Below are 288,358 nucleotides of genomic sequence, written 5' to 3'. Positions count from 1 at the left end.
TTGCACGACGCAAAACATGCCATTTGCACCAGTGGTGTTTTGTTCCAGGTAGCACATTAGCGATAGACAACTCCATTGCACGACATTGGTCTATTTCAATGGTTCCAGTCAACCTTGCAACAAAATATATGGATTAATAATTTTATTTGTTTTATCACCCACGGAGATATATACCTGTCAATATAGTAACCGGTGCCTTGCCTCCCATCAATGACACAAATTCCTTGAATACCCAATCGAATGTTTCCTCCTTTTCGTTCCTCATCATAACACCTCCTAAAATAATACTTTGGAAATGATGGTTTACCCCCACAAACAGGCCGAATGGCATGTCGTACTGATTTGTACGATATGTTGTGTCGAATGTGATTGCGTCGCCAAACATTCTATATTGGTATCTGCTCTTTCCATTCGTCCACATAAGGGCCTGGATCTTGCTGTCGCTGTCAACAAGAACACTATCAGCAAACATAGGGTCATTCTTCTTTAGTTCAGAGAACAGTTCCACTGTCTTCCTGATGTCATCATCTGCAGCCTCTTGGTTCATCCTTTTGCACATGTAGTTGAGTGATCTCTTGTTGAATGGTACGTTTTCCATTGATCCAAAGAAGCTTCCGATGACACAAAAAACCTTTGTTAAGCCAATGTTGTTGCTCCTCAAGTGCTTCACTATATCTTTGGTGTGTGTGTCAATGTTCCTGTGTGATGACCAATGTAGTTTCTCTCCACATGATGATGCTAAATGATGGTTGTGTTCAGACCTGAAGTCATGAATATACCAACCATTGTCGTTAGTGCGGTGTAGCCTGATCAAGGCTTGGCAGTTGCACGCCACCGACTTTGTGTTTTCTTTTTTTGGGCGTCCCTGAAATTAATAAACGAAACGCGTATTAGTACCTGGTCAGATTATGGCATATGGTTGAGTCAGGAGTTAAGGACATGTTGTTCATACTGACGAAATGATGACAACAAACAAGTACACAAGATAAAACGTACTGACCGCGCAACCACAAACGATGTCTTGAACTGTTCTGCTCTTCTGTGCATTTGTCCTGGATTGACTATATCTGATGCCAAAACCAATCTCCCAAGAATAGAGGTTGTAAAACTCAAATGGCTCTGCTAGTGAGTCGAACTCTCGTCCAATCTCAGGAGCAACCACTTGCCCTGACTTCCGGTCAACATAGCTGCGGATTGCTTTCCCCAGCGTGCACACTCTTCCTCGTTTTGGCTCTCTCTGATCTGGTATTTTGCCAAGCCGTATCCTGCACACAATATTGCCATGGGTTCAGAAAAAACAACATAACATAATACCTGCCATTATATTTTTTTGAATTTTCAGCTACGCATGGAAGCTGCACAGTGCAACGCAAGGGGGTGATGATGCTGTGATGAAAGTAAACATGACACTCTAACTGCAACTTAATTTCATACGTTGACTTACAAATTTTTAATGCCGCATATTAAGCAACTGATTATTCAAAAAGTATGGAGTTTGTTTATATTGATTAACACCTTCCTATCTGAGTTTCAATTCCTGACTTGGATTGTATTCACCGACATCTTGCCCCCAATTTGTACCACCTATGTTGTACCTGACATTTCTAAGCAGTTTCGTGGACTTTCTTCTTCATATTTCACTCAGCCCCCATTCTAAGAATCAACACTAGCCTAATCGTAGTACGTACAACAATCTAAGACCGTAAATTGGGACATAATTCTACATAAGAATCAAAGTTCCGCTGATGATTTTAGATGTAATTTTAGTTTATGGTACATACACTATGCATCTTCAGAAATCATATGCATAGTTAATCAATAGAACGTGAAGTGTCCCCATCTTCTGAAATTTCAGAAGATGCATAGTTAATCAATAGAAAGTGAAGTTCCTTCTGGTATGCGCAGTGATTCACCTTCTCTTCCATGTACATTGGTCCTGGTCAGACTTTTGAGAATGAATGGGGTTGGTTGTGGTTGCTTCCATCCCTCTGGGACACTTCAGCAATATAGAGAGAATGAAATTAGCAGGAACAACTACAATCGCTCAACAAAAAAAATACATAAATTAAAGTTGACATTATCCTATAAAGTGCATAATAGTGAACTGAAAATCTGGCACCATGTCACAGCCCAGTTCACTCAAAGTCAAGCAACATGTCACAGCAGAAATACAAAATAGTAAGATACTCTGGGGAAGGAGGATTCTTGAGGAGGGAGGAGTTTTTCTGAATGCATACCAGCGGCACAGACACCTTTGTTGCTACTGACCCCGTTTCTCCTTCATCATCCGGCGTCGGAGGGGAAATGTCGAATTCTTCTTGCTCTCCATTGGATTGCCATTGCGTCTGTGCATCTGGGTACAAACTCCCGAACCGCACCTCACCATTTATTCTGTTCTCGGCAACGGATCCATCCACAGCTCCTCTTGCTCATCTCCAGCTCCCGTGGTGAACTGAGGCCGACATTGATCCTCTGTCTCGACCCAGCTCCCTCCTCCCGCCTCCCTCTCTCCTGAATCTGTATCCCCCACCTCGTATTGCTCATGTTGCTGTGTTGTCCAGAGTTCAGGATCTTGCGTTGGGAAGGAGGAGAAGCTGTCCACGGGGGGTCGAAACTAATTAGTGAAGCAGAGATGTTCCTGTGGTACGTCGGAGATGAGCAAGAGAATACCTGAGCAGGAGCTGGGTGAGGGATTCGGGGACGGGCTGCAAACCGTCCGGCGGCGTCCACATCGGCGGTGAGATCTCCGGCGCTGGTGGAAGGGGAGGCAGTGAGGAGTCCAGGGTGCCGGAGTTGGGGGAGGAGAGGCAGCGAGCAACCAGGTCATGCATCGGAGGCTCGCCGGTGTGGCACCAGAGGAGCAGGTGGATAGCACACCACCGGCTCTGGTGCCCGGCTGCTCCGGCTCTGGCGTTTCCTCTCGCAGGGCGATTCGAAATTTGAATGATGCCGACGCTTAGCGTGAGAATGACAGAGTACAGCTGACCACGTGGGTTGCGTATTGGAATACATGTGTATGTGTACGATTCGGGTGTGTATACCTCTGTGTATTATGGTCCTGAGTGATTTCGTTTGTGGGCCCTTGCAGAAAAGCCACATGGGGAGAGGGGCCAGCCGTGCGAATCCACACGCGAGAGTAAACGGCTGGGATTGGGGCTGTGAATGGAACCCGAAGGTAAATGCCTTTCCCGGGCCCCAAAACAGGGGATTCCATCGATCAGTTCCTCCACCCCCGCACTCCCTCACCTCCTCGTACTAGGGTTCCAACGTCGCAAGGCCGCTCCTCATCCCGTGCAGCAGGTCGCGCCGGCGGGAGGCCCCTATGACCCCGCTTCAACCCGGTCGCCCCTTTCTCCTCGATTCGTTCTCGCTCGGTCGCCCCTTTCCCTGCCCGGCCAGACCTCGTTTCTTCCCGTGCAGCAGGGCGCGCCCAGCATGCAGTAGGAGGCGACCGGTCGGCCGCTTGCCCTGTCGTCCCTTCTCTCCGCCCAGCAGCAGGAGGCGCCCACCCGGCTGGCCTCCCTTCCCTTCCTGTAACAAGCAGCAAGACGTGGCCGACCCTCCCCTATCCATCCCTGCAGCAAGACGCGACCGAGCCCTTCCTTCCTCCGTCCTGTAGCAGCTGGCCAGGCATTCCTTCCTCCGCCCTGCAGCAGGACGTGCCCGGCCAGCCGACCCTTCCATTCGAAATCAGTTTGGGATTTGCAGCTCATTTTGTGTTCATATTAGACATGGAACTGTCGAAAATAACAAGTGTTACCAATTCATCATTCATTGCAATCTAGGGGCGTTTCAGACATTTCAATACACATCTCATACAACAATCACAATGCTAGAATCGTAAAAAAAGAAGTGGACAGATAATTTTATGGACAGACGATTCTGTTGACAGTTTCCAGAATTATGATTCTGAAGAATTAGGAGGCGAAAAGAACTTGGCCCTAGTCTCCATATGGGCCTGGACCGCTCTGTCACAGCCGCAGAAACTACAACATACCGCCGCCGTCAATGTCATCGCCTTGACGGCAAGCTTGCTAAGATAAGATCGACGAGTAATGGTCGCTTAGCAACTCCTTCATCAACCCAGACAAGGCCATCAAAGCACCGCGGGCGCCGTTTGCTCTGTCCGCGGCAGCCCATCACACGTTGTAAGGGGAGGCGAAGTGTCTCCTGGGCGAGTGCCAGGCAGCCCTGCTGGCTGCTGCTGATCTTCTAGTTCTTGTCAATCATGCATGAGAAGAGCTGCATGCTTGGTGATCTACATGGAGATGTGGGTGCAGAAATTCAGTGGACGATGGAGTAGGATGTCTACGAGCTAGCTTTTAAAATCATTTTGTTTCGAGGTACACGTAGGTCGACGTCGGCGTGCCCAGCCCACGCACCGCTAAAATAGTTTGTGCTTTAGTGCGAGATACTGCAGTTCGATATTGGTAGGTATCGACCGCCAGAATGCAGTGCCAACTTGCCAGTGTCGATGCACGAGAGAGGTGACGACCGGACCGGACGACTCACTCTCTGCATGCGTCCATGCAAAGCTTGCCGCTTTTAGTTTCGTCTCTAGTTCACTCGATGCTGATCTGTCTGAAATGTTCAGCACGTGCCGATCTGTCTCTTTAGTTTTTCTCTGCCCTGGCAACGATATATAGCTGGTCGAGCGAGTGAGGCGCTAAGTCTGTATCTCGCTTAATGTGAGTTATACTTAGAGCATCTTCGACATTCACTTATAGATGTCTATGATATACATTTGTTTTTATGTTTGGACGTGGACATGATACGAAAGCAAGTCATCTAACATTAATTACAAAGCGTGTGGGGGAGAAAAGGTAGATAGAGATCATGTATGTGTTGAAATATTTGTAGTTTAGTATCTGGTTGAAAGAGGAGAAAGAAAAAGGAAACCACACATGTGCGGTTGGGAGGAGATAGATTAGAGAGAGGCATACATGTGACTGGTGAAGTGCATGTCCGAACATTGATAAAACTCGTCCACATTTGCGGATTGGTGATCGGAATCTGTATGTCCGAAATGTCAAAAAGACATATACATGCTTCCCTTGAATGACATAAGTAATCTGAACGTATGCGGGTGATTTGAGGGTTTGCATTGGAGATGCCTTATGACGTTTCATTACCGGTCCATACCTCAAATAGTGGAACATGGGGGGGGGGGGGGGGGGGCAGGGTTGGACGCCCCGACAAAAAAAAAGGGCAGGGGCCTCCAGGTGAGTAATGTGTGATGTCTACGTATTGCGCCTAGTCTATAATAGTAAGTTCTGAAGCGTGCAACGAGCCTACGGGAGAGTTTCCAAGAAAAATGGCCCGTGGAAGAATAGATAACTACTCCGCCAAGTCGCAAGATGAGATCGCACGTGTGCACCTACAGATCGATTCTTTGCCTATAAAAACAATCAGAGATCGATCTATTTCTCAACAAAAAACCTAGAGATCAATCTTCATCCCCTTTCCTTGCAATCAATCTCCATCTTCCTATTTCCGCAAACAATCTGTATCTTTCCTAATCCTCAATCTTCCCATTTTTACAATCATTCTCCATCTTCCATAATCATGATCGATGTCCACCTCGTTCTTAACCATTCCCTGCTCCTATTTGTTAGACAATAGAGATAATGGGAGATACCCAATCGCCAGCCCCATGCGGAGAAGCGAGATGCCGAGTCTTTGAAAGAAGATCGCACAAGCCCACGGGTCACTGTGATGGTGCGATTCCAATTCATAGAAAAAGGTGCATCCCTATATGTAAGAATTATGTACCCTATGCGATTTGGCAATGATAATTGATAAATATTTTATTATTGATTCAATATTGCCTCTCCATCATACCTATAAGGCCTCTGATAACCAATTAATCGGACATTGTTTTTCATATATTATTTGAGATTGTCTTTTGTGTGTTCGACGTGACAACAAGATTTTATTGAGTTGAGCGAGTAGATTTGTAACTTTGTACTATTATTTGAATCACTAATTTCCTCATCAAATTTCTTCACTTTTATATCATCAAAAAATAATGCATATAGAAATATCAGAAAAAATGAAGGTAAAATGTATAAATTATAGAAGTATTATTTTTATATGCATTTTAGTGTTTTTTGATAACATTTCATTTGCCCATAACACATACATTATAATTTTTTTATATATTACAGGGCTCCGGGTCATATTTTCATTCCGGACTCCCGAAATCTCAGGACCGGCCCCTGGGTTTTTCTTGTGTTATTTCATTGGTTTTCTATGTGTTTCCACACAGTTTTCGTTGGGTCTTTCCATTTATTTTTCTGTTTGTTTTTTTCCTTATTCCATTTATTTCTTAAATACATGTCTATTTTATAATACAATTTGTACATTTTTAATACATGTTGGACATATTTTTGATAGATGTTGAATAATTTTCAATCCTTGACACATATTTTTTCAAATATATATTTCAATGTTTTCTGAATACATGTTAACGATTCTACACTTAGAACATTATTTTGAATGGTATGGTTTTCTTTTTAAAACCATGAATATTTATTTAAATTTTGATTTTGAAAATGCCACTTAATTCTGTTCAACGGAACATTTTTGAAAATTACACATTTTTGACTTTCTATAGAAAATTCATAAACATATTCTAAAATTGGGAATATATTTGAAATCCAACTTACATTTCTGTGAATTTTATGATGTATATTTGAATTTTATGATTATTTCATTAAATAAACATTACGTGAAAATGTCACAGACAATTGTTTGTAGAGCAGAACATTTATTGAAAGCCATGAATATTTGTTTTTGAATTGTAAGTAATTTTTTAATGGTTTAAATATTTTTTAAAGTTCTAAGTAAAGTAAATTTTAAATTTTAAATTTAGTTACTTTATAAATAAGGTAAAAAGGTTAGAAAAACAAAAGAAACAAAATGAAGCAGAATACTGGCCCGGAGCACAACCGACTGCCGTTTAGCCAAGCCGAGCTACTGCCTCAGTGCGCGAGGCTACATGCGAGACGTAGGTCAGCCTGGTCTGAAGGCGAGTGAGAAATAGGGTCGGACCAGTGCGCGAGGCTACATGCTAGAACCTCGGTTTATTTTCTCGTTCTTTGTTTAGTTTTTTGCTTTATTGCTTTTACTTTTTTCTAGATTTAGAAATATTATACTCTCTTTGTCCCAAAATAACTGTCTCAAGCTTAATATAGTTTTATACTAGAGATACTACAAAGTTGAGAGACTTATTTTGGGACGGAGGGAGTATATATGTAAAATATTACAAAGAATACCTTGCATAAAGCATTTGAAAACTATTAAATGCTATAGAAAAATGTATCTTATGTAAACGAAAAGTGTATACAGTGTGTACCAAAACTGTTGATAATTTGTTTTAGAAAATATGAGTCATGAACAAGAAATATTAATTAAATATTAAAATAATGTTAATTAAGCATTTGAAAAATATTAAAATCTGTATAAAAAGTTTCTCATGTATACCCAAAATATACATTGTGTACTGAAAAATGTGATCATGTGTATAAAAAACTATTAGTCAATTATCTAAAAATGAAAAATCTCTATAGATTTTTCTCATATATAAAAACTATATACAATGTCTGCGTAAAAGGATTGATCATGTATTTTAAAATGCCAAACATGTAAAAGAATATGTTCCTAATGCGTGCAAAAAATGGACACATACATTTGATAATATTAGAATTTTAAAAATGATCTATTTTATCAGTTAATTATGTTTTAAAAAATACCACAAATGTATACAGAAGTACTTTTAATGTATACAAAATATATGCATTGTGTGTCAAACATTATTTATACCCATTAATAAAAGTTCGACGCGCATTTGGAAAATGTTGACCATATATTATATATATTTTAAATGTTTTAATGAAAAACAAAGAAAATCAAAGCAAAGAATTGAAGGGGAACGTCGCATGGGAAACAAAAATTTTCCTACGCGCACGAAGACCTATCATGGTGATGTCCATCTACGAGAGGGGATGAGTGATCTACATACCCTTGTAGATCGTACAGCAGAAGCGATTAGAGATCGCGGTTGATGTAGTGGAACGTCCTCACGTCCCTCGATCCGCCCCGCGAACAATCCCGCGATCAGTCCCACGATCTAGTACCGAACGGACGGCACCTCCGCGTTCAGCACACGTACAGCTCGACGATGATCTCGACCTTCTTGATCCAGCAAGAGAGACGGAGAGGTAGAAGAGTTCTCCGGCAGCGTGACGGCGCTCCGGAGGTTGGTGATGATCTTGTCTCAGCAGGGCTCCGCCCGAGCTCCGCAGAAACACGATCTAGAGGAAAAACTATGGAGGTATGTGGTCGGGCAGCCGTGAGAAAGTCGTCTCAAATCTGCCCTAAAAGCCCCATATATATAGGAGGAGGGAGGGGGACCTTGCCTTGGGGTCCAAGGGAACCCCAAGGGGTCGGCCGAGCCAGGGGGGAGGACTCTCCCCCCCCAAACCGAGTCCTACTTGGTTTGGTGGGAGGGAGTCCTTCCCCCTTCCCACTTCTTCCTTTTTTTTTTCTTTCTTCCTTTGATTTTTATTCCTTGGCGCATAGGACTTGGTGGACTGTCCCACCAGCCCACTAAGGGCTGGTGTGACCCCCACAAATACCTATGGGCTTCCCCGGAGTGGGTTGCCCCCCTCCGGCGAACCCCCGGAACCCATTCGTCATTCCCGGTACATTCCCGGTAACTCCGAAAACCTTCCGGTAATCAAATGAGGTCATCCTATATATCAATCTTCGTTTCCGGACCATTCCGGAAACCCTCGTGACGTCCGTGATCTCATCCGGGACTCCGAACAACATTCGGTAACCAACCATATAACTCAAATACGCATAAAATAACGTCGAACCTTAAGTGTGCAGACCCTGCGGGTTCGAGAACTATGTAGACATGAACCGAGAGACTCCTCGGTCAATATCCAATAGCGGGACCTGGATGCCCATATTGGATCCTACATATTCTACGAAGATCTTATCGTTTGAACCTCAGTGCCAAGGATTCGTATAATCCCGTATGTCATTCCCTTTGTCCTTCGGTATGTTACTTGCCCGAGATTCGATCGTCAGTATCCGCATACCTATTTCAATCTCGTTTACCGGCAAGTCTCTTTACTCGTTCCGTAATACAAGATCCCGCAACTTACACTAAGTTACATTGCTTGCAAGGCTTGTGTGTGATGTTGTATTACCGAGTGGGCCCCGAGATACCTCTCCGTCACACGGAGTGACAAATCCCAGTCTTGATCCATACTAACTCAACTAACACCTTCGGAGATACCTGTAGAGCATCTTTATAGTCACCCAGTTACGTTGCGACGTTTGATACACACAAAGCATTCCTCCGGTGTCAGTGAGTTATATGAGCTCATGGTCATAGGAATAAATACTTGACACGCAAAAAACAGTAACAACAAAATGACACGATCAACATGCTACGTCTATTAGTTTGGATCTAGTCCATCACGTGATTCTCCCAATGACGTGATCCAGTTATCAAGCAACAACACCTTGTTTATAATCAGAAGACAATGACTATCATTGATCAACTGGCTAGCCAACTAGAGGCATGCTAGGGACGGTGTTTTGTCTATGTATCCACACATGTAAATGAGTCTTCATTCAATACAATTATAGCATGGATAATAAACTATTATCTTGATACAGGAATTATAATAATAACCATACATTTATTATTGCCTCTAGGGCATAATTCCAACAGTCTCCCACTTGCACTAGAGTCAATAATCTAGCCTTCACATCACTATGTGAATTACATTGTAATAAATCTAACACCCATACAGTTCTGGTGTCGATCATGTTTTGGCCGTGGAAGAGGTTTAGTCAGCGGGTCTGCTACATTCAGATCCGTGTGCACTTTGCATATATTTACGTCCTCCTCCTCGACGTAGTCGCGGATGAGGTTGAAGCGTCGTTTGATGTGTCTGGTCTTCTTGTGAAACCTTGGTTCCTTTGCTAAGGCAATGGCACCAGTGTTGTCACAGAACAAGGTTATTGGATCCAGTGCACTTGGCACCACTCCAAGATCCGTCATGAACTGCTTCATCCGGACACCCTCCTTAGCCGCCTCCGAGGCAGCCATGTACTCTGCTTCACATGTAGAATCTGCTACGACGCTTTGCTTGGAACTGCACCAGCTTACTGCACCCCCATTAAGAATAAATACGTATCCGGTTTGCGACTTAGAGTCGTCCGGATCTGTGTCAAAGCTTGCATCGACGTAACCTTTTACGGCGAGCTCTTCGTCACCTCCATACACGAGAAACATCTCCTTAGTCCTTTTCAGGTACTTTAGGATATTCTTGACCGCTGTCCAGTGATCCACTCCTGGATTACTCTGGAACCTGCCTGCCATACTTATGGCCAGGCTAACATCCGGTCTAGTGCACAGCATCGCATACATGATAGAGCCTATGGCTGAAGCATAGGGGACGGAGCGCATATGCTCTCTATCTTCATCAGTTGCTGGGCACTGAGTCTTACTCAATCTCGTACCTTGTAACACTGGCAAGAACCCTTTCTTGGACTGTTCCATTTTGAACCTCTTCAAAACTTTATCAAGGTATGTGCTTTGTGAAAGTCCTATCAGGCGTTTTGATCTATCCCTATAGATCTTAATGCCTAGAATGTAAGCAGCTTCTCCTAGGTCCTTCATAGAGAAACTTTTATTCAAGTAACCTTTTATGCTCTCCAAAAACTCTACGTTGTTTCCAATCAGCAATATGTCATCCACATATAATATTAGAAACGCCACAGAGCTCCCACTCACTTTCTTGTAAATACAAGATTCTCCAACCACTTGTATAAACCCAAATGCTTTGATCACCTCATCAAAGCGTTTGTTCCAACTCCGAGATGCTTGCACCAGTCCATAAATGGATCGCTGGAGCTTGCACACCTTGTCAGCATTTTTAGGATCGACAAAACCTTCGGGTTGCATCATATACAACTCTTCCTTAAGGAAACCGTTAAGGAACGCCGTTTTGACATCCATCTGCCAGATTTCATAATCGAAAAATGCAGCTATTGCTAACATGATTCTGACGGACTTAAGCATCGCTACGGGAGAGAAAGTCTCATCGTAGTCAATTCCTGGAACTTGTGAAAAACCCTTTGCCACAAGTCGAGCTTTATAAACGGTCACATTACCGTCAGCGTCCGTCTTCTTCTTAAAGATCCATTTGTTCTGAATAGCCTTGCGGCCCTCAGGCAGTATCTCCAAAGTCCACACTTTGTTCTCATACATGGATCCTATCTCGGATTTCATGGCTTCTAGCCATTTGTTGGAATCTGGGCCCACCATTGCTTCTTCATAATTTGCAGGTTCATTGTTGTCTAACAACATGATTGATAAGACGGGATTACCGTACCACTCTGGAGCAGCGCGTGATCTCGTCGACCTGCGTGGTTCAACAGAAACTTGAACTGGAGTTTCATGATCATCATCATTAACTTCCTCCTCAACCGGCGTCGCAATGACAGAGGTTTCCCCTTGCCCTGCGCCACCATCCAGAGGGATGAGAGGTTCGACAACCTCGTCAAGTTCTATCTTCCTCCCACTCAATTCTCTCGAGAGAAACTCCTTCTCGAGAAAAGTTCCGTTCTTAGCAACAAACACTTTGCCCTCGGATTTGAGATAGAAGGTGTACCCAACTGTCTCTTTTGGGTAACCTATGAAGACGCATTTTTCCGCTTTGGGTTCCAGCTTTTCAGGCTGAAGCTTTTTGACATAAGCATCACATCCCCAAACTTTAAGAAACGACAACTTTGGCCTTTTGCCATACCACAGTTCGTATGGTGTCGTCTCAACGGATTTCGATGGTGCCCTATTTAAAGTGAATGCAGCTGTTTCTAATGCATAAGCCCAAAACGATAACGACAAATCAGTAAGAGACATCATAGATCGCACCATTTCTAACAAAGTACGATTACGACGTTCGGACACACCATTACGCTGTGGTGTTCCAGGCGGTGTTAACTGCGAAACAATTCCACATTGTCTTTAAGTGAGCACCAAACTCGAAACTCAGATATTCACCCCCACGATCAGACCGTAGGAACTTGATCTTCTTGTTAGCATGATTTTCCACTTCACTCTGAAATTGCTTGAACTTTTCAAATGTCTCAGACTTGTGCTTCATTAAGTAGACATAACCATATCTACTTAAATCGTCAGTGAAGGTGAGAAAATAACGATATCTGCCGCGTGCGTCCACGCTCATCGGACCACACACATCGGTATGTATGATTTCCAACAAGTCACTTGCACGTTCCATTGTTCTGGAGAACGGAGTTTTAGTCATCTTGCCCATGAGGCATGGTTCGCACGTGTCAAGTGAATCAAAGTCAAGTGACTCCAAAAGTCCATCAGCATGGAGTTTCTTCATGCGCTTTACACCAATATGACCTAAGCGGCAGTGCCACAAAAATATGGCGCTATCATTGTTTACTCTTACTCTTTTGGTCTCAATGTTATGTATATGCGTATCGCTATCGAGATTCAATATGAACAATCCTCTCACATTCGGTGCATGACCATAAAAGATGTTACTCATAGAAATAGAACAACCATTATTCTCAGACTTAAAAGAGTAACCGTCTCGCAATAAACAAGATCCAGATATAATGTTCATGCTCAACGCAGGCACTAAATAACAATGATTTAAGTTCATCACTAATCCCGATGGTAGTTGAAGTGACACGGTGCCGACGGCGATTGCATCAACCTTGGAACCGTTTCCTACGCGCATCGTCACTTCGTCTTTCGCCAGCCTCCGTCTATTCCGCAGTTCCTGCTTCGAGTTGCAAATGTGAGCAACAGAACCGGTATCGAATACCCAGGCACTACTACGAGAGCTGGTTAAGTACACATCAATAACATGTATATCAAATATACCTGATTTTTCTTTGCCCGCCTTCTTATCTGCCAGATACTTGGGGCAATTGCGCTCCGAGTGACCCATACCCTTGCAATAGAAGCACTCTGTTTCAGGCTTAGGTCCAGCCTTGGGTTTCTTCGGTGGATTGGCAACAGGCTTGCCGCTCTTCTTCGAATTGCCCTTCTTGCCTTTGCCGTTTCTCTTGAAACTAGTGGTCTTGCTTACCATCAACACTTGATGTTCTTTACGGAGTTCAGACTCTGCGACTTTCAGCATCGCAAACAACTCGCCGGAAGACTTGTTCATCCCTTGCATGTTGTAGTTCAACAGAAAGCCTTTATAGCTTGGCGGCAGTGATTGGAGGATTCTGTCAGTGATAGCTTCTTGCGGGAGTTCAATCCCCAGTTCAGCTAGACGGTTTGAGTACCCAGACATTTTGAGCACATGTTCACTGACAGACGAGTTTTCCTCCATCTTGCAAGCATAGAATTTATCGGAGGTCTCATACCTCTCGATCCGGGCGTTCTTCTGAAAGATAAACTTCAACTCCTGGAACATCTCAAATGCTCCATGACGCTCAAAGCGACGTTGAAGTCTCGGTTCTAAGCCATACAAGACTGCACATTGAACTATTGAGTAGTCCTCCTTACGTGCTAACCAAGCGTTCTTAACATTCTGATCAGCCGTAGCGGGTGGTTCATCTCCTAGCGCAGCATTAAGGACATAATCCTTCTTTCCAGCTTGTAAGATTAGCTTAAGATTACGAGCCCAGTCTACAAAGTTGCTTCCATCATCTTTCAACTTAGCTTTCTCTAGGAACGTATTAAAATTGAGGATGACACTTGCGTGAGCCATGATCTACAACACAAATATATTCAAAGTGGACTTAGACTATGTTCAAGATAATTAGAGTTCAACTTAATCAAATTATATGCTAAACTCCCACTCAAAAAGTACATCTCTCTAGTCATTTGAGTGGTTCATGATCCACTTACACTATCCCAAGTCCGATCATCACGTGAGTCGAGAGTAGTTTCAGTGGTAAGCATCCCTATGCTAATCATATCAACTATATGATTCATGATCGACCTTTCGGTCTCATGTGTTCCGAGGCCATGTCTGCACATGCTAGGCTCGTCAAGCTTAACCCGAGTGTTCCGCGCGCGCAACTGTTTTGCACCCGTTGTATGTGAACGTTGAGTCTATCACACCCGATCATCACGTGGTGTCTCGAAACGACGAACTGTAGCAACGGTGCACAGTCGGGGAGAACACAATTTCGTCTTGAAATTTTAGTGAGAGATCACCTCATAATGCTACCGTCGTTCTAAGCAAAATAAGGTGCATAAAAGGATTAACATCACATGCAATTCATAAGTGACATGATATGGCCATTATCACGTGCTTCTTGATCTCCATCACCAAAGCACCGGCACGATCTTCTTGTCACCGGCGCCACACCATGATCTCCATCATCATGATCTCCATCAACGTGTCGCCATCGGGGTTGTCGTGCTACTTATGCTATCACTACTAAAGCTACATCCTAGCAAAATAGTAAACGCATCTGCAAGCACATATGTTAGTATAAAGACAACCCTATGGCTCCTGCCGGTTGCCGTACCATCGACGTTCAAGTCGATATTTCTATTACAACATGATCATCTCATACATCCAATATATCACATCACATCATTGGCCATATCACATCACAATCATACCCTGCAAAAACAAGTTAGACGTCCTCTAATTTTGTTGTTGCATGTTTTACGTGGTGACCAAGGGTATCTAGTAGGATCGCATCTTACTTACGCAAACACCACAACGGAGATATATGAGTTGCTATTTAACCTCATCCAAGGACCTCCTCGGTCAAATCCGATTCAACTAAAGTTGGAGAAACCGTCACTTGCCAGTCATCTTTGAGCAAAGGGGGTTACTCGTAACGATGAAACCAGTCTCTCGTAAGCGTACGAGTAATGTCGGTCCAAGCCGCTTCAATCCAACAATACCGCGGAATCAAGAAAAGACTAAGGAGGGCAGCAAAACGCACATCACCGCCCACAAAACCTTTTGTGTTCTACTCGAGAAGACATCTACGCATGAACCTAGCTCATGATGCCACTGAAGGGGAACGTCGCATGGGAAACAAAAATTTTCCTACGCGCACGAAGACCTATCATGGTGATGTCCATCTACGAGAGGGGATGAGTGATCTACATACCCTTGTAGATCGTACAGCAGAAGCGATTAGAGATCGCGGTTGATGTAGTGGAACGTCCTCACGTCCCTCGATCCGCCCCGCGAACAATCCCGCGATCAGTCCCACGATCTAGTACCGAACGGACGGCACCTCCGCGTTCAGCACACGTACAGCTCGACGATGATCTCGGCCTTCTTGATCCAGCAAGAGAGACGAAGAGGTAGAAGAGTTCTCCGGCAGCGTGACGGCGCTCCGGAGGTTGGTGATGATCTTGTCTCAGCAGGGCTCCGCCCGAGCTCCGCAGAAACACGATCTAGAGGTAAAACTATGGAGGTATGTGGTCGGGCAGCCGTGAGAAAGTCGTCTCAAATCTGCCCTAAAAGCCCCATATATATAGGAGGAGGGAGGGGGACCTTGCCTTGGGGTCCAAGGGAACCCCAAGGGGTCGGCCGAGCCAGGGGGGAGGACTCTCCCCCCCCAAACCGAGTCCTACTTGGTTTGGTGGGAGGGAGTCCTTCCCCCTTCCCACTTCTTCCTTTTTTTTTTCTTTCTTCCTTTGATTTTTATTCCTTGGCGCATAGGACTTGGTGGACTGTCCCACCAGCCCACTAAGGGCTGGTGTGACCCCCACAAATACCTATGGGCTTCCCCGGAGTGGGTTGCCCCCCTCCGGTGAACCCCCGAAACCCATTCGTCATTCCCGGTACATTCCCGGTAACTCCGAAAACCTTCCGGTAATCAAATGAGGTCATCCTATATATCAATCTTCGTTTCCGGACCATTCCGGAAACCCTCGTGACGTCCGTGATCTCATCCGGGACTCCGAACAATATTCGGTAACCAACCATATAACTCAAATACGCATAAAATAACGTCGAACCTTAAGTGTGCAGACCCTGCGGGTTCGAGAACTATGTAGACATGAACCGAGAGACTCCTCGGTCAATATCCAATAGCGGGACCTGGATGCCCATATTGGATCCTACATATTCTACGAAGATCTTATCGTTTGAACCTCAGTGCCAAGGATTCGTATAATCCCGTATGTCATTCCCTTTGTCCTTCGGTATGTTACTTGCCCGAGATTCGATCGTCAGTATCCGCATACCTATTTCAATCTCGTTTACCGGCAAGTCTCTTTACTCGTTCCGTAATACAAGATCCCGCAACTTACACTAAGTTACATTGCTTGCAAGGCTTGTGTGTGATGTTGTATTACCGAGTGGGCCTCGAGATACCTCTCCGTCACACGGAGTGACAAATCCCAGTCTTGATCCATACTAACTCAACTAACACCTTCGGAGATACCTGTAGAGCATCTTTATAGTCACCCAGTTACGTTGCGACGTTTGATACACACAAAGCATTCCTCCGGTGTCAGTGAGTTATATGAGCTCATGGTCATAGGAATAAATACTTGACACGCAGAAAACAGTAGCAACAAAATGACACGATCAACATGCTACGTCTATTAGTTTGGGTCTAGTCCATCACGTGATTCTCCCAATGACGTGATCCAGTTATCAAGCAACAACACCTTGTTTATAATCAGAAGACACTGACTATCATTGATCAACTGGCTAGCCAACTAGAGGCATGCTAGGGACGGTGTTTTGTCTATGTATCCACACATGTAAATGAGTCTTCATTCAATACAATTATAGCATGGATAATAAACTATTATCTTGATACAGGAATTATAATAATAACCATACATTTATTATTGCCTCTAGGGCGTAATTCATTCAAAACCGGTAATAATCCCCATATGACTTTTCAAGTGGAGAAGACTCAAGAACGACGACTTGAGACCTGTGGCTGTTCGGCATGACCGGCGACTCACGTTTCCTAGCAGAAAACGATTGCATTTAGCCATATGTGGTGTGTAGACACTGCAGTCATTTTCGGGCAGCATGGAAGAGAGCTCAAATTCTATATCCCGTCCATGCATTTCTATTTCAGTCGGTACACGTCCAACTCGCGACATGGTTCAAAGAATTTTGCTCGCTCCAACTCGGAAGCACCGGTAAAGGGGGAAAGCTCGCTTCATCGCCCTACCTACCGTTCACAAATTCCAAGCACCATAGCCAATAGCCAAGGACAAAGAGACCGGCGAGCTAGCGGTCCTTCTTCGCCGCTGGTGATACGAGAGCCATGCTTCTTCTCGGGCCTTACCACTTGGTCGCCCTGCTCCTGCTCCTCGTCGCTGCGGGCCGCTGCCTCGCGGCCACCGGCCGCGGCGATGATGGCCGGCGGTTCGTCTACAACGGCTTCATCGGCGTGGACTTGACGCTCGACGGTGCGGCCCAGGTCATGCCGAACGGTCTCCTCATGCTGACCAACGGAAGCCTTGGAGTGACAGGCCATGCCTTCCACCCGTTCCTGCTGCCGTTCCGCAACGCCACCGGCGCCATGCGGTCCTTCTCGACCATCTTCGCGTTCGCCATCTTCGGTCAGTACGACGACCTGAGCAGCGACGGCATGGCCTTCTTCGTCTCCGCATCCAAGGAGACGCTTTCCGGTGCGCAGTCAGGCCGGTACTTGGGCCTCCTCAACCAAACCAGTAATGGCAACCAGAGCACCCGCATCTTCGCCGTGGAGCTAGACACGTCAAAGGACGCCGAGTTCCTAGACATCAACAACAACCACGTTGGTGTCGACGTCGATAGCCTGTGGTCGCTCCATGCCACCCCCTCCGGGTACAACGATGATGGCACCGGTTTGTTTCAGAATCTAAGCCTGATAAACCGGAAGTCCATACAGGTGTGGGTTGACTACGACGCCACGGCCAAGGAGATCACCGTGACCATAGCTCCACTGGGGGTGGCCAGGCCCAAGAAGCCCCTGCTGCAGACCATCATCGACCTCTCCGATGTGGTGCAGAGCACGGCGTACGTTGGGTTCTCGTCCGCAAGTGGAAGTATTGTCACTGCAAAACACTTCGTCCTCGGCTGGAGCTTCGCTCTGGACGAGCCTGCCCCTGCACTCAACATCTCGATTCTGCCGGCCCTTCCACCGGCCAGCCCCGTGCGGTACCCCTACAGCACCAGGTTAGCGATATTACCCAGCGGGATTACTCTGCTGGTCTTAGCAGTAATGCTGGCTTTGGCTATAGGCATCGGAATCTACATATGCGTAAGACAGAAGCGTCTCAAGTACTCTGAGGTGCGTGAGGACTGGGAGGTCCCGTTTGGCTCCAACCGATTTTCATACAAGGACTTGTTTCATGCGACCAAGGGTTTCAGTGACAAGAACTTGCTTGGGCGGGGAGGCTTCGGAACCGTCTACAAGGGTGTGCTTCGAGAGCCGGAGATGGAGGTTGCCGTGAAGAGGATGTCACACGATTCAAGGCAAGGGGTAAAGGAGTTCATCGCCGAGGTGGTGAGCGTTGGTCGTCTACGTCACCGTAACCTCGTGCAATTGTTGGGCTACTGCAGGCGGAAAGATGAACTTCTCCTGGTTTATGAGTACATGAAAAATGGTAGCCTTGACAAATACCTACATGGTAGAAATGACCAAGTCCTATGTTGGTCTCAGAGGTATTCAATCATCAAAGGTGTGGCATCAAGTTTGTTGTATCTACATGAGGACTGGGAGCAGGTCGTCATCCACAGAGATATAAAGGCAAGCAATGTGCTCCTGGATAGTAAGATGAATGGAAGGTTGGGCGATTTTGGTCTTGCAAGAATCTATGACCACGAAAACGCTGCTGAAACCACCCATGTGGCTGGTACCATGGGATATCTTGCGCCAGAACTCTCGCGCGCTGGGAGGCCAACACCCTTCTCCGATGTTTACGCATTTGGTGTGTTTCTCCTAGAGGTCACATGTGGACGCAAGCCAATCTTCATTGATGATCAAAGCAATCGGGTGTTGCTGGTCGAGTGGGTGCTTGAGCACCACCACAATGGCTCAATGCTCGACACGGTGGATCCACGACTCGGAGGGGAATTCAACACAGAGGAGGTAACCATTGTGCTCAAATTGGGTTTGCTATGCACGTACCCGTCGCCCAACGCACGGCCTATCATGCGAAAGGTAATGCAGTACCTCGACCGTGATCAATTGCCTCCTGATTTATCACCGGCCTACATAAGCTACATCATGATGGCACAAATGCAAAATGAGAGGTTTGATTCGCACGACATGGCATGTTCTCAGCCCGCGATGAGTGTCGCCACTTTGTCGGGTGAGTCAGTGACAATTTTGCGAGAGGGAAGGTGAAGCATATATGCAATTGAGTCCCTCCCTCCCCCTCTATGTTGATTTGATAAAGGAAGTAAGGGGTTGTATTAAGAAGCTATGCTCTGTTGTTGGACTGCTCCGTCCGGCGTGTCTGAACTTGCCGATTTTCATTATTTAAATGTTGGCTAATCAATGTATGTATAAGCGATTAAGAAATAAAAAATGCTAGACATACAAAGAGTTACATAAGGTTACACGCTGACTAGGATTCTTTCTTTCTAACTAACCACTCCCCCCTGATTTTCAAAGGGGATGGGGCCCTCATTCCCCTTAATCTCCAATCAAAATCCACATCTTTATAAAATCCATGTAAACTTATGTATGTGTAGCATTACTCTTAAAAAATATTTCATGCATAACTTTGAATGTTGGACTATAAAACTACTCTCACAAATCATTGATCAGCTTCATGACATGTAACTGTGTCCACCAAATGAATCGGTAACAACAAATTGCGTGCTCAGGAAAACTATATTCGTTCTCAACGGGCTACCAATAGTCCGTTGAGAATGGTAACTATGGCTCGATAGAAGAACTCCTTCAATAAAAGGACAAAAGTCAATCACGAAAACTATAACCGTTCTTCACCAATCCTTTGACCTTTTACCGAAAGTTAAGTTGGATCTGACCCGGCTGCAATTTTTTTTTGGATCTGACCATTTTGCTTTCGCCAGAGCCCTTGGCGGTAGGGTATAACAACCTATCGCCGAGGCCTCTGGCTGTAGGATTGCACGTTTATCGTAAAAAAAACTGTAAGTTGCGGACATAGTGCGCGCGTGTGCCTATCGCCGGACCCCTTGACGGCAGGATCACATGCGTTACCGACAGCCTCTCCGACGGTAGGTCATTTTCCTACCACCAGGGACCTCGTCGGTAGGTTTTTATACCCTATCACCAAGGGCTCTGGCGGTAGCAAAAGGGTGATATCCGATTTTTTTCTCAACCGGGGTTAGATCCGGCTTAACTTGTGATAAAAGGTTAAAACAGTGAATTTTGCCGATCAAGCTCTGTCAGGTTGAGTCAGTGGGCACATCTGATGCGTGGACGCGCGGTTGTGTGTCATTTGAGCATCGATCGAGCACCTGCGGGTGCGGCAAATTCATGGAGCAGGCTCAGCTTGTGCACAAGGTCGCCACCGAAGGTAACGACCTGCCCGAGGCCGCGCCGCCATGGACGGCTCCGTCAGCTCGGAGACCTCGCCCGGTGTGTTGCTCCTGTCCTTGGTTTTCTGTACGCGCGTGCTACTGTCTGAAACTACATTAGCTCTTCTTGACTAATTTCAGGCTCGCCGCGGAGGCGTTCCACGGCGTGCACGACCAGGCCACGTCTTTGTCCACACTGGCACGCGGCCTCACGCTGCGCGCGCGGCGGCTTGAGGCGGAACTGCCGCTCGATCGGGGACGAACGTCTGCGCCGTCGTCAGAGTGAACAGCCTTGCTTCCTTCACCCACGAAGCCGCCGCCGTTGCTAATTCCAGCTTTGGTACGTGCCTAGCTATGCCTGCACATATCCAGTTTTGTCATCAGACATTCCGATGCACATATACGTACATACGTACTTATTCTGTCAGCAATTTTACGTCGCAATGCAGGCCAACCCGTGCAGCTAAGAACAACCCATTGCAAGCTATCAGAAGACTGAAAAGATTCAGGCAAGTAGCCAGCTGAATGCATGCAGGAGAGGATGTTCACGCTGCTGATATCACCAATGGAGATACTAATGGAGAGCTGTTTTACTCGATAAGGAGCCTGAAGAAAAAAAAGGTCACCAAGAAACACTAAGAAAAGACCCTGTCCATGATGGCTTTTGATCCCTTAGATCAAATCATCTGGGAGGATGTTACGTGCAAGCTAGCAACCAAGCAGGCAAGCTGTTGGACGGTTAACAGTACACGCGTATCTATCCCTTGGCTGGCTAGCTTCAACCGGCCGACGTCCAGCGATTGGATCGATTTACTTTGGCGACAGCGATGAAACCTCACGACGGAACGGAAAAACTGATCGATGGCCAAAGCCTCGTATTGAGCCTTGTATTATTTCATATTGCTTCTCTGATGTTACAAGCAACATTTCTAGGGTGCCTTTTATACACGTTCACAAAGGGACTATGAAAATAGATTAGGACTAGGTATCCTGATACTACTAGACTCGGTTTGGCTTTCTTTCCTAATCCTACGTGTACAAGAGCAACATGATTAACTTCTACATTCACCTCCTTAATCTTGTCTCTTGACTTCACTTCTTGCACTTCGACTTTCTTCCTCATCTCGATGAAGTTCTGTCGACCGAGGGACTTGGTGAGAATATCGGCAAGCTGATCTTTCGTGTTCACATGTTGAACCTCGATCAACCCCTCCTCAGTGCACTCCCGGATGTGATAGAACCGGGTATCTATCACTAGTGGGGACGAGGTCTATAGCCCCGGTTCACCAACCGGGACTAAAGGCTTAACCTTTAGTCCCGGCCCTGTTATAATCCGGGACTAAAGGTGCTTCACATGGGCGCCTCGTAGCGCCCCAGGGGCAGGCCCTTTAGTCCCGGTTCGTTACACGGACCGGGACTAAAGATTTTCAAATTTTGCTGGTTTTTGGGTTTTTTTTGAAAGAAATTATTTTTGGGTTTTTGGGTTTTAGGGTTTAGGTGTCCGGAAGATTAACGTGATGCCTCGTTTGGTGTTCGGGAATTAGTTTTCATATAATTTAAATAGAAATAATTATGCATATATATATATATATATATATATATATATATATATATATATATATATATAAGATTAACTTATCTTACAAGCGAGCATATATATACAATTATATGGAGATCTGAATTATCGGGACTAGAGCCCGTCTATTCGATTACATGGACGAACATCAGTAATGGCCCTTAGCTACACTAAATCGTCCTTTGTCATCTATAGCTTCCGTCCTCAGAAATCCCGCAAGCTCCTCTGCAACAGCAATCGCGCGTTGCTCTGGTAGGACCTTCGTCCTCATGGCCGTGTGCTATATAAGAAGAGGAGATGAATATAAATATCAATCATGATAACAAAGAATGACGGGTAAAAATAGAGGTGGGAATGTTCATTGCTTACGTCGAATCTGTGATCCTTGACATCAGAGGTAAACGTGCGAATGGTCTCGCAAACATAGTATCCGCATAGATGCGTTCCTCGTGGCTGCAGGTCGCACTTTACGAGAATAGAATATATATAATCAAAATAATAATCTAGCATCATAAATATATTGAAAATTAATAGAAGTATATCATACTACTACTTACCTGAGCCGCTTTAAAGGTCAGCTTCTCAGAAAAGTTACCGGGAGTCACGCACTTGAACCGCTTCCAAACCCTGCCCGACAAGGATAATGATTTGCTAAGTTTTTCATTAATTGATATATCAGAAAATCATCGAAAGAGACCGATAGAGCGCAAGAATGATTAAAATTATCCTTGGAGCATGTCCTGCAGGCTTTCGAACTGTTCCAAGGGTCTCGATAATGGGTCGAAGGCATCAACTCTTCCCTTATCAATTTGAATGTCCAACAGAATCCAATGGAAGCTTATCAATTACACTTATAAGTGAATGGACACAACAGAGTAAAGACCCTTACCTGAAGTTGTATGGAAACAGTATGTGGTCACAGAAATTTTGATCTATTAGAAACCTTAGAAGGTTTTCCTCCGTCTCCTTGGGTTTATCAGTTAGCGTCGCTATATGTATTTTATCTGGGTCAATAAACCCAATATTTAGGATGGTCTTACTTTTACAATCCAGAATCTTTATTCTGCATAATAGAGTACAAGTTATATATAGACAATGAATTGAAATAACTAAACAAGTTATATGTAGACAACGAATTGAAAAACTTACACACAATAGCAACTCATAAGCGATTTGTCGAGGGCGTTGCCATTGTACATCTGGAAGAGTTCATCAAAGTCGATATGGATTTCTTCGGAGCGGCCGTAATACTCCCGTGGGACACTCAGCACGATCATCGTTCTCCCATTATTTGATTCACTTAAGTACCATTGATGCAAGTAACGCATATTTGTTGGTAGATCATCTTTGCTGACCAAAGGCTCTTCCATGACAAACTATGGCTTAGGGGCTACCACAGCCTTGGGTATCCTGTCGTCTTGGGAAGCCAGCAAATCTTCAACCGAGATACCGCATTCAGCCGCCAACTCCTTTGCTCTTTCAAAAGCTTGCCCCTGCACCGGAGGGGGAACATTCTCGGTTAACACCTTGAGGGGTGGGCTCGACTGTTTGGCCTGTTGTCCAAGCTGAGGAACGTCTGATTTTTTCTTGCTTGTAGTTGAACTTGATTTGCTCCCACTTGCACTTGCACGTGAGCTGCTCTTTTTCACTTCCTTCTGCAATGTGTGTGTATAGTCATCAGGCTTATAGTGTAAGTCATACTGTGATGTAAGGGTTATGAAGTCTTTTGCCCATGCTATTTGCTTCTCGGTGTATTCCGGGCGGGGCTCGGGTTCCTTCTTTTTCATCTGCGCATCATGTTGTTCCTTTGCTATCCTGAAGTTTTCCTCGGGGGTACGATCATAAGGTCTGATAGGAAGATTAGCATGAGGTACCTTTGGGAGGGGCGACCGTTTGCGCTTTGGGGGGCTCCGCCGCTTAGGAATCGTTGGTGGAGCGTTCTTGGTGGCACGCTTCCGCTTAGTATCCTGTGCGGGCGGCGGCGGAGACGGACGACCCAAGTCCGGCGGCGGTGATCGAGATGGACTCGTGTTGTGCTGGCCGACGTCATGTGGAGGGCTTGGAGGTAATGGAGGTGTAGGTGACCTGCGACGACTCGGAGGCGGTGTTGTCCTTGGGGCCGAGCCTGGAAGCTTGATGTAGTTCTTGTCCCATAGGATGACTCCACCCAGTACTTCTCCGAGTGTCCTCTCATCTTCAGGTCCAGCTATGTCGAGCTCCATATCATGAAACCCCGTCATGATTTCATCCACCCCGACTTTAGCAAAGCCAGCTGGAATCTCACGGCCATGCCAGCGTGCATCAGGGCTAGAAGGTAAAGCTTGTCCGACGGCCACCTTCATGGATATGTTCTTGAATTTCTGATGGACTTCACATGATGTTGACTCCTTGATTCCATCCACGGGGTAGCCGGGACCGCCCTCTATCATTCTTCATGCATCGTCGGGCGGGGCCTCAGATTTAGCCACGCTACTTTTACGCTTAGATGGGGCGCCGGTAATATCAAGTGCCGGATCTTCCTGGCGCGCTACTCCTCTAAGCTCATCAATCTGCTTCTGTTGCTCGTTAATCTTGGCAAGCAACTGGTTGAACTTGTCATTCTCCTCATCCTGCTGCCGCTTCTTTGCTCTCTCTCGGCTTCTGTAAGTGTCTTGGTCTCTGGCAAACCCAAGCCACCACGGGTAAGAAGGACCGAAGCCTCGCGTTCGTCCTCCATGTTTGTCATTGCCGAGGACCAGTGTGAGCAAATCTTTATCTCTATCTGCAGTGAACTTTCTTTTTCCCTCCTTAATTTCTTTCACTATCCTTTTCCAATTCTCCCTGGGTATCCTAAGACCGTCATTGCAGATGAGGTCCCCTGTTTTTCCGTCGTACGACCCACGATGCGCAAGGAACGAATTTCTTGCTCTCATTTCCCACTCATCACGGAGTGTTTCAGGTACGATGCCTTTACCTAGCAGATCTTGCTCTTTCTTATCCCACTTTGGGATGGCAGTCTCATAGCCCCCTGGCCTCAGCTTGTGGTGATATTTCTTCTTGTCGGCATTTATCTTGTTCTTTTCTGATAATGCCTGGGCATCTTCTGACTCCTTGTACTCTTGAAATGCCTTCCAGTGATTCGCCTGCTTGGCTAGATACCCCTCGAATACTGGCACTTTCTTTGTCTTCAGATAGTTTTTCCATAGTTTCTTCTTCCAGCTACGGAGCAGTTCGGCCATCTTCTTTAGAGTCCACTGCTTGACTTTGGCCCTCAGTTTGTCTGCGACGTCTTCATTCTCACATTCTGGCAGGTTGAAATGTGACATGAGATCATTCCAAAGATTATCTTTGTACCTTTCGGCGACATAGTCACTATCGGCTGCCCCTTTGCGCTTGTTCCACTCCCGAACGCTGGTCGGGACGTGATCCCTAACGAGAACTCCGCATTGCTTCTTGAATGTGTCAGCAACACTCTTAGGAAGCTTGGGTTCGCCCGTAGGAAATATCACCTCAAAGGTGTAATGCATCCGTGCATCCAACTTTCTAGTCGGGCCTCGTTTCGTAGTTTTGCTCGATGTGGAGGCCTAAGAGGGAGAAACAATCGTCAAATGAATGTATATGTATACAATATAGAGCTATCTCCAATATTTTTCACATATTACAAGTGATTGTCGAACTTCATATGTATACCTCACCGGACTTTATTATTTCTTCACCGGCTTCTCCATCAGTGGAGCTATCACCTTCTCCGTCATTGGACCTATCTCCTGCCCCATCGGCTTCATCTTCGTGTCGCTCGACCTCCATTCCAACGTCGTGGTTTAGATATGATGACGGAGATTCAGCTGGTTCAACGTCGGGGTCGTCTTTGATTATATCTTCGAGAAGTTCTTCCTCTTCGAGGTTCCTGATATGTGGATCCATAGTTCTGCAAAAACCGGATTCTGTTAACCTTTGTACCAAAAAAGAATTATTCTATCAGGAACTCCGTTCCAAAACAACATTGGTCCCGGGTCATGGCTCCACCCGGGACTCCTAGATTTCTGCATAGTATTCAAAGTAGGAGTACTTTTCGAATTTGAGCATTCAATAAGTAAAACCAAATCGTAAAATAAAGTAGTATTCAAATTAGCATGCATTCAATTATAAGCTAATACATCATCTCTTTTGTCCGTACATCGTCGAATATTATCACTAATACTCCTCGAATACTATCATACATATAGCATCACTGATACATCTAGAACCGTAGCGCCCGACGGGTATCGGCGCGGGCCGTGGACACCCAAAGAGAAGGAACCATCACATCATCATAGCTCTAGTGAGATCCCCGAAGAACCTGCCAGGTATGCTCGAACCTGCCCTCCAACGCAACCATGTAGCGACGGACGTGCTCATCCTCCTCGCTGACACGGGGATGTACCACCTCTGCGGTGTCCGGAAGCCTCGGCACCCTCACTGGCCCACGCGACCGCCACCAAACAAGGATCGGGTCAACGACGGGCTGGCTCCTCACCAACCTACGCCCCCCGGAAGGTAGCACCTCCCAATACCAGCCGGGCGGAGCCCAGTCCCGGACAGGGCCCCTCTAATCAAGCAGGTGTCCTCCGCCGAGTCGACGACGAGGATGCGGGATAGGCATCGTACAATGAACTAAAAAAATAAACTAGTTCTATTAATTTTATTGCTAAAAATAAACTATTAACACTTAAGCATATACAATAGCAAAATTAAACTATTAACACTTAAGCATATACAATAGCAAAATTAAGCAATAATCTAAGAAACACTATTAACACTTAAGCATATACACTATACAATAGCAAAATTAAATGATAAAAAAATATATTTCTTCTTCTTGTAACTAAATGTGAGAATGGTTGGGCACCTGAACCATACCTCAACCAAACCCACAAGAGCTAGCTTCAAACCTAAACTAAACCAAACCCACCTGAGCTAACTTGAAACCCAACCAAAACCAAACCAGCTATTTTTCTTACCCAAACTGAACTAAACCAAGCCTCCAACCATGGGTTGGAAATGTTTACAAAAATGGGTTAAGAACTATTCGATCAATGGTTGACATACACTCAACCAAGTACTAAAATTCAGCAAAATTCAGTCATAACGTAAATAGGACAAGATGCAACTGTAGACTCACTATGCATGCCATCACTCGTGCTATTACTACTGCTTCCAGTCCATTGACTGTAAATTTGTGCAGGTAATCCTGGTTAGATTCAAGATCCATCCATAATTTAATTACTTACAATCAGAAGCAACTTCACATGATTCGATTCGATCCATCAGGATTTACTGCTTGCTTGCTTCCGTCATTCACAAGTGAGATGCGACGCACGGACCTGAGCGAGCTGAGCTTCACCGGGGTCTGCCGCTAGAAGGAGGACCTGCAGTTGTTCATGAGGCCCTCGGCGGCCACCAGGAAACCCTCCACGTAGTCGAACCGGCGGCCGCCGCCGTACTGCGACTGGGTGATGAGCCGCTCCTGGTCGGGGCGGCTGGCGGGGAGGAGGCGTGAGTGTGTCGGCCGGCGGAGAGGAGGCGTGCATGCGGCGGCTGGCAGGAGGTCATATGGGCGTGCGATGGACGGCGAAGAGAAAGCCTGCGTGCGGCGGCTGGCGTGCCGGCGGCCGAGCCAGGAGACGCCCTTTTCGTTGGTTTGTGCTTGGTAGGTGAGGAACTAGGGCAATAACCAGGTTGTAACCATAATTTCTAGCCCAAAATGGACCAAATGGTTTAGGCCCATAACCACCCGTACCCAAACTGCTCTCTGTATAAACCAAAACCAAACCAAACTTAAAATCCGTAAGCCCAATATAACCTAAACCAGACAAAGCCGAGTATAAAAACTAAACCATTTAACCCAGTTTTTCTAAAACCATTCTCAGATTTACTTGTAACCCTAAACTAATTTTTCCTCTTCTTCTATTTCTCCTCTTCTTCTACTTCTTCTTCTACTTCTACTTCTCCTCTTCTTGTAGTACTTCTCCTCTTCTCTTCTTCTACTTCTCCTCTCCTCCTCTTCTAATTTTTTCTCTTCTTCTACTTCTCCTCTTCTTCTATTTTTCCTCTTCTTCTCCTATCCTCCTCTTCTTATTCTCCTTTTTCTTCTTTTCTTCTCATCCTCTTCTTATTTTCATTTTTCCTAATCTTATTTTCTTATTTTTGTTCATATTTCTTCTTCTTGTAACCCTAACCTAATTCTAAATATTACTAACCCTAATAATCTAGCACAAACCTAATAACAATAGGAATTAAATGACAAAAAAAATCTTTTTCTTTTTCTTCTTTTCTTCTCCTTTTTCTTCCTTTCTTCTCCCTTTTCTTCCTTTCTTCTCCTTTTTCTTCCTTTCTTCCCTTTTTCTTCTTTTCTTCTCCTTTTTCTTCTTTTCTTCTCCTTTTTCTTCTTCTCTTCTCCTTTTTCTTCTTTTCTTCTCCTTCCCTTTTTCTTCTTTTCTTCTCCTCCTCTTCTTATTCTCTTCTTCTACTTCTCCTCTTCTTCTATTTTTCCTCTTCTTCTCCTCTCCTCCTCTTCTTTTCTTCTCCTTTTCTTCTCCTTTTTCTTCTTTTCTTCTCCTTTTTCTTCTTTTCTTCTACTGGCCAGAGTGTTGGGGAGGAGGGGGCGGGGGGCTTACCGGCCGAAGGTGTCGACGGCGCGCGGCGAGGAGGACGGCGGCGGCGAGGAGGACGATGGCGACGGCGAGGAGGACGGCAGGCGGCGGCGAGCAGGACGACAGGCAGCCTGACGGCGTCGTCGAGTTCTTCGCTGTGCCGCGCCAGGCAGGAGAACGAGAGGAAGAAGAAGAGAAATGGACGATTTGGGTTGGAATTTTTCGAAGTCCCGCTTATATAGGTGGATCTCTAGTCCCGGTGCATGGCTTGAACCGGGACTAAAGACCCCCTTTAGTCCCGGGTGGAGCCACGGCCCGGGACTAAAGCCCCTCGTTTCCCGCCTCCTCGCCTGCCGAAAAGGGGTCTTTAGTCCCGGGGCGTGGCTCCAACCAGGACTAAAGGGGGTCTTTAGTCCAGGGGCGTGGCTCCACCCGGGACTAAAGCCCCTCCTCGGCTGCACGATAAGTTTAGTCCCACCTTGCCCAACGAGGGGGACTAACACTTGTTTATAAGCCCCGTTGCAGCTTCTCCATCGAGCTCCTCTCTAAAGCAGGCTTACGGGCCTAAACTCGAAATTATAGAGAAAATTCAATCTAAATTCAAAGTGAATTTAGATTGAATTTTCTCTATGATTTCGAATATAGTTTCAATTTTTTTTCTATTTTCATAATTAATAATTTTGACTATCCAAACTATTATCTATTTTGTTATTTTCAATTTAAAACTATGTTTATTAAAAATTCTTTTTGCATATTTGAGAATTTGACAAAACTATGATAATGAAAAGTGTTTGAAATTGAATAAATAATGCAAAACTATTTTATATTTTCATAATTAATTATTTTGACTATCCAAACTATTATGTATTTTGTTATTTTCAATCAAAAACTATGTTTATTAAAAATTCTTTTTGCATATTTGAGAATTTGACAAAACTATGATAATGAAAAGTGTTTGAAATTGAATAAATAATGCAAAAATATTTTCTATTTTCAAAAGTAATTATTTTGACTATCCAAACTATTATCTATTTTGTTATTTTCAATTAAAAACTATGTTTATTACAAATTCTTTTTGCATATTTGAGAATTTGACAAAACTATGATAATGAAAAGTGTTTGAAATTGAATAAATAATGCAAAACTATTTTCATTTGACCTAGTTGACCCTGAAATTGAAAAGGACTACAAATGAACTATGAAAATGTTGAAAGTTGGCATGCTATCATCATTTCACCCACATAGCATGTGTTAAAAAGTTGAGGGGGCTACGACAAAAACTGGATGCACTTCGTGTACAAAACGGACAATCTCTCTCGAAGTATCAGGGTTTCGAACGAGAACTCATCTCTTACAAAGGGATTTCATTTTTTTGAACTTATTTGAACTCCATACTTTTTGTGTGTTCAAAATGCACCATTCTAAGGCACATCACAAAATTCAACAATTTCTGACTTCATTTGGTATTCTTCGTGCATTTACTTATTTTTTTTGAGCTAGTTGACCCTGAAATTGAAAAGCACTACAAATGAACTCTGAAAATGTTGAAAGTTGGCATGCTATCATCATTTCACCCACATAGCATGTGTTAAAAAGTTGAGAGGGCTACGACAAAAACTGGATGCACTTCGTGTACAAAACGGACAATCTCTCTTGAAGTATGAGGGTTTCGAACGAGAACTCATCTCTTACAAAGGGATTTCATTTTTTGAACATATTTGAACTCCATACTTTTTGTGTGTTCAAAATGCAACATTCTAAGGCACATCACAAAATTCAACAATTTCTGACTTCATTTGGTATTCTTCGTACATTTACTTTTTTTTTTGACCTAGTTGACCCTGAAATTGAAAAGCAGTACAAATTAAATATGAAAATGTTGAAAGTTGGCATGCTATCATCATTTCACCCACATAGCATGTGTTAAAAAGTTGAGAGGGTTACGACAAAAACTTGATGCACTTCGTGTACAAAACGGACAATCTCTCTCAAAGTATTAGGGTTTCGAACGAGAACTCATCTCTTACAAAGGGATTTCATTTTTTTGAACTTATTTGAACTCCATACTTTTTGTGTGTTCAAAATGCACCATTCTAAGGCACATCACAAAATTTCAACAATTTCTGACTTCATTTGGCATTCTTCGTGCATTTACTTATTTTTTTGAGCTAGTTGACCCTGAAATTGAAAAGCATTACAAATGAATTCTGGAAATGTTGAAAGTTGGCATGCTATCATCATTTCACCCACATAGCATGTGTTTAAAAGTTGATAGGGCTACGACAAAAACTGGATGCACGTCGTGTGCAAAACGGACAATCTCTATCGAAGTATCAGGGTTTCGAACGAGAACTCATCTCTTACAAAGGGATTTCATTTTTTTGAACTTATTTGAACTCCATACTTTTTGTGTGTTCAAAATGCACCATTCTAAGGCACATCACAAAATTTCAACAATTTCTGACTTCATTTGGTATTCTTCGTGCATTTACTTATTTTCATTTGACCTAGTTGACCCTGAACTTGAAAAGCACTACAAATGAACTATGAAAATGTTGAAACTTGGCATGATATCATCATTTCACCCACATAGCATGTGTTAAAAAGTTGAGAGGGCTACGACAAAAACTGGATGCACTTCGTGTACAAAACGGACAATCTCTCTCGAAGTATGAGGGTTTCGAATGAGAACTCATCTCTTACAAAGGGATTTCATATTTTTGAACTTATTTGAACTCCATACTTTTTGTGTGTTCAAAATGCACCATTCTAAGGCACATCACAATATTTCAACAATTTCTGACTTCATTTGGTATTATTCGTGCATTTACTTATTTTTTTTAGCTAGTTGACCCTGAAATTGAAAAGCACTACAAATGAACTCTAAAAATGTTGAAAGTTGGCATGCTATCATCATTTCACCCACATAGCATGTGTTAAAAAGTTGAGAGGGCTACGACAAAAACTGGATGCACTTCGTGTACAAAACGGACAATCTCTCTCGAAGTATGAGGGTTTCAAACGAGAACTCATCTCTTACAAAGGGATTTCATTTTTTTGAACATATTTGAACTCCATACTTTTTGTGTGTTCAAAATGCACCATTCTAAGGCAGATCACAAAATTCAACAATTTCTGACTTCATTTGGTATTCTTCGTGCATTTACTTTTTTTTTGACCTAGTTGACCCTGAAGTTAAAAAGCACTACAAATGAACTATGAAAATGTTGAAAGTTGGCATGCTATCATCATTTCACCCACATAGCATGTGTTAAAAAGTTGAGAGGGCTACGACAAAAACTGGATGCACTTCGTGTACAAAACGGACAATCTCTCTCGAAGTATCACGGTTTCGAACGAGAACTCATCTCTTACAAAGGGATTTCATTTTTTTGAACTTATTTGAACTCCATACTTTTTGTGTGTTCAAAATGCACCATTCTAAGGCACATCACAAAATTCAACAATTTCTGACTTCATTTGGTATTCTTCGTGCATTTACTTATTTTTATTGACCTAGTTGACCCTGAAATTGAAAAGCACTACAAATGAACTATGAAAATGTTGAAAGTTGGCATGCTATCATCATTTCACCCGCATAGGATGTGTTAAAAAGTTGAGAGGGCTACGACAAAAACTGGATGCACTTCGTGTACAAAACGGACAATCTCTCTCGAAGTATCACGGTTTCGAACGAGAACTCATCTCTTACAAAGGGATTTCATTTTTTTGAACTTATTTGAACTCCATACTTTTTGTGTGTTCAAAATGCACCATTCTAAGGCACATCACAAAATTTCAACAATTTCGAACTTTATTTGGTATTCTTCGTGCATTTACTTATTTTTATTGAGCTAGTTGACCCTGAAATTGAAAAGTACTACAAATGAACTCTCGAAATGTTGAAAGTTGGCATGCTATCATCATTTCACCCGCATAGCATGTGTTAAAAAGTTGAGAGGGCTACGACAAAAACTGGATGCACTTCGTGTATAAAACGGACAATCTCTCTAGAAGTATCATGGTTTCGAACGAGAACTCATCTCTTACAAAGGGATTTCATTTTTTTGAACTTATTTGAACTCCATACTTTTTGTGTGTTCAAAATGCACCATTCTAAGGCACATCACAAAATTTCAACAATTTCTGACTTCATTTGGTATTCTTCGTGCATTTACTTATTTTTTTGACCTAGTTGACCCTGAAATTAAAAAGCACTACAAATGAACTATGAAAATGTTGAAAGTTGGCATGCTATAATCATTTCACCCACATAGCATGTGTTAAAAAGTTGAGAGGGCTTCGACCAAAACTGGATGCACTTCGTGTACAAAACGGACAATCTCTCTCGAAGTGTGAGGGTTTCGAACAAGAACTCATCTCTTACAAAGGGATTTCATTTTTTGAACTTATTTGAACTCCATACTTTTTGTGTGTTCAAAATGCACCATTCTAAGGCACATCACAAAATTTCAACAATTTCTGACTTCATTTGGAATTCTTCGTGCATTTACTTATTTTTTTTGAGCTAGTTGACCCTGAAATTGAAAAGCATTACAAATGAACTCTGGAAATGTTGAAAGTTGGCATGCTATCATCATTTCACCCAAATAGCATGTGTTAAAAAGTTGAGAGGGCTACGACAAAAACTGGCACGTCGTGTACAAAACGGACAATCTCTATCGAAGTATCAGGGTTTCGAACGAGAACTCATCTATTGGAAAGGGATTTCATTTTTTTGAACTTATTTGAACTCCATACTTTTTGTGTGTTCAAAATGCACCATTCTAAGGCACATCACAAAATTTCAACAATTTCTGACTTCATTTGGTATTCTTCGTGCATTTACTTATTTTCATTTGACCTAGTTGACCCTGAACTTGAAAAGCACTACAAATGAACTATGAAAATGTTGAAAGTTGGCATGCTATCATCATTTCACCCACATAGCATGTGTTAAAAAGTTGAGAGGGCTACGACAAAAACCGGATGCACTTCGTGTACCAAACGGACAATCTCTCTCGAAGTATCAGGGTTTCGAACGAGAACTCATCTCTTACAAAGGGATTTCATTTTTTTGAACTTATTTGAACTCCATACTTTTTGTGTGTTCAAAATGCACCAGTCTAAGGCACATCACAAAATTCAACAATTTCTGACTTCATTTGGTATTCTTCGTGCATTTACTTATTTTTTTTGAGCTAGTTGACCCTGAAATTGAAAAGCACTACAAATGAACTCTGAAAATGTTGAAAGTTGGCATGCTATCATCATTTCACCCACATAGCATGTGTTAAAAAGTTGAGAGGGCTACGACAAAAACTGGATGCACTTCGTGTACAAAACGGACAATCTCTCTTGAAGTATGAGGGTTTCGAACGAGAACTCATCTCTTACAAAGGGATTTCATTTTTTGAACATATTTGAACTCCATACTTTTTGTGTGTTCAAAATGCACCATTCTAAGGCACATCACAAAATTCAACAATTTCTGACTTCATTTGGTATTCTTCGTGCATTTACTTATTTTTTTTGACCTAATTGACCCTGAAATTGAAAAGCAGTACAAATGAACTATGAAAATGTTGAAAGTTGGCATGCTATCATCATTTCACCCACATAGCATGTGTTAAAAAGTTGAGAGGGCTATGACAAAAACTTGATGCACTTCGTGTACAAAACGGACAATCTCTCTCGAGGTACTAGGTTTTCGAACGAGACCTCATCTCTTACAAAGGGATTTCATTTTTTTGAACTTATTTGAACTCCATACTTTTTGTGTGTTCGAAATGCACCATTCTAAGGCACATCACAAAATTTCAAAAATTTCTGACTTAATTTGGTATTCTTCGTGCATTTACTTATTTTTTTTGAGCTAGTTGACTCTGAAATTGAAAAGCACTACGAATGAACTCTGAAAATGTTGAAAGTTGGCATGCTATCATCATTTCACCCACATAGCATGTGTGAAAAAGTTGACAGGGCTACGACAAAAACTGGATGCACTTCGTGTACAAAACGGACAATCTCTCTCGAAGTATCAGGGTTTCGAACGAGAACTCAACTCTTACAAAGGGATTTCATTTTTTTGAACTTATTCGAACTCTATACTTTTTGTGTTTTCAAAATGCACCATTCAAAGGCACATCACAAAATTTCAACAATTTCTGACTTCATTTGGTATTCTTCGTGCATTTACTTATTTTTTTGACCGTCGATGATGGTCGCTATTCCTTCTTTCCCTAATGCATAACAAATATCTAGCACAAGGAGAAGAAGGAAAAGCGACCCCCACAACAAAAGTGGTTCCGTGGCACGCCACGTGGTTCCACTGCACGCCACGTGGTTCCGTTGCACGTCACGTGGGACTAATGGTCTTTCATTTTTAAATGACTGTTTTAATCAAAAACAGATCTGTTACAAAAGGGATTTCATTTTTTGAACTTATTTGAACTGAAGACCTTTTGTATATATATGTGGTCAAAATGCATGATACCATGAAGTTAGAAAGGGCTAAACCATTCAAAAGTAGCAAATGAAGTTAGAAAGGGCTAAACCATTCAAATTTGGAAACTATAATGGCACAAACAGAAACTAGACATATATAAATTGGTCCAAGCAGTACATGATACTAGTCCAAACAGTACATAATAATAGCTACCATAGATATATATACAAGTGTTCGACGTTCAGAACACTACTCGTCTGAATCGTTTGAATCAGAATGTCCACCTTCCTCGAGGTGACGCTGGCCATAGTTGACGACTCGAATCTTGCGGTACAACTCGTATGAAACGTATGCATCTTTTGCTGCATACTCAATGTTGATAGGATCAAGTGGGGCCTTCTCCCAAAGTTTGTGCTGAGACTTTGGGAAACTGGTCTTCATATCACCATATTCCTCGTCGATCAAGGCAACTGCCATATGAGCCATCGAAGTCCTGTCATGTCGAAGCCTGAATATCGTTTGGAGATCAACGAGGCAACCAGTTGGTATCTCAATACCGAAGCTGTACCTCATCTTAAGCTTGTCGTTCCTTATGTCAACGGTAGCAAAAGTGATGCCGCTGCGAAGGAAGTCCATGAGTTCTGGACAATGCTTGTCACTCCTGCAACAGAAACAAATTAAAATGGAACAAATGTTACATACTGCTGCAATAAGGAAACATGTTTCACTACAACTAAAGAGAAAATTATCTTTAGGATTCAAATAGAACATATGCAATGGAACCTAGAGAGATCACTATAGCTATCCAATGGAACCTAGAGAGATCACTAGCTATATGCAATTTTCATGACTATGACATATCATATTGCTATCCAATGGAACCTAGAGAGACCACTAGCTATATGCAATTTTCATAACCTTGGATCAAAGAACACCGCATAAAATTGTATCACTACAACTATGATTTGAATGGAACATATTGAACCAATCAGATTTTTCAGATTGTGGAACACTATTCCAATGAGATTGTGTTCCCTTCAACTAATCAAAATTGTTTCACTACAACTATTTGAAACGAACCAACTATGATTCCAATGGAACATATTAAACACTAGTTGATTCTAATACGATTTTTCAGATTATGGAACACTATTCCAATCTGATTGTGTTCCCCTTCAACTAATCAAAATTGTTTCACTACAACTATTTGAAGGGAACCAACTATGATTCCAATAGAACATATTAAACACTAGTTGATTCTAATACGATTTTTCAGATTATGGGACACTATTCCAATTAGATTGTGTTCCCCTTCAACTAATTAAAATTGTTTCACTACAACTATTTGAAGGGAACCAACTATGATTGAAACAAATAAACTTATAATGTCATTATCTTGGATCAAAGAAAGCCTCAAAACTTACCTCGCCCATTGGAAGATCAAGACATGGCGTGCGAAGCATAGCTGGATGACGGCAACACCGCGTTGATCGGCCGTATACTCTAGATCAAGCCCCAAGAACTTCTCATGATCCATTGCGTCGTCAAGCCATTTTTCCTTCAACTGTTCAAGAAAAAAGGCACCTCCCTGCTCTCGTTCGTGTACACGACATCGAGCATGGTCGTGCCATGTGCGAGCACCTTATGAAAGCGAGTTGGCATGGTGAAAGAAGAGAAGGGAAGAAGAGAGGAGAAGAACAGAGAGGGAGAGCGAGAGAGAAGAAGAAACAGAGAAATGGCGACTGTGCTTCGGTTCGTGCTTTTCATCGCCCGAAACGATGCGGGATGCAAACCGTTTGGGTCTTTAGTCCCGGATTGAGCCACCAACCGGGACTAAAGAGTTATACCAACGGTTGCCACCACTACGGCAGGCCACGTGTTAGTCCTTTAGTCTCGGGTTGAGCCACCAACCGGGATTAAAGGGGGATACAAACGGTTGCCACCACCACTGCCCGCCGCGTAGCCCTTTAGTCCCGGTTTGGGACACGAACCGGGACTAAAGGCTCCTTACGGGCCGGGACTAAAGCCTCGAGGGAGGCATTGAGAATTGGGGCGACGTGGCCGGGCCTTTAGTCCCGGCCCAGAGGCAGGCCGGGACTAAAGGGTCCCGGCCAAAGGCCCGTTTTCCACTAGTGTATGTGCTTGCTCCTTTCGTGATGAACCGGATTTTTGCACAATGAGATTGCAGCTTGGTTGTCAATCTTCAATGACACCTTCTGCACCTCCCGCTTTGGAAAAATAGCTAGGAGTTTTCTCAGCCACACTGCTTGACAAGCTGTTGTGCTAGCCGCTATGTATTCTGCCCCGCATGAAGACAGTGCCACCACCTTCTGTTTCTGGGAATTTCAGCTAATAGGATTCGGACCAAGGTAGAATACCATGCCTGTTGTGCTTTTCCGGTCATCCACGTCACCTGTCATGTCACTATCTGAATATTCAAGAAGGATCAATCCTTCCTTTTCTTTTCTGTGCGTGCAATCAAGATTAATTGTGCCTTTCGTAGAACGTAGGATTTGATTGACCACGTTCGTATACCCCGTATACCCCTAACGATCGAAACACGTACGTGCAAGCTAGACAAGCAAGCAACGAGCAAGCAACTAAGCAAGCAGACACATAGATGGATCGGTTGCTGTTGGACACTCACGCACGAGTAGCTAGCTTAATCAGCTAAGCTAGCGATCATCTCGCCGGCGCTTAATTCAATCACAACAGAACATACACGCGAGCACTCGAGGTGATGGCGAACATGGCCGTGTCGGTCCTGTGTTTTGTATTACTTTTCGTTTTTCTAAGCAACATCCCTAGGGTGTCTTTGATACACATCCACAAGGGACTATGAAAATAGATTAGGACTAGGTGTCGTAATACTATTAGGACTTGATTTGGCTTTCTTTCCTAATCCTACGTGTGCAAGAGCAATATGATTAACTTCTACAGTCCACAATCCGAACGAGAATTGTGGTTGTTTGTGCATCGGAACAGCTAAGAAAAATACCTCCTCTGTCAGTGATACGCCCTGAACACTCTCTTCCTATAAATGTAGTAACAAGGTATATTCAGACTATTGTGATAGAATTGTGACCATTTTGCACAGGGCTGGTCACACTCGTCAGGTAACAAGACAAGTTCAGCTACGTTTCCCATTCGAGCGAAACAAATCAGTCATGAATTTCTGATTGTTCATCGTAAAATCAGGCTCACATATACGGATGACGAGAAAACTATAGCGATGATTGATACCTTGGAGTGACAGCAAGGTAGAAGACGCTAGCATGAGACTCACCAATAATTTGACGATCAAATGAGTAATGACAAGAACTTTTCCCTCGAGTGAGCCCGGTCGTCACAAGTGGTCAAACATGTCATATACGCGTTACATACACTCACTCAGCTCAACAATAGCGCGTTTCCAGGACTCAAGAATGACAGCAGGTTGCCGACGACTGCCGGTCTACTCACGTCTCAAGAACGACGACTTGATACTTCACAGTGCAGTCTCAAGACTTTATAATAAGACAGCAGAGCAGAGAGCACAATTTCTGGACAACATCGATTTCGTCAGCCGGTAGCCAGAGACCAGCCTGCGGTCCTTCGCGCCACACTGCTACCATGCTTCTCGAGCCTTACCCGCTTGGGCTGTGTATGTAACTGATTTCTCCAAATCAACTCATGACCTCAACTAGATCATTTTCATTGTCACCATATCCATGTGATCCAAAATTAGCCCGCGGAGCTCTAGTACTATTGTACGAATTCAACCTTTCATAGTGGGCTGGATTATGAGCTATATTGTTTGAGTTATATTACACTGTTTAAGCACTCCCTCGTAGATTTGACTCCTGAGCTCAGCTGCATCCGCGTCGACGAACAAAATCAAAACAAATAGTAGAAACATTAAAAAAATTCCAGATATTTTTTGTGTGGTAGATAACTTGATGCGCGAGGTCCGCTTTAAATTTCAATTTATTTAGACATGTGAGCAGCTCTCAGCAAAAAAGATAAATCGGGTTTGTAAAAAAGGTTAGGTGTTCACAAACTGTTCTGATTCAATTTTTCTTTTTTGCCGAGAGCTGCTCAGATGTTCAAATAAATTAAAATTTGAAGCGGACCTCACACATCAAAATATCTACCACATACAAAAAATTTGTATTTTTCTGATTTTTTTAATATTTGTTTTGATTTTTTTCTGACCGGAAGCAGATGAGCCCGGGAGCAGGCTTGAATTTTCACTCCCTCGTCTTACTTTTCCTTGATAAAATGTCTATATATCTCATATGTTTAGTTCTATGATGTCTGACTGGATTATTCACTATATTGATGGTAGCTTAATTTTTCACAGTAAAACTAGAGTAGTTCTGTTAATAAAAAAATCATCCACAACAACTCACATAATCCTAATGCAATTGACCTAAAGTCATCTTCTATCATGAAACTTGCAACGACACTTTGCATCTTCTATCATGTAATCTTTTTTTTTTCAAGTCAAAAAAAGAAAGATTACCACCAAAAAATACACAATAACCAGATTTGGACCATCTATCATCTAAGTTACTAGCCCGAGTCAGCAACAGCATATCTCTCTATTATCAAATTTCCATAAAAAAAATCTCTTCTCCACGACAGCCCTTAAGATATTGGAGGGTTCTGTTTACCTCATATGAATGGCTGAATCCAGGAACAACCTGTGCAAGCAAGAACTCTCACAATAAAGTTACCTCTGAAGAAGTGGCTGATCTAGAGGAGGTTGCATTGGATTGTATTAACATTAAAGAAAAATACCGCCGCTACTGCCCCTTCCTCTGACCCAGTTGCTATCTGCCAATGAACATAAGGATATGGGCTTGCATTATCTCAAATAAAAATACTTGAACAAAAATCACCATGATAGATCGTGCAGCTAATAACAATTGACAACTTCGCAAGCTGTCAGAAAACACAAGACTGAAAAGATTCAAGCAAGTAGTCAACTGAAAAGATCCAGACAAGTTCATGCTGATATCATCCATGGAGATGGGGCATGCAGAGATATCATTTTTTCCTTTTCTTCATAAGGAGCCTGAAGATGCTTTTTTTTAGTAAAGAGCGTGAAGATACTGTTGAGTAAATAGGCAATTTTCCGAGTATATTAATCCACGAGATAATCACTAGCATGGCATTGACTAGAGTAATGATATACTGATCTTGAGCTAACCTAGCACATACTACGCATATAGTGGATACATCTATGCAGACAAGCAGTACTGCTAGGATAAATACGAACATGAGGATAAACGAGTCATACGCTCCAATCGGCCAGTTGGCCGTAGCAGCAGCGGCAGCGGCGGCAGTATCCTCTGCCGCCTTCTTCTCGGCTTCGGCCTTCTCGCGGAGACGGTCAGCTTCGCTTGGTGAAGACATGGCGATGACGAGGGCGACGCGGATGTAGACGAAGCAGACGGATGGAGGCGAGCAGTCGCGTGATCGCTCCCTAAAAACCTAATCGCCCCTCTCCCGTATAGGAACCAGAGAGGCGAGGTTTCGGAGGCCTGCTCTCCCGTCGACCGTGTACGCGGTAAACGGGACGGAGTCGCCGACGGCAGCAGGCAGATGTGATCTGATTCTCGTGACGGCTAGGGTAGGCGATAGCCTGCTTATAAAGGCGGCTGAGTGGAGAGACGTGGGCCGAACCCACGTCCGAGTCGGTAACAGCCCACGATCCGACGTCTCGGATCATGCCGTGTCCGTTACGTATTCTCCGTACCTGACCGGGAAAAATAAGCGCGTAGGTATGAGCTCGGCTCGGCTCATTCCCGCGGCGCGTCGTGACGAGGCGTGGCGAGGCGGGCGGCGGAGGAGGAGTGCGCGAGGGCACCTTCTCTTCTCACTCTCCAATAGCATGTGGAAGAGAGACTCTTATAAAGGGGTCCAAACTCTCCTCCACTAGCGGGGTGGGACTAAACTTCCCACCACCTTGTCATGCCACCACCTACATGGGCCCTTGGAGATTTTTCTGAAATTCTCTAATGGGCCTAAAGCCCACTACCAATTTCAACAATCCCCCACCAGATCTCAAGGGCACATCGTGTTCCCTCGTTCCAATCACTGTTTTAATATACCAGCATTTCAATGAAGACCTGTTAAGGTTGAGCTTCACCTAGAACAAGTAGCTACACCCCTTTACAACTGAACAATGGACTATGCCTTGAATTGTCAGTTTGGCGTAAAGGAGCTTCACCACAAGTCTTACTAGTACTAGACTGCCGAAGGTGACCCCTCGGGTGGAGCATATTAGTCACACTCCTGGCCTATTCATGAGTTTACTAGAGATCACCCAAATCTCATAGACTGTGACCAGCAGTCAAGCTCATATAGGTGTGTTCCTCCAAAGATCGCTCTGTAGGACAGCATCTTGCTTACATATAAGCTTTAGAACACATTAAGACAGTAGTCATCCTACCATACAGTATCCAAGAGTATTGCATCTCCAACGGAGTGGGTTAGTAAAGTTACTCTCCTCACTTCACCACTGGCTTGTTTTCCCAGGTCCTACTTCACGGGATCTCCGATCATATAGGTTGGGTTACTATCATGGCAACTCATGTGGGTCTCATACACATCTCCCTCGATGCACTATCTATCACAACACGTGATAGCCCTTTAGTAAAGGGATCTGCCAGATTCTTAGCCGTTTGGATATAATCCAACGCTATCACTCCGGAGTTTCTCAAACGTCTGACAGACTTCAATCTCATTCTTATATGTTTGTTGGACTTCATATTGTCCTTTGAACTCTTCACTTTAACAATAACCGTCTGATTATCGCAGTTCATAAGGATAGCCGGAACCGGCTTTTCAACCACAGGTAAGTCCATCAAAAGATCTCGAAGAAATTCTGCTTCGACACCAGATGTGTCTAATGCTGTTAATTCTGCTTCCATTATCGATCTCGTTAAGATCGTTTGCTTGCAAGACTTCCAGGAAACAACACCACCCCCAAGAGTAAACATATACCCAGTGGTAGCCTTCATCTCATCAGCATCAGAGATCCAATTTGCATCACTATACCCTTCAAGTACGGATGGGAATCCCGTATAGTGAAGCCCGTGATTGACAGTACCTTTCAAGTAGCGCATAATTCTTTCAACAACGCGCCAATGAACATCACCCGGGTTTGCAACAAACGGCTAAGTTTGCTCACAGCAAACGCGATGTCAGGCCTCGTTGCGCTAGCTAGGTACATAAGTGAACCGATAATTTGAGAGAATCTCAATTGATCTATAGCTGTGCCTTTAAACTTTCGAATAAGCACACTAGGATCATATGGTGTTTGACAAATTTTGCAGTCTGAATATCCAAAGCGACTCAAAATCGTATCAAGTTAGTGGGATTGCAGAAGTGTAACCCCACCCTCATCATCTGTCAACAGCTTGATGTTCAAGATAACATCAGCCACCCCAAGGTCCTTCATCTCAAAGTTTTGAGACAGAAAAGACTTAACCTCCTCAATTACTTTGAGGTTGGTTCCAAATATCAGTATGTCATCAACATACAAGCACAATATAACTCCTTCGCCCCCACCATGGCGATAGTATACACATTTGTCAGCTTCATTAACAACGAAGCCAACAGATGTCAAAGTTGTATTAAACTTCTCATGCCATTGCTTAGGTGCTTGTCTCAGACCATATAAAGATTTCAGCAACTTACACACCTTTCCTTCCTGACCTTCTATCACAAAGCCATCTGGCTGTTGCATATAGATTTCCTCATTTAACTCTCCATTCAGGAAAGCCGTCTTAACGTCCATTTGATGAAGGAGAAGACCATGCGAGGCCGCCAATGAGAGTAGTACTCGAATGGTGGTCAGTCTAGCCACAGGTGAATAAGTATCGAAGAAATCTTCTTCCTCTTTCTGGGCATAGCCCTTGGCCACAAGCCTAGCCTTGTACTTTTCAATCGTATCATCGGGCCTAAGCTTCTTTTTGAACACCCACTTGCATCCCAATGGTTTGCAACCATAGGGACGATCAGTGATTTCCCATGTCCCGTTAGCCATGATGGAATCCATCTCGCTACGGACCGCAGCTTTCCAGTAATCAGCATCTGGAGAAGCATACGCTTCTGAAATAGAAGAGGGATTATCATCCACGAGGTATACGAAGAAATCATCACCAAAGGTCTTTGCAGTCCTTTGTCTCTTGCCCCTACCACGGGCTTCCTCGTCATCCTCCTCAGGATGTTCATCATGTGTTTGTTCATAGTATTCCATAGGAATGGCAGGCTCAGGAGTTATCTCAGATTCCTGTCTAGAAGTGCTTTGCATATCTCTCATGGGAAATATATCCTCAAAGAATGTAGCACCCCTCGACTCCATTATTGTACCGACCTTCACGTCAGGTACCTCAGATTTCACTACTAGAAATCTATAGCCTACGCTATTCTTAGCGTATCCCAAATTAACACAATCCACAGTCTTTGGTCCAAGCTTACGCTTCTTGGGGATCGGTACATTGACTTTTGCCAAGCAGCCCCAAGTACGTAAGTACGAGAGCGTCATCCTTCTCTTCGACCACTCCTCATAGGGAGTGACCTCATTATCTTTTGTAGGAACTTTATTCAGGACATGACACGCGGTCAATATAGCCTCCCCCCACCATGCCTTGGATAAACCCGATGTATCTAACATGGCGTTAACCAAATCAGTTAGAGTACGGTTTTTCCGCTCGGCAACCCCGTTTGACTAGGGTGAATAGGGAGGCGTCCTCTCATGAATAATGCCGTGTTTTGCACAAAATGAATCAAATTTGTTTGAGAAGTACTCTCCACCACGATCAGACCGGACTCGTTTAATTTTCTTTTCAAGTTGATTCTCAACTTCTGCCTTATAGATTTTAAAGTAGTGTAGAGCCTCATCTTTAGTATTTAATAGATACACATAGCAAAATCTAGTGGAATCATCTATCAATGTCATGAAGTATTTCTTTCCACCTTTAGTCAACACACCATTCATCTCACAAAGATCAGAATGTATGAGTTCTAATGGTGCCAAGTGTCTCTGCTCTGCAGTCTTGTGAGGCTTGCGAGGTTGCTTTGCTTGCACACACGAATGACACTTAGAACCTTTGGCTAAAGTAAAAGTTCGGATTAAATTCAGTTTTGCTAGCCGCGACATAACACCGAAACTTATGTGACAAAGACGTGAATGCCAAACTTCAGATTCATTAACACTCGAATGAATATTGTTCACGACTTTATTACAAAAATCTGCAAGAAAAAGGCGGAACAGACCTCCGCATTCATAACCTTTTCCAACAAAAAGTCCATATTTCGTAACTACTACTTTATTAGACTCGAATACCAACTTAAACCCTTCTTTACACAGAAGGGAGCCACTAACGAGATTCTTCTTGATGGCGGGGACATGCTGCACGTTCTTCAGCTGCACGATCCTTCCCGAAGTAAACTTCAGATCGACCGTGCCAACACCAAGAACAGAAGCACTCGCGCCATTCCCCATCAATACGGACCCGCGACCGGTGGCCTGATAAGAAGAGAACAATGATAAGTCAGCACACACATGAATATTTGCACCCGTGTCCACCCACCAATCGGTGGACTGACAAACTGTAAATACAGTAAGTAAATTACCGTACCCAGATGCACCACTTTCATTGTTGCCCACAATCATGTTGGCAGACTTGGAGTCCTGCGCCGGCTTCTTGTACTTGTTTGGGCATTTGTTCGCCCAATGTTCCTATGAACCACAAGTATAGCAGCCATCTCCCTTCTTATTCTTCTTGAAGGGCTTCTTTCCCTTCTTCTTGAAGTCGGTATTCTGTTGGACAGAATTCTTTCCCTTGGGCTTGTGAGAATTGGCAGCAGAAGAGCTTTCCACCGCTTTTCCATTGGAGTCCTTTGCTCTCGAGTTCTGCTCAACACTCAGATGGCCGATGATGTCCTCTACTGAGAACTCACGCCTTCGATGTTTCAGAGTAGTAGCAAAGTTCCTCCAGGAATTAGGGAGCTTAGCAATTATACAGCCCGCGACAAACTTGCCCGACAAATTGCACTTAAGAACCTCAAGTTCCTTAGCTATGCATATTATCTCATGAGCTTGTACCAATACAGAACGGTTGTCAACCATCTTGTAATCGTGGAACTGCTCCATAACATACATCTCACTCCCAGCATCGGTGGCCCCGAATTTAGATTCGAGCGCCTCCCACAAGTCCTTGGCAACATGCATATGTAAATATGCATCAACCAGCTTATCTCCGATCACGCTAATGACTGCTCCAAGGAATAGGACGGTGGCCTCCTTAAACATCTTCTCCTGTTCAGGAGTGATAGTTTCCGTAGGAGTGACACCGGCTACCCAGAACACGTTCATAGCCGTGAGCCATAAGGTGGTTCTCATTTGCCAATGCTTGAAAAAGTACCGGTAAACTTATCCGGTTTCAGTGCAGCAGCAAAACCATTACTCGAAAAATTCCTACAGACATTAGGTTTTTCGATTGTTGAGTAAATAGGCAATTTTCCGAGTATATTAATTCACGAGATAATCACTAGCATGGCATTGGCTAGAGTAATGATATACTGATCTTGAGCTAACCTAGCACATACTACGCATATAGTGGATACATCTATGCAGACAAGCAGTACTGCTAGGATAAATACGAACATGAGGATAAACGAGTCATACCCTCCAATCGGCCAGTTGGCCGTAGCAGCAGCGGCGGCGGCGGCGGCAGTATCCTCTGCCGCCTTCTTCTCGGCTTCGACCTTCTCGCGGAGACGGTCAGCTTCGCTTGGTGAAGACATGGCGATAACGAGGGCGACGCGGATGTAGACGAAGCAGACGGATGGAGGCGAGCAGTCGCGTGATCGCTCCCTAAAAACCTAATCGCCCCTCTCCCGTATAGGAACCAGAGAGGCGAGGTTTCGGAGGCCTGCTCTCCCGTCGACCGTGTACGCGGGACGGAGTCGCCGGTGGCAGCAGTAGTTCAAGAAACGAACGCGTGAGGCAGATATGATCTGATTCTCGTGACGGCTAGGGTAGGCGATAGCCTGCTTATAAAGGCGGCTGGGTGGAGAGACGTGGGCCGAACCCACGTCCGAGTCGGTAACAGCCCACGATCCGACGTCTCGGATTACGTATTCTCCGTACCTGACCGGGAAAAATAAGCGCGTAGGTATGAGCTCGGCTCGGCTCATTCCCGCGGCGCGTCGTGACGAGGCGTGGCGAGGCGGGCGGCGGAGGAGGAGTGCGCGAGGGCACCTTCTCTTCTCACTCTCCAATAGCATGTGGAAGAGAGACCATTATAAAGGGGTCCAAACTCTCCTCCACTAGCGGGGTGGGACTAAACTTCCCACCACCTTGTCATGCCACCACCTACATGGGCCCTTGGAGATTTTTCTAAAATTCTCTAACGGGCCTAAAGCCCACTACCAATTTCAACAGATACTAGTCATCCTGAACCATTGAGAAAAGTTCCTGCCAGAAAATAGAAGAGAAGGAAGGTGTGGCTATTTGTATAGCAGAATAGTTAAAGAAATATACCTCATCCATCGGTGATAAAGCCTAAATATTTTTTGCTCCTGCATAGAGGGCTTCATGGACATGATTGCCAGGGAATGGAATAGGAACTTGGGTGGATCATCCAATGTGGAACGCTGCCAAAATAAAATACGACATCTTAGACAATACCTTCATGGTTGGGCTAAGAATGTTTCGGGGACTTATAAAGATGAGCGAGAGAGGCTCATTAGTTTTATAGATGAGTTTGATCGAAAGGCTGAGTCCTTTCTGCTTGACGAGTACGAACGACGTATGAGGTTTGAGGCCGAACAAAGACTTCGTGTACTCCTTAGAGAGGAGGAAATGAAGTGGGCGGATAGAGCCAAAGTTAGGGCCATCGTGCTCGGGGATAATAACACTAAGTTTTTTCACTTAGTAGCAAATGGCAAGCATAGGAAGAAAAGGATCGTGAAACTTGAGCAGGATGAGGGTACAATTGTAGGGCATGAGAACTTAAAATTGTACATCTCAAACTATTATAAACAGCTTTTCGGTGCTCCTCATGATAGTTTTGTGACTATGGATGAGCACCAGGTGGCAGATATACCTCAAGTCGGAGAGGCCGATAATGAGTCTTTATCTGCTCCTTTTATGGAGAAAGAGGTGCTTGATGCGATTGGAGGAATGAAGAGTGGCAAAGCCCCTGGTCCTGATGGGTTTCCGGCGGAGTTTTACAAAAAATGTTGGCATATCATCAAAGCGGATCTTATGGCAATGTTTGATGATCTGTTTGCCGATAACCTACAGCTCTTCCATCTGAATTTCGGTACCATAACATTGATACCAAAGAAGGAAGGGGCCACACACATTGAGCAATTTCGCCCTATCTGTTTGCTTAATGTTAGTTTCAAAATTTTCACAAAGGTGGGAACGGATAGACTAACTAAGATGGCACATTCAATAGTGCGATCTTCACAAACAGCATTCATGCCCGGGGCGTAATATTCTTGAAGGGGTAGTGGTTCTTCATGAGACTTTGCATGAAATTCACTCGAGGAATCTTAATGGGGTGATCTTCAAAGTGGATTTCGAAAAGGCTTATGATAAAGTGAAATGGTCCTTTTTGCAACAAACTTTGCGGATGAAGGGGTTCGATGAGCTTTGGAGAAAGCATGTAGACTCCTTTATTAGAAGAGGGAGTGTCGGGATTAAGGTTAATGATGACATTGGTCACTTTTTCCAGACACTTAAGGGGCTCAGACAAGGGGATCCGATGTCCCCTATTCTTTTCAATATTGTTGCGGATATGTTGGCTCTTATGATCAAGAGAGCAAATGAAAAGGATCTTGTAGGTGGACTAGTCCCGCACCTGGTAGATGGGGGTGTTTCTATCTTACAATATGCCGATGATACTATTCTCTTTATGGAGCATGATCTAGTGAAAGCTAGAAATCTTAAGCTCATCCTTTGCCTTTTTGAACAGCTATCAGGGCTGAAGATAAATTTCAATAAAAGTGAGTTGTTTTGTTTTGGTGAAGCCAAAAATCAACAACATATTTATAATCAGCTGTTTGGGTGTGTAGCTGGGGATTTTACCTTTTACGTACTTAGGAATTCCCATCCATCACCGTAAACTTTCCAATGCTGAGTGAAAATGCATTGAGGAACGGTTTGAAAAGAAACTTAGTAGTTGGAAAGGTAAGCTCCTTTCTTACAGAGGTAGGTTAGTGCTTATCAATTCAGTATTAACAAGCATGCCCATGTTTCTCCTATCTTTTTTTGAGGTACCTGTGGGGGTGCGAAAAAGATTGGATTTCTACTGGTCCCTTTCTGGCAAAGCGATGAGGTTACAACTAAGTATAGGCTGGCTAAATGGGATATTATCTGCCGACCTAAAGAACAAGGAGGTTTAGGAATCGAAAATTTGGAGACCAAAAATAGATGTCTTCTCAGCATGTGGTTGTTTCGATTATCTATGGAATCCGAAGGGATGTGGGTACAAATTCTCACGAACAAGTACCTTCACTCCAAATCTTTATCTCAGGTTACGGCTAGACCACTAGACTCGCCGTTCTGGAAGGGTCTGATGCGGGTGAAAAACTCTTTCTTCAACAGAACGAGGTTTATCATTGGTAATGGTGAATTGACTAGATTCTAGGAAGATTCCTGGCTAGGAGATTCGCCTTTAGCTCTTCAATACCCGCGGCTGTACCATATTGCCTAACGCCGACAAGTGTCCGTTGTGGCAGTATTTCGTGAGATACCCCTTAATATTCAATTCCGTAGATCTTTAATTGGTGATAGATGGGTCTCCTGATTGCATATGGTTAGAAAGTTAATGCAGGTTAATCTTTCTGACAGGATTGATCAAATTTCTTGGAGTTTAACATCGAATTGGATGTTTACGGTTAAATCCATGTATTTTGATCTCATTGATTCCGTACCTATTCCAAAAATCCAGCATATTTGGAAGGTCCGAGTGCCTCTTAAAATTAAAGTTTTCTTGTGGTTTGTACACAAGGGAGTTATTATAACAAAGGATAATCTGGCCAAGCGAAATTGGAAGGGTAGCCCCAGATGCAGCTTTTGTCCAAGGGTAGAGAGTATTCAGCACCTCTTTCTCGATTGTCCTATGGCTAAACTTGTTTGGCGCTTGATTCACATTACTTTTAACATCCCTCCTCCTGTTAATTTGAACTCGTTATTTGGAACGTGGTTACAGGGAGTTGATGTTCAATTGGCCAAATCTATTCGTGTCGGAGCATGTGCTCTTTTATGGGTTTTATGGAACAGCAGAAATGATTTGGTTTTCAATAGACTACGTGATATTTACTTTCTGCAGGTTATCTTCAAAACTACCGCACTGATCCGCACATGGTCGTTACTAACTCCTGTGGCAGCCAGGGAGCCTATGGTTACTCGGTGTGTCCATTGGGAGATGGTAGCACAGGGTATCTTCAACCGGTTTGGATGGCGTCATATTAATAGGCTAGATGTTTAGGCATCTAGATCTTTTAGTCTCCTCCGGCTTGGGCGCGCTGTTCGTCATATATCTCTTATTTTAGCACTTTGTTGCTTTCGATTTATTTGTACTTTTTGGAGACTTGATTTACTTTAATATATGGCTGCATGCATCGCTTGATGCAGAAGCCGGGGCTAGGCCTGCTTTTCTAAAAAAATAGTTAACACGTTACATTAATTTGGATTATTCTCACAAAACCCTGACCATTTTGCAGAAGACTTATGTCACTTTTGAGGTAACATCACCAAGTTCAGCTATGTTTTCAAGTCGAGCAAAACATAATGATTCTGAATTTCTGATTATTCATCGTAAAACACATATAGGAACGAACACGACAGCTGTGACAGCCATTATATTACGCTATCATGCGAGACAGTAAGGCGCACCCCTAATTGATGGCCATATATATCCTGTCGAGCACGGTGCCTAACATTGACATGACAAAAATTGGCATCCTGCACGCGTTACACCTAGCTTAACCAAATAGTCACTGCTCTATCATGCATGTACCTCAAGACTGAAGAACGACGACTTGAGACTTGTGGTTGCCCGGCCTGACCAGTCGTTTCACGTTTTTAAGCCTAAAATATTTGTTTTTTCGACGTCGGACAGCTCCAACACACGCTGTAAAACAATGCGCGTGTTAAAAAAATTTACGCACACGCTAAAAAACGCTATCGCGCACAATATATTTTGGGCGCCGTATTATGCGCGCTTCACAGTTTACACTGCGCGTTTTTGGGCATCTGGTAAAACAATATTGGTCCCAACACACTAAAATTGCCACAGTGATGCGTTAAAACTATTTTAGGCGCAAAATTTTTGCTCGCTTGTTGAAGATGCTCTTACAAAACATCATGTGGTGTGTAGACTGTAGACAATGTGCAGTCACTCTCACTCGATAGAGAGCACATTTTCTAGGCCCCATCAATATGCATTCCCATTTCAGTTGACCACAGCTTAAAAAGGTTCTCCTGATCGAACTACCATTCAGCCTTAGAGCATCTTCAACCACAGCGTAAAAAATCCGCACCTAATAAATTATTTAGCGCGTCACTGTAGCATTTTTAAAACGTGGGGACCGGAGCATCTTCAACAACTAATAACAACTCATTTCAAATTGGCCCTGTTTGGATCCTAGGGTTAGAGTTAGAGTGGGTTAGATTTGAGCCATCTAACCCTCAAAGATCCAAACAGGTGGGTTAGAGTTGGTTAGATGCATCTAACCCATCCAAAAACTCTAACCCATCCAAGAGGTGCTTTTTTGGGTTAGAGTAGGTGGGCTCCCGGGAAAGAGAGAGGTCCAAAGTAACCAAATGATTGAGAAAGAGCATTTATTGCCCATCTAACCCTCCATCCAAACACCTTTAGAGTTAGAGTTAGTTCAAGGGTTAGAATCTAACTCTAACTCTAACCAGGTTAGAGTATCCAAACAGGGCCATTATCCAAAAACATAAGACCAGAAAGATTCAGGTAAGGATGTTCATCCTGATATTACCCATGTAAAACATTTAGATGCAACAACAAATGCGATCAAAATCGCAACTAAGATAACAATTGATCCAACAGCATAATGATATCAAGTTTCATTATCAATGACATATTTTCTAATCTCTCTAATCTTCAAACACATTGCATCCATCTGGATATTGTGTAGATTGACGATATCGGCAACAGACAACTCCAATTTCATCTTCTCTTCTTCAACTCTTTTTAATTTTTCTTTTAAATAATTGTTTTTCCTTTTTAAGTAAACTTAACCTCCCGGCAAGAGTGTCGGTTTGAATTTCTGGTTCACATACCTCCTAGATAAACACATCTATATCAAGTTGATCGGCATAATTGTCATAAACACTAAATGAAACAAATAATTATAAAATATGATATACAACATCCGAATCATAGACCGAACGAGGGCCGACGGGGGTGGATACCAAAACCATGGCATTATATAATAACAAACAATAATACAAGTAAAAAAATTATACAAGTAGCTATATAAATCATAGAAGTAAGATTTTTTTTCTTAAAATAAATAAAAACAAGAGGCTCACCACGATGGTGCCGGCGACGAGATCGGCCTGGGCGATTGACGGCGGTGAGGACGGGGACGGGGACGGGACAACACCCTACACATGTGCAAAACTAAGAAGTTAATTCAAGCTCAAATTGTGCATCTAATTCAAATAAACTCACACATACACTCCTTGACTAAAATCCATAAACCACACTACTTCTAGAGCATTTGAAATGAGTTAAACTAGCTAGCAGTGAGAGGTAAAAAGATGAAGTTGCTAACCTATTTAGAACACTTGGATAGTTGATGCACCACCAAACCTAGACAAGTCTAGAGAAAAATGAAGTTTGAAGAAAGAAAAGAGGAGAAAGATTAAGTATGGCTCGGACATTTCATCAAACACTACATTTTTTATGAAAAGGCGGCTACGATGCAAGCGACGGAGAGGGGCCAGAGACGAAGGCGAGAAAGAAGGATTGGAGACGTAGGCGAGGGAAAGGGGCCGATGACGCCAGCGAGGGAGAGGCGCCGACGACGCAAGCGAGGGAGGAGCGCTGGCGGGGGCGAGCGATCGAGCAAACAGCTGAGTGAGCGAGTGGCTGAGCTGAGTGAGCGAGGATAGTTTAGGAAACAAAAAAGTAAATTGTATGTGACGAATATTGAACTAGAATCCTCTAGCGACAACTATTCTGAAATAGAGGAAATAGTTCTGAATTTCTGATGTTCATCATAATAAGTGTTCACGGCCGTGTCAAAACCTGTAATAATCTCGTATGACTTTTCAAGTGGAGAAGACTCAAGAACGACGACTTGAGACCTGCGGCTGTTCGGCATGGCCGGTCGACTCACGTTTCATAATAGAAAACGATTGCATTCAGCCATATGTGGTGTGTAGACACGGCAGTCACTTTTGGACAGCATATGGCAGATAGCACAAATTCAAAATCCCCTCCATCTCAAGCTTGGGCGTTCGGGTTGCCCCAAAAATCGGGCCGGGTAATTAGAATTTTCGCAAATTTGGGTTATGAAAATGAAACCCGAAATATAGCCAAAAATATAAGAATCCAACAATTCGGATTCGGGTTCGGTTTTTCTCGAATTACCCGAATAGGAGCATCACTTTACATCACATGAGGCCTCTAGGCGTATGGATTCACACGGCGCTGCATTTGCGCACGCGGTGGAGGTTCGAGGAAGTACGTCGAGCACGACACCATGACCGTGTGGCATGGCGGCAGGCGACCGACCTAGGTTTTGCGGGGGTGCAAGTAGTGATGGCAGTTTTTGGGTCAACCTTCTTTATGCGTGGAGCATTTTTACCGAGCTGCCAAACAATTCGGATTATTTCGGTAATTTGTGTACTGTGATCTTTTATCCGAATTACCCGAATTAAATTCGGGTTCTCATTATTGATACCCGATATAGTGATCGGGTTTTTTGGGTTCGGATTATACGGTTCGGGTTCGGACTTTTTGGATTCGGGCTTCGGGTATCTTGTTTTATGCCCATCATGACGTCCATGCATTTCCGTTTAAGCCGGTAGATGTCCAACTCACGATATGGTTGTGGAGGCAACACCTCCTTTGGTCAGCTCCTCCCTCCAGATCACTCCATCGGCTAGGGTTCCTGCAGTTTCTGGCGAGTTTTTGGTGTTTCTGGGCTTCTGATCTTTGATATCCATCTTCACATGGTGAAAATAGTTCATGAGAAGGTGGTGATGACACTCTATATGACCGTGTGAGGTTGTATGGAACGCTGTCTTCTGCTCTCAACATCGTGTGGCGACTGTTTCTTTACCCAATTTGATTCTCTCTTTTCTTTTAATAAAAGGAGGATGATCCCGGTCTCTGTATCTGGGAGATGCATGTGACTATTATATTGATTATTTTCGAAGACTTTACAAAATAGTACAACAATATGCCTGAATCCGTCATCTTGACAACATTTGCCGCTACTCCTATCCATATGATAAAGGGGTGCAAGATGAGACCAATACCCAGACCTCTCACCTAAGCCTAACATCTAAAGACGGATGCCCCAACCGAGCCACATACCGGGTCAGGGGCACAAATCGATCTGACGCACTCACATGTGTCGCTGCCACCATCTTCCACCGGTTCATCTTCAGAGCAGATTGAGGTACCAGCCTTGACAGGTGCCTCCGCCATCGACGCCACCATGACGCCAAACGACGACCTCCACCTACGCGAGTCCATCTCCAAGCAGCGGACGTAGATCCATGCTAGGTTAGGGCTGCACTGATGACCCACAAGTATAGGGGATCAATCGTAGTCCTTTCGATAAGTAAGAGTGTCGAACCCAACGAGGAGGAGAAGGCTCTGATAAACGGTTTTCAGCAAGGTAATAACCGCAAGCACTGAAAGTAGCGGTAACAAGTGATGGTGTAGTGAGGTGAAACGTAGCAAACAAAAAGTAACGAGTAAGAAGTAGTAGCAACGGTGCAGCAAGTGGCCCAATCCCTTTTGTAGCAAGGGACAAGTCTGAACAAAGTCTTATAAGAGGAAAAACGCTCCCGAGGACGCACGGGATTTTCTGTCATGCTAGTTTCATCATGTTCATATGATTCGCGATCGTTACTTTGATAGTTTGATATGTGGGTGAACCGACGCTTGGGTACTGCCCTTACTTAGACAAACATCCCACTTATGATTAACCCCTCTCGCAAGCATCCGCAACTACGAAAGAAGAATTAAGACAACATCTTACCATAGCATTAAACTAGTGGATTCAAATCAGCCCCTTACGAAGCAACGCATAGACTGGGGTTTAAGCTTCTGTCACTCTAGCAACCCATCATCTACTTACTACTCCCCAATGTCTTCCTCTAGGCCCGAATATGGTGAAGTGTTATGTAGTCGACGTTCACATAACACCACTAGAGGAAAAACAACATACACCATATCAAAATACCGAACGAATGCCAAATTCACATGACTATTATTAGCATGACTTATCCCATGTCCTCAGGAACAAAAGTAACTACTCACAAAGCATAATCATAATCATGATCACAGGTGTAATGTATAGCATCAAGGATCTGAACATAAACTCTTCCACCAAGTAATCCAACTAGCATCAACTACAAAGAGTAATCAACACTACTAGCAACCTTACAAGTACCAATCGGAGTCGCGAGACGGAGATTGGTTACAAGAGATGAACTAGGGTTTGGAGAGGAGATGTTGCTGATGAAGATGTTGATGAAGATGCCTCCCCTCCGACGAGAGGAGTGTTGGTGATGACGAAGGCGACGATTTCCCCCTCCGGGAGGGAAGTTTCCCCGACAGGATCGTCCTGGCGGAGCTCCAGATTGGATCTGCTCAAGTTCCGCCTCGTGGCGGCGGAGAATCCACGAAAAAGCTCCATCCTTATTTTTTTCCGGACGAAACCCTTCGTATAGCAAAAGAGGGGGGCCAGTGGGCCACCAGGGTGCCCACAAGCCCTATTGCCGAGGCCCGGGTGGTAGGCTGCGATAACCAGGCTTGTGGGCCCCTGGTTGCTCCCCTCTGACACTTCTTTCACCCAGTATTTTTTATATATTCCCAAACAAATCCACGTTGATTTTCAGGGCATTTGGAGTTGCGCAGAATAGAGGACTCAGACTTGCTCGTTTTCCAGTCCAGAATTCCAGCTGCCGGTATTCTCCCTCTTCAAATAAACCTTGCAAAATAAGAGAGAAAATGCATAAGTAAGGTTTCACAAAGTATAATAATAGTCCGTAAAGCGATAAATATCAACATGAAAGCATGACGCAAAATGGACGTATCAACTCCCCCAAGCTTAGACCTCGCTTGTCCTCAAGCGAAAACCAAGACCCAAAACATGTCCACATGTTTAGGGATGAAGGTGTCGATAAAACATAATACGGACATGAGGGCATGATGATCACACATAGAACATCAATACATCATAGAGATTCTTATGGGAAAGTAACAATTTCTTCACATAGCAAAGTATGAAACAAAAACCTTACCGAGAAGTAGCTAACAACAGTCCATAGTCATTGAAGCAATTGCAATTTATCATAACATCAGAAAGAGTCAAATAAGAGCTTGTAAGGAAAATCCTCATACTCAATCATCTCTTTTGTTTTCCACAATTGTTACAACTCACGTGGTACTCAGGATATCAAAGTTTCAGTTGGACACAGAGAAAGATAGGGGCTTATAATTTTGCCTCCCAACCATTTACCTCAAGGGTAAAGTCAACAATAATAAAGCATAAGTACTCAGCTCCAAGTTGATATATGAATATATATCTTTCCCAAGCATATGACGTTCACCAAGAAAAAAGGCTAAATAAGGAATTGGTGAAGATCACCATGAGTCTTACAAGGGAAAAAAGTAAAAGTACAAGATAGGCCCTTCGCAGACGGAAGCAGAGGTTGTCATGCACTTTTGAGGTTTGGATGCGTGTCCTCTTAGTACGGAGGAACATCACTTTATATTGCCTCCTGTGATAAAGAACTTTATTATGCAGTCTGTCGCTTTTATGTCTTCCTCATCACAGGTTCGTACAAAGCTTATTTTCCACACACTAATAGATCATACATATTATAGAGCAATTTTTATTGCTTGCACCGATGGCAACTTACTTGAGGGATCTTATTCAATCCATAGGTAGGTATGGTGGACACTCATGGCAAAACTGGGTTGAAGGTTTATGGATGCACAAGTAGTATCTCTACTTGGTGTGAGAGTTTTGGCTAATATGAGGTGGAAGCAATCGTCACATGCTAAGGGATCTCTAATCATATAACATTGTTTGGAACCAAGCAAACACAATTCATTATGTTGTCTTCCTTGTCCAACATCTACTTCTAAGCATGTAATAGCTTGGTGAGTGCTCACAATTATAGAAAGTGTCTAAGATGATATATTTATATGTGAACCTCTCTTTCCTTATTACTTCTTATTAATTGCAACAATGACTGGGGTCTATGTTGATCTATTCTCAACAAGTTTCAATCATCATATTTGTTATATGTGAATCTATCACTTTCCATAAGATCATCTCATGATCTTTCATGCTATCGTTCTTTTCATACTTTTGATCACGGCACAAAGCAAAGCCCTTAACTAAGATACTCTTTATTATATAGCTCGCAAGCTCGAATACATCGGGGGAGACACAAGGCAAAAGACTCAAACCAAACACTAAAGACTTATTCCACTAAGAGAAGAAATAAAACTGAAAAGGAAAGAACTAAAGCGAAGGTAAAAGCAAAAGATATAAAGGTGATACGATACCAGGGCAACTCCCCCAAGCTTGGCATAAGCCAAGGGAGTTGCCCATACCAATGCTTAGTTGTCTTCCTTTGGTGGTGATGGTGGTAGAGTTGTTGAAGTAGTCTTTGCATTTGATTCCAAGAGAGCTATTAATCTTTGATTTATACCTTTGAGATCTGCGACATGGTTTTCCAACAAAACAACTTCACGAGAAAGGGAAATATTGCGAACACGAGTTGTTTCACAAAACCTCAAGAGTTCAATCAAGGATGGAGACAACACGTGGAGGAAGGGTTGGAGAAAATCCACTCCTTCAATGTCTTCAATGTTGAACATAGGTTGAACTTCCTCCCTAGCATGGGTTTTCTCTTTAGTTTTGTCCCTGGCTTCCGTGACTTCTTCTCTTTTGAGATCACCATCTACTTCTTCATGAACTTGAGGGAGATTATTCTCCCCAACAGATTCCTGAGACATCTTTGCTCTAAATCTGCGGCAGACAACAGGCTCGAAACGAAAACAGAGGAAAACTGCGCGATACGGAGATCAAAACCCTCGGGCGTATATATAATGATTTTTTATGGACCAGAAGGAGGGCTCCGCAAGAAAACGGAGTCCGGGAGGCACACGAGGTGCCCACAAGCCCTGTTGCCGCGGCCAGGGGGAGGCCGCGACAACCAAGCTTGTGGCCGCCTCGTGCGCTCTCCGGACTGCTTTTTATTTTTCTAATTTTCCAAAAATTCCAAAACGGAGAAAATTTCCTATTGGAAAAGTTTCAGAGTCCAATTACTTACCAAAACAGATACCTCTTCATTTTCAGGGTCTGAAACAGGCTGATAAATATCCCTTATGTACTCCTCTGGAGTTATGATATTGATGATATTGGTCTCAACATTTATGGGACACTACTGAAATTCATAAATTTGCCGTCTGCCAAAGCGGACGGAAAAGGGTGCAACCACGGACGGCAAAGGCTTTGCCGTCGGTCAGCATACGGCAAAGTAGACGGTAAAAAAATATCCGGTGAAGAGGTTCTTTGCCGTCAGCTTTCCCAAAGCGGACGGCAAAGAATCTTTGCCATGAGTGGGCAGACGGCAAATTAACTGGGACGGCAAAGGGTGCAACGTCCCCGTTAAGTGTTAACGGCAGGCCTCCTCCCTTTGCCGTCTGCCTCCCCTCCTTTGCCATGTGCGGGCAGACGGCAAAGAGGGGAGAGAGAGGGGGCAGATTCCCCCCTTTGCCGTCTGCCTCCACCCCTTTGCCATGTGGGGGCAGACGACAAAGAGGGGAGAGAGAGGGGGCAGATTCCCCCCTTTGCCGTCTGCCTCCCCCCTTTGCCATGTGGGGGCAGACGACAAAGAGGGGAGAGAGAGGGGGCAGATTCCCCCCTTTGCCGTCTGCCTCCCCCCTTTGCCATGTGGGGGCAGACGGCAAAGAGGGGAACCAACCCCTTTTTTATTTATTTTTGGTTATATCCAGCATTTTTAACAATAATCAGGATATATATATATATATATATATATTTGACATAAATAAATTCCTTTCCGTACTCATAACCATATTAAAATAACCTCTTATATCCAGCTTTCAAGTTGCATCCACGTGCATACAAAGTTTCATATATTACACCAGTTTCATCCACGTGCATACAAAGTTTCATATATTCATGTACTGCAATAGTTTCAATACAACCCATGGTACAAGAAATCCTCTTCAAGCATTCCATCAATATTTTCCAAGCTTCCCGTGAAGTGAAGGTAATCTGCAAAATGACAAATAAGAAAGTTAGAAGAATAATACTAGATGAAGTAATGTATATATAGGTTATTTCAGAGAGAAATTAGCTAAGTATAGACCATTTAGGAGCTAACTAAGCTAATTATGTTATTTAGGTGGAACCCTAGCTAACTATAGGCCGTTTCAGAGCTAACTTGGGTAAAATAGGTCATTCCGGAGCAAACTATGCTTATTAAGCCATTTTTCATCTAGCTAGGCTAATTATAGGCCATTTAATACCTAAGTTAGGGGGAATAGGTCATGTTACAGCTACGTAAGCCTTATTATGTCATTTCGAGGATAATTAGCTAAGTATAGGTCATTTTTTATTAAATAGACCATTTAGGAGCTAACTAAGCTAATTATGTCATTTAGATGGATAATTAGCCAATTTAGGCTTTGTTGGATGAGTCTAATTAAGCTACGTAGAATAAGAGAAAGAGAAGAAGAAGTAAAAGAAGGAGGAGGAGGAGGAGGAGAAGGAGATGAAAGAGGAGAAGAAGAAGAAAAGAAGAAGGAGAAGGAGAAGGAGGAAGAAGGAGGAAGAAGAAGGAGAAGGAGGAAGAAGAAGGAGAAGGAGGAGCTCCTTCTCCTTCTTCTCCTTCTTCTCCTCCTTCTCCTCCTTCTTCTTATCCTCCTCCCTCTCCTTCTTCTTCTTCTCCTCTTCTTCTTCTTCCTTCCTTTCATTTTTCCTCTTTCTTCTCCTCTCGCCCCCTTCTTCGGGCTAAATTGGCTAAGAATGCCTTTTTGGAGCTAATTATGTCATTTCGAGGATAATTAGCTAAGTATAGGTCATTTTTTATTAAATAGACCATTTAGGAGCTAACTAAGCTAATTATGTCATTTAGATGGATAATTAGCCAATTTAGGCTTTGTTGGATGAGTCTAATTAAGCTACGTAGAATAAGAGAAAGAGAAGAAGAAGTAAAAGAAGGAGGAGGAGGAGGAGGAGGAGAAGGAGACGGAAGAGGAGAAGAAGAAGAAAAGAAGAAGGAGAAGGAGAAGGAGGAAGAAGGAGGAAGAAGGAGAAGGAGGAGCTCCTTCTCCTTCTTCTCCTCCTTCTTCTTATCCTCCTCCCTCTCCTTCTTCTTCTTCTCCTCTTCTTCTTCTTCCTTCCGTTCATTTTTCCTCTTTCTTCTCCTCTCATCCCCTTCTTCGGGCTAAATTGGCTAAGAATGCCTTTTTGGAGCTAATTATGTCATTTCGAGGATAATTAGCTAAGTATAGGTCATTTTTTATTAAATAGACCATTTAGGAGCTAACTAAGCTAATTATGTCATTTAGATGGATAATTAGCCAATTTAGGCTTTGTTGGATGAGTCTAAGCTACGTAGAATAAGAGAAAGAGAAGAAGAAGTAAAAGAAGGAGGAGGAGGAGGAGGAGAAGGAGAAGGAAGAGGAGAAGAAGAACAAAAGAAGAAGGAGAAGGAGAAGGAGGAAGAAGGAGGAAGAAGAAGGAGAAGGAGGAGCTAACTAAGCTAACTAAGCTAATTAAGCTAACTAAGCTAACTAAGCTAACTAAGCTAACTAAGCTAACTAAACTAACTAAGCTAACTAAGCTAACTATGTCATCTAGCTATATTTTATTAAATATGTCTTTTTGGAGCTAACTAAGCTAATTATGTCATCTAGCTATCTTTTATCAAAACACTAGAAATAACATACCTAAGTTAGGGTCAAGCACGGTGGCTCTGGCTTGTTTCACCTGGAGAAGGCTGCCCTGGAGAAGGCTCGATTGTAGAAGGGTCGTGCGATGCGTTTCGGGACATATTCTGCACCAAACATCGTTTGCAATGTGTAGTTAGCATGAGGACACTCTTAAGATCACTCTACTGAAATGAAACTCACCGTCCCCGCCACGTTAACGACTGGCATCGGCGGAGGGACTTGGCCGTTCTTCTCGCACATAGACTGAACATTTGGTTTCGACAAGTCAAACTTTTTATTTATTAATGAAACGGACATTCAAATGCAAGATTTGAAATAACATGAAAAAGAAACTTACCACGAAGAGCTCGTATATGGCCCTGGTAGACGCATCATTCCGTGCCCTCTCCGCCTCCACCAATGCAGTCATCCTCTCCTCCAGCTCCCTAATTTCCTTATCCTTCTCCGCCATAGCCGCCTGCATTGCCTCTCTCTCTTTCTGAATAGAAGCCTACAACACAACTCATTGTTAGCATATTGGTTCCAATGCACAACATAATGCGGAAAGATATTTGAGTCCATTAAACTAACCTCGATGGCGAGCTCGACTGGCCGTGCACGACGTGTTATCTCCGGACAAGAGCTCGTTTGGCGTGCCTTTATCTGCCGGAAGCTAGGACAACGTATAAGGCCGTCTCCAATGGCGATCGAGCCATGGGGCCTCCCGTTGCCAGCTATCATCACCAGCTCTGGATCAATAGGCCCCTCGCTCGGGTTAAAGTCCTCCCCTTTCCTCGCCTTCCCGTGATCTCTGTACTTCACGAGCTTGTCGTGGGAGGAGATGTTGGTGAAGTTTTCTGGATGCTCGAGGTCAGACTCAGAGAATGCCTTGACCTTCTTGTACGAGGCAGTATGGGCCATCGCATACAGGTCGTACATGTGTGGTGCCTCCGTCTTATTGTGACGCGCCTAAAAGAGAGAGAGAGAGGAAAATTGTATTGGTAAAGGAGAAGGAAAATTGAATTGCATGAGGCATGAAGCAAACCACATACCCAGTTCTCGCCAAATTGGATTAAGTTGACGCTCCCTTGATGGTGTGGCACGCCAACCATTTTGCCACGCCTCTCCTTGGCGTTGTTGTGGCTGGCCTCCCACGTTTCGGAGCACCACTGATCCACCAAGGCCTCCCAACAATCCATCTTATCCACACACCATCTCGGGGGCACCTAAGTTAATAAAGAGAAATTTGAGCGCGTAAGAACCAAATCAAGGAAACTAACTACAAAGCCTTAATAATATGTAATTACCTTCATGTAATGCTCCTTCTCCATCTTAGCATCACAACACTTCGCCTTGTCAAGCCTAATACGCAGCGTGGCATAGTAGTCTCGAACAGCCTGCACCCGAGCCTCGTGCCGAAAGTTTTGAAGTAGGCGGCGACATTCGGTTTCGATAACCTTTGCCGCGTCCGCCTCGTATCCCTCCTCACACCTGTAGTAGGTCTACAAACGAGACAACACCGATTAGTAAAATAAATAGCTATGGTTGATTTATAATTGTTTGAAAGAGAAATTACCCAGAACTTTCGGATCACCATGTCCGCCCTCGTGTCACACAAAACACCGTCGATCTCCACCTCCGGCGGGGCCGGGGCACCCAAGTAGTGCTCCGAGGTCATTCCTACCTCTCGCTCCCGACCGGGCAACGTAACAAACCCTGGGAAGTTTTGACGGCAAAGAACACCAAGGATGCTGTTGGGCTTGCGGACACCCTTGGCAACAATTCAACCCCTACAGTATGACAAATTAAAGCCAAAACATTAGATATTTGAGAAAACCCGAAGGAAAAAGGTTAAATAAGAGTAAATTAACTTACTTGTCCCCATTTGGCCTAATCGACCACCTCTGCTCGGGGGTTGCTGGCACGAGCGGGAGCCCCGAACTACCACGCTGGTACACGATAGCCCCCTCACCCAGCTCCTCGTCGCTACCAGCATGGCCACTTGCCTCAGGCCAGGTATCCCACTGGGTCTCTTGGGACGTACCCTCATCCCTGCTTTGCTCCGGAGTCGCCTGGAAGGAAGCCTCTGGGACAGGAGTCTCGTGGGTCGAAGGCTCGTCGACCTGAGGCTCGTCGACCCGAGGCTCGTGAACCGGAGACCGTGTAGCCTCCACCTCAGACGAATCCACCCTAGAAGTCCTGTGCTCAGGTGAATCAGCTTGGGGTGGTGGCGGAGACCGTGTAGCCCTACCTCTCCCGCGGCCACGTGTACCTTTAGTACAACATAAATACCAACATGAGTAATAAAATGTATATAAATACCAATATGCATACAACATGAGTACAACATAAATACCAACATGAATACAACGTGTACCTTTAGTGCCTCTCGGCTTCGCGGGGGGTCGACCTCCTCTCACGGGGGGCGCTCCTTGCAAAGTAGAGAGCAACACTCTCTGAAGAGGCGAGGCAGGAATGGAAGTACCCATCACCCGCCGACGAAGAAGCAGTCGCGGAGTGCTTTTGACCCTTTCCCACCATCTTTCAACACCTGTCATGACAAAGAGTAAATGAAATTAGTACAACATAAATACAAACAGGAGTAATAAAATGTATATAATTTAAGTGTATCATCATCATAAATACCAACATGACTAATAAAAATTGAATACCTAACATGAACTCAAAATTTATATATAGTATAATAGTTGAATACCTGACATGAACTAATAACAATCGTCCTCGTCTATATATGCTTCGGGGTCAATAAATGCATCATGATCATCACTATCATCAATAAATGCATCATCATCATCACTATCACGAAGAACATGTGGAAGGCCACCATTATGTAATCAGTCAAGAAGTGACAGGCTAACCTCTTCTTCTTCCAGCTCTTCCTGTTCGGGCTCAGGGGTTAAGACGGATTCACTGTCGCTGTCTACTTCAATGTTCTGGGGTGAAGTAGAGCGGTTCTTGAAACGTTTCTTGGACATACGTGTTCCTTGGAAGAATTCTCCTTCATATGTGTCTGGGTTAATGTGAGGTTCGTAATCCTCTTCATTGAGGGTAGGCGGTCTAAAATGTGGTGGCACTTCATAAACGACATCCCAACCTTTGAGATTTGGATCAGTTTGGCAGGCCCACGGTAGATAGAAAACTTGTGTCGCCTGTTGAGCCGTAATATAGACATCGCGAACATCTAAGTGAGTGCTTTGGTTGATTTCGACTAGTCCTATATGTTTATGAGTCCTTCTAGTCTCCCTCGGCTCAAACCAATAACATTTGAAGACTACGACGGTCGGTGGGTTTTCACCATAGAATAGAAGTTCATAAATTGCTTCAACTCTTCCATAATACTCAGTGTCTCCTTTGCCGATAGCAGAGACAGAACAATTTGTAGTCTTTAGGTCGGGCATAGATAGCTCTTTGCCAAAGGTACGAAAGTGATACCCGTTATGTTGTATTTGTCAAATGAACGGACCTTATAGTCAAAACCATTAGCGACTTGTTTCAACTCGGCGTCCATAGACTCTGCATTAGCCTACAAGTTTAATACGAAAGAATGGATGCATTAGCCGCAAATTAGACCAATAAATCAAATGGGCCCTTAATGGTAATAAATTACCCTTTGTTTGAACCAAGAGATGAAACCAGGATAGTCGCATCCATGCTTTGCCATACTCTTCGACGGAATCCTTTTCGATGACCGCTCCATCCGAGAATTCGGCGACGTATCGACTATATCAAATATCCGGGAATAAGAGTAGTTCAAAGCAATTAGAAGTTGCGGAACAATAAATTACCGAGAACTTACTCGATGTACGGCCGCACTTCTGTTAGGTTGGTGAAGATATACAATGAAATGGTCCGCCATTCTTCGACATCCAACTATTTCCCGTTCGAAGCACCGGATGGTGCGAGCTTACCTTTGAATAGGCTGAGGTTGGATCGAACTTTTTCTCGAGCGCCATCACTGTACCGAGGCTTGGGGTTATGCAAATGATGACTTTTGGCTTCGTAGTGTGCTGTCACGAAGTTTGCCGCCTCCTCACTAATGAATGCCTCGGCCATCAATGCTTCAATTCTACGTTTATTTTTACACTTAGCTCGAAGCGTCTTCTGCATCCTCTCAGTTGAGTAGCACCATCGATTTTGAACGGGCCCCCCCATTCTTGCCTCGGTCGGGAGATGCAAAATCAAATGTTGCATTGGATTAAAGAAGCCCGGTGGAAAGATCTTTTCTAATTTGCAGATCAACTCCGGCGCCAACTCTTCCATTTCATCTAGCACGCCAGGCAATAGTTCTTTCGCACAAAGAGAACGGAAGAAATAGCTCAGCTCTGCCAGTACTAGCCATTCATCCTCAGGGATAAAGCCACGCAACATCACCGGCATTACCCGCTCAATCCATATGTGCCAATCATGACTCTTGAGCCCAAATATTTTCAATTTCTCAAGACTCGCTCCCCTCTTTAAATTCGCAGCATACCCATCGAGGAACATCAACCGCATTTTCACCCACAATAGCATTTCCCTCATAGCTGGCCTTTCAAGATTGAACCATGCCTTTGGCTTCGCTATGCTTTGCTTTCCTTTCCGTTGTCGCAAGTTTTGCAACGGTCTATCACATAGAGCCTCCAGGTCGATTCTAGCCTTAGGATTATCTTTTGACTTCCCCTCTCTGCCGAACAATGTACCAAAAATGGCCTCCGCAATATTCTTTTCAGTGTGCATCACGTCAATGTTGTGTGGGCAAAGGAGGTCTTTGAAGTAAGGGAGATCCCATAAGCATGACTTGTGAGTCCAGGCGTGTTCCGTATTATACCATTTGAAGTATCCTGGACGCAAAGGATCAGGCTCGAGAGCGTTTAACTGATCAAGGGTCTGTTGGCCTATCAATGCAGCTGGTGCAATGTTTTTGACAACTCTACCTTTGATGAAATTCTTCTTGTCTTTTCTGAACTTATGATCAGGATCCAGGAATTGTCTATGCATGTCGAAGCAAGAATACTTGCGACCAGCCTGCAGCCAACGGAACTGAAGAGCTGCCTTGCATGTGGTGCACGGGAACCTTCCATGCACACACCAGCCAGCGAATAGCGCAAACGCCGGATAATCATGCGTCGAGTACATGTACCACACATGCATTTTGAAATTTGTTTTCGTAGCCGCGTCGTAGGTCTTGATCCCATTATCCCAGGCTTCTTGCAACTCACCCTTAAGCGGCTGCATGTACACATTCATATTCTTCCTCGGATAGTTGGGCCCTGGAATTATCAACGTCAGGAATATGTTCTTTCTTTTCATAATCTCTCCGGGTGGCAAATTTAGTGGAATGACAAATACAGGCCAACAACTATATTGTGCTGCCGTCATACCATACACATTGAACCCATCCGTGCTGATGGCAACTCTAGGTTGCCTTGGATCTTCCGATTTATCCTTATGTAATGCATCGAAGTGCCTCCACGCAAAACCATCTGAAGTGTGTACCAGCATCTTGTTCCCATCCGCATCTAGTTCGGTTCTTTTGCCCAATTTGTGCCATGTCATCTGTCTGGCCGTCTCTTCGACCATGAAAAGACGTTGAAGTCTTGGTACGATTGGCAGATATCGAAGGACACTAATGGGGATTTTGGTCTGATTCTTCTCACCCATGCCGTTGTCTACCACAATATACCGGGAAGAATTGCAAATGGGGCAATAGTTCAAGGCCGCATACTCAACCCTAAATAAGGCACATCCATTCTCACAGGCATGTATCTTCTCATAGGGCATCTTAAGTACATGGAGGATTTTCTCTGACTGGTACAGGTTTACAGGCAGTACATGGCCTTTGGGTAGAAAGCGTCCAAATATTGTCATCATCGCGTCGTAGCATTTTCTGCCTAGGTTGAATTGAGCCTTCAGAGCCATTACTTGTGCGATGGTATCCAGCTGACAAAGCTCAGTCTGCTCGTGGAGAGGACGTTTTGAAGACTCCAGCATTTCATAGAAGGCCTTTGCAGATTCCTCCATCTCATCGTCCGAATCACGAGCATCATCAAAGTCTTGCACCATGTCTTCAATCCCGGTACCATGCTCGTCGGTGCGACGACGAATCACGTCAGCTCTGGCACGTTGGTCAGACTCACCATGAAAAGTCCACACCATATAATTAGGCGTAAAACCCCACTTTTGCAGGTGTTTACCCATTTCAAACTCTGTTTGCTTTTTCCAGTTGTCACAGTTGGGATAGGGGCACCATGTTTTATGCTGGCCATTTGCAAATGCGGCTCTCACAAACCCCCTGGTTTTTGTTAACCATTCATGGGTCATTTCTTTCTGACTAGGGTGACCAGTGTACATCCAAGCACGATCACTCATGTTGCCTAGCTACCTATGGGGGCGCAAGAAATAAATATATAATTCATCATCTATATTCATACGCTAATCAAGTTTGTCAGTTTTATTACGTCCATGCAACCTACACGCTAATAGGTAAAGATAGGTCCTAATCCCACCCGAGTATGTGTAGACTGGGTTCGTTTTCCCATGCTCTGCTCCAGATGCGACGCAGAATTTCGGCAGCACCTCCCCGCTGTTCTCCTGATACACGTCTCGGCAATAAGCAGAGAGGATGTGTACCCGGAGAACAACAGGGGAGGCACTGACGAAATTCCGCATCGGATCCGGAGCACAGCATACGGGAAAACAAACCCAATCTATACATACTCGGGCTGTCCATGGATAATGTTGGACAATTCGAAAGGATGGCGGTTATAAATATGCAAAGAAATGCATATTTATAGATGTCGCCCTTTCGAACGGGAGACGCATACTGGTCACGCATACTCATGATTGAAGAAACCTATAGCTAGCAAGTTTCATCGGCACGAAGACCGGGACAGAGCAAATTAAGGGGGTAGGAGGAGAAGTCATTTGTGCTCACCAACAAACGCAAGGGCGTAGCTCGTCCAACGCACGTGGAGGTCGTCGAACAACTGCACATTGAAATTCACCCGATCAACACAAATATGATGTTTTTATAATTAACATAATCGGAAAATATGTGACCTAACTCATAATTTACAAAATTATGACCCCGTGGGCCTCTAGAAGGCCGAAAAGCACCTTCTCGTTCAACAGAAGGCAGAAGAGGTGTCGGGGGTCGGGGCTTAGTGGCGTCGGGAGTCAGTGCTGTCGAGGGTCGGTGATGTCGGGTGTCGGTGGTCGGGAGTCGGGTTAAATGCGTCGATGGTCGGGGGTCAGTGTCATCGGGGGTCGAGAGTCACTAGCGTTGGGGGTTGGGGTCTTTTCGATCAACAAGAGGGCAAAGAGGTGTCGGGGGCCCGGGGTTGGGGGTTAGTGGCATCGGGGGTCGGGGGTAGGGGGTCAGTGGCATCGGGGGTCGGGGGTAGGGGGTCGGGGGTCGAGGGTCAGTTGCGTCGGGGGTCGCGGGTCGGGGGTCGGGATTCGGGGATTGGAGGTCGGGGGTTAGGGGTCAGTGGTGTCGGGCGTCGGGAGTTGGGGGTCGGGGGTCAGTGGTGTCGGGCGTCGGTGGTCGAGGGTCGGGTGTCAGTGGCGTCGGGGGTCGGGGGTCGAGGGTCGGGTGTTGGTGGCGTCAGGCGTCGAGGGTTGGTGGCGTCGGGCATCGAGGGTCGAGAGTTGGGTGTCGGTGGTCAGTGGTGTCGGGTGTCGAGGGTCGGGATTCGGGTTCCAGTGGCGTCGGAGGTAGGGGGCGAGGGTCGGGGGTTGGTGGCGTCGGGCGCCGGTGGTCGGGGGCCGCGGGTCGGGGGTCAGCGTCCTCTTCTTTCTTCTTCTCCTCTCTCCTCTCTTTCTTCTTCTTCTTCTTGATCATCTTATTATTATTATTATTCGTCTTTTTTCTCCTCCTCCTCCTCCTCTTCTTCTTCTTCTTCTTCTTCTTCTTTCTTTTATCTTGCTCCTCCTCTCATCTTTCTTCTTCTTCTTCTTCTTTCTTTTATCTTTCTCCTCCTCTCCTCTTTCTTCTTCTTCTTCTTCTTCTTCTTCTTCTTCTTCTTTTTCTTCTAATTTATTATTCTCTTATTTTCTTCTAAGTTTTTTTCTATCTATTTTTTTCTTTTCTATCTACCTTTCTACCTAATAAACTAACTATCTAATTAAACATAAAAAACAGAAAAAAACTAAACCTAGCACTAAACTACATATTATTCTTCTACTTATTCTACCTTTTCTACTTAGCACTAAACCTAGCAGTAAACCTAGCACCTAGCACTAAACCTAGCACCTAGCACTAAAACTAAACCTAGCACTAAAAACAGAAAAATGTTACAAAAACCATACTAACCGGAGGGGAGGGCGTCGGGGTCGCCGGCACAGGGGAGGTGAGGCTGGGGCGGCGACCGGGAGGGAGGTGGGAGGGGGCGGCGGCCGGGAAGTAGGTGGAAGGGGGCAGCGGCGGCCGAGAGGGAGGTGGGAGAGGGGTTGGGAGGAAGGTGGGAGGGGGCGGCGGCGGCTGGGAGGGAGGTGGGAGGGTGGCGGCGGCGAGGAGGGAGGTGGGAGGGGGGCAGCGGTCGGGAGGAAGGTGGGAGGGGGCGGCGGCCGGGAGGGCGGCGGCGCGGGGTGGCTGGGGAGGGGAGCTACGGCGGCGGCGGGGTGGGCAGACGACGGCGCGCGCGCGCGCGAGAGAGAGAGGGGGGTAGGCGGGCAGGGATTGGGTGCGGGGTGGGAGCCGTTAGAGGGCCGGAGCCGTTAGGGCCATGCCCCCTTTGCCGTCTGCAAAGGGAGGGTGGCGGACGGCAAAGGGGCGGGGTGGGTGGGGGTGGGGTTTCGGCCGTTGGGGGGGCTTTGCCGTCTGCCCACCCTTTGCCGTCCGCATGGGGCTTCTTTGCCGTCCGCCACCTCTTTGCCATTAGCCACCTCTTTGCCATTAGCCACCTCTTTGCCGTGCTGTCAGCACTGTGACAACTGACGGCAAAGAGTACCTTTGCCATGCGTCAGCAGACGGCAAAGGCAAGGCAGACGGCAAAATTCTCAATTCCAGTAGTGGGAGTACCAGAGATGTAATGCTTGCTTCTTTGCCCATTTACCACTCTAGAAAAATTACCTTCCGTGTTATTGATTTTGATGGCACCGGAACGATATACTTCCTCGACAACGTAGGGACCTTCCCATTTAGAGAGAAGCTTGCCTGCGAAGAATCTTAAACGAGAATTGTATAGCAGGACATAATCACCTACATTGAATTCTCGTTTTTGTATTATTTTATCGTGCCATCTCTTAACCTTTTCCTTGAACAACTTGGCATTCTCATATGCCTGGGCCCTCCATTCATCTAATAAGCTGACACTACACCATGCACCAGAATTCCCTACAGCTGTGTGTTGGGAAAAGGTCACTATTGCCGACCCACGGTTGGCCAGGAAAATTTCTAACAGTTTGTGGGTCGGCAAAACTCTTTACGGTGACTCACTGTCGGTCGGGAATGATATAACAGGTACCATCGAATCATCAGTTGGGAATTCTCTTATGGCCCACGGACCATTGGTCGGCAAATAATCCCCACCGACTTTCCGATTCTAATTGGGCCTCGCGTGCGAACAACCAAATTTTAGCGCCAATACCTGGCCCAACCCGCGAAATGTTTTTTTTCCCAAATCACCTTCAATCCCCAAATCCCTAGCCTCTGCTGGTCAATCCCCACATACACCTCCCCACACTGGCCTCCCCACCGCCGCCCCACGCCTCCCAACCGCCGCCCCGTGCCGCACTCCCTCTGCTGCCCCGCCCCGGCGCCGCCCTGCGCCGTCCTGCCCGCCTGGCGCCGTCCTGCCCATCCATCGCCGCCCGGTGCCGTCCTGCCCGTCCATCTCCGCCCGCGTCGTCCTGCCCGTCCATCGCCGCGCCGCGCCATCCTGCTTTCTCTCCTTGTGACTGCTTCAACTTGCATCGGGCAGCGTGCGGCTGAGGTACATCTCCTCTCTCTCTCTCTCTCTCTCTCTCCTAGAGGCATGTTGTGAAAGTGGGCTATGGTGAATGGAGAGCTCCGATGGCGAGGAACAAGGAGCACCAGAGATCTGCCGTAGAACGCATGTGGCGGGGATGGGGAGACCTCCGGGAGTGTGGATATTCATCTCTTTGTACATGCGACCTGACTTCACCTCTCTTGTTTTTTTTGCAGGTAGCACATAGAATCACTGTTGGCACCATTGACGAGAGGAAGAAGAGTAGCATAATATTTGGTACTAGCTGCTGCATAAGGAGTGTGGAGTGTCCACTGTTTATTTTGCTTTTAGTATATGATTTGTTGATGGAGTGCTTTTAGTCTTGCTGTTTGATTCAGAAATTATGTGAATAGCTGAAATGGTAGATAGATTAGGAGTTAGTGGCTAACAAACAAATATTATTTATGAAATTGGTGAGCTTAATATCTTGGTGGTATTTTGTAACAAATGTGGCTCTAAGATTTATTGAAGTTGTTATGCATTCCTAGCATAATCGAGTCAATGTTGCGTGTTAACATAAATTGAAGTTTTAAGTATGTACCTAACCAATTGAATATTATAGATGCATTTGTTACTTCTACTTGACATTATTGACACTCTGTAGTTTGTTTGCAGGGTTTAGTTGACATATGGTGTGTCAGCATTTGGCTATCTACCTCAAGGGCCTGCTAGGAGTGTTGCCAATATCAGTGTGCTTTGTGCTGTAGAAATGGATTTTTGGTAAACTATAGCACATGGTGTCCTGGGAATTCTTGGCTATGTACAGTTTACCTCGCCTATTTGAATATATGTCGACCTACTAGCTCATTATCAGGAGTTTTTTATGCATCTATTAATCATATGAACTATACACACATGGTTATATAGGATAAAATTTGGAGGAACTTTGATAGTTAAATAGACTTCCTTTAGATCATACATGGTGTGTATACAAGATAACAAATATCACAATCTGTTTGTCACATCATACATGGCGTTGGAAGTGGGCATCCTGGGTTACAATTAGATCTCTGAAGTTGCCTGTTGTTATTCTTGTAATTTTTCATGAACAGTATTTGTGAATCACCTTTCTGCTGTTTGTTTGAGAATATACTCTTCAACTTCGAACAAAGACTAATTAACCAACATAATGATATGTTGTGTAGGATAAAAGAACTAGCACACAGATAAATTTTGTAGTTTTTTTTGAGGAAAATAATTTTTGTAGCTGTAGTTGTAGTATCTAGGAGACAGTAACTACTGTATGCCCATATCTCAATTATTTTGCTAAAGCAGAGCATACCAGGCAATAGCATTCAGATTGAACTAAGCATTCCGGTTTACCCTTCTGAAGAAACTGCATGTATCTATTATATTTTTGGACAGAATATCTCGAAGATTATGTATTTGTCCTTTGTAGTGCATACATTCACATTGTTACACTGTAGGTTCAAGTGGTTCCTTATCCCTGATTTTTTTATTGTGCAAAGAGCTTATCCTTTTTTGGTTGGCTTCTACTAGAGGTCTGAGCTATAGAAGTGACCGTGGTAAATAAAGTTTTAAGTTATAAATATTATAGTCAGGTTTACCTTGTTAGGTTTTTGTTTCGGTTCATATACAATATGAATATTTTTCTCTCATATACTCCTTCTGCTGGAAACTTGCTGATTTTAGGGGTGCTGCTACTATTGCAAAGACCGTTTCATAAAAAAACAAGTAGTGGTTGATCGACACTTTGGGATGAGCGTGCATGTGTGGTACGTCTACTTTAGCGACCTACACTTCCTTCACAGATTTGTTCATGCCTTTCTTTTGGTTATTTTCTAACTAACATGAGACTTTTATATATGTATGTAGTACTATAACAAATACAGATTTTTTGCTTCTACGTACTATATCCTACTAGCATATATATATATATGGACTACTCACATATGAAATGTTTGCAAAATAAAAACAAGCAAAAAAATGCAGTTTATGATATTGTATTATTATAATTGACACTTGTTTAACTTTTGCAGGAAGGAAAGAAAAGGACAATGCTCAAACAAAAGGACAACACTCACAAGGAACCATGAAGCCAGCGATCGTGTCATCTGGATATTTAGCCTTCATTTTGTACAACTCATGTCTCATACATACTAGCATCTTCTAGTTGTCTTTTTTGTGGAAGTTATATATGGTGTCCTGGTGGTTATGCTTGGAACAGAGTAAAGCCTGTGTATGTGACAATTAATTAATGGAATAAAAAATGTTTGGTGCACCTAATGGAGGATGTCTTCATGATTATTACTAGAACACATGAACTATATATATATATATGTAACCATCAGTACCATTGGTTAAATAAAACTGTGGTTGGCTAGAAAATGTTGATGATTTGTTGGACGGCGAAAGAAAACAACATCACCTTGTTGGTCGGCAATACAAATGTCGTCTGAATGTTGGTCGGGAAAGGCTGACACAAAGCCCAACTGAATGTTGGCCGGGAAAGATCCATGGCTACCCCAACAAATTGTTGGTCGGGAAAGGCCCATGGCACCCCCAATGAATTGTTGGTCGGGAAAAACCCATGACTGACCCAACAGACTGTTGGTCGGGAAAGATACTCCATAGCCATCAAACAGTCGGTCGGGAAAGATATGTCGGTCGGGAAAGGGATTTCCCGTCTGGACTTTTCCCAAAAGACACTTTCAGTTGGCAATAATCTTTCCCGACCAACTGTTTGTCATCGAAAGCTGTATTTCCAACCAACCTAGTTGTTGGAAATGCAGTGTCGTGGTGTAGTGTGATATCAAACAACCGCTTCTCACCGGCAAGTTTGAAATCGAAGTTGAGCTCTTTGATTTCCCAATAAGCTTTGTGTTCTAGCTCAAGAGGTAAATGACAGGGCTTACCATAAACTATTTTATATGGCGACATGCCCATGGGATTCTTATAAGCGGTCCTATAAGCCCATAGTGCATCGTCAAGTTTGCTAGACCAATTCTTTCGAGATCTATTGACGGTCTTTTGTAAGATCAATTTGATCTCCCTATTACTCAATTCCACTTAACCACTAGACTGAGGATGATAAGGAGATGCAACTCTATGGTTGACATCATACTTAGCGAGCATCTTGCGGAAAACACCATGAATGAAGTGTGAACCGCCATCAGTCATCAGATATCTAGGGACTCCAAATCTTGGGAAAATGACTTCTTTATGCATCTTAATAGAGGTGTGGTGATCAACATTTTTAGTGGGGATAGCTTCTACCCACTTAGTGACGTAATCCACAGCAACTAAGATGTGAGTGTACCCATTGGAACTCGGGAAGGGTCCCATATAATCAAAGCCCCAGACATCAAATGGTTCAATTACAAGTGAATAGTTCATAGGCATTTCCTGACGTTTGCTAATGTTCCCTATTCTTTGACATTCGTCACAAGACAAGACAAACTTACGGGCATCCTTGAAGAGAGTGGGCCAATAGAAACCTGATTGCAATACCTTATGAGCAGTTCTGTCTCCAGCATGGTGCCCTCCGCAGGCCTCGGAGTGACACTTATGCAGGATCTGTCCCTGTTCATGTTCAGACACACAACGTCTAATAACACCATCTACTCCTTCCTTATAAAGGTGAGGATCATCCCAAAATTAGTGTCTCAAATCAAAGCAGAATTTCTTCTTTTGCTGGTAGGGGAAACTGGCTGGTATGTATTTGGCTACGATATAGTTTGCGTAATCAGCATACCATGGTAGCTATGTGAAGTGCGGATGACATTCAATTTCTCATCAGGGAAGCTGTCATGCATAGGTCGTGGGTCATCAAGGACATTCTCTAGTCTAGACAAGTTATCTGCTACAGGGTTATCAGCACCCTTTCGGTCAACAACGTGCAAATCAAATTCCTGTAGTAGGAGAACCCATCTGATTAGCCTAGGCTTAGCATCCTTCTTCTCCATGAGGTACTTAATAGCAGCATGATCATAGTGAATAGTGACTTTGGAGTCAACTATATAAGATCTGAACTTTTCACATGAAATCACGACTGCTAAAAACTCCTCCGTAGTGGCATAATTTCTTTGGGCAGTGTCTAGAGTTTTACTAGCGTAGTGCATGACATTCAACTTCTTGTCAACTCTTTGTCCTAGAACAGCACCAACAACATAATCACTAGCATCGCACATGATTTCAAAGGGCAAGTTCCAATCTGGTGGTTGAACAATAGGTGCGGTTATCAAGGCCTTCTTAAGTATTTCGAAAGCTTCCTCAAAATCCTCATCAAAAACAAAAGGAACATCCTTCTGCAAGAGGTTGGTAAGAGGCCTAGAAATCTTAAAGAAGTCTTTAATGAACCTTCTATAGAAACCAGCATGACCTAGGAAACGTTGTATACCTCTGATATCTGTGGGGCAAGGCATTTTGTCAATTGCATCTAGCTTAGCCTTATCAACTTCAATGCCTTTCTCAGGGATTTTGTGTCCTAAGATGATGCCTTCATTAACCATGAAGTGGGACTTCTCCCAGTTCAAGACAAGGTTGGTATCTTTGCATCTTTGTTAGACTCGATCAAGGTTGCTGAGGCAATCATCAAAGGAAGAACCGTAAACGAAGAAATCATCCATGAAAACCTCAACAATCTTTTCACAATAGTCAGAGAATATAGCCAGCATAGATCTTTGAAAGGGGCAGGTGAAAGTGGTTTTCTCCTGATCGGATTGTGCAACAGGTATTTGCGAGAAACCTGAATAACCGTCTAGAAAGCAGAAGTGTGTGTGTTTAGATAGCCTTTCTAGCATTTGGTCGATAAACGGCAAAGGATAATGGTCTTTCCTGGTTGCCTTGTTCAGTTTCCGGAAGTCTATCACCATCCTATAGCCAGTAATAATCCTCTGTTGGATTAGTTCATTCTTATCATTAGGAACGACGCTGATACCTCCCATCTTAGGTACGCAATGTACTGGACTTACCCAATCACTATGAGCAACAGGATAAATGATTCCTGCTTCCAGAAGCTTTAATATTTCTTTTCTCACGACCTCTTTCATCTTCGGATTTAATCTCCGTTGATGATCAACAACTGGCTTAGAATCAGGATCGGTTTTAATCTTGTGCTGACATAGAGTGGGACTAATACCTTTTAGACCATCAAGAGTATATCCAATAGCAGCACGGTGCTTCCTCAAAGTTTTTAATAACTTCTTCTCTTCGTGATTCGAGAGGTGAGCACTAATAATAACATGATATATCTCCTTCTCATCAAGATAGGCATACTTAAGAGTATCTGGTAACTGTTTTAGCTCGAACACAGGATCACCCTTTGGTGGGGGAGGATCCCCAAGCATTTCAACATGCAGATTATTCTTGAGAATAGGATATTGTTCTAAAACAATTTTATCTATCTCATCTCTTTCATCCATATGCATATCATTTTCATGCTCAAGCAGATATTGCTCTAAAGGATCCGTAGGAGGTACGACAATAGAGGCAAGAGCAATGATTTCATCCCTACCATACAACTCTTTTTCATGGGGTTGTCTTCCAAACTTGGAGAAGTTAAATTCATGAGACACACCCTCAAAACTAACAGTGACAGTCTGTTTAATGCAATCAATGCGAGCATTGACGGTGTTGAGAAAGGGTCTACCAAATATGATGGGGCAGAAGCTATCTTGTGCAGTAGCAAGGACGAGGAAATCAGTAGGATACTTCGTCTTACCACACAGGACTTCTACGTCTCTCACAATTCCCAGGGGGCAGATAGTGTCTCTATTAGCTAGCGTAATAGTGACATCAAAGGGTTCTAACTCAGCAGGTGCAATCTCATCTTTGATTTCATCATATAGGGACCGGGGTCGTGCACTAACACTAGCACCCATATCACATAAATCATGATAACAGTGATCTCCTATCTTGACAGAAACAACAGGCAGGCCAACTACATGTCCGTATTTGTCTTTCGCGTGAGGTTTAGCTATTCTAGCGGAGTCCTCACAGAAATTGATAACATGCCCATCTATGTCTTCGGCGAAGAGATCTTTGATAATGGCAACACTAGGTTCAACTCTAATTTCCTCAGGGGGTGCAAGTGGTCTAATGTAACCCCTACGTATCACAGTTGGAGCTTTAGAATAATCCTTTTTCCTAGCAGGGTAAGGTGGTTTCTCAGTGTAGGCACGAGGAACAATAGGATCACTAAAAGCAATGACTTTCTCCTCAACTAGATTGGGTTTAACTATGTTCATTTCTACAGGGGGTGATACTTAAACCACTTCTCTTTGGGAAGATCAACATGAGCATAAAAAGATTCACATAGAGAAGCTACTATCTCAGAGTCAAGTCCATACTTAGCGCTAAAATCTCTAGAAGTGTTTGTTTCAACAAAAGATTTAACGCAATCAAACTGGAAATTCATACCTGACTCCTTACCTTCTTCCAGCTCCCAATATTCAGAGTTACGTTTGATTCTTTCCAATAAATTCCACTTGTGGTCAATATCCTTCTTCATAAAAGAACCGGTACAAGAAGTGTCAAGCATGGTACGATCTTCATGAGAAAGCCGAGCATAAAAGTTTTGAGTGATAATTTCTCCCGAGAGCTCATGATTGGGGCATGAATATAGCATTGATTTAATCCTCCCCCAAGCTTGAGCTAAGCTTTCCCTATCACGAGGCCAAAAATTATAAATATAATTCCGATCACGATGTACTAAATGCATAGGATAAAACTTTTGATGAAATTCCAATTTCAACCGATTGTAGTCCCATGATCCAGTATCATCACATAGCCTATACCACGTCAACGCCTTATCCTTCAAAGATAAAGGAAAGACTTTCTTCTTTACCTCATCCTTGGGCAAACCTACAAGATTAAATAAACCACAAACTTCATCTACATAGATTAGATGCAAGTCTGGATGTGAAGATCCATCTCCTGTAAAAGGATTAGCCAGTAGTTTCTCAAGCATACCCGAAGAAATTTCATAAAAGATATTTTAAGTAGGTACCTCAGGTTGAGGAAAAACTCCTCGTGCTTCCGTTCGTGGTGAAGATACCCCGAACAAACTCCTCAAAGGAACAATTTCCATAGTGACAAGTGACAATAAATTTCAGCATAGTATATAAATGTTTCCTTACCAAATTCCACTTACCAAAGGCGCTTCCCTCCCCGGCAACGGCGCCAGAAAAGAGTCTTGATGACCCACAAGTATAGGGGATCAATCGTAGTCCTTTCGATAAGTAAGAGTGTCGAACCCAACGAGCAGGAGAAGGCTTTGATAAATGGTTTTCAGCAAGGTAATAACTGCAAGCACTGAAAGTAGCGGTAACAAGTGATGGTGTAGTGAGGTGAAACGTAGCAAGCGAAAAGTAATCAGTAAAAAGTAGTAGAAATGGTGCAGCAAGTGGCCCAATCCCTTTTGTAGCAAGGGACAAGCCTGAACAAAGTCTTATAAGAGGAAAAACGCTCCCGAGGACACACGGGAATTTCTGTCATGCTAGTTTCATCATGATCATATGATTCGCGTTCGTTACTTTGATAGTTTGATATGTGGGTGGACCGGCGCTTGGGTACTGCCCTTACTTGGACAAGCATCCCACTTATGATTAAACCCTCTCGCAAGCATCCGCAACTACGAAAGAAGAATTAAGACAACGTCTAACCATAGCATTAAACTAGTGGATCCAAATCAGCCCCTTACGAAGCAACGCATAGACTGGGGTTTAAGCTTCTGTCACTCTAGCAACCCATCATCTACTTACTACTCCCCAATGCCTTCCTCTAGGCCTAAATATGGTGAAGTGTTATGTAGTCGACGTTCACATAACACCACTAGAGGAAAAACAACATACAACATATCAAAATACCGAACGAATACCAAATACACATGACTATTATTAGCATGACTTATCCCATGTCCTCAGGAACAAAAGTAACTACTCACAAAGCATAATTATAATCATGATCAGAGGTGTAATGAATAGCATCAAGGATCTGGACATAAATTCTTCCACCAAGTAATCCAACTACCATCAACTACAAAGAGTAACCAACACTACTAGCAACCTTACAAGTACCAATCGGAGTCGCGAGACGGAGAATGGTTACAAGAGATGACCTAGGGTTTGGAGAGGAGATGGTGCAGATGAAGATGTTGATGAAGATGCCTCCCCTCTGACGAGAGGAGTGTTGGTGATGACGAAGGCGAGGATTTCCCCCTCCGGGAGGGAAGTTTCCCTGGTAGGATCATCCTGCCGGAGCTCTAGATTGGATCTGCTCAAGTTCCGCCTCGTGGCGGCGGAGAATCCACGAAAAAGCTCCACCCCGATTTCTTTCCGGACGAAACCCTTCATATAGCAAAAGAGGGGGGCCAGTGGGCCACCAGGGTGCCCACAAGCCCTGTTGCCGCGGCCAGGGGGGTAGGCCGCGGCAACCAGGCTTGTGGGCCCTTGGTTGCTCCCCTCTGACACTTCTTTTGCCCAGTATTTTTTATATATTCCCAAAAAAATCCACATTGATTTTGAGGGCATTAGGAGTTGCACAGAATAGAGGACTCACACTTGCTCCTTTTCCAGTCCAGAATTCCAACTGCCGGTATTCTCCCTCTTCAAATAAACCTTGCAAAATAAGAGAGAAAAGGCATAAGTAAGGTTCCACAAAGTATAATAACAGTCCATAAAGCGATAAATATCAACATGAAAGCATGATGCAAAATGGACGTATCACGCACCACCGCCGTCGCCCACCACCCACAAGCGACACCCAGCCCCAAGGTTCCCAAAGCGGCGCCGACGCCTCCAAGGAGGGGAACGGCGCCCTCACGCATCGCCGTCGACGCGGTCGGCCATGGCCGGCTAGGGATTTCGTCCGAACTAGATCCCCGTCACCAGCAGCGCCTCCTGTATAGAACCGGCAACCCAAGGAAGTGTGGCCCGACGAGGTTAGCCTGCACGCCGAACATGGGAGGAGGGGACGCGCCAGATCGCGCCCACCGACCACCGCAGAAGCCGCCGCCGTCCGCCAACGACCAATCGATCCCGCCGCCCGCATGGCCTAGAGACCAGATTCACCGCCTGCAAGGCTGCTAGCTTGTCGTGCCTCGTCCATGAAGCCGCCAGTCCAGATCCAAAATTCCACACGCAGAGGCAGGGCAGCCAAGGCCCCGCCGCCACGATTCCTGGCGCCCTGGGCTTGCCCGTGGCTGCCTCACGCGGTGGCGAGGAAGGGAGGGAGAGGGAGTGGGGCGGCTAGGGTTGGGAGGGGGAGGGAGGGGGGAGGAGTAGGAGGACGTGGGATCTCGCTTCTCTCTTTTATGGTAGGGAATTATCACTTTTCTAGAAATTTCCTCACCCCTACTTGTAAGCACTCACAAGGGGAAAAACCTCACTTCACCGCGCCACCTACCGTTCATAAATCGCAAGCATCTTAGCCAAGGACAAAGAGATCGGCGAGCGGCCCTTCTACGCCGCTGTGATACGAGAACCATGCTTCTTCTCGAGCCTTACCACTTCATCGTTCTACTCCTGATCCTCGTCGCTGCGGGCCGCTGCCTCGTGGCCACTGATGACCCACAAGTATAGGGGACCAATCGTAGTCCTTTCGATAAGTAAGATTGTCGAACCCAACGAGGAGCAGAAGGCTCTAATAAACGGATTTCGGCAAGGTAATAACTGCAAGCACCGAAAGTAGCGGTAAAAAGTGATTGTGTAGCGATGTGAAACGTAGCAAGCAAAGAGTAACAAGTAAAAAGTAGTAGCAACGGTTCAGCAAGTGGCCCAATCCCTTTTGTAGCAAGGGACAAGCCTGAACAAAGTCTTATAGGAGGAAAAACGCTCCCGAGGACACACGGAAATTTCTGTCATGCTAGTTTCATCATGTTCATATGATTCACGTTCGTTACTTTGATAGTTTGATATGTGGGTGGACCGGGGCTTGGGTACTTCCCTTACTTGGACAAGCATCCCACTTCTGATTAACCTCTCTCGCAAGCATCTGCAACTACAAAAGAAGAATTAAGACAAAGTCTAACCATAGCATTAAACTAGTGGATCCAAATCAGCCCCTCACGAAGCAACACATAGACTGGGGTTTAATCTTCTGTCACTCCAGCAACCCATCATCTACTTACTACTTCCCAATGCCTTCCTCTAGGCCCAAATAAGGTGAAGTGTTATGTAGTCGACGTTCACATAACACCACTAGAGGAAAAACAACATACACCATCAAAATACCGAACGAATATCAAATTCACATGACTATTATTAACATGACTTATCCCATGTCCTCAGGAACAAAAGTAACTACTCACAAGACATAATCATAATCATGATCAGAGGTGTAATGAATAGCATCAAGGATCTGAACATAAAATCATCCAGCAAGTAATCCAACTAGTATCAACTACAAAGAGTAATCAACACTACTAGCAACCTTACAAGTACCAATCGGAGTCGTGAGACGGAGATTGGTTACAAGAGATGAACTAGGGATTGGAGAGGAGATGGTGCTGATAAAGATGTTGATGAAGATGCCTCCCCTCCGACGAGAGGAGTGTTGGTGATGACGATGGCGACGCTTCCCCCTCCGGGAGGGAAGTTTCCCCGGCAGGATCGTCCTGCTGGAGCTCTAGATTGGATCTGCTCAAGTTTCGCCCCGTGGCGGCGGTGAAACCACGAAAAAGCTCCCGATTGATTTTTTTCAGACCAAAATCCTTCATATAACAAAAAGGGGGGAGCTAGTGGGCCCCCAGGCAGCCCACAAGCTTGCCCTGCGCCACCAGGGGGGTGGTGGCGGAGTGGGGGCTTATGGAGCCCTGGTGGCCCCCCTTCGGTAGTTCTTTCGCCTAGTATTTTTAATATATTCCAGAAAAAATCCACGTAACTTTTCAGGGCATTTGGAGATGTGCAGAATAGTGGACTAGGATTTTCTCCTTTTCCAGTCGAGAATTCCAGCTGCCTGAATTCTACCTCTTCAAATAAACCTTGCAAAATAAGAGAGAAAAGGCTTAAATATGGTACCACAAGTAATATAACTGCCCAAAAAGCAATAATTATCAACATGAAAGCATGATGCAAAATGGACGTATCAACTCCCCCAAGCTTAGACCTGCTTGTCCTCAAGCGAAAACCAAGTTCCATAAACATGTCCACATGTTGAGGGACGAAGGTGTCGATAAAACATAATACGGACATGAGGGCATCATGATCACACATAGAACAACAATACATCATAAAGATTCTTATGGGAAAGTAACAATTCCTTCACAAAGCAAAGCATGAAGCAAAAACCTTACCGAGAAGTAACCAACAATAATCCATAGTCATTCAAGCAATTGCAATTTATCACAACATCAGAAAGAGTCAAATAAGAGCTTGTAAGGCAAACCCACATACTCAATCATCTCTTTCATTTTCCACAATTGTTACAACTCACGTGGTACTCATGGTGCCAAAGTTTCAGCTGGACACAGAGGAAGATAGGGGCTTATAGTTTTGCCTCCCAACCATTTACCTCAAGGGTAAAGTCAACAACAATAAAGCATAAGTACTCAACTCCAAGTTGATATATGAATATAGATCTTTCCCAAGCATGTGACGGTAGCCAAGACAAAGGCAAAAATAGGGAATTGGTGATGATCACCATGACTCTTACAAGGGCAAAAAGTAAAGGTACAAGATTGGCCCTTCGCAGAGGTAAGCAGAGGTTGTCATGCACTTTTGAGGTTTGAATGCGTGTCCTCTTAGTGCGCAGGAACGTCACTTTATATTGCCTCCTGTGATAAAGAACTTTGTTATGCAGTTTGTCGCTTTTATGTCTTCCTCATCACAGGTTCGTACAAAGCTTATTTTCCACACACTAATAGATCATACATATTAGAGAGCAATTTTTATTGCTTGCACCGATGAAAACTTACTTGAAGGATCTTATTCAATCCATAGGTAGGTATGGTGGACTCTCATGGCAAAACTGGTTGGAGATTTAAGGATGCACAAGTAGTATCTCTACTTGGTGCGGGAGTTTTGGCTAATATGAGGTGGAAGCAGTTGTCACATGCTAAGGGATCTCTAATCAATAACATTGTTTGGAACCAAGCAACCACAATTCATTATGTTGTCTTCCTTGTCCAACATCTACTCCTAGGCATGTAATAGTTTGGTGAGTGTTCACAATTGTAAAAAGTGTCTAAGATGATATATCTATATGTGAACCTCTCTTTCCTTATTACTTCTTATTAATTAAAACAATGACTAATGTCTATGTTGATTTATTCTCAACAAGTTTCAATCATCATACGTGTCATAAGTGAAGTTATCACTTTCCATAAGATCGTCTCATGATCTTTCATGCTATCGTTCTTTTCATACTATTGATCATGGCACAAAGCAAAGCCCTTGACGAAGAAACTCTTTATTATATAGCTCGTAAGCTCGAATACATCGGGGGAGAGACAAAAGAAAAAGACTCAAACTAAAAACTAAAGACTTATTCCTCTGAAAGAAGAAATAAAAACTGAAAAGGAAAGAACTAAAACAAAGGTAAAAGCAAAAGATATAAAGGTGATACGATACCAGGGCAACTCCCCCAAGCTTGGCAGAAGCCAAGGGGATTGCCCATACCAATGCTTAGTTGTCTTCCTTTGGTGGTGATGGTGGTGTTGTTGTCGGAGTAGTCTGATCCTCCGTCTTCCAAGGCATAGGTGCTCCATCATGGCAGGATGAACGAGTCGTCGGAATCCTCAAATCTGCAGCCAACCTTATTGATTTAAATCTGTACTCATACTCACAATTTTGATTCTGCAGGTCATAGATCTGGCCCTGAAGTTGGTCAACCCTATCGTAGAGCCTCGAGAGGTGTTTACCAATATCAATGGCATCCATCTTGTGATTGCTAGTGAACTCCGTGATCATCGTGTGGTTGGCGTTGAGTCCACGCTCCACCATCCCTTGGCACTTGAAGACTTGCTGCTCCATTGCTTTGAGCCTCGTCTCCATGCTTCCGGTCTTCTTAGGCCCCTCAACATCACGGATGTGAAGCATCCCCTCGCTCATCTTGATAGATTGAGGGTGTTTCAGCATTTCCGTGAGGTAGGGATTGATGACCTTCTCGAAGATCTTGTCATTAGGAACGTTTGGGGAAGTCATGATGATCTAGATCTGTCACAGAAATAGGCTCGAAACAAAAACACAGAAAAACTACGCAATACGGAGATCAAAACCTTCGGGCGACTATATATTGATTTTTTCTGGGCCAGAAGGAGTCCTCCGCAAGAAAACAGAGTCCAGGAGGCACACAAGGTGCCCACATGCTTGCCCTCCGCCACCAGGGGGGTAGGGGGCGGTGGCAGGGATTGTGGCCGCCTCGTTCGCTCTCCGGACTGCTTTTTATTTTTCTAATTTTCCAAAAATTCCAAAACGGAAGAAATTTCCTATTGGAGAAGTATCGGAGTCCAATTTCTTGCCGAAACAGATACATCTTTGTTTTCAAGGTCTGAAACAGGCTGATAAACATCCCTTATGTACTCCTCTGGAGTTATGACATTGATGATATTGGTCTCAACATTTATGGGAGTACCAGAGATGTAATGCTTGATTCTTTGCCCATTTACCACTCTAGGAAAATTTCCTTCCGTGTTATTGATTTTGATGGCACCGGAACGATATACTTCCTCGACAACATAGGGACCTTCCCATTTAGAAAGAAGCTTGCCTGCAAAGAATCTCAAACGAGAATTGTATAGCAGGACATAATCACCTACATTGAACTCTCGTTTGTGTATTCATTTGTCGTGCCATCTCTTAAACTTTTCCTTCAACAACCTGGCATTCTCGTATGCCTGGGCTCTCCATTGATCTAACGAGCTGATATCAAACAACCGCTTCTCACCGGCAAGTTTGAAATCAAAGTTGAGCTGTTTGATTGCTCAATAAGCTTTGCGTTCCAGCTCAAGAGGTAAATGACATGCCTTACCGTAAACCATTTTATACGGTGACATGCCCATGGGATTCTTATATGCAGTCCTATAAGCCCATAGTGCATCGTCAAGTTTGCTAGACCAGTTCTTTCGAGATCTATTGACGATCTTTTGTAGGATCAACTTGATCTCCCTATTACTCAACTCCACTTGACCACTAGACTGAGGATGATAAGGAGATGCAACTCTATGGTTGACATCATACTTAGCTAGCATCTTGCGAAAAAGACCATGAATGAAGTGTGAACCACCATCAGTCATCAAGTATCTAGGGACTCCAAATCTTGGGAATATGACTTCTTTAAGCATCTTAATAGAGGTGTGGTGATTAGCATTTTTAGTGGGGATAGCTTCTACCCACTTAGTAACGTAATCCACAACAACTAAGATGTGAGTGTACCCATTGGAACTCGGGAAGGGTCCCATATAATCAAAGCCCCAGACATCAAATGGTTCAATGACAAATGAATAGTTCATAGGCATCTCTTGACGCTTACTGATGTTCCCTATCCTTTGGCATTCGTCACAAGACAAGATAAACTTACGGGCATCCTTGAAGAGAGTGGGCCAATAGAAACCTGATTGCAATACCTTATGGGCAGTTCTATCTCTAGCATGGTGTCCTCCGTAGGCTTCAGAAGGACACTTCTGCAGGATCTGTCCCTGTTCATGTTCAGGCACACAACATCTAATAACACCATCTACTCCTTCCTTATAAAGGTGAGGATCATCCCAAAAGTAGTGTCTCAAATCAAAGAAGAAGTTCTTCTTTTGCTGATAGGTGAAACTGGGTGGTATGTATTTGGCTACGATATAGTTTGCATAATCAGCATACCACGGTGCACTACGTGAAGTGCGGATGACATTTAATTGCTCATCAGGAAAGCTGGCATCAATAGGTAGTGGGTCATTAAGGACATTCTCTAGCCTAGACAAGTTATCTGCTACAGGGTTATCAGCACCCTTTCGGTCAACGACGTGCAAATCAAATTCCTGTAGAAGGAGAACCCATCTGATCAGCCTAGGCTTAGCGTCCTTCTTCTCCATGAGGTACTTAATAGCAGCATGATCAGAGTGAATAGTGACTTTGGAGTCAACTATGTAAGATCTGAACTTTTCACATGCAAACACGACTCCTAAAAATTCCTTCTTCGTAGTGGCATAGTTTCTTTGGGCACTGTCTAGAGTTTTACTAGCGTAGTGAATGACATTCAACTTCTTGTCAACTCTTTGTCCTAGAACAACACCAACACCATAATCACTAGCATCACACATGATTTCAAAGGGCAAGTTCCAGTCAGGTGGTTGAACAATAGGTGCGGTTATCAAAGACTTCTTAAGTATTTCAAAGGCTTCCTCACAATCCTCATCGAAAACAAAAGGAACATTCTTCTGCAAGAGGTTGGTAAGAGGCCTAGAAATCTTAGAGAAGTCTTTAGTTAACCTTCTATAGAAACCAGCATGACCTAGGAAACTTCGTATACATCTGATATCTGTGGGGCAAGGCATTTTCTCAATTGCATCAACCTTAGCCTTATCAACTTCAATGCCTCTCTCAGAAATTTTGTGTCCTAAGACGATACCTTCATTAATCATAAAGTGGCACTTCTCCCAATTCAAGACAAGGTTGGTTTCTCGCATCTCTGTAGGACTCGATCAAGGTTGCTAAGGCAATCATCAAAGGAAGACCCGTAAACGGAGAAGTCATCCATGAAAACCTCGACAATCTTTTCACAAAAGTCAGAGAATATAGCCATCATACATCTTTGGAAGGTGGAAGGTGCATTACATAAGCCAAAAGGCATACGTCTATAGGCAAAGGTACCGAAAGGGCAGGTGAAAGTGGTTTTCTCTTGATGAGATTGTGCAACAGGTATCTGCGAGAAACCTGAATAACCGTCTAGAAAGCAGAAGTGTGTGTGCTTTGATAGCCTTTCTAGCATTTGGTCGATAAACGGCAAAGGATAATGATCTTTCCTAGTTGCCTTGTTCAGTTTTCGGAAGTCTATCACCATTCTATAGCCGGTAATAATCCTTTGTGGGATTAGTTCATCCTTATCATTAGGAACGACGGTGATACCTCCCTTCTTAGGTACGCAATGTACTGGACTTACCCAATCACTATGAGCAACATGACAAATGATTCCTGCTTCCAGAAGCTTTAATATTTCTTTTCTAACGACCTCTTTCATCTTAGGATTCAATCTCCTTTGATGATCAACAACTGGTTTGAAGTCAAGATCAGTTTTAATCTTGTGCTGACATAGAGTAGGACTAATGCCCTTAAGATCATCAAGAGTATATCGAATAGCAGCGCGGTGCTTCCTCAGAGTTTTTAGTAACTTCTTCTCTTCGCGCTCTGAGAGGAGAGCACTAATAATGACAGGATATATCTCCGTCTCATCAAGATAGGCATACTTAAGAGTATCCGGCAACTGTTTAAGATCGAACACAAGATCACCCTTTGGTGGGGGAAGATCCCCAAGCAGTTCAAGAAGCAGATTATTCTGAGAATAGGATATTGTTCTAAGACAATTTTATCTATCTCATCTCTCTCCTCCATATGCATATCATTTTCATGCTGAAGCAGATATTGCTCTAAAGGATCCGTAGGAGGTACAACAACAGAGGCAAGAGCAATGATTTCATCCCTACCAGACGACTCTCTTTCATGGGTTTGTCTTCCAAACTTGGAGAATTTAAATTCATGAGACACACCCTCGAAACTTACTGTGACAGTGTGCTTAATGCAATCAATGTGAGCATTGACAGTGTTGAGAAAGGGTCTACCGAATATGATGGGACAAAAGCTATCTAGTGCAGTACCAAGGACGAGGAAATCAGTAGGATACTTCGTCTTACCACACAGGAATTCTACGTCTCTCACAACTATTAGCTAAAGTAATACTCACATCAATGGGTTCTAACTCAGCAGGTGCAATCTCATCTTTGATTTCATCATATAGAGAACGGGGTATTGCACTAACACTAGCTCCCATATCACATAAACCATGGTAACAGTGATCTCCTATCTTAACAGAAACAACGGGCAGGCCAACTACAGGTCCGTGTTTTTCTTTCGCGTGAGGTTTAGCAATTCTAGCGGAGTCCTGATGTCTACTACGCAAACTTCTCCTTGTAGACGTTGTTGGGCCTCCAAGTGCAGAGGGTTGTAGGTCAGTAGCAATTTTCCCTCAAGTGGGTGACCTATGGTTTATCAATCCGCTGGAGGCGTAGGATGAAGATGGTCTCTCTCAAGCAACCCTGCAACCAAATAACAAAGAGTCTCTTGTGTCCCCAACACACCCAATACAATGGTAAATTGTATAGGTGCACTAGTTCGGCGAAGAGATGGTGATACAAGTGCAATATGGATGGTAGATATAGGTTTTTGTAATCTGAAATTACAAAAACAGCAAGGTTACAAATGGTAAAAGTGAGCACGAACGGTATTGCAATGCGTGGAAACAAGGCATAGGGTTCATACTTTCACTAGTGAAGTTCTCTCAACAATGATAACATAATTGGATCATATAACTAGCCCTCAACATGCAACAAAGAGTCACTCCAAAGTCACTAATAGCAGGGAAAAAACGAATAGATTATTGTCGGGTACGAAACCACCACAAAGTTATTCTTTCTGATCGATCTATTAAAGAGTTCGTACTAGAATAACACCTTAAGATACATATCAACCAAGACCCTAATGTCACCAAGATACTCCATTGTCACCTCAAGTATCCGTGGGCATGATTATAAGATATGCATCACATAATCTCAGAATCATCCATTCAACCAACACATAGAACTTCAAAGAGTGCCCCAAAGTTTCTAACGGAGAGTCAAAACGTGTGCCAACCCCTATGCATAGGTTCCCAATGTCACGAACCCGCCAGTTGATCACCAAAACATACATCCAGTACTCACATGAATCAAACGTGTGCCAACCCATATGCATAGGTTCCCAATGTCACAAACCCGCAAGTTGATCACAGCAGATAGACACGTGCAAGACATACATCAAGTGTTCTCAAAGACTCAATCTGATAAGATAACTCCAAAGGGGAAACTCAATTCATTACAAGAGGGAGAGGGGGAAGAACATCATAAGATCCAACTATAGTAGCAAAGCCCATGGTACATCGAGATCAAGACATCTCAAGAACACGAGAGAGAGAGAGAGAGATCAAACACATACCTACTGGTACATACCCTTAGACCCGAGGGAGAACTACTCCCTCCTCGTCATGGAGATCGCTGGGATGATGAAGATGGCCACCGGAGATGGATTCCCCCTTCGACAGGGTGCTGGAACGGGCTCCAGATTGGTATTTGGTGGCTACAGAGGCTTGCGGCGGCGGAACTCCCGATCTAGGTTTCTTTCTGGGGGTTTCTGAATTTATAGGAATTTATGGCGGTGGAATTGCGTCAGTTGGGCCCACGAGGAGGTCACAAGCCTGTGCGCCACCACCGGGGGGGCTGGTGGCGGAGTGAGGGCTTGTGAATCCCTTGTGGCCCATCTAGCCTTCTCTCAAAGCTTTGGGGGTCTCTTTTGGTCCAAAAAAAATCATTGTAAAGTTTCATTCCATTAGACTCCGTCTGAAAATGGGCCAAAAACACGGAAGAAACAGAAACTGGCACTTGGCCTGAGTTAATAGGTTAGTCCCAAACAAGATATAAAATAGCATATTCATGCATATAAAACATCCAAACTTGACAAGATAATAGCATGGAACCATCAAAAATTATAGATACGTTGGAGACGTACCAAGTCCTCACAGAATTTGATAACATGCCCATCTATGTCTTCGGCTAAGAGATCTTTGATAATAGCAACACTAGGTTCAACTCTAATCTCCTCAGGGGCTGCAAGTGATCTAATGTAACCCCTAAGTATCACAGTTGGAGCTTTAGAATAATCCTTTATCCTAGCACGGCATGGTGGTTTCTCAGTGTAAGCACAAGGAACAACAGGATCGATAAAAGCAATGACTTTCTCCTCAGCTAGATTGGTTTTGGCTATGTTGCTTTCTACAGGAGGATGATATTTAAACCACTTCTCTTTGGGAAGATCAACATGAGCAGCAAAAGATTCACATAGAGAAGCTACTATCTCAGAGTCAAGTCCATACTTAGCGCTAAAATCTCTAGAAGTGTTTGTCTCAACAAAAGATTTAATGCAATCAAACTAGAAATTCATACCTGACTCCTTACCTTCCTCCAGCTCCCAATCTTCAGAGTTTCGTTTGATTCTCTCCAATAAATTCCACTTGTGATCAATATCCTTCTTCATAAAAGAACCGGCACAAGAAGTGTCAAGCATGGTACGATCTTCATGAGAAAGCCGAGCATAAAAGTTTTGAGTGATAATTTCTCTCGAGAGCTCATGATTGGGGCATGAATATAGCATTGATTTAAGCCTCCCCCAAGCTTGAGCTATGCTTTCCCTGTCACGAGGCCAAAAGTTATAAATAAAGTTCCGATCACGATGTACTAAATGCATAGGATAGTGTTGGAATTATGCCCTAGAGGCAATAATAAATGTATAGTTATTATTATAATTCCTATATCAAGATAATAGTTTATTATCCATGCTATAATTGTATTGAATGAAGACTCATTTACATGTGTGGATACAAAGACAAAACACCGTCCCTAGCATGCCTCTAGTTGGCTAGCCAGTTGATCAATGATAGTCAGTGTCTTCTGATTATGAACAAGGTGTTGTTGCTTGATAACTGGATCACGTCATTGGGAGAATCACGTGATGGACTAGACCCAAACTAATAGACGTAGCATGTTGATCGTGTCATTTTGTTGCTACTGTTTTCTGCATGTCAAGTATTTATTCCTATGACCATGAGATCATATAACTCACTGACACCGGAGGAATGCTTTGTGTATATCAAACGTCGCAACGTAACTGGGTGACTATAAAGATGCTCTACAGGTATCTCCGAAGGTGTTAGTTGAGTTAGTATGGATCAAGACTGGGATTTGTCACTCCGTGTGACGGAGAGGTATCTCGGGGCCCACTCGGTAATACAACATCACACACAAGCCTTGCAAGCAATGTAACTTAGTGTAAGTTGCGGGATCTTTTATTACGGAACGAGTAAAGAGACTTGCCGGTAAACGAGATTGAAATAGGTATACGGATACTGACGATCGAATCTCGGGCAAGTAACATACTGAAGGACAAAGGGAATGACATACGAGATTATACGAATCCTTGGCACTGAGGTTCAAACGATAAGATCTTCGTAGAATATGTAGGATCCAATATGGGCATCCAGGTCCCGCTATTGGATATTGACCGAGGAGTCTCTCGGGTCATGTCTACATAGTTCTCGAACCCGCAGGGTCTGCACACTTAAGGTTCGACGTTGTTTTATGCGTATTTGAGTTATATGGTTGGTTACCGAATGTTGTTCGGAGTCCCGGATGAGATCACGGACGTCATGAGGGTTTCCGGAATGGTCCGGAAACGAAGATTGATATATAGGATGACCTCATTTGATTACCGGAAGGTTTTCGGAGTTACCGGGAATGTACCGGGAATGACGAATGGGTTCCGGGAGTTCACAAGGGGGGGGGCAACCCACCCCGGGGAGGCCCATAGGCTTTGGGGAGACACACCAGCCCTTAGTGGGCTGGTGGGACAGCCCCAAGGGGGCCTATGTGCCAAGAACAAAGAATCAAAGGAAAAGAAAAAAAAAGGAGGGAGGAAGTGGGAAGGGAGGGGGACTCCTCCCACCAAACCAAGTCCAACTCGGTTTGGGGGGGGAGTCCTCCCCCCCTTGGCTCGGCGGACCCCTTGAGGGTCCCTTGGACCCCAAGGCAAGGTCCCCCTCCCTCCTCCTATATATATGGGGCTTTTAGGGCAGATTTGAGACGACTTTCTCACGGCTGCCCGACCACATACCTCCATAGTTTTTCCTCTAGATCGTGTTTCTGCGGAGCTCGGGCGAAGCCCTGCTGAGACGAGATCATCACCAACCTCCGGAGCGCCGTCACGCTGCCGGATAACTCTTCTACCTCTCCGTCTCTCTTGCTGGATCCAGAAGGCCGAGATCATCGTCGAGCTGCACGTGTGCTGAACGCGGAGGTGCCGTCCGTTCGGTACTAGATCGTGGGACTGATCGCGGGATTGTTCGCGGGGCGGATCGAGGGACGTGAGGACGTTCCACTACATCAACCGCGTTCTCTAACGCTTCTGCTGTATGATCTACAAGGGTACGTAGATCACTCATCCCCTCTTGTAGATGGACATCACCATGATAGGTCTTCGTGCGCGTAGGAAAATTTTTGTTTCCCATGCGACGTTTCCCATCAGTGGCATCATGAGCTAGGTTCATGCGTAGATGTCTTCTCGAGTAGAACACAAAAGTTTTTGTGGGCGGTGATGTGCATTTTGCTGCCCTCCTTAGTCTTTTCTTGATTCCGCGGTATTGTTGGATTGAAGCGGCTTGGACCGACATTACTCGTACGCTTACGAGAGACTGGTTTCATCGTTACGAGTAACCCTCTTTGCTCAAAGATGACTGGCAAGTGTCGGTTTCTCCAAGTTTAGTTGAATCGGATTTGACCGAGGAGGTCCTTGGATGAGGTTAAATAGCAACTCATATATCTCCATTGTGGTGTTTGCGTAAGTAAGATGCGATCCTACTAGATACCCTTGGTCACCACGTAAAACATGCAACAACAAAATTAGAGGACGTCTAACTTGTTTTTGCAGGGTATGAGATGTGATGTGATATGGCCAACGATGTGATGTGATATATTGGATGTATGAGATGATCATGTTGTAATAGAAATATCGACTTGCACGTCGATGGTACGGCAGCCGGCAGGAGCCATAGGGTTGTCTTTATACTAACATATGTGCTTGCAGATGCGTTTACTATTTTGCTAGGATGTAGCTTTAGTAGTAATAGCATAAGTAGCACGACAACCCCGATGGCAACACGTTGATGGATGATCATGGTGTGGCGCCGGTGACAAGAAGATCGTGCCGGTGCTTTGGTGATGGAGATCAAGAAGCACGTGATGATGGCCATATCATGTCACTTATGAATTGCATGTGATGTTAATCCTTTTATGCACCTTGTTTTGCTTAGAACGACGGTAGCATTATGAGGTGATCTCTCACTAAAATTTCAAGACGAAATTGTGTTCTCCCCGACTGTGCACCGTTGCTACAGTTCGTCGTTTCGAGACACCACGTGATGATCGGGTGTGATAGACTCAACGTTCACATACAACGGGTGCAAAACAGTTGCGCACGCGGAACACTCGGGTTAAGCTTGACGAGCCTAGCATGTGCAGACATGGCCTCGGAACACATGAGACCGAAAGGTCGATCATGAATCATATAGTTGATATGATTAGCATAGGGATGCTTACCACTGAAACTACTCTCGACTCACGTGATGATCGGACTTGGGATAGTGTAAGTGGATCATGAACCACTCAAATGACTAGAGAGATGTACTTTTTGAGTGGGAGTTTAGCATATAATTTGATTAAGTTGAACTCTAATTATCTTGAACATAGTCTAAGTCCACTTTGAATATGTTTGTGTTGTAGATCATGGCTCACGCAAGTGTCATCCTGAATTTTAATACGTTCCTAGAGAAAGCTAAGTTGAAAGATGATGGAAGCAACTTTGTAGACTGGGCTTGTAATCTTAAGCTAATCTTACAAGCTGGAAAGAAGGATTATGTCCTTAATGCTGTGCTAGGAGATGAACCACCCGCTACGGCTGATCAGGATGTTAAGAACGCTTGGTTAGCGCGTAAGGAGGACTACTCAATAGTTCAATGTGCAGTCTTGTATGGCTCAGAACCGGACTTCAACGTCGCTTTGAGCGTCATGGAGCATTTGAGATGTTTCAGGAGTTGAAGTTTATCTTTCAGAAGAACGCCCGGATCGAGAGGTATGAGACCTCCGATAAATTCTATGCTTGCAAGATGGAGGAAAACTCGTCTGTCAGTGAACATGTGCTCAAAATGTCTGGGTACTCAAACCGTCTAGCTGAACTGGGGATTGAACTCCCGCAAGAAGCTATCACTGATAGAATCCTTCAATCACTGCCGCCAAGCTATAAAGGCTTTGTGTTGAACTACAACATGCAAGGGATGAACAAGTCTCCCGGCGAGTTGTTTGCGATGCTGAAAGTCGCAGAGTCTGAACTCCGTAAAGAGCATCAAGTGTTGATGGTGAGCAAGACCACTAGTTTCAAGAGAAACGACAAAGGCAAGAAGGGCAATTCGAAGAAGAGCGGCAAGCCTGTTGCCAATCCGCCGAAGAAACCCAAAGCTGGACCTAAGCCTGAAACAGAGTGCTTCTATTGCAAGGGTATGGGTCACTGGAAGCGCAATTGCCCCAAGTATCTGCCAGATAAGAAGGCGGGCAAAGAAAAATCAGGTATATTTGATATACATGTTATTGATGTGTACTTAACCTGCTCTCGTAGTAGTGCCTGGGTATTCGATACCGGTTCTGTTGCTCACATTTGCAACTCGAATCAGGAACTGCGGAATAGACGAAGGCTGGCGAAAGACGAAGTGACGATGCGCGTAGGAAACGGTTCCAAGGTTGATGCAATCGCCGTCGGCACGGTGTCACTTCAACTACCATCGGGATTAGTGATGAAATTAAATCATTATTATTTAGTGCCTGCGTTGAGCATGAACATTATATCTGGATCTTGTTTATTGCGAGACGATTACTCTTTTAAATCTGAGAATAATGGTTGTTCTATTTCTATGAGTAACATCTTTTATGGTCATGCACCGAATGTGAGAGGATTGTTCATATTGAATCTTGATAGCGATGCACATATACATAACATTGAGACCAAAAGAGTTAGAGTAAACAATGATAGCGCCATATTTTTGTGGCACTGTCGCTTGGGTCATATTGGTATAAAGCGCATGAAGAAACTCCATACTGATGGACTTTTGGAGTCACTTGACTTTGATTCACTTGACACGTGCGAACCATGCCTCATGGGCAAGATGACTAAGACTCCGTTCTCCGGAACAATGGAGCGTGCAAGTGACTTGTTGGAAATCATACATACCGATGTGTGTGGTCCAATGAGCGTGGAGGCACGCGGCGGATATCGTTATTTTCTCACCTTCACTGACGATTTAAGTAGATATGGTTATGTCTACTTGATGAAGCACAAGTCTGAAACATTTGAAAAGTTCAAGCAATTTCAGAGTGAAGTGGAAAATCATCGTAACAAGAAGATCAAATTCCTACGGTCTGATCGTGGGGGTGAATATCTGAGTTTCGAGTTTGGTGCTCACTTAAGACAATGTGGAATTGTTTCGCAGTTAACACCGCCTGGAACACCACAGCGTAATGGTGTGTCCGAACGTCGTAATCGTACTTTGTTAGAGATGGTGCGATCTATGATGTCTCTTACTGATTTGCCGTTATCATTTTGGGGTTATGCATTAGAAACAGCTGCATTCACTTTAAATAGGGCACCATCGAAATCCGTTGAGACGACACCATACGAACTGTGGTATGGCAAAAGGCCAAAGTTGTCGTTTCTTAAAGTTTGGGGATGTGATGCTTATGTCAAAAAGCTTCAGCCTGAAAAGCTGGAACCCAAAGCGGAAAAGTGCGTCTTCATAGGTTACCCAAAAGAGACAGTTGGGTACACCTTCTATCTCAAATCCGAGGGCAAAGTGTTTGTTGCTAAGAACGGAACTTTTCTCGAGAAGGAGTTTCTCTCGAGAGAATTGAGTGGGAGGAAGATAGAACTTGACGAGGTTGTCGAACCTCTCATCCCTCTGGATGGTGGCGCAGGGCAAGGGGAAACCTCTGTCGTTGCGACCCCGGTTGAGGAGGAAGTTAATGATGATGATCATGAAACTCCAGTTCAAGTTTCTGTTGAACCACGCAGGTCGACGAGATCACGCGCTGCTCCAGAGTGGTACGGTAATCCCGTCTTATCAATCATGTTGTTAGACAACAATGAACCTGCAAATTATGAAGAAGCAATGGTGGGCCCAGATTCCAACAAATGGCTAGAAGCCATGAAATCCGAGATAGGATCCATGTATGAGAACAAAGTGTGGACTTTGGAGATACTACCTGAGGGCCGCAAGGCTATTCAGAACAAATGGATCTTTAAGAAGAAGACGGACGCTGACGGTAATGTGACCGTTTATAAAGCTCGACTTGTGGCAAAGGGTTTTTCACAAGTTCCAGGAATTGACTGCGATGAGACTTTCTCTCCCGTGGAATTGCTTAAGTCCGTCAGAATCATGTTAGCAATAACTACATTTTTCGATTATGAAATCTGGCAGATGGATGTCAAAACGGCGTTCCTTAACGGTTTCCTTAAGGAAGAGTTGTATATGATGCAACCCGAAGGTTTTGTTGATCCTAAAAATGCTCACAAGGTGTGCAAGCTCCAGCGATCCATTTATGGACTGGTGCAAGCATCTCGGAGTTGGAACAAACGCTTTGATGAGGCGATCAAAGCATTTGGGTTTATACAAGTGGTTGGAGAATCTTGTATTTACAAGAAAGTGAGTGGGAGCTCTGTGGCGTTTCTGATATTGTATGTGGATGACATATTACTGATTGGAAACAACGTAGAGCTTTTGGAGAGCATAAAAGGTTACTTGAATAAAAGTTTCTCTATGAAGGACCTAGGAGAAGCTGCTTACATTCTAGGCATTAAGATCTATAGGGATAGATCAAAACGCCTGATAGGACTTTCACAAAGCACATACCTTGATAAATTTTGAAGAGGTTCAAAATGGAACAGTCCAAGAAAGGGTTCTTGCCAGTGTTACAAGGTACGAGATTGAGTAAGACTCAGTGCCCAGCAACTGATGAAGATAGAGAGGATATGCGCTCCGTCCCCTATGCTTCAGCCATAGGCTCTATCATGTATGCGATGCTGTGCACTAGACCGGATGTTAGCCTGGCCATAAGTATGGCAGGTAGGTTCCAGAGTAATCCAGGAGTGGATCATTGGACGGTGGTCAAGAATATCCTGAAGTACCTGAAAAGGACTAAGGAGATGTTTCTCGTGTACGGAGGTGACGAAGAGCTCGCCGTAAAAGGTTACGTCGATGCAAGCTTTGACACAGATCCGGACGACTCTAAGTCGCAAACCAGATACGTATTTATTCTTAATGGGGGTGCAGTAAGCTGGTGCAGTTCCAAGCAAAACGTCATAGCAGATTCTACATGTGAAGCGGAGTACATGGCTGCCTCGGAGGCGGCTAAGGAGGGTGTCTGGATGAAGCAGTTCATGACGGATCTTGGAGTGGTGCCAAGTGCACTCGATCCAATAAACTTGTTCTGTGACAACACTGGTGCCATTGCCCTGGCAAAGGAACCAAGGTTTCACAAGAAGACCAGACAAATCAAACGACGCTTCAACCTCATCCGCGACTACGTCGAGGAGGAGGACGTAAATATATGCAAAGTGCACACGGATCTGAATGTAGCAGACCCGCTGACTAAACCTCTTCCACGGCCAAAACATGATCGACACCAGAACTGTATGGGTGTTAGATTTATTACAATGTAATTCACATGGTGATGTGAGGGCTAGATTATTGACTCTAGTGCAAGTGGGAGACTGTTGGAATTATGCCCTAGAGGCAATAATAAATGTATAGTTATTATTATAATTCCTGTATCAAGATAATAGTTTATTATCCATGCTATAATTGTATTGAATGAAGACTCATTTACATGTGTGGATACATAGACAAAACACCATCCCTAGCATGCCTCTAGTTGGCTAGCCAGTTGATCAATGATAGTCAGTGTCTTCTGATTATGAACAAGGTGTTGTTGTTTGATAACTGGATCACGTCATTGGGAGAATCACGTGATGGACTAGACCCAAACTAATAGACGTAGCATGTTGATCGTGTCATTTTGTTGCTACTGTTTTCTGCGTGTCAAGTATTTATTCCTATGACCATGAGATCATATAACTCACTGACACCGGAGGAATGCTTTGTGTGTATCAAACGTTGCAACGTAACTGGGTGACTATAAAGATGCTCTACAGGTATCTCTGAAGGTGTTAGTTGAGTTAGTATGGATCAAGACTGGGATTTGTCACTCCGTGTGACGGAGAGGTATCTCGGGGCCCACTCGGTAATACAACATCACACACAAGCCTTGCAAGCAATGTAACTTAGTGTAAGTTGCGGGATCTTGTATTACGGAACGAGTAAAGAGACTTGCCGGTAAACGAGATTGAAATAGGTATGCGGATACTGACGATCGAATCTCGGGCAAGTAACATACCGAAGGACAAAGGGAATGACATACGGGATTATACGAATCCATGGCACTGAGGTTCAAACGATAAGATCTTCGTAGAATATGTAGGATCCAATATGGGCATCTAGGTCCCGCTATTGGATATTGACCGAGGAGTCTCTCGGGTCATGTCTACATAGTTCTCGAACCCGCAGGGTCTGCACACTTAAGGTTCGACGTTGTTTTATGCATGTTTGAGTCATATGGTTGGTTACCGAATGTTGTTCGGAGTCCCGGATGAGATCACGGACATCACGAGGGTTTTCGGAATGGTCCGGAAACGAAGATTGATATATAGGATGACCTCATTTGATTACCGGAAGGTTTTCGGAGTTACCGGGAATGTACCGGGAATGACGAATGGGTTCCGGGAGTTCACCCGGGGGGGCAACCCACCCCGGGGAAGCCCATAGGCTTTGGGGAGACACACCAACCCTTAGTGGGCTGGTGGGACAGCCCGAAAGGGGCCTATGCGCCAAGAGAAGGAAATCAAAGGAAAAGGAAAAAAAAGAGGGAGGAAGTGGGAAGGGAGGGGGACTCCTCCCACCAAACCAAGTCCAACTCTGTTTGGGGGGGAGTCCTCCCCCCTTGGCTCGGCCGACCCCTTGGGAGTCCCTTGGACCCCAAGGCAAGGTCCCCCTCCCTCCTCCTATATATATGGGGCTTTTAGGGCAGATTTGAGACGACTTTCTCACGGCTGCCCGACCACATACCTCCATAGTTTTTCCTCTGGATCGTGTTTCTGCGGAGCTCGGGCGGAGCCCTGCTGAGACAAGATCATCACCAACCTCCGGAGCGCCGTCACGCTGCCGGAGAACTCTTCTACCTCTCCGTCTCTCTTGCTGGATCAAGAAGGCCGAGATCATCGTCGAGCTGCACGTGTGCTGAACGCGGAGGTGCCGTCCGTTCGGTACTAGATCGTGGGAGTGATCGCGGGATTGTTCGCGGGGCGGATCGAGGGACGTGAGGACGTTCCACTACATCAACCGCGTTCTCTAACGCTTCTGCTGTACGATCTACAAGGGTACGTAGATCACTCATCCCCTCTCGTAGATGGACATCACCATGATAGGTCTTCGTGCGCGTAGGAAATTTTTTGTTTCCCATGCGACGTTCCCCATCAGCAGACCCGCTGACTAAACCTCTTCCACGGCCAAAACATGATCGACACCAGAACTGTATGGGTGTTAGACTTATTACAATGTAATTCACATGGTGATGTGAGGGCTAGATTATTGACTCTAGTGCAAGTGGGAGACTGTTGGAATTATGCCCTAGAGGCAATAATAAATGTATAGTTATTATTATAATTCCTGTATCAAGATAATAGTTTATTATCCATGCTATAATTGTATTGAATGAAGACTCATTTACATGTGTGGATACATAGACAAAACACCGTCCCTAGGATGCCTCTAGTTGGCTAGCCAGTTGATCAATGATAGTCAGTGTCTTCTGATTATGAACAAGGTGTTCTTGCTTGATAACTGGATCACGTCATTGGGAGAATCACGTGATGGACTAGACCCAAACTAATAGACGTAGCATGTTGATCGTGTCATTTTGTTGCTACTGTTTTCTGCGTGTCAAGTATTTATTCCTATGACCATGAGATCATATAACTCACTGACACCGGAGGAATGCTTTGTGTATATCAAACGTCGCAACGTAACTGGGTGACTATAAAGATGCTCTACAGGTATCTCTGAAGGTGTTAGTTGAGTTAGTATGGATCACGACTGGGATTTGTCACTCCGTGTGACGGAGAGGTATCTCGGGGCCCACTCGGTAATACAACATCACACACAAGCCTTGCAAGCAATGTAACTTAGTGTAAGTTGCGGGATCTTTCATTACGGAACGAGTAAAGAGACTTGCCGGTAAACGAGATTGAAATAGGTATACGGATACTGACGATCGAATCTCGGGCAAGTAACATACCGAAGGACAAAGGGAATGACATACGGGATTATACGAATCCTTGGCACTGAGGTTCAAGCGATAAGATCTTCATAGAATATGGAGGATCCAATATGGGCATCCAGGTCCCGCTATTGGATACTGACCGAGGAGTCTCTCGGGTCATGTCTACATAGTTCTCGAACCCGCAGGGTCTGCACACTTAAGGTTCGATGTTGTTTTATGTGTATTTGAGTTATATGGTTGGTTACCGAATGTTGTTCGGAGTCCCGGATGAGATCACGGACGTCACGAGGGTTTCCGGAATGGTCCGGAAACGAAGATTGATATATAGGATGACCTCATTTGATTACCGGAAGGTTTTCGGAGCTACCGGGAATGTACCGGGAATGACGAATGGGTTCCGGGAGTTCACCGGGGGGGGGGGCAACCCACCCCGGGGAGGCCCATAGGCTTTGGGGAGACACATCAGCCCTTAGTGGGCTGGTGGCACAGCCCCAAGGGGGCCTATGCGCCAAGAACAAAGAATCAAAGGAAAAGAAAAAAAAAGGAGGGAGGAAGTGGGAAGGGAGGGGGACTCCTCCCACCAAACCAAGTCCAACTCGGTTTGGGGGGGGAGTCCTCCCCCCCTTGGCTCGGCCGACCCCTTGAGGGTCCCTTGGACCCCAAGGCAAGGCCCCCCTCCCTCCTCCTATATATATGGGGCTTTTAGGGCAGATTTGAGACGACTTTCTCATGGCTGCCCGACCACATACCTCCATAGTTTTTCCTCTAGATCACGTTTCTGCGGAGCTCGGGCGGAGCCCTGCTGAGACGAGATCATCACCAACCTCCGGAGCGCCGTCACGCTGCCGGAGAACTCTTCTACCTCTCCGTCTCTCTTGCTGGATCAAGAAGGCCGAGATCATCGTCGAGCTGTACGTGTGCTGAATGCGGAGGTGTCGTCCGTTCGGTACTAGATCGTGGGACTGATCGCGGGATTGTTCGCGGGGCGGATCAAGGGACGTGAGGACGTTCCACTACATCAACCGCGTTCTCTAACGCTTCTGCTGTACGATCTACAAGGGTACGTAGATCACTCATCCCCTCTCGTAGATGGACATCACCATGATAGGTCTTCGTGCGCGTAGGAAATTTTTTGTTTCCCATGCGACGTTCCCCAACAGATAGAACTTTTGATGAAATTCCAATTTCAACCGATTGTAACCCCATGATCCAGCATCATCACATAGCCTATACCATGTCAATGCTCAAAGATAAAGGAAAGACTTTCTTCTTTACCTCATCCTCGGGGAAACCTACAAGCTTAAATAAACCACAAACTTCATCTACATAGATTAGATGCAAGTCTGGATGTGAAGATCCATCTCCTGTGAAAGGATTAGCGAGCAGTTTCTCAAGCATACCCGAAGGAATTTCATAAAAGATATTTTCAGTAGGTACCTCAGGTTGAGGAGCAACTCCTCATGCTTCCGTTCGTGGTGAAGATACCCCGAACAAACTCCTCAAAGGAATAGTTTCCATAGTGACAAGTGACAATAAATTTCAGCACAGTATAAAAATGTTTCCTTACCAATTTCCACTTACCAAAGGCGCTTCACTCCCCGGCAACGGCGCCAGAAAAGAGTCTTGATGACCCACAAGTATAGGGTATCAATCGTAGTCCTTTCGATAAGTAAGATTGTCGAACCCAACGAGGAGCAGAAGGCTCTGATAAACGGATTTCAGCAAGGTAATAACTGCAAGCACTGAAAGTAGCCGTAACAAGTGATTGTGTAGCAGGTGAAACGTAGCGAGCAAAGAGTAACAAGTAACAAGTAGTAGCAGTGAAGCAAGTGGCCCAATCCCTTTTGTAGCAAGAGACAAGCCCGAACAAAGTCTTATAGGAGGAAAAACGCTCCCGAGGACACACGGGAATTTCTGTCATGCTAGTTTCATCATGTTCATATGATTCGCGTTCGTTACTTTGATAGTTTGATATGTGGGTGGACCGGCGCTTGGGTACTGCCCTTACTTGGACAAGCATCCCACTTATGATTAACCTCTCTCACAAGCATCCGCAACTACAAAATAAGAATTAAGACAAAGTCTAACCATAGCATTAAACTAGTGGATCCAAATCAGCCCCTCATGAAGCAACACATAGACTGGGGTTTAAGCTTTTGTCACTCCAGCAACACATCATCTACTTACTACTTCCCAATGCCTTCCTCTAGGCCCAAATAAGGTGAAGTGTTATGTAGTCAACGTTCAGATAACACCACTAGAGAAAAAACAACATACAACATATCAAAATACCGAACGAATATCAAATTCACATGACTATTAGTAACATGACTTATCCCATGTCCTCAGGAACAAAAGTAACTGCTCACAAGACATAATCATAATCATGATCAGAGGTGTAATGAATAGCATCAAGGATCTGAACATAAACTCTTCCACCAAGTAATCCAACTAGCATCAACTACAAAGAGTAATCAACACTACTAGCAACCTTACAAGTACCAATCGGAGTCGTGAGACGGAGATTGGTTACAAGAGATGAACTAGGGATTGGAGAGGAGATGGTGCTGATGAAGATGTTTATGAAGATGCCTCCCTTCCGACGAGAGGAGTGTTGGTGATGACGATGGCGACGATTCTCCCCTCCGGGAGGGAAGTTTCCCTGGCAGGATTGTCCTGCCGGAGCTCTAGATTGGATCTGCTCAAGTTCTGCCTTGTGGCGGCGGCGAAACCACGAAAAAGCTCCCGATTGATTTTTTTTCCAGACCAAAACCCTTCATATAGCAAAAGGGGGGAGCTAGTGGGCCGCCAGGAAGCCCACAAGCTTGCCCTGCGCCACAAGGGGGGTGGTGGCGGAGTGGGGGCTTGTGGAGTCCTGGTGGCCCCCCTCCGGTAGTTCTTTGGCCCAGTATTTTTAGTATATTCCAGAAAAAATCCACGTAACTTTTCAGGGCATTTGGAGATGTGCAGAATAGTGGACTAGGATTTCCTCCTTTTCTAATCCAGAATTCTAGCTGCCTGAATTCTCCCTCTTCAAATAAACCTTGCAAAATAAGAGAGAAAAGGCATAAATATGGTACCACAAGTAATATAACAACCCAAAAAGCAATAAATATCAACATGAAAGCATGATGCAAAATGGACGTATCAGCCACCGACAGCGGCGGCGATGACGATCGGCCGTTCGTCTACAATGGCTTCACCGGCGTGAACTTGACGCTCGAAGGCGCGACCTTCATTCAGAGCGGCCTCCTCAGGCTGACTAACGGTAGCGACGGGGGTAAAGGCCAGGCCTTCCACCTGTCCCCTTTGTCGTTTCTCACAGCGTCGAACGCCACTGGCCCCGCGATCCTTCTCGACCACCTTCGTCTTCACCATCTTCAGTCGATACGACATCGACGACGACCTGAGGAGCGACAGCATGGGCTTCTTTGTCTCTGAATCTGAGGACGTGTACTTGGCTTTCAGCTACACCGATACTAGCCACCGCTTCTTCGCCGTGGAGTTTGCATTCGAAGATGAACGCAACGATGTCGGCATCTCCTCAATAGCTCGGCGTCTGATTTATCCAGCGCCGGGTACTATGCTTATGTTGACGGCACCGAGATCTTCCGGTACCTAAGCCTGATGAGCGGGAAGGCTGTGCAAGTGTGGGTAGACTACGATGGCAGGGCCACAGAGATCACCGTGACCATGGCTCCACTAGGTATGGCAAGGACCCAGAGGCCCCTGTTGCAGACCACCACTAGTAGAAAATGGGTCTTTCGGTCAAAGCCCAAAACCATATTAGCGTCGGTTCAAACTAAAACCGGGACCAATGCCAGGCATTGGTCCCGGTTCGAGCTGCCAGGCCCTAGCGGGGCAATAGCCCAGGTTCGGTTCGATGCATTAGCCCCTGTTCGCGCCAAAAACCGGGACTAAACATCCAGCGACTATCACGTGGTGTTCCGCGGTGGTGGCAACCGTTCGTATTGTTGGAATTATGCCCTAGAGGCAATAATAAATGTATAGTTGTTATTATAATTCTTGTATCAAGATAATACTTTATTATCCATGCTATAATTGTATTGAATGAAGACTCATTTACATGTGTGGATACATAGACAAAACACCGTCCCTTGCATGCCTCTAGTTGGCTAGCCAGTTGATCAATGATAGTAAGTGTCTTCTGATTATGAACAAGGTGTTGTTACTTGATAACTGGATCACGTCATTGGGAGAATCACGTGATGGACTAGACCCAAACTAATAGACGTAGCATGTTGATCGTGTCATTTTGTTGCTACTGTTTTCTGCGTGTCAAGTATTTATTCCTATGACCATGAGATCATATAACTCACTGACACCGGAGGAATGCTTTGTGTGTATCAAACGTCGCAACGTAACTGGGTGACTATAAAGATGCTCTACAGGTATCTCCGAAGGTGTTAGTTGAGTTAGTATGGATCAAGACTGGGATTTGTCACTCCGTGTGACGGAGAGGTATCTCGGGGCCCACTCGGTAATACAACATCACACACAAGCCTTGCAAGCAATGTAACTTAGTGTAAGTTGCGGGATCTTGTATTACGGAACGAGTAAAGAGACTTGCCGGTAAATGAGATTGAAATAGGTATGCGGATACTGACGATCGAATCTCGGGCAAGTAACATACCGAAGGACAAAGGGAATGACATAGGGGATTATACGAATCCTTGGCACTGAGGTTCAAACGATAAGATCTTCGTAGAATATGTAGGATCCAATATGGGCATCCAGGTCCCGCTATTGGATATTGACCGAGGAGTCTCTCGGGTCATGTCTACATAGTTCTCGAACCCGCAGGGTCTGCACACTTAAGGTTCGACCTTGTTTTATGCGTATTTGAGTTATATGGTTGGTTACCGAATGTTGTTCGGAGTCCCGGATGAGATCACGGATGTCACGAGGGTTTCCGGAATGGTCCGGAAACGAAGATTGATATATAGGATGACCTCATTTGATTACCGGAAGGTTTTCAGAGTTACCGGGAATGTACCGGGAATGACGAATGGGTTCCGGGAGTTCACCGGGGGGGCAACCCACCCGGGGGAAGCCCATAGGCTTTGGGGAGACACACCAGCCCTTAGTGGGCTGGTGGGACAGCCCCAAGGGAGCCCCTCGCGTCTGAAACCCTGATACTTCGAGAGAGATTGTCCGTTTTGTACACGAAGTGCATCCAGTTTTTGCCGTAACCCTCTAAACTTTCTCGCACATGCTATGTGGGTGAAATGATGATACCATGCCAACTTGGAAACTTTTCATAGTTCATTTCAAATGCTTTTCAATTTCATGGTCTTATAGCTCAAAATAACCAGTAAATGCTTGAAAAATAACAAATGAAGTAAGAATGGGTTGTAAATTGATGATGTGGCTTTGAATGGTGCATTTTGAACACAGAAAAACTATGGAGTTCAAATAAGTTCAAAAAAATGAAATCCCTTTGTAACAGACGAGTTTCCGTATGAAACCGTGATACTTCCAAAGAGATTGTCCGTTTTGTACACGAAGTGCATCCAGTTTTTTCCGTAACCCTCTCAACTTTCTGGCACATGCTATGTGGGTGAAATGAAGATACCATGCCAACTCGGAACCTTTTCAGAGTTCATTTCAAATGCTTTTCAATTTCATGGTCTTATAGCTCAAAATAATCAGTAAATGCATGAAAAATAACAAATGAAGTCAGAATGGGTTGTAAATTGATGATGTGGCTTTGAATGGTGCATTTTGAACACAAAAAAACTATGGAGTTCAAATAAGTTCAAAAAATGAAATCCCTTTGTAACAGACGAGTTTCCGTATCAAACCCTGATACTTCCAAAGAGATTGTCCGTTTTGTACACGAAGTGCATCCAGTTTTTGCCGTAACCCTCTCACTTTCTCGCACATGCTATGTGGGTGAAATGATGATACAATGCCAACTTGGAACCTTTTCAGAGTTCATTTCAAATGCTTTTCAATTTCATAGTCTTATAGCTCAAAATAATCAGTAAATGCATGAAAAATAAAAAATGAAGTCGGAAAGGGTTGTAAATTGATGATGTGCCTTTGAATGGTGCATTTTAAATAAAGAAAAACTATGGAGTTCAAATAAGTTCAAAAAAATGAAATCCCTTTGTAACAGACGAGTTTCCGTATGAAACCCTGATACTTCCAAAGAGATTGTCCGTTTTGTACACGAAGTGCATCCAGTTTTTGTCGTAACCCTCTCAACTTTCTCGCACATGCTATGTGGGTGAAATGATGATACCATGCCAAATTGGAACCTTTTCAGAGTTCATTTCAAATGCTTTTCAATTTCATGGTCTTATAGCTCAAAATAACCAGTAAATGCATGAAAATAACAAATGAAGTAAGAATGGGTTGTAAATTGATGATGTGGCTTTGAATGGTGCATTTTGAACACAGAAAAACTATGGAGTTCAAATAAGTTCAAAAAAAAGTGAAATCCCTTTGTAACAGACGAGTTTCCGTATGAAACCGTGATACTTCCAAAGAGATTGTCCGTTTTGTACACGAAGTGCATCCACTTTTTGCCGTAACCCTCTCAACTTTTCGCACATGCTATGTGGGTGAAATGATGATACCATGCCAACTTGGAACCTTTTCAGAGTTCATTTCAAATGATCTTCAATTTCATGGTCTTATAGCTCAAAATAATCAGTAAATGCATTGAAAATAACAAATGAAGTCACAAAGGGTTGTAAATTGATGATGTGGCTTTTTATGGTGCATTTTGAACATAGAAAAACTATGGCGTTCAAATAAGTTCAAAAAAATGAAATCCCTTTGTAACAGACGAGTTTTCGTCTGAAACCCTGATACTTCGAGAGAGATTGTCCGTTTTGTACACGAAGTGCATCCAGTTTTTGCCGTAACCCTCTCAACTTTCTCGCACATGCTGTGTGGGTGAAATGATGATACCATGCCAACTTGGAACCTTTTCATAGTTCATTTCAAATGCTTTTCAATTTCATGGTCTTATAGCTCAAAATAATCAGTAAATGCATGAAAAATAACAAATGAACTCAGAAAGGGTTGTAAATTGATGATGTGGCTTTGAATGGTGCATTTTGAACACAGAAAAACTATGGAGTTCAAATAAGTTCAAAAAAATGAAATCCCTTTGTAACAGACAAGTTTCCGTATGAAACCCTGATACTTCCAAAGAGATTGTCCGTTTTGTACACGAAGTGCATCCAGTTTTTGCCGTAACCCTCTCAACTTTCTAGCACATGCTATGTGGGTGAAATGAAAATACCATGCCAACTCGGAACCTTTTCAGAGTTCATTTCAAATGCTTTTCAATTTCATGGTCTTATAGCTCAAAATAATCAGTAAATGCATGAAAAATAACAAATGAAGTCAGAATGGGTTGTAAATTGATGATGTGGCTTTGAATGGTGCATTTTGAACACAGAAAAACTATGGAGTTCAAATAAGTTCAAAAAATGAAATCCCTTTGTAACAGACAAGTTTCCGTATGAAACCCTGATACTTCCAAAGAGATTGTCCGTTTTGTACACGAAGTGCATCCAGTTTTTGCCGTAACCCTCTCACTTTCTCGCACATGCTATGTGGGTGAAATGATGATACAATGCCAACTTGGAACCTTTTCAGAGTTCATTTCAAATGCTTTTCAATTTCGTGGTCTTATAGCTCAAAATAATCAGTAAATTTATGAAAAATAAAAAATGAAGTTGGAAAGGGTTGTAAATTGATGATGTGCCTTTGAATGGTGCATTTTAAACACAGAAAAACTATGGAGTTCAAATAAGTTCAAAAAATGAAATCCCTTTGTAACAGACGAGTTTCCGTATCAAACCCTGATACTTCCAAAGAGATTGTCCGTTTTGTACACGAAGTGCATCCAGTTTTTGCCGTAACCCTCTCACTTTCTCGCACATGCTATGTGGGTGAAATGATGATACAATGCCAACTTGGAACCTTTTCAGAGTTCATTTCAAATGCTTTTCAATTTCATGGTCTTATAGCTCAAAATAATCAGTAAATGCATGAAAAATAAAAAATGAAGTCGGAAAGGGTTGTAAATTGAGGATGTGCCTTTGAATGGTGCATTTTAAACACAGAAAAACTATGGAGTTCAAATAAGTTCAAAAAAATGAAATCCCTTTGTAACAGACGAGTTTCCGTATGAAACCGTGATACTTCCAAAGAGATTGTCCGTTTTGTACACGAAGTGCATCCAGTTTTTTCCGTAACCCTCTCAACTTTCTGGCACATGCTATGTGGGTGAAATGAAGATACCATGCCAACTCGGAACCTTTTCAGAGTTCATTTCAAATGCTTTTCAATTTCATGGTCTTATAGCTCAAAATAATCAGTAAATGCATGAAAAATAACAAATGAAGTCAGAATGGGTTGTAAATTGATGATGTGGCTTTGAATGGTGCATTTTGAACACAAAAAAACTATGGAGTTCAAATAAGTTCAAAAAATGAAATCCCTTTGTAACAGACGAGTTTCCGTATCAAACCCTGATACTTCCAAAGAGATTGTCCGTTTTGTACACGAAGTGCATCCAGTTTTTGCCGTAACCCTCTCACTTTCTCGCACATGCTATGTGGGTGAAATGATGATACAATGCCAACTTGGAACCTTTTCAGAGTTCATTTCAAATGCTTTTCAATTTCATAGTCTTATAGCTCAAAATAATCAGTAAATGCATGAAAAATAAAAAATGAAGTCGGAAAGGGTTGTAAATTGATGATGTGCCTTTGAATGGTGCATTTTAAATAAAGAAAAACTATGGAGTTCAAATAAGTTCAAAAAAATGAAATCCCTTTGTAACAGACGAGTTTCCGTATGAAACCCTGATACTTCCAAAGAGATTGTCCGTTTTGTACACGAAGTGCATCCAGTTTTTGTCGTAACCCTCTCAACTTTCTCGCACATGCTATGTGGGTGAAATGATGATACCATGCCAAATTGGAACCTTTTCAGAGTTCATTTCAAATGCTTTTCAATTTCATGGTCTTATAGCTCAAAATAACCAGTAAATGCATGAAAATAACAAATGAAGTAAGAATGGGTTGTAAATTGATGATGTGGCTTTGAATGGTGCATTTTGAACACAGAAAAACTATGGAGTTCAAATAAGTTCAAAAAAAAGTGAAATCCCTTTGTAACAGACGAGTTTCCGTATGAAACCGTGATACTTCCAAAGAGATTGTCCGTTTTGTACACGAAGTGCATCCACTTTTTGCCGTAACCCTCTCAACTTTTCGCACATGCTATGTGGGTGAAATGATGATACCATGCCAACTTGGAACCTTTTCAGAGTTCATTTCAAATGATCTTCAATTTCATGGTCTTATAGCTCAAAATAATCAGTAAATGCATTGAAAATAACAAATGAAGTCACAAAGGGTTGTAAATTGATGATGTGGCTTTTTATGGTGCATTTTGAACATAGAAAAACTATGGCGTTCAAATAAGTTCAAAAAAATGAAATCCCTTTGTAACAGACGAGTTTTCGTCTGAAACCCTGATACTTCGAGAGAGATTGTCCGTTTTGTACACGAAGTGCATCCAGTTTTTGCCGTAACCCTCTCAACTTTCTCGCACATGCTGTGTGGGTGAAATGATGATACCATGCCAACTTGGAACCTTTTCATAGTTCATTTCAAATGCTTTTCAATTTCATGGTCTTATAGCTCAAAATAATCAGTAAATGCATGAAAAATAACAAATGAACTCAGAAAGGGTTGTAAATTGATGATGTGGCTTTGAATGGTGCATTTTGAACACAGAAAAACTATGGAGTTCAAATAAGTTCAAAAAAATGAAATCCCTTTGTAACAGACAAGTTTCCGTATGAAACCCTGATACTTCCAAAGAGATTGTCCGTTTTGTACACGAAGTGCATCCAGTTTTTGCCGTAACCCTCTCAACTTTCTAGCACATGCTATGTGGGTGAAATGAAAATACCATGCCAACTCGGAACCTTTTCAGAGTTCATTTCAAATGCTTTTCAATTTCATGGTCTTATAGCTCAAAATAATCAGTAAATGCATGAAAAATAACAAATGAAGTCAGAATGGGTTGTAAATTGATGATGTGGCTTTGAATGGTGCATTTTGAACACAGAAAAACTATGGAGTTCAAATAAGTTCAAAAAATGAAATCCCTTTGTAACAGACAAGTTTCCGTATGAAACCCTGATACTTCCAAAGAGATTGTCCGTTTTGTACACGAAGTGCATCCAGTTTTTGCCGTAACCCTCTCACTTTCTCGCACATGCTATGTGGGTGAAATGATGATACAATGCCAACTTGGAACCTTTTCAGAGTTCATTTCAAATGCTTTTCAATTTCGTGGTCTTATAGCTCAAAATAATCAGTAAATTTATGAAAAATAAAAAATGAAGTTGGAAAGGGTTGTAAATTGATGATGTGCCTTTGAATGGTGCATTTTAAACACAGAAAAACTATGGAGTTCAAATAAGTTCAAAAAATGAAATCCCTTTGTAACAGACGAGTTTCCGTATCAAACCCTGATACTTCCAAAGAGATTGTCCGTTTTGTACACGAAGTGCATCCAGTTTTTGCCGTAACCCTCTCACTTTCTCGCACATGCTATGTGGGTGAAATGATGATACAATGCCAACTTGGAACCTTTTCAGAGTTCATTTCAAATGCTTTTCAATTTCATGGTCTTATAGCTCAAAATAATCAGTAAATGCATGAAAAATAAAAAATGAAGTCGGAAAGGGTTGTAAATTGAGGATGTGCCTTTGAATGGTGCATTTTAAACACAGAAAAACTATGGAGTTCAAATAAGTTCAAAAAAATGAAATCCCTTTGTAACAGACGAGTTTCCGTATGAAACCCTGATACTTCCGAAGAGATTGTCCGTTTTGTACACGAAGTGCATCCAGTTTTTGTCGTAACCCTCTCAACTTTCTCGCACATGCTATGTGGGTGAAATGATGATACCATGCCAAATTGGAACCTTTTCAGAGTTCATTTCAAATGCTTTTCAATTTCATGGTCTTATAGCTCAAAATAACCAGTAAATGCATGAAAAATAACAAATGAAGTAAGAATGGGTTGTAAATTGATGATGTGGCTTTGAATGGTGCATTTTGAACACAGAAAAACTATGGAGTTCAAATAAGTTCAAAAAAGTGAAATCCCTTTGTAACAGACGAGTTTCCGTATGAAACCGTGATACTTTCAAAGAGATTGTCCGTTTTGTACACGAAGTGCATCCAGTTTTTGCCGTAACCCTCTCAACTTTTCGCACATGCTATGTGGGTGAAATGATGATACCATGCCAACTTGGAACCTTTTCAGAGTTCATTTCAAATGATTTTCAATTTCATGGTCTTATAGCTCAAAATAATCAGTAAATGCATTGAAAATAACAAATGAAGTCACAAAGGGTTGTAAATTGATGATGTGGCTTTGAATGGTGCATTTTGAACATAGAAAAACTATGGAGTTCAAATAAGTTCAAAAAAATGAAATCCCTTTGTAACAGATGAGTTTTCGTCTGAAACCCCGATACTTCCAAAGAGATTGTCCGTTTTGTACACGAAGTGCATCCAGTTTTTGCCGTAACCCTCTCACTTTCTCGCACATGCTATGTGGGTGAAATGATGATACAATGCCAACTCGGAACCTTTTCAGAGTTCATTTCAAATGCTTTTCAATTTCATGGTCTTATAGCTCAAAATAATCAGTAAATGCATGAAAAATAAAAAATGAAGTCGGAAAGGGTTGTAAATTGATGATGTGCCTTTGAATGGTGCATTTTAAACACAGAAAAACTATGGAGTTCAAATAAGTTCAAAAAAATGAAATCCCTTTGTAACACACGAGTTTCCGTATGAAACCCTGATACTTCCAAAGAGATTGTCCGTTTTGTACACGAAGGGCATCCAGTTTTTGTCGTAACCCTCTCAACTTTCTCGCACATGCTATGTGGGTGAAATGATGATACCATGCAAAATTGGAACCTTTTCAGAGTTCATTTCAAATCCTTTTCAATTTCATGGTCTTATAGCTCAAAATAACTAGTAAATGCATGAAAAATAACAAATGAAGTAAGAATGGGTTGTAAATTGATGATGTGGCTTTGAATGGTGCATTTTGAACACAGAAAAACTATGGAGTTCTAATAAGTTCAAAAAAAGTGAAATCCCTTTGTAACAGACGAGTTTCCGTATGAAACCGTGATACTTCCAAAGAGATTGTCCGTTTCGTACACGAAGTGCATCCAGTTTTTGCCGTAACCCTCTCAACTTTTCGCACATGCTATGTGGGTGAAATGAAAATACCATGCCAACTCGGAACCTTTTCAGAGTTCATTTCAAATGCTTTTCAATTTCATGGTCTTATAGCTCAAAATAATCAGTAAATGCATGAAAAATAACAAATGAAGTCAGAATGGGTTGTAAATTGATGATGTGGCTTTGAATGGTGCATTTTGAACACAAAAAAACTATGGAGTTCAAATAAGTTCAAAAAATGAAATCCCTTTGTAACAGACGAGTTTCCGTATCAAACCCTGATACTTCCAAAGAGATTGTCCGTTTTGTACACGAAGTGCATCCAGTTTTTGCCGTAACCCTCTCACTTTCTCGCACATGCTATGTGGGTGAAATGATGATACAATGCCAACTTGGAACCTTTTCAGAGTTCATTTCAAATGCTTTTCAATTTCATGGTCTTATAGCTCAAAATAATCAGTAAATGCATGAAAAATAAAAAATGAAGTCGGAAAGGGTTGTAAATTGATGATGTGCCTTTGAATGGTGCATTTTAAATACAGAAAAACTATGGAGTTCAAATAAGTTCAAAAAAATGAAATCCCTTTGTAACAGACGAGTTTCCGTATGAAACCCTGATACTTCCAAAGAGATTGTCCGTTTTGTACACGAAGTGCATCCAGTTTTTGTCGTAACCCTCTCAACTTTCTCGCACATGCTATGTGGGTGAAATGATGATACCATGCCAAATTGGAACCTTTTCAGAGTTCATTTCAAATGCTTTTCAATTTCATGGTCTTATAGCTCAAAATAACCAGTAAATGCATGAAAATAACAAATGAAGTAAGAATGGGTTGTAAATTGATGATGTGGCTTTGAATGGTGCATTTTGAACACAGAAAAACTATGGAGTTCAAATAAGTTCAAAAAAAAGTGAAATCCCTTTGTAACAGACGAGTTTCCGTATGAAACCGTGATACTTCCAAAGAGATTGTCCGTTTTTTACACGAAGTGCATCCAGTGTTTGCCGTAACCCTCTCAACTTTTCGCACATGTTATGTGGGTGAAATGATGATACCATGCCAACTTGGAACCTTTTCAGAGTTCATTTCAAATGATCTTCAATTTCATGGTCTTATAGCTCAAAATAATCAGTAAATGCATTGAAAATAACAAATGAAGTCACAAAGGGTTGTAAATTGATGATGTGGCTTTTTATGGTGCATTTTGAACATAGAAAAACTATGGCGTTCAAATAAGTTCAAAAAAATGAAATCCCTTTGTAACAGACGAGTTTTCGTCTGAAACCCTGATACTTCGAGAGAGATTGTCCGTTTTGTACACGAAGTGCATCCAGTTTTTGCCGTAACCCTCTCAACTTTCTCGCACATGCTATGTGGGTGAAATGATGATACCATGCCAACTTGGAACCTTTTCATAGTTCATTTCAAATGCTTTTCAATTTCATGGTCTTATAGCTCAAAATAATCAGTAAATGCATGAAAAATAACAAATGAACTCAGAAAGGGTTGTAAATTGATGATGTGGCTTTGAATGGTGCATTTTGAACACAGAAAAACTATGGAGTTCAAATAAGTTCAAAAAAATGAAATCCCTTTGTAACAGACGAGTTTCCGTATGAAACCCTGATACTTCCAAAGAGATTGTCCGTTTTGTACACGAAGTGCATCCAGTTTTTGCCGTAACCCTCTCAACTTTCTAGCACATGCTATGTGGGTGAAATGAAAATACCATGCCAACTCGGAACCTTTTCAGAGTTCATTTCAAATGCTTTTCAATTTCATGGTCTTATAGCTCAAAATAATCAGTAAATGCATGAAAAATAACAAATGAAGTCAGAATGGGTTGTAAATTGATGATGTGGCTTTGAATGGTGCATTTTGAACACAGAAAAACTATGGAGTTCAAATAAGTTCAAAAAATGAAATCCCTTTGTAACAGACAAGTTTCCGTATGAAACCCTGATACTTCCAAAGAGATTGTCCGTTTTGTACACGAAGTGCATCCAGTTTTTGCCGTAACCCTCTCACTTTCTCGCACATGCTATGTGGGTGAAATGATGATACAATGCCAACTCGGAACCTTTTCAGAGTTCATTTCAAATGCTTTTCAATTTCATGGTCTTATAGCTCAAAATAATCAGTAAATGCATGAAAAATAAAAAATGAAGTCGGAAAGGGTTGTAAATTGATGATGTGCCTTTGAATGGTGCATTTTAAACACAGAAAAACTATGGAGTTCAAATAAGTTCAAAAAAATGAAATCCCTTTGTAACACACGAGTTTCCGTATGAAACCCTGATACTTCCAAAGAGATTGTCCGTTTTGTACACGAAGGGCATCCAGTTTTTGTCGTAACCCTCTCAACTTTCTCGCACATGCTATGTGGGTGAAATGATGATACCATGCAAAATTGGAACCTTTTCAGAGTTCATTTCAAATGCTTTTCAATTTCATGGTCTTATAGCTCAAAATAACTAGTAAATGCATGAAAAATAACAAATGAAGTAAGAATGGGTTGTAAATTGATGATGTGGCTTTGAATGGTGCATTTTGAACACAGAAAAACTATGGAGTTCTAATAAGTTCAAAAAAAGTGAAATCCCTTTGTAACAGACGAGTTTCCGTATGAAACCGTGATACTTCCAAAGAGATTGTCCGTTTCGTACACGAAGTGCATCCAGTTTTTGCCGTAACCCTCTCAACTTTTCGCACATGCTATGTGGGTGAAATGATGATACCATGCCAACTTGGAACCTTTTCAGAGGTCATTTCAAATGTTTTTCAATTTCATGGTCTAATAGCTCAAAATAGTCAGTAAATGCATTGAAAATAACAAATGAAGTCACAAAGGGTTGTAAATTGATGATGTGGATTTGTATGGTGCATTTTGAACATAGAAAAATTATGGAGTTCAAATAAGTTCAAAAAAATGAAATCCCTTTGTAACAGACGAGTTTTCGTCTGAAATCCCGATACTTCCAAAGAGATTGTCCGTTTTGTACACGAAGTGCATCCAGTTTTTGCCGTAACCCTCTCAACTTTCTCGCACATGCTATGTGGGTGAAATGATTATACCATGCCAACTTGGAACCTTTTCATAGTTCATTTCAACTGCTTTTCAATTTCATGGTCTTATAGCTCAAAATAATCAGTAAATGCATGAAAAATAACAAATGAAGTCAGAAAGGGTTGTAAATTGATGATGTGGCTTTGAATGGTTCATTTTGAACAAAGAAAAACTATGGAGTTCAAATAAGTTCAAAAAAATGAAATCCCTTTGTAACAGACGAGTTTCCGTATGAAACCCTGATACTTCCAAAGAGATTGTCCGTTTTGTACACGAAGTGCATCCAGTTTTTGCCGTAACCCTCTCAACTTTCTGGCACATGCTATGTGGGTGAAATGAAGATACCATGCCAACTCGGAACATTTTCAGAGTTCATTTCAAATGCTTTTCAATTTCATGGTCTTATAGCTCAAAATAATCAGTAAATGCATGAAAAATAACAAATGAAGTCAGAATGGGTTGTAAATTGATGATGTGTCTTTGAATGGTGCATTTTGAACACACAAAAACTATGGAGTTCAAATAAGTTCAAAAAATGAAATCCCTTTGTAACAGACGAGTTTCCGTATGAAACCCTGATACTTCCAAAGAGATTGTCCGTTTTGTACACGAAGTGCATCCAGTTTTTGTCGTAACCCTCTCAACTTTCTCGCACATGCTATGTGGGTGAAATGATGATACCATGCAAAATTGGAACCTTTTCAGAGTTCATTTCAAATGCTTTTCAATTTCATGGTCTTATAGCTCAAAATAACCAGTAAATGCATGAAAAATAACAAATGAAGTAAGAATGGGTTGTAAATTGATGATGTGGCTTTGAATGGTGCATTTTGAACACAGAAAAACTATGGAGTCCAAATAAGTTCAAAAAAAGTGAAATCCCTTTGTAACAGACGAGTTTCCGTATGAAACCGTGATACTTCCAAAGAGATTGTCCGTTTTGTACACGAAGTGCATCCAGTTTTTGCCGTAACCCTCTCAACTTTTCGCACATGCTATGTGGGTGAAATGATGATACCATGCCAACTTGGAACCTTTTCAGAGTTCATTTCAAATGATTTTCAATTTCATCGTCTTATAGCTGAAAATAATCAGTAAATGCATTGAAAATAACAAATGAAGTCACAAAGGGTTGTAAATTGATGATGTGGCTTTGTATGGTGCATTTTGAACATAGAAAAACTATGGAGTTCAAATAAGTACAAAAAAATGAAATCCCTTTGTAACAGACGAGTTTTCGTCTGAAACCCCGATACTTCCAAAGAGATTGTCCGTTTTGTACACGAAGTGCATCCAGTTTTTGCCGTAACCCTCTCAACTTTCTCGCACATGCTATGTGGGTGAAATGATGATACCATGCCAACTTGGAACCTTTTCATAGTTCATTTCAACTGCTTTTCAATTTCATGGTCTTATAGCTCAAAATAATCAGTAAATGCATGAAAAATAACAAATGAAGTCAGAAAGGGTTGTAAATTGATGATGTGGCTTTGAATGGTTCATTTCGAACACAGAAAAACTATGGAGTTCAAATAAGTTCAAAAAAATGAAATCCCTTTGTAACAGACGAGTTTCCGTATGAAACCCTGATACTTCCAAAGAGATTGTCCGTTTTGTACACGAAGTGCATCCAGTTTTTGCCGTAACCCTCTCAACTTTCTGGCACATGCTATGTGGGTGAAATGAAGATACCATGCCAACTCGGAACCTTTTCAGAGTTCATTTCAAATGCTTTTCAATTTCATGGTCTTATAGCTCAAAATAATCAGTAAATGGATGAAAAATAACAAATGAAGTCAGAATGGGTTGTAAATTGATGATGTGGCTTTGAATGGTGCATTTTGAACACACAAAAACTATGGAGTTCAAATAAGTTCAAAAAATGAAGTCCCTTTGTAACAGACGAGTTTCCGTATGAAACCCTGATACTTCCAAAGAGATTGTCCGTTTTGTACACGAAGTGCATCCAGTTTTTGTCGTAACCCTCTCAACTTTCACGCACATGCTATGTGGGTGAAATGATGATACCATGCAAAATTGGAACCTTTTCAGAGTTCATTTCAAATCCTTTTCAATTTCATGGTCTTATAGCTCAAAATAACCAGTAAATGCATGAAAAATAACAAATGAAGTAAGAATGGGTTGTAAATTGATGATGTGCCTTTGAATGGTGCATTTTGAACACAGAAAAACTATGGAGTTCAAATAAGTTCAAAAAAGTGAAATCCCTTTGTAACAGACGAGTTTCCGTATGAAACCGTGATACTTCCAAAGAGATTGTCCGTTTTGTACACGAAGTGCATCCAGTTTTTGCCGTAACCCTCTCAACTTTTCGCACATGCTATGTGGGTGAAATGATGATACCATGCCAACTTGGAACCTTTTTAGAGTTCATTTCAAATGATTTTCAATTTCATGGTCTTATAGCTCAAAATAATCAGTAAATGCATTGAAAATAACAAATGAAGTCACAAAGGGTTGTAAATTGATGATGTGGCTTTGTATGGTGCATTTTGAACATAGAAAAACTATGGAGTTCAAATAAGTTGAAAAAAATGAAATCCCTTTGTAACAGACGAGTTTTCGTCTGAAACCCCGATACTTCCAAAGAGATTGTCCGTTTTGTACACGAAGTGCATCCAGTTTTTGCCGTAACCCTCTCAACTTTCTCGCACATGCTATGTGGGTGAAATGATGATACCATGCCAACTTGGAACCTTTTCATAGTTCATTTCAACTGCTTTTCAATTTCATGGTCTTATAGCTCAAAATAATCAGTAAATGCATGAAAAATAACAAATAAAGTCAGAAAGGGTTGTAAATTGATGATGTGGCTTTGAATGGTGCATTTTGAACACATAAAAACTATGGAGTTCAAATAAGTTCAAAAAAAGTGAAATCCCTTTGTAACAGACGAGTTTTCGTCTGAAACCGTGATACTTCCAAAGATATTGTCCGTTTTGTACACGAAGTGCATCCAGTTTTTGCCGTAACCCTCTCAACTTTCTGGCACATGCTATGTGGGTGAAATGAAGATACCATGCCAACTCGGAACCTTTTCAGAGTTCATTTCAAATGCTTTTCAATTTCATGGTGTTATAGCTCAAAATAATCAGTAAATGCACGAAAAATAACAAATGAAGTCAGAATGGGTTGTAAATTGATGATGTGGCTTTGAATGGTGCATTTTGAACACAGAAAAACTATGGAGTTCAAATAAGTTCAAAAAATGAAATCCCTTTGTAACAGACGAGTTTCCGTATGAAACCCTCATACTTCCAAAGAGATTGTCCGTTTTGTAGACGAAGTGCATCCAGTTTTTGCCGTAACCCTCTCACTTTCTCGCACATGCTATGTGGGTGAAATGATGATACAATGCCAACTTGGAACCTTTTCAGAGTTCATTTCAAATGCTTTTCAATTTCGTGGTCTTATAGCTCAAAATAATCAGTAAATGCATGAAAAATAAAAAATGAAGTTGGAAAGGGTTGTAAATTGATGATGTGCCTTTGAATGGTGCATTTTAAACACAGAAAAACTATAGAGTTCAAATAAGTTCAAAAAAATGAAATCCCTTTGTAACACACGAGTTTCCGTATGAAACCCTGATACTTCCGAAGAGATTGTTCGTTTTGTACACGAAGTGCATCCAGTTTTTGTCGTAACCCTCTCAACTTTCTCACACATGCTATGTGGGTGAAATGATGATACCATGCCAAATTGGAACCTTTTTAGAGTTCATTTCAAATGCTTTTCAATTTCATGGTCTTATAGCTCAAAATAATCAGTAAATGCATGAAAAATAAAAAATGAAGTTGGAAAGGGTTGTAAATTGATGATGTGCCTTTGAATGGTGCATTTTAAACACAGAAAAACTATGGAGTTCAAATAAGTTCAAAAAATGAAATCCCTTTGTAACAGACGAGTTTCCGTATGAAACCCTGATACTTCCGAAGAGATTGTCCGTTTTGTACACGAAGTGCATCCAGTTTTTGTCGTAACCCTCTCAACTTTCTCGCACATGCTATGTGGGTGAAATGATGATACCATGCCAAATTGGAACCTTTTCAGAGTTCATTTCAAATGCTTTTCAATTTCATGGTCTTATAGCTCAAAATAACCAGTAAATGCATGAAAAATAACAAATGAAGTAAGAATGGGTTGTAAATTGATGATGTGGCTTTGAATGGTGCATTTTGAACACAGAAAAACTATGGAGTTCAAATAAGTTCAAAAAAGTGAAATCCCTTTGTAACAGACGAGTTTCCGTATGAAACCGTGATACTTCCAAAGAGATTGTCCGTTTTGTACACGAAGTGCATCCAGTTTTTGCCGTAACCCTCTCAACTTTTCGCACATGCTATGTGGGTGAAATGATGATACCATGCCAACTTGGAACCTTTTCAGAGTTCATTTCAAATGATTTTCAATTTCATGGTCTTATAGCTCAAAATAATCAGTAAATGCATTGAAAATAACAAATGAAGTCACAAAGGGTTGTAAATTGATGATGTGGCTTTGTATGGTGCAATTTGAACATAGAAAACCTATGGAGTTCAAATAAGTTCAAAAAAATGAAATCCATTTGTAACAGACGAGTTTTCGTCTGAAACCCCGATACTTCCAAAGAGATTGTCCGTTTTGTACACGAAGTGCATCCAGTTTTTGCCGTAACCCTCTCAACTTTCTCGCACATGCTATGTGGGTCAAAGGATGATACCATGCCAACTTGGAACCTTTTCATAGTTCATTTCAACTGCTTTTCAATTTCATGGTCTTATAGCTCAAAATAATCAGTAAATGCATGAAAAATAACAAATGAAGTCAGAAAGGGTTGTAAATTGATGATGTGGCTTTGAATGGTGCATTTTGAACACAGAAAAACTATGGAGTTCAAATAAGTTCAAAAAAGTGAAATCCCTTTGTAACAGACGAGTTTCCGTATGAAACCCCGATACTTCCAAAGAGATTGTCCGTTTTGTACACGAAGTGCATCCAGTTTTTGCCGTAACCCTCTCAACTTTCTGGCACATGCTATGTGGGTGAAATGAAGATCCCATGCCAACTCGGAACCTTTTCAGAGTTCATTTCAAATGCTTTTCAATTTCATGGTCTTATAGCTCAAAATAATCAGTAAATGCATGAAAAATAACAAATGAAGTCAGAATGGGTTGTAAATTGATGATGTGGCTTTGAATGGTGCATTTTGAACACAGAAAAACTATGGAGTTCAAATAAGTTCAAAAAATGAAATCCCTTTGTAACAGACGAGTTTCCGTATGAAACCCTCATACTTCCAAAGAGATTGTCCGTTTTGTACACGAAGTGCATCCAGTTTTTGCCGTAACCCTCTCACTTTCTCCCACATGCTATGTGGGTGAAATGATGATACAATGCCAACTTGGAACCTTTTCAGAGTTCATTTCAAATGCTTTTCAATTTCGTGGTCTTATAGCTCAAAATAATCAGTAAATGCATGAAAAATAAAAAATGAAGTTGGAAAGGGTTGTAAATTGATGATGTGCCTTTGAATGGTGCATTTTAAACACAGAAAAACTATGGAGTTCAAATAAGTTCAAAAAAATGAAATCCCTTTGTAACAGACGAGTTTCCGTATGAAACCCTGATACTTCCGAAGAGATTGTCCGTTTTGTACACGAATTGCATCCAGTTTTTGTCGTAACCCTCTCAACTTTCTCGCACATGCTATGTGGGTGAAATGATGATACCATGCCAAATTGGAACCTTTTCAGAGTTCATTTCAAATGCTTTTCAATTTCATGGTCTTATAGCTCAAAATAACCAGTAAATGCATGAAAAATAACAAATGAAGTAAGAATGGGTTGTAAATTGATGATGTGGCTTTGAATGGTGCATTTTGAACACAGAAAAACTATGGAGTTCAAATAAGTTCAAAAAAGTGAAATCCCTTTGTAACAGACGAGTTTCCGTATGAAACCGTGATACTTTCAAAGAGATTGTCCGTTTTGTACACGAAGTGCATCCAGTTTTTGCCGTAACCCTCTCAACTTTTCGCACATGCTATGTGGGTGAAATGATGATACCATGCCAACTTGGAACCTTTTCAGAGTTCATTTCAAATGATTTTCAATTTCATGGTCTTATAGCTCAAAATAATCAGTAAATGCATTGAAAATAACAAATGAAGTCACAAAGGGTTGTAAATTGATGATGTGGCTTTGAATGGTGCATTTTGAACATAGAAAAACTATGGAGTTCAAATAAGTTCAAAAAAATGAAATCCCTTTGTAACAGATGAGTTTTCGTCTGAAACCCCGATACTTCCAAAGAGATTGTCCGTTTTGTACACGAAGTGCATCCAGTTTTTGCCGTAACCCTCTCAACTTTCTCGCACATGCTATGTGGGTGAAATGATGATACCATGCCAACTTGGAACCTTTTCATAGTTCATTTCAACTGCTTTTCAATTTCATGGTCTTATAGCTCAAAATAATCAGTAAATGCATGAAAAATAACAAATGAAGTCAGAAAGGGTTGTAAATTGATGATGTGGCTTTGAATGGTGCATTTTGAACACAGAAAAACTATGGAGTTCAAATAAGTTCAAAAAAAGTGAAATCCCTTTGTAACAGACGAGTTTCCGTATGAAACCGTGATACTTCCAAAGAGATTGTCCGTTTTGTACACGAAGTGCATCCAGTTTTTGCCGTAACCCTCTCAACTTTTCGCACATGCTATGTGGGTGAAATGATGATACCATGCCAACTTGGAACTTTTTCAGAGTTCATTTCAAATGATTTTCAATTTCATGGTCTTATAGCTCAAAATAATCAGTAAATGCATTGAAAATAACAAATGAAGTCACAAAGGGTTGTAAATTGATGATGTGGCTTCGTATGGTGCATTTTGAACATAGAAAAACTATGGAGTTCAAATAAGTTCAAAAAAATGAAATCCCTTTGTAACAGACGAGTTTTCGTCTCAAACCCTCATACTTCCAAAGAGATTGTCCGTTTTGTACACGAAGTGCATCCAGTTTTTGCCGTAACCCTCTCAACTTTCTCGCACATGATATGTGGGTGAAATGATGATACCATGCCAACTTGGGACCTTTTCATAGTTCATTTCAACTGCTTTTCAATTTCATGGTCTTATAGCTCAAAATAATCAGTAAATGCATGAAAAATAACAAATGAAGTCAGAAAGGGTTATAAATTGATGATGTGGCTTTGAATGGTGCATTTTGAACACAGAAAAACTATGGAGTTCAAATAAGTTCAAAAAAATGAAATCCCTTTGTAACAGACGAGTTTCCGTATGAAACCCTGATACTTCCAAAGAGATTGTCCGTTTTGTACACGAAGTGCATCCAGTTTTTGCCGTAACCCTCTCAACTTTCTGGCACATGCTATGTGGGTGAAATGAAGATACCATGCCAACTCGGAACCTTTTCAGAGTTCATTTCAAATGCTTTTCAATTTCATGGTCTTATAGCTCTAAATAATCAGTAAATGCATGAAAAATAACAAATGAAGTCAGAATGGGTTGTAAATTGATGATGTGGCTTTGAATGGTGCATTTTGAACACAGAAAAACTATGGAGTTCAAATAAGTTCAAAAAAGTGAAATCCCTTTGTAACAGACGAGTTTCCGTATGAAACCCCGATACTTCCAAAGAGATTGTCCGTTTTGTACACGAAGTGCATCCAGTTTTTGCCGTAACCCTCTCAACTTTCTGGCACATGCTATGTGGGTGAAATGAAGATCCCATGCCAACTCGGAACCTTTTCAGAGTTCATTTCAAATGCTTTTCAATTTCATGGTCTTATAGCTCAAAATAATCAGTAAATGCATGAAAAATAACAAATGAAGTCAGAATGGGTTGTAAATTGATGATGTGGCTTTGAATGGTGCATTTTGAACACAGAAAAACTATGGAGTTCAAATAAGTTCAAAAAATGAAATCCCTTTGTAACAGACGAGTTTCCGTATGAAACCCTCATACTTCCAAAGAGATTGTCCGTTTTGTACACGAAGTGCATCCAGTTTTTGCCGTAACCCTCTCACTTTCTCCCACATGCTATGTGGGTGAAATGATGATACAATGCCAACTTGGAACCTTTTCAGAGTTCATTTCAAATGCTTTTCAATTTCGTGGTCTTATAGCTCAAAATAATCAGTAAATGCATGAAAAATAAAAAATGAAGTTGGAAAGGGTTGTAAATTGATGATGTGCCTTTGAATGGTGCATTTTAAACACAGAAAAACTATGGAGTTCAAATAAGTTCAAAAAAATGAAATCCCTTTGTAACAGACGAGTTTCCGTATGAAACCCTGATACTTCCGAAGAGATTGTCCGTTTTGTACACGAATTGCATCCAGTTTTTGTCGTAACCCTCTCAACTTTCTCGCACATGCTATGTGGGTGAAATGATGATACCATGCCAAATTGGAACCTTTTCAGAGTTCATTTCAAATGCTTTTCAATTTCATGGTCTTATAGCTCAAAATAACCAGTAAATGCATGAAAAATAACAAATGAAGTAAGAATGGGTTGTAAATTGATGATGTGGCTTTGAATGGTGCATTTTGAACACAGAAAAACTATGGAGTTCAAATAAGTTCAAAAAAGTGAAATCCCTTTGTAACAGACGAGTTTCCGTATGAAACCGTGATACTTTCAAAGAGATTGTCCGTTTTGTACACGAAGTGCATCCAGTTTTTGCCGTAACCCTCTCAACTTTTCGCACATGCTATGTGGGTGAAATGATGATACCATGCCAACTTGGAACCTTTTCAGAGTTCATTTCAAATGATTTTCAATTTCATGGTCTTATAGCTCAAAATAATCAGTAAATGCATTGAAAATAACAAATGAAGTCACAAAGGGTTGTAAATTGATGATGTGGCTTTGAATGGTGCATTTTGAACATAGAAAAACTATGGAGTTCAAATAAGTTCAAAAAAATGAAATCCCTTTGTAACAGATGAGTTTTCGTCTGAAACCCCGATACTTCCAAAGAGATTGTCCGTTTTGTACACGAAGTGCATCCAGTTTTTGCCGTAACCCTCTCAACTTTCTCGCACATGCTATGTGGGTGAAATGATGATACCATGCCAACTTGGAACCTTTTCATAGTTCATTTCAACTGCTTTTCAATTTCATGGTCTTATAGCTCAAAATAATCAGTAAATGCATGAAAAATAACAAATGAAGTCAGAAAGGGTTGTAAATTGATGATGTGGCTTTGAATGGTGCATTTTGAACACAGAAAAACTATGGAGTTCAAATAAGTTCAAAAAAAGTGAAATCCCTTTGTAACAGACGAGTTTCCGTATGAAACCGTGATACTTCCAAAGAGATTGTCCGTTTTGTACACGAAGTGCATCCAGTTTTTGCCGTAACCCTCTCAACTTTTCGCACATGCTATGTGGGTGAAATGATGATACCATGCCAACTTGGAACTTTTTCAGAGTTCATTTCAAATGATTTTCAATTTCATGGTCTTATAGCTCAAAATAATCAGTAAATGCATTGAAAATAACAAATGAAGTCACAAAGGGTTGTAAATTGATGATGTGGCTTCGTATGGTGCATTTTGAACATAGAAAAACTATGGAGTTCAAATAAGTTCAAAAAAATGAAATCCCTTTGTAACAGACGAGTTTTCGTCTCAAACCCTCATACTTCCAAAGAGATTGTCCGTTTTGTACACGAAGTGCATCCAGTTTTTGCCGTAACCCTCTCAACTTTCTCGCACATGATATGTGGGTGAAATGATGATACCATGCCAACTAGGGACCTTTTCATAGTTCATTTCAACTGCTTTTCAATTTCATGGTCTTATAGCTCAAAATAATCAGTAAATGCATGAAAAATAACAAATGAAGTCAGAAAGGGTTATAAATTGATGATGTGGCTTTGAATGGTGCATTTTGAACACAGAAAAACTATGGAGTTCAAATAAGTTCAAAAAAATGAAATCCCTTTGTAACAGACGAGTTTCCGTATGAAACCCTGATACTTCCAAAGAGATTGTCCGTTTTGTACACGAAGTGCATCCAGTTTTTGCCGTAACCCTCTCAACTTTCTGGCACATGCTATGTGGGTGAAATGAAGATACCATGCCAACTCGGAACCTTTTCAGAGTTCATTTCAAATGCTTTTCAATTTCATGGTCTTATAGCTCTAAATAATCAGTAAATGCATGAAAAATAACAAATGAAGTCAGAATGGGTTGTAAATTGATGATGTGGCTTTGAATGGTGCATTTTGAACACAGAAAAACTATGGAGTTCAAATAAGTTCAAAAAAGTGAAATCCCTTTGTAACAGACGAGTTTCCGTATGAAACCCCGATACTTCCAAAGAGATTGTCCGTTTTGTACACGAAGTGCATCCAGTTTTTGCCGTAACCCTCTCAACTTTCTGGCACATGCTATGTGGGTGAAATGAAGATCCCATGCCAACTCGGAACCTTTTCAGAGTTCATTTCAAATGCTTTTCAATTTCATGGTCTTATAGCTCAAAATAATCAGTAAATGCATGAAAAATAACAAATGAAGTCAGAATGGGTTGTAAATTGATGATGTGGCTTTGAATGGTGCATTTTGAACACAGAAAAACTATGGAGTTCAAATAAGTTCAAAAAATGAAATCCCTTTGTAACAGACGAGTTTCCGTATGAAACCCTCATACTTCCAAAGAGATTGTCCGTTTTGTACACGAAGTGCATCCAGTTTTTGCCGTAACCCTCTCACTTTCTCCCACATGCTATGTGGGTGAAATGATGATACAATGCCAACTTGGAACCTTTTCAGAGTTCATTTCAAATGCTTTTCAATTTCGTGGTCTTATAGCTCAAAATAATCAGTAAATGCATGAAAAATAAAAAATGAAGTTGGAAAGGGTTGTAAATTGATGATGTGCCTTTGAATGGTGCATTTTAAACACAGAAAAACTATGGAGTTCAAATAAGTTCAAAAAAATGAAATCCCTTTGTAACAGACGAGTTTCCGTATGAAACCCTGATACTTCCGAAGAGATTGTCCGTTTTGTACACGAATTGCATCCAGTTTTTGTCGTAACCCTCTCAACTTTCTCGCACATGCTATGTGGGTGAAATGATGATACCATGCCAAATTGGAACCTTTTCAGAGTTCATTTCAAATGCTTTTCAATTTCATGGTCTTATAGCTCAAAATAACCAGTAAATGCATGAAAAATAACAAATGAAGTAAGAATGGGTTGTAAATTGATGATGTGGCTTTGAATGGTGCATTTTGAACACAGAAAAACTATGGAGTTCAAATAAGTTCAAAAAAGTGAAATCCCTTTGTAACAGACGAGTTTCCGTATGAAACCGTGATACTTTCAAAGAGATTGTCCGTTTTGTACACGAAGTGCATCCAGTTTTTGCCGTAACCCTCTCAACTTTTCGCACATGCTATGTGGGTGAAATGATGATACCATGCCAACTTGGAACCTTTTCAGAGTTCATTTCAAATGATTTTCAATTTCATGGTCTTATAGCTCAAAATAATCAGTAAATGCATTGAAAATAACAAATGAAGTCACAAAGGGTTGTAAATTGATGATGTGGCTTTGAATGGTGCATTTTGAACATAGAAAAACTATGGAGTTCAAATAAGTTCAAAAAAATGAAATCCCTTTGTAACAGATGAGTTTTCGTCTGAAACCCCGATACTTCCAAAGAGATTGTCCGTTTGGTACACGAAGTGCATCCAGTTTTTGCCGTAACCCTCTCAACTTTCTCGCACATGCTATGTGGGTGAAATGATGATACCATGCCAACTTGGAACCTTTTCATAGTTCATTTCAACTGCTTTTCAATTTCATGGTCTTATAGCTCAAAATAATCAGTAAATGCATGAAAAATAACAAATGAAGTCAGAAAGGGTTGTAAATTGATGATGTGGCTTTGAATGGTGCATTTTGAACACAGAAAAACTATGGAGTTCAAATAAGTTCAAAAAAAGTGAAATCCCTTTGTAACAGACGAGTTTCCGTATGAAACCGTGATACTTCCAAAGAGATTGTCCGTTTTGTACACGAAGTGCATCCAGTTTTTGCCGTAACCCTCTCAACTTTTCGCACATGCTATGTGGGTGAAATGATGATACCATGCCAACTTGGAACTTTTTCAGAGTTCATTTCAAATGATTTTCAATTTCATGGTCTTATAGCTCAAAATAATCAGTAAATGCATTGAAAATAACAAATGAAGTCACAAAGGGTTGTAAATTGATGATGTGGCTTCGTATGGTGCATTTTGAACATAGAAAAACTATGGAGTTCAAATAAGTTCAAAAAAATGAAATCCCTTTGTAACAGACGAGTTTTCGTCTCAAACCCTCATACTTCCAAAGAGATTGTCCGTTTTGTACACGAAGTGCATCCAGTTTTTGCCGTAACCCTCTCAACTTTCTCGCACATGATATGTGGGTGAAATGATGATACCATGCCAACTTGGGACCTTTTCATAGTTCATTTCAACTGCTTTTCAATTTCATGGTCTTATAGCTCAAAATAATCAGTAAATGCATGAAAAATAACAAATGAAGTCAGAAAGGGTTATAAATTGATGATGTGGCTTTGAATGGTGCATTTTGAACACAGAAAAACTATGGAGTTCAAATAAGTTCAAAAAAATGAAATCCCTTTGTAACAGACGAGTTTCCGTATGAAACCCTGATACTTCCAAAGAGATTGTCCGTTTTGTACACGAAGTGCATCCAGTTTTTGCCGTAACCCTCTCAACTTTTCGCACATGCTATGTGGGTGAAATGATGATACCATGCCAACTTGGAACCTTTTCAGAGTTCATTTCAAATGATTTTCAATTTCATGGTCTTATAGCTCAAAATAATCAGTAAATGCATTGAAAATAACAAATGAAGTCACAAAGGGTTGTAAATTGATGATGTGGCTTCGTATGGTGCATTTTGAACATAGAAAAACTATGGAGTTCAAATAAGTTCAAAAAAATGAAATCCCTTTGTAACAGACGAGTTTTCGTCTGAAACCCTCATACTTCCAAAGAGATTGTCCGTTTTGTACACGAAGTGCATCCAGTTTTTGCCGTAACCCTCTCAACTTTCTCGCACATGATATGTGGGTGAAATGATGATACCATGCCAACTTGGGACCTTTTCATAGTTCATTTCAAATGCTTTTCAATTTCATGGTCTTATAGCTCAAAATAATCAGTAAATGCATGAAAAATAACAAATGAAGTCAGAAAGGGTTGTAAATTGATGATGTGGCTTTGAATGGTGCATTTTGAACACAGAAAAACTATGGAGTTCAAATAAGTTCAAAAAAATGAAATCCCTTTGTAACAGACGAGTTTCCGTATGAAACCCTGATACTTCCAAAGAGATTGTCCGTTTTGTACACGAAGTGCATCCAGTTTTTGCCGTAACCCTCTCAACTTTCTGGCACATGCTATGTGGGTGAAATGAAGATACCATGCCAACTCGGAACCTTTTCAGAGTTCATTTCAAATGCTTTTCAATTTCATGGTCTTATAGCTCAAAATAATCAGTAAATGCATGAAAAATAACAAATGAAGTCAGAATGGGTTGTAAATTGATGATGTGGCTTTGAATGGTGCATTTTGAACACAGAAAAACTATGGAGTTCAAATAAGTTCAAAAAATGAAATCCCTTTGTAACAGACGAGTTTCCGTATGAAACCCTCATACTTCCAAAGAGATTGTCCGTTTTGTACACGAAGTGCATCCAGTTTTTGCCGTAACCCTCTCACTTTCTCGCACATGCTATGTGGGTGAAATGATGATACAATGCCAACTTGGAACCTTTTCAGAGTTCATTTCAAATGTTTTCAATTTCGTGGTCTTATAGCTCAAAATAATCAGTAAATGCATGAAAAGTAAAAAATGAAGTTGGAAAGGGTTGTAAATTGATGATGTGCCTTTGAATGGTGCATTTTAAACACAGAAAAACTATGGAGTTCAAATAAGTTCAAAAAAATGAAATCCCTTTGTAACAGACGAGTTTCCGTATGAAACCCTGATACTTCCGAAGAGATTGTCCGTTTTGTACACGAAGTGCATCCAGTTTTTGTCGTAACCCTCTCAACTTTCTCGCACATGCTATGTGGGTGAAATGACGATACCATGCCAAATTGGAACCTTTTCAGAGTTCATTTCAAATGCTTTTCAATTTCATGGTCTTATAGCTCAAAATAACCAGTAAATGCATGAAAAATAACAAATGAAGTAAGAATGGGTTGTAAATTGATGATGTGGCTTTGAATGGTGCATTTTGAACACAGAAAAACTATGGAGTTCAAATAAGTTCAAAAAAGTGAAATCCCTTTGTAACAGACGAGTTTCCGTATGAAACCGTGATACTTTCAAAGAGATTGTCCGTTTTGTACACGAAGTGCATCCAGTTTTTGCCGTAACCCTCTCAACTTTTCGCACATGCTATGTGGGTGAAATGATGATACCATGCCAACTTGGAACCTTTTCAGAGTTCATTTCAAATGATTTTCAATTTCATGGTCTTATAGCTCAAAATAATCAGTAAATGCATTGAAAATAACAAATGAAGTCACAAAGGGTTGTAAATTGATGATGTGGCTTTGAATGGTGCATTTTGAACATAGAAAAACTATGGAGTTCAAATAAGTTCAAAAAAATGAAATCCCTTTGTAACAGATGAGTTTTCGTCTGAAACCCCGATACTTCCAAAGAGATTGTCCGTTTTGTACACGAAGTGCATCCAGTTTTTGCCGTAACCCTCTCAACTTTCTCGCACATGCTATGTGGGTGAAATGATGATACCATGGCAACTTGGAACCTTTTCATAGTTCATTTCAACTGCTTTTCAATTTCATGGTCTTATAGCTCAAAATAATCAGTAAATGCATGAAAAATAACAAATGAAGTCAGAAAGGGTTGTAAATTGATGATGTGGCTTTGAATGGTGCATTTTGAACACAGAAAAACTATGGAGTTCAAATAAGTTCAAAAAAAGTGAAATCCCTTTGTAACAGACGAGTTTCCGTATGAAACCGTGATACTTCCAAAGAGATTGTCCGTTTTGTACACGAAGTGCATCCAGTTTTTGCCGTAACCCTCTCAACTTTTCGCACATGCTATGTGGGTGAAATGATGATACCATGCCAACTTGGAACCTTTTCAGAGTTCATTTCAAATGATTTTCAATTTCATGGTCTTATAGCTCAAAATAATCAGTAAATGCATTGAAAATAACAAATGAAGTCACAAAGGGTTGTAAATTGATGATGTGGCTTCGTATGGTGCATTTTGAACATAGAAAAACTATGGAGTTCAAATAAGTTCAAAAAAATGAAATCCCTTTGTAACAGACGAGTTTTCGTCTGAAACCCTCATACTTCCAAAGAGATTGTCCGTTTTGTACACGAAGTGCATCCAGTTTTTGCCGTAACCCTCTCAACTTTCTCGCACATGATATGTGGGTGAAATGATGATACCATGCCAACTTGGGACCTTTTCATAGTTCATTTCAACTGCTTTTCAATTTCATGGTCTTATAGCTCAAAATAATCAGTAAATGCATGAAAAATAACAAATGAAGTCAGAAAGGGTTGTAAATTGATGATGTGGCTTTGAATGGTGCATTTTGAACACAGAAAAACTATGGAGTTCAAATAAGTTCAAAAAAATGAAATCCCTTTGTAACAGACGAGTTTCCGTATGAAACCCTGATACTTCCAAAGAGATTGTCCGTTTTGTACACGAAGTGCATCCAGTTTTTGCCGTAACCCTCTCAACTTTCTGGCACATGCTATGTGGGTGAAATGAAGATACCATGCCAACTCGGAACCTTTTCAGAGTTCATTTCAAATGCTTTTCAATTTCATGGTCTTATAGCTCAAAATAATCAGTAAATGCATGAAAAATAACAAATGAAGTCAGAATGGGTTGTAAATTGATGATGTGGCTTTGAATGGTGCATTTTGAACACAGAAAAACTATGGAGTTCAAATAAGTTCAAAAAATGAAATCCCTTTGTAACAGACGAGTTTCCGTATGAAACCCTCATACTTCCAAAGAGATTGTCCGTTTTGTACACGAAGTGCATCCAGTTTTTTCCGTAACCCTCTCACTTTCTCGCACATGCTATGTGGGTGAAATGATGATACAATGCCAACTTGGAACCTTTTCAGAGTTCATTTCAAATGCTTTTCAATTTCGTGGTCTTATAGCTCAAAATAATCAGTAAATGCATGAAAAATAAAAAATGAAGTTGGAAAGGGTTGTAAATTGATGATGTGCCTTTGAATGGTGCATTTTAAACACAGAAAAACTATGGAGTTCAAATAAGTTCAAAAAAATGAAATTCCTTTGTAACAGACGAGTTTCCGTATGAAACCCTGATACTTCCGAAGAGATTGTCCGTTTTGTACACGAAGTGCATCCAGTTTTTGTCGTAACCCTCTCAACTTTCTCGCACATGCTATGTGGGTGAAATGATGATACCATGCCAAATTGGAACCTTTTCAGAGTTCATTTCAAATGCTTTTCAATTTCATGGTCTTATAGCTCAAAATAACCAGTAAATGCATGAAAAATAACAAATGAAGTAAGAATGGGTTGTAAATTGATGATGTGGCTTTGAATGGTGCATTTTGAACACAGAAAAACTATGGAGTTCAAATAAGTTCAAAAAAGTGAAATCCCTTTGTAACAGACGAGTTTCCGTATGAAACCGTGATACTTTCAAAGAGATTGTCCGTTTTGTACACGAAGTGCATCCAGTTTTTGCCGTAACCCTCTCAACTTTTCGCACATGCTATGTGGGTGAAATGATGATACCATGCCAACTTGGAACCTTTTCAGAGTTCATTTCAAATGATTTTCAATTTCATGGTCTTATAGCTCAAAATAATCAGTAAATGCATTGAAAATAACAAATGAAGTCACAAAGGGTTGTAAATTGATGATGTGGCTTTGAATGGTGCATTTTGAACATAGAAAAACTATGGAGTTCAAATAAGTTCAAAAAAATGAAATCCCTTTGTAACAGATGAGTTTTCGTCTGAAACCCCGATACTTCCAAAGAGATTGTCCGTTTTGTACACGAAGTGCATCCAGTTTTTGCCGTAACACTCTCAACTTTCTCGCACATGCTATGTGGGTGAAATGATGATACCATGCCAACTTGGAACCTTTTCATAGTTCATTTCAACTGCTTTTCAATTTCATGGTCTTATAGCTCAAAATAATCAGTAAATGCATGAAAAATAACAAATGAAGTCAGAAAGGGTTGTAAATTGATGATGTGGCTTTGAATGGTGCATTTTGAACACAGAAAAACTATGGAGTTCAAATAAGTTCAAAAAAAGTGAAATCCCTTTGTAACAGACGAGTTTCCGTATGAAACCGTGATACTTCCAAAGAGATTGTCCGTTTTGTACACGAAGTGCATCCAGTTTTTGCCGTAACCCTCTCAACTTTTCGCACATGCTATGTGGGTGAAATGATGATACCATGCCAACTTGGAACCTTTTCAGAGTTCATTTCAAATGATTTTCAATTACATGGTCTTATAGCTCAAAATAATCAGTAAATGCATTGAAAATAACAAATGAAGTCACAAAGGGTTGTAAATTGATGATGTGGCTTCGTATGGTGCATTTTGAACATAGAAAAACTATGGAGTTCAAATAAGTTCAAAAAAATGAAATCCCTTTGTAACAGACGAGTTTTCGTCTCAAACCCTCATACTTCCAAAGAGATTGTCCGTTTTGTACACGAAGTGCATCCAGTTTTTGCCGTAACCCTCTCAACTTTCTCGCACATGATATGTGGGTGAAATGATGATACCATGCCAACTTGGGACCTTTTCATAGTTCATTTCAACTGCTTTTCAATTTCATGGTCTTATAGCTCAAAATAATCAGTAAATGCATGAAAAATAACAAATGAAGTCAGAAAGGGTTGTAAATTGATGATGTGGCTTTGAATGGTGCATTTTGAACACAGAAAAACTATGGAGTTCAAATAAGTTCAAAAAAATGAAATCCCTTTGTAACAGACGAGTTTCCGTATGAAACCCTGATACTTCCAAAGAGATTGTCCGTTTTGTACACGAAGTGCATCCAGTTTTTGCCGTAACCCTCTCAACTTTCTGGCACATGCTATGTGGGTGAAATGAAGATACCATGCCAACTCGGAACCTTTTCAGAGTTCATTTCAAATGCTTTTCAATTTCATGGTCTTATAGCTCAAAATAATCAGTAAATGCATGAAAAATAACAAATGAAGTCAGAATGGGTTGTAAATTGATGATGTGGCTTTGAATGGTGCATTTTGAACACAGAAAAACTATGGAGTTCAAATAAGTTCAAAAAATGAAATCCCTTTGTAACAGACGAGTTTCCGTATGAAACCCTCATACTTCCAAAGAGATTGTCCGTTTTGTACACGAAGTGCATCCAGTTTTTGCCGTAACCCTCTCACTTTCTCGCACATGCTATGTGGGTGAAATGATGATACAATGCCAACTTGGAACCTTTTCAGAGTTCATTTCAAATGCTTTTCAATTTCGTGGTCTTATAGCTCAAAATAATCAGTAAATGCATGAAAAATAAAAAATGAAGTTGGAAAGGGTTGTAAATTGATGATGTGCCTTTGAATGGTGCATTTTAAACACAGAAAAACTATGGAGTTCAAATAAGTTCAAAAAAATGAAATCCCTTTGTAACAGACGAGTTTCCGTATGAAACCCTGATACTTCCGAAGAGATTGTCCGTTTTGTACACGAAGTGCATCCAGTTTTTGTCGTAACCCTCTCAACTTTCTCGCACATGCTATGTGGGTGAAATGATGATACCATGCCAAATTGGAACCTTTTCAGAGTTCATTTCAAATGCTTTTCAATTTCATGGTCTTATAGCTCAAAATAACCAGTAAATGCATGAAAAATAACAAATGAAGTAAGAATGGGTTGTAAATTGATGATGTGGCTTTGAATGGTGCATTTTGAACACAGAAAAACTATGGAGTTCAAATAAGTTCAAAAAAGTGAAATCCCTTTGTAACAGACGAGTTTCCGTATGAAACCGTGATACTTTCAAAGAGATTGTCCGTTTTGTACACGAAGTGCATCCAGTTTTTGCCGTAACCCTCTCAACTTTTCGCACATGCTATGTGGGTGAAATGATGATACCATGCCAACTTGGAACCTTTTCAGAGTTCATTTCAAATGATTTTCAATTTCATGGTCTTATAGCTCAAAATAATCAGTAAATGCATTGAAAATAACAAATGAAGTCACAAAGGGTTGTAAATTGATGATGTGGCTTTGAATGGTGCATTTTGAACATAGAAAAACTATGGAGTTCAAATAAGTTCAAAAAAATGAAATCCCTTTGTAACAGATGAGTTTTCGTCTGAAACCCCGATACTTCCAAAGAGATTGTCCGTTTTGTACACGAAGTGCATCCAGTTTTTGCCGTAACACTCTCAACTTTCTCGCACATGCTATGTGGGTGAAATGATGATACCATGCCAACTTGGAACCTTTTCATAGTTCATTTCAACTGCTTTTCAATTTCATGGTCTTATAGCTCAAAATAATCAGTAAATGCATGAAAAATAACAAATGAAGTCAGAAAGGGTTGTAAATTGATGATGTGGCTTTGAATGGTGCATTTTGAACACAGAAAAACTATGGAGTTCAAATAAGTTCAAAAAAAGTGAAATCCCTTTGTAACAGACGAGTTTCCGTATGAAACCGTGATACTTCCAAAGAGATTGTCCGTTTTGTACACGAAGTGCATCCAGTTTTTGCCGTAACCCTCTCAACTTTTCGCACATGCTATGTGGGTGAAATGATGATACCATGCCAACTTGGAACCTTTTCAGAGTTCATTTCAAATGATTTTCAATTACATGGTCTTATAGCTCAAAATAATCAGTAAATGCATTGAAAATAACAAATGAAGTCACAAAGGGTTGTAAATTGATGATGTGGCTTCGTATGGTGCATTTTGAACATAGAAAAACTATGGAGTTCAAATAAGTTCAAAAAAATGAAATCCCTTTGTAACAGACGAGTTTTCGTCTCAAACCCTCATACTTCCAAAGAGATTGTCCGTTTTGTACACGAAGTGCATCCAGTTTTTGCCGTAACCCTCTCAACTTTCTCGCACATGATATGTGGGTGAAATGATGATACCATGCCAACTTGGGACCTTTTCATAGTTCATTTCAACTGCTTTTCAATTTCATGGTCTTATAGCTCAAAATAATCAGTAAATGCATGAAAAATAACAAATGAAGTCAGAAAGGGTTATAAATTGATGATGTGGCTTTGAATGGTGCATTTTGAACACAGAAAAACTATGGAGTTCAAATAAGTTCAAAAAAATGAAATCCCTTTGTAACAGACGAGTTTCCGTATGAAACCCTGATACTTCCAAAGAGATTGTCCGTTTTGTACACGAAGTGCATCCAGTTTTTGCCGTAACCCTCTCAACTTTCTGGCACATGCTATGTGGGTGAAATGAAGATACCATGCCAACTCGGAACCTTTTCAGAGTTCATTTCAAATGCTTTTCAATTTCATGGTCTTATAGCTCAAAATAATCAGTAAATGCATGAAAAATAACAAATGAAGTCAGAATGGGTTGTAAATTGATGATGTGGCTTTGAATGGTGCATTTTGAACACAGAAAAACTATGGAGTTCAAATAAGTTCAAAAAATGAAATCCCTTTGTAACAGACGAGTTTCCGTATGAAACCCTCATACTTCCAAAGAGATTGTCCGTTTTGTACACGAAGTGCATCCAGTTTTTGCCGTAACCCTCTCACTTTCTCGCACATGCTATGTGGGTGAAATGATGATACAATGCCAACTTGGAACCTTTTCAGAGTTCATTTCAAATGTTTTCAATTTCGTGGTCTTATAGCTCAAAATAATCAGTAAATGCATGAAAAGTAAAAAATGAAGTTGGAAAGCGTTGTAAATTGATGATGTGCCTTTGAATGGTGCATTTTAAACACAGAAAAACTATGGAGTTCAAATAAGTTCAAAAAAATGAAATCCCTTTGTAACAGACGAGTTTCCGTATGAAACCCTGATACTTCCGAAGAGATTGTCCGTTTTGTACACGAAGTACATCCAGTTTTTGTCGTAACCCTCTCAACTTTCTCGCACATGCTATGTGGGTGAAATGATGATACCATGCCAAATTGGAACCTTTTCAGAGTTCATTTCAAATGCTTTTCAATTTCATGGTCTTATAGCTCAAAATAACCAGTAAATGCATGAAAAATAACAAATGAAGTAAGAATGGGTTGTAAATTGATGATGTGGCTTTGAATGGTGCATTTTGAACACAGAAAAACTATGGAGTTCAAATAAGTTCAAAAAAGTGAAATCCCTTTGTAACAGACGAGTTTCCGTATGAAACCGTGATACTTTCAAAGAGATTGTCCGTTTTGTACACGAAGTGCATCCAGTTTTTGCCGTAACCCTCTCAACTTTTCGCACATGCTATGTGGGTGAAATGATGATACCATGCCAACTTGGAACCTTTTCAGAGTTCATTTCAAATGATTTTCAATTTCATGGTCTTATAGCTCAAAATAATCAGTAAATGCATTGAAAATAACAAATGAAGTCACAAAGGGTTGTAAATTGATGATGTGGCTTTGAATGGTGCATTTTGAACATAGAAAAACTATGGAGTTCAAATAAGTTCAAAAAAATGAAATCCCTTTGTAACAGATGAGTTTTCGTCTGAAACCCCGATACTTCCAAAGAGATTGTCCGTTTTGTACACGAAGTGCATCCAGTTTTTGCCGTAACCCTCTCAACTTTCTCGCACATGCTATGTGGGTGAAATGATGATACCATGCCAACTTGGAACCTTTTCATAGTTCATTTCAACTGCTTTTCAATTTCATGGTCTTATAGCTCAAAATAATCAGTAAATGCATGAAAAATAACAAATGAAGTCAGAAAGGGTTGTAAATTGATGATGTGGCTTTGAATGGTGCATTTTGAACACAGAAAAACTATGGAGTTCAAATAAGTTCAAAAAAAGTGAAATCCCTTTGTAACAGACGAGTTTCCGTATGAAACCGTGATACTTCCAAAGAGATTGTCCGTTTTGTACACGAAGTGCATCCAGTTTTTGCCGTAACCCTCTCAACTTTTCGCACATGCTATGTGGGTGAAATGATGATACCATGCCAACTTGGAACCTTTTCAGAGTTCATTTCAAATGATTTTCAATTTCATGGTCTTATAGCTCAAAATAATCAGTAAATGCATTGAAAATAACAAATGAAGTCACAAAGGGTTGTAAATTGATGATGTGGCTTCGTATGGTGCATTTTGAACATAGAAAAACTATGGAGTTCAAATAAGTTCAAAAAAATGAAATCCCTTTGTAACAGACGAGTTTTCGTCTGAAACCCTCATACTTCCAAAGAGATTGTCCGTTTTGTACACGAAGTGCATCCAGTTTTTGCCGTAACCCTCTCAACTTTCTCGCACATGATATGTGGGTGAAATGATGATACCATGCCAACTTGGGACCTTTTCATAGTTCATTTCAACTGCTTTTCAATTTCATGGTCTTATAGCTCAAAATAATCAGTAAATGCATGAAAAATAACAAATGAAGTCAGAAAGGGTTGTAAATTGATGATGTGGCTTTGAATGGTGCATTTTGAACACAGAAAAACTATGGAGTTCAAATAAATTCAAAAAAATGAAATCCCTTTGTAACAGACGAGTTTCCGTATGAAACCCTGATACTTCCAAAGAGATTGTCCGTTTTGTACACGAAGTGCATCCAGTTTTTGCCGTAACCCTCTCAACTTTCTGGCACATGCTATGTGGGTGAAATGAAGATACCATGCCAACTCGGAACCTTTTCAGAGTTCATTTCAAATGCTTTTCAATTTCATGGTCTTATAGCTCAAAATAATCAGTAAATGCATGAAAAATAACAAATGAAGTCAGAATGGGTTGTAAATTGATGATGTGGCTTTGAATGGTGCATTTTGAACACAGAAAAACTATGGAGTTCAAATAAGTTCAAAAAATGAAATCCCTTTGTAACAGACGAGTTTCCGTATGAAACCCTCATACTTCCAACGAGATTGTCCGTTTTGTACACGAAGTGCATCCAGTTTTTGCCGTAACCCTCTCACTTTCTCGCACATGCTATGTGGGTGAAATGATGATACAATGCCAACTTGGAACCTTTTCAGAGTTCATTTCAAATGCTTTTCAATTTCGAGGTCTTATAGCTCAAAATAATCAGTAAATGCATGAAAAATAAAAAATGAAGTTGGAAAGGGTTGTAAATTGATGATGTGCCTTTGAATGGTGCATTTTAAACACAGAAAAACTATGGAGTTCAAATAAGTTCAAAAAAATGAAATCCCTTTGTAACAGACGAGTTTCCGTATGAAACCCTGATACTTCCGAAGAGATTGTCCGTTTTGTACACGAAGTGCATCCAGTTTTTGTCGTAACCCTCTCAACTTTCTCGCACATGCTATGTGGGTGAAATGATGATACCATGCCAAATTGGAACCTTTTCAGAGTTCATTTCAAATGCTTTTCAATTTCATGGTCTTATAGCTCAAAATAACTAGTAAATGCATGAAAAATAACAAATGAAGTAAGAATGGGTTGTAAATTGATGATGTGGCTTTGAATGGTGCATTTTGAACACAGAAAAACTATGGAGTTCAAATAAGTTCAAAAAAGTGAAATCCCTTTGTAACAGACGAGTTTCCGTATGAAACCGTGATACTTCCAAAGAGATTGTCCGTTTTGTACACGAAGTGCATCCAGTTTTTGCCGTAACCCTCTCAACTTTTCGCACATGCTATGTGGGTGAAATGATGATACCATGCCAACTTGGAACCTTTTCAGAGTTCATTTCAAATGATTTTCAATTTCATGGTCTTATAGCTCAAAATAATCAGTAAATGCATTGAAAATAACAAATGAAGTCACAAAGGGTTGTAAATTGATGATGTGGCTTTGTATGGTGCATTTTGAACATAGAAAAACTATGGAGTTCAAATAAGTTGAAAAAAATGAAATCCCTTTGTTACAGACGAGTTTTCGTCTGAAACCCCGATACTTCCAAAGAGATTGTCCGTTTTGTACACGAAGTGCATCCAGTTTTTGCCGTAACCCTCTCAACTTTCTCGCACATGCTATGTGGGTGAAATGATGATACCATGCCAACTTGGAACCTTTTCATAGTTCATTTCAACTGCTTTTCAATTTCATGGTCTTATAGCTCAAAATAATCAGTAAATGCATGAAAAATAACAAATGAAGTCAGAAAGGGTTGTAAATTGATGATGTGGCTTTGAATGGTGCATTTTGAACACAGAAAAACTATGGAGTTCAAATAAGTTCAGAAAAAGTGAAATCCCTTTGTAACAGACGAGTTTCCGTATGAAACCGTGATACTTCCAAAGAGATTGTCCGTTTTGTACACGAAGTGCATCCAGTTTTTGCCGTAACCCTCTCAACTTTTCGCACATGCTATGTGGGTGAAATGATGATACCATGCCAACTTGGAACCTTTTCAGAGTTCATTTCAAATGATTTTCAATTTCATGGTCTTATAGCTCAAAATAATCAGTAAATGCATTGAAAATAACAAATGAAGTCACAAAGGGTTGTAAATTGATGATGTGGCTTCGTATGGTGCATTTTGAACATAGAAAAACTATGGAGTTCAAATAAGTTCAAAAAAATGAAATCCCTTTGTAACAGACGAGTTTTCGTCTGAAACCCTGATACTTCCAAAGAGATTGTCCGTTTTGTACACGAAGTGCATCCAGTTTTTGCCGTAACCCTCTCAACTTTCTCGCACATGATATGTGGGTGAAATGATGATACCATGCCAACTTGGAACCTTTTCATAGTTCATTTCAACTGCTTTTCAATTTCATGGTCTTATAGCTCAAAATAATCAGTAAATTAATGAAAAATAACAAATGAAGTCAGAAAGGGTTGTAAATTGATGATGTGGCTTTGAATGGTGCATTTTGAACACAGAAAAACTATGGAGTTCAAATAAGTTCAAAAAAATGAAATCCCTTTGTAACAGACGAGTTTCCGTATGAAACCCTGATACTTCCAAAGAGATTGTCCGTTTTGTACACGAAGTGCATCCAGTTTTTGCCGTAACCCTCTCAACTTTCTGGCACATGCTATGTGGGTGAAATGAAGATACCATGCCAACTCGGAACCTTTTCAGAGTTCATTTCAAATGCTTTTCAATTTCATGGTCCTATAGCTCAAAATAATCAGTAAATGCATGAAAAATAACAAATGAAGTCAGAATGGGTTGTAAATTGATGATGTGGCTTTGAATGGTGCATTTTGAACACAGAAAAACTATGGAGTTCAAATAAGTTCAAAAAATGAAATCCCTTTGTAACAGACGAGTTTCCGTATGAAACCCTCATACTTCCAACGAGATTGTCCGTTTTGTACACGAAGTGCATCCAGTTTTTGCCGTAACCCTCTCACTTTCTCGCACATGCTATGTGGGTGAAATGATGATACAATGCCAACTTGGAACCTTTTCAGAGTTCATTTCAAATGCTTTTCAATTTCGTGGTCTTATAGCTCAAAATAATCAGTAAATGCATGAAAAATAAAAAATGAAGTTGGAAAGGGTTGTAAATTGATGATGTGCCTTTGAATGGTGCATTTTAAACACAGAAAAACTATGGAGTTCAAATAAGTTCAAAAAAATGAAATCCCTTTGTAACAGACGAGTTTCCGTATGAAACCCTGATACTTCCGAAGAGATTGTCCGTTTTGTACACGAAGTGCATCCAGTTTTTGTCGTAACCCTCTCAACTTTCTCGCACATGCTATGTGGGTGAAATGATGATACCATGCCAAATTGGAACCTTTTCAGAGTTCATTTCAAATGCTTTTCAATGTCATGGTCTTATAGCTCAAAATAACTAGTAAATGCATGAAAAATAACAAATGAAGTAAGAATGGGTTGTAAATTGATGATGTGGCTTTGAATGGTGCATTTTGAACACAGAAAAACTATGGAGTTCAAATAAGTTCAAAAAAGTGAAATCCCTTTGTAACAGACGAGTTTCCGTATGAAACCGTGATACTTCCAAAGAGATTGTCCGTTTTGTACACGAAGTGCATCCAGTTTTTGCCGTAACCCTCTCAACTTTTCGCACATGCTATGTGGGTGAAATGATGATACCATGCCAACTTGGAACCTTTTCAGAGTTCATTTCAAATGATTTTCAATTTCATGGTCTTATAGCTCAAAATAATCAGTAAATGCATTGAAAATAACAAATGAAGTCACAAAGGGTTGTAAATTGATGATGTGGCTTTGTATGGTGCATTTTGAACATAGAAAAACTATGGAGTTCAAATAAGTTGAAAAAAATGAAATCCCTTTGTTACAGACGAGTTTTCGTCTGAAACCCCGATACTTCCAAAGAGATTGTCCGTTTTGTACACGAAGTGCATCCAGTTTTTGCCGTAACCCTCTCAACTTTCTCGCACATGCTATGTGGGTGAAATGATGATACCATGCCAACTTGGAACCTTTTCATAGTTCATTTCAACTGCTTTTCAATTTCATGGTCTTATAGCTCAAAATAATCAGTAAATGCATGAAAAATAACAAATGAAGTCAGAAAGGGTTGTAAATTGATGATGTGGCTTTGAATGGTGCATTTTGAACACAGAAAAACTATGGAGTTCAAATAAGTTCAGAAAAAGTGAAATCCCTTTGTAACAGACGAGTTTCCGTATGAAACCGTGATACTTCCAAAGAGATTGTCCGTTTTGTACACGAAGTGCATCCAGTTTTTGCCGTAACCCTCTCAACTTTTCGCACATGCTATGTGGGTGAAATGATGATACCATGCCAACTTGGAACCTTTTCAGAGTTCATTTCAAATGATTTTCAATTTCATGGTCTTATAGCTCAAAATAATCAGTAAATGCATTGAAAATAACAAATGAAGTCACAAAGGGTTGTAAATTGATGATGTGGCTTCGTATGGTGCATTTTGAACATAGAAAAACTATGGAGTTCAAATAAGTTCAAAAAAATGAAATCCCTTTGTAACAGACGAGTTTTCGTCTGAAACCCTGATACTTCCAAAGAGATTGTCCGTTTTGTACACGAAGTGCATCCAGTTTTTGCCGTAACCCTCTCAACTTTCTCGCACATGATATGTGGGTGAAATGATGATACCATGCCAACTTGGAACCTTTTCATAGTTCATTTCAACTGCTTTTCAATTTCATGGTCTTATAGCTCAAAATAATCAATAAATGCATGAAAAATAACAAATGAAGTCAGAAAGGGTTGTAAATTGATGATGTGGCTTTGAATGGTGCATTTTGAACACAGAAAAACTATGGAGTTCAAATAAGTTCAAAAAAATGAAATCCCTTTGTAACAGACGAGTTTCCGTATGAAACCCTGATACTTCCAAAGAGATTGTCCGTTTTGTACACGAAGTGCATCCAGTTTTTGCCGTAACCCTCTCAACTTTCTGGCACATGCTATGTGGGTGAAATGAAGATACCATGCCAACTCGGAACCTTTTCAGAGTTCATTTCAAATGCTTTTCAATTTCATGGTCCTATAGCTCAAAATAATCAGTAAATGCATGAAAAATAACAAATGAAGTCAGAATGGGTTGTAAATTGATGATGTGGCTTTGAATGGTGCATTTTGAACACAGAAAAACTATGGAGTTCAAATAAGTTCAAAAAATGAAATCCCTTTGTAACAGACGAGTTTCCGTATGAAACCCTCATACTTCCAAAGAGATTGTCCGTTTTGTACACGAAGTGCATCCAGTTTTTGCCGTAACCCTCTCACTTTCTCGCACATGCTATGTGGGTGAAATGATGATACAATGCCAACTTGGAACCTTTTCAGAGTTCATTTCAAATGCTTTTCAATTTCGTGGTCTTATAGCTCAAAATAATCAGTAAATGCATGAAAAATAAAAAATGAAGTTGGAAAGGGTTGTAAATTGATGATGTGCCTTTGAATGGTGCATTTTAAACACAGAAAAACTATGGAGTTCAAATAAGTTCAAAAAAATGAAATCCCTTTGTAACAGACGAGTTTCCGTATGAAACCCTGATACTTCCGAAGAGATTGTCCGTTTTGTACACGAAGTGCATCCAGTTTTTGTCGTAACCCTCTCAACTTTCTCGCACATGCTATGTGGGTGAAATGATGATACCATGCCAAATTGGAACCTTTTCACAGTTCATTTCAAATGCTTTTCAATTTCATGGTCTTATAGCTCAAAATAACCAGTAAATGCATGAAAAATAACAAATGAAGTAAGAATGGGTTGTAAATTGATGATGTGGCTTTGAATGGTGCATTTTGAACACAGAAAAACTATGGAGTTCAAATAAGTTCAAAAAAAGTGAAATCCCTTTGTAAGAGACGCGTTTCCGTATGAAACCGTGATATTTCCAAAGAGATTGTCCGTTTTGTACACGAAGTGCATCCAGTTTTTGCCGTAACCCTCTCAACTTTTCGCACATGCTATGTGGGTGAAATGATGATACCATGCCAACTTGGAACCTTTTCAGAGTTCATTTCAAATGATTTTCAATTTCACGGTCTTATAGCTCAAAATAATCAGTAAATGCATTGAAAATAACAAATGAAGTCACAAAGGGTTGTAAATTGATGATGTGGCTTTGTATGGTGCATTTTGAACATAGAAAAACTATGGAGTTCAAATAAGTTCAAAAAAATGAAATCCCTTTGTAAGAGACGAGTTTTCGTCTGAAACCCTGATACTTCCAAAGAGATTGTCCGTTTTGTACACGAAGTGCATCCAGTTTTTGCCGTAATCCTCTCAACTTTCTCACACATGCTATGTGGGTGAAATGATGATACCATGCCAACTTGGAACCTTTTCAGAGTTCATTTCAAATGCTTTTCAATTTCATGGTCTTATAGCTCAAAATAATCAATAAATGCTTGAAAAATAATAAATGAAGTCATAATGGGTTGTAAATTGATGATGTGGCTTTGAATGGTGCATTTTGAACACAAAAAAACTATGAAGTTCAAATAAGTTCAAAAAAATGAAATCCCTTTGTAACAGACGAGTTTCCGTATGAAACCCTGATACTTCCAAAGAGAATGTCCGTTTTGTACACAAAGTGCATCCAGTTTTTGCCGTAAGCCTCTCAACTTTCTCGAACATGCTATGTGGGTGAAATGATGATACCATGCCAAATTGGAAGCTTTTCAGAGTTCATTTCAAATGCTTTTCAATTTCATGGTCTTATAGCTCAAAATAATTAGTGAATGCATGAAAAATAACAAATGAAGTCAGAAAGGGTTGTAAATTGATGATGTGGCTTTGAATGGTGCATTTTGAACACAGAAAAACGATGGAGTTCAAATAAGTTCAAAAAATTAAATCCCTTTGTAACAGACGAGTTTCCGTATGAAACCCTGATACTTCCAAAGAGATTGTCCGTTTTGTACACGAAGTGCATCCAGTTTTTGCCGTACCCCTCTCAACTTTCTCTCACATGCTATGTGGGTGAAATGATGATACCACGCCAACTTGGAACCTTTTGAAAGTTCATTTCAAATGCTTTTCAATTTCATGGTCTATAGCTCAAAATAATCAGTAAATGCATGAAAAATAACAAATGAATTAGAAAGGGTTGTAAATTGATGATGTGGCTTTGAATGGTGTATTTTGAACACAGAAAAACTATGGAGTTCAAATAAGTTCAAAAAAATGAAATCCCTTTGTAACAGATGATTTTCCGTATGAAACCCTGATACTTCCAAAGAGATTGTCCGTTTTGTACACGAATTGCATCCAGTTTTTGCCGTAACCCTCTCAACTTTCTCGCACATGCTATGTGGGTGAAATGATGATACCATGCCAACCTTTTCAGAGTTCATTTCAAATGCTTTTCAATTTCATGGTCTTATAGCTCAAAATAATCAATAAATGCATGAAAAATAACAAATGAAGTTAGAATGGGTTGTAAATTGATGATGTGGCTTTGAATGGTGCATTTAAACACAGAAAAACTATGGAGTTCAAATAAGTTCAAAAAATGAAATCCCTTTGTAACACACGAGTTTCCGTATGAAACCGTGATACTTTCAAAGAGATTGTCCGTTTTTTACACGAAGTGCATCCAGTTTTTGCCGTAACCCTCTCAACTTTCTCTCACATGCGATGTGGGCGAAATGATGATACCATGCCAACTTGGAACCTTTTCGGAGTTCATTTCAAATGCTTTTCAATTTCATGGTCTTATAGCTCAAAATAATCAGTAAATGCATGAAAAATAACAAATGAAGTCAGAAAGGGTTGTAAATTGATGATGTGGCTTTGAATGGTGCATTTTGAACACAGAAAAACTATGAAGTTCAAATAAGTTCAAAAAAATGAAATCCCTTTGTAACACACGAGTTTCCGTATGAAACCCTGATACTTCCAGAGAGATTGTCCGTTTTGTACACGAAGTGAATCCAGTTTTTGCCTCTAGTATTATTGAAACTAAAATTATATAGAATTTTGTTACAAACTTTAATAGCAAAAAGAATTATCATAAAAGAAAATAAATAAGTAATTAGAATTTTGTTCAAAACTTTAAAAGCAAAAAAGAATTATCGTAAAAGAAAATAAATAAGTAATCAGAAACAAAAAAGAAAGCAAAAAACAGGAAAAAAAAATTAAAAAAAGTGCCACCTAGATGGCCACCACGGCCTGCATACGACTAGAAACCCATTACTAGGGCGAGGATGCAGGCCCGCAGTAGGCCCAATAGGCCCACAAGCACAGAGAGTGAATTTAGGCCCGTAAGCCTGCAGTAGAGAGGAGCTCGAAGTGGTTGGTTCGACAGGGCTTATAAACCACTCCGAGCCCCTCTCGGCTAGCGAGGTGAGACTAAACATAGCACCGCACCGCGCAAGGCCTTTGGTCCCGGTTGGTGGCACCAACCGGGACTAAAGGGAGGCATTGGTACCGGTTTGTACCACCAACCGGTACCAATGCCTCTGCTTCCCGCCCTTTGGGCTGCTGAAAAGAAACCATTGGTCCCGGTTGGTGCCACCAACCGGGACTAAAGGTGGGGCTATATAAGCGTCAGTTTAGAAATTTTGATCACTCCCCCTCTCTCCATTCGATCCCGACGTCGCCAGGCTACCCGTCTCGCCGTCGACGTCGTCGTCGTCGCCCCACGCCGTCCCGCGCCGCCCCGCGCCGTCCCGCGCCACCCCGCCCATACGCCGTCCCGCACGGCACCTCGCCGTTGCCGTCCCCGACACCGTCGCCGTGAGCAAAGATTTGAGATTTAGTTTAAAATTTATGATTATGGCTAGATTATGTTTCTCTATTATTGTGTCTCAAGGTACTTCAATACTTATCCCGCAAAAAAGTACTTAAATACTTTATTTATGGATATATTTTTTATTTTTTTGCAAACGCTATTTTGAAATATAGCACGTTATTAGCGCGCTATAACTTGTGTAGCATTTGGAGAAGGGTCTCGCTATATTTTGTAGCACACTATTTTTTTCGCTGATATATATGCAAAGATCGAATATGTCAAATTTTTATGATTTTTTTCTGTTCATAGAATTTTTATGATTTTTTTCTGTTGTAATTTTGTTCATAGAATTTTAATGATTTTTTTGTTCATAGTATTTTCTTTGTCAATTTATGTATATGTTCATATTATGTATGTATAGGAAAATTATGCATGATCAAAGTCATTTATGAATATATTCATATTTAGAATAGAGGAAAAAGGAAAAAATAAGAAGAGAAAGTGTTTAATATAATTAGTTAGAAAAATAATAGAACTATAGTTAAACTAGTTTATTTTTAGTAAGTACTACTTTATTTTATTTATAGTAAGTGCTTCATATATAGTTGAACTAGCTAGTTGATTTAATAAACTACTTTATTTTACTATATATAGAAGTAGTTTGTTTTTAGTAAGTACTACTTTATTTATTTATAGTAAGTGCTTAGTAGTTGAACTAGTTGATTTAATTAATAAAACTACTTTATTTAACTATATATAGAAGTAGTTCCCGCATCGACGTCAACTTGTTATTATATATAATCGTGACACACTTTATTTAACTATGTATGATGATGATTAATTAGTAGGACTTGTTGTTATACACGATGATCCATGATGCGAGCATGAAGAGTTATTATATATAGATGTTCAATTCTTTCGATATATATAGTGTGTCACGATTATATTGTTGTTTACACACATTTACCACATTAAAACAGGAAATTTCTGACGATGGATATTGCGAGTGTGAATACTGCGGCGACTCTCGGGGTATGTGCGACATGCCTCACCTGCGAGACGATAGGTTATTCAGCATGAAGCTTGACGAGAACGGCGATATGTACCTCCGTTGCCATGCAAGAAGATATGTGTTGGAGAGGCTCGGTTTCGAAGGCCACGAGAGAATTGAGACGAGGAGCGCTAAGCTGAGGACTATACATGGTCACACATTTGTTATCCAAGTATTTAATTCAGTTTTTCAAACAGAATTTGGGTGCCCAAAGTGGGAAGATCTTTGCAAGGCTTATGGATTTCAGAAGGGAATGAAAATCACCTTCGATCTTCGTCCTGAAGATAATATGCCAGACAACATCGACCATTGGGTGGTTGTCGATGATATGGTTCCTGTTTTACCTTCATGTGAGTTTCTCAACCATATTTGTCAAGTAATTTGCATTTACATTTATAAATAGTTGGTGTAGTCAACCTGTTTTCCTCTCGCAATTTATATGTCATGTGGTGTTCATCGTCTATTAAAACTTTGGCCACACGTTGCAGGTTCCTAGTTATTGGGCCATAGTTATAATTATATCATGTTACATGTTGTACAAACAACAACAACAACCCAAATTGTCCTTTGAATGATCGTAGCACATGTGGTCGTTTTGAATGGTTTATATAATGCCCACATCGTGTGGACAATTATAAAATTTCTAAGTATTTTTGAAACATTAAATTATTACAAAATTTGGGTGGTTGTCGATGATATGCTTCCTGTTTTACCTCCATGTGAAGTAATTTGCATTTATATTGAGAAATAGTTGGTGTTCATCTATATACTAAATTTGTTAAATTATAATTTACAGCTTATTTCGTTGCTTCGACTGAATTACGAAAATTAATTGACACGACACACTACACGTATCGATCACATCTAACTTGGAAGGAGAAGGACCATCTTCTCCACTTTCTTGTTGCTGGTGTTTTGGCTTCTAGGGATACCTTCCCGTATCATTTTGGAATTGGCCAAAATTATTCATTTTACATGCCACTAGTGCATAGGTTGAGTCCAGATGACATTCGCTAAAATGTCTTGGTAAGAGTTTCCTAATTAAGTACGCTCCACTATTGCATAAAGGGAAATGCTTTAGCTCAGACGTCTGGAGTCTCTCAATCGTCAGACCCTTTTGTTGTCGTTGATTCCTTTTCCATCTCACGGTCCATAATTCCAGCATTTATTGTTCCAATAAATCGAATCACACCGCAAAAAACTCACGATCTCCACAAATCCCGCGTCCCGTTCCTCCGTACCTGTTGCCCCCAATTCCTTCCTCCACTCCCATCGCGTCCGTCTCAACTCCGATCCAATTCTCTCCGTTTGTCACCGCGTCGCCGACGAGTCCAGGCTTCTTCTTTCAGTAGGCGAGCAACATGCTCTCATGGACGAGTCAACACTCAGCAGGTATGGAAGTAGCTCTCCATCTGCATGTTGCCGTAGCACCATCTAGCCCAGTGTGGTTTACCCCGATGCCTACAAACTCCCTTGAAGCGGTCATGGTGGTCTTCTTGGTGAGAAGTTCGCTGATCTGTGTGTGATTTTGCTTCTCCATCCCATCTCCCTGATGCGCTGTCGTGAACCTATTTATCTGCTGAGACTCTCAAAAGTGAAGCAGCAACGACGTCCCTTCTTCACAACTATGATACAAGCATCGCCAATCTGTATGAAATCGGCCCGCACCTCTTCTCATCTCCCCTAGTTAATCCATTTATTTTCATCTCAATTTGGTATGTATAAATTTACAGAATCATCCACTGACTTTGCTAACTAATTTAGTTCTAGTTTACATCTCCAAATTTGTATGCTTCCGATTGAGATCATTCATTTGAGATAGCATCATTTTCTATGCTTCCAATTTTTATGCAACAGTTGTTAAGACTTGCGTTAATACGATGCTACCAAATGTGCATGCTTCATACGTATAATTGTGCTTCGGCAGTGCATACATTTTATTCATAAGTATTATTGTTCTGATGCCTCACCTTGTCTTTGTTTCATTTGGTTCATCCTTTTAAAGTTGTGCTTCTACACTACATAAATTTGCTTCATTTCCATGCTTCATATTGTTTGTACTTGATAGCGAAAAAGTCCATGCTTCCTAAAATTCCCATGTAGTACATTGTTGATCTTAATTTGAAGGAATAGAATCAAGTTTCTGAGTCAGATTTTTTTGTTGACGAAGGATGCGACCCATAATCCCATATACTTTCTTCCTTATTTTTCATTCTTCCAGTTTCTATTGCAAGCAGCATATGGTTATATTTGCTAATGTAGATCTAAAGTTATTCCTTTTCAATATGCATCATGAAGTGGAGGGAACCCATGAGTTCTTGAAGAGTTATTTTGCGGCAATTCGATTCAGTGATGCAGTTTTATGCCTCAAAGACAGCTGCAAAACCTACGTCGTTGATTGAGGGTGCAGTATTATACTCTGGAAGTTGGCCCTTTCCTGAGCCCCCAGATGCGAGAACCATGAAGGCTGCATGATAAAGCAGGCATATGCGTACTTATGTGATGCAGTACATGATCCCTTGATTCCGACGACAACATGCACACAACCTATGCTGCTCGACGCCTCAAGAAGCTGTGCCGAAGTCAATCTTATGGTCTCCTCATCCAAGGTGTATAGACACAACTAGAAAGCAATTGCCATTTTGCTTTAAAGCGGATGTTTGACACATGGAAGCAAATAGACTTACTATGTCCATCAAATCATACTCCATCTGATAGCAGTTTTTATTCTCTTGTCAAACTTTTGAAGCATTTGTAATAGTAACATTGGAAATATTTTTCTCATTGGGGGGTGTTTGGTTAAAAGCAATTCTAAAGTGGATGGAAACAATATGCTATGGTTCTGAAAGTAATATTGATTTTCTCTTTGATAGTAGCAAATTTATATTGGGTTGGCTGGAAGCAGTTCTCCAGTCGATGGAAGCTATTCTCTAGTCGATGCAAGCAAGATAGCAATGCTTTTGAAACAAAACAACAGTTATGTAGAACCTAATTTTTTATTACATTGAAGCAAAAAAACCATTCACCACAGAAGAAAAAAATTCGATGAATGGAAACACCAATTTTATTCTAAAGGAAGCAAACTATTTTACATGACATTGCAACCGTTTGTGGAAGTATATATTAATTGCATATATAGGAAGGAAAATTGAATTTAATAATTAGTTAAAATATTTGCTTCCCACAAATCTGCAAGTAGTTTCCTGAAACCAAATTCTTTTGCTTCCTACTAATCCTTGCAGTTAATCCCACGCAATTAGTGGCGTGCATAACTAGTAGTACCTGATTTACGGATGTAATTTAATGCAAACCCACACTCCAGAGGGCCATCTGACGGATCCTATAGTTCTAATCCTATGGCTCATGATTAGTCTGATGGGAAGCAGGGATCAGTAGTCTGATCCCTAGCGGTTCCCTTGCATAAATGGTGTTGATTACATTGCTAACTAGGTTATTATTATGTTCTTCAACATCAACTGCCACATAATGTAGTGCCTCCGTTAATGGACGCAGAAGGTCAAATGAGAATTAGAAGCCCCCTGAGGGCTGAGTTCTATGCTACATACTTGATTAACTTCAAATCAAGATAAAAAAGACTCCAAATTGAAGCATGGAGAGAAATAAAGAAGGTTCGCAAGCCACAGGCTGGAGACCGTTGGATCTCTGTGATTCATCATGGAGCCATAGGTGTTATTCTGTTTGATGACATTATATCTAAGAGCGAGGACTAGGTCTTATGAGTGACAAGTTATTCTAGTTTATATTATTACTTGACATGATCGATTAATTAGGATGCATGATGCCTATGATGACTATATATATATTATGATGTTTCTCTGTTTTATTTTATGTGTATCATATGATAATTTGGTATATGATTAAGTTGACGATGAGTTGTTAGATGATCGATTAGAATACTATTGTCATTCGACGAAAATGATATGAAATGATATAGTGTAAAAAAGATGCATATATGTCCATGTAACTCGTGTCTACATTTTGTAAATATGTTCGACAAAGCACGACGGATGACCAAGCACGGAGATATATAAGAGAGGACACTTTTCTCTATTAGCTAGCTAATAACAACCTTAATTAACCCCTAAACCAGCCCCTTTAAAAAAACCTCAGCTCCAGCCAGGTGCTGACGCGTGGATGCCTTTTGGTCCCGGTTGGTGTCATCAACCGGGACTAAAGGCCCCCCTGCCTGGCCTGGCCGCAGCGGCCACGTGGAGGCCCACCTGTCCCGGTTCGTGTAAGAACCGGGACTAAAGACAAAGGGCATTAGTAACGACCTTTTTGTCCCGGTTTCAGAACCGGGACAGAAGGCCCTTATGAACCGGGACAAAATGCCTTTTTCCTACTAGTGCACCAATATCAACCTGTCTGATGTGGTGCAAAGCACAGCATACGTCGGGTTCTCATCGGCGAGGTCCGACTTTTTCTCCACACGCCAATTAATCCTTGGCTGGAGCTTTGCGCTTGATGGGCCAGCTCCTGCACTAGACATCTCGGTGCTGACAGCCAGGTCCATGTCACTGAAGATCGTGCTGGCCATAGCATCGGTGACGCTGGTTTTGGTAGGCATCGGAGTCTACATCTTTGTAAGACGGCGTCTCAAGTACTCCGAGGTGCATGAAGACTGGGAGGTCCCGTTTGGCCCGAACCGGTTCTCTTACAAGGACTTGTTTCATGCGACCGAGGGGTTCAGTGACAAGAACTTGCTTGGGAGGGGAGGTTTTGGAAGTGTCTATAAGGGAGTGCTTCGCAAGCCCGACATGAAGGTTGCCGTGAAGAGAATGTCACACGATTCAAGGCAGGGGGTAAAGGAGTTCATTGCTGAGGTGGTGAGCATTGGTCGTCTTCGACACCGAAATCTTGCACAATTGTTGGGCTACTGCAGGCGTAAGGGTGAGCTTCTTCTGATATATGAGTACATGGAAAATGGTAGCCTTGACAAGTACCTACACAATATAAAAGGCCTAGTTTTGGATTGGCCTCAGAGGTACTGGATCATCAAAGGTGTGGCCTCAAGCTTGTCCTATCTTCATGAGAATTGGGAGCATGTCGTCATCCATCGAGACATAAAGCCAAGCAATGTGCTCTTGGATAGTCAGATGAATGGACGGTTAGGTGATTTTGGCCTTGCAAGGATATATGACCATGAAACCACCGCTCCAGCCACACATTTGGCTGGCACCATTGGATATCTGGCGCCAGAGCTTGCGCGCACAGGGAGGCCAATGCCCTTCACCGATGTGTACGCATTTGGCATGTTTCTCCTTGAGGTCACATGTGGACGCAAGCCAATCTTCACCAACGAGCAAAATAATCGGTTATTGTTGGTAGAGTGGGTGCTTGAGCACCACCGGAATGGCTCAATCCTCGACACGGTAGATCCACGAATCCAAGGGGAATTCAATAGGGAGGAGGTAAGCATCGTGCTCAATCTAGGTTTGCTATGCACATACCCATTGCCTGATGTGCGGCCTATTATGCGGATGGTCATGCACTACCTCGACCATGGTTAGTCGCCTCCAGATTTATCTCCGGCCTACATAACCTACATGGACCTTCTGCAAAACGAAGTGTGTAATTCATACAACATGAACACAGCATGTTCCGAGGCTGCAACGAGTGTTGCCACTGTATCTTCAGCAACAATTTTGCGGGACGGAAGATGAAGCGTGTATGTAATTGATTTCTCTCTCTTTCCCTCTCTCTCTCTCACACACACGAACCCCCCCCCCCCCCCCCCTTGTAATCAACTCATGACCTCAACTAGATCATTTCATTGTCACCATATGTTCCCAATTAGCCTAAGGAGCTCTAGTACTATTGTACGAATTCAACGTCTACTTTTTCCTTGATAAAATGTCTATCTATCTCATATGTTTAGTTCTGTGATGGTTGACTGGATTAGTCACTATATTGACGGTAGCTTAATTTTTCACAGTAAAACTAGAGAGGTGTACCACTAAAATTATTGTAGTTCTGTTACTAAAAAAATCATCCACAACAACTCACATAATCCTAATGCAATTGACCTAAAGTCATCTTGTATCATGAAACTTCCAACGACACTTTATTTCTTACTTCTCCAACTAACAAGATTACCACCAAAAAATAACAATAACCAGATTTGGACCTTCTATCATCTAAGTTAGTAGCCCCGGTCAGCAACATTATATCTCTTTTCCACGACAACTCTTAAGATATTGGAGGGTTCTGTTTACCTCATCTGAATGGCTGAATCCAGGATCATGCACATTCTGCTGAACACAGTAACAACCTGTGCAAGCAAGAACTCTGACAATAAAGTTACCTCTGAAGAAATGGCTGATCTAGAGGAGGTTGCCTTATATTGTATTAACATTTGAAAAAAATACCGCCCCTACTTCCGCTTCCTCTGACACAGGTGATATCTGTCAATGAACATAAGGATATGGGCTTGCATTATCTTAAATTAGAATACTTGAACAAAAATCACCATGATAGATCGTGCAGCTAATAACAATTAACAACCCATTGCAAGCTGTCAGAAAACACAAGACTGAAAAGATTCAAGCAAGTAGTTAACTGAAAAGATCCAGATAAGTTCATGGTGATATCATCCATGGAGATGAGGCATGCAGAGATATCATTTTTCTTTTTTTAACAAGGGGCCTCAATATACCTTTTTTTTAGTAAAGAGGGTGAAGATACTAGTCATCGAGAACCATTAAAAGAAGTTCCTGTCCAGAAAATACGGAGTACTCCCTCCGTATACAAATATAAGAGTGTTTCAATGTTTTAAATAGCGGGCTACGGCAAATAGCGGCGAGCCTCTAAATCAGCTATAGCGGGCTATAACGGCATATTTGTACATGATACCATTTAGCGGCACCCTGCTGAAAAGGCTATAACGAGGCTATAGCGGGGCTATAGCAGGCTATTTAAAACTATGAAGTGTTTAGATCACAACTTTAGTTATCTAAACGCTTTTATATTTACGGAGGGAGTAGAAGATAAGGGAGGTTTGCTTATTTGTATAGTAGAACAGCTAAGAAATATACCTCATCCATCGGTGCTAAAGCCTAAATATTTTTTGCTCCTGAATAGCTAACACGGTACATTTGGATTATTCTGACAAAATCCTGACCATTTTGCAGAGGACTTATGTCACTCATGAGCACCAAGTTCAGCTGCGTTTTCGACTTAGCAAAACGTAACGACTGTGTGTTCATCGTAAAACACATATACGGACGAACACGAGAGCTATGACAGCCACTAGAATACGCTATCATGCGAGACGGCAAGGCGCACCACTAATTGGACGATTTGATGGCCATATATATCCTGTCGAGCACGGTGCAAAAAAAATGGTCATCCTATACGCGTTACACGTAGCTTAACCAAATAGCCACTGCTCTATCATGTATCTATTACCTCAAGACTGAAGAACGTCGACTTGAGACTTGTGGTTGCCCGGCCTGGCCAGTCGTCTCACGTTTCTTAGAAAATATCTTGTGGTGTGTAGGCTGTAGACAATGTGCAGTCACTCGAGAGAGAGCACATTTTCTAGGCCCCATCGATATGCATTCCCATTTTAGTTGACCACAGTTCAAAAAGGTTCTCCTAACCGAACTCCTTATAGCATCTTAAACAACCACCTAACCCACGGCGCGTTAAAAATCAGTCTACATCACGTCGTTCATCTATTTTGACGCGACGGTCAGCGCTGGCTCCAGCGGACGCGTTAAAATGCAGCGCGCGCGTAGCTCCAACAGGCGCGTTAAAATACAGTTTGTGCAAGTTTTGTGCAATATAGAACTACAAAAAACAAAACAAATTAGCACTACAAACACCAATAACAAGCATGATGAACATGGATGAAATGACATTTACTCTATCTATATCATTAGTGCCACTTGGGTTCAACTTGTCAACCGCCACTTGTGCGGCCGCCCATTTTTGATAATCTCGGTTGATGGTCTACCACCAGGAGCGAAGAGATCGTTCCGTGCGGTCAACTCCATTCTTGTTGTGTAGATCAAAGTGCTCCATCATCCGATTTCAATATGCATCTCTACTTTGATCACCTCCAACAGATGGATCCCTCGACACTTGCAACCAAGTATTGCATAGCAATATGTCTTCATCGTTGATGCAGTTGCCTCCTCTTCCTTTTGGTGCATCGACAATGCCCTCACCATCCTCGTCCACCTCGAACTCATGGTCATTGAAATGCATGTCATTGCTTTGAGACGAATGAGAATTGTTGAAGCCAACACCCATAGTTGACATATATGCCGCATCAAATGATATACAACGAAGCAAATGAGCTATCTACATGTATGCATTCAAAAAATAACAACAACAAAAAGTTGGCAATTTTTTTTTACCTTTCAGGCATTTCCTCAAACACCTTGTACGCGTCAGCCGCCAGCTCAACAAGTAAGCTCGCCGGTGCTTCGGTATCCGCTGTGGCCCTCGCATGCCCTGCAAGTTTCTTCCTCGACGGCTTGGAGGAGCCGGAGCCGTCCGCCGCCTTGTTCTTCTTCGCGGAAACCTTGCCCTTCTTCGGCCACGCCGCATTTGGGAGCTTCGAGAGGGGGGCACGTGGCTTCACGGCGAGCGCCGGCGCGAGGCCACCCGCCGCATGAAAAGGCCGCGGGCGACGCCGGTGCTTGGAGGAGCGCCAGCGGAGGCGAAGCCAAAGCTCCCCGCGCTAGGGTTTGCGGCGGCGGCGGCCTCTGCCGCAAAGGGGTCGCGGGTGTAGGAAGGGGTGAGGGGGTTGCCGACGAGGGCGTCCATCGGGTCAGTTCGCCGACGACGGCGCGGGCCGGGAAGTTGGCGCGGTGAAGAGAGAGCGGCACGAGCGCTCGAGTGTGCAGCGCGCAAAAGCAGACGCACCAAATACACAGGGATGCGATGACGATTGGAACAGCCCACCGCATACTGTAATCTATATGTGGTGGGCGCGTTTATGGCTCGTTCGGTGAAGCTCATTTTAGTATTGCACGCGCGATAAAAAGCTCAAATTTTGGGGGCGGGGCGCTGTTTTAGCAGCGGCGGTTGAACATACTCTTATAGACACCCAAGTACCTTAGCGAAGGATAGGATACGGGAGCCATGCTTCTCAAGCCTTCCCACATGGTCGCCCCGTTCGTCCTGTCGATGCCGCCTCGAGGCCACCGGCAGCTATGATTGTTGGCAGTTCGTCCTCAACGGCTTCGGCGGCGCGAACCTGACGCTCGGCGGCGCGAGCACAGTCCTGCCGAACGGTCTCCTCATGCTGACCAACGGTGCCACCAGCAAGATGAAAGGCCATGCCTTCCACCCGTCCCCGCTGCCGTTCGGTTCCGGTTCGAACGGCACGGGCCCCGTGCAGTCCTTCTCGACCACCTTCGTCTTCGCCATCTTCGGCCACGGCCGGCATGCCGACCTTAGCGTCCGCGGCCTGGCCTTTCTCATCTCCGCCTCCTGGCATGCAGGTGCTCTCCACTGCGTTGGCAAGCCAGCCCTTGGGCCACAGCAACGGCAACCAGAACGCCAGCATCTTCGCCATGGAGTTCGACACGCACTCTATAATGCCCAGTTCAGTGACATCAAGAACAAGTACGTCGGTGTCGACGGTGATAGCCTGGTGTCCCTCAATTCCGCCAACATCAGAAACTACGATGACGGCACCGGGCGGTTGCTAAACCTATCTGTGATAAGCTGGAAAGCCATCCAAGTGTAGGTGGACTATGACAGCAAGGAAACGGTGATCACTATGACCATGGCTCCCCTGGGCGTGGTCAGGCCCAAGCGGCCCATGCTGCAGACCACCATCGACCTCTGTGGTGTGGTGCAGAGCACGGCATACGTCGGATTCTCGTCGGCGATGCGCATTATCACCTCCGGACACTTCATCCTCGGCTGGAGCTTTGCGCTGCACGGCCCGGCCCCGATACTGGACATCTCGGTGATGCCGGCCTTGCCATCGGCATGGACCAACAAAAACCAATCCATCCCGCCACCGTCCATGTCCATGTCACTGAAGCTCATGCTGGCCTTAGCATCGGTGACACTGATTTCGGTTGGCGTCGGACTTTACGTCTGTGCAAGACGGCGTATCAATATCTCCGAGGTGCAAGAGGACTGGGAGGTTTCGTTAAGCCCCAACCGATTCTCTTACAAAGACTTGTTTCATGCGACAGAGGGGTTCGGTGAGAAGAACCTGCTTTTTTTTGGAAAAGGAGGAATAACCCCCTGCCTCTCCATCAATCGATGCATGCAGCCATATTATTGATAAGCAAAAGTAACAACAAAGACTGAAAATAAACCATATCTTAATAACTTGCCACATCCGGCGTAACTAATATGAGACTACGATATGCCTATACATCTAGTCTATTACTAGCACGCCATCCAAACCGGTTGAAGATAACCCGTGCTGTCATCTCCCATCGGTTGCATCCAGTAGCCATAAGATCCTTGATGTCCACATGACTGAGTAATGATCATATACGGATCCAGGACGTTGCTCGAAGTAAGACCTGCAAAAAATTGTTGAATTTCTTCCCATTAAAGATTATGTCGTTCCTGGTATTCCATATAGCCCACAAGAGAGCACATGTGTCAATTCTAATAAGTTTCGATACTGTAACGTTGACTCCATTGAGCCACGTTGTAAAAATAGAATCCACGTTTGTAGGTGGAATCACATTAAAAGCAATATGGACAGTGCGTCAGAGTAGTTTTACAAGAGGGAAGTCCAAAAAAAAGGTCTGGTTGTTTCATGTTGATGGCAGTAACAGCAATTAAAACTACCTCTCCAACTACGTTTAATTAAATTACCTTTGGTTAATACCACACCTTTGTGCATAAAGCACATAAAGATTTTAATCCGTAATGGCACTCTAATATTCCAGATATGCAGAGATGTAGCTAACGGTCCTGTATTGATCAAATATGTATACATGGATTTTACTGAGAATATCTCATTCACAGTTAAAATCCATCTAACGTTGTCCAGAATATTTGTTAATTGGACCTGGACCTGCATAAGTCTTCTTACCAAGTGTATCCATGCCTCCCAACGTGTACCTACTAGAGCTCTCCTGAAGTGCATATTAATAGATACAGATTGTAAAACTGTGGACACATAGTCCTGTTTACGCTGTGCAATATTGTAGAGCATGGGATATTGTAGAGCAAGTGGTGTGTTACCAAGCCAAGTATCTTCCCAAAATCTTGTCGAGGTACCCTTCCCTACAATAAATTTAACCCTTTGGAAAAATGAACACTTTATCCTCATAAGCCCTTTCCAAAAAGGAGAATCATTGGGCCTAATTGTTGCTTCAGCTAAAGTTCTTGTGTTAAGATACTTATTTCTTAAGATTTGAATCCACATACCTTCAGTCTCAGTGGATAATCTATAAATCCATTTGCTAAGTAAGCATTTGTTCTTAACTTCTAGATTTTCAATTCCCAATCCGCCCTGATCTTTGGGTCTACAAATCATATCCCAACGAGCTAATCTGTATTTTTTCTTATTCTCATCAGATTGCCAAAAAAACGTGATCTATAAAAATCTAGTCTTTTGCGTACCCCCTTAGGTATCTCGAAAAAAGAAAAAAGAAACATGGGTAGGCTTGTTAACACAGAGTTAATTAAAATCAACCTTCCTCCATATGACATAAGCTTGCCCTTCCAGCAACTTAGTTTCTTTTCAAATCGTTCTTCAATACATTTCCATTCTTTATTTGTTAAACGTCTATGATGTATAGGAATCCCAAGATAGCTAAAAGGAAGAGAACCCATCTCACAACCAAATAGCTGCCGATATGCATCTTGCTGATCTCTTGCATTCCCAAAGCATAAGAGTTCACTTTTGTTAAAATTAATTTTCAACCCCGATAATTGTTCGAATAAACACAATATTAGTTTCATATTCCTCGCTTTCTCCATATCATGTTCCATGAAAATAATTGTATTATCCGCATATTGTAGGATAGACACACCCCACCATCTACCAGATATGGAATAAGACCACCTATTTGACCTTTCTCTTTGGCTCTTTGAATGAGTATTGCCAACATGTCTGCTACTATGTTAAACAATACAAGTGACATTGAATCACCCTGTCTTAACCCCTTATGTGTTTGGAAGAAATTAGCAATGTCATCATTAACTTTAACTCCAACACTCCCTTTATTCATGAAAGTGTCAACCTGCTGTCTCCACTTATCATTAAACCCTTTCATACGTAAAGCTTGTGGAAGAAAAGACCACTTTACTTTATCATAAGCTTTTTCAAAATCCACTTTAAAGATAACCCATCTAGTTTATTTGTGTGAATTTCATGAAGCGTTTCATGTAAGACGACAACACCCTCCAAGATGTGTCTCCCTGGCATAAACGCCGACTGGGTTGGTTGGACAACAACATCAGCTATCTTCGTTAATCTGTTAGTTGCAACCTTAGTAAAAATCTTGAAACTCACATTGAGTAAACAAATTGGTTTGAACTGTTGAATGCGCAAAGCGTCCACCTTTTTTGGCAACGGCGTGATTGTTCCAAAATTTAGGTGAAATAGTTGAGGTCTACCATTAAATAAATCATAGAACATAGCCATTAAATCCCCCTTAATGACATTCCAATACTTTTTATAAAATTCTGCAGGGAACCCATCTGGTCCCGGAGCTTTATTAAGTTTCATTTGTGCTATTGAATCGTATACCTCCTTTTCTGTGAATGTGACTACTAAAGCCTCATTCTCTTGTTCATTAAGTTGTGGTATATCTTGGACATTATTTTCATCCAAAGAGATCATGGTCTCCTCATGTTTACACTAGTGGGGACGGGGCCTTTAGCCCCGGCCCGTAAGGGGTTTTAGTCCCGGTTCACCAACCGGGACTAAAGGGGCGGGACTAAAGGCCTAACCTTTAGTCCCGGCCCTGTTACAAGCCGGGACTAAAGGTGCTCCACGTGGGCGCCTCGTAGCGCCCCAAGGGCAGGCCTTTTAGTCCCGGTTCGTTACACGGACCGGGACTAAAAATTTCAGATTTTGCTTATTTTTGGGTTTTTTTGAATGAAATTATTTTTGGGTTTTAGGGTTTTAGGGTTTTGGTGTTCGGAAGATTAACGTGATGCCTCGTTTGGTGTTCGGGAATTAGTTTTCATATAATTTAAATAGAAATAATTATGCATATATATATATAAGATTAACTTATCTTACAAGCGAGCATATATATACAATTATTTGCAGATCTGAATTATCGGGACTAGAGCCCGTCTATTCGATTACATGGACGAACATCAATAATGGCCCCTAGCTACACTAAATTCTCCTTTGTCATCTATAGCTTCCGTCCTCAGAAAGGTCGCAAGCTCCTCTGCAACAACAATCGCGCGTTGCTCTGGTAGGACCTTCGTCCTCATGGCCGTGTACTATATAAGAAGAGGAGATGAATATGAATATCAATCATGATAACAAAGAATGACGGGTAAAAATAGAGGTGTGAATGTTCATTGCTTACGTCGAATCTGTGATCCTTGTGCTCAGAGGTAAACGTGCGAATGGTCTCGCAAACATAGTATCTGCATAGATGCGTTCCCCGTGGCTGCTGGTTGCACTTTACGAGAATATATTATATATAATCAAAATAATAATCTAGCATCATAGATGTATTGAAAATAGAAGTATATCATACTACTACTTACCTGAGCCGCTCTAAAGGTCAGCTTCTCAGGCTCGATACCGGGAGTCACGCACTTGAACCGCTTCCAAACCCTGCTCGACATGGATAATGATTTGCTAAGTTTTTCATTAATTGATATATCAGAAAATCATCGAAAGAGACCGATAGAGCACAAGAATGATTGAAATTACCCTTGGAGCATGTCCTGCAGGCTTTGGAACTGTTCCAAGGGTCTCGATAATGGGTCGAAGGCATCAACTCTTAACTTATCAATTTGAATGTCCAACAGAATCCAATGGAAGCTGCACATGTATATATATATATATATATATATATATATATATATATATCTGTGTGTGTGTGTGTGTGTGTGTGTCAGTAACTTATCAATTACACTTATAAGTGAATGGACACAACAGAGTAAAGACCCTCACCTGAAGTTGTATGGAAACAGTATGTGGTCACAGAAAGTTTGATCTGTTAGAAACCTTAGAAGGTTTTCCTCCATCTCCTTGGGTTTATCAGTTAGCGTCGCTATATGTATTTTATCTGGGTCAATAAACCCAATATTTATGATGTTCTTTTTTTTACAATCCAGAATCTTCATTCTGCATAATAGAGTACAAGTTATATATAGACAATGAATTGAAATAACTAAACAAGTATATGTAGACAACGAATTGAAAAACTTACAGACAATAGCAACTCATAAGCGATTTGTCGAGGGCGTCGCCATTGTACATCTGGAAGAGTTCATCAAAGTCGATATGGATTTCTTCGGGGCGGTCGTAGTACTCCCGTGGGACACTTACCACGATCATCGTTCTCCCATTCTTTGATTCACTTAAGTACCATGTATGCAAGTAACGCATATTTGTTGGGAGATCATCTTTGCTGACCAAAGGCGCTCCCATGACAAACTGTGGCTAAGGGGCTACCACAGCCTTCGGTAACCTGTCGTCTTGGGAAGCCAGAATGTCTTCAACCGAGATACCCCATTCAACCGCCCACTTCTTTGCTAATTCGAAATCTTGCCCCTGCACCGGAGGGGAGACATTCTCGGTTAACACCCTGAGGGGTGGGATCGACTGTTTGGCCTGTTGTCCAAGCTGAGGAATGTCTGATTTTTCTTGCTTGTAGTTGAACTTGATTTGCTCCCACTTGCACTTGCACGTGATCTGCTCTTTTTCACTTCCTTCTGCAATGTGCGTGTATAGTCATCAGGCTTATGGTGTAAGTCATACTGTGACGGAAGGTTCATGAAGTATTTTGCAAATGCTATTTGCTTCTCGGTGTATTCCGGGCGGGGCTCGGGTTCCTTCTTTTTCATCTGCGCATCAGGATGTTCCTTTGCTATCCTGGCGTTTTCCTCGGGGGTACAATCATAAGGTCTGATAGGAAGATTAGCATGAGGTACCTTTGGGAGGGGCGACCGTTTGCGCTTTGGGGGGCTCCGTCGCTTAGAAATCATTGGCGGAGCGTTCTTGGTGGCACGCTTCCGCTTAGTATCCGGAGCGGGTGGCGGCGGAGACGGACGACCCAAGTCCGGCGGCGGTGATCGAGATGGACTCGTGTTGTGCTGGCCGACGTCATGTGGAGGGCTTGGAGGTAATGGAGGTGTAGGTGACCTGCGACGACTCAGAGACGGTGTTGTCCTTGGGGCCGAGCCTGGAAGCTTGATGTAGTTCTTGTCCCATAGGATGACTCCACCCAGTACTTCTCCGAGTGTCCTCTCATCTTCGGGTCCAGCTATGTCGAGCTCCATATCATGAAACCCCGCCATGATTTCATCCACCTCGACTTTAGCAAAGCCAGGTGGAATCTCACGGCCATGCCAGCGTGCATCAGGGCCAGAAGGTAAAGCTTGTCCGACGGCCACCTTCATGGATATGTTCTTGAATTTCTGATGGAGTTCACATGATGTTGACTCCTTGATTCCATCCACGGGGTAGCCGGGACCGCCCTCTATCATTCTTCGTGCATCGTCGGGCGGGGCCTCAGATTCATCCACACTGCTTTTCCGCTTAGATGGAGCGCCGGTAATATCAAGTGCACGATCTTCCTGGCGGGCTACTCCTCTAAGCTCATCAATCTGCTTCTATTGCTCGTTAATCCTGGCAAGCAACTGGTTGAACTTTTCATTCTCCTCATCCTGCTGCCGCTTCTTTGCTCTCTCTCGGCTTCTGTAAGTGTCTTGGTCTCTGGCAAACCCAAGCCACCACGGGTAAGAACGACCGAAGCCTCGCGTTCGTCCTCCAAGTTCGTCATTGCCGAGGACCAGTGTGAGCAAATCTTTATCTCTATCTGCAGTGAACTTTCTTTTTCCCTCCTTAATTTCTTTCACTATCCTTTTCCAATTCTCCCTGGGTATCCTAAGACCGTCACTGCAGATGAGGTCTCCTGTTTCTTCGTCGTACGAACCACCATGCTCAAGGAACCAATTTCTTGCTCTCAATTCCCACTCATCACGGAGTGGTTCAGGTACGATGCCTTTATCTAGCAGATCTTGCTTTTTCTTATCCCACTTTGCGATGGCAGTCTCATAGCCCCCTGGCCCCAGCTTGTGGTGATATTTCTTCTTGTCGGCATTTATCTTGTTCTTTTCTGATAATGCCTGGGCATCTTCTGACTCCTTGTACTCTTGAAATGTCTTCTAGTGATTCGCCTGCTTGGCTAGATACCCCTCAAATACTGGCACTTTCTTTGTCTTCAGATAGTTTTTCCATAGCTTCTTCTTCCAGCTACGGAACAGTTCGGCCATCTTCTTTAGAGTCCACTGCTTGACTTTGGCCCTCAGTTTGTCTGTGGCGTCTTCATTATCACATTCTGGCAGGTTGAAATGTGACAAGAGATCATTCCAAATATTATCTTTGTACCTTTCGGCGACATAGTCACTATCGGCTGCCCCTTTGCGCTTGTTCCACTCCCGAACGCTGATCGGGACGTGATCCCGAACGAGAACTCTGCATTGCTTCTTGAATGTGTCAGCAGCATTCTTAGGAAGCTTGGGTTCGCCCGTAGGCAATATCACCTCAAAGGTGTAATGCCTCCGTGCATCCAACTTTCTAGTCGGGCCTCGTTTCATAGCTTTGCTCGATGTGGAGGCCTAAGAGAGAGAAACATTCGTCAAATGAATGTATATGTATACAATATAGAGCTATCTCCAATATTTTTCACATATTACAAGTGATTGTCGAACTTCATATGTATACCTCGCCGGACTTTATTATTTCTTCACCGGCTTCTCCATCAGTGGAGCTATCACCTTCTCCGTCATTGGACCTATCTCCTGCCCCATCGGCTTCATCTTCGTGTCGCTCGACCTCCATTCCATATCCGGAGGGGTTTAGATATGACGACGGAGATTCAGCTGGTTCAACGTCGGGGCCGTCTTTGATTATATCTTCGAGAAGTTCTTCCTCTTCGAGGTTCCTGATATGTGGATCCATAGTTCTGCAAAAAACGGACATTTGATCAGGAACTCCGTTCCAAAACAACTTTAGTCCCGGGTCGTGGCTCCACCCGGGACTCCTAGATTTCTGCATAGTCTTCAAAGTAGGAGTACTTTTCCAATTTGAGCATTCAATAAGCAAAACCAAATCGTAAAATAAAGTAGTATTCAAATTAGCATGCATTCAATTATAAGCAAATACATCATCTCTTTTGTCCGTACATCGTCGAATATTATCACTAATACTCCTCGAATACTATCATACATATAGCATCACTGATACATCTAGAACCGTAGCGCCCGACGGTTATCGGCGTGGGCGGTGGACACCCAAAGAGAAGGAACCATTACAGGATCATAGCTCCAGTGAGATCCCCGAAGAACCTGCCAGGTATGCTCGAACCTGCCCTCCAACGCAACCATGTAGCGACGGACGTGCTCATCCTCCTCGCTGACACGGTGACGTACCACCTCCGCGGTGTCCGGAAGCCTCGGCACCCTCACTGGCCCACGCGACCGCCACCAAACAAGGATCAGGTCAACGACGGGCTGGCTCCTCACCAACCTACGCCCCCCGGAAGGTAGCACCTCCCAATACCAGCCGGGCGGAGCCCAGTCCCGAACAGGGCCCCTCTGATCAAGGAGGTGTCCTCCGCCGAGTCGATGACGAGGATGCGGGATAGGTATCGTAAAATGAACTAAAAAAATAAACTAGTTCTATTAATTTTCTTGCTAAAAATAAACTATTAACACTTAAGCATATACAATAGCAAAATTAAAATATTAACACTTAAGCATATATAATAGAAAAATTAAGCAATAATCTAAGAAACACTATTAACACTTAAGCATATACACTATACAATAGCAAAATTAAATGACAAAAAAAATATTTCTTCTTCTTGTAACCCTAAACTAATTTTTCCTCTTCTTCTATTTCTCCTCTTCTTCTACTTCTTCTTCTACTTCTACTTCTCCTCTTCTTCTACTACTTCTCCTCTTCTCTTCTTCTACTTCTTCTCTCCTCCTCTTCTAATTTTTTCTCTTCTTCTACTTCTCCTCTTCTTCTATTTTTCCTCTTCTTCTCCTCTCCCCCTCTTCTTATTCTCCTTTTTCTTCTTTTCTTCTCCTCCTCTTCTTATATTCCTTTTCCTAATTCTAAATATTACTAACCCTAATAATCTAGCACAAACCTAATAACAATAGGAATTAAATGACAAAAAAAATCATTTTCTTTCTTTCTTCCCTTTTTCTTCCTTTATTCTCCTTTTTCTTCCTTTCTTCCTTTTTTCTTCTTTTCTTCTCATTTTTCTTCTTTTCTTTTCCTTCCCTTTTTCTTCTTTTCTTCTCCTTTTTCTTCCTTTCTTCTCCTTTTTCTTCCTTTCTTCTCCTTTTTCTTCCTTTCTTCTCCTTTTTCTTCTTTTCTTCTCCTTTTTCTTCTTTTCTTCTCCTTTTTCTTCTTTTCTTCTACTGGCCGGAGTGTTGGGCAGGAGGGGGCGGGGGGCTTACCAGCCGGAGGTGTCGATGGCGCGCGGCGAGGAGGGCGCCGCGCGACGAGGAGGACGGCGGCGGCGAGGAGGACGTCGGCGACGACGAGGAGGACGGCAGGCGACGGCGAGGAGGACGGCGGGCAGCCTGACGGCGTCGTCGAGGTCATCGGTGTGCCGCGCCGGGCAGGAGAAGGAGAGGAAGAAGAAGAGAAACGAACGATTTGGGTTGGAATTTTTCTAACTCCCGCTTATATAGGTGGATCTTTAGTCCCGGTTCGTGGCTCGAACCGGGACTAAAGACCCCCTTTAGTCCCGGGTGGAGCCACGACCCGGGACTAAAGGCCTCTTTTCGGTCAGACCAGAAGGCGGGAAGCAGGGGGTCTTTAGTCCCGGTTGGAGCCACGCACCGGGACTAAATCCCCTCCTCGGCTGCACGATAAGTTTAGTCCCACCTCACCCAGCGAGGGGGACTAACACTTGTTTATAAGCCCCGTCGCAGCCACTACTGGAAAAACATAATTTGCCGACAGCTTTAAGCTTTGCCGTCAGCAATTTCACGGGGCTGACGACAAAGAGACTTTGCCCTCAGCCAAAATAAATGCTGACGGCATAGGAGAGGCTGACGACATAGAAAATCTATGCCGTCCGCTTTATCTAAGCCGTTAGCCAGCTGACGGCAAAGGACAAAAACACTGTCGGCATAGCGAGGCTGACGGCATAGGGGGCTCACCCGGTCGCACGTTCGACCAATGCTTAACGGGGGTCGTCTTTGCCGACAGCCAGCTGAGGTCAAAGACTAACGGTTGTCTTTGCCGACAGCTGGCTGAGGGCAAAGACTAACGCCTGTCTTTGCCGACAGCTGGCTGAGGGCAAAGCCACGTGCCTTATCCCACCGTGCCTCGACCTAACCCCTCTTCTCTCTGTCACGTACCTCTCCCACCCTGCTCTCCCACCCAGCACCGCCCTGCCCTGCGCCGCCCCGCGCCGCCCCTGCTCGCCGACGCCGCCACGCGCCCGCCCCGCCCTGTGCCGCCCCGCGCCCACCCCGCCCTGCGCCGCCCCGCCCTACGCCGCCCCTACTCGCCGGCGCCGCCCCGCGCCGCCCCTACTCGCCTCTGCCCCCGCGCCCGCCCCTACCCGCCTCTGCCCCGCGCCGCCCCTACTCGCCTCTGCCCCGTGTTGGGGAACGTCGCATGGGAGACAAAAATTTTCCTACGCGCACGAAGACCTATCATGGTGATGTCCATCTACGAGAGGGGATTTCCGATCTATGTACCCTTGTAGATCGCACAGCAGAAGCATTAGTGAACGCGGTTGATGTAGTGGAACGTCCTCACGTCCCTCGATCCGCCCCGCGAACCGTCCCGCGATCCGTCCCACGATCTAGTGCCGAACGGACGGCACCTCCGCGTTCAGCACACGTACAGCTCGACGATGATCTCAGCCTTCTTGATCCGGCAAGAGAGACGGAGAGGTAGATGAGTTCTCCGGCAGCGTGACGGCGCTCCGGAGGTTGGTGGTGATATGATCTCGGCAGGGCTCCGCCCGAGCTCCGCAAAAACGCGATCTAGAGGGAAAACCGTGGAGGTATGTGGTCGGGCTGCCGTGGCAAAAGTTGTCTCAAATCAGCCCTAAAACCTCTGTATATATAGGTGGGAGAGGGGGGCCTCCCCTTCCAACGGGGGAAGTCCTCCCCTTCCAAACCGAATCCAACTAGGTTTGGAAGGTGGAGTCCTTCTCTCCTTTCCCACCTCTCCTTTTTTTTCTTTCTCTTTGATTTCTTATCCTTTGGCGCATAGGGCCTTCTTGGGCTGTCCCACCAGCCCACCAAGGGCTGGTGCGCCACCCCCAAGGCCTATGGGCTTTCCCGGGGTGGGTTGCCCCCCCCCCCCCGGTGAACACCTGGAACCCATTCGTCATTCCCTGCACATTCCCGGTAACTCCGAAAACCCTCCGGTAATCAAATGAGGTCATCCTATATATCAATCTTCGTTTTCGGACCATTCCGGAAACCCTCGTGACGTCCGTGATCTCATATGGGACTCCGAAGAACATTGGGTAACCAACCATATAACTCAAATACGCATAAAACAACGTCGAACCTTAAGTGTGCATACCCTGCGGGTTCGAGAACTATGCAGACATGACCCGAGTGACTCCTCGGTCAATATCCAATAGCGGGACCTGGATGCCCATATTGGATCCCACATATTCTACGAAGATCTTATCGTTTGAACCTCGGTGCCAAGGAGTCATATAATCCCGTATGTCATTCCCTTTGTCCTTCGGTATGTTACTTGCCCGAGATTCGGTCGTTAGTATCCGCATACCTATTTCAATCTCGTTTACCGGCAACTTACGCTAAGTCACATTGCTTGCGAGGCTTGTGTGTGATGTTGTATTACCGAGTGGGCCCCGAGATACCTCTCCGTCACACGGAGTGACAAATCCCAGTCTCGATCCATACTAACTCAACGAACACCTTCGGATATACCTGTAGAGCATCTTTATAGTCACCCAGTTACGTTGCGACGTTTGATACACATAAAGCATTCCTCCGGTGTCAGTGAGTTATATGATCTCATGGTCATAGGAACAAATACTTGACACGCAGAAAACAGTAGCAACAAAATGACACGATCAACATGCTACGTCTATTAGTTTGGGTCTAGTCCATCACGTGATTCTCCTAATGACGTGATCCAGTTATCAAGCAACAACACCTTGTTCATAATCAGAAGACCCTGACTATCTTTGATCAACTGGCTAGCCAACTAGAGACTTGCTAGGGACAGTGTTTTGTCTATGTATCCACACATGTATATAAGTCTTCATTCAATACAATTATAGCATGGATAATAAATGATTATCTTGATACAGGAATTATAATAATAACTCTATTTATTATTGCCTCTAGGGCATAATTCCAACACCCCGCGCCAGCCCCGCCCCGTCGCCGCCCCGCGCCAGCCCCGCCCCGATTCACCAGTGAGGTCCTCCTCCCCCTTTTTTTGTTTTTTTAGTTTATTTTTTCTACGTTAGGGCCTCTTAGATTTACAGGATCGCAAAAACATGGGAATAGGAAAAATATAGGAAAACTATCGGAACTAGTGATTTGGCAGTCGTTGCATGCTTAGGAAAATACATGTTTTGTTGGTGTGGAAGTCGTTGCATGCTTAGGAAAATACTTTGTGGTTGCAACTATTTAAGAATAGAAAAGGGTTGCATGCATAGAAAGTATATTTAGTGGGATTGTAGATTAATTATGTGGCATACATGCATGGTTTGTTGGTGTGGAAGCATTGCATGCTTAGGAAAAATACTTTGTGGGTTGCAACTATTTAAGAATGGAAGATGCATGTGTAAAACTGAGGATTGAAAAACAGAGGAAAAGTACATGAATATGAAACAAATGAAACGTTTGAAATGGAGGCCTTAGTTAGATCCTATGGAATTTGCATTCCTGCGTTTTTCCTATGAAAAATCCTTCAAATCGAAGGAGGCCTTAGTTAGATCTGTTAGTAGTGGATTTTTAGTTAAATTTAGTTAGCAATTACTTAGTGGTAGATTTTTAGTTAGATTTAGTTAGCAATACATGTTAGTACATGTAAGTATTAGTTAGCTAGCTGTTAGTATTAGTCAGCTAGCTGTTAGTATTAGTTAGCTAGCTATTAGCAATAGAAAGAAAATAATAAGAAGAAAAGAAATAGAAGAAGAGAAGAGTAACAAAACTTGAACAATAAATTATTAATAATAGATGTTAGTATTAGTTAGCTTAATTACCGCGAGTGCGTATTTGTGTTGATTGAGTGCATTTAAATGTGCAGTAGCTTCTCCGCGAGGGATTGGTTTTCGACGACCTCCCCTGCATTCGAAAGTGAGCACATTTGTTAACTCCTCCTTCGCCCCCTTTATTTTGCTCTGTTCCGGCCTTCGTGGATACTATGTAGCTAGCTTGATGAATTGATAATTTATATTGTTTTATATGTGGATACTATGTAGCTAGCTTGCCAGAATGACTGATCGTGAATGGATGTACACCGGTCACCATAGTCAGAGAGATATGACCGATGAATGGTTGAGCAAAACCTATGAATTCGTGGAAACGGCGTTTTCTAAAGGCCAGCCAAAAACATGGTGCCCCTGCACTAAGTGCAAGAATTATTCGCGACAGACAAAGGATGTAATGGGTAAACACCTGCAGATGCGTGGTTTTACTCCCGGCTATACCTTGTGGACATTTCATGGTGAGTCGGCCCAACGTAACAAACACGAGGTGTTGCGTCAATGCACTGATGATTATGGTACAGGGATTGAAGACATGATGAATGACTTTGATGATGCTCGGAACAAGGATGAAGAGATGGAGGAATCCGCGAAAGCCTTCTATGCCATGTTGGAGTCTTCAAAACGTCCTCTTCACGAGCACACTAAGATTTCTCAGCTAGATGCCATCGCACAAGTAATGGCTCTGAAAGCCCAGTTCAACATTGGAAGAGACCTGTTTGACTCAGTGATGACCCTATTTGGGCACTTTCTACCAGAAGGTCATATTATGCCTTCAAACCTATATGAGTCAAACAAAATCCTTAGTGCACTCAAGATGCCGTATGAGCAGATACATGCCTGTGAGAAGGGATGTGCCTTATTTAGGAAAGAGTATGCGGACGAAACATATTGTCCATTTTGCAAGTCCTCCAGATATGTTGAGGTAGAAAACGGTGAAGGTGAGAAGAAGCAGAGAAAAATCCCCGTGAGTGTCATACGGTATCTGCCGATCCTACCAAGACTTCAACGACTTTACATGCTTGAAGAAACAGCAAAACAGATGACATGGCACAAACATGGAATTAGGAAAGAATTAGATGAACACGGAGTTCCGATGTTGGTACACCCTTCAGATGGTGACGCATGGAAAGCATTCGATATTATACATAAGGAAAAAGCTAAAGAACCAAGGAATTGTCGAATCGCCATCAGCCTCGATGGGTTCAATCCTTTTGGTATGACGGCTACCCAATATAGTTGCTGGCCAGTATTTGTCATTCCCCTCAATCTTCCACCATCATCCATTATGCAAAGAAAGCACATATTTCTGACGTTGCTAGTTCCAGGGCCAAAATACCCGGGGAAGAGTATGAGTGTGTACATGCAACCGCTGATGGATGACTTGAAAGAAGCTTGGGTGAATGGGGTCAACATATACGACGCAACTAAGAAAGAGAACTTTCAAATGTATGTTTGGTACCAATACTCGTTGCATGATCTGCCAGCATTTGCGCTTTTCGTTGCCTGGTGTGTGCATGGAAGGTTCCCATGCCCACAATGCAAGGCAGCTCTTAAATTTCATTGGTTGCCGGCAGGTGGGAAGTATTCCTGCTTTGACTTGCATAGACAGTTCTTGCCTATGGACCATCCATTCAGAAAAGAAAAGAAGAATTTCATGAAAGGTAAAGTTGTCAAACACTCAGCACCACCTGCGTTGACGGGGGCACAAATTAATGAACAGTTAAAATCTATGGAGCCTGATCCAAACCGTCCAGGGTATTTCTTGGGTTATAATGAGGAACATGCCTGGACCCACAAGCCATGCATCTGGGATCTCCACTACTTCGAAGACCTCTTACTTCCACACAACATTGACATGATGCACACTGAAAAGAATATCGCCGAGGCCCTTCTTGGCACATTTTTCGGCACTGATAAGGGCAAAGATAATAGAAAGGCTAGAGTTGACCAGGAGACTCTGTGTGATAGGCCATCACTAAACATGCGAGAACCGAAAGGAAGAAAAAATTGGTCCAAACCACCTGCCTGGTACAATCTTGAGAAGGGAGCAATAAGGGAAATCCTCTTGTGGGTGCAAAAAAAGTTGTTGTTCCCCGATGGGTATGCTGCAAATCTAGCGAGGGGAGCGAGCATTGAAAAAATGAAAATTTTTGGGCTCAAGAGTCATGATTGGCACATATGGCTTGAGCGGATAATGCCGGTGATGTTGCGTGGCTATATCCCCGAGGCTGAATGGCTAGTATTGGCCGAGTTGAGCTATTTCTTCTGTGTTCTTTGTGCTAAAGAGTTGTCGCGTGCCTTGATAGATGACATGGAAGAGTTGGCGCCTGAGTTGCTCTGCAAGTTAGAGAAGATTTTTCCACCGGGCTTCTTTAATCCGATGCAACACATGATTTTGCATCTCCCAACCGAGGCAAGATTGGGTGGCCCTATGCAAAATCGTTGGTGCTACGCAACTGAAAGAATGCAGAAGACACTTCGAGGAAGATGTAAAAATAAACGCAGAATTGAAGCATCGATGGCCGAGGCGTTCATTACCGAGGAGGTGGCAAACTTCGTAACAGCACACTATGATGCCACTATGCACAGCTTGCATAATCCAAAGCCTCGGTACAATCTGGGGGACCCCAAACGACGTGAATCCTATCTCAGCCTTTTCAAATGGAAGCTCTCACCATCTGGTGTGGAAAAACCAAAGTTGCTGTGCGTCGAGGAGTGGCGCACACTAACGATGTATATATTGAACAATTTAACAGAAGTTCGGCCATACATCGAGTAAGTGCTCTGTACATTGTTTTGCAACTTTTCACAAGTTTTGTGTCTAACAACTATTATTAATTGATACAGTCGATACGTCGAACAATTCTCGAATGGTGTTGCAGTCGAAAAAGAATCCATTCTCGAGTATGAACTTCTTGAAAAGACAGGAGGCAGCTATCCCGGTTTCATCTCTTGGTTCAAAAAAACGGTACCTCCCTTATATATAATAATTGATTTCCTTTGTTGCTATTACTCATGAGTAACACACCAAACTCTATCTTTTCTTAACTTCTAGGCTAATTCAGATGAGCAAGCCGATGATGAATTGAGACAAATAGCTAATGGTTTTGACTTTAAGGTCCGTACATTTCAGAAGTACGACATCAATGGGTATCGCTTTCGTACTGCTAGCAAAGAGCTTTCAATGCCCGGTCGAAAAACAAACAATTCCGGTGTCTCTGCTATAGGCGAGGGAGGTGTCGAGTATTATGGAAGACTTGAAGAAGTCTACGAACTTCATTATTATGGTGAAAATCCTCCGAACGTTGTTGTGTTCAGATGTCATTGGTTCGATCCTACTAAGACAAGACGGAATCATGAACATCTTGGGATTGTCGAAATTTGACAAGACAGGCAGTTAAGCGGTGCCGATGTCTATATTGTGGCTCAACAGGCCACCCAAGTTTTCTATCTGCCATACTGTCGTCAAAGTGTTAAGAACCTAGAAGGTTGGTATGTCGTGTTCGATGTGCCGCCACATCTTAGACCACCTCCCCCAAATGAAGACGATTATGAACCTCAAATTGACCCAATAACATATGATGGAGAATTCTTCCAAGAATCACGTGGTGTCAGACGTCGTAGCCGAAACTGCTCTACGTCCACCCTGAACACGAAGGAACAAGACTCACGTGATGATGAGGAAGAAGTGGAAGTAGAAGAAGTTACCAATGCCGATGAGCTATCAATGCTTGATCGGTTACAAAAAGGCCTTCCACATGATGTCCCTGAACCCGATGACGATATCAGTCATGACGGCACGTGTGATACTGATGATGATTTTGCTTCAATTGACCATGAGGAAGAGACAGATGATCCAGACTATTAGTACTTTGTATGCACCCAAACATTGTTGTTTAATTATTCAATTATTAGTTGAATTATTCATGTATTTATTATTGTTCATTTAATTATTGTCCTTGAATTTTTACAAATTATTTAACTACTTATCGTTACAGGTGGTGAGACATGGCAGGCGGGGATAAGTTCAGGATAGCACCTGGGCAGCTACGGAGAACTTTGTTGCACAGCTTTGCCGAGGAGCCCCGTGGGAGAGGCGTAGGAAAGAAGAGAGGTAGAGGACGTGGTCGTGGGAGACGGAGGCTGCATGATAGGAGCCAGTCGCCACCACCCTCGGCTACTTCTGTCTCAGCCACTTCACCCTTGCAGACGAGGGTGTCACCGGTGCGGGATCCTACCGTCCAGGAGCAGACACCGATGCAGGGGGCTGAGGCGGAGGCTGAGGCAGAGGGGGCTGAGGCGGAGGGTGCTGAGGTGGAGGCTGAGGCGGAGGGGGCTGAGGCTGAGGCTGAGGGGGCTGCGAGCAAGTCGGTCTACCAACGTGGTATGACATGAGTTCCAGGCCGATTCGAGTTGCAGCACAGGCCGTTCATTAAGCCAGATGGCGAGAAGTAAGTTGATATATATTGTCTACCTTATATCATTATATTTCACCAAGTAGCTAATGTCTTTGCCTTATCATTATGTAGGGGGTGGGATTACCCGCAGAATATCCGGAATCCAAACTGCCTCCTTGGTGCTTTACTTAGGGAGCACTTCCCCGGGATAGTGCAGTTGCCCGGTGAGGGTATGGTTCCCGAGCCAGGACTCAAGTGGGAGCACTACCAAGCCGCTCTGCTCCCGGAAAACACACATGTCAATGGTGTTGTTTGCGTGAGCGTGGCCGACAAGGTGTTGGCTGATTTTTGGGTAACTATTATTTTACTCAATAAAAAGTATACACTGTTATATATTGTTATTTCCTTCCAAGTCATTTCACTATTCATCTGTGCATCTATTTGGCATAATTACAGAGTTACTTTAGGGTCGAGGAGGGGACGGAGGAGGCGGCCAAGAAGAACCTTGTGAAAGAGTGCAAGAGTTTATTGAATAACACGAGGCACGAGCTGCGTGTTCAGGCTGTTCGAGATTGGTACGCCAAGCAAGGGGAGCCGAAGACAAAGACTGAATGTCGAAAGATTTTCCTTGATAAGACCGAGTACATGGAGGTATGTAGATTCCAAAGATCAATTCTTAGGGCTAGTTAGGTCTATTTAGTTATAATACTTAGTTTCATTCTTCATTAACTTACATTCATAGGTGCCCCCGAGATGGTTGGCCGATAAGATGGATTGTTGGGAGATGATAGCAGACAGGTGGTGCACAGAGGCTTGGTTGAGCACCCACACTATGGCTAAGGACCGTCGTGCCCAATTGGTTGGTGTGCCACACCACCAAGGCAATGCCAACATCAAGCAATACGCCAAAAAATGGGTATGTGTGCCTTGTTTTGTTTCATCAATAATTCGTTCGTTCATGATTTTTGTTGTACTAATTGTTTGTCTTTTCGTGTAAGCCAAACACAATAACCAGCCCGAGCCTGAGGGATACGCCGCGTTTAGCATGCCCCATAAGGGCTCGTACAAGACGGCGAAGGCATATCCTGAGGGGGACGGGCCGTCGGCGTACACAAGCCTGTCCGCCTACAACAAGATGACGTCTTATTCTGAGGTGGTCAAACAGCTGCGCGGGCCTGACTTTGACCCGAGCCAGAATCCTATCGATCCAGAGGCGTTAATGATCTCTGGTGGCGGTAAGAGTCATGGCACGCTAGCCATGTGTGATGGCTTCGTCCCTATCACTGAGACTCTATCTCAGATCAAGTCGAGGCAAATGAGCTCCGCTCCTACAATACGGCAACGCGCGAGGCCAGTTGATCTTGCCATCAAGGTTAGTTTTCTTCATTATTTCTTTCGTTCTTTTGTCCCTGGAAGGATGATGAAAATTCCTTTTGAGGAGTGGTTGCAGGCCGCACTTATGAAGGAGAGGGAGGCCACCAGGCTCTTGTTGGAGGAGAGGGACCGGAATACGCAGAGGTTGCTTGACGAGGAGAGGGCACGCAATAATGCCCATGCGAAGGCCATGCACGACTTCGTTGCGGTAAGTCAGTTGTGTGAGAAGCAAGGCTATGTGTGAGACGCAACAAGGCTATTTCTTTGACTCCTCGAAAACTAATTTGCAGGCTATGTGTGAGAAGCAAGGTTTGCCGCCCCCTCCGCCGATGCCTTCTCCAGTGGGAACGGTGAGTTCCCTTTCAATGACCAACCTTGCACGGTCTTATACCATTGTCTGTCACCGTGCTAACCACATATTTTAACTCTTGCCTTGTTGCAGCATCATTCCAGAGTTGAATCCCACGATCCCTTTACTTCTCCTGGTGATAGCCCTAGCAACCCAGCGACCAACCGAGATGCAGCTTCTCATCCGTTTCTTGGCATTCGGTAAGTTATTCCTCTCCTTCTTATTCTTCTTATTGTTTAGATCAACTTAGATTATGCCAGGCTTTAGTTAGCTTAGTAAATTCTAGTTGATATTAGCCATGGTTTAGTTAGCTTAGTAAATTCTAGTTGATATTAGAGCTCAAAAATGACATAATTAGTTTAGAAAGTTTTAAAAGAAACCAGAAGAGAAGAACAAACAAGAGATGAAGAAATAAGAGAAGAAGAAAGAGGAGAAAAAGATAACTTCTCTTCTTTGTTTTTCTCTATCTTCTTCTTCTTCTTCCACTTCTTCCACTTCTTCTTCTTGTTCTTGTTCTTCTTCTTCCTCTTCCACTTCTTCTTCTAATTGCTTAGCTTAATTTAGATAACTTCTTTCTTATTGTATTCTTCTTCTAACTTCTTTCTCATTATGCAGATTTTGATAAAGCAGCATGGCATATGGATGGATGCTCGAGGGATTTTGTAATGCACTTGTGTAGTCTTAGATGAACTTTGTAATGCAATTGTATTTGTGGATGCACTTGTGATGCTTTGTAATACTTTGTGATCTTGTTTGCACTTTACTTACATATATTCGTGTTGTTTGCACTTGTGTTGTGCTGTTTGCACTTTGTGATGCACTTGTGGTGCTGTTTAGGGGCTGGGCAAATATATATATGTTGCTGTTTGTATCTATGTTTTGCAAATGCAGGGAATTAACAGAAAACAAATATGAAAAAAAAGCAGAGAGGGTCTTTGCCTACAGCTTACTGACGGCAAAGGCTTTGCCGTCGGTGGACTGACGGCAAAGAAGACACGTGGCGGCAGCCGGTGTTTCCTGGCAACTCTGGAAATACCACATTTTCGGATTTGCCGTCAGCTGCGCTCCAGCTATCGGCAAAGAGGCGGCCAAGGGGACCCAGGGGTTTCGGCTTTGCCGTCAGCTTTGCTACGGCTGTGGGCAAAGAGGGGACTAGGGGACCAAGGGGTTTCGGCTTTGCTGTCAGCTTTGCTACGGCTGTGGGCAAAGCCTGCCATTAACCTTCTAACGGAGCTCGGCCTGCGCCGTTGCCGCCACTCCTCTTTGCCGTCAGCCTGTGCCACAACGCTGATGGCAAAATCTTTGCCGTCGGTCGATCTCTGGCTGTCGGCAAAGAAGGTGGTTGCCGATAAAATCTTGGCCGGTACCTTTGCCGACAGCACACTGACGGCAAAGCCTTTGCTATCAGTTAAGCTATCCTTTGCCGTCAGCTCTGGTTGTCGGCAAACCAGCAGATTCGAGAAGTGAGCTTCTCCATCGAGCTCCTCTCTAAAGCAGGCTTACGGGCCTAAACTCACTAAAAATTGAAACTATATTCGAAATTATAGAGAAAATTCAACCTAAATTCAAAGTGATTGAATTTAGGTTGAATTTTCTCTATAAATTCTCATATAGTTTCAATTTTTTCCTATTTTTAAAATTAATTATTTTGACTATCCAAACTATTATCTATTTTGTTATTTTCAATTAAAAACTATGTTTATTTAAAATTCTTTTTGCAAATTTGAGAATTTGACAAAACTATGATAATGAAAAGTGTTTGAAATTGAATAAATAATTCAAAACTATTTTCTATTTTCACAAGTAATTATTTTGACTATCCAAACTATTAACTATTTTGTTATTTTCAATTAAAAACTACGTTTATTAAAATTCTTTTTGCATATTTGAGAATTTGACAAAACTATGATAATGAAAAGTGTTTGAAATTGAATAAATAATTCAAAACTATTTTCTATTTTCAAAAGTAATTATTTTGACTATCCAAACTATTAACTATTTTGTTAATTTCAATTAAAAACTATGTTTATTAAAATTCTTTTTGCATATTTGAGAATTTGACAAAACTATGATAATGAAAAGTGTTTAAAATTGAATAAATAATTCAAACCTATGTTCTATTTTCAAAAGTAATTATTTTGACTATCCAAACTATTAACTATTTTGTTATTTTCAATTAAAAACTATGTTTATTAAAATTCTTTTTGCATATTTGAGAATTTGACAAAACTATGATAATGAAAAGTGTTTGAAATTGAATAAATAATGAAAAACTATTTTCTATTTTCAAAAGTAATTATTTTGACTATCCAAACTATTAACTTATTCTTCGTGCATTTACTTATTTATTTTTTGAGCTAGTTGACCCTGAAATTGAAAAGCACTACAAATGAACTCTGAAAATGTTGAAAGTTTGCATGCTATCATGATTTCACCCACATAGCATGTGTTAAAAAGTTGAGAGGGCTACGACAAAAAACTAGATGCACTTCGTGTACAAAACGGACAATCTCTCTCGAAGTATCAGCGTTTCGAACGAGAACTCATCTGTTACAAAGGGATTTCATTATTTTTGAACTTATTTGAACTCCATACTTTTTGTGTGTTCAAAATGCACCATTCAAAGGCACATCACAAAATTTCAACAATTTATGACTTCATTTGGTATTCTTCGTGCATTTACTTTTTTTTTTGAGCTAGTTGACCATGAAATTGAAAAGCACTACAAATGAACTCTGAAAATGTTTAAAGTTGGCATGATATCATCATTTCACCCACATAGCATGTGTTAAAAAGTTGAGAGGGCTACAACAAAAACTGGATGCACTTCGTGTACAAAACGGACAATCTCTCTCGAAGTATCAGCGTTCCGAACGAGAACTCATCTCTTACAAAGGGATTTCATGTTTTTGAACTTATTTGAACTCCATACCTTTTGTGTGTTCAAAATGCACCATTCAAAGGCACATCACAAAATTTCAACAATTTATGACTTCATTTGGTATTCTTCGTGCATTTACTTTTTTTTGAGCTAGTTGACCATGAAATTGAAAAGCACTACAAATGAACTCTGAAAATGTGGAAAGTTGGCATGATATCATCATTTCACCCACATAGCATGTGTTAAAAAGTTGAGAGGGCTACAACAAAAACTGGATGCACTTCGTGTACAAAACGGACAATCTCTCTCGAAGTATCAGCGTTTCGAACGAGAACTCATATCTTACAAAGGGATTTCATTTTGTTGAACTTATTTGAACTCCATACTTTTTGTGTGTTCAAAATGCACCATTCAAAGGCACATCACAAAATTTCAACAATTTCTGACTTCATTTGGTATTCTTCGTGCATTTACTTATTTTTTTTGAGCTAGTTGACCCTGAAATTGAAAAGCACTACAAATGAACTCTGAAAATGTTGAAAGTTGGCATGCTATCATCATTTCACCCACATAGCATGTGTTAAAAAGTTGAGAGGGCTACGACAAAAACTGTATGCACTTCGTGTACAAAACGGACAATCTCTCTCGAAGTATCAGCGTTTCGAACAAGAACTCATCTCTTACAAAGGGATTTCATTTTTTTGAACTTATTTGAACTCCATACTTTTTGTGTGTTCAAAATGCACCATTCAAAAGCACATCACAAAATTTCAACAATTTCTGACTTCATTTGGTATGCTTCGTGCATTTACTTATTTTTTTTTTGAGCTAGGTGACCCTGAAATTGAAAAGCACTACAAATGAACTCTGAAAATGTTGAAAGTTGGCATCCTATCATCATTTCACCCACATAGCATGTGTTAAAAAGTTGAGAGGGCTACGACAAAAACTGGATGCACTTCGTGTACAAAACGGACAATCTCTCTCGAAGTATCAGCGTTTCGAACGAGAACTCATCTCTTACAAAGGGATTTCATTTTTTTGAACTTATTTGAACTCCATAATTTTTGTGTGTTCAATATGGACCATTCAAAGGAACATCACAAAATTTCAACAATTTCTGACTTCATTTGGTATTCTTCGTGCATTTACTTTTTTTTTTTGAGCTAGTTGACCCTGAAATTGAAAAGCACTACAAATGAACTCTGAAAATGTTGAAAGTTGGCATGCTATCATCATTTCACCCACATAGCATGTGTGAAAAATTTGAGAGGGCTACGACAAAAACTGGATGCACTTCGTGTACAAAACGGACAATCTATCTCGAAGTATCAGCGTTTCGAACGAGAACTCATCTCTTACAAAGGGATTTCATTTTTTTTGAACTTATTTGAACTCCATACTTTTTGTGTGTTCAAAATGCACCATTCAAAGGCACATCACAAAATTTCAACAATTTCCGACTTCATTTGGTATTCTTCGTGAATTTACTTATTTTTTTGAGCTAGTTCACCCTGAAATTGAAAAGCACTACAAATGAACTCTCAAAATGTTGAAAGTTGGCATGCTATCATAATTTCACCCACATAGCATGTGTTAAAAAGTTGAGAGGGCTACGACATTCTTCTTCTCTCATATATGGTGGACACTAGCTCACCTGATTTTTCAACCGTCGATGATGGTCGCTACTCCTACTTCCCCTAGTGCATAACCAATATCTAGCACAAGGAGAAGAAGGAGAAACGACCCCCCACAGCAACAGTCGACATTCTTCTTCTCTCATGTATGGTGGACACTCCCTCACCTGATTTTTCGACCGTCGATGATGGTCGCTACTCCTTCTTCCCCTAGTGCATAACAAATATCTAGCACAAAGAGAAGAAGGAGAAGCAACCCCCACAACAACAGTCGGCATTCTTCTTCTCTCATGCACAAAGAGAAGAAGGAGAAGCAACCCCCACCTGATTTTTGAACTTATTTGAACTGAAGACTTTTTGTATATATATGTGGTCGAAATGCATGATACCATGAAGTTAGAAAGGGCTAAACCATTCAAAAGTAGCAAATGAAGTTAGAAAGGGCTAAACCATTCAAATTTGGAAACTATAATGGCACAAACAGAAACTAGACATATATAAATTGGTCCAAGCAGTACATGATACTAGTCCAAACAGTACATAATAATAGCTATCATAGATATATATATTCGAGGTGACGCTGGCCATAGTTGACGTCTCGAATTAGAATGTCCACCTTATTCGAGGTGACGCTAGCCATAGTTGACGACTCGAATCTTGCGGTACAACTCGTATGAAACGTATGCATCTTTTGCTGCATACTCAATGTTGGTACGATCAAGTGGGGCCTTCTCCCAAAGTTTGTGCTGAGACTTTGGGAAATTGGTCTTCATATTACCATATTCCTCGTCGATCAAGGCAACTGCCATATGATCCATCGAAGTCCTGACATGTCGAAGCCTGAATACTGTTTGGAGATCAATGAGGCAACCAGTTGGTATCACAATACCGAAGCTATACCTCATCTTCAGCTTGTCGTTCGTTATGTCAATGGTAGCAAAAGTGATGCCGCTGCGAAGGAAGTCCATGAGTTCTGGACAATGCTTGTCACTAATGCAACAGAAACAAATTAAAATGGAACAAATGTTACATACTGCTGCAATAAGGAAACATGTTTCACTACAACTAAAGAGAAAATTATCTTTAGGATTCAAATAGAACATATTGCTATCCTATGCAATTTTCATATCCTACGAATTGATCAAGATGCCGTAAATTAACTATGACATATATATATATATATATTCTCCCACGGTTTTGCAAATATTCAATAAGCTAGACATATTGCATATTGCTATCCAATGGAACCTAGAGAGATCACTATAGCTATCCAATGGAACCTAGAGAGATCACTAGCTATATGCAATTTTCATGACTATGACATATCATATTGCTATCCAATGGAACCTAGAGAGATCACTAGTTATATGCAATTTTCATAACCTTGGACCAAAGAACACCGCATGAAATTGTGTCACTACAACTATGATTTCAATGGATCATATTGAACTAATCAGATTTTTCAGATTGTGGAACACTATTCCAATCAGATTGTGTTCCCTTCAACTAATCAAAATTGTTTCACTACAACTATTTGAAGCGAACCAACTATGATTCCAATGGAACATATTAAACACTAGTCGATTCTAATACGATTTTTCAGATTATGGAACACTATTCCAATCAGATTGTGTTCCCCTTCAACTAATCAAAATTGTTTCACTACAACTATTTGAAGGGAACCAACTATGATTGAAACAAATAAACTTACAATGTCATTAACTTGGATCAAAGAAAGCCTCAAAACTTACCTCGCCCATTGGAAGATCAAGACATGGTGTTTGAAACATAGTTGGATGACGGCAACACCGCGTTGATCGGCCGTGTACTCCAGATCAAGCCCCAAGAACTTCTCATGATCCACTGCGGCTCAAGCCATCGTTCCTTCAACTGTCTAAGAAAACGTGGCACCTCCCTGCTCTCATTCGTGTACACGACATCGAGCTTGGTCTTGCCATGTGCGAGCACCTCTCCAAAGCGAGTTGGCATGGTGGAAGAAGAGAAGGGAAGAAGAGAGGGGAAGAACAGAGAGAGGGGAAGCGAGAGAGGAAGAAGAACAGAGAAATGGCGACGCGACACAGACTTTGCTTCGGTTGTGGTTTTGGGCAGCGGGATGCAAACCGTTTGGGCCTTTAGTCCCGGGTTGAGCCACCAACCGGGACTAAAGGGGGATACCAACGGTTGCCACCACTACGGCAGGCCACGTGTCACACCTTTAGTCCAGGTTTGAGCCACCAACCGGGACTAAAGGGGGATACGAACGGTTTCCACCACCACTGCCCACCGCGTAGCCCTTTAGTCCCGGTTTGGGACACGAACCGGGACTAAAGGCTCCTTACGGGCTCGGACTAAAGCCTCGAGGGAGGCATTGAGAATTGGGGCGACGTGGCCGGGCCTTTAGTCCCGGCCCAGAGGCAGGCCGGGACTAAAGGGTCCCGGCCAAAGGCCCGTTTTCCACTAGTGTTACCAAAAAGACGTTTATAATAATCAGAGATATATAACTTTAAGTTTTCATGACCTATTATGGTACCCTCCTCTTGCTCTAGTTGAGTAATAATTTTCTTTCGATGTTTGCCGTTTGCAATCATGTGGAAGAACTTAGTGTTATCATCCCCATGAGTCACCTTCATCACCTTAGCCCTTAGAGCCCATTTCATCTCCTCCTCTCTCAATAATTTTTGCAATCTGGTCTCAGCATCAATTTTAATATTCCTTTCAGAACTATTTAGGTGCGCAGACTCAGCTTTGATGTCTAGTTCATCAATCAGATTCCTAAGTCTTTCTTTTTCTTTCTTATAAATACCACTCAGATTTTTCGCCCATCCTCTAAGGAATTGGCATAAATGTCTGATCTTGTTTTGCCAAATTTCCATACTATTGGATCCACCTAAAAATCTAGACCACTCATTGGAAATTAGATCCATGAAGCCTTCTCTTTCAAACCAACTTAGTTCGAAAGAGAAGACATTCTTGTTACTCCTATGATTGGCCTCCCCTGAGTTGACCAGCAGAGGTGTGTGGTCTGAGATAGCCCTATGAAGAGCTTTGACGGTGACTAATGGGAATTTATATTCCCAATCGACATAAGTAAGCACACAATCCAACTTCTCATATGTTGGAACCGGTAGTGAATTAGCCCATGTGTATTGTCTACCAGAAAGCTCAATCTCTCTTAAATTAAGGCTTTCAATAATCATATTGAACATCATTGACCATCTTGTGTCAAAATTATCTTTTTTTTTCGTTCTGTCGTCGAATCATATTAAAATCTCCCCCACCATAATTGGTAATGTTTCATCTCCACAGATTCTCACTAAATCTGCCAGGAAATCAGATTTAAGCTCTGATTGGGCCGCCCCATATACAGCCACTAAAGCCCACTTAAAACCGTCAACTTTCGACCTTACACGAAATTTGACTGTGAATTCACCATACACTACACTCATAACCTCTAAAGTCTGGCACTTAACCCCAAGTAAGATCCCACCGGATCTTTCCCTTGGTGCTAAACAATGCCAATCAAAAATAGACCCTCCTGATAGGTTATTTAGGAACTAAGGCGTGAAATTATCTCTACCAGTTTCATGTATTGCCATGAAGTCCAGACTATATTGTATCGATGTTTCTCTAAGGAACCTACTTTTAGCCAAGTCCTCAAGACCTCTGCTATTCCAAAAGATTCCTTTCATAGGTCATCATGAATTTTTTTTCTTATGTTTAACTCTCGCACTCCTTCTAACTGCTGATTCAGGATAAACCTTCCTTTTCCAAGGTCTCCTAGTTTTTTCCTGAGTAAGATTTAAATCATTGTGGCTACTCATAGGTTGTGAATGACAATCCGCATTTGGAGTGGCCATATACCCCTCCAAACCCATATCATCCACATCGTCTACATCCCCTTCCGTATGTAGAATGTTATCACATACTGTTTGTATCTCTGCAACTTCTAAATCAGTAATATCTGAATCATTCATAGGTTTAACTGCTACCAGATTTTCCATAAACTCTATGGTTCTATCAACTTCTAAATCAAGAATATCATTGATGGATTTATCTATAGTTTCACTAGAAGCACCCAAGGAAATACCTATGTCGCTAGCATTATTCATGATCTCAAAGTCGGAAAAATTTAAAATAGTAGCCGTCTGGTCAATAGACAAACCTGTCGATTTTTCAGCATCTCGTAATTTAGCAGCCCGAATAGCACGTCCCATGGTCATGTCATCAGCATCACGCTTCTCCTGAATACGCTGACTGTACCGTCTATCAACAGAGGTAGGATCTGGGATCCCACCAAAAGAAACTACATCATCAACTGTAATCTCCTTGTGAGTATCCCTGTTGGAAGCATGAAGATCAGTGTGAGCCGTTGGCTGCACCATCGCGGCCTCAGGAGAAACAGCAGCAATAGGAGACCACCTTGTCTCCTGCACGGTTTCTCCCCTAGGCCGAGAGGAATCACCCACAACTGGTGATGAAGGAGTGAAAGGAGGCGTGTCATGTTCTCCTGTGTCTGCACATGCACAGTCTCGGCCTTCCTAGCCGACTGTACTGCGGAAGCTGATCGTCTCCGCACATGTCCATGCTTCTGTGGAGATAAAATCAGATTCGAAGTGGAAGCAGAACGTTGGATTGGAACATAAGGGGCTGCCTCAGCCCTCTCATCCTCCTGTCCAGAAACAGTCTCAAAATTGTGTGATGCGTCGAAGGACCCAAAGGAAAGTGTAGCCATGGGTGCCTTAGATGTAGAAAGTGCACCTCCAATAAGAGGCGGATTCTCCTTATTAGAGGAGGGAGCAGAGTTAGTATTGTCTTTTGACTATTTAGAATGCCGATCATCAGGATCGCCATGATCCTTGTCCCTATCATCTCCATCAACCATATGAATATCGGCACCATTTGGCTCCTTTTGTGACACCGTCTCGACCTCCACATCCAGATCATAGTGCACATCATCATAACACACTCCACATCCAGATCATAGTGCACATCATCATAACACCAGGGAGCAAAATTGGGTATTTGCTCTACATCAAGCACCATCACAAGCAATCTGGCAATCCCCCTTTTGCGTGTGAAAGGCATGTCGACTTTCTCATTCTTCCCAATCAACGATCCTAGGCTCCAGACAATGAGGAAGTCGTTCAGCAAAATCTCTGGAATGCCTGAGAACCTAATCCAAACCTTCTGCAACCTAGATCCCTGCGGTGCTGGTTTAATGCATTCCTCAAACTCAAGCAAACACTTGCTGCCACTAACCTTACTGACCCCAAAGGTGAGTAGCCGTTGAAGATCCTCTCTTCTAGGAAACTCAACCTGGAAAGTATTTTGGTCTACTATGATTGGTTCCCAACTGTAAGTCTCGGAAACCAGCCTTCTCATCTGTTGAGATATTTGCTCCGCAGTCAAATCACCATTTGTGACTTTGACAAGCCCAGTCCTAGTACTCTCAAGACGTGGTGGAGGAAGAACCGAAGTAGATCGTGGTGTCTCAAAAAACATAAGCTTGTTGTGACAAACACCATATATGTTCATGACTGACTTAGTAGCTGAAAGCAATGGGCACGCCGTGTCAATATGACCGGGCTTCTGACAGATGTCACAAAGAACCGTGGTGCAATCCATAACAAAGTGGCCGGGAACCCCACATCTATAGCATGTCAGTTTTTTTTTTTGCGAGCCGCCTTATTGGCTCGCGCCACTTCTCTGTCCTCTGCTGTTTTGGTAGGTGTAACCTGCGCGGGCACGGCGGTAGCGTTTTCACCGACCGCGTGATTAACCTCTTTCCACATTGGTCCAGAATTATTTCGACCGAAGTTGCGTACTCCACCGCAACCTCTCTGTCGATAGTTTGCTCCTCGAGCCCCCTCCACAAAGACACCGTCAGGAGGGTTAAAAGTCCGATGCCAGTGATTACCCCCTGTATTCCAGTTCGATCTACCCCCACCTGAACCAGCAGAAGAGTCGTACCACTGATTTCCTCTGAAACCTTGGTAACCACCACCACCAGGACGCTGGTGTCTACCAGGAGCACCACGTCCGGCGCTGGGAAGACCTCGACCGTGTACTGCAGAGGCCGGCCCCCGCTGCTGTACTGCCTCCCGCGAGGTATCATCAGCTGCAGCCGGAGCCACCGCAACGACAGGAGCATTCGATGGCGGTGTCGCCCCTGTCATCGCCGGCCCTTGTGCCACGGGAACTTGATCAGCAGCCATGGCAAACACAGAGATTCGTTTCGCCCTATAGTTACGCGATGGGAAGCCGGGCTGGGGATGTCTCTTCGTACGAGAATCACCCACGCCAGGAAACAATATAGAGAGATCTCGATCTCTGACGCCAGAGACCGATTCAGAACCGAACTCATTACGTAAAAGATTCGACTCGTGATCAGGCTGGACTTCTAATTGACGCTGGGCCATGTACCCAGATTCATCTATCCCAGCCGGCTCCAAAATAGACCCGCTCTGGCCAAGTATTTCTCTCAGGCGCACCTCCCTCGCCTCTCGGACCCCACGATCCGGTCTGGCCGAGGTTGGGCACGGCTGCCGTTGTTCCGTCGTTGACCGCCGGCGCCTCTGCTTGAATGGAACTTGTTTTCAAGAATCGATAAAATCCGCTAGAGTTAGTGCCGGTAGACGTACCTTGGGTATTGGACCCTTCCATGGTTTTATGGCATTTGCCGAAGTTCGCCGGTGAACCACTCGCCGGAGCACCTCCACCCTGTCTTCAACGTTGTCTTGTAACCCATTCCAGGCTTCGTCGGCCGCTGGAACGAGCCCGTCGATATTGTTTGCAACCTGCTCCTCTGAATATCCGCCCAGAATGGATTTGCATACGAGGTCCGAAGGCGTTGGAGAGGACACAGGCGTATGAGAGTCGTCTTCGTCGATCCGTTCTTCATCTGCTAGGGCCCAGAACCGACCTCCGACGTGGCCGACCGCAGCATTGACCGGCGGCGAGGCCATCTCATGGCCTCCCCTCGTCGCCCCCAGATCGCCCCTCCCTGTTTTGCGGAGTAGTTGTTTTCTTAAAAAATCCCCAGATCAGAAGAACCTGCTTGGGAGGTGAGGTTTCGAAAGTGTCTATAAGGGCGTGCTTCGCAAGCCGGACATGGAGGTCGCAGTTAAGAGAATGTCACATAATTCAAGGCAAGGGGTTAAGGAGCTCATCGCCGAGGTGGTGAGCGTACGTTGGTCGTCTTCGACATCGAAATATCACGCAATTGTTGGGCTACTGCAGGCGTAAGGGTGAACTTCTCTTGGTTTATGATTACATGGAAAATGGTAGTCTCGACAAGTACCTATACAATAAAAAAAGCCCAGTTCTGGACTGGCCTCAAAGGTACTGGATCATCAAAGGTGTGGCCTCGAGCTTGTTGTATCTGCATGAGAAATGGGAGCAGGTCGTTATCCACAGAGATATAAAGGCAAGCAATGTGCTATTGGATAGTAGATGAATGGACGGTTGGGCTTTTTTGGTCTTGCAAAGATATATGACCATGAAACCGTCGCTGCAGCTACCCACCTGGCTGGCACCATTGGATATCTGACACCAGAACTTGTGCACACAGGGAGGCCAACACCCTTCACCGATGTATATGCATTTGGCATGTTTCCCAATTAATGAGGTCACATGTGGACGTAGGCCAATCTTCACCAGCGAGGAAAAAATCGGGTATTGCTGGTACAGTGGGTGCTTGAGCACCACCGGAATGGCTCAATCCTCGACACGCACTACATGAATCAGCTATTTTGCCTACAGGTATAATCTTTGCCGTCAGCAAATCCTCGGGGTTAAACGGAAAACGGTTACTTTGCCGTCATGGGCAGACGACAAAAACAATACTATCGTTAAAAATAATAAAAAGTAGACGGCAAAAAAATACACACGGCAAAATAAAGTTTTGCCGTCAATTATTTGGCCAGATGACGGCAAAGGTAGCATTTTTGCCGTCTTCTTACGCACGGGCTGACGGCAAAAGTTTGTGCACGTCTGCGTTTAACGGGTCTAAACGGACACATGATTTGCTGTCTTTTATTTGGGCCAGCTGACGGCAACCAGTGAAAAAGATAAAACTTTGTCGTCTCGTGCTCTACTCCGAAGACGGCAACGAGTGAAAAAAAAACCAGCGACCCCAGCCCAGGTCGAAAACTGCTCCCGCACCTCACCTCTCGTGACACCCCTAAAAAAAAACTCACATCTCGGGACTTATTCTCTCGCACACAGGTTCCACCACTGGAGGTCACCACCGCCGGCGTCCCTTGTCGCCGCCACTGGACTCCCCGGCGGTCGCCACCTCCGGCCTCCCTAATGGCCGCCGCCGACGTTCTCCGCTCCCTTCCCGCCCCACCGTGAGTGAGGGGACCGGCCAGTTCGCGCCTCCCCGCCGGTCGCAACCCGGCCCTCTCCTCCCCGCCGGTCGCAGCCCGGCCCTCTCCTCTCCTCTCCAGTCGCCGCGAGCCTCCCTGTCGCCGCCGGTGACCTCCCCGGCTGCCGCCGCCTCCCTGCCAGTCGTCCCACCGTCGGTCACCGGTCGTCGTGCCCCCAAGGATCCAGGCCGGGGCTGCGGTCTCCCTATTATCACGTTGCAGGTCAGTCCAGTCTAGTTGGATTCTCGCGTTGTTATTTTCATAGAAAGAAAGTGCGTCTTTTTTTGAGAAAGAGAGAGAGCATGGTGTACTGGTGCGTGCGATACTGATCGACTGGGATGGGCTTCATCGTTTTGTCAGTCCCCGCTTAGAGAACGGTGCCTAGCAGCAGGAACTCATGGACCTGAATAACATGTACAAAATCTGACGATCGACTAGTCCCACTCGTTTTTCTTTGCGCTCTCTTTTTCTAGCGCACGCTTGACTCCAGCTAAGCCATCGACAGCGCATGCGTACCTGTACAAATCACTTTGCCCAAAATCAAGGTAGGGCGGGCGCCCTGTCTCGCCCTACCGGAGGCTCCGCCTGTGAGGTCAATGGAAGGGAAAACATAGGTTTAGTGTTCTTCTACACCTGCATGTTGAGAGAATGCAGTAGGAAATCAGACCACATAGGAAAACATAGGTGCTATTCAGGTCAATGCAGTAGGAAAACATAGGTGATATTCGCCTCCATGCTCAGGTGCTATCCATCACATGAAAAAATATCCCACTTCATCGGACATTCTGTTTATTGATGTGGCTTGGACAAATCACTTCATCGGAACCAGAATGTCAGCATCATTTCCGTTGGTTTTCTGCCAAGTATTCTGCAATCTTTAATTGATGGCCAACACCTGAATCATCAAATATAGAAACTAAGTATACACTCCTCTTCATATTTCCTTGTGAATGTCCCATGCTACCGAATTCATGTGATACAAATAGTTTGGCGTTCCTAAATGGTGGTGCTTATTTTCTAAATGGTGGTGCTTATTTTAACATCGGAAGACATGACACTTCAAATTGTGTCGTATTACTCTAAAGTACTTACACAATTTGTATACATGATAGTAGATGATTCTGAACAATTCTAAAGTTAGGTTTGAGATGGCCTGGCACTAAATTTGTTAAGGTTCCTTTGAACAGGGCCACCTTTTCTTCTCAATTACATCAACTTTTTAACAGATTTTGTTTTACTTTCTTTTTCTAGGAACCTTAACAGAACATATTATTTTGTGGGTTCTTTTTTCTTACTTATTTTCTTTAGGTTAGATGTTGAACTGCAAGATGATGTTGTTGATGTTGTTTATTAGATTGTTGTGTTAGTGCTGATGTTGGTTGTGCCGGTGCTTTTCATGTGCAGGGATCTTCTCTTCGTCTTGAGGAGCACCGTCGGTCCCGTTGTCGTTGCCCTCATAGTTTGACTTCCGCCTCTACAGTCTAGGTGTGAGCTCGACTATCATCTCCCCCCTTCCCTATTTGCTCTGTTACGTCGTCATCTGATGCATCTAGAGTTTTCTATCATGTCAAGTCTCGTAACCTAGGCGTCTCCCGTTCAAAAGGGCAGCACCTATAAATATGCATGTCTTTGCATATTTATAACCGCCATCCTTTCGAATTATCCACGTTATCCATGGACAGCCCGAGTACGTGTAGATTGGGTTACGTTTCCCGTGCTCTCTACTTCCGTTGGAGGCAAATTTCGTCAGCACCACCCCGTTGTTCTCCGGGTACACATTCTCTCGGCTTGTTGTCGAGACGTGTACCAGGAGAACAGCGGGGTGCTGCTGCTGAAATTTTGCCTTGGACCGGAGTAGAGCACGGGGAACGAACCCAATCTACACGTACTCGGGTGGGATTAGGACCCATATTTACCTATTAGAGATAGGATTGAATCCATGAATGCTCGTTTCCCTTTTGTATGATAAAAAATAAAACTATGACGTAAATAATATGACAAAAGCAATTAGTTATGTATCTACATGTAATTACATTATATCTAACTTGATGAATCTGAACAAAATACCCGTATTGTTAGTGCAAGTAGCGCTATGGATGATCGTGAGTGGATGTACACTGGCCACCCTAGTCAGGTTGGCATGACCGCTGAGTGGGTTGACAAGACCAATAAATTCATAGAGGCAACATTTGCTAGTGGCAAGAGAAAAATTTGGTGTCCCTGCTTGCAGTGCAAAAACTATAAAGAACAGACAAAGAAGATGATGTCTTTACATCTGCAGAAGCATGGGTTTAAGCCTGGGTATAAACGGTGGACCTTTCACGGCGAGACTGAACGTAGCAGAGAGGAGGTCGTTCGTCGGCACACCGACGATGACAGTACCGGGATCGATGTCATGGTAGCTGACTTCAACGATGCACGTGATGCGGGATCAGATGAAGAACCAGACGAGTCCGCGAGGGCATTCTTAGAAATGTTGAATTCGTCACAACAACCTCTTCACGACTACACAGATCAATGCCAGTTGGATGCCATCGGACAAGCAATGTCTATGAAGACCCAGTTCAACATGAGCAGAGATAACTTTGATTCAATGATGACCTCTTGGGGCCGCTCTCTCCCTGAAGGGCACAAACTGCCTAAAAGTTGGTACGAAGCGAAGAAAACCCTACGTGCACTTAAGATGCCGTATGAGCAGATACACGCTTGCCCAAACGGATGTGTCTTATTTACGAAAGAGTATGCAGACGACAAATACTGTGTCAAGTGCGGCTCCTATAGCTATACCGAGAGAGTCCTCCCTGATGGTACGAAGAAGCATACCAAGTTCCCCGCAAATGTTCTTCGGTATCTTCCAATCCTGCCAAGACTTCAACGCCTTTACTTGAACGAAGATACGACCTTACAGATGGTATGGCACAAATATGGGATAAGACGCGACAAGGATGATCATGGGAGACCAATGTTGATACATCCGTCTTGTGCCCAAGCATGGAAGAATTTCGATCGATTACATCCTGAGAAAGCAAAAGAGGCAAGGAATCCACGAGTCGCCATCGGACTCGATGGGTTCAATCCGTTTGGTTTTGTCTCAAAGGCATATAGTTGTTGGCATGTGTTTGTTGTTCCCCTCAACCTCCCCCCAGGCGTCCTAATGCAACGCAAGCACATATTCCTATCATTGATAATTCCAGGGCCCAAGTATCCGGGAAAGAATATAAATGTGTACCTCCAACCACTGATAGATGAGTTGAAAGAAGCTTGGGTGAATGGGATACAGACGACATACGACGCTGCTAGCAAGAAGAACTTCAATATGCATGTTTGGTACCTGTACTCAATGCATGACCTACCGGCGTTTTCACTTTTCATGGGGTGGTCTGTGCATGGGAGGTTCCCATGCCCTAGATGCAAGGCAAACCTTCAGTGTCGTTGGCTGCAACATGGTCGCAAGTATTCTTGCTTTGATTTTCATAGATAACATTTGTTGCCCGACCATCCATTCAGGCAAGACAAGAAGAACTTCATGAAAGGTGAAGTTGTCGAACACTCGGCACCACCTGAGATGACGGGTGAACAGATTCGTAATCAACTAGATGCTCTCGAGCCTGATCCCATCCATCCAGGGTATTTCTTGGGATATAATGAAGAACATGTCTCGACTCATAGGCCATGCTTCTGGGATCTCCCCTACTTCCATCAGCTCGAGCTTCCACATAACATTGATGTAATGCACACTGAAAAGAATATCGCCGAGGCCATTTTTGGCACATTGTTCAACATTTCTGAGAAGACGAAGGACAATACTAAGGCTAGACTAGATGTGATGCAGCTATGTGATAGACCCGAACAAAACTTGCGGCAACGCATGGACCGGAAGAAATGGACGACGCCACGGGCTAGGTTTGTTCTTACAAGGGAACAAAAGAAGGAGATAGTCATGTGGTTCAAAACTTTGGTGTTCCCTGATGGGTATGCAGCGAATCGAATGAGGGCAGTGAATCTTGATAAATTGAAGCTCAACGGGTTGAAGAGTCATGATTGGCACATATGGCTTGAGCGATTAATGCCGGTGATGATTCGAGGCTATATCCCTAAGGATGATTGCGAAGTATTGGCAGATCTTAGCTATTTCTTCCGTGTTCTTTGTGCTAAAGAAGTATCTCCTACTGTGTTAGATGACATGGAAAAACGGGCACCCGAGTTGCTCTGCAAGCTAGAGAAGATATTTACACCAGGCTTCTTTAGTCCGATGGAACATATGATTTTACACCTCCCATCTGAGGCAAGATTGGGTGGCCCTGTGCAGAACCGTTGGTGCTATGGACTTGAGAGAATGCAAAAGACTCTTCGAGCTAAATGTAGAAATAAATGTAGAATTGAAGCATCCATAGCCGAGGCATTCTTGGCGGAAGAGGTGACAAACTTCACGACATCACGCTATGGGGCCAATATTCCAAGCTTGCATAATGCGAAGTCTCGTTACAATACCGGCGACCCCAAACATGAATCCACTCTCAGCCTCTTCAAAGGGCAACTCAGACATGTGGGTGCTTCTAGTTCAAAGAATCTGGATGTGAAAGAGTGGAGCTTGCTTGCGTTGTATGTCCTCACCAACTTAAAAGAAGTGCAGCCATACATTGAGTAAGTGATTGGTACATCATGTAACACTTACTCATATGTTTGTGTCTAACTCCGCTCATTTCTCATTGCTCAGTGATTTCGTTGCTCAATTCTCTAATGAAGGGGTCGAACGTGATTCACTCGAAGAGTATGAGCTTCTTGCTGGCAACGAAGACGACAATTACGGTTTCATTTCTTGGTTCAAAGGAAAGGTATATATACTTCTTATTATGGAAGAACCTAAGTTGGTATTACGTGCGACTAATTCACCGATCCTTCTCTCTTAAACTTGTAGGGCACGTCAATATTGTACAACGAGTTGAAACAAGTTGCTAATGGCTTTGACTATAAGGTCGGTACGTTCGAGAGATACAACATCAATGGATATCACTTCCGCACACATGAGATCGAGGAACGTCGGCCGTTCTAAAATCAAGAAACACAGGAGTGTCGGCTATTTGCAATGGAGTTGAGTATTATGGAAGACTTGATGAAATATATCATGAATAGTTAATAAAGGAGAAAACATATAAGTAACTAATTGTTTTTCTCATATATCATGTCATTGTTAATATCATGTCATTGTTTTTCTCATATATCATGTCATTGTTAATATCATGTCATTGTTTTTCTCATATATGATAAACATGAATAGCTATCCCTAAATATTAATAAAGGAGAAAACATATAAGTAACTAATGTGTGTGCAGAAATGGCTTGATTATGTGCAACCTATAATTTTTAGAAGGGTTGATTATTTCTGCTATTTGTTTCACCTGCAACGATCAGTCGAAACAGATTCAGCAAATCATGTCTTCACATGGCATATAGTCATGGAGAGACCCACTTGCATTTTAGCCGAAATATCTAAAACTTTCAAGATAGCACATAGTCTATATTATCTTCTTGCAGTACAATAATATTGTAATGAGAAAAGCAAAACAGATAGCACATAGTCAGAAAAAACACCAGGCCCTCATCAGAATGGAATTTAGCTAATTTCAGCAACTTCTCCTTACCAAAACGACGGAATAAAATACTAGGGCTCAAAGCAGATATGCATGGAAGCAACTTGGAATTTACCTCATTAGCATCATCATCATACCAATCTAGACTGAATCTCCTCTTCTTCTTCTTCCCAGTAGCAGCCTGCTATGTCTGCAAACAAGTATTAGTACTCTATTCTCAAATCCTAGAAAATGACCTACTCGTAGTGTGTCACATTAATCCTAACAAACTTGATTAGAACAAAATACATGCTCATAAAAGTAGCAGTACTATACTATCATGAATTCCATATGTGCATTTGATATGGCATGAACCAGAACCAGAACCAGAAATTCAGAAGAAACAAATTCATAGCATGAGATGAATGGATCAGTTCATGAAGAACAAACCTAGTTTCAGAGTTGGGGATGAAGAATTGACGGGTGAGACTCATGCAGACCTATAGTGTTGAGTAGGGGAGCGACCAGTGTCCAGCGACGTTGGTAGCCTAGCCGGCCGCCGGCGGCGGCGGTGCAACAGCGGACCCGGGCGCATGGTGGACTGTGCGGAGCAATGTAGGTCGAGCGTCACAGCAGGCGGAGGCCGAGGGGACGATGTTGTTTCGTTTCCCATTTAATCGCTCTCATTTAATCAGTCGATTTTATTTTAATTACTGGAAAATTGCTCCTTGACGCATGCATTGTCTTCTTTCTCTTTTTTGGGTTTTGCAAGGGAGTGGGGGCACCAGGCCAAGGCCGACTGGGGGGCATGCTGGGGGAGTACTAGACATGTAAGGCAGGATTAGAAATTGAGTGGGGTCCTGGGCCCCCACTCACTTGAACGTGCGTCCGCCCTTGTGTTTAGGGAAAAAATATTATGTGTAAATATTGTCCAGAGTTACCTTCTACAGCTTTTTCCCATGTTCTTTTCCAAAAATATACCATGTGCAACAGTAATAATGAAGTAAGAATATATATTTCTCTTTAATTAATGCTTCTAGTACTTACCTATTGATGAAAAACATTTGTTTGTATATATAGTTCAATAACAACATTAAGCACTTCAATAGAAAAGAAAGAAAAGAATAAACAAATCAAATGTCTCCTTCGATTTCATTGGTACCTTGTATGCGTCCAGTTTTATAAACTCATGCATGGACAAAATGATGTAAAAAATGGAACCTATCACTTTGTTTTATGCAATTTGACATGCTCATTCTAGACTATTGAGTCATGGCTCGATGAATTGTGAGTACAACGACAACTGCACAGATTAGGACACTTGAAAAATACTTGATAATCAGGCGAATTTCTGAAGGAGAATGATCATGTGCATATACTACTTTTCGTCTTCAGGTTTTTTATATATTAGATTTTATATCATGGATATATGGTGCCACAAATCCATCTCCTTCAAGACTCAGTTCAGTATCATCATCACCACACAGATTTTAAATGGATCCCAGTTCCTTGTGGTGAAAGATAGATGCCACGATGAAAGATCAATTGATTACAACAATCAATAATAACGTATTGGCGCTGGACGTCCTAGCCTACTGATCACATTTCACCTGTGTACACATATATGCATGCATCAATGACGTGGATGATGGTTATATATAGTATGGACATGGATCTGAGCCAATTGTCTGCAGTTGAAGCCGCTTATATGCTCTCCCAGCTAGTATTGCATATAAATGTTCAAAATCATTATCAATCTATTCCTACTTGTAATGAAACATGTCCGATCACCATGTAGTTGTCAGTTATGTTTTTTATTTGTGAGTCTCCCTGCTTGAAGATTTTCTATGTGTTCCTCAAATTTTATTGTGTGCCAAGAACTGGATGATCTTTATTTATTGTGTGCCAAAATCTGACATATGTGCATGACTTCATCTTGTAGGTTGTCATACGGATGTTCTTTGGACTACGATATTGACATGAAGACATTTATCGTAATGCCAAATTTTATGTAGTAATGTCAAATATTATGACATGGATTATATATATGAAGTATATCTTTACTATTAAAGCAGGATCGAACGTCGTGATGGTTCAACCTACCGATGGTTCGACCTCCCACCCAATCCCACCTCCCCACTTAAAGAAAATCGACAGCGATCCCATCTCGTAAAAACCAAAAACAGAAACAGCTGCGTCCCACGAACCCGTCTTCTCCCAACCTGCTCGATCTTGATCCTCTCCATCTCGTGAGTCGTGACGCACCCACGATCTCCCCTCTCTTCTGCACGATCTAGCCATGCGCACGGGGAGGGTGGTCAACAAGTGCCAGCGGAGGTGAGAGGTGCTCGTGGCGATCTCCACCACCAGAAACCCCGATCTCCGGCAATGTCGCTCCACCAGCGGCCGCACCAGAAGCCGCTGGGCGCCGACTCCCTCCCCATCCCCACTGGCCCCGCCAACGCCGCCCCACCCCGCCCCCTGCCCCTCCTCACGCTCCCCTACCTTTTCTCCCTTCTTGCGCTCCTCCTCCTACTCGCCCTCCTCTTCCCCTGGGGGCCGCCCCGCCACTCCGCGCCGGCTTCCCTGTGGCGCTCCTACACGCTCCAAGACGCCGCGGCCTTCGCCGCGGCCTCCGGCAACGGCACCATCATCCCTTCCTCTCCAACTGGCTCATCAGCGTCCGCCGCGCCGGCCGCGCTAACCAGGTGCTCGTCATCGCCAAAGACTACGAGACCCTCGAGCGCATCAATGCCGCATGGCCCGGCCACGCTGTCCTCGTGCCCCCCGTGCCCGACGCCCAGGCAGCTCACAAGTTCGGGTCGCAGGTGTGGAGAAATCTCGGTCACCCCCACACCCAAGCTGTTCGATGAAATGTCCATGTGCGTGACTGTGCCTGCTCTTGTGTGCAGGGGTTCTTTAACTTCACCTCGCGGCGGCCGCGACCCTCGAGCGCATCAATGCCGCATGGCCCGGCCACGCTGTCCTCGTGCCCCCCGCGCCCGACGCCCAGGCAGCTCACAAGTTCGGGTCGCAGGTGTGGAGAAATCTCGGTCACCCCCACACCCAAGCTGTTCGATGAAATGTCCATGTGCGTGACTGTGCCTGCTCTTGTGTGCAGGGGTTCTTTAACTTCACCTCGCGGCGGCCGCGACCCTCGAGCGCATCAATGCCGCATGGCCCGGCCACGCTGTCCTCGTGCCCCCCGCGCCCGACGCCCAGGCAGCTCACAAGTTCGGGTCGCAGGTGGGGAGAAATCTCGGTCACCCCCACACCCAAGCTGTTCGATGAAATGTCCATGTGCGTGACTGTGCCTGCTCTTGTGTGCAGGGGTTCTTTAACTTCACCTCGCGGCGGCCGCGACACCTGCTGCAGATTCTCGAGCTGGGGTACAGCGTCATGTACAATGACGTCGACATGGTGTGGCTTGCCGACCCGTTTCCATATCTCGTCGGCAATCACGACGTCTACTTCATGGACGATATGACTCAAGTACGTACATTTGTTGTGTTTGTCGCTGGGGCAGTTGGAAGAGTGTTTGATGTTGTGGGGATTGTCGGTGCAGGTGAAGCCACTAAATCATTCACATGCGCTGCCGCCGCCAGGTAAGAAGGGGCGGCCATACATTTGCAGCTGTATGATCTTCGTGCAGCCAACAGAAGGGTCAAAGCTGTTGACGAGGAAGTGGATTGAGGAGCTCAAGGAACAACCCTGGTCGAAGAAAGTGAAATCAAATGATCAGCCAGCATTCAACTGGGCTTTACTAAAGACTACCGGGCAGGTTAGGCAGGCGCATCTAAATCTTGTGTGTAGCATGCAAATATTAAATTTGAACTTTGTTTTGTTGCATTTGGTTGAACTGGTCGTATGCATTTGTTTATTTGCTTGAACAAATTAGTGGCACATGATTCTGGTTAATAGGTTCAGGGCTGCTTAAAGTGTAAATTGATTTTCATGTATGCTCTGTAGTCTATGTCAGTTGAAGAACCAAGGAACTCAAATTTTCATATCAACCTGGACCATGCAAAAGGCTTATTTGAACTGTGCACAATCTTCAACAATACTACCCTGTACATTCTTAGAAATAGCGCTGTTATTCCAAACTTCTAATATACTCCCTCCATCCCAAAATAAGTGACTCAACTTTGTACTAACTTTGTACTAAAGTTAGTACAAAGTTGAGTCACTTATTTTGGGACAGAGGGAGTATGATTTTATGTGTGTGCTATCAATGTATCATGTGCTAATGTGTTATTTTGGTTTGTCAAACTATCAATATACTATGTGCTGTAAATGGATTTGCCTCTACATGTGCATTGGCAGTTGTTGTGTGTTATCTTATCTTTTTTGCCAATGTTTTTTTCCTTAAGGAAATCGGTAGGGAGAGATTCGCGTCGATGAGGAACATAACGTAGCGCCATTAGGTGGAGTCATGTTGAACTTGGGCTTAAGTTCTTTGTGTCTCTAATTGTCCAACCAGGCTCAAGTCCTAGGTCGAACAAACTCCCTAGGCCAGTCATGATTGGTTTAAGTTATGTTTATTGTGCAAGGTCATGTTACTAAGAGAGAAGAGTTTGAGTCAGATACCATGCATAGGATTCGTACCAAATTCACCAAGGCCACGCACACGAGGGAGGTGGCGAACGCACTAGACACATTAGCTTCACAGAGGTGACAAAGTCATGCTTGACTTCTGCTCAAGTTCTAGGTCCATCAAACTCTCTAGGCAAGTAGGTCACAGTTTAAATCTGTATTTTGCAAGGTTAGGATACTAAGAGACAAGAGTTAGTCTGTATTCAGGCCTCTTTTGGTTCATAGGATGTGAATATCACAGGAATAGGAAATTTGAAGGAAAAGAGTTACATGAATCTCAAATACTATGAACAAAAATAGGAAAAGAGATGTCATTTGGTTCACATGATAGGACTTTCTTTATTGAGTGTAGGCTAATGTTTATTTTCCTTTGTAATGTGGAGGATAGGAACCAATACTACATAGGAATAGAAATCTATCCCTATAAACCAAATAGCTCTAAAGGAAATTTTCCTATAGAATCATATCCTATAGAATTCCTACAAAGTTCCTCCAAACCAAAGGACGCCTCAGACTAGAAGATGAATACGATATAACTAAGGGATTATGATCTTCTGAGATCTAGGGGGATCTGCCGTCTGTCGTGATGGTTCGACCACGGTAGATCTCCTTCGGTAAATTATGAGAAATCCTCTGAGGTTTTTTTTTCCTCGTCCGCTGTTTGGAATAAAAGTAAAGTGGAGGGCATCCGAACATGCCTTTAGTCGTGTTGTAGATGTCTTTGGTGTTGATTATGATGTGGCTTCGTTGTGCTCTGTGGTTTATCTCATTAACATTGGCATGAGGTTGATATAGGTGTTGCATGTCTCGTAATAATATGGTGTGTGGCTATTAATCCTACTGATTAGCGTTGTAATGGCTGAAATGCATTGTATTCGGTTTCTTTGTCGTTTTCTTATCTAATGTAATGATATGCATGTGTATATGTATTATAACAAAAAGAAGTGGTTGGACATTGTGTCATAGTACTAGAGGCGGGGAAGAAGGTTGACTGGGTAGGAGAGGGTTTCATTTTGGCCCCATTTGAATTAGACATCGGTTGACACCACCCATGAAAAATCTGACTGACTTAAATAGTCAGTCCCATTTTTATAGTTTGACCTTGAACTTGTCAATTGTAACTTAATACTATTTGTAAGCCATGTCCAGTCATGTATAAGAATCTTAAACTCTTAACAGTGAACAACAACTTTGTGATACATTTATAATTCTTGTTGACATCAAAGCCGTTTCCTCAACTCACGTGGTCGCCGCCATCAGTCCACCTCATATTCGGTTGTCGTAAGTTCATGAAGGCAGGATGGACCATGGCCCTCATGGGCGGAAGGGATCTTGCCCCATTTATAGGTTCGTTTATGAGGTTTGTGTCCTATACAGAAAATCGAGATGGTGGCGATTGTCTGAAGATGAAATAAGGTTCTCTCCACCTAGCTCATGTCCCCAAATCAGTCAGAAACGGTACGTACCAGAGAAAGAAAAATAAAATAACCCAACGACACCTTCGTCACCACCGATCCCATCCCGCCGCCACCCCCTTCAACCTCCCGCGCGGGCCTTCTTGTCGGCGAGGTGAGGCGAGGCTGTGGGGGCGGTGCGCGGGCACGAGGAGAGGCGAGGCTGTGGGGGCGGTGCGCGGGCATGAGGAGGCGCAGGAGGACGCCTGTCGGCGGTGCTCCGTCGAGGACTTGGCGAGGGCGTGGGGCGTCGCGCGGGCACGAGGAGGCGCATGAGGACGCGGGACGGCGGCTCTCCAACGAGGACTTGGCGAGGGCGGCGGCCAGCGACCGCATCTTCCCCAGATCTCCACGAGGGCCATGGCGCCGCCGCCCCTCAATCTCGCCGGATCTGCCCACAATTCCATCCCCCACGCACGTCCCCCCCTTCCCAACTCGCTTCCGCTCTCCCCCCCGGCGAGACACCATCGGTTCCCCCTCCAACGCTGCCTCCCTCGTCTTCGGCGACGACGTTGGCCCCCTCCCGACGGATCAGCCCAACCCCAAGGCCCCCACACCTCCAGCTCCTCCGCCCCCACCGTTGGACGAGGGAGCCGCGGCGTGGGCCCGACGCGCGGCCGCGCTGTCGCTGCTGGGGCTCACCGGCGCTGTTACCACCGGTTCCCCCTCCAACGCCGCCTCCCTCGTCTCCGGCGACAGATCAGCCCAACCCCAAGGCCCCCACGCCTCCACCTCCTCCGCCCCCGCCGTCGGACGACGGAGCCGAGCGTGGGCCCGAAGCGCGGCCGCGCTGTCGCTGCTGGGGCTCACCGGCGCTGTCACCACCGGTCCCCCCTCCAACGCCGCCTCCCTCGTTTGGTTATAATGTTAATTAGTGGCTCTGGCTATGTGCTGTCTGGGACATTATAGGATGTTAGGATCCGCAAGTATTGAGCGCAGCAACTTTCAATCAGGGTTAGATGGTGCTTGTACCTTTAAATTAAATAGGAAAAAGATCAATCTCTCTACTTTTGATGATTGCTTCTATTGTTTTGTTATTTTCTTACAGCATCTGTGAGATACTCATTTTAATACAGGTGTTATAGACTTTTTTCCAACAACTCATTATGCTAAAAAGGGATCATTTAGATGCAGTTTCTGCTCTCACTCTGCATTTAACCAATTTACTTTTTGTTTTCAGGGTGTTTGAGGGTTCTTATTATGATGTGGATTCAGATGAACTCAGAAACAAATAGCATTGCTGTCAAAATCATAGGATTCTTCATCAAGCAATGCATCAGGATCAGATGATTGGGTCGAACCTGCTGCATATGTTCTCAACTCAACAACTCTTCTGACCAGGGAGCATAGGAATGTTTTGGATGCCTTCCGTCTAATGCAAAGACACCATAATGTTCAGGTGAATGAGGCCTAACCTATTTTCATATGCTCCGAAACTGCATGTTTGCTTATAACACTAATGTGTTATTGTGCCTCCAAGTTTTGAGGTACTGTCAAATTTCTGAACAGTTCTTCTCTACTTTGCAGAAAATGGTTATGTCCTTGTCATGTGATAGGACTGTATGGGATGTTGTAATGAATAACGAGGCAGTGCAAGAATTTAGGAGATCTTTCCACGATGGTATGTTTACACTGAAATGTTTATGATGAGCAGCTCTGTTTGGCATAAAACAGTATCACATATATCTGCTTACGGCGACATGCACCCGCGGCGGTTTAAACGAGGCCATCAAGGCAGAAATCTATGATCCCTGGAGGGGCGATGCACAGAGTAGGGCAATCCATCGACGACCGACCATCGTGGTATTGAGTATGATGCTCCGTTCCATTCTACGCCCAGGTTCGATTTCTGTTTTATCCCTCCCCTTTCCTTCACCCACATCCGTTGGGTATTAGCATGGTTGGCTGCCACTACTAGATGTCGATATCGCTGTGTGGTACTCTACTGCAGGCAGCCTTCCTTAGGCATCCGTCTCTGCCGCCATGGTATTGGTACGACCGGCTGCCGATATTGTTATGGAAAATCCTTAACAAACTAATTTCACCATTATGTGATTTGCTGACACATCTCATGTTATCGATATTAGTAAAGGGTTTTCTGTTATAAGTTTTACCAGGAGACTAGGCATCTTTTGTTTTCAAAACAATAGACTTGTGCATAGTTAATTTGACTTGAATGAAGCAGGTATTCGGATTCCATCTTTTTATTTGCTTTCATGCACAAAGGCTACTTGATCTTGATAAGCTTCAGAAGATTGCTGTAAAAACTGTACGAGTATGTGAACGTGAGAAATCAAGCTCTCCCATATGAACATTCCTTGTACCATTGGATATGACCCAGCAAGCAATATGATTACCATGCGAATGAAGCGAAAGACAACATTCTTGACATTTGTGTTCATCAATATCTCAAACGCATAAGTATGTCTTAGTTTGTAACAGATAATTATCATTGATCTCTTTATATACATTGTTGATTACATTGCAAATGGACTGAAATTCAATTTTTATATACATGTCTAATTTTGGCATCGATCTCTTTATATACATTATTTATTATTTTGACGGGTACTACGGCGGGCTTCCACCTGCTTGAGCTATATGCATTATCTTTATATATGTAAAATCAGGAAAGGAAGAAGCCCGTGGCAATGCACGGCTGTTCTACTAGTATATGTAGTAATGCCAAATATTATGACATGGATTATGGATGTTATATATATAATGTATGGATTATGAATGTGTTATATGCTGTATGGATTAAGGATGTTATATATATGATGTATGGATTATGGATGTTATATATGATGTATGGATTATGGATGTTATATATATGATGTATGGATTATGGATGTTATATATATATATATGCTGTATGGATTATGTTATATATATGCTGTATGAATTATGTATATATGTTGTGTATATATATATATGTTGTATGAATTATGTCTGTTTTGCTGTCATGTACAGACTAGAAAGACGGCAAAAAATAGACAATATTTTGCTGTCATGTACAGGCTAGGAAGACGGCAAAAAATAGACCATATTTTGTTGTCATGTATAGGTTAGGAAAACGGCAAACAAAATGTCATATTTTGCTGTCATGTATATGTTAGGAAGACGGTAAAAAAAATGCCATATTTTGCTGTCATGTATAGGTTAGGAAGACGGCAAAAAGGCTAACGTCGTCCGTTAGTTAGGCCGTTCCGTCTTCTAACCATTTTTTTGCCGTCTAACAAAAATAGCTGACGGCAACATAATTCCATAGACGGCAAACATTTTGCCGTCTGCTGTCCCGGTCGCTGACGGCAAAGACGCCCTTTGCGGGCACATGGTCTGACGACATTATTTGCCGTCATGGGCTGACGGCAAAATTTTTGTCGGCTGTAATTCGCTCTTTGCCGTCTGTAGCGTCCTGACGGCAAAATGCTCGATTCCTATAGTGACGGTAGATCCACGACTCCAAGGGGAATTCAATAGGGAGGAGGTAACCATCGTGCTCAAACTAGGTTTGCTATGCACATACCCATTGCCTGATGTGCGGCCTATTATGCCGATGGTCATGCACTACCTCGACTATGGTGAGTCGCCTCCGGATTTATCTCCGGCCTACATGAGCTACATGGTCCTTCTGCAAAACGAAGGGTGTAATTCATACAACATGAACACAACATGTTCCGAGGTTGCAACGAGTGTTGCCACTGTATCTTCAGCAACAATTTTGCGGGACGGAAGATGAAGGGTGTATGTAATTGATCTCTCTCTCTTTCTCTCTCTCTCACACACACACACACACACAGGCACACAAACAACCCCCCCCCCCTTCTAATCAACTCATGACCTCAACTAGATCACTTTTATTGTCACCATATGATCCCAATCAGCCCAAGGAGCTCTAGTACTATGGTACAAATTCAACGTTTCATAGTGGACTGGATTATGAGCTATATTGGTTCTGTTGTATTACACAGTTGAAGTACTCCCTCGTCTACTTTTCCCTTGATAAAATGTCTATCTATGTCATATGTTTAGTTATGTGATGGTTGACTAGATTATTCACTATATTGATGGTAGCTTAATTTTTCACAGTAAAACTAGAGACGTGTACCACTAAATAATTGTAATTCTGTTAATAAAAAAATTCATCCAAGACAACTCACATAATCCTAATGCCATTGACCTAAAGTCATCTTCTATCATGAAACTTGCAACGACACTTTGTTTCTTACTTCTCCAACGACAGCCATGGAGATCACTGTGACCATAGCTCCACTAGGGGTGGCGAAGCCCAAGAAGCCCGTGCTGCAGACCATCATCGACCTCTCTGATGTGGTTTAGAGCACGGCGTACGTTGGGTTCTCGTCGGCAACTGGCATTATTATTGTTTCTGCAAAACACGTCGTCCTCGGCTGGAGCTTCGCTCTGGACGACCCTGCCCCTGCATTGAACATCTGAGGTTTGCGATATCACGCATTGTCATTATCACTCCGCTGGTCTTAGCGGTGATGCTGGCTATGCCTATAGGCATCGGAATCTACATATGTGTAAGATGAGTAGATGACAGTGTCTCAAGTACTCTGAGGTGCGCGAGGCAGTGGTGGAGCTGGTATCGAATTACGCCTAGGCCAAAACAAGCTTAAATGATGCACTCTAGTACAAATGTTATTCTGTCTAGGCCTCTGCCCTAGGCCTATCTCCGCCACTGGCTGAGGACTGGGAGGTCCCGTTTGGCTCCAAGCGATTTTCATACAAGGACTTGTTTGGACCTACTCCCTCTGTACTTGTAGTTGAGGAGGAATAGAACAGTTCTCGTCAACTATAATTACGTAGGAACTGGGGAAGTAACACGGTAGTACGGTTTTAGATTATTGTGACAGAAGTGTGATCATTTTGCTAACGGATGATGGCCTTCGTAAGATAGCAACACAAAGTTGAGCTGCAATTTCGACTTGTGCCCAACAAATTAGTTGTGAATTTCTGATGCTCATCTTAATACAGGGTCACATATATACGGATCAACACGACAACGGCGGCGATGATACCTAATAAGTGTCCAGGGCCGTGTCAAAACCGGTAATAATCCCCATATGACTTTTCAAGTGGAGAAGACTCAAGAACGACGACTTGAGACCTGTGGCTGTTCGGCATGACCGGCGACTCACGTTTCCTAGCAGAAAACGATTGCATTTAGCCATATGTGGTGTGTAGACACTGCAGTCATTTTCGGGCAGCATGGAAGAGAGCTCAAATTCTATATCCCGTCCATGCATTTCTATTTCAGTCGGTACACGTCCAACTCGCGACATGGTTCAAAGAATTTTGCTCGCTCCAACTCGGAAGCACCGGTAAAGGGGGAAAGCTCGCTTCATCGCCCTACCTACCGTTCACAAATTCCAAGCACCATAGCCAATAGCCAAGGACAAAGAGACCGGCGAGCTAGCGGTCCTTCTTCGCCGCTGGTGATACGAGAGCCATGCTTCTTCTCGGGCCTTACCACTTGGTCGCCCTGCTCCTGCTCCTCGTCGCTGCGGGCCGCTGCCTCGCGGCCACCGGCCGCGGCGATGATGGCCGGCGGTTCGTCTACAACGGCTTCATCGGCGTGGACTTGACGCTCGACGGTGCGGCCCAGGTCATGCCGAACGGTCTCCTCATGCTGACCAACGGAAGCCTTGGAGTGACAGGCCATGCCTTCCACCCGTTCCTGCTGCCGTTCCGCAACGCCACCGGCGCCATGCGGTCCTTCTCGACCATCTTCGCGTTCGCCATCTTCGGTCAGTACGACGACCTGAGCAGCGACGGCATGGCCTTCTTCGTCTCCGCATCCAAGGAGACGCTTTCCGGTGCGCAGTCAGGCCGGTACTTGGGCCTCCTCAACCAAACCAGTAATGGCAACCAGAGCACCCGCATCTTCGCCGTGGAGCTAGACACGTCAAAGGACGCCGAGTTCCTAGACATCAACAACAACCACGTTGGTGTCGACGTCGATAGCCTGTGGTCGCTCCATGCCACCCCCTCCGGGTACAACGATGATGGCACCGGTTTGTTTCAGAATCTAAGCCTGATAAACCGGAAGTCCATACAGGTGTGGGTTGACTACGACGCCACGGCCAAGGAGATCACCGTGACCATAGCTCCACTGGGGGTGGCCAGGCCCAAGAAGCCCCTGCTGCAGACCATCATCGACCTCTCCGATGTGGTGCAGAGCACGGCGTACGTTGGGTTCTCGTCCGCAAGTGGAAGTATTGTCACTGCAAAACACTTCGTCCTCGGCTGGAGCTTCGCTCTGGACGAGCCTGCCCCTGCACTCAACATCTCGATTCTGCCGGCCCTTCCACCGGCCAGCCCCGTGCGGTACCCCTACAGCACCAGGTTAGCGATATTACCCAGCGGGATTACTCTGCTGGTCTTAGCAGTAATGCTGGCTTTGGCTATAGGCATCGGAATCTACATATGCGTAAGACAGAAGCGTCTCAAGTACTCTGAGGTGCGTGAGGACTGGGAGGTCCCGTTTGGCTCCAACCGATTTTCATACAAGGACTTGTTTCATGCGACCAAGGGTTTCAGTGACAAGAACTTGCTTGGGCGGGGAGGCTTCGGAACCGTCTACAAGGGTGTGCTTCGAGAGCCGGAGATGGAGGTTGCCGTGAAGAGGATGTCACACGATTCAAGGCAAGGGGTAAAGGAGTTCATCGCCGAGGTGGTGAGCGTTGGTCGTCTACGTCACCGTAACCTCGTGCAATTGTTGGGCTACTGCAGGCGGAAAGATGAACTTCTCCTGGTTTATGAGTACATGAAAAATGGTAGCCTTGACAAATACCTACATGGTAGAAATGACCAAGTCCTATGTTGGTCTCAGAGGTATTCAATCATCAAAGGTGTGGCATCAAGTTTGTTGTATCTACATGAGGACTGGGAGCAGGTCGTCATCCACAGAGATATAAAGGCAAGCAATGTGCTCCTGGATAGTAAGATGAATGGAAGGTTGGGCGATTTTGGTCTTGCAAGAATCTATGACCACGAAAACGCTGCTGAAACCACCCATGTGGCTGGTACCATGGGATATCTTGCGCCAGAACTCTCGCGCGCTGGGAGGCCAACACCCTTCTCCGATGTTTACGCATTTGGTGTGTTTCTCCTAGAGGTCACATGTGGACGCAAGCCAATCTTCATTGATGATCAAAGCAATCGGGTGTTGCTGGTCGAGTGGGTGCTTGAGCACCACCACAATGGCTCAATGCTCGACACGGTGGATCCACGACTCGGAGGGGAATTCAACACAGAGGAGGTAACCATTGTGCTCAAATTGGGTTTGCTATGCACGTACCCGTCGCCCAACGCACGGCCTATCATGCGAAAGGTAATGCAGTACCTCGACCTTGATCAATTGCCTCCTGATTTATCACCGGCCTACATAAGCTACATCATGATGGCACAAATGCAAAATGAGAGGTTTGATTCGCACGACATGGCATGTTCTCAGCCCGCGATGAGTGTCGCCACTTTGTCGGGTGAGTCAGTGACAATTTTGCGAGAGGGAAGGTGAAGCATATATGCAATTGAGTCCCTCCCTCCCCCTCTATGTTGATTTGATAAAGGAAGTAAGGGGTTGTATTAAGAAGCTATGCTCTGTTGTTGGACTGCTCCGTCCGGCGTGTCTGAACTTGCCGATTTTCATTATTTAAATGTTGGCTAATCAATGTATGTATAAGCGATTAAGAAATAAAAAATGCTAGACATACAAAGAGTTACATAAGGTTACACGCTGACTAGGATTCTTTCTTTCTAACTAACCACTCCCCCCTGATTTTCAAAGGGGATGGGGCCCTCATTCCCCTTAATCTCCAATCAAAATCCACATCTTTATAAAATCCATGTAAACTTATGTATGTGTAGCATTACTCTTAAAAAATATTTCATGCATAACTTTGAATGTTGGACTATAAAACTACTCTCACAAATCATTGATCAGCTTCATGACATGTAACTGTGTCCACCAAATGAATCGGTAACAACAAATTGCGTGCTCAGGAAAACTATATTCGTTCTCAACGGGCTACCAATAGTCCGTTGAGAATGGTAACTATGGCTCGATAGAAGAACTCCTTCAATAAAAGGACAAAAGTCAATCACGAAAACTATAACCGTTCTTCACCAATCCTTTGACCTTTTACCGAAAGTTAAGTTGGATCTGACCCGGCTGCAATTTTTTTTTGGATCTGACCATTTTGCTTTCGCCAGAGCCCTTGGCGGTAGGGTATAACAACCTATCGCCGAGGCCTCTGGCTGTAGGATTGCACGTTTATCGTAAAAAAAACTGTAAGTTGCGGACATAGTGCGCGCGTGTGCCTATCGCCGGACCCCTTGACGGCAGGATCACATGCGTTACCGACAGCCTCTCCGACGGTAGGTCATTTTCCTACCACCAGGGACCTCGTCGGTAGGTTTTTATACCCTATCACCAAGGGCTCTGGCGGTAGCAAAAGGGTGATATCCGATTTTTTTCTCAACCGGGGTTAGATCCGGCTTAACTTGTGATAAAAGGTTAAAACAGTGAATTTTGCCGATCAAGCTCTGTCCGGTTGAGTCAGTGGGCACATCTGATGCGTGGACGCGCGGTTGTGTGTCATTTGAGCATCGATCGAGCACCTGCGGGTGCGGCAAATTCATGGAGCAGGCTCAGCTTGTGCACAAGGTCGCCACCGAAGGTAACGACCTGCCCGAGGCCGCGCCGCCATGGACGGCTCCGTCAGCTCGGAGACCTCGCCCGGTGTGTTGCTCCTGTCCTTGGTTTTCTGTACGCGCGTGCTACTGTCTGAAACTACATTAGCTCTTCTTGACTAATTTCAGGCTCGCCGCGGAGGCGTTCCACGGCGTGCACGACCAGGCCACGTCTTTGTCCACACTGGCACGCGGCCTCACGCTGCGCGCGCGGCGGCTTGAGGCGGAACTGCCGCTCGATCGGGGACGAACGTCTGCGCCGTCGTCAGAGTGAACAGCCTTGCTTCCTTCACCCACGAAGCCGCCGCCGTTGCTAATTCCAGCTTTGGTACGTGCCTAGCTATGCCTGCACATATCCAGTTTTGTCATCAGACATTCCGATGCACATATACGTACATACGTACTTATTCTGTCAGCAATTTTACGTCGCAATGCAGGCCAACCCGTGCAGCTAAGAACAACCCATTGCAAGCTATCAGAAGACTGAAAAGATTCAGGCAAGTAGCCAGCTGAATGCATGCAGGAGAGGATGTTCACGCTGCTGATATCACCAATGGAGATACTAATGGAGAGCTGTTTTACTCGATAAGGAGCCTGAAGAAAAAAAAGGTCACCAAGAAACACTAAGAAAAGACCCTGTCCATGATGGCTTTTGATCCCTTAGATCAAATCATCTGGGAGGATGTTACGTGCAAGCTAGCAACCAAGCAGGCAAGCTGTTGGACGGTTAACAGTACACGCGTATCTATCCCTTGGCTGGCTAGCTTCAACCGGCCGACGTCCAGCGATTGGATCGATTTACTTTGGCGACAGCGATGAAACCTCACGACGGAACGGAAAAACTGATCGATGGCCAAAGCCTCGTATTGAGCCTTGTATTATTTCATATTGCTTCTCTGATGTTACAAGCAACATTTCTAGGGTGCCTTTTATACACGTTCACAAAGGGACTATGAAAATAGATTAGGACTAGGTATCCTGATACTACTAGACTCGGTTTGGCTTTCTTTCCTAATCCTACGTGTACAAGAGCAACATGATTAACTTCTACATTCACCTCCTTAATCTTGTCTCTTGACTTCACTTCTTGCACTTCGACTTTCTTCCTCATCTCGATGAAGTTCTGTCGACCGAGGGACTTGGTGAGAATATCGGCAAGCTGATCTTTCGTGTTCACATGTTGAACCTCGATCAACCCCTCCTCAGTGCACTCCCGGATGTGATAGAACCGGGTATCTATCACTAGTGGGGACGAGGTCTATAGCCCCGGTTCACCAACCGGGACTAAAGGCTTAACCTTTAGTCCCGGCCCTGTTATAATCCGGGACTAAAGGTGCTTCACATGGGCGCCTCGTAGCGCCCCAGGGGCAGGCCCTTTAGTCCCGGTTCGTTACACGGACCGGGACTAAAGATTTTCAAATTTTGCTGGTTTTTGGGTTTTTTTTGAAAGAAATTATTTTTGGGTTTTTGGGTTTTAGGGTTTAGGTGTCCGGAAGATTAACGTGATGCCTCGTTTGGTGTTCGGGAATTAGTTTTCATATAATTTAAATAGAAATAATTATGCATATATATATATATATATATATATATATATATATATATATATATATATATATAAGATTAACTTATCTTACAAGCGAGCATATATATACAATTATATGGAGATCTGAATTATCGGGACTAGAGCCCGTCTATTCGATTACATGGACGAACATCAGTAATGGCCCTTAGCTACACTAAATCGTCCTTTGTCATCTATAGCTTCCGTCCTCAGAAATCCCGCAAGCTCCTCTGCAACAGCAATCGCGCGTTGCTCTGGTAGGACCTTCGTCCTCATGGCCGTGTGCTATATAAGAAGAGGAGATGAATATAAATATCAATCATGATAACAAAGAATGACGGGTAAAAATAGAGGTGGGAATGTTCATTGCTTACGTCGAATCTGTGATCCTTGACATCAGAGGTAAACGTGCGAATGGTCTCGCAAACATAGTATCCGCATAGATGCGTTCCTCGTGGCTGCAGGTCGCACTTTACGAGAATAGAATATATATAATCAAAATAATAATCTAGCATCATAAATATATTGAAAATTAATAGAAGTATATCATACTACTACTTACCTGAGCCGCTTTAAAGGTCAGCTTCTCAGAAAAGTTACCGGGAGTCACGCACTTGAACCGCTTCCAAACCCTGCCCGACAAGGATAATGATTTGCTAAGTTTTTCATTAATTGATATATCAGAAAATCATCGAAAGAGACCGATAGAGCGCAAGAATGATTAAAATTATCCTTGGAGCATGTCCTGCAGGCTTTCGAACTGTTCCAAGGGTCTCGATAATGGGTCGAAGGCATCAACTCTTCCCTTATCAATTTGAATGTCCAACAGAATCCAATGGAAGCTTATCAATTACACTTATAAGTGAATGGACACAACAGAGTAAAGACCCTTACCTGAAGTTGTATGGAAACAGTATGTGGTCACAGAAATTTTGATCTATTAGAAACCTTAGAAGGTTTTCCTCCGTCTCCTTGGGTTTATCAGTTAGCGTCGCTATATGTATTTTATCTGGGTCAATAAACCCAATATTTAGGATGGTCTTACTTTTACAATCCAGAATCTTTATTCTGCATAATAGAGTACAAGTTATATATAGACAATGAATTGAAATAACTAAACAAGTTATATGTAGACAACGAATTGAAAAACTTACACACAATAGCAACTCATAAGCGATTTGTCGAGGGCGTTGCCATTGTACATCTGGAAGAGTTCATCAAAGTCGATATGGATTTCTTCGGAGCGGCCGTAATACTCCCGTGGGACACTCAGCACGATCATCGTTCTCCCATTATTTGATTCACTTAAGTACCATTGATGCAAGTAACGCATATTTGTTGGTAGATCATCTTTGCTGACCAAAGGCTCTTCCATGACAAACTATGGCTTAGGGGCTACCACAGCCTTGGGTATCCTGTCGTCTTGGGAAGCCAGCAAATCTTCAACCGAGATACCGCATTCAGCCGCCAACTCCTTTGCTCTTTCAAAAGCTTGCCCCTGCACCGGAGGGGGAACATTCTCGGTTAACACCTTGAGGGGTGGGCTCGACTGTTTGGCCTGTTGTCCAAGCTGAGGAACGTCTGATTTTTTCTTGCTTGTAGTTGAACTTGATTTGCTCCCACTTGCACTTGCACGTGAGCTGCTCTTTTTCACTTCCTTCTGCAATGTGTGTGTATAGTCATCAGGCTTATAGTGTAAGTCATACTGTGATGTAAGGGTTATGAAGTCTTTTGCCCATGCTATTTGCTTCTCGGTGTATTCCGGGCGGGGCTCGGGTTCCTTCTTTTTCATCTGCGCATCATGTTGTTCCTTTGCTATCCTGAAGTTTTCCTCGGGGGTACGATCATAAGGTCTGATAGGAAGATTAGCATGAGGTACCTTTGGGAGGGGCGACCGTTTGCGCTTTGGGGGGCTCCGTCGCTTAGGAATCGTTGGTGGAGCGTTCTTGGTGGCACGCTTCCGCTTAGTATCCTGTGCGGGCGGCGGCGGAGACGGACGACCCAAGTCCGGCGGCGGTGATCGAGATGGACTCGTGTTGTGCTGGCCGACGTCATGTGGAGGGCTTGGAGGTAATGGAGGTGTAGGTGACCTGCGACGACTCGGAGGCGGTGTTGTCCTTGGGGCCGAGCCTGGAAGCTTGATGTAGTTCTTGTCCCATAGGATGACTCCACCCAGTACTTCTCCGAGTGTCCTCTCATCTTCAGGTCCAGCTATGTCGAGCTCCATATCATGAAACCCCGTCATGATTTCATCCACCCCGACTTTAGCAAAGCCAGCTGGAATCTCACGGCCATGCCAGCGTGCATCAGGGCTAGAAGGTAAAGCTTGTCCGACGGCCACCTTCATGGATATGTTCTTGAATTTCTGATGGACTTCACATGATGTTGACTCCTTGATTCCATCCACAGGGTAGCCGGGACCGCCCTCTATCATTCTTCATGCATCGTCGGGCGGGGCCTCAGATTTAGCCACGCTGCTTTTACGCTTAGATGGGGCGCCGGTAATATCAAGTGCCGGATCTTCCTGGCGCGCTACTCCTCTAAGCTCATCAATCTGCTTCTGTTGCTCGTTAATCTTGGCAAGCAACTGGTTGAACTTGTCATTCTCCTCATCCTGCTGCCGCTTCTTTGCTCTCTCTCGGCTTCTGTAAGTGTCTTGGTCTCTGGCAAACCCAAGCCACCACGGGTAAGAAGGACCGAAGCCTCGCGTTCGTCCTCCATGTTTGTCATTGCCGAGGACCAGTGTGAGCAAATCTTTATCTCTATCTGCAGTGAACTTTCTTTTTCCCTCCTTAATTTCTTTCACTATCCTTTTCCAATTCTCCCTGGGTATCCTAAGACCGTCATTGCAGATGAGGTCCCCTGTTTTTCCGTCGTACGACCCACGATGCGCAAGGAACGAATTTCTTGCTCTCATTTCCCACTCATCACGGAGTGTTTCAGGTACGATGCCTTTACCTAGCAGATCTTGCTCTTTCTTATCCCACTTTGGGATGGCAGTCTCATAGCCCCCTGGCCTCAGCTTGTGGTGATATTTCTTCTTGTCGGCATTTATCTTGTTCTTTTCTGATAATGCCTGGGCATCTTCTGACTCCTTGTACTCTTGAAATGCCTTCCAGTGATTCGCCTGCTTGGCTAGATACCCCTCGAATACTGGCACTTTCTTTGTCTTCAGATAGTTTTTCCATAGTTTCTTCTTCCAGCTACGGAGCAGTTCGGCCATCTTCTTTAGAGTCCACTGCTTGACTTTGGCCCTCAGTTTGTCTGCGACGTCTTCATTCTCACATTCTGGCAGGTTGAAATGTGACATGAGATCATTCCAAAGATTATCTTTGTACCTTTCGGCGACATAGTCACTATCGGCTGCCCCTTTGCGCTTGTTCCACTCCCGAACGCTGGTCGGGACGTGATCCCTAACGAGAACTCCGCATTGCTTCTTGAATGTGTCAGCAACACTCTTAGGAAGCTTGGGTTCGCCCGTAGGAAATATCACCTCAAAGGTGTAATGCATCCGTGCATCCAACTTTCTAGTCGGGCCTCGTTTCGTAGTTTTGCTCGATGTGGAGGCCTAAGAGGGAGAAACAATCGTCAAATGAATGTATATGTATACAATATAGAGCTATCTCCAATATTTTTCACATATTACAAGTGATTGTCGAACTTCATATGTATACCTCACCGGACTTTATTATTTCTTCACCGGCTTCTCCATCAGTGGAGCTATCACCTTCTCCGTCATTGGACCTATCTCCTGCCCCATCGGCTTCATCTTCGTGTCGCTCGACCTCCATTCCAACGTCGTGGTTTAGATATGATGACGGAGATTCAGCTGGTTCAACGTCGGGGTCGTCTTTGATTATATCTTCGAGAAGTTCTTCCTCTTCGAGGTTCCTGATATGTGGATCCATAGTTCTGCAAAAACCGGATTCTGTTAACCTTTGTACCAAAAAAGAATTATTCTATCAGGAACTCCGTTCCAAAACAACATTGGTCCCGGGTCATGGCTCCACCCGGGACTCCTAGATTTCTGCATAGTATTCAAAGTAGGAGTACTTTTCGAATTTGAGCATTCAATAAGCAAAACCAAATCGTAAAATAAAGTAGTATTCAAATTAGCATGCATTCAATTATAAGCTAATACATCATCTCTTTTGTCCGTACATCGTCGAATATTATCACTAATACTCCTCGAATACTATCATACATATAGCATCACTGATACATCTAGAACCGTAGCGCCCGACGGGTATCGGCGCGGGCCGTGGACACCCAAAGAGAAGGAACCATCACATCATCATAGCTCCAGTGAGATCCCCGAAGAACCTGCCAGGTATGCTCGAACCTGCCCTCCAACGCAACCATGTAGCGACGGACGTGCTCATCCTCCTCGCTGACACGGGGATGTACCACCTCTGCGGTGTCCGGAAGCCTCGGCACCCTCACTGGCCCACGCGACCGCCACCAAACAAGGATCGGGTCAACGACGGGCTGGCTCCTCACCAACCTACGCCCCCCGGAAGGTAGCACCTCCCAATACCAGCCGGGCGGAGCCCAGTCCCGGACAGGGCCCCTCTAATCAAGCAGGTGTCCTCCGCCGAGTCGACGACGAGGATGCGGGATAGGCATCGTACAATGAACTAAAAAAATAAACTAGTTCTATTAATTTTCTTGCTAAAAATAAACTATTAACACTTAAGCATATACAATAGCAAAATTAAACTATTAACACTTAAGCATATACAATAGCAAAATTAAGCAATAATCTAAGAAACACTATTAACACTTAAGCATATACACTATACAATAGCAAAATTAAATGATAAATAAATATATTTCTTCTTCTTGTAACTAAATGTGAGAATGGTTGGGCACCTGAACCATACCTCAACCAAACCCACAAGAGCTAGCTTCAAACCTAAACCTAAACCAAACCCACCTGAGCTAACTTGAAACCCAACCAAAACCAAACCAGCTATTTTTCTTACCCAAACTGAACTAAACCAAGCCTCCAACCATGGGTTGGAAATGTTTACAAAAATGGGTTAAGAACTATTCGATCAATGGTTGACATACACTCAACCAAGTACTAAAATTCAGCAAAATTCAGTCATAACGTAAATAGGACAAGATGCAACTGTAGACTCACTATGCATGCCATCACTCGTGCTATTACTACTGCTTCCAGTCCATTGACTGTAAATTTGTGCAGGTAATCCTGGTTAGATTCAAGATCCATCCATAATTTAATTACTTACAATCAGAAGCAACTTCACATGATTCGATTCGATCCATCAGGATTTACTGCTTGCTTGCTTCCGTCATTCACAAGTGAGATGCAACGCACGGACCTGAGCGAGCTGAGCTTCACCGGGGTCTGCCGCTAGAAGGAGGACCTGCAGTTGTTCATGAGGCCCTCGGCGGCCACCAGGAAACCCTCCACGTAGTCGAACCGGCGGCCGCCGCCGTACTGCGACTGGGTGATGAGCCGCTCCTGGTCGGGGCGGCTGGCGGGGAGGAGGCGTGAGTGTGTCGGCTGGTGGAGAGGAGGCGTGCATGCGGCGGCTGGCAGGAGGTCATATGGGCGTGCGATGGACGGCGAAGAGAAAGCCTGCGTGCGGCGGCTGGCGTGCCGGCGGCCGAGCCAGGAGACGCCCTTTTCGTTGGTTTGTGCTTGGTAGGTGAGGAACTAGGGCAATAACCAGGTTGTAACCATAATTTCTAGCCCAAAATGGACCAAATGGTTTAGGCCCATAACCACCCGTACCCAAACTGCTCTCTGTATAAACCAAAACCAAACCAAACTTAAAATCCGTAAGCCCAATATAACCTAAACCAGACAAAGCCGAGTATAAAAACTAAACCATTTAACCCAGTTTTTCTAAAACCATTCTCAGATTTACTTGTAACCCTAAACTAATTTTTCCTCTTCTTCTATTTCTCCTCTTCTTCTACTTCTTCTTCTACTTCTACTTCTCCTCTTCTTGTAGTACTTCTCCTCTTCTCTTCTTCTACTTCTCCTCTCCTCCTCTTCTAATTTTTTCTCTTCTTCTACTTCTCCTCTTCTTCTATTTTTCCTCTTCTTCTCCTATCCTCCTCTTCTTATTCTCCTTTTTCTTCTTTTCTTCTCATCCTCTTCTTATTTTCATTTTTCCTAATCTTATTTTCTTATTTTTGTTCATATTTCTTCTTCTTGTAACCCTAACCTAATTCTAAATATTACTAACCCTAATAATCTAGCACAAACCTAATAACAATAGGAATTAAATGACAAAAAAAATCTTTTTCTTTTTCTTCTTTTCTTCTCCTTTTTCTTCCTTTCTTCTCCCTTTTCTTCCTTTCTTCTCCTTTTTCTTCCTTTCTTCCCTTTTTCTTCTTTTCTTCTCCTTTTTCTTCTTTTCTTCTCCTTTTTCTTCTTCTCTTCTCCTTTTTCTTCTTTTCTTCTCCTTCCCTTTTTCTTCTTTTCTTCTCCTCCTCTTCTTATTCTCTTCTTCTACTTCTCCTCTTCTTCTATTTTTCCTCTTCTTCTCCTCTCCTCCTCTTCTTTTCTTCTCCTTTTCTTCTCCTTTTTCTTCTTTTCTTCTCCTTTTTCTTCTTTTCTTCTACTGGCCAGAGTGTTGGGGAGGAGGGGGCGGGGGGCTTACCGGCCGAAGGTGTCGACGGCGCGCGGCGAGGAGGACGGCGGCGGCGAGGAGGACGATGGCGACGGCGAGGAGGACGGCAGGCGGCGGCGAGCAGGACGACAGGCAGCCTGACGGCGTCGTCGAGTTCTTCGCTGTGCCGCGCCAGGCAGGAGAACGAGAGGAAGAAGAAGAGAAATGGACGATTTGGGTTGGAATTTTTCGAAGTCCCGCTTATATAGGTGGATCTCTAGTCCCGGTGCATGGCTTGAACCGGGACTAAAGACCCCCTTTAGTCCCGGGTGGAGCCACGGCCCGGGACTAAAGCCCCTCGTTTCCCGCCTCCTCGCCTGCCGAAAAGGGGTCTTTAGTCCCGGGGCGTGGCTCCAACCGGGACTAAAGGGGGTCTTTAGTCCAGGGGCGTGGCTCCACCCGGGACTAAAGCCCCTCCTCGGCTGCACGATAAGTTTAGTCCCACCTTGCCCAACGAGGGGGACTAACACTTGTTTATAAGCCCCGTTGCAGCTTCTCCATCGAGCTCCTCTCTAAAGCAGGCTTACGGGCCTAAACTCACTGAAAATTGAAACTATATTCGAAATTATAGAGAAAATTCAATCTAAATTCAAAGTGAATTTAGATTGAATTTTCTCTATGATTTCGAATATAGTTTCAATTTTTTTTCTATTTTCATAATTAATAATTTTGACTATCCAAACTATTATCTATTTTGTTATTTTCAATTTAAAACTATGTTTATTAAAAATTCTTTTTGCATATTTGAGAATTTGACAAAACTATGATAATGAAAAGTGTTTGAAATTGAATAAATAATGCAAAACTATTTTATATTTTCATAATTAATTATTTTGACTATCCAAACTATTATGTATTTTGTTATTTTCAATCAAAAACTATGTTTATTAAAAATTCTTTTTGCATATTTGAGAATTTGACAAAACTATGATAATGAAAAGTGTTTGAAATTGAATAAATAATGCAAAAATATTTTCTATTTTCAAAAGTAATTATTTTGACTATCCAAACTATTATCTATTTTGTTATTTTCAATTAAAAACTATGTTTATTACAAATTCTTTTTGCATATTTGAGAATTTGACAAAACTATGATAATGAAAAGTGTTTGAAATTGAATAAATAATGCAAAACTATTTTCATTTGACCTAGTTGACCCTGAAATTGAAAAGGACTACAAATGAACTATGAAAATGTTGAAAGTTGGCATGCTATCATCATTTCACCCACATAGCATGTGTTAAAAAGTTGAGGGGGCTACGACAAAAACTGGATGCACTTCGTGTACAAAACGGACAATCTCTCTCGAAGTATCAGGGTTTCGAACGAGAACTCATCTCTTACAAAGGGATTTCATTTTTTTGAACTTATTTGAACTCCATACTTTTTGTGTGTTCAAAATGCACCATTCTAAGGCACATCACAAAATTCAACAATTTCTGACTTCATTTGGTATTCTTCGTGCATTTACTTATTTTTTTTGAGCTAGTTGACCCTGAAATTGAAAAGCACTACAAATGAACTCTGAAAATGTTGAAAGTTGGCATGCTATCATCATTTCACCCACATAGCATGTGTTAAAAAGTTGAGAGGGCTACGACAAAAACTGGATGCACTTCGTGTACAAAACGGACAATCTCTCTTGAAGTATGAGGGTTTCGAACGAGAACTCATCTCTTACAAAGGGATTTCATTTTTTGAACATATTTGAACTCCATACTTTTTGTGTGTTCAAAATGCAACATTCTAAGGCACATCACAAAATTCAACAATTTCTGACTTCATTTGGTATTCTTCGTACATTTACTTATTTTTTTTGACCTAGTTGACCCTGAAATTGAAAAGCAGTACAAATGAACTATGAAAATGTTGAAAGTTGGCATGCTATCATCATTTCACCCACATAGCATGTGTTAAAAAGTTGAGAGGGTTACGACAAAAACTTGATGCACTTCGTGTACAAAACGGACAATCTCTCTCAAAGTACTAGGGTTTCGAACGAGAACTCATCTCTTACAAAGGGATTTCATTTTTTTGAACTTATTTGAACTCCATACTTTTTGTGTGTTCAAAATGCACCATTCTAAGGCACATCACAAAATTTCAACAATTTCTGACTTCATTTGGCATTCTTCGTGCATTTACTTATTTTTTTGAGCTAGTTGACCCTGAAATTGAAAAGCATTACAAATGAATTCTGGAAATGTTGAAAGTTGGCATGCTATCATCATTTCACCCACATAGCATGTGTTTAAAAGTTGAGAGGGCTACGACAAAAACTGGATGCACGTCGTGTGCAAAACGGACAATCTCTATCGAAGTATAAGGGTTTCGAACGAGAACTCATCTCTTACAAAGGGATTTCATTTTTTTGAACTTATTTGAACTCCATACTTTTTGTGTGTTCAAAATGCACCATTCTAAGGCACATCACAAAATTTCAACAATTTCTGACTTCATTTGGTATTCTTCGTGCATTTACTTATTTTCATTTGACCTAGTTGACCCTGAACTTGAAAAGCACTACAAATGAACTATGAAAATGTTGAAACTTGGCATGATATCATCATTTCACCCACATAGCATGTGTTAAAAAGTTGAGAGGGCTACGACAAAAACTGGATGCACTTCGTGTACAAAACGGACAATCTCTCTCGAAGTATGAGGGTTTCGAATGAGAACTCATCTCTTACAAAGGGATTTCATATTTTTGAACTTATTTGAACTCCATACTTTTTGTGTGTTCAAAATGCACCATTCTAAGGCACATCACAATATTTCAACAATTTCTGACTTCATTTGGTATTATTCGTGCATTTACTTATTTTTTTTAGCTAGTTGACCCTGAAATTGAAAAGCACTACAAATGAACTCTAAAAATGTTGAAAGTTGGCATGCTATCATCATTTCACCCACATAGCATGTGTTAAAAAGTTGAGAGGGCTACGACAAAAACTGGATGCACTTCGTGTACAAAACGGACAATCTCTCTCGAAGTATGAGGGTTTCAAACGAGAACTCATCTCTTACAAAGGGATTTCATTTTTTTGAACATATTTGAACTCCATACTTTTTGTGTGTTCAAAATGCACCATTCTAAGGCAGATCACAAAATTCAACAATTTCTGACTTCATTTGGTATTCTTCGTGCATTTACTTTTTTTTTGACCTAGTTGACCCTGAAGTTAAAAAGCACTACAAATGAACTATGAAAATGTTGAAAGTTGGCATGCTATCATCATTTCACCCACATGGCATGTGTTAAAAAGTTGAGAGGGCTACGACAAAAACTGGATGCACTTCGTGTACAAAACGGACAATCTCTCTCGAAGTATCACGGTTTCGAACGAGAACTCATCTCTTACAAAGGGATTTCATTTTTTTGAACTTATTTGAACTCCATACTTTTTGTGTGTTCAAAATGCACCATTCTAAGGCACATCACAAAATTCAACAATTTCTGACTTCATTTGGTATTCTTCGTGCATTTACTTATTTTTATTGACCTAGTTGACCCTGAAATTGAAAAGCACTACAAATGAACTATGAAAATGTTGAAAGTTGGCATGCTATCATCATTTCACCCGCATAGGATGTGTTAAAAAGTTGAGAGGGCTACGACAAAAACTGGATGCACTTCGTGTACAAAACGGACAATCTCTCTCGAAGTATCACGGTTTCGAACGAGAACTCATCTCTTACAAAGGGATTTCATTTTTTTGAACTTATTTGAACTCCATACTTTTTTTGTGTTCAAAATGCACCATTCTAAGGCACATCACAAAATTTCAACAATTTCGAACTTTATTTGGTATACTTCGTGCATTTACTTATTTTTATTGAGCTAGTTGACCCTGAAATTGAAAAGTACTACAAATGAACTCTCGAAATGTTGAAAGTTGGCATGCTATCATCATTTCACCCGCATAGCATGTGTTAAAAAGTTGAGAGGGCTACGACAAAAACTGGATGCACTTCGTGTACAAAACGGACAATCTCTCTAGAAGTATCATGGTTTCGAACGAGAACTCATCTCTTACAAAGGGATTTCATTTTTTTGAACTTATTTGAACTCCATACTTTTTGTGTGTTCAAAATGCACCATTCTAAGGCACATCACAAAATTTCAACAATTTCTGACTTCATTTGGTATTCTTCGTGCATTTACTTATTTTTTTGACCTAGTTGACCCTGAAATTAAAAAGCACTACAAATGAACTATGAAAATGTTGAAAGTTGGCATGCTATAATCATTTCACCCACATAGCATGTGTTAAAAAGTTGAGAGGGCTTCGACCAAAACTGGATGCACTTCGTGTACAAAACGGACAATCTCTCTCGAAGTGTGAGGGTTTCGAACAAGAACTCATCTCTTACAAAGGGATTTCATTTTTTGAACTTATTTGAACTCCATACTTTTTGTGTGTTCAAAATGCACCATATAAGGCACATCACAAAATTTCAACAATTTCTGACTTCATTTGGAATTCTTCGTGCATTTACTTATTTTTTTTGAGCTAGTTGACCCTGAAATTGAAAAGCATTACAAATGAACTCTGGAAATGTTGAAAGTTGGCATGCTATCATCATTTCACCCAAATAGCATGTGTTAAAAAGTTGAGAGGGCTACGACAAAAACTGGATGCACGTCGTGTACAAAACGGACAATCTCTATCGAAGTATCAGGGTTTCGAACGAGAACTCATCTATTGGAAAGGGATTTCATTTTTTTGAACTTATTTGAACTCCATACTTTTTGTGTGTTCAAAATGCACCATTCTAAGGCACATCACAAAATTTCAACAATTTCTGACTTCATTTGGTATTCTTCGTGCATTTACTTATTTTCATTTGACCTAGTTGACCCTGAACTTGAAAAGCACTACAAATGAACTATGAAAATGTTGAAAGTTGGCATGCTATCATCATTTCACCCACATAGCATGTGTTAAAAAGTTGAGAGGGCTACGACAAAAACTGGATGCACTTCGTGTACCAAACGGACAATCTCTCTCGAAGTATCAGGGTTTCGAACGAGAACTCATCTCTTACAAAGGGATTTCATTTTTTTGAACTTATTTGAACTCCATACTTTTTGTGTGTTCAAAATGCACCATTCTAAGGCACATCACAAAATTCAACAATTTCTGACTTCATTTGGTATTCTTCGTGCATTTACTTATTTTTTTTGAGCTAGTTGACCCTGAAATTGAAAAGCACTACAAATGAACTCTGAAAATGTTGAAAGTTGGCATGCTATCATCATTTCACCCACATAGCATGTGTTAAAAAGTTGAGAGGGCTACGACAAAAACTGGATGCACTTCGTGTACAAAACGGACAATCTCTCTTGAAGTATGAGGGTTTCGAACGAGAACTCATCTCTTACAAAGGGATTTCATTTTTTGAACATATTTGAACTCCATACTTTTTGTGTGTTCAAAATGCACCATTCTAAGGCACATCACAAAATTCAACAATTTCGGACTTCATTTGGTATTCTTCGTGCATTTACTTATTTTTTTTGACCTAATTGACCCTGAAATTGAAAAGCAGTACAAATGAACTATGAAAATGTTGAAAGTTGGCATGCTATCATCATTTCACCCACATAGCATGTGTTAAAAAGTTGAGAGGGCTACGACAAAAACTTGATGCACTTCGTGTACAAAACGGACAATCTCTCTCGAGGTACTAGGTTTTCGAACGAGACCTCATCTCTTACAAAGGGATTTCATTTTTTTGAACTTATTTGAACTCCATACTTTTTGTGTGTTCGAAATGCACCATTCTAAGGCACATCACAAAATTTCAAAAATTTCTGACTTAATTTGGTATTCTTCGTGCATTTACTTATTTTTTTTGAGCTAGTTGACTCTGAAATTGAAAAGCACTACGAATGAACTCTGAAAATGTTGAAAGTTGGCATGCTATCATCATTTCACCCACATAGCATGTGTGAAAAAGTTGACAGGGCTACGACAAAAACTGGATGCACTTCGTGTACAAAACGGACAATCTCTCTCGAAGTATCAGGGTTTCGAACGAGAACTCAACTCTTACAAAGGGATTTCATTTTTTTGAACTTATTCGAACTCTATACTTTTTGTGTTTTCAAAATGCACCATTCAAAGGCACATCACAAAATTTCAACAATTTCTGACTTCATTTGGTATTCTTCGTGCATTTACTTATTTTTTTGACCGTCGATGATGGTCGCTATTCCTTCTTTCCCTAATGCATAACAAATATCTAGCACAAGGAGAAGAAGGAAAAGCGACCCCCACAACAAAAGTGGTTCCGTGGCACGCCACGTGGTTCCACTGCACGCCACGTGGTTCCGTTGCACGTCACGTGGGACTAATGGTCTTTCATTTTTAAATGACTGTTTTAATCAAAAACAGATCTGTTACAAAAGGGATTTCATTTTTTGAACTTATTTGAACTGAAGACCTTTTGTATATATATGTGGTCAAAATGCATGATACCATGAAGTTAGAAAGGGCTAAACCATTCAAAAGTAGCAAATGAAGTTAGAAAGGGCTAAACCATTCAAATTTGGAAACTATAATGGCACAAACAGAAACTAGACATATATAAATTGGTCCAAGCAGTACATGATACTAGTCCAAACAGTACATAATAATAGCTACCATAGATATATATACAAGTGTTCGACGTTCAGAACACTACTCGTCTGAATCGTTTGAATCAGAATGTCCACCTTCCTCGAGGTGACGTTGGCCATAGTTGACGACTCGAATCTTGCGGTACAACTCGTATGAAACGTATGCATCTTTTGCTGCATACTCAATGTTGATAGGATCAAGTGGGGCCTTCTCCCAAAGTTTGTGCTGAGACTTTGGGAAACTGGTCTTCATATCACCATATTCCTCGTCGATCAAGGCAACTGCCATATGAGCCATCGAAGTCCTGTCATGTCGAAGCCTGAATATCGTTTGGAGATCAACGAGGCAACCAGTTGGTATCTCAATACCGAAGCTGTACCTCATCTTAAGCTTGTCGTTCCTTATGTCAACGGTAGCAAAAGTGATGCCGCTGCGAAGGAAGTCCATGAGTTCTGGACAATGCTTGTCACTCCTGCAACAGAAACAAATTAAAATGGAACAAATGTTACATACTGCTGCAATAAGGAAACATGTTTCACTACAACTAAAGAGAAAATTATCTTTAGGATTCAAATAGAACATATGCAATGGAACCTAGAGAGATCACTATAGCTATCCAATGGAACCTAGAGAGATCACTAGCTATATGCAATTTTCATGACTATGACATATCATATTGCTATCCAATGGAACCTAGAGAGACCACTAGCTATATGCAATTTTCATAACCTTGGATCAAAGAACACCGCATAAAATTGTATCACTACAACTATGATTTGAATGGAACATATTGAACCAATCAGATTTTTCAGATTGTGGAACACTATTCCAATGAGATTGTGTTCCCTTCAACTAATCAAAATTGTTTCACTACAACTATTTGAAACGAACCAACTATGATTCCAATGGAACATATTAAACACTAGTTGATTCTAATACGATTTTTCAGATTATGGAACACTATTCCAATCTGATTGTGTTCCCCTTCAACTAATCAAAATTGTTTCACTACAACTATTTGAAGGGAACCAACTATGATTCCAATAGAACATATTAAACACTAGTTGATTCTAATACGATTTTTCAGATTATGGGACACTATTCCAATTAGATTGTGTTCCCCTTCAACTAATTAAAATTGTTTCACTACAACTATTTGAAGGGAACCAACTATGATTGAAACAAATAAACTTATAATGTCATTATCTTGGATCAAAGAAAGCCTCAAAACTTACCTCGCCCATTGGAAGATCAAGACATGGCGTGCGAAGCATAGCTGGATGACGGCAACACCGCGTTGATCGGCCGTATACTCTAGATCAAGCCCCAAGAACTTCTCATGATCCATTGCGTCGTCAAGCCATTTTTCCTTCAACTGTTCAAGAAAAAAGGCACCTCCCTGCTCTCGTTCGTGTACACGACATCGAGCATGGTCGTGCCATGTGCGAGCACCTTATGAAAGAGAGTTGGCATGGTGAAAGAAGAGAAGGGAAGAAGAGAGGAGAAGAACAGAGAGGGAGAGCGAGAGAGAAGAAGAAACAGAGAAATGGCGACTGTGCTTCGGTTCGTGCTTTTCATCGCCCGAAACGATGCGGGATGCAAACCGTTTGGGTCTTTAGTCCCGGATTGAGCCACCAACCGGGACTAAAGAGTTATACCAACGGTTGCCACCACTACGTCAGGCCACGTGTTAGTCCTTTAGTCTCGGGTTGAGCCACCAACCGGGATTAAAGGGGGATACAAACGGTTGCCACCACCACTGCCCGCCGCGTAGCCCTTTAGTCCCGGTTTGGGACACGAACCGGGACTAAAGGCTCCTTACGGGCCGGGACTAAAGCCTCGAGGGAGGCATTGAGAATTGGGGCGACGTGGCCGGGCCTTTAGTCCCGGCCCAGAGGCAGGCCGGGACTAAAGGGTCCCGGCCAAAGGCCCGTTTTCCACTAGTGTATGTGCTTGCTCCTTTCGTGATGAACCGGATTTTTGCACAATGAGATTGCAGCTTGGTTGTCAATCTTCAATGACACCTTCTGCACCTCCCGCTTTGGAAAAATAGCTAGGAGTCTTCTCAGCCACACTGCTTGACAAGCTGTTGTGCTAGCCGCTATGTATTCTGCCCCGCATGAAGACAGTGCCACCACCTTCTGTTTCTGGGAATTTCAGCTAATAGGATTCGGACCAAGGTAGAATACCATGCCTGTTGTGCTTTTCCGGTCATCCACGTCACCTGTCATGTCACTATCTGAATATTCAAGAAGGATCAATCCTTCCTTTTCTTTTCTGTGCGTGCAATCAAGATTAATTGTGCCTTTCGTAGAACGTAGGATTTGATTGACCACGTTCGTATACCCCGTATACCCCTAACGATCGAAACACGTACGTGCAAGCTAGACAAGCAAGCAACGAGCAAGCAACTAAGCAAGCAGACACATAGATGGATCGGTTGCTGTTGGACACTCACGCACGAGTAGCTAGCTTAATCAGCTAAGCTAGCGATCATCTCGCCGGCGCTTAATTCAATCACAACAGAACATACACGCGAGCACTCGAGGTGATGGCGAACATGGCCGTGTCGGTCCTGTGTTTTGTATTACTTTTCGTTTTTCTAAGCAACATCCCTAGGGTGTCTTTGATACACATCCACAAGGGACTATGAAAATAGATTAGGACTAGGTGTCGTAATACTATTAGGACTTGATTTGGCTTTCTTTCCTAATCCTACGTGTGCAAGAGCAATATGATTAACTTCTACAGTCCACAATCCGAACGAGAATTGTGGTTGTTTGTGCATCGGAACAGCTAAGAAAAATACCTCCTCTGTCAGTGATACGCCCTGAACACTCTCTTCCTATAAATGTAGTAACAAGGTATATTCAGACTATTGTGATAGAATTGTGACCATTTTGCACAGGGCTGGTCACACTCGTCAGGTAACAAGACAAGTTCAGCTACGTTTCCCATTCGAGCGAAACAAATCAGTCATGAATTTCTGATTGTTCATCGTAAAATCAGGCTCACATATACGGATGACGAGAAAACTATAGCGATGATTGATACCTTGGAGTGACAGCAAGGTAGAAGACGCTAGCATGAGACTCACCAATAATTTGACGATCAAATGAGTAATGACAAGAACTTTTCCCTCGAGTGAGCCCGGTCGTCACAAGTGGTCAAACATGTCATATACGCGTTACATACACTCACTCAGCTCAACAATAGCGCGTTTCCAGGACTCAAGAATGACAGCAGGTTGCCGACGACTGCCGGTCTACTCACGTCTCAAGAACGACGACTTGATACTTCACAGTGCAGTCTCAAGACTTTATAATAAGACAGCAGAGCAGAGAGCACAATTTCTGGACAACATCGATTTCGTCAGCCGGTAGCCAGAGACCAGCCTGCGGTCCTTCGCGCCACACTGCTACCATGCTTCTCGAGCCTTACCCGCTTGGGCTGTGTATGTAACTGATTTCTCCAAATCAACTCATGACCTCAACTAGATCATTTTCATTGTCACCATATCCATGTGATCCAAAATTAGCCCGCGGAGCTCTAGTACTATTGTACGAATTCAACCTTTCATAGTGGGCTGGATTATGAGCTATATTGTTTGAGTTATATTACACTGTTTAAGCACTCCCTCGTAGATTTGACTCCTGAGCTCAGCTGCATCCGCGTCGACGAACAAAATCAAAACAAATAGTAGAAACATTAAAAAAATTCCAGATATTTTTTGTGTGGTAGATAACTTGATGCGCGAGGTCCGCTTTAAATTTCAATTTATTTAGACATGTGAGCAGCTCTCAGCAAAAAAGATAAATCGGGTTTGTAAAAAAGGTTAGGTGTTCACAAACTGTTCTGATTCAATTTTTCTTTTTTGCCGAGAGCTGCTCAGATGTTCAAATAAATTAAAATTTGAAGCGGACCTCACACATCAAAATATCTACCACATACAAAAAATTTGTATTTTTCTGATTTTTTTAATATTTGTTTTGATTTTTTTCTGACCGGAAGCAGATGAGCCCGGGAGCAGGCTTGAATTTTCACTCCCTCGTCTTACTTTTCCTTGATAAAATGTCTATATATCTCATATGTTTAGTTCTATGATGTCTGACTGGATTATTCACTATATTGATGGTAGCTTAATTTTTCACAGTAAAACTAGAGTAGTTCTGTTAATAAAAAAATCATCCACAACAACTCACATAATCCTAATGCAATTGACCTAAAGTCATCTTCTATCATGAAACTTGCAACGACACTTTGCATCTTCTATCATGTAATCTTTTTTTTTTCAAGTCAAAAAAAGAAAGATTACCACCAAAAAATACACAATAACCAGATTTGGACCATCTATCATCTAAGTTACTAGCCCGAGTCAGCAACAGCATATCTCTCTATTATCAAATTTCCATAAAAAAAATCTCTTCTCCACGACAGCCCTTAAGATATTGGAGGGTTCTGTTTACCTCATATGAATGGCTGAATCCAGGAACAACCTGTGCAAGCAAGAACTCTCACAATAAAGTTACCTCTGAAGAAGTGGCTGATCTAGAGGAGGTTGCATTGGATTGTATTAACATTAAAGAAAAATACCGCCGCTACTGCCCCTTCCTCTGACCCAGTTGCTATCTGCCAATGAACATAAGGATATGGGCTTGCATTATCTCAAATAAAAATACTTGAACAAAAATCACCATGATAGATCGTGCAGCTAATAACAATTGACAACTTCGCAAGCTGTCAGAAAACACAAGACTGAAAAGATTCAAGCAAGTAGTCAACTGAAAAGATCCAGACAAGTTCATGCTGATATCATCCATGGAGATGGGGCATGCAGAGATATCATTTTTTCCTTTTCTTCATAAGGAGCCTGAAGATGCTTTTTTTTAGTAAAGAGCGTGAAGATACTGTTGAGTAAATAGGCAATTTTCCGAGTATATTAATCCACGAGATAATCACTAGCATGGCATTGACTAGAGTAATGATATACTGATCTTGAGCTAACCTAGCACATACTACGCATATAGTGGATACATCTATGCAGACAAGCAGTACTGCTAGGATAAATACGAACATGAGGATAAACGAGTCATACGCTCCAATCGGCCAGTTGGCCGTAGCAGCAGCGGCAGCGGCGGCAGTATCCTCTGCCGCCTTCTTCTCGGCTTCGGCCTTCTCGCGGAGACGGTCAGCTTCGCTTGGTGAAGACATGGCGATGACGAGGGCGACGCGGATGTAGACGAAGCAGACGGATGGAGGCGAGCAGTCGCGTGATCGCTCCCTAAAAACCTAATCGCCCCTCTCCCGTATAGGAACCAGAGAGGCGAGGTTTCGGAGGCCTGCTCTCCCGTCGACCGTGTACGCGGTAAACGGGACGGAGTCGCCGACGGCAGCAGGCAGATGTGATCTGATTCTCGTGACGGCTAGGGTAGGCGATAGCCTGCTTATAAAGGCGGCTGAGTGGAGAGACGTGGGCCGAACCCACGTCCGAGTCGGTAACAGCCCACGATCCGACGTCTCGGATCATGCCGTGTCCGTTACGTATTCTCCGTACCTGACCGGGAAAAATAAGCGCGTAGGTATGAGCTCGGCTCGGCTCATTCCCGCGGCGCGTCGTGACGAGGCGTGGCGAGGCGGGCGGCGGAGGAGGAGTGCGCGAGGGCACCTTCTCTTCTCACTCTCCAATAGCATGTGGAAGAGAGACTCTTATAAAGGGGTCCAAACTCTCCTCCACTAGCGGGGTGGGACTAAACTTCCCACCACCTTGTCATGCCACCACCTACATGGGCCCTTGGAGATTTTTCTGAAATTCTCTAATGGGCCTAAAGCCCACTACCAATTTCAACAATCCCCCACCAGATCTCAAGGGCACATCGTGTTCCCTCGTTCCAATCACTGTTTTAATATACCAGCATTTCAATGAAGACCTGTTAAGGTTGAGCTTCACCTAGAACAAATAGCTACACCCCTTTACAACTGAACAATGGACTATGCCTTGAATTGTCAGTTTGGCGTAAAGGAGCTTCACCACAAGTCTTACTAGTACTAGACTGCCGAAGGTGACCCCTCGGGTGGAGCATATTAGTCACACTCCTGGCCTATTCATGAGTTTACTAGAGATCACCCAAATCTCATAGACTGTGACCAGCAGTCAAGCTCATATAGGTGTGTTCCTCCAAAGATCGCTCTGTAGGACAGCATCTTGCTTACATATAAGCTTTAGAACACATTAAGACAGTAGTCATCCTACCATACAGTATCCAAGAGTATTGCATCTCCAACGGAGTGGGTTAGTAAAGTTACTCTCCTCACTTCACCACTGGCTTGTTTTCCCAGGTCCTACTTCACGGGATCTCCGATCATATAGGTTGGGTTACTATCATGGCAACTCATGTGGGTCTCATACACATCTCCCTCGATGCACTATCTATCACAACACGTGATAGCCCTTTAGTAAAGGGATCTGCCAGATTCTTAGCCGTTTGGATATAATCCAACGCTATCACTCCGGAGTTTCTCAAACGTCTGACAGACTTCAATCTCATTCTTATATGTTTGTTGGACTTCATATTGTCCTTTGAACTCTTCACTTTAACAATAACCGTCTGATTATCGCAGTTCATAAGGATAGCCGGAACCGGCTTTTCAACCACAGGTAAGTCCATCAAAAGATCTCGAAGAAATTCTGCTTCGACACCAGATGTGTCTAATGCTGTTAATTCTGCTTCCATTATCGATCTCGTTAAGATCGTTTGCTTGCAAGACTTCCAGGAAACAACACCACCCCCAAGAGTAAACATATACCCAGTGGTAGCCTTCATCTCATCAGCATCAGAGATCCAATTTGCATCACTATACCCTTCAAGTACGGATGGGAATCCCGTATAGTGAAGCCCGTGATTGACAGTACCTTTCAAGTAGCGCATAATTCTTTCAACAACGCGCCAATGAACATCACCCGGGTTTGCAACAAACGGCTAAGTTTGCTCACAGCAAACGCGATGTCAGGCCTCGTTGCGCTAGCTAGGTACATAAGTGAACCGATAATTTGAGAGAATCTCAATTGATCTATAGCTGTGCCTTTAAACTTTCGAATAAGCACACTAGGATCATATGGTGTTTGACAAATTTTGCAGTCTGAATATCCAAAGCGACTCAAAATCGTATCAAGTTAGTGGGATTGCAGAAGTGTAACCCCACCCTCATCATCTGTCAACAGCTTGATGTTCAAGATAACATCAGCCACCCCAAGGTCCTTCATCTCAAAGTTTTGAGACAGAAAAGACTTAACCTCCTCAATTACTTTGAGGTTGGTTCCAAATATCAGTATGTCATCAACATACAAGCACAATATAACTCCTTCGCCCCCACCATGGCGATAGTATACACATTTGTCAGCTTCATTAACAACGAAGCCAACAGATGTCAAAGTTGTATTAAACTTCTCATGCCATTGCTTAGGTGCTTGTCTCAGACCATATAAAGATTTCAGCAACTTACACACCTTTCCTTCCTGACCTTCTATCACAAAGCCATCTGGCTGTTGCATATAGATTTCCTCATTTAACTCTCCATTCAGTAAAGCCGTCTTAACGTCCATTTGATGAAGGAGAAGACCATGCGAGGCCGCCAATGAGAGTAGTACTCGAATGGTGGTCAGTCTAGCCACAGGTGAATAAGTATCGAAGAAATCTTCTTCCTCTTTCTGGGCATAGCCCTTGGCCACAAGCCTAGCCTTGTACTTTTCAATCGTATCATCGGGCCTAAGCTTCTTTTTGAACACCCACTTGCATCCCAATGGTTTGCAACCATAGGGACGATCAGTGATTTCCCATGTCCCGTTAGCCATGATGGAATCCATCTCGCTACGGACCGCAGCTTTCCAGTAATCAGCATCTGGAGAAGCATACGCTTCTGAAATAGAAGAGGGATTATCATCCACGAGGTATACGAAGAAATCATCACCAAAGGTCTTTGCAGTCCTTTGTCTCTTGCCCCTACCACGGGCTTCCTCGTCATCCTCCTCAGGATGTTCATCATGTGTTTGTTCATAGTATTCCATAGGAATGGCAGGCTCAGGAGTTATCTCAGATTCCTGTCTAGAAGTGCTTTGCATATCTCTCATGGGAAATATATCCTCAAAGAATGTAGCACCCCTCGACTCCATTATTGTACCGACCTTCACGTCAGGTACCTCAGATTTCACTACTAGAAATCTATAGCCTACGCTATTCTTAGCGTATCCCAAATTAACACAATCCACAGTCTTTGGTCCAAGCTTACGCTTCTTGGGGATCGGTACATTGACTTTTGCCAAGCAGCCCCAAGTACGTAAGTACGAGAGCGTCATCCTTCTCTTCGACCACTCCTCATAGGGAGTGACCTCATTATCTTTTGTAGGAACTTTATTCAGGACATGACACGCGGTCAATATAGCCTCCCCCCACCATGCCTTGGATAAACCCGATGTATCTAACATGGCGTTAACCAAATCAGTTAGAGTACGGTTTTTCCGCTCGGCAACCCCGTTTGACTAGGGTGAATAGGGAGGCGTCCTCTCATGAATAATGCCGTGTTTTGCACAAAATGAATCAAATTTGTTTGAGAAGTACTCTCCACCACGATCAGACCGGACTCGTTTAATTTTCTTTTCAAGTTGATTCTCAACTTCTGCCTTATAGATTTTAAAGTAGTGTAGAGCCTCATCTTTAGTATTTAATAGATACACATAGCAAAATCTAGTGGAATCATCTATCAATGTCATGAAGTATTTCTTTCCACCTTTAGTCAACACACCATTCATCTCACAAAGATCAGAATGTATGAGTTCTAATGGTGCCAAGTGTCTCTGCTCTGCAGCCTTGTGAGGCTTGCGAGGTTGCTTTGCTTGCACACACGAATGACACTTAGAACCTTTGGCTAAAGTAAAAGTTCGGATTAAATTCAGTTTTGCTAGCCGCGACATAACACCGAAACTTATGTGACAAAGACGTGAATGCCAAACTTCAGATTCATTAACACTCGAATGAATATTGTTCACGACTTTATTACAAAAATCTGCAAGAAAAAGGCGGAACAGACCTCCGCATTCATAACCTTTTCCAACAAAAAGTCCATATTTCGTAACTACTACTTTATTAGACTCGAATACCAACTTAAACCCTTCTTTACACAGAAGGGAGCCACTAACGAGATTCTTCTTGATGGCGGGGACATGCTGCACGTTCTTCAGCTGCACGATCCTTCCCGAAGTAAACTTCAGATCGACCGTGCCAACACCAAGAACAGAAGCACTCGCGCCATTCCCCATCAATACGGACCCGCGACCGGTGGCCTGATAAGAAGAGAACAATGATAAGTCAGCACACACATGAATATTTGCACCCGTGTCCACCCACCAATCGGTGGACTGACAAACTGTAAATAAGTAAGTAAATTACCGTACCCAGATGCACCACTTTCATTGTTGCCCACAATCATGTTGGCAGACTTGGAGTCCTGCGCCGGCTTCTTGTACTTGTTTGGGCATTTGTTCGCCCAATGTTCCTATGAACCACAAGTATAGCAGCCATCTCCCTTCTTATTCTTCTTGAAGGGCTTCTTTCCCTTCTTCTTGAAGTCGGTATTCTGTTGGACAGAATTCTTTCCCTTGGGCTTGTGAGAATTGGCAGCAGAAGAGCTTTCCACCGCTTTTCCATTGGAGTCCTTTGCTCTCGAGTTCTGCTCAACACTCAGATGGCCGATGATGTCCTCTACTGAGAACTCACGCCTTCGATGTTTCAGAGTAGTAGCAAAGTTCCTCCAGGAATTAGGGAGCTTAGCAATTATACAGCCCGCGACAAACTTGCCCGACAAATTGCACTTAAGAACCTCAAGTTCCTTAGCTATGCATATTATCTCATGAGCATGTACCAATACAGAACGGTTGTCAACCATCTTGTAATCGTGGAACTGCTCCATAACATACATCTCACTCCCAGCATCGGTGGCCCCGAATTTAGATTCGAGCGCCTCCCACAAGTCCTTGGCAACATGCATATGTAAATATGCATCAACCAGCTTATCTCCGATCACGCTAATGACTGCTCCAAGGAATAGGACGGTGGCCTCCTTAAACATCTTCTCCTGTTCAGGAGTGATAGTTTCCGTAGGAGTGACACCGGCTACCCAGAACACGTTCATAGCCGTGAGCCATAAGGTGGTTCTCATTTGCCAATGCTTGAAAAAGTACCGGTAAACTTATCCGGTTTCAGTGCAGCAGCAAAACCATTACTCGAAAAATTCCTACAGACATTAGGTTTTTCGATTGTTGAGTAAATAGGCAATTTTCCGAGTATATTAATTCACGAGATAATCACTAGCATGGCATTGACTAGAGTAATGATATACTGATCTTGAGCTAACCTAGCACATACTACGCATATAGTGGATACATCTATGCAGACAAGCAGTACTGCTAGGATAAATACGAACATGAGGATAAACGAGTCATACCCTCCAATCGGCCAGTTGGCCGTAGCAGCAGCGGCGGTGGCGGCGGCAGTATCCTCTGCCGCCTTCTTCTCGGCTTCGACCTTCTCGCGGAGACGGTCAGCTTCGCTTGGTGAAGACATGGCGATAACGAGGGCGACGCGGATGTAGACGAAGCAGACGGATGGAGGCGAGCAGTCGCGTGATCGCTCCCTAAAAACCTAATCGCCCCTCTCCCGTATAGGAACCAGAGAGGCGAGGTTTCGGAGGCCTGCTCTCCCGTCGACCGTGTACGCGGGACGGAGTCGCCGGTGGCAGCAGTAGTTCAAGAAACGAACGCGTGAGGCAGATATGATCTGATTCTCGTGACGGCTAGGGTAGGCGATAGCCTGCTTATAAAGGCGGCTGGGTGGAGAGACGTGGGCCGAACCCACGTCCGAGTCGGTAACAGCCCACGATCCGACGTCTCGGATTACGTATTCTCCGTACCTGACCGGGAAAAATAAGCGCGTAGGTATGAGCTCGGCTCGGCTCATTCCCGCGGCGCGTCGTGACGAGGCGTGGCGAGGCGGGCGGCGGAGGAGGAGTGCGCGAGGGCACCTTCTCTTCTCACTCTCCAATAGCATGTGGAAGAGAGACCATTATAAAGGGGTCCAAACTCTCCTCCACTAGCGGGGTGGGACTAAACTTCCCACCACCTTGTCATGCCACCACCTACATGGGCCCTTGGAGATTTTTCTAAAATTCTCTAACGGGCCTAAAGCCCACTACCAATTTCAACAGATACTAGTCATCCTGAACCATTGAGAAAAGTTCCTGCCAGAAAATAGAAGAGAAGGAAGGTGTGGCTATTTGTATAGCAGAATAGTTAAAGAAATATACCTCATCCATCGGTGATAAAGCCTAAATATTTTTTGCTCCTGCATAGAGGGCTTCATGGACATGATTGCCAGGGAATGGAATAGGAACTTGGGTGGATCATCCAATGTGGAACGCTGCCAAAATAAAATACGACATCTTAGACAATACCTTCATGGTTGGGCTAAGAATGTTTCGGGGACTTATAAAGATGAGCGAGAGAGGCTCATTAGTTTTATAGATGAGTTTGATCGAAAGGCTGAGTCCTTTCTGCTTGACGAGTACGAACGACGTATGAGGTTTGAGGCCGAACAAAGACTTCGTGTACTCCTTAGAGAGGAGGAAATGAAGTGGGCGGATAGAGCCAAAGTTAGGGCCATCGTGCTCGGGGATAATAACACTAAGTTTTTTCACTTAGTAGCAAATGGCAAGCATAGGAAGAAAAGGATCGTGAAACTTGAGCAGGATGAGGGTACAATTGTAGGGCATGAGAACTTAAAATTGTACATCTCAAACTATTATAAACAGCTTTTCGGTGCTCCTCATGATAGTTTTGTGACTATGGATGAGCACCAGGTGGCAGATATACCTCAAGTCGGAGAGGCCGATAATGAGTCTTTATCTGCTCCTTTTATTGAGAAAGAGGTGCTTGATGCGATTGGAGGAATGAAGAGTGGCAAAGCCCCTGGTCCTGATGGGTTTCCGGCGGAGTTTTACAAAAAATGTTGGCATATCATCAAAGCGGATCTTATGGCAATGTTTGATGATCTGTTTGCCGATAACCTACAGCTCTTCCATCTGAATTTCGGTACCATAACATTGATACCAAAGAAGGAAGGGGCCACACACATTGAGCAATTTCGCCCTATCTGTTTGCTTAATGTTAGTTTCAAAATTTTCACAAAGGTGGGAACGGATAGACTAACTAAGATGGCACATTCAATAGTGCGATCTTCACAAACAGCATTCATGCCCGGGGCGTAATATTCTTGAAGGGGTAGTGGTTCTTCATGAGACTTTGCATGAAATTCACTCGAGGAATCTTAATGGGGTGATCTTCAAAGTGGATTTCGAAAAGGCTTATGATAAAGTGAAATGGTCCTTTTTGCAACAAACTTTGCGGATGAAGGGGTTCGATGAGCTTTGGAGAAAGCATGTAGACTCCTTTATTAGAAGAGGGAGTGTCGGGATTAAGGTTAATGATGACATTGGTCACTTTTTCCAGACACTTAAGGGGCTCAGACAAGGGGATCCGATGTCCCCTATTCTTTTCAATATTGTTGCGGATATGTTGGCTCTTATGATCAAGAGAGCAAATGAAAAGGATCTTGTAGGTGGACTAGTCCCGCACCTGGTAGATGGGGGTGTTTCTATCTTACAATATGCCGATGATACTATTCTCTTTATGGAGCATGATCTAGTGAAAGCTAGAAATCTTAAGCTCATCCTTTGCCTTTTTGAACAGCTATCAGGGCTGAAGATAAATTTCAATAAAAGTGAGTTGTTTTGTTTTGGTGAAGCCAAAAATCAACAACATATTTATAATCAGCTGTTTGGGTGTGTAGCTGGGGATTTTACCTTTTACGTACTTAGGAATTCCCATCCATCACCGTAAACTTTCCAATGCTGAGTGAAAATGCATTGAGGAACGGTTTGAAAAGAAACTTAGTAGTTGGAAAGGTAAGCTCCTTTCTTACAGAGGTAGGTTAGTGCTTATCAATTCAGTATTAACAAGCATGCCCATGTTTCTCCTATCTTTTTTTGAGGTACCTGTGGGGGTGCGAAAAAGATTGGATTTCTACTGGTCCCTTTCTGGCAAAGCGATGAGGTTACAACTAAGTATAGGCTGGCTAAATGGGATATTATCTGCCGACCTAAAGAACAAGGAGGTTTAGGAATCGAAAATTTGGAGACCAAAAATAGATGTCTTCTCAGCATGTGGTTGTTTCGATTATCTATGGAATCCGAAGGGATGTGGGTACAAATTCTCACGAACAAGTACCTTCACTCCAAATCTTTATCTCAGGTTACGGCTAGACCACTAGACTCGCCGTTCTGGAAGGGTCTGATGCGGGTGAAAAACTCTTTCTTCAACAGAACGAGGTTTATCATTGGTAATGGTGAATTGACTAGATTCTAGGAAGATTCCTGGCTAGGAGATTCGCCTTTAGCTCTTCAATACCCGCGGCTGTACCATATTGCCTAACGCCGACAAGTGTCCGTTGTGGCAGTATTTCGTGAGATACCCCTTAATATTCAATTCCGTAGATCTTTAATTGGTGATAGATGGGTCTCCTGATTGCATCTGGTTAGAAAGTTAATGCAGGTTAATCTTTCTGACAGGATTGATCAAATTTCTTGGAGTTTAACATCGAATTGGATGTTTACGGTTAAATCCATGTATTTTGATCTCATTGATTCCGTACCTATTCCAAAAATCCAGCATATTTGGAAGGTCCGAGTGCCTCTTAAAATTAAAGTTTTCTTGTGGTTTGTACACAAGGGAGTTATTATAACAAAGGATAATCTGGCCAAGCGAAATTGGAAGGGTAGCCCCAGATGCAGCTTTTGTCCAAGGGTAGAGAGTATTCAGCACCTCTTTCTCGATTGTCCTATGGCTAAACTTGTTTGGCGCTTGATTCACATTACTTTTAACATCCCTCCTCCTGTTAATTTGAACTCGTTATTTGGAACGTGGTTACAGGGAGTTGATGTTCAATTGGCCAAATCTATTCGTGTCGGAGCATGTGCTCTTTTATGGGTTTTATGGAACAGCATAAATGATTTGGTTTTCAATAGACTACGTGATATTTACTTTCTGCAGGTTATCTTCAAAACTACCGCACTGATCCGCACATGGTCGTTACTAACTCCTGTGGCAGCCAGGGAGCCTATGGTTACTCGGTGTGTCCATTGGGAGATGGTAGCACAGGGTATCTTCAACCGGTTTGGATGGCGTCATATTAATAGGCTAGATGTTTAGGCATCTAGATCTTTTAGTCTCCTCCGGCTTGGGCGCGCTGTTCGTCATATATCTCTTATTTTAGCACTTTGTTGCTTTCGATTTATTTGTACTTTTTGGAGACTTGATTTACTTTAATATATGGCTGCATGCATCGCTTGATGCAGAAGCCGGGGCTAGGCCTGCTTTTCTAAAAAAATAGTTAACACGTTACATTAATTTGGATTATTCTCACAAAACCCTGACCATTTTGCAGAAGACTTATGTCACTTTTGAGGTAACATCACCAAGTTCAGCTATGTTTTCAAGTCGAGCAAAACATAATGATTCTGAATTTCTGATTATTCATCGTAAAACACATATAGGAACGAACACGACAGCTGTGACAGCCATTATATTACGCTATCATGCGAGACAGTAAGGCGCACCCCTAATTGATGGCCATATATATCCTGTCGAGCACGGTGCCTAACATTGACATGACAAAAATTGGCATCCTGCACGCGTTACACCTAGCTTAACCAAATAGTCACTGCTCTATCATGCATGTACCTCAAGACTGAAGAACGACGACTTGAGACTTGTGGTTGCCCGGCCTGACCAGTCGTTTCACGTTTTTAAGCCTAAAATATTTGTTTTTTCGACGTCGGACAGCTCCAACACACGCTGTAAAACAATGCGCGTGTTAAAAAAATTTACGCACACGCTAAAAAACGCTATCGCGCACAATATATTTTGGGCGCCGTATTATGCGCGCTTCACAGTTTACACTGCGCGTTTTTGGGCATCTGGTAAAACAATATTGGTCCCAACACACTAAAATTGCCACAGTGATGCGTTAAAACTATTTTAGGCGCAAAATTTTTGCTCGCTTGTTGAAGATGCTCTTACAAAACATCATGTGGTGTGTAGACTGTAGACAATGTGCAGTCACTCTCACTCGATAGAGAGCACATTTTCTAGGCCCCATCAATATGCATTCCCATTTCAGTTGACCACAGCTTAAAAAGGTTCTCCTGATCGAACTACCATTCAGCCTTAGAGCATCTTCAACCACAGCGTAAAAAATCCGCACCTAATAAATTATTTAGCGCGTCACTGTAGCATTTTTAAAACGTGGGGACCGGAGCATCTTCAACAACTAATAACAACTCATTTCAAATTGGCCCTGTTTGGATCCTAGGGTTAGAGTTAGAGTGGGTTAGATTTGAGCCATCTAACCCTCAAAGATCCAAACAGGTGGGTTAGAGTTGGTTAGATGCATCTAACCCATCCAAAAACTCTAACCCATCCAAGAGGTGCTTTTTTGGGTTAGAGTAGGTGGGCTCCCGGGAAAGAGAGAGGTCCAAAGTAACCAAATGATTGAGAAAGAGCATTTATTGCCCATCTAACCCTCCATCCAAACACCTTTAGAGTTAGAGTTAGTTCAAGGGTTAGAATCTAACTCTAACTCTAACCAGGTTAGAGTATCCAAACAGGGCCATTATCCAAAAACATAAGACCAGAAAGATTCAGGTAAGGATGTTCATCCTGATATTACCCATGTAAAACATTTAGATGCAACAACAAATGCGATCAAAATCGCAACTAAGATAACAATTGATCCAACAGCATAATGATATCAAGTTTCATTATCAATGACATATTTTCTAATCTCTCTAATCTTCAAACACATTGCATCCATCTGGATATTGTGTAGATTGACGATATCGGCAACAGACAACTCCAATTTCATCTTCTCTTCTTCAACTCTTTTTAATTTTTCTTTTAAATAATTGTTTTTCCTTTTTAAGTAAACTTAACCTCCCGGCAAGAGTGTCGGTTTGAATTTCTGGTTCACATACCTCCTAGATAAACACATCTATATCAAGTTGATCGGCATAATTGTCATAAACACTAAATGAAACAAATAATTATAAAATATGATATACAACATCCGAATCATAGACCGAACGAGGGCCGACGGGGGTGGATACCAAAACCATGGCATTATATAATAACAAACAATAATACAAGTAAAAAAATTATACAAGTAGCTATATAAATCATAGAAGTAAGATTTTTTTTCTTAAAATAAATAAAAACAAGAGGCTCACCACGATGGTGCCGGCGACGAGATCGGCCTGGGCGATTGACGGCGGTGAGGACGGGGACGGGGACGGGACAACACCCTACACATGTGCAAAACTAAGAAGTTAATTCAAGCTCAAATTGTGCATCTAATTCAAATAAACTCACACATACACTCCTTGACTAAAATCCATAAACCACACTACTTCTAGAGCATTTGAAATGAGTTAAACTAGCTAGCAGTGAGAGGTAAAAAGATGAAGTTGCTAACCTATTTAGAACACTTGGATAGTTGATGCACCACCAAACCTAGACAAGTCTAGAGAAAAATGAAGTTTGAAGAAAGAAAAGAGGAGAAAGATTAAGTATGGCTCGGACATTTCATCAAACACTACATTTTTTATGAAAAGGCGGCTACGATGCAAGCGACGGAGAGGGGCCAGAGACGAAGGCGAGAAAGAAGGATTGGAGACGTAGGCGAGGGAAAGGGGCCGATGACGCCAGCGAGGGAGAGGCGCCGACGACGCAAGCGAGGGAGGAGCGCTGGCGGGGGCGAGCGATCGAGCAAACAGCTGAGTGAGCGAGTGGCTGAGCTGAGTGAGCGAGGATAGTTTAGGAAACAAAAAAGTAAATTGTATGTGACGAATATTGAACTAGAATCCTCTAGCGACAACTATTCTGAAATAGAGGAAATAGTTCTGAATTTCTGATGTTCATCATAATAAGTGTTCACGGCCGTGTCAAAACCTGTAATAATCTCGTATGACTTTTCAAGTGGAGAAGACTCAAGAACGACGACTTGAGACCTGCGGCTGTTCGGCATGGCCGGTCGACTCACGTTTCATAATAGAAAACGATTGCATTCAGCCATATGTGGTGTGTAGACACGGCAGTCACTTTTGGACAGCATATGGCAGATAGCACAAATTCAAAATCCCCTCCATCTCAAGCTTGGGCGTTCGGGTTGCCCCAAAAATCGGGCCGGGTAATTAGAATTTTCGCAAATTTGGGTTATGAAAATGAAACCCGAAATATAGCCAAAAATATAAGAATCCAACAATTCGGATTCGGGTTCGGTTTTTCTCGAATTACCCGAATAGGAGCATCACTTTACATCACATGAGGCCTCTAGGCGTATGGATTCACACGGCGCTGCATTTGCGCACGCGGTGGAGGTTCGAGGAAGTACGTCGAGCACGACACCATGACCGTGTGGCATGGCGGCAGGCGACCGACCTAGGTTTTGCGGGGGTGCAAGTAGTGATGGCAGTTTTTGGGTCAACCTTCTTTATGCGTGGAGCATTTTTACCGAGCTGCCAAACAATTCGGATTATTTCGGTAATTTGTGTACTGTGATCTTTTATCCGAATTACCCGAATTAAATTCGGGTTCTCATTATTGATACCCGATATAGTGATCGGGTTTTTTGGGTTCGGATTATACGGTTCGGGTTCGGACTTTTTGGATTCGGGCTTCGGGTATCTTGTTTTATGCCCATCATGACGTCCATGCATTTCCGTTTAAGCCGGTAGATGTCCAACTCACGATATGGTTGTGGAGGCAACACCTCCTTTGGTCAGCTCCTCCCTCCAGATCACTCCATCGGCTAGGGTTCCTGCAGTTTCTGGCGAGTTTTTGGTGTTTCTGGGCTTCTGATCTTTGATATCCATCTTCACATGGTGAAAATAGTTCATGAGAAGGTGGTGATGACACTCTATATGACCGTGTGAGGTTGTATGGAACGCTGTCTTCTGCTCTCAACATCGTGTGGCGACTGTTTCTTTACCCAATTTGATTCTCTCTTTTCTTTTAATAAAAGGAGGATGATCCCGGTCTCTGTATCTGGGAGATGCATGTGACTATTATATTGATTATTTTCGAAGACTTTACAAAATAGTACAACAATATGCCTGAATCCGTCATCTTGACAACATTTGCCGCTACTCCTATCCATATGATAAAGGGGTGCAAGATGAGACCAATACCCAGACCTCTCACCTAAGCCTAACATCTAAAGACGGATGCCCCAACCGAGCCACATACCGGGTCAGGGGCACAAATCGATCTGACGCACTCACATGTGTCGCTGCCACCATCTTCCACCGGTTCATCTTCAGAGCAGATTGAGGTACCAGCCTTGACAGGTGCCTCCGCCATCGACGCCACCATGACGCCAAACGACGACCTCCACCTACGCGAGTCCATCTCCAAGCAGCGGACGTAGATCCATGCTAGGTTAGGGCTGCACTGATGACCCACAAGTATAGGGGATCAATCGTAGTCCTTTCGATAAGTAAGAGTGTCGAACCCAACGAGGAGGAGAAGGCTCTGATAAACGGTTTTCAGCAAGGTAATAACCGCAAGCACTGAAAGTAGCGGTAACAAGTGATGGTGTAGTGAGGTGAAACGTAGCAAACAAAAAGTAACGAGTAAGAAGTAGTAGCAACGGTGCAGCAAGTGGCCCAATCCCTTTTGTAGCAAGGGACAAGTCTGAACAAAGTCTTATAAGAGGAAAAACGCTCCCGAGGACGCACGGGATTTTCTGTCATGCTAGTTTCATCATGTTCATATGATTCGCGATCGTTACTTTGATAGTTTGATATGTGGGTGAACCGACGCTTGGGTACTGCCCTTACTTAGACAAACATCCCACTTATGATTAACCCCTCTCGCAAGCATCCGCAACTACGAAAGAAGAATTAAGACAACATCTTACCATAGCATTAAACTAGTGGATTCAAATCAGCCCCTTACGAAGCAACGCATAGACTGGGGTTTAAGCTTCTGTCACTCTAGCAACCCATCATCTACTTACTACTCCCCAATGTCTTCCTCTAGGCCCGAATATGGTGAAGTGTTATGTAGTCGACGTTCACATAACACCACTAGAGGAAAAACAACATACACCATATCAAAATACCGAACGAATGCCAAATTCACATGACTATTATTAGCATGACTTATCCCATGTCCTCAGGAACAAAAGTAACTACTCACAAAGCATAATCATAATCATGATCACAGGTGTAATGTATAGCATCAAGGATCTGAACATAAACTCTTCCACCAAGTAATCCAACTAGCATCAACTACAAATAGTAATCAACACTACTAGCAACCTTACAAGTACCAATCGGAGTCGCGAGACGGAGATTGGTTACAAGAGATGAACTAGGGTTTGGAGAGGAGATGTTGCTGATGAAGATGTTGATGAAGATGCCTCCCCTCCCACGAGAGGAGTGTTGGTGATGACGAAGGCGACGATTTCCCCCTCCGGGAGGGAAGTTTCCCCGACAGGATCGTCCTGGCGGAGCTCCAGATTGGATCTGCTCAAGTTCCGCCTCGTGGCGGCGGAGAATCCACGAAAAAGCTCCATCCTTATTTTTTTCCGGACGAAACCCTTCGTATAGCAAAAGAGGGGGGCCAGTGGGCCACCAGGGTGCCCACAAGCCCTATTGCCGAGGCCCGGGTGGTAGGCTGCGACAACCAGGCTTGTGGGCCCCTGGTTGCTCCCCTCTGACACTTCTTTCACCCAGTATTTTTTATATATTCCCAAACAAATCCACGTTGATTTTCAGGGCATTTGGAGTTGCGCAGAATAGAGGACTCAGACTTGCTCGTTTTCCAGTCCAGAATTCCAGCTGCCGGTATTCTCCCTCTTCAAATAAACCTTGCAAAATAAGAGAGAAAATGCATAAGTAAGGTTTCACAAAGTATAATAATAGTCCGTAAAGCGATAAATATCAACATGAAAGCATGACGCAAAATGGACGTATCAACTCCCCCAAGCTTAGACCTCGCTTGTCCTCAAGCGAAAACCAAGACCCAAAACATGTCCACATGTTTAGGGATGAAGGTGTCGATAAAACATAATACGGACATGAGGGCATGATGATCACACATAGAACATCAATACATCATAGAGATTCTTATGGGAAAGTAACAATTTCTTCACATAGCAAAGTATGAAACAAAAACCTTACCGAGAAGTAGCTAACAACAGTCCATAGTCATTGAAGCAATTGCAATTTATCATAACATCAGAAAGAGTCAAATAAGAGCTTGTAAGGAAAATCCTCATACTCAATCATCTCTTTTGTTTTCCACAATTGTTACAACTCACGTGGTACTCATGATATCAAAGTTTCAGTTGGACACAGAGAAAGATAGGGGCTTATAATTTTGCCTCCCAACCATTTACCTCAAGGGTAAAGTCAACAATAATAAAGCATAAGTACTCAGCTCCAAGTTGATATATGAATATATATCTTTCCCAAGCATATGACGTTCACCAAGAAAAAAGGCTAAATAAGGAATTGGTGAAGATCACCATGAGTCTTACAAGGGAAAAAAGTAAAAGTACAAGATAGGCCCTTCGCAGACGGAAGCAGAGGTTGTCATGCACTTTTGAGGTTTGGATGCGTGTCCTCTTAGTACGGAGGAACATCACTTTATATTGCCTCCTGTGATAAAGAACTTTATTATGCAGTCTGTCGCTTTTATGTCTTCCTCATCACAGGTTCGTACAAAGCTTATTTTCCACACACTAATAGATCATACATATTATAGAGCAATTTTTATTGCTTGCACCGATGGCAACTTACTTGAGGGATCTTATTCAATCCATAGGTAGGTATGGTGGACACTCATGGCAAAACTGGGTTGAAGGTTTATGGATGCACAAGTAGTATCTCTACTTGGTGTGAGAGTTTTGGCTAATATGAGGTGGAAGCAATCGTCACATGCTAAGGGATCTCTAATCATATAACATTGTTTGGAACCAAGCAAACACAATTCATTATGTTGTCTTCCTTGTCCAACATCTACTTCTAAGCATGTAATAGCTTGGTGAGTGCTCACAATTATAGAAAGTGTCTAAGATGATATATTTATATGTGAACCTCTCTTTCCTTATTACTTCTTATTAATTGCAACAATGACTGGGGTCTATGTTGATCTATTCTCAACAAGTTTCAATCATCATATTTGTTATATGTGAATCTATCACTTTCCATAAGATCATCTCATGATCTTTCATGCTATCGTTCTTTTCATACTTTTGATCACGGCACAAAGCAAAGCCCTTAACTAAGATACTCTTTATTATATAGCTCGCAAGCTCGAATACATCGGGGGAGACACAAGGCAAAAGACTCAAACCAAACACTAAAGACTTATTCCACTAAGAGAAGAAATAAAACTGAAAAGGAAAGAACTAAAGCGAAGGTAAAAGCAAAAGATATAAAGGTGATATGATACCAGGGCAACTCCCCCAAGCTTGGCATAAGCCAAGGGAGTTGCCCATACCAATGCTTAGTTGTCTTCCTTTGGTGGTGATGGTGGTAGAGTTGTTGAAGTAGTCTTTGCATTTGATTCCAAGAGAGCTATTAATCTTTGATTTATACCTTTGAGATCTGCGACATGGTTTTCCAACAAAACAACTTCACGAGAAAGGGAAATATTGCGAACACGAGTTGTTTCACAAAACCTCAAGAGTTCAATCAAGGATGGAGACAACACGTGGAGGAAGGGTTGGAGAAAATCCACTCCTTCAATGTCTTCAATGTTGAACATAGGTTGAACTTCCTCCCTAGCATGGGTTTTCTCTTTAGTTTTGTCCCTGGCTTCCGTGACTTCTTCTCTTTTGAGATCACCATCTACTTCTTCATGAACTTGAGGGAGATTATTCTCCCCAACAGATTCCTGAGACATCTTTGCTCTAAATCTGCGGCAGACAACAGGCTCGAAACGAAAACAGAGGAAAACTGCGCGATACGGAGATCAAAACCCTCGGGCGTATATATAATGATTTTTTATGGACCAGAAGGAGGGCTCCGCAAGAAAACGGAGTCCGGGAGGCACACGAGGTGCCCACAAGCCCTGTTGCCGCGGCCAGGGGGAGGCCGCGACAACCAAGCTTGTGGCCGCCTCGTGCGCTCTCCGGACTGCTTTTTATTTTTCTAATTTTCCAAAAATTCCAAAACGGAGAAAATTTCCTATTGGAAAAGTTTCAGAGTCCAATTACTTACCAAAACAGATACCTCTTCATTTTCAGGGTCTGAAACAGGCTGATAAATATCCCTTATGTACTCCTCTGGAGTTATGATATTGATGATATTGGTCTCAACATTTATGGGACACTACTGAAATTCATAAATTTGCCGTCTGCCAAAGCGGACGGAAAAGGGTGCAACCACGGACGGCAAAGGCTTTGCCGTCGGTCAGCATACGGCAAAGTAGACGGTAAAAAAATATCCGGTGAAGAGGTTCTTTGCCGTCAGCTTTCCCAAAGCGGACGGCAAAGAATCTTTGCCATGAGTGGGCAGACGGCAAATTAACTGGGACGGCAAAAGGTGCAACGTCCCCGTTAAGTGTTAACGGCAGGCCTCCTCCCTTTGCCGTCTGCCTCCCCTCCTTTGCCATGTGCGGGCAGACGGCAAAGAGGGGAGAGAGAGGGGGCAGATTCCCCCCTTTGCCGTCTGCCTCCACCCCTTTGCCATGTGGGGGCAGACGACAAAGAGGGGAGAGAGAGGGGGCAGATTCCCCCCTTTGCCGTCTGCCTCCCCCCCTTTGCCATGTGGGGGCAGACGACAAAGAGGGGAGAGAGAGGGGGCAGATTCCCCCCTTTGCCGTCTGCCTCCCCCCTTTGCCATGTGGGGGCAGACGGCAAAGAGGGGAACCAACCCCTTTTTTATTTATTTTTGGTTATATCCAGCATTTTTAACAATAATCAGGATATATATATATATATATATATATTTGACATAAATAAATTCCTTTCCGTACTCATAACCATATTAAAATAACCTCTTATATCCAGCTTTCAAGTTGCATCCACGTGCATACAAAGTTTCATATATTACACCAGTTTCATCCACGTGCATACAAAGTTTCATATATTCATGTACTGCAATAGTTTCAATACAACCCATGGTACAAGAAATCCTCTTCAAGCATTCCATCAATATTTTCCAAGCTTCCCGTGAAGTGAAGGTAATCTGCAAAATGACAAATAAGAAAGTTAGAAGAATAATACTAGATGAAGTAATGTATATATAGGTTATTTCAGAGAGAAATTAGCTAAGTATAGACCATTTAGGAGCTAACTAAGCTAATTATGTTATTTAGGTGGAACCCTAGCTAACTATAGGCCGTTTCAGAGCTAACTTGGGTAAAATAGGTCATTCCGGAGCAAACTATGCTTATTAAGCCATTTTTCATCTAGCTAGGCTAATTATAGGCCATTTAATACCTAAGTTAGGGGGAATAGGTCATGTTACAGCTACGTAAGCCTTATTATGTCATTTCGAGGATAATTAGCTAAGTATAGGTCATTTTTTATTAAATAGACCATTTAGGAGCTAACTAAGCTAATTATGTCATTTAGATGGATAATTAGCCAATTTAGGCTTTGTTGGATGAGTCTAATTAAGCTACGTAGAATAAGAGAAAGAGAAGAAGAAGTAAAAGAAGGAGGAGGAGGCGGAGGAGAAGGAGATGAAAGAGGAGAAGAAGAAGAAAAGAAGAAGGAGAAGGAGAAGGAGGAAGAAGGAGGAAGAAGAAGGAGAAGGAGGAAGAAGAAGGAGAAGGAGGAGCTCCTTCTCCTTCTTCTCCTTCTTCTCCTCCTTCTCCTCCTTCTTCTTATCCTCCTCCCTCTCCTTCTTCTTCTTCTCCTCTTCTTCTTCTTCCTTCCTTTCATTTTTCCTCTTTCTTCTCCTCTCGCCCCCTTCTTCGGGCTAAATTGGCTAAGAATGCCTTTTTGGAGCTAATTATGTCATTTCGAGGATAATTAGCTAAGTATAGGTCATTTTTTATTAAATAGACCATTTAGGAGCTAACTAAGCTAATTATGTCATTTAGATGGATAATTAGCCAATTTAGGCTTTGTTGGATGAGTCTAATTAAGCTACGTAGAATAAGAGAAAGAGAAGAAGAAGTAAAAGAAGGAGGAGGAGGAGGAGGAGGAGAAGGAGACGGAAGAGGAGAAGAAGAAGAAAAGAAGAAGGAGAAGGAGAAGGAGGAAGAAGGAGGAAGAAGGAGAAGGAGGAGCTCCTTCTCCTTCTTCTCCTCCTTCTTCTTATCCTCCTCCCTCTCCTTCTTCTTCTTCTCCTCTTCTTCTTCTTCCTTCCTTTCATTTTTCCTCTTTCTTCTCCTCTCATCCCCTTCTTCGGGCTAAATTGGCTAAGAATGCCTTTTTGGAGCTAATTATGTCATTTCGAGGATAATTAGCTAAGTATAGGTCATTTTTTATTAAATAGACCATTTAGGAGCTAACTAAGCTAATTATGTCATTTAGATGGATAATTAGCCAATTTAGGCTTTGTTGGATGAGTCTAAGCTACGTAGAATAAGAGAAAGAGAAGAAGAAGTAAAAGAAGGAGGAGGAGGAGGAGGAGAAGGAGAAGGAAGAGGAGAAGAAGAACAAAAGAAGAAGGAGAAGGAGAAGGAGGAAGAAGGAGGAAGAAGAAGGAGAAGGAGGAGCTAACTAAGCTAACTAAGCTAATTAAGCTAACTAAGCTAACTAAGCTAACTAAGCTAACTAAGCTAACTAAACTAACTAAGCTAACTAAGCTAACTATGTCATCTAGCTATATTTTATTAAATATGTCTTTTTGGAGCTAACTAAGCTAATTATGTCATCTAGCTATCTTTTATCAAAACACTAGAAATAACATACCTAAGTTAGGGTCAAGCACGGTGGCTCTGGCTTGTTTCACCTGGAGAAGGCTGCCCTGGAGAAGGCTCGATTGTAGAAGGGTCGTGCGATGCGTTTCGGGACATATTCTGCACCAAACATCGTTTGCAATGTGTAGTTAGCATGAGGACACTCTTAAGATCACTCTACTGAAATGAAACTCACCGTCCCCGCCACGTTAACGACTGGCATCGGCGGAGGGACTTGGCCGTTCTTCTCGCACATAGACTGAACATTTGGTTTCGACAAGTCAAACTTTTTATTTATTAATGAAACGGACATTCAAATGCAAGATTTGAAATAACATGAAAAAGAAACTTACCACGAAGAGCTCGTATATGGCCCTGGTAGACGCATCATTCCGTGCCCTCTCCGCCTCCACCAATGCAGTCATCCTCTCCTCCAGCTCCCTAATTTCCTTATCCTTCTCCGCCATAGCCGCCTGCATTGCCTCTCTCTCTTTCTGAATAGAAGCCTACAACACAACTCATTGTTAGCATATTGGTTCCAATGCACAACATAATGCGGAAAGATATTTGAGTCCATTAAACTAACCTCAATGGCGAGCTCGACTGGCCGTGCACGACGTGTTATCTCCGGACAAGAGCTCGTTTGGCGTGCCTTTATCTGCCGGAAGCTAGGACAACGTATAAGGCCGTCTCCAATGGCGATCGAGCCATGGGGCCTCCCGTTGCCAGCTATCATCACCAGCTCTGGATCAATAGGCCCCTCGCTCGGGTTAAAGTCCTCCCCTTTCCTCGCCTTCCCGTGATCTCTGTACTTCACGAGCTTGTCGTGGGAGGAGATGTTGGTGAAGTTTTCTGGATGCTCGAGGTCAGACTCAGAGAATGCCTTGACCTTCTTGTACGAGGCAGTATGGGCCATCGCATACAGGTCGTACATGTGTGGTGCCTCCATCTTATTGTGACGCGCCTAAAAGAGAGAGAGAGAGGAAAATTGTATTGGTAAAGGAGAAGGAAAATTGAATTGCATGAGGCATGAAGCAAACCACATACCCAGTTCTCGCCAAATTGGATTAAGTTGACGCTCCCTTGATGGTGTGGCACGCCAACCATTTTGCCACGCCTCTCCTTGGCGTTGTTGTGGCTGGCCTCCCACGTTTCGGAGCACCACTGATCCACCAAGGCCTCCCAACAATCCATCTTATCCACACACCATCTCGGGGGCACCTAAGTTAATAAAGAGAAATTTGAGCGCGTAAGAACCAAATCAAGGAAACTAACTACAAAGCCTTAATAATATGTAATTACCTTCATGTAATGCTCCTTCTCCATCTTAGCATCACGACACTTCGCCTTGTCAAGCCTAATACGCAGCGTGGCATAGTAGTCTCGAACAGCCTGCACCCGAGCCTCGTGCCGAAAGTTTTGAAGTAGGCGGCGACATTCGGTTTCGATAACCTTTGCCGCGTCCGCCTCGTATCCCTCCTCACACCTGTAGTAGGTCTACAAACGAGACAACACCGATTAGTAAAATAAATAGCTATGGTTGATTTATAATTGTTTGAAAGAGAAATTACCCAGAACTTTCGGATCACCATGTCCACCCTCGTGTCACACAAAACACCGTCGATCTCCACCTCCGGCGGGGCCGGGGCACCCAAGTAGTGCTCCGAGGTCATTCCTACCTCTCGCTCCCGACCGGGCAACGTAACAAACCCTGGGAAGTTTTGACGGCAAAGAACACCAAGGATGCTGTTGGGCTTGCGGACACCCTTGGCAACAATTCAACCCCTACAGTATGACAAATTAAAGCCAAAACATTAGATATTTGAGAAAACCCGAAGGAAAAAGGTTAAATAAGAGTAAATTAACTTACTTGTCCCCATTTGGCCTAATCGACCACCTCTGCTCGGGGGTTGCTGGCACGAGCGGGAGCCCCGAACTACCACGCTGGTACACGATAGCCCCCTCACCCAGCTCCTCGTCGCTACCAGCATGGCCACTTGCCTCAGGCCAGGTATCCCACTAGGTCTCTTGGGACGTACCCTCATCCCTGCTTTGCTCCGGAGTCGCCTGGAAGGAAGCCTCTGGGACAGGAGTCTCGTGGGTCGAAGGCTCGTCGACCTGAGGCTCGTCGACCCGAGGCTCGTGAACCGGAGACCGTGTAGCCTCCACCTCAGACGAATCCACCCTAGAAGTCCTGTGCTCAGGTGAATCAGCTTGGGGTGGTGGCGGAGACCGTGTAGCCCTACCTCTCCCGCGGCCACGTGTACCTTTAGTACAACATAAATACCAACATGAGTAATAAAATGTATATAAATACCAATATGCATACAACATGAGTACAACATAAATACCAACATGAATACAACGTGTACCTTTAGTGCCTCTCGGCTTCGCGGGGGGTCGACCTCCTCTCACGGGGGGCGCTCCTTGCAAAGTAGAGAGCAACACTCTCTGAAGAGGTGAGGCAGGAATGGAAGTACCCATCACCCGCCGACGAAGAAGCAGTCGCGGAGTGCTTTTGACCCTTTCCCACCATCTTTCAACACCTGTCATGACAAAGAGTAAATGAAATTAGTACAACATAAATACAAACAGGAGTAATAAAATGTATATAATTTAAGTGTATCATCATCATAAATACCAACATGACTAATAAAAATTGAATACCTAACATGAACCCAAAATTTATATATAGTATAATAGTTGAATACCTGACATGAACTAATAACAATCGTCCTCGTCTATATATGCTTCGGGGTCAATAAATGCATCATGATCATCACTATCATCAATAAATGCATCATCATCATCACTATCACGAAGAACATGTGGAAGGCCACCATTATGTAATCAGTCAAGAAGTGACAGGCTAACCTCTTCTTCTTCCAGCTCTTCCTGTTCGGGCTCAGGGGTTAAGACGGATTCACTGTCGCTGTCTACTTCAATGTTCTGGGGTGAAGTAGAGCGGTTCTTGAAACGTTTCTTGGACATACGTGTTCCTTGGAAGAATTCTCCTTCATATGTGTCTGGGTTAATGTGAGGTTCGTAATCCTCTTCATTGAGGGTAGGCGGTCTAAAATGTGGTGGCACTTCATAAACGACATCCCAACCTTTGAGATTTGGATCAGTTTGGCAGGCCCACGGTAGATAGAAAACTTGTGTCGCCTGTTGAGCCGTAATATAGACATCGCGAACATCTAAGTGAGTGTTTTGGTTGATTTCGACTAGTCCTATATGTTTATGAGTCCTTCTAGTCTCCCTCGGCTCAAACCAATAACATTTGAAGACTACGACGGTCGGTGGGTTTTCACCATAGAATAGAAGTTCATAAATTGCTTCAACTCTTCCATAATACTCAGTGTCTCCTTTGCCGATAGCAGAGACAGAACAATTTGTAGTCTTTAGGTCGGGCATAGATAGCTCTTTGCCAAAGGTACGAAAGTGATACCCGTTATGTTGTATTTGTCAAATGAACGGACCTTATAGTCAAAACCATTAGCGACTTGTTTCAACTCGGCGTCCATAGACTCTGCATTAGCCTACAAGTTTAATACGAAAGAATGGATGCATTAGCCGCAAATTAGACCAATAAATCAAATGGGCCCTTAATGGTAATAAATTACCCTTTGTTTGAACCAAGAGATGAAACCAGGATAGTCGCATCCATGCTTTGCCATACTCTTCGACGGAATCCTTTTCGATGACCGCTCCATCCGAGAATTCGGCGACGTATCGACTATATCAAATATCCGGGAATAAGAGTAGTTCAAAGCAATTAGAAGTTGCGGAACAATAAATTACCGAGAACTTACTCGATGTACGGCCGCACTTCTGTTAGGTTGGTGAAGATATACAATGAAATGGTCCGCCATTCTTCGACATCCAACTATTTCCCGTTCGAAGCACCGGATGGTGCGAGCTTACCTTTGAATAGGCTGAGGTTGGATCGAACTTTTTCTCGAGCGCCATCACTGTACCGAGGCTTGGGGTTATGCAAATGATGACTTTTGGCTTCGTAGTGTGCTGTCACGAAGTTTGCCGCCTCCTCACTAATGAATGCCTCGGCCATCAATGCTTCAATTCTACGTTTATTTTTACACTTAGCTCGAAGCGTCTTCTGCATCCTCTCAGTTGAGTAGCACCATCGATTTTGAACGGGCCCCCCCATTCTTGCCTCGGTCGGGAGATGCAAAATCAAATGTTGCATTGGATTAAAGAAGCCCGGTGGAAAGATCTTTTCTAATTTGCAGATCAACTCCGGCGCCAACTCTTCCATTTCATCTAGCACGCCAGGCAATAGTTCTTTCGCACAAAGAGAACGGAAGAAATAGCTCAGCTCTGCCAGTACTAGCCATTCATCCTCAGGGATAAAGCCACGCAACATCACCGGCATTACCCGCTCAATCCATATGTGCCAATCATGACTCTTGAGCCCAAATATTTTCAATTTCTCAAGACTCGCTCCCCTCTTTAAATTCGCAGCATACCCATCGAGGAACATCAACCGCATTTTCACCCACAATAGCATTTCCCTCATAGCTGGCCTTTCAAGATTGAACCATGCCTTTGGCTTCGCTATGCTTTGCTTTCCTTTCCGTTGTCGCAAGTTTTGCAACGGTCTATCACATAGAGCCTCCAGGTCGATTCTAGCCTTAGGATTATCTTTTGACTTCCCCTCTCTGCCGAACAATGTACCAAAAATGGCCTCCGCAATATTCTTTTCAGTGTGCATCACGTCAATGTTGTGTGGGCAAAGGAGGTCTTTGAAGTAAGGGAGATCCCATAAGCATGACTTGTGAGTCCAGGCGTGTTCCGTATTATACCATTTGAAGTATCCTGGACGCAAAGGATCAGGCTCGAGAGCGTTTAACTGATCAAGGGTCTGTTGGCCTATCAATGCAGCTGGTGCAGTGTTTTTGACAACTCTACCTTTGATGAAATTCTTCTTGTCTTTTCTGAACTTATGATCAGGATCCAGGAATTGTCTATGCATGTCGAAGCAAGAATACTTGCGACCAGCCTGCAGCCAACGGAACTGAAGAGCTGCCTTGCATGTGGTGCACGGGAACCTTCCATGCACACACCAGCCAGCGAATAGCGCAAACGCCGGATAATCATGCGTCGAGTACATGTACCACACATGCATTTTGAAATTTGTTTTCGTAGCCGCGTCGTAGGTCTTGATCCCATTATCCCAGGCTTCTTGCAACTCACCCTTAAGCGGCTGCATGTACACATTCATATTCTTCCTCGGATAGTTGGGCCCTGGAATTATCAACGTCAGGAATATGTTCTTTCTTTTCATAATCTCTCCGGGTGGCAAATTTAGTGGAATGACAAATACAGGCCAACAACTATATTGTGCTGCCGTCATACCATACACATTGAACCCATCCGTGCTGATGGCAACTCTAGGTTGCCTTGGATCTTCCGATTTATCCTTATGTAATGCATCGAAGTGCCTCCACGCAAAACCATCTGAAGTGTGTACCAGCATCTTGTTCCCATCCGCATCTAGTTCGGTTCTTTTGCCCAATTTGTGCCATGTCATCTGTCTGGCCGTCTCTTCGACCATGAAAAGACGTTGAAGTCTTGGTACGATTGGCAGATATCGAAGGACACTAATGGGGATTTTGGTCTGATTCTTCTCACCCATGCCGTTGTCTACCACAATATACCGGGAAGAATTGCAAATGGGGCAATAGTTCAAGGCCGCATACTCAACCCTAAATAAGGCACATCCATTCTCACAGGCATGTATCTTCTCATAGGGCATCTTAAGTACATGGAGGATTTTCTCTGACTGGTACAGGTTTACAGGCAGTACATGGCCTTTGGGTAGAAAGCGTCCAAATATTGTCATCATCGCGTCGTAGCATTTTCTGCCTAGGTTGAATTGAGCCTTCAGAGCCATTACTTGTGCGATGGTATCCAGCTGACAAAGCTCAGTCTGCTCGTGGAGAGGACGTTTTGAAGACTCCAGCATTTCATAGAAGGCCTTTGCAGATTCCTCCATCTCATCGTCCGAATCACGAGCATCATCAAAGTCTTGCACCATGTCTTCAATCCCGGTACCATGCTCGTCGGTGCGACGACGAATCACGTCAGCTCTGGCACGTTGGTCAGACTCACCATGAAAAGTCCACACCATATAATTAGGCGTAAAACCCCACTTTTGCAGGTGTTTACCCATTTCAAACTCTGTTTGCTTTTTCCAGTTGTCACAGTTGGGATAGGGGCACCATGTTTTATGCTGGCCATTTGCAAATGCGGCTCTCACAAACCCCCTGGTTTTTGTTAACCATTCATGGGTCATTTCTTTCTGACTAGGGTGACCAGTGTACATCCAAGCACGATCACTCATGTTGCCTAGCTACCTATGGGGGCGCAAGAAATAAATATATAATTCATCATCTATATTCATACGCTAATCAAGTTTGTCAGTTTTATTACGTCCATGCAACCTACACGCTAATAGGTAAAGATAGGTCCTAATCCCACCCGAGTATGTGTAGACTGGGTTCGTTTTCCCATGCTCTGCTCCAGATGCGACGCAGAATTTCGGCAGCACCTCCCCGCTGTTCTCCTGATACACGTCTCGGCAATAAGCAGAGAGGATGTGTACCCGGAGAACAACAGGGGAGGCACTGACGAAATTCCGCATCGGATCCGGAGCACAGCATACGGGAAAACAAACCCAATCTATACATACTCGGGCTGTCCATGGATAATGTTGGACAATTCGAAAGGATGGCGGTTATAAATATGCAAAGAAATGCATATTTATAGATGTCGCCCTTTCGAACGGGAGACGCATACTGGTCACGCATACTCATGATTGAGGAAACCTATAGCTAGCAAGTTTCATCGGCACGAAGACCGGGACAGAGCAAATTAAGGGGGTAGGAGGAGAAGTCATTTGTGCTCACCAACAAACGCAAGGGCGTAGCTCGTCCAACGCACGTGGAGGTCGTCGAACAACTGCACATTGAAATTCACCCGATCAACACAAATATGATGTTTTTATAATTAACATAATCGGAAAATATGTGACCTAACTCATAATTTACAAAATTATGACCCCGTGGGCCTCTAGAAGGCCGAAAAGCACCTTCTCATTCAACAGAAGGCAGAAGAGGTGTCGGGGGTCGGGGCTTAGTGGCGTCGGGAGTCAGTGCCGTCGAGGGTCGGTGATGTCGGGTGTCGGTGGTCGGGAGTCGGGTTAAATGCGTCGATGGTCGGGGGTCAGTGTCATCGGGGGTCGAGAGTCACTAGCGTTGGGGGTTGGGGTCTTTTCGATCAACAAGAGGGCAAAGAGGTGTCGGGGGCCCGGGGTTGGGGGTTAGTGGCATCGGGGGTCGGGGGTAGGGGGTCAGTGGCATCGGGGGTCGGGGGTAGGGGGTCGGGGGTCGAGGGTCAGTTGCGTCGGGGGTCGCGGGTCGGGGGTCGGGATTCGGGGATTGGAGGTCGGGGGTTAGGGGTCAGTGGTGTCGGGCGTCGGGAGTTGGGGGTCGGGGGTCAGTGGTGTCGGGCGTCGGTGGTCGAGGGTCGGGTGTCAGTGGCGTCGGGGGTCGGGGGTCGAGGGTCGGGTGTTGGTGGCGTCAGGCGTCGAGGGTTGGTGGCGTCGGGCATCGGGGGTCGAGAGTTGGGTGTCGGTGGTCAGTGGTGTCGGGTGTCGAGGGTCGGGATTCGGGTTCCAGTGGCGTCGGAGGTAGGGGGCGAGGGTCGGGGGTTGGTGGCGTCGGGCGCCGGTGGTCGGGGGCCGCGGGTCGGGGGTCAGCGTCCTCTTCTTTCTTCTTCTCCTCTCTCCTCTCTTTCTTCTTCTTCTTCTTGATCATCTTATTATTATTATTATTCGTCTTTTTTCTCCTCCTCCTCCTCCTCTTCTTCTTCTTCTTCTTCTTCTTTCTTTTATCTTGCTCCTCCTCTCATCTTTCTTCTTCTTCTTCTTCTTTCTTTTATCTTTCTCCTCCTCTCCTCTTTCTTCTTCTTCTTCTTCTTCTTCTTCTTCTTCTTCTTCTTTTTCTTCTAATTTATTATTCTCTTATTTTCTTCTAAGTTTTTTTCTATCTATTTTTTTCTTTTCTATCTACCTTTCTACCTAATAAACTAACTATCTAATTAAACATAAAAAACAGAAAAAAACTAAACCTAGCACTAAACTACATATTCTTCTTCTACTTATTCTACCTTTTCTACTTAGCACTAAACCTAGCAGTAAACCTAGCACCTAGCACTAAACCTAGCACCTAGCACTAAAACTAAACCTAGCACTAAAAACAGAAAAATGTTACAAAAACCATACTAACCGGAGGGGAGGGCGTCGGGGTCGCCGGCACAGGGGAGGTGAGGCTGGGGCGGCGACCGGGAGGGAGGTGGGAGGGGGCGGCGGCCGGGAAGTAGGTGGAAGGGGGCAGCGGTGGCCGAGAGGGAGGTGGGAGAGGGGTTGGGAGGAAGGTGGGAGGGGGCGGCGGCGGCTGGGAGGGAGGTGGGAGGGTGGCGGCGGCGAGGAGGGAGGTGGGAGGGGGGCAGCGGTCGGGAGGAAGGTGGGAGGGGGCGGCGGCCGGGAGGGCGGCGGCGCGGGGTGGCTGGGGAGGGGAGCTACGGCGGCGGCGGGGTGGGCAGACGACGGCGCGCGCGCGCGAGAGAGAGAGAGGGGGGTAGGCGGGCAGGGATTGGGTGCGGGGTGGGAGCCGTTAGAGGCGCCGGAGCCGTTAGGGCCATGCCCCCTTTGCCGTCTGCAAAGGGAGGGTGGCGGACGGCAAAGGGGCGGGGTGGGTGGGGGTGGGGTTTCGGCCGTTGGGGGGGCTTTGCCGTCTGCCCACCCTTTGCCGTCCGCATGGGGCTTCTTTGCCGTCCGCCAGCAGACGACAAAGAGGAGGCCGACGGCAAATAAAACCTTTGCCATTAGCCACCTCTTTGCCGTGCTGTCAGCACTGTGACAACTGACGGCAAAGAGTACCTTTGCCATGCGTCAGCAGACGGCAAAGGCAAGGCAGACGGCAAAATTCTCAATTCCAGTAGTGGGAGTACCAGAGATGTAATGCTTGCTTCTTTGCCCATTTACCACTCTAGAAAAATTACCTTCCGTGTTATTGATTTTGATGGCACCGGAACGATATACTTCCTCGACAACGTAGGGACCTTCCCATTTAGAGAGAAGCTTGCCTGCGAAGAATCTTAAACGAGAATTGTATAGCAGGACATAATCACCTACATTGAATTCTCGTTTTTGTATTATTTTATCGTGCCATCTCTTAACCTTTTCCTTGAACAACTTGGCATTCTCATATGCCTGGGCCCTCCATTCATCTAATAAGCTGACACTACACCATGCACCAGAATTCCCTACAGCTGTGTGTTGGGAAAAGGTCACTATTGCCGACCCACGGTTGGCCAGGAAAATTTCTAACAGTTTGTGGGTCGGCAAAACTCTTTACGGTGACTCACTGTCGGTCGGGAATGATATAACAGGTACCATCGAATCATCAGTTGGGAATTCTCTTATGGCCCACGGACCATTGGTCGGCAAATAATCCCCACCGACTTTCCGATTCTAAATGGGCCTCGCGTGCGAACAACCAAATTTTAGCGCCAATACCTGGCCCAACCCGCGAAATGTTTTTTTTCCCAAATCACCTTCAATCCCCAAATCCCTAGCCTCTGCTGGTCAATCCCCACATACACCTCCCCACACTGGCCTCCCCACCGCCGCCCCACGCCTCCCAACCGCCGCCCCGTGCCGCACTCCCTCTGCTGCCCCGCCCCGGCGCCGTCCTGCCCGCCCGGCACCGCCCTGCGCCGTCCTGCCCGCCTGGCGCCGTCCTGCCCATCCATCGCCGCCCGGTGCCGTCCTGCCCGTCCATCTCCGCCCGCGTCGTCCTGCCCGTCCATCGCCGCGCCGCGCCATCCTGCTTTCTCTCCTTGTGACTGCTTCAACTTGCATCGGGCAGCGTGCGGCTGAGGTACATCTCCTCTCTCTCTCTCTCTCTCTCTCTCTCCTAGAGGCATGTTGTGAAAGTGGGCTATGGTGAATGGAGAGCTCCGATGGCGAGGAACAAGGAGCACCAGAGATCTGCCGTAGAACGCATGTGGCGGGGATGGGGAGACCTCCGGCAGTGTGGATATTCATCTCTTTGTACATGCGACCTGACTTCACCTCTCTTGTTTTTTTTGCAGGTAGCACATAGAATCACTGTTGGCACCATTGACGAGAGGAAGAAGAGTAGCATAATATTTGGTACTAGCTGCTGCATAAGGAGTGTGGAGTGTCCACTGTTTATTTTGCTTTTAGTATATGATTTGTTGATGGAGTGCTTTTAGTCTTGCTGTTTGATTCAGAAATTATGTGAATAGCTGAAATGGTAGATAGATTAGGAGTTAGTGGCTAACAAACAAATATTATTTATGAAATTGGTGAGCTTAATATCTTGGTGGTATTTTGTAACAAATGTGGCTCTAAGATTTATTGAAGTTGTTATGCATTCCTAGCATAACCGAGTCAATGTTGCGTGTTAACATAAATTGAAGTTTTAAGTATGTACCTAACCAATTGAATATTATAGATGCATTTGTTACTTCTACTTGACATTATTGACACTCTGTAGTTTGTTTGCAGGGTTTAGTTGACATATGGTGTGTCAGCATTTGGCTATCTACCTCAAGGGCCTGCTAGGAGTGTTGCCAATATCAGTGTGCTTTGTGCTGTAGAAATGGATTTTTGGTAAACTATAGCACATGGTGTCCTGGGAATTCTTGGCTATGTACAGTTTACCTCGCCTATTTGAATATATGTCGACCTACTAGCTCATTATCAGGAGTTTTTTATGCATCTATTAATCATATGAACTATACACACATGGTTATATAGGATAAAATTTGGAGGAACTTTGATAGTTAAATAGACTTCCTTTAGATCATACATGGTGTGTATACAAGATAACAAATATCACAATCTGTTTGTCACATCATACATGGCGTTGGAAGTGGGCATCCTGGGTTACAATTAGATCTCTGAAGTTGCCTGTTGTTATTCTTGTAATTTTTCATGAACAGTATTTGTGAATCACCTTTCTGCTGTTTGTTTGAGAATATACTCTTCAACTTCGAACAAAGACTAATTAACCAACATAATGATATGTTGTGTAGGATAAAAGAACTAGCACACAGATAAATTTTGTAGTTTTTTTTGAGGAAAATAATTTTTGTAGCTGTAGTTGTAGTATCTAGGAGACAGTAACTACTGTATGCCCATATCTCAATTATTTTGCTAAAGCAGAGCATACCAGGCAATAGCATTCAGATTGAACTAAGCATTCCGGTTTACCCTTCTGAAGAAACTGCATGTATCTATTATATTTTTGGACAGAATATCTCGAAGATTATGTATTTGTCCTTTGTAGTGCATACATTCACATTGTTACACTGTAGGTTCAAGTGGTTCCTTATCCCTGATTTTTTTATTGTGCAAAGAGCTTATCCTTTTTTGGTTGGCTTCTACTAGAGGTCTGAGCTATAGAAGTGACCGTGGTAAATAAAGTTTTAAGTTATAAATATTATAGTCAGGTTTACCTTGTTAGGTTTTTGTTTCTGTTCATATACAATATGAATATTTTTCTCTCATATACTCCTTCTGCTGGAAACTTGCTGATTTTAGGGGTGCTGCTACTATTGCAAAGACCGTTTCATAAAAAAACAAGTAGTGGTTGATCGACACTTTGGGATGAGCGTGCATGTGTGGTACGTCTACTTTAGCGACCTACACTTCCTTCACAGATTTGTTCATGCCTTTCTTTTGGTTATTTTCTAACTAACATGAGACTTTTATATATGTATGTAGTACTATAACAAATACAGATTTTTTGCTTCTACGTACTATATCCTACTAGCATATATATATATATGGACTACTCACATATGAAATGTTTGCAAAATAAAAACAAGCAAAAAAATGCAGTTTATGATATTGTATTATTATAATTGACACTTGTTTAACTTTTGCAGGAAGGAAAGAAAAGGACAATGCTCAAACAAAAGGACAACACTCACAAGGAACCATGAAGCCAGCGATCGTGTCATCTGGATATTTAGCCTTCATTTTGTACAACTCATGTCTCATACATACTAGCATCTTCTAGTTGTCTTTTTTGTGGAAGTTATATATGGTGTCCTGGTGGTTATGCTTGGAACAGAGTAAAGCCTGTGTATGTGACAATTAATTAATGGAATAAAAAATGTTTGGTGCACCTAATGGAGGATGTCTTCATGATTATTACTAGAACACATGAACTATATATATATATATGTAACCATCAGTACCATTGGTTAAATAAAACTGTGGTTGGCTAGAAAATGTTGATGATTTGTTGGACGGCGAAAGAAAACAACATCACCTTGTTGGTCGGCAATACAAATGTCGTCTGAATGTTGGTCGGGAAAGGCTGACACAAAGCCCAACTGAATGTTGGCCGGGAAAGATCCATGGCTACCCCAACAAATTGTTGGTCGGGAAAGGCCCATGGCACCCCCAATGAATTGTTGGTCGGGAAAAACCCATGACTGACCCAACAGAGTGTTGGTCGGGAAAGATACTCCATAGCCATCAAACAGTCGGTCGGGAAAGATATGTCGGTCGGGAAAGGGATTTCCCGTCTGGACTTTTCCCAAAAGACACTTTCAGTTGGCAATAATCTTTCCCGACCAACTGTTTGTCATCGAAAGCTGTATTTCCAACCAACCTAGTTGTTGGAAATGCAGTGTCGTGGTGTAGTGTGATATCAAACAACCGCTTCTCACCGGCAAGTTTGAAATCGAAGTTGAGCTCTTTGATTTCCCAATAAGCTTTGTGTTCTAGCTCAAGAGGTAAATGACAGGGCTTACCATAAACTATTTTATATGGCGACATGCCCATGGGATTCTTATAAGCGGTCCTATAAGCCCATAGTGCATCGTCAAGTTTGCTAGACCAATTCTTTCGAGATCTATTGACGGTCTTTTGTAAGATCAATTTGATCTCCCTATTACTCAATTCCACTTAACCACTAGACTGAGGATGATAAGGAGATGCAACTCTATGGTTGACATCATACTTAGCGAGCATCTTGCGGAAAACACCATGAATGAAGTGTGAACCGCCATCAGTCATCAGATATCTAGGGACTCCAAATCTTGGGAAAATGACTTCTTTATGCATCTTAATAGAGGTGTGGTGATCAACATTTTTAGTGGGGATAGCTTCTACCCACTTAGTGACGTAATCCACAGCAACTAAGATGTGAGTGTACCCATTGGAACTCGGGAAGGGTCCCATATAATCAAAGCCCCAGACATCAAATGGTTCAATTACAAGTGAATAGTTCATAGGCATTTCCTGACGTTTGCTAATGTTCCCTATTCTTTGACATTCGTCACAAGACAAGACAAACTTACGGGCATCCTTGAAGAGAGTGGGCCAATAGAAACCTGATTGCAATACCTTATGAGCAGTTCTGTCTCCAGCATGGTGCCCTCCGCAGGCCTCGGAGTGACACTTATGCAGGATCTGTCCCTGTTCATGTTCAGACACACAACGTCTAATAACACCATCTACTCCTTCCTTATAAAGGTGAGGATCATCCCAAAATTAGTGTCTCAAATCAAAGCAGAATTTCTTCTTTTGCTGGTAGGGGAAACTGGCTGGTATGTATTTGGCTACGATATAGTTTGCGTAATCAGCATACCATGGTAGCTATGTGAAGTGCGGATGACATTCAATTTCTCATCAGGGAAGCTGTCATGCATAGGTCGTGGGTCATCAAGGACATTCTCTAGTCTAGACAAGTTATCTGCTACAGGGTTATCAGCACCCTTTCGGTCAACAACGTGCAAATCAAATTCCTGTAGTAGGAGAACCCATCTGATTAGCCTAGGCTTAGCATCCTTCTTCTCCATGAGGTACTTAATAGCAGCATGATCATAGTGAATAGTGACTTTGGAGTCAACTATATAAGATCTGAACTTTTCACATGAAATCACGACTGCTAAAAACTCCTCCGTAGTGGCATAATTTCTTTGGGCAGTGTCTAGAGTTTTACTAGCGTAGTGCATGACATTCAACTTCTTGTCAACTCTTTGTCCTAGAACAGCACCAACAACATAATCACTAGCATCGCACATGATTTCAAAGGGCAAGTTCCAATCTGGTGGTTGAACAATAGGTGCGGTTATCAAGGCCTTCTTAAGTATTTCGAAAGCTTCCTCAAAATCCTCATCAAAAACAAAAGGAACATCCTTCTGCAAGAGGTTGGTAAGAGGCCTAGAAATCTTAAAGAAGTCTTTAATGAACCTTCTATAGAAACCAGCATGACCTAGGAAACGTTGTATACCTCTGATATCTGTGGGGCAAGGCATTTTGTCAATTGCATCTAGCTTAGCCTTATCAACTTCAATGCCTTTCTCAGGGATTTTGTGTCCTAAGATGATGCCTTCATTAACCATGAAGTGGGACTTCTCCCAGTTCAAGACAAGGTTGGTATCTTTGCATCTTTGTTAGACTCGATCAAGGTTGCTGAGGCAATCATCAAAGGAAGAACCGTAAACGAAGAAATCATCCATGAAAACCTCAACAATCTTTTCACAATAGTCAGAGAATATAGCCAGCATAGATCTTTGAAAGGGGCAGGTGAAAGTGGTTTTCTCCTGATCGGATTGTGCAACAGGTATTTGCGAGAAACCTGAATAACCGTCTAGAAAGCAGAAGTGTGTGTGTTTAGATAGCCTTTCTAGCATTTGGTCGATAAACGGCAAAGGATAATGGTCTTTCCTGGTTGCCTTGTTCAGTTTCCGGAAGTCTATCACCATCCTATAGCCAGTAATAATCCTCTGTTGGATTAGTTCATTCTTATCATTAGGAACGACGCTGATACCTCCCATCTTAGGTACGCAATGTACTGGACTTACCCAATCACTATGAGCAACAGGATAAATGATTCCTGCTTCCAGAAGCTTTAATATTTCTTTTCTCACGACCTCTTTCATCTTCGGATTTAATCTCCGTTGATGATCAACAACTGGCTTAGAATCAGGATCGGTTTTAATCTTGTGCTGACATAGAGTGGGACTAATACCTTTTAGACCATCAAGAGTATATCCAATAGCAGCACGGTGCTTCCTCAAAGTTTTTAATAACTTCTTCTCTTCGTGATTCGAGAGGTGAGCACTAATAATAACATGATATATCTCCTTCTCATCAAGATAGGCATACTTAAGAGTATCTGGTAACTGTTTTAGCTCGAACACAGGATCACCCTTTGGTGGGGGAGGATCCCCAAGCATTTCAACATGCAGATTATTCTTGAGAATAGGATATTGTTCTAAAACAATTTTATCTATCTCATCTCTTTCATCCATATGCATATCATTTTCATGCTCAAGCAGATATTGCTCTAAAGGATCCGTAGGAGGTACGACAATAGAGGCAAGAGCAATGATTTCATCCCTACCATACAACTCTTTTTCATGGGGTTGTCTTCCAAACTTGGAGAAGTTAAATTCATGAGACACACCCTCAAAACTAACAGTGACAGTCTGTTTAATGCAATCAATGCGAGCATTGACGGTGTTGAGAAAGGGTCTACCAAATATGATGGGGCAGAAGCTATCTTGTGCAGTAGCAAGGACGAGGAAATCAGTAGGATACTTCGTCTTACCACACAGGACTTCTACGTCTCTCACAATTCCCAGGGGGCAGATAGTGTCTCTATTAGCTAGCGTAATAGTGACATCAAAGGGTTCTAACTCAGCAGGTGCAATCTCATCTTTGATTTCATCATATAGGGACCGGGGTCGTGCACTAACACTAGCACCCATATCACATAAATCATGATAACAGTGATCTCCTATCTTGACAGAAACAACAGGCAGGCCAACTACATGTCCGTATTTGTCTTTCGCGTGAGGTTTAGCTATTCTAGCGGAGTCCTCACAGAAATTGATAACATGCCCATCTATGTCTTCGGCGAAGAGATCTTTGATAATGGCAACACTAGGTTCAACTCTAATTTCCTCAGGGGGTGCAAGTGGTCTAATGTAACCCCTACGTATCACAGTTGGAGCTTTAGAATAATCCTTTTTCCTAGCAGGGTAAGGTGGTTTCTCAGTGTAGGCACGAGGAACAATAGGATCACTAAAAGCAATGACTTTCTCCTCAACTAGATTGGGTTTAACTATGTTCATTTCTACAGGGGGTGATACTTAAACCACTTCTCTTTGGGAAGATCAACATGAGCATAAAAAGATTCACATAGAGAAGCTACTATCTCAGAGTCAAGTCCATACTTAGCGCTAAAATCTCTAGAAGTGTTTGTTTCAACAAAAGATTTAACGCAATCAAACTGGAAATTCATACCTGACTCCTTACCTTCTTCCAGCTCCCAATATTCAGAGTTACGTTTGATTCTTTCCAATAAATTCCACTTGTGGTCAATATCCTTCTTCATAAAAGAACCGGTACAAGAAGTGTCAAGCATGGTACGATCTTCATGAGAAAGCCGAGCATAAAAGTTTTGAGTGATAATTTCTCCCGAGAGCTCATGATTGGGGCATGAATATAGCATTGATTTAATCCTCCCCCAAGCTTGAGCTAAGCTTTCCCTATCACGAGGCCAAAAATTATAAATATAATTCCGATCACGATGTACTAAATGCATAGGATAAAACTTTTGATGAAATTCCAATTTCAACCGATTGTAGTCCCATGATCCAGTATCATCACATAGCCTATACCACGTCAACGCCTTATCCTTCAAAGATAAAGGAAAGACTTTCTTCTTTACCTCATCCTTGGGCAAACCTACAAGATTAAATAAACCACAAACTTCATCTACATAGATTAGATGCAAGTCTGGATGTGAAGATCCATCTCCTGTAAAAGGATTAGCCAGTAGTTTCTCAAGCATACCCGAAGAAATTTCATAAAAGATATTTTAAGTAGGTACCTCAGGTTGAGGAAAAACTCCTCGTGCTTCCGTTCGTGGTGAAGATACCCCGAACAAACTCCTCAAAGGAACAATTTCCATAGTGACAAGTGACAATAAATTTCAGCATAGTATATAAATGTTTCCTTACCAATTTCCACTTACCAAAGGCGCTTCCCTCCCCGGCAACGGCGCCAGAAAAGAGTCTTGATGACCCACAAGTATAGGGGATCAATCGTAGTCCTTTCGATAAGTAAGAGTGTCGAACCCAACGAGCAGGAGAAGGCTTTGATAAATGGTTTTCAGCAAGGTAATAACTGCAAGCACTGAAAGTAGCGGTAACAAGTGATGGTGTAGTGAGGTGAAACGTAGCAAGCGAAAAGTAATCAGTAAAAAGTAGTAGAAATGGTGCAGCAAGTGGCCCAATCCCTTTTGTAGCAAGGGACAAGCCTGAACAAAGTCTTATAAGAGGAAAAACGCTCCCGAGGACACACGGGAATTTCTGTCATGCTAGTTTCATCATGATCATATGATTCGCGTTCGTTACTTTGATAGTTTGATATGTGGGTGGACCGGCGCTTGGGTACTGCCCTTACTTGGACAAGCATCCCACTTATGATTAAACCCTCTCGCAAGCATCCGCAACTACGAAAGAAGAATTAAGACAACGTCTAACCATAGCATTAAACTAGTGGATCCAAATCAGCCCCTTACGAAGCAACGCATAGACTGGGGTTTAAGCTTCTGTCACTCTAGCAACCCATCATCTACTTACTACTCCCCAATGCCTTCCTCTAGGCCTAAATATGGTGAAGTGTTATGTAGTCGACGTTCACATAACACCACTAGAGGAAAAACAACATACAACATATCAAAATACCGAACGAATACCAAATACACATGACTATTATTAGCATGACTTATCCCATGTCCTCAGGAACAAAAGTAACTACTCACAAAGCATAATTATAATCATGATCAGAGGTGTAATGAATAGCATCAAGGATCTGGACATAAATTCTTCCACCAAGTAATCCAACTAGCATCAACTACAAAGAGTAACCAACACTACTAGCAACCTTACAAGTACCAATCGGAGTCGCGAGACGGAGAATGGTTACAAGAGATGACCTAGGGTTTGGAGAGGAGATGGTGCAGATGAAGATGTTGATGAAGATGCCTCCCCTCTGACGAGAGGAGTGTTGGTGATGACGAAGGCGAGGATTTCCCCCTCCGGGAGGGAAGTTTCCCTGGTAGGATCATCCTGCCGGAGCTCTAGATTGGATCTGCTCAAGTTCCGCCTCGTGGCGGCGGAGAATCCACGAAAAAGCTCCACCCCGATTTCTTTCCGGACGAAACCCTTCATATAGCAAAAGAGGGGGGCCAGGGGGCCACCAGGGTGCCCACAAGCCCTGTTGCCGCGGCCAGGGGGGTAGGCCGCGGCAACCAGGCTTGTGGGCCCTTGGTTGCTCCCCTCTGACACTTCTTTTGCCCAGTATTTTTTATATATTCCCAAAAAAATCCACATTGATTTTGAGGGCATTAGGAGTTGCACAGAATAGAGGACTCACACTTGCTCCTTTTCCAGTCCAGAATTCCAACTGCCGGTATTCTCCCTCTTCAAATAAACCTTGCAAAATAAGAGAGAAAAGGCATAAGTAAGGTTCCACAAAGTATAATAACAGTCCATAAAGCGATAAATATCAACATGAAAGCATGATGCAAAATGGACGTATCACGCACCACCGCCGTCGCCCACCACCCACAAGCGACACCCAGCCCCAAGGTTCCCAAAGCGGCGCCGACGCCTCCAAGGAGGGGAACGGCGCCCTCACGCATCGCCGTCGACGCGGTCGGCCATGGCCGGCTAGGGATTTCGTCCGAACTAGATCCCCGTCACCAGCAGCGCCTCCTGTATAGAACCGGCAACCCAAGGAAGTGTGGCCCGACGAGGTTAGCCCGCACGCCGAACATGGGAGGAGGGGACGCGCCAGATCGCGCCCACCGACCACCGCAGAAGCCGCCGCCGTCCGCCAACGACCAATCGATCCCGCCGCCCGCATGGCCCAGAGACCAGATTCACCGCCTGCAAGGCTGCTAGCTTGTCGTGCCTCGTCCATGAAGCCGCCAGTCCAGATCCAAAATTCCGCACGCAGAGGCAGGGCAGCCAAGGCCCCGCCGCCACGATTCCTGGCGCCCTGGGCTTGCCCGTGGCTGCCTCACGCGGTGGCGAGGAAGGGAGGGAGAGGGAGTGGGGCGGCTAGGGTTGGGAGGGGGAGGGAGGGGGGGAGGAGTAGGAGGACGTGGGATCTCGCTTCTCTCTTTTATGGTAGGGAATTATCACTTTTCTAGAAATTTCCTCACCCCTACTTGTAAGCACTCACAAGGGGAAAAACCTCACTTCACCGCGCCACCTACCGTTCATAAATCGCAAGCATCTTAGCCAAGGACAAAGAGATCGGCGAGCGGCCCTTCTACGCCGCTGTGATACGAGAACCATGCTTCTTCTCGAGCCTTACCACTTCATCGTTCTACTCCTGATCCTCGTCGCTGCGGGCCGCTGCCTCGTGGCCACTGATGACCCACAAGTATAGGGGACCAATCGTAGTCCTTTCGATAAGTAAGATTGTCGAACCCAACGAGGAGCAGAAGGCTCTAATAAACGGATTTCGGCAAGGTAATAACTGCAAGCACCGAAAGTAGCGGTAAAAAGTGATTGTGTAGCGATGTGAAACGTAGCAAGCAAAGAGTAACAAGTAAAAAGTAGTAGCAACGGTTCAGCAAGTGGCCCAATCCCTTTTGTAGCAAGGGACAAGCCTGAACAAAGTCTTATAGGAGGAAAAACGCTCCCGAGGACACACGGAAATTTCTGTCATGCTAGTTTCATCATGTTCATATGATTCACGTTCGTTACTTTGATAGTTTGATATGTGGGTGGACCGGGGCTTGGGTACTTCCCTTACTTGGACAAGCATCCCACTTCTGATTAACCTCTCTCGCAAGCATCTGCAACTACAAAAGAAGAATTAAGACAAAGTCTAACCATAGCATTAAACTAGTGGATCCAAATCAGCCCCTCACGAAGCAACACATAGACTGGGGTTTAATCTTCTGTCACTCCAGCAACCCATCATCTACTTACTACTTCCCAATGCCTTCCTCTAGGCCCAAATAAGGTGAAGTGTTATGTAGTCGACGTTCACATAACACCACTAGAGGAAAAACAACATACACCATCAAAATACCGAACGAATATCAAATTCACATGACTATTATTAACATGACTTATCCCATGTCCTCAGGAACAAAAGTAACTACTCACAAGACATAATCATAATCATGATCAGAGGTGTAATGAATAGCATCAAGGATCTGAACATAAAATCATCCAGCAAGTAATCCAACTAGTATCAACTACAAAGAGTAATCAACACTACTAGCAACCTTACAAGTACCAATCGGAGTCGTGAGACGGAGATTGGTTACAAGAGATGAACTAGGGATTGGAGAGGAGATGGTGCTGATAAAGATGTTGATGAAGATGCCTCCCCTCCGACGAGAGGAGTGTTGGTGATGACGATGGCGACGCTTCCCCCTCCGGGAGGGAAGTTTCCCCGGCAGGATCGTCCTGCTGGAGCTCTAGATTGGATCTGCTCAAGTTTCGCCCCGTGGCGGCGGTGAAACCACGAAAAAGCTCCCGATTGATTTTTTTCAGACCAAAATCCTTCATATAACAAAAAGGGGGGACCTAGTGGGCCCCCAGGCAGCCCACAAGCTTGCCCTGCGCCACCAGGGGGGTGGTGGCGGAGTGGGGGCTTATGGAGCCCTGGTGGCCCCCCTTCGGTAGTTCTTTCGCCTAGTATTTTTAATATATTCCAGAAAAAATCCACGTAACTTTTCAGGGCATTTGGAGATGTGCAGAATAGTGGACTAGGATTTTCTCCTTTTCCAGTCGAGAATTCCAGCTGCCTGAATTCTACCTCTTCAAATAAACCTTGCAAAATAAGAGAGAAAAGGCTTAAATATGGTACCACAAGTAATATAACTGCCCAAAAAGCAATAATTATCAACATGAAAGCATGATGCAAAATGGACGTATCAACTCCCCCAAGCTTAGACCTGCTTGTCCTCAAGCGAAAACCAAGTTCCATAAACATGTCCACATGTTGAGGGACGAAGGTGTCGATAAAACATAATACGGACATGAGGGCATCATGATCACACATAGAACAACAATACATCATAAAGATTCTTATGGGAAAGTAACAATTCCTTCACAAAGCAAAGCATGAAGCAAAAACCTTACCGAGAAGTAACCAACAATAATCCATAGTCATTCAAGCAATTGCAATTTATCACAACATCAGAAAGAGTCAAATAAGAGCTTGTAAGGCAAACCCACATACTCAATCATCTCTTTCATTTTCCACAATTGTTACAACTCACGTGGTACTCATGGTGCCAAAGTTTCAGCTGGACACAGAGGAAGATAGGGGCTTATAGTTTTGCCTCCCAACCATTTACCTCAAGGGTAAAGTCAACAACAATAAAGCATAAGTACTCAACTCCAAGTTGATATATGAATATAGATCTTTCCCAAGCATGTGACGGTAGCCAAGACAAAGGCAAAAATAGGGAATTGGTGATGATCACCATGACTCTTACAAGGGCAAAAAGTAAAGGTACAAGATTGGCCCTTCGCAGAGGTAAGCAGAGGTTGTCATGCACTTTTGAGGTTTGAATGCGTGTCCTCTTAGTGCGCAGGAACGTCACTTTATATTGCCTCCTGTGATAAAGAACTTTGTTATGCAGTTTGTCGCTTTTATGTCTTCCTCATCACAGGTTCGTACAAAGCTTATTTTCCACACACTAATAGATCATACATATTAGAGAGCAATTTTTATTGCTTGCACCGATGAAAACTTACTTGAAGGATCTTATTCAATCCATAGGTAGGTATGGTGGACTCTCATGGCAAAACTGGTTGGAGATTTAAGGATGCACAAGTAGTATCTCTACTTGGTGCGGGAGTTTTGGCTAATATGAGGTGGAAGCAGTTGTCACATGCTAAGGGATCTCTAATCAATAACATTGTTTGGAACCAAGCAACCACAATTCATTATGTTGTCTTCCTTGTCCAACATCTACTCCTAGGCATGTAATAGTTTGGTGAGTGTTCACAATTGTAAAAAGTGTCTAAGATGATATATCTATATGTGAACCTCTCTTTCCTTATTACTTCTTATTAATTGCAACAATGACTAATGTCTATGTTGATTTATTCTTAACAAGTTTCAATCATCATACGTGTCATAAGTGAAGTTATCACTTTCCATAAGATCGTCTCATGATCTTTCATGCTATCGTTCTTTTCATACTATTGATCATGGCACAAAGCAAAGCCCTTGACGAAGAAACTCTTTATTATATAGCTCGTAAGCTCGAATACATCGGGGGAGAGACAAAAGAAAAAGACTCAAACTAAAAACTAAAGACTTATTCCTCTGAAAGAAGAAATAAAAACTGAAAAGGAAAGAACTAAAACAAAGGTAAAAGCAAAAGATATAAAGGTGATACGATACCAGGGAAACTCCCCCAAGCTTGGCAGAAGCCAAGGGGATTGCCCATACCAATGCTTAGTTGTCTTCCTTTGGTGGTGATGGTGGTGTTGTTGTCGGAGTAGTCTGATCCTCCGTCTTCCAAGGCATAGGTGCTCCATCATGGCAGGATGAACGAGTCGTCGGAATCCTCAAATCTGCAGCCAACCTTATTGATTTAAATCTGTACTCATACTCACAATTTCGATTCTGCAGGTCATAGATCTGGCCCTGAAGTTGGTCAACCCTATCGTAGAGCCTCGAGAGGTGTTTACCAATATCAATGGCATCCATCTTGTGATTGCTAGTGAACTCCGTGATCATCGTGTGGTTGGCGTTGAGTCCACGCTCCACCATCCCTTGGCACTTGAAGACTTGCTGCTCCATTGCTTTGAGCCTCGTCTCCATGCTTCCGGTCTTCTTAGGCCCCTCAACATCACGGATGTGAAGCATCCCCTCGCTCATCTTGATAGATTGAGGGTGTTTCAGCATTTCCGTGAGGTAGGGATTGATGACCTTCTCGAAGATCTAGTCATTAGGAGCGTTTGGGGAAGTCATGATGATCTAGATCTGTCACAGAAATAGGCTCGAAACAAAAACACAGAAAAACTACGCAATACGGAGATCAAAACCTTCGGGCGACTATATATTGATTTTTTCTGGGCCAGAAGGAGTCCTCCGCAAGAAAACGGAGTCCAGGAGGCACACAAGGTGCCCACATGCTTGCCCTCCGCCACCAGGGGGGTAGGGGGCGGTGGCAGGGATTGTGGCCGCCTCGTTCGCTCTCCGGACTGCTTTTTATTTTTCTAATTTTCCAAAAATTCCAAAACGGAAGAAATTTCCTATTGGAGAAGTATCGGAGTCCAATTTCTTGCCGAAACAGATACATCTTTGTTTTCAAGGTCTGAAACAGGCTGATAAACATCCCTTATGTACTCCTCTGGAGTTATGACATTGATGATATTGGTCTCAACATTTATGGGAGTACCAGAGATGTAATGCTTGATTCTTTGCCCATTTACCACTCTAGGAAAATTTCCTTCCGTGTTATTGATTTTGATGGCACCGGAACGATATACTTCCTCGACAACATAGGGACCTTCCCATTTAGAAAGAAGCTTGCCTGCAAAGAATCTCAAACGAGAATTGTATAGCAGGACATAATCACCTACATTGAACTCTCGTTTGTGTATTCATTTGTCGTGCCATCTCTTAAACTTTTCCTTCAACAACCTGGCATTCTCGTATGCCTGGGCTCTCCATTGATCTAACGAGCTGATATCAAACAACCGCTTCTCACCGGCAAGTTTGAAATCAAAGTTGAGCTGTTTGATTGCTCAATAAGCTTTGCGTTCCAGCTCAAGAGGTAAATGACATGCCTTACCGTAAACCATTTTATACGGTGACATGCCCATGGGATTCTTATATGCAGTCCTATAAGCCCATAGTGCATCGTCAAGTTTGCTAGACCAGTTCTTTCGAGATCTATTGACGATCTTTTGTAGGATCAACTTGATCTCCCTATTACTCAACTCCACTTGACCACTAGACTGAGGATGATAAGGAGATGCAACTCTATGGTTGACATCATACTTAGCTAGCATCTTGCGAAAAAGACCATGAATGAAGTGTGAACCACCATCAGTCATCAAGTATCTAGGGACTCCAAATCTTGGGAATATGACTTCTTTAAGCATCTTAATAGAGGTGTGGTGATTAGCATTTTTAGTGGGGATAGCTTCTACCCACTTAGTAACGTAATCCACAACAACTAAGATGTGAGTGTACCCATTGGAACTCGGGAAGGGTCCCATATAATCAAAGCCCCAGACATCAAATGGTTCAATGACAAATGAATAGTTCATAGGCATCTCTTGACGCTTACTGATGTTCCCTATCCTTTGGCATTCGTCACAAGACAAGATAAACTTACGGGCATCCTTGAAGAGAGTGGGCCAATAGAAACCTGATTGCAATACCTTATGGGCAGTTCTATCTCTAGCATGGTGTCCTCCGTAGGCTTCAGAAGGACACTTCTGCAGGATCTGTCCCTGTTCATGTTCAGGCACACAACATCTAATAACACCATCTACTCCTTCCTTATAAAGGTGAGGATCATCCCAAAAGTAGTGTCTCAAATCAAAGAAGAAGTTCTTCTTTTGCTGATAGGTGAAACTGGGTGGTATGTATTTGGCTACGATATAGTTTGCATAATCAGCATACCACGGTGCACTACGTGAAGTGCGGATGACATTTAATTGCTCATCAGGAAAGCTGGCATCAATAGGTAGTGGGTCATTAAGGACATTCTCTAGCCTAGACAAGTTATCTGCTACAGGGTTATCAGCACCCTTTCGGTCAACGACGTGCAAATCAAATTCCTGTAGAAGGAGAACCCATCTGATCAGCCTAGGCTTAGCGTCCTTCTTCTCCATGAGGTACTTAATAGCAGCATGATCAGAGTGAATAGTGACTTTGGAGTCAACTATGTAAGATCTGAACTTTTCACATGCAAACACGACTCCTAAAAATTCCTTCTTCGTAGTGGCATAGTTTCTTTGGGCACTGTCTAGAGTTTTACTAGCGTAGTGAATGACATTCAACTTCTTGTCAACTCTTTGTCCTAGAACAACACCAACACCATAATCACTAGCATCACACATGATTTCAAAGGGCAAGTTCCAGTCAGGTGGTTGAACAATAGGTGCGGTTATCAAAGACTTCTTAAGTATTTCAAAGGCTTCCTCACAATCCTCATCGAAAACAAAAGGAACATTCTTCTGCAAGAGGTTGGTAAGAGGCCTAGAAATCTTAGAGAAGTCTTTAGTTAACCTTCTATAGAAACCAGCATGACCTAGGAAACTTCGTATACATCTGATATCTGTGGGGCAAGGCATTTTCTCAATTGCATCAACCTTAGCCTTATCAACTTCAATGCCTCTCTCAGAAATTTTGTGTCCTAAGACGATACCTTCATTAATCATAAAGTGGCACTTCTCCCAATTCAAGACAAGGTTGGTTTCTCGCATCTCTGTAGGACTCGATCAAGGTTGCTAAGGCAATCATCAAAGGAAGACCCGTAAACGGAGAAGTCATCCATGAAAACCTCGACAATCTTTTCACAAAAGTCAGAGAATATAGCCATCATACATCTTTGGAAGGTGGAAGGTGCATTACATAAGCCAAAAGGCATACGTCTATAGGCAAAGGTACCGAAAGGGCAGGTGAAAGTGGTTTTCTCTTGATGAGATTGTGCAACAGGTATCTGCGAGAAACCTGAATAACCGTCTAGAAAGCAGAAGTGTGTGTGCTTTGATAGCCTTTCTAGCATTTGGTCGATAAACGGCAAAGGATAATGATCTTTCCTAGTTGCCTTGTTCAGTTTTCGGAAGTCTATCACCATTCTATAGCCGGTAATAATCCTTTGTGGGATTAGTTCATCCTTATCATTAGGAACGACGGTGATACCTCCCTTCTTAGGTACGCAATGTACTGGACTTACCCAATCACTATGAGCAACATGACAAATGATTCCTGCTTCCAGAAGCTTTAATATTTCTTTTCTAACGACCTCTTTCATCTTAGGATTCAATCTCCTTTGATGATCAACAACTGGTTTGAAGTCAAGATCAGTTTTAATCTTGTGCTGACATAGAGTAGGACTAATGCCCTTAAGATCATCAAGAGTATATCGAATAGCAGCGCGGTGCTTCCTCAGAGTTTTTAGTAACTTCTTCTCTTCGCGCTCTGAGAGGAGAGCACTAATAATGACAGGATATATCTCCGTCTCATCAAGATAGGCATACTTAAGAGTATCCGGCAACTGTTTAAGATCGAACACAAGATCACCCTTTGGTGGGGGAAGATCCCCAAGCAGTTCAAGAAGCAGATTATTCTGAGAATAGGATATTGTTCTAAGACAATTTTATCTATCTCATCTCTCTCCTCCATATGCATATCATTTTCATGCTGAAGCAGATATTGCTCTAAAGGATCCGTAGGAGGTACAACAACAGAGGCAAGAGCAATGATTTCATCCCTACCAGACGACTCTCTTTCATGGGTTTGTCTTCCAAACTTGGAGAATTTAAATTCATGAGACACACCCTCGAAACTTACTGTGACAGTGTGCTTAATGCAATCAATGTGAGCATTGACAGTGTTGAGAAAGGGTCTACCGAATATGATGGGACAAAAGCTATCTAGTGCAGTACCAAGGACGAGGAAATCAGTAGGATACTTCGTCTTACCACACAGGAATTCTACGTCTCTCACAACTATTAGCTAAAGTAATACTCACATCAATGGGTTCTAACTCAGCAGGTGCAATCTCATCTTTGATTTCATCATATAGAGAACGGGGTATTGCACTAACACTAGCTCCCATATCACATAAACCATGGTAACAGTGATCTCCTATCTTAACAGAAACAACGGGCAGGCCAACTACAGGTCCGTGTTTTTCTTTCGCGTGAGGTTTAGCAATTCTAGCGGAGTCCTGATGTCTACTACGCAAACTTCTCCTTGTAGACGTTGTTGGGCCTCCAAGTGCAGAGGGTTGTAGGTCAGTAGCAATTTTCCCTCAAGTGGGTGACCTATGGTTTATCAATCCGCGGGAGGCGTAGGATGAAGATGGTCTCTCTCAAGCAACCCTGCAACCAAATAACAAAGAGTCTCTTGTGTCCCCAACACACCCAATACAATGGTAAATTGTATAGGTGCACTAGTTCGGCGAAGAGATGGTGATACAAGTGCAATATGGATGGTAGATATAGGTTTTTGTAATCTGAAATTACAAAAACAGCAAGGTTACAAATGGTAAAAGTGAGCACGAACGGTATTGCAATGCGTGGAAACAAGGCATAGGGTTCATACTTTCACTAGTGAAGTTCTCTCAACAATGATAACATAATTGGATCATATAACTAGCCCTCAACATGCTACAAAGAGTCACTCCAAAGTCACTAATAGCAGGGAACAAACGAATAGATTATTGTCGGGTACGAAACCACCACAAAGTTATTCTTTCTGATCGATCTATTAAAGAGTTCGTACTAGAATAACACCTTAAGATACATATCAACCAAGACCCTAATGTCACCAAGATACTCCATTGTCACCTCAAGTATCCGTGGGCATGATTATAAGATATGCATCACATAATCTCAGAATCATCCATTCAACCAACACATAGAACTTCAAAGAGTGCCCCAAAGTTTCTAACGGAGAGTCAAAACGTGTGCCAACCCCTATGCATAGGTTCCCAATGTCACGAACCCGCCAGTTGATCACCAAAACATACATCCAGTACTCACATGAATCAAACGTGTGCCAACCCATATGCATAGGTTCCCAATGTCACAAACCCGCAAGTTGATCACAGCAGATAGACACGTGCAAGACATACATCAAGTGTTCTCAAAGACTCAATCTGATAAGATAACTCCAAAGGGGAAACTCAATTCATTACAAGAGGGAGAGGGGGAAGAACATCATAAGATCCAACTATAGTAGCAAAGCCCATGGTACATCTAGATCAAGACATCTCAAGAACACGAGAGAGAGAAAGAGATCAAACACATACCTACTCGTACATACCCTTAGACCCGAGGGAGAACTACTCCCTCCTCGTCATGGAGATCGCTGGGATGATGAAGATGGCCACCGGAGATGGATTCCCCCTTCGACAGGGTGCTGGAACGGGCTCCAGATTGGTATTTGGTGGCTACAGAGGCTTGCGGCGGCGGAACTCCCGATCTAGGTTTCTTTCTGGGGGTTTCTGAATTTATAGGAATTTATGGCGGTGGAATTGCGTCAGTTGGGCCCACGAGGAGGTCACAAGCCTGCGCGCCACCACCGGGGGGGCTGGTGGCGGAGTGAGGGCTTGTGAATCCCTTGTGGCCCATCTAGCCTTCTCTCAAAGCTTTGGGGGTCTCTTTTGGTCCAAAAAAAATCATTGTAAAGTTTCATTCCATTAGACTCCGTCTGAAAATGGGCCAAAAACACGGAAGAAACAGAAACTGGCACTTGGCCTGAGTTAATAGGTTAGTCCCAAACAAGATATAAAATAGCATATTCATGCATATAAAACATCCAAACTTGACAAGATAATAGCATGGAACCATCAAAAATTATAGATACGTTGGAGACGTACCAAGTCCTCACAGAATTTGATAACATGCCCATCTATGTCTTCGGCTAAGAGATCTTTGATAATAGCAACACTAGGTTCAACTCTAATCTCCTCAGGGGCTGCAAGTAATCTAATGTAACCCCTAAGTATCACAGTTGGAGCTTTAGAATAATCCTTTATCCTAGCACGGCATGGTGGTTTCTCAGTGTAAGCACAAGGAACAACAGGATCGATAAAAGCAATGACTTTCTCCTCAGCTAGATTGGTTTTGGCTATGTTGCTTTCTACAGGAGGATGATATTTAAACCACTTCTCTTTGGGAAGATCAACATGAGCAGCAAAAGATTCACATAGAGAAGCTACTATCTCAGAGTCAAGTCCATACTTAGCGCTAAAATCTCTAGAAGTGTTTGTCTCAACAAAAGATTTAATGCAATCAAACTAGAAATTCATACCTGACTCCTTACCTTCCTCCAGCTCCCAATCTTCAGAGTTTCATTTGATTCTCTCCAATAAATTCCACTTGTGATCAATATCCTTCTTCATAAAAGAACCGGCACAAGAAGTGTCAAGCATGGTACGATCTTCATGAGAAAGCCGAGCATAAAAGTTTTGAGTGATAATTTCTCTCGAGAGCTCATGATTGGGGCATGAATATAGCATTGATTTAAGCCTCCCCCAAGCTTGAGCTATGCTTTCCCTGTCACGAGGCCAAAAGTTATAAATAAAGTTCCGATCACGATGTACTAAATGCATAGGATAGTGTTGGAATTATGCCCTAGAGGCAATAATAAATGTATAGTTATTATTATAATTCCTATATCAAGATAATAGTTTATTATCCATGCTATAATTGTATTGAATGAAGACTCATTTACATGTGTGGATACAAAGACAAAACACCGTCCCTAGCATGCCTCTAGTTGACTAGCCAGTTGATCAATGATAGTCAGTGTCTTCTGATTATGAACAAGGTGTTGTTGCTTGATAACTGGATCACGTCATTGGGAGAATCACGTGATGGACTAGACCCAAACTAATAGACGTAGCATGTTGATCGTGTCATTTTGTTGCTACTGTTTTCTGCATGTCAAGTATTTATTCCTATGACCATGAGATCATATAACTCACTGACACCGGAGGAATGCTTTGTGTATATCAAACGTCGCAACGTAACTGGGTGACTATAAAGATGCTCTACAGGTATCTCCGAAGGTGTTAGTTGAGTTAGTATGGATCAAGACTGGGATTTGTCACTCCGTGTGACGGAGAGGTATCTCGGGGCCCACTCGGTAATACAACATCACACACAAGCCTTGCAAGCAATGTAACTTAGTGTAAGTTGCGGGATCTTTTATTACGGAACGAGTAAAGAGACTTGCCGGTAAACGAGATTGAAATAGGTATACGGATACTGACGATCGAATCTCGGGCAAGTAACATACTGAAGGACAAAGGGAATGACATACGGGATTATACGAATCCTTGGCACTGAGGTTCAAACGATAAGATCTTCGTAGAATATGTAGGATCCAATATGGGCATCCAGGTCCCGCTATTGGATATTGACCGAGGAGTCTCTCGGGTCATGTCTACATAGTTCTCGAACCCGCAGGGTCTGCACACTTAAGGTTCGACGTTGTTTTATGCGTATTTGAGTTATATGGTTGGTTACCGAATGTTGTTCGGAGTCCCGGATGAGATCACGGACGTCATGAGGGTTTCCGGAATGGTCCGGAAACGAAGATTGATATATAGGATGACCTCATTTGATTACCGGAAGGTTTTCGGAGTTACCGGGAATGTACCGGGAATGACGAATGGGTTCCGGGAGTTCACAAGGGGGGGGGCAACCCACCCCGGGGAGGCCCATAGGCTTTGGGGAGACACACCAGCCCTTAGTGGGCTGGTGGGACAGCCCCAAGGGGGCCTATGTGCCAAGAACAAAGAATCAAAGGAAAAGAAAAAAAAAGGAGGGAGGAAGTGGGAAGGGAGGGGGACTCCTCCCACCAAACCAAGTCCAACTCGGTTTGGGGGGGGAGTCCTCCCCCCCTTGGCTCGGCGGACCCCTTGAGGGTCCCTTGGACCCCAAGGCAAGGTCCCCCTCCCTCCTCCTATATATATGGGGCTTTTAGGGCAGATTTGAGACGACTTTCTCACGGCTGCCCGACCACATACCTCCATAGTTTTTCCTCTAGATCGTGTTTCTGCGGAGCTCGGGCGGAGCCCTGCTGAGACGAGATCATCACCAACCTCCGGAGCGCCGTCACGCTGCCGGATAACTCCTCTACCTCTCCGTCTCTCTTGCTGGATCCAGAAGGCCGAGATCATCGTCGAGCTGCACGTGTGCTGAACGCGGAGGTGCCGTCCGTTCGGTACTAGATCGTGGGACTGATCGCGGGATTGTTCGCGGGGCGGATCGAGGGACGTGAGGACGTTCCACTACATCAACCGCGTTCTCTAACGCTTCTGCTGTATGATCTACAAGGGTACGTAGATCACTCATCCCCTCTCGTAGATGGACATCACCATGATAGGTCTTCGTGCGCGTAGGAAAATTTTTGTTTCCCATGCGACGTTCCCCATCAGTGGCATCATGAGCTAGGTTCATGCGTAGATGTCTTCTCGAGTAGAACACAAAAGTTTTTGTGGGCGGTGATGTGCGTTTTGCTGCCCTCCTTAGTCTTTTCTTGATTCCGCGGTATTGTTGGATTGAAGCGGCTTGGACCGACATTACTCGTACGCTTACGAGAGACTGGTTTCATCGTTACGAGTAACCCCCTTTGCTCAAAGATGACTGGCAAGTGTCGGTTTCTCCAAGTTTAGTTGAATCGGATTTGACCGAGGAGGTCCTTGGATGAGGTTAAATAGCAACTCATATATCTCCATTGTGGTGTTTGCGTAAGTAAGATGCGATCCTACTAGATACCCTTGGTCACCACGTAAAACATGCAACAACAAAATTAGAGGACGTCTAACTTGTTTTTGCAGGGTATGAGATGTGATGTGATATGGCCAACGATGTGATGTGATATATTGGATGTATGAGATGATCATGTTGTAATAGAAATATCGACTTGCACGTCGATGGTACGGCAGCCGGCAGGAGCCATAGGGTTGTCTTTATACTAACATATGTGCTTGCAGATGCGTTTACTATTTTGCTAGGATGTAGCTTTAGTAGTAATAGCATAAGTAGCACGACAACCCCGATGGCAACACGTTGATGGATGATCATGGTGTGGCGCCGGTGACAAGAAGATCATGCCGGTGCTTTGGTGATGGAGATCAAGAAGCACGTGATGATGGCCATATCATGTCACTTATGAATTGCATGTGATGTTAATCCTTTTATGCACCTTGTTTTGCTTAGAACGACGGTAGCATTATGAGGTGATCTCTCACTAAAATTTCAAGACGAAATTGTGTTCTCCCCGACTGTGCACCGTTGCTACAGTTCGTCGTTTCGAGACACCACGTGATGATCGGGTGTGATAGACTCAACGTTCACATACAACGGGTGCAAAACAGTTGCGCACGCGGAACACTCGGGTTAAGCTTGACGAGCCTAGCATGTGCAGACATGGCCTCGGAACACATGAGACCGAAAGGTCGATCATGAATCATATAGTTGATATGATTAGCATAGGGATGCTTACCACTGAAACTACTCTCGACTCACGTGATGATCGGACTTGGGATAGTGTAAGTGGATCATGAACCACTCAAATGACTAGAGAGATGTACTTTTTGAGTGGGAGTTTAGCATATAATTTGATTAAGTTGAACTCTAATTATCTTGAACATAGTCTAAGTCCACTTTGAATATGTTTGTGTTGTAGATCATGGCTCACGCAAGTGTCATCCTGAATTTTAATACGTTCCTAGAGAAAGCTAAGTTGAAAGATGATGGAAGCAACTTTGTAGACTGGGCTTGTAATCTTAAGCTAATCTTACAAGCTGGAAAGAAGGATTATGTCCTTAATGCTGCGCTAGGAGATGAACCACCCGCTACGGCTGATCAGGATGTTAAGAACGCTTGGTTAGCGCGTAAGGAGGACTACTCAATAGTTCAATGTGCAGTCTTGTATGGCTCAGAACCGGACTTCAACGTCGCTTTGAGCGTCATGGAGCATTTGAGATGTTTCAGGAGTTGAAGTTTATCTTTCAGAAGAACGCCCGGATCGAGAGGTATGAGACCTCCGATAAATTCTATGCTTGCAAGATGGAGGAAAACTCGTCTGTCAGTGAACATGTGCTCAAAATGTCTGGGTACTCAAACCGTCTAGCTGAACTGGGGATTGAACTCCCGCAAGAAGCTATCACTGATAGAATCCTTCAATCACTGCCGCCAAGCTATAAAGGCTTTGTGTTGAACTACAACATGCAAGGGATGAACAAGTCTCCCGGCGAGTTGTTTGCGATGCTGAAAGTCGCAGAGTCTGAACTCCGTAAAGAGCATCAAGTGTTGATGGTGAGCAAGACCACTAGTTTCAAGAGAAACGACAAAGGCAAGAAGGGCAATTCGAAGAAGAGCGGCAAGCCTGTTGCCAATCCGCCGAAGAAACCCAAAGCTGGACCTAAGCCTGAAACAGAGTGCTTCTATTGCAAGGGTATGGGTCACTGGAAGCGCAATTGCCCCAAGTATCTGCCAGATAAGAAGGCGGGCAAAGAAAAATCAGGTATATTTGATATACATGTTATTGATGTGTACTTAACCTGCTCTCGTAGTAGTGCCTGGGTATTCGATACCGGTTCTGTTGCTCACATTTGCAACTCGAATCAGGAACTGCGGAATAGACGAAGGCTGGCGAAAGACGAAGTGACGATGCGCGTAGGAAACGGTTCCAAGGTTGATGCAATCGCCGTCGGCACGGTGTCACTTCAACTACCATCGGGATTAGTGATGAAATTAAATCATTATTATTTAGTGCCTGCGTTGAGCATGAACATTATATCTGGATCTTGTTTATTGCGAGACGATTACTCTTTTAAATCTGAGAATAATGGTTGTTCTATTTCTATGAGTAACATCTTTTATGGTCATGCACCGAATGTGAGAGGATTGTTCATATTGAATCTTGATAGCGATGCACATATACATAACATTGAGACCAAAAGAGTTAGAGTAAACAATGATAGCGCCATATTTTTGTGGCACTGCCGCTTGGGTCATATTGGTATAAAGCGCATGAAGAAACTCCATACTGATGGACTTTTGGAGTCACTTGACTTTGATTCACTTGACACGTGCGAACCATGCCTCATGGGCAAGATGACTAAGACTCCGTTCTCCGGAACAATGGAGCGTGCAAGTGACTTGTTGGAAATCATACATACCGATGTGTGTGGTCCAATGAGCGTGGAGGCACGCGGCGGATATCGTTATTTTCTCACCTTCACTGACGATTTAAGTAGATATGGTTATGTCTACTTGATGAAGCACAAGTCTGAAACATTTGAAAAGTTCAAGCAATTTCAGAGTGAAGTGGAAAATCATCGTAACAAGAAGATCAAATTCCTACGGTCTGATCGTGGGGGTGAATATCTGAGTTTCGAGTTTGGTGCTCACTTAAGACAATGTGGAATTGTTTCGCAGTTAACACCGCCTGGAACACCACAGCGTAATGGTGTGTCCGAACGTCGTAATCGTACTTTGTTAGAGATGGTGCGATCTATGATGTCTCTTACTGATTTGCCGTTATCATTTTGGGGTTATGCATTAGAAACAGCTGCATTCACTTTAAATAGGGCACCATCGAAATCCGTTGAGACGACACCATACGAACTGTGGTATGGCAAAAGGCCAAAGTTGTCGTTTCTTAAAGTTTGGGGATGTGATGCTTATGTCAAAAAGCTTCAGCCTGAAAAGCTGGAACCCAAAGCGGAAAAGTGCGTCTTCATAGGTTACCCAAAAGAGACAGTTGGGTACACCTTCTATCTCAAATCCGAGGGCAAAGTGTTTGTTGCTAAGAACGGAACTTTTCTCGAGAAGGAGTTTCTCTCGAGAGAATTGAGTGGGAGGAAGATAGAACTTGACGAGGTTGTCGAACCTCTCATCCCTCTGGATGGTGGCGCAGGGCAAGGGGAAACCTCTGTCGTTGCGACCCCGGTTGAGGAGGAAGTTAATGATGATGATCATGAAACTCCAGTTCAAGTTTCTGTTGAACCACGCAGGTCGACGAGATCACGCGCTGCTCCAGAGTGGTACGGTAATCCCGTCTTATCAATCATGTTGTTAGACAACAATGAACCTGCAAATTATGAAGAAGCAATGGTGGGCCCAGATTCCAACAAATGGCTAGAAGCCATGAAATCCGAGATAGGATCCATGTATGAGAACAAAGTGTGGACTTTGGAGATACTACCTGAGGGCCGCAAGGCTATTCAGAACAAATGGATCTTTAAGAAGAAGACGGACGCTGACGGTAATGTGACCGTTTATAAAGCTCGACTTGTGGCAAAGGGTTTTTCACAAGTTCCAGGAATTGACTGCGATGAGACTTTCTCTCCCGTGGAATTGCTTAAGTCCGTCAGAATCATGTTAGCAATAACTACATTTTTCGATTATGAAATCTGGCAGATGGATGTCAAAACGGCGTTCCTTAACGGTTTCCTTAAGGAAGAGTTGTATATGATGCAACCCGAAGGTTTTGTCGATCCTAAAAATGCTCACAAGGTGTGCAAGCTCCAGCGATCCATTTATGGACTGGTGCAAGCATCTCGGAGTTGGAACAAACGCTTTGATGAGGCGATCAAAGCATTTGGGTTTATACAAGTGGTTGGAGAATCTTGTATTTACAAGAAAGTGAGTGGGAGCTCTGTGGCGTTTCTGATATTGTATGTGGATGACATATTACTGATTGGAAACAACGTAGAGCTTTTGGAGAGCATAAAAGGTTACTTGAATAAAAGTTTCTCTATGAAGGACCTAGGAGAAGCTGCTTACATTCTAGGCATTAAGATCTATAGGGATAGATCAAAACGCCTGATAGGACTTTCACAAAGCACATACCTTGATAAATTTTGAAGAGGTTCAAAATGGAACAGTCCAAGAAAGGGTTCTTGCCAGTGTTACAAGGTACGAGATTGAGTAAGACTCAGTGCCCAGCAACTGATGAAGATAGAGAGGATATGCGCTCCGTCCCCTATGCTTCAGCCATAGGCTCTATCATGTATGCGATGCTGTGCACTAGACCGGATGTTAGCCTGGCCATAAGTATGGCAGGTAGGTTCCAGAGTAATCCAGGAGTGGATCACTGGACGGTGGTCAAGAATATCCTGAAGTACCTGAAAAGGACTAAGGAGATGTTTCTCGTGTACGGAGGTGACGAAGAGCTCGCCGTAAAAGGTTACGTCGATGCAAGCTTTGACACAGATCCGGACGACTCTAAGTCGCAAACCAGATACGTATTTATTCTTAATGGGGGTGCAGTAAGCTGGTGCAGTTCCAAGCAAAACGTCATAGCAGATTCTACATGTGAAGCGGAGTACATGGCTGCCTCGGAGGCGGCTAAGGAGGGTGTCTGGATGAAGCAGTTCATGACGGATCTTGGAGTGGTGCCAAGTGCACTCGATCCAATAAACTTGTTCTGTGACAACACTGGTGCCATTGCCCTGGCAAAGGAACCAAGGTTTCACAAGAAGACCAGACACATCAAACGACGCTTCAACCTCATCCGCGACTACGTCGAGGAGGAGGACGTAAATATATGCAAAGTGCACACGGATCTGAATGTAGCAGACCCGCTGACTAAACCTCTTCCACGGCCAAAACATGATCGACACCAGAACTGTATGGGTGTTAGATTTATTACAATGTAATTCACATGGTGATGTGAGGGCTAGATTATTGACTCTAGTGCAAGTGGGAGACTGTTGGAATTATGCCCTAGAGGCAATAATAAATGTATAGTTATTATTATAATTCCTGTATCAAGATAATAGTTTATTATCCATGCTATAATTGTATTGAATGAAGACTCATTTACATGTGTGGATACATAGACAAAACACCATCCCTAGCATGCCTCTAGTTGGCTAGCCAGTTGATCAATGATAGTCAGTGTCTTCTGATTATGAACAAGGTGTTGTTGTTTGATAACTGGATCACGTCATTGGGAGAATCACGTGATGGACTAGACCCAAACTAATAGACGTAGCATGTTGATCGTGTCATTTTGTTGCTACTGTTTTCTGCGTGTCAAGTATTTATTCCTATGACCATGAGATCATATAACTCACTGACACCGGAGGAATGCTTTGTGTGTATCAAAGGTTGCAACGTAACTGGGTGACTATAAAGATGCTCTACAGGTATCTCTGAAGGTGTTAGTTGAGTTAGTATGGATCAAGACTGGGATTTGTCACTCCGTGTGACGGAGAGGTATCTCGGGGCCCACTCGGTAATACAACATCACACACAAGCCTTGCAAGCAATGTAACTTAGTGTAAGTTGCGGGATCTTGTATTACGGAACGAGTAAAGAGACTTGCCGGTAAACGAGATTGAAATAGGTATGCGGATACTGACGATCGAATCTCGGGCAAGTAACATACCGAAGGACAAAGGGAATGACATACGGGATTATACGAATCCATGGCACTGAGGTTCAAACGATAAGATCTTCGTAGAATATGTAGGATCCAATATGGGCATCCAGGTCCCGCTATTGGATATTGACCGAGGAGTCTCTCGGGTCATGTCTACATAGTTCTCGAACCCGCAGGGTCTGCACACTTAAGGTTCGACGTTGTTTTATGCATGTTTGAGTCATATGGTTGGTTACCGAATGTTGTTCGGAGTCCCGGATGAGATCACGGACATCACGAGGGTTTTCGGAATGGTCCGGAAACGAAGATTGATATATAGGATGACCTCATTTGATTACCGGAAGGTTTTCGGAGTTACCGGGAATGTACCGGGAATGACGAATGGGTTCCGGGAGTTCACCCGGGGGGGCAACCCACCCCGGGGAAGCCCATAGGCTTTGGGGAGACACACCAACCCTTAGTGGGCTGGTGGGACAGCCCGAAAGGGGCCTATGCGCCAAGAGAAGGAAATCAAAGGAAAAGGAAAAAAAAGAGGGAGGAAGTGGGAAGGGAGGGGGACTCCTCCCACCAAACCAAGTCCAGCTCTGTTTGGGGGGGGAGTCCTCCCCCCTTGGCTCGGCCGACCCCTTGGGAGTCCCTTGGACCCCAAGGCAAGGTCCCCCTCCCTCCTCCTATATATATGGGGCTTTTAGGGCAGATTTGAGACGACTTTCTCACGGCTGCCCGACCACATACCTCCATAGTTTTTCCTCTGGATCGTGTTTCTGCGGAGCTCGGGCGGAGCCCTGCTGAGACAAGATCATCACCAACCTCCGGAGCGCCGTCACGCTGCCGGAGAACTCTTCTACCTCTCCGTCTCTCTTGCTGGATCAAGAAGGCCGAGATCATCGTCGAGCTGCACGTGTGCTGAACGCGGAGGTGCCGTCCGTTCGGTACTAGATCGTGGGACTGATCGCGGGATTGTTCGCGGGGCGGATCGAGGGACGTGAGGACGTTCCACTACATCAACCGCGTTCTCTAACGCTTCTGCTGTACGATCTACAAGGGTACGTAGATCACTCATCCCCTCTCGTAGATGGACATCACCATGATAGGTCTTCGTGCGCGTAGGAAATTTTTTGTTTCCCATGCGACGTTCCCCATCAGCAGACCCGCTGACTAAACCTCTTCCACGGCCAAAACATGATCGACACCAGAACTGTATGGGTGTTAGACTTATTACAATGTAATTCACATGGTGATGTGAGGGCTAGATTATTGACTCTAGTGCAAGTGGGAGACTGTTGGAATTATGCCCTAGAGGCAATAATAAATGTATAGTTATTATTATAATTCCTGTATCAAGATAATAGTTTATTATCCATGCTATAATTGTATTGAATGAAGACTCATTTACATGTGTGGATACATAGACAAAACACCGTCCCTAGGATGCCTCTAGTTGGCTAGCCAGTTGATCAATGATAGTCAGTGTCTTCTGATTATGAACAAGGTGTTCTTGCTTGATAACTGGATCACGTCATTGGGAGAATCACGTGATGGACTAGACCCAAACTAATAGACGTAGCATGTTGATCGTGTCATTTTGTTGCTACTGTTTTCTGCGTGTCAAGTATTTATTCCTATGACCATGAGATCATATAACTCACTGACACCGGAGGAATGCTTTGTGTATATCAAACGTCGCAACGTAACTGGGTGACTATAAAGATGCTCTACAGGTATCTCTGAAGGTGTTAGTTGAGTTAGTATGGATCACGACTGGGATTTGTCACTCCGTGTGACGGAGAGGTATCTCGGGGCCCACTCGGTAATACAACATCACACACAAGCCTTGCAAGCAATGTAACTTAGTGTAAGTTGCGGGATCTTTCATTACGGAACGAGTAAAGAGACTTGCCGGTAAACGAGATTGAAATAGGTATACGGATACTGACGATCGAATCTCGGGCAAGTAACATACCGAAGGACAAAGGGAATGACATACGGGATTATACGAATCCTTGGCACTGAGGTTCAAACGATAAGATCTTCGTAGAATATGGAGGATCCAATATGGGCATCCAGGTCCCGCTATTGGATACTGACCGAGGAGTCTCTCGGGTCATGTCTACATAGTTCTCGAACCCGCAGGGTCTGCACACTTAAGGTTCGACCTTGTTTTATGCGTATTTGAGTTATATGGTTGGTTACCGAATGTTGTTCGGAGTCCCGGATGAGATCACGGACGTCACGAGGGTTTCCGG

General features: G+C 43.1%; 3 protein-coding genes, 1 long non-coding RNA gene and 3 pseudogenes across 4 annotated transcripts in view; 6 read left to right on the top strand and 1 right to left on the bottom strand.

The window, feature by feature from the left end:
• The window catches only part of LOC123425179 (protein FAR1-RELATED SEQUENCE 5-like), a 1,208-nt gene extending 179 nt beyond the window's left edge, over positions 1–1,029 (bottom strand). Inside the window, exons 1-3 of the mRNA XM_045108856.1 lie at positions 1,001–1,029; positions 175–865; positions 1–90 (exon numbers count right to left, since the gene is read on the bottom strand). The exon at positions 1–90 is cut by the window's left edge and continues 179 nt beyond it. Coding sequence (XP_044964791.1) covers positions 1–90; positions 175–598 — 514 coding nt within the window. The 5' untranslated portion in view covers positions 599–865; positions 1,001–1,029. The remainder of the gene's footprint in view (positions 91–174; positions 866–1,000) is intronic.
• Positions 1,030–17,196: 16,167 nt separating this feature from the next.
• Positions 17,197–19,516, top strand: LOC123429392 (L-type lectin-domain containing receptor kinase SIT2-like). The gene has a single exon (XM_045113431.1). The coding sequence runs from the start codon at positions 17,287–17,289 to the stop codon at positions 19,354–19,356; it is 2,070 nt and encodes a 689-aa protein (XP_044969366.1). The 5' UTR covers positions 17,197–17,286; the 3' UTR covers positions 19,357–19,516.
• Positions 19,517–102,650: 83,134 nt separating this feature from the next.
• Positions 102,651–152,953, top strand: LOC123425176 (annotated as a pseudogene).
• Positions 152,954–156,383: 3,430 nt separating this feature from the next.
• LOC123424627 lies at positions 156,384–204,035 on the top strand (annotated as a pseudogene).
• Positions 196,436–198,140, top strand: LOC123424628 (annotated as a pseudogene).
• On the top strand, positions 201,727–202,826 carry LOC123424629. The gene is made up of 2 exons (XR_006621713.1): positions 201,727–202,133; positions 202,479–202,826. It is a non-coding gene; the product is annotated as an uncharacterized LOC123424629 (long non-coding RNA).
• Positions 204,036–205,678: 1,643 nt separating the features above from the next.
• LOC123424626 (L-type lectin-domain containing receptor kinase SIT2-like) lies at positions 205,679–207,957 on the top strand. Its single transcript, XM_045108264.1, has one exon. The coding sequence runs from the start codon at positions 205,770–205,772 to the stop codon at positions 207,837–207,839; it is 2,070 nt and encodes a 689-aa protein (XP_044964199.1). The 5' UTR covers positions 205,679–205,769; the 3' UTR covers positions 207,840–207,957.
• The last annotated feature ends 80,401 nt before the right edge of the window (positions 207,958–288,358 follow it).

Source organism: Hordeum vulgare, chromosome 2H (assembly GCF_904849725.1).
Source record: "Hordeum vulgare subsp. vulgare chromosome 2H, MorexV3_pseudomolecules_assembly, whole genome shotgun sequence".
Classification (NCBI taxonomy): Eukaryota; Viridiplantae; Streptophyta; class Magnoliopsida; order Poales; family Poaceae; genus Hordeum; species Hordeum vulgare.
Note: the sequence above shows the minus strand (reverse complement) of the source record. Positions and strands in the feature narration are given on the sequence as shown.

Coding starts and splice junctions, on each gene's coding strand:
- LOC123429392 (XM_045113431.1), top strand. CDS start 17,287: ATGCTTCTTCTCGGGCCTTACCACTTGGTCGCCCTGCTCCTGCTCCTC.
- LOC123424626 (XM_045108264.1), top strand. CDS start 205,770: ATGCTTCTTCTCGGGCCTTACCACTTGGTCGCCCTGCTCCTGCTCCTC.